Source organism: Podarcis gaigeae (genome assembly GCF_964106915.1).
Source record: "Podarcis gaigeae genome assembly, chromosome: 14".
Taxonomy (NCBI): domain Eukaryota; kingdom Metazoa; phylum Chordata; class Lepidosauria; order Squamata; family Lacertidae; genus Podarcis; species Podarcis gaigeae.
In genome coordinates this window covers 31,583,519-31,871,876 of record NC_139690.1, presented here as the reverse complement: position 1 = coordinate 31,871,876, position 288,358 = coordinate 31,583,519, and the positions used below count along the sequence as shown (strand labels likewise).

The 288,358-nt window shown below is 45.7% G+C and overlaps 2 protein-coding genes across 5 annotated transcripts; one reads left to right on the top strand and one right to left on the bottom strand.

Annotated features, from left to right (window-relative positions):
- Window positions 1–50,823: 50,823 nt before the first annotated feature.
- Window positions 50,824–69,688, bottom strand: SOX8 (SRY-box transcription factor 8). The gene is made up of 3 exons (XM_083710852.1): window positions 68,772–69,688; window positions 56,380–56,618; window positions 50,824–53,925 (listed from the first exon to the last, which is right to left on the bottom strand). Exons 1-3 carry the CDS (start codon window positions 69,632–69,634, stop codon window positions 53,186–53,188), a joined length of 1,842 nt encoding a protein of 613 aa, XP_083566978.1. The 5' UTR covers window positions 69,635–69,688; the 3' UTR covers window positions 50,824–53,185.
- A 5,558-nt stretch (window positions 69,689–75,246) lies between these two features.
- Window positions 75,247–226,031, top strand: LMF1 (lipase maturation factor 1). Of its 4 annotated transcripts, none has more exons than XR_014557718.1 (11): window positions 75,247–75,462; window positions 79,491–79,800; window positions 92,157–92,167; window positions 118,898–119,046; window positions 133,662–133,727; window positions 178,388–178,555; window positions 207,455–207,638; window positions 211,046–211,199; window positions 213,557–213,757; window positions 218,884–218,996; window positions 225,729–225,855. XR_014557718.1 is itself a non-coding variant. In XM_083710857.1 (11 exons), the coding sequence occupies exons 1-11, from the start codon at window positions 75,285–75,287 to the stop codon at window positions 225,904–225,906; spliced, it is 1,695 nt and encodes a 564-aa protein (XP_083566983.1). In that variant the 5' UTR covers window positions 75,247–75,284; the 3' UTR covers window positions 225,907–226,031. The 4 variants fall into 4 exon arrangements, 3 of the variants coding, with proteins under 3 accessions (XP_083566983.1, XP_083566984.1, XP_083566985.1); XM_083710857.1 differs by having other exon boundaries at window positions 213,557–213,740; window positions 225,729–226,031; XM_083710858.1 differs by lacking the exon at window positions 75,247–75,462 and adding an exon at window positions 78,136–78,290 and having other exon boundaries at window positions 213,557–213,740; window positions 225,729–226,031.
- The last annotated feature ends 62,327 nt before the right edge of the window (window positions 226,032–288,358 follow it).

The window sequence follows — 288,358 nt, the reverse complement described above, 5'->3', positions numbered from 1 at the left end:
TTTCTGGTGCTGCAATATCTAATGCAAAGGGACTCGTCAGCAGATGGTCAAGGACGTGGCTGGCGTTTAGCGCTCCCCCTCCTCTGATTTCCGTCAAGTTCACGGGCGCCCCCCTGAGCAACCGACAGCAGAACCACCCTAACAGCTTGATCAGTCAGATGGAAGGGTGAGCCAGCAGAAGAGAGCTCCCTCTTCCCTTTAGGCCAAATTATTTGTTGTCATTAGAATAAATTAGGTATCAAGTTAGAAAACCAATGGGGTGGTGACAGATAGCTGGAACGGCAGAGCGAGAGGCCTCGTCGGAGGCGAGCAGGCTGCGTTTTCTGGAAGCTGATGGGATGGCATGGGAAGCCGCCTTATCTGGTTGGTGACGTGGAAGTCTGCAGCCCTCTGCCTCGCCAGGCTGTTAGGAAATCAACTCCAAGCGTGAAGCTATCTGGGGAGAAAGAGAGAGAGAGAGAGCGGGAGTCATGTTCTCTCTAAAAAGCTCAAACTTCTTAAGAATATAGTTCCTGTACATCGTAAGTGGGACATACATGTTTATCATAAGAAGAGACCTGCCGGATCAGGCCATTGGCACATCTAGACAATCTCAACATGGCCAATCACTTGCCTATGGGAAACCTGCAATCAGGATTCGAACACAGAGCACTGCTCCTCCTCCTCCTTTGTGAATATGTCCAATCCTCATTTAAGCCATCCAAGCTGATGTACCTCTAGGTGGACTGGGTTCTTTATTTCCCAGTGCATGGATTGGTAAGGAATATATCTATATCTATTTATATATCATATAGCAGAGCTAGTCCCAGAGCAGATGAAGTGCATAGCTCAGAAGGGAAAGGCTGCAACCCTGATAGAGCATCAGCTTTGCATGCAGAAGGTCCCAGGTTCAATCCCTGGCATCTCCAGGTAGGGTTGGGAAAGTCTCCTACCTGGAGAGCTGCTGCCAGTCAGTATACACAGTACTAAGATAGATTAAACCCAATGGTCTAGCTCAGCATAAGTCAACCTCCTCTGTTCCTAATTCAATGAAGCTTCTTCTTCCAGGCTTCTGTTCCTAGCATTTGACATAGCTGATTCACATACGTGGTTTTCTTGTTTGAAACATTTGTATTATCTCGCCTTTCCTCAATAGAGCTCTTGGAGGCTAAGGGAAATGGAGGTCAGGGTAGTTAGAATACAAAAAAGGCCTCTTTTCATTTCACGAGGATGGATAGGATTCTGCTGGTGAGCCCTTGCAAGACCTTAAATCTCCCCTACCCAGCAACTTAGGCTTAGCAACGTGTTCCTAATTTGCTGTTCACAAATGGACTCCTTTGCCACCCATCCAAGGCAGGAGATGTAGGGGTACTCTCAAAACAGGACACTGCAAGGTAAATTCATAGCTGGTTTTTTTTTTACAGGTAAGAAACACAGAGTGAGGGGGGAGACCACAAGGCTCCCCTGGGCTCCCCTTTCCCCTTTCTCACCCTGTTCCATCCTCCCAAAAGCAGCTGGCCTGTGGCAACTCTCGACAGACGGGTTATGAAGGGTGTGCTTGCAGCTGTGCCTAACTGACACGCAAGGCTGGATTTCAGATTTGCTGGGCTGGCAAATTCCCTGGGAAGGGCTGCTGGAGGGGGTGGGAAGGGGAAGCCCCCACAGTTGCTGCTGCGAGAGCTTGTCTGTTTGCAGCGGCACTAATTGGAATAAAATGGCAGCGAGCATCCCAGTTGGACGATGGAGCATCTCTGCTGCTCCCCCTATGGCGGAGTGACCACTGGGGGCTCCTTGGCTGCTTGCCAGGGCTGGATGTGGCCCCTGGAGAGAGGATTATGGCAGGAGGTGCACAGGTGGCCCCTCCAGCTGTTGGTTTCTTATTTCATGCAACAGCAGGCCTCTCAGTCTTCTCACTTAGAGGTGAGGAAGGAAGGCAGTTGGTGTCTTCGGAAATAGTTGCGGACAGCCAATCACCACTGGGGCTCCCCTGCTGCGTTCCCCGGGGCACCTGCTTCCAGGTTGGCAAAGGCAGCTCTAGATTGGGGGGGCTACCCCCTTTAAGAGTAGCCCATAAAGGGAGGAGGAGCTTGCATCAGGTGGCATGACGCCGCTGCTTCTTAAAGGTGCAGGAGACCAATTAAGGTCTGATTTACTCCTGAAATGCAGGGGGAGCTCTACTGTATCAACGTTGGCTCAGTAAACAAGAAGCAAAGCAAGATTCATAGACTAATAGAATTGCAGAGCTGGAAGGGATCCAAAGGGTCATTTAATAAAAAAACAAAAAACCCTGCAATGCAGGAATTACAGCATGGTGGAGAGAAAGTGGATGGGTCCTCTTATAACAGTAGAACCCAATGGGGACATCCAATGAAGCTGAAGGTTAGAAAATTCCAGACAGATGTAAGGAATTATTTACAAAGTGCATAGTTAAACTGTGGAACTCACTCCCACATTGATGACAGTGATGGCCATCAACTTGGGTGGCTTTAAAAGAGGACTGGACAAATTCATGGAGAACGAGGCTATCAGCGGCAGTAATGCCTCTGACTACCAGCTGCTGGACAATGTGATTAAGATTATGCATGGTGGAGAGGAAGTGGATCTGTTCTCTGATAATTCTAGAACCCAGAAAGGCCACCCAATGAAGTTGGGTGTTGGAAGATTTCAGGCAGATGAAAGCGAGTCTTTCTTCACACCTTGAAATTGGTTCCCACAAGAGACAGTGGTGGCCACCTACTTGGATGGCTTTAAAAGAGGATAGATGATTTCAGGAAGGATAAGGCTATCAATTGCTACAAACCATGGTGGCTATGAGAGCCATAGCTCAGTAGAAGAGTATCTGCTTTGCATGCACAAGGTCCCAGGTTCAATTCCCATGGACATCTCCAGGTAAGGCTAGGAGAGAACCCTGTCTGAAACTTTGATGAGCTGCTCCCAGCCAGCAGGGACAATACTAAGCTAGCTGAACCAATGGTCCAACTCGGTACAAGGCAGCTCTCTATGCTCCTGCGTTCCTGTGTACCTCCCCTGTCAGAGGCAATATGGCTCTGAATACAGGTTTCTGGGTTGGGTAAAATTGTGTATAAACATGCAAAGATTAGGAGAAACTCTTTTAGAGGCACCCTTGAAAACCACTTTTATTTACCCACACCTACTCTGATTGGTATTCTTCAAATGATTATCTGCTGATCATGTTTTTGTGTTGTTTGTTATTTTAACTGTATTATTATCAGGGAATGTTTTATATTATTTGGGGTGGGAGATGGTGGACTCTCATTCCTCAGAGGTTTTCAAGCAGTGCTTGTGCACTGCTGATATTCTATAATGTTCATACATAGCTCAAAGTATATATTTACAAAAATGCTATTGAAAAAAATGAATGCCAAACATTTATGTAGAATTAAGCAAAGTGGCACACTATGCAGCATTCTCTGGATGGAGATATGAGAGCTGTCTTCAAGTATCTAAAGGGCTGTCACATAGAAGATGGAACAAGATTGCTTTTTCCTGCTCCAGACACTAGGACCTGAATCAATGGATTCAAGTTACAAGAAAGGAGTTTCCAACTAAACATCAGGAAGAACTTTCTGACAGTAAAATCTGAACACACTTCCTTGGAAGGTTGTGGACTCGTTGGAGGTTTTCAAGCAGAGGTTTGATAGCCATCTGTCATGTATGATTTAGTTGAGATTCCTGTATTGCAGAGGGTTGGACTAGATGAAACTTGGGGTCCCTTCCAACTCTGCATTTCTATGATTCTATAGGGACAAAATCTCAGAATCAGTGGCAGCCAAACCCTAGACTTAAGATGCTATGATACTATGGTCGTACCTCGGGTTAAAGTAGCTTCAGGTTGAGCATTTTCAAGTTGCGTTCCGCGGTGACCCGGAAGTAACGGAACAAGTTACTTCCAGGTTTTGCCGCTCGCGCATGCGCACACGCTCAAAATGACTTCATGCGCATGCACAGAAGCGGCGAGTTGCAACCCGTGCATGTGCAGATGCAGGTTGCATTCTGCTCAGGATGCGAACAGGCTCCGGAACGGATCCCGTTCACATCCAGAGGTACCACTGTACATTAAACAGTCGTGGCTTCACCTCAAAGTAGTCTGGGAGCCACAGTTTGTTAAGGGTGCTGAGAGTTGTTAGAAGAAGTTCTATTCTCCTCTCAGAACTTCAGTCCCCAGAGCTCCCAGGGTTGAGGAACTTACTGTGAAACCACTCTGGGAACTGGTGCTCTGTGAGGGAAATAAAGGGGTCTCCTAACAGCTCTCAGCACCCTTAACAAACTATGGCTCCCAGACGACAACACCATTACTGTTTATAAAGTGGTAAAAGAGACTTGGAATGCATGTTGTGTCCCAAATTACAGCCAATCCTACTCTGTCTAATTCCATCCTAGGATATAGAATTTAAGAAGGCCAATTTCAAAAAGCTGAAGGAGCTACTGGGTGTGATCAGGGCCATCTTAAGTATATCCGGTGCAAAGATCCCTCCGGTGCTGCCCCCCCTTGTTTCCCAGAGTTGCTGACCTTTTTATGGCACTGCTGGCAGCTTTGCGGGGCTGGAGGAGGCAGGCAGCGGCTGGAGGGTGGCTCCTCTGGCGGGGAGGAGGAGGCTTCGGGCGTGGCGCTGCTTCAGTGAGGTGGGTGAGGGCGGTAAGCTGATGCCGGGAGGTGCCGCATCCAGCCTCCACCTCTTCCCTGGTGCCCTCCAGAACTTGGAGCCCTGGTGCCCTGCGCCACTTGCCTCTATGGGCAAGACACCCCTGGGTGTGATCCCGTGGTCAGAAATACTCAATGAGAAGGGAGACCTAGAAGGATGGGAGTTTCTAAAAGGAGAAATATTGAAGGCCCAAATGCAGACAATACCAACAAGAAAGAAAAGTGGGAGGCATCTAAGGAAACCAGTGTGGCTGCATAAGGAGCTTACAGATGAGCTGAGAGTTAAGAAGGGCATGTATAAGAAATGGAAGAAAGGGGAAATCACAAAGGAGGAGTGTACACAAGTAGCCAACAGTTGCAGGGGGAAAGTCAGGCTGGCTAAAGCTCAGAATGAGCTCAAGCTTGCAAGAGAGGTTAAAAATAATATAAAAGGTTTCTTCAGCTATGTCTGAAGTAAGAGAAAGAACAAGCAAGTGGTAGGTCCTCTGCATGGGGAACACAAAGAAATGCTATTGGGTGACAGAGAAAACGTGGAACTACGCAATGCCTACTTTGCCTCTGTCTTCACCCAAAAGGAAAGCGATGCCCAACCTGGTGATAACATAATAAATGATGTAAGGAGGAAGCTCAGCCCAAGATAGGAAAAGAGGTATTAAGAGAACACCTAGAGAATTCATATCTCCAGGGCCTGATGAGCTGCATCCAAGGCTACTAAAGGAACTTGCAGGTGTAATTTCAGAGCCTTTGTCTATTATCCTTGAGAATTCTTGGAGAACAGGTGAGGTCCCTGCAAACTGGAGGCGGGCAAATGTTGTCCTCATCTTCCCCTCATCTTCAAAAGGGGGGGGGGAGGAAGACCCAGGTAACTTCCAACTGGTGAGGTTGACCTCGATACCAAGGAAGGTCCTAGAACAGATCATTCAACAGTCGGTCTGTGAGCATTTAGGAAAGGATGCTGTGATTACTAAGCCCCAGCATGGGTTTCTCAAAAATAAGTCATGCCAGACCAATCTGATTTCTTTATTTGATGGAATTACAAACTTGGTGGATCAGGGAAAATGCTGTGGACATAATGTATCTTGATTTCAGTAAGGCTTTTGACAAAGTCCCCCATGATATTCTTGAGAGGAAGCTGGTAAAATGTGGGTTAAACGAGGTAACTGTTAGGCGGATTTGTAGCTGGTTGACCGACCGAACCCAAAGAGTACTCATTAATGGTTCATCATCATTCTGGAAAAAAGTGGCAAGTGGGGGGCTGCAAGATTCTGTCCTGCTCGTTGTTGTTTAACATCTTTATAAATGACTTGGATGAAGGAATTGAGGGGATGCTCATCAAATTTGCAGATGACACCAGACTGGGTAGCTAATGCCGCAGAAGACAGAATCAGAATTCAAAATGTCCTTAACAGATTGGAGAACTGGGTGCAAGCTAACAAAATGAATTTCAATAGAGACAAATGTAAGGTTCTGCACTTAGGCAGGAAGAATCAGATGCACAAATATAGGATGGGGGACACCTGGCTTACTAGCAGTACATATGAAAAGGATTTAGGGGTCTTGGTGGACCACAAGCTTAACATTGTTGACCCATGTTAAGCTTGTGGTCCACCACAAATAAGCAAAAATAGCTTATGCTATTCCAGGCTGCATCAACAGAAGTATAGCTTCCAGATCAATGGAAGTTGTAGTACCACTCTATTCTGCCTTAGTCAGACCACGCTTGGAATACTGTGTCCAATTCTGGGCACCACAATTTAAGAAGGATGTTGACAAGCTGGAACATGTGTAGAGGAGGGCAACCAAGATGATCAAGGGTCTGTAAACTAAGCCTTACAAGGAGTGCTTGAAGGAACTGGGTATGTTTAGCCTGGAAAAGAGGAGACTGAGAGGAGATATGATAGCCACCTTCAAATATCTTAAGGGCTGTCACATGGAGGAGGGAGCATGCTTGTTTTCTCCTGCTCCGGAGGGTAGGACTCGAATCAATGACTTCAAGTTGCAAGAAATGAGATTCCGACTAAACATTCAGAAAATCTCTGACAGTAAGAGCTGTTCAGCAGTGGAACAGATTCCCACAAGAGGTGGTGGACTCTTCTTCCTTGGAGGGTTTTAAGCAGAGATTGGATGGCCATCTGTCATGGGTGCTTTAGCTGAGATTCCTGCATTGCAGGTAGTTGGACTAGATGACCCTTGGGATCCCTTCCAACTCTAAGATTCTTTGATTCTATGATTCCTTGTTCGATCTAGTATATGAGAGAACATTGCAAACCAGTTTTTCTGTAGGTGATGATAATGATGGTGATGATTTTGTGTGTGAGTGACAGAGAGAGACAGACAGAGGGGGAGGGAGGGAGGGAGGGAGGGATGGGAAGAAAGAAAGAAAGAAAGAAAGAAAGAAAGAAAGAAAGAAAGAAAGAAAGAAAGAACCCCTAATCACACTAGAATTAAATTTGATCTCCCAGGGGAAGCCGAGAATCCTGCCAAGTGGAGATTTCTTTTCCCCTTTCTACATTGCAATGTTTAATCTTGCTCAGTCAGCAGTTTTGAACATATTCCAGGAAAGCTTTTAAGCTTGATAAAGCCAGAAGCCTTAGCATTTTTGAGCGATACTCTAGCTACGAATGATATGCACCAGTTGCACTGTCACTGGGCTTTAAGGGGAAGGTAATTAAATTCTTCCTAGGTGTACAGTTTCACTGGGGTTGGATGTATTTATTTTTTATTTTTACAAAAAGCAGCCAGGTGAACTTTAAAACACACACACACACACACACACACACACACATGGGCCTAAGGGTTACAGAGGGGGAAGCTGAACGGGTGCAGGAAGGAAAGAAAGACTGCGAAATGATTAAACTGGTTCGTTTGGACAGCCTCACCTTACAAGTGTGTGAAAAGAGCAAATGGCTACTGCAGGTCAGGCACCAGCACTAGCAGGTGGGGAACCCATGTTTGCTGAGGCTGGTAGGAGTCCTAGTCCAGGGTTCCCCATCTTTTGGTTTCTGAAATGTTGGCCACTCTCCCTGAGTGCCTCTGTGCGTATGCAACATATCCTCCACTACCCAAATGATGAACTTTTTCTTTTGCTCTAAGGGCAAAGTACTAGGGATGCGAGTGGCGCTGTGGGTTAAACCACAGAGCCTAGGACTTGCCGATCAGAAGGTTGGCAGTTCGAATCCCTGCGATGGGGTGAGCTCCTGTTGCTCAGTCCCTGCTCCTGCCAACCTAGCAGTTAGAAAGCACGTCAAAGTACAAGTAGATAAATAAGTACTGCTCTGGCAGGAAGGTAAATGGCGTTTCCGTGCGCTGCTCTGGTTCGCCAGAAGCGGCTTAGTCATGCTGGCCACATGACCCGGAAGCTGTACGCCGGCTCCCTCAGCCAATAAAGTGAGATGAGTGCCGCAACCCCAGAGTCGGTCACGACTGGACCTAATGGTCAGGGGTCCCTTTACCTTTACTAAGGGCAAAGTACCTCTGATCACATGCAGAGTGCCTTTGTTTGGAAATGGAACTATGTTTACTTTTACTGATTGATTGATTGATTGATTGATTGATTGATTGATTAGATTAATGTCCCACTTGTTCCGCCAATGAACTCCAAGTGGCACACATGGTTCTCTCTCCCCGCAGTTAATCCCCACAACAACCCTGTGAGGTAGGTTAGGCTGAGATATGCAATGACTGGCCCAAGGTCACCCAGGGAGCTTCATGGCTGAGTGGGGATTTGAACCCTGGTCTCTCAGGTCATAGGCCAACACTCTAACCACTAAACCACCACTGGCTCTCAAACAGAGAGAAACAGAAACAGAGAACTCAAAATCATCCTCAGATACCCTTTTCTTGGTCCACCTGCCACATGTTCTGGAAATAGGGACCTTTTGGTTTTGGCTCTGAACTTATGACATTTATTTGTTATTTATCTATTTAGTAGATTTCTAAACCATCTTCGCCAGCTGGTTGCCAGGTTTAATGGCGATTTGTGGCAACAATTGCACCAGTCATTTCTCTCTGTGTGTTCTGCTTTTAGAGCCTGGAATATGTTCTAATAATGTTAATACTACCCAGAGAAGATACTAAGTTCCAAAAGCAGACCCACCAAGTATCCTTATTTTCCAAGGACATCAGTGATTTAGAGAAGCTGTCCCAGTTTCTGATTTGATCCTGGTTTTCCTTAGGACGTCTCTATTTTCATTGGAGAAATGTTGGAGAGTATGGGGTGATCTGACCTCCCAAACCGTCTGAAGGCAATCCTGTATTGAGAAGCTTTTTTAAATGTTTAATTATGTTTTTTATATATATGTTATAAGCTGCCCAGAGTGGCTGGGACAACTCAGTAAGATGTGTGGCGTATAAACAGTAAAATGATCATTATGGAATAAGATGTCCCTATTTACATTGGAGATTATGCAAAAGGGGAGAGGGGGCTGCTTTGTGCAAGTTCAACTACCTCCCCATCCTGGTGCCCTCCAGACATTTTGGACTACAATTCCCATCAACCCCAGCCAGCAAGGCCAGTTTGGACGACAGTTCCTTCAGCTCCAGCTTCCAACTGCAGAGGCAGAGCATAACCATCATGGCTAGTAGCCACTGCTAGCCTCATCCTCCATGAATTTGCACAATCCTATTTTAAAGCCATCCAAGTTAATGGCCATCCCTGCCTCTTGTGGGAGTGAGTTCCATAGCTGAACTATGCACTGTGTGAAGAAGAATTTTCTTTTGCCTGTCCTGAATCTTCGGACACTTGGCTTCATGGGATGTCACTGAGTTCTCATGCTATGCAGAAACTTCCATCATGTCATTTCTTATGTGCCTTTTCTATAAATTTAAAAGCCCCAAATGCTATAACCTTTGCTCATTTTGTTCATTTTGGGGACCCTTTCCTGAACCTTTTCCAACTCTGCAATATCCTTTTTAAGGTGAGGCAACTAGAACCATACACTGTATGCCAAGTGCGGTTGCAGCATCGATTTGTATAATGTTGCTGTTGTTTTGTTGGCATCCGTCTATCTCAGGAGACAGTGGAGGAGTACACCTTTGTGGGTGAAGTCAAATCACTGGAGAGTGGGAATACTTTAGAGAATATTTAAAAAGAAATGATATTACAGTCCATCTACAAATACAGCCATACCTCGGGTTACAGACGCTTCGGGTTGTGCGATTTTGGGTTGCGCACCGTGCCGAACCTGGAAGTACCGGAACTACAGGTAGTTACTTCTGTGCAGATCATGACCCACGCATGCGCACATGTGGTGCTGCAGGGTGCGAACGCTGTGGGTTGCTAACATGCTTCCCGCACGGATCACGTTCACAACCTGAGCGTCCAATGTAGGGGTAATTATTTGAACAACAGTTAACTAAAACAAAGGATGTGATAGACTTAAAATAGGGAGGAGAAATTAATGAAGATGCAGCGAATTAAGGTTTTGTTAAAATACCACTGAAGGTTAGGTTGGGAGGTCTGTATAGAAATGGTGTAAGATGAAATGTGCACATTGTACAATGAAAACTGGAAAATGCATTTAAAAAAACAAAACAAATCGTTGGAGAATTACAGTGCCTACTGCCGCTGTAGACATAGATACAATAGAGACATGATTTGCAGCTGTAATGACATTATGTTATGGGTGGTTTTATTTGCAATTCTTTCCCCAATGATCCCTAGCATAGACTTTGCCTTTTTTCACAGCCACCTTGCTGGTATGGAGCTGCCAGACGGCACTTTGAGCACCTCTGTCCTGGAATGCACCCCTAGAATGCACTTCGCCCCTCCCTCCCACCCACCCAGCACCTGAGGCCACGGTCTCGCAGTGGAATCGTCTCTCCTTGGACTCCCCTTCCTTGGAGGTTTATAAGCAGAGGCTGGATGGCCATCTGTGATGGATGCTTTTTCTGAAATCCCTGCATTGCAGGTAGTTGTACTAGATGACCCTCGGGGGTCGCTTGAAACTCTACAATTCTATGATTCTTCGTAATGGAAGGGTTGGCCTTGGGCACCTGCAAGACAAGGAGGAGCTCCTGCTGCAGGTGTGTGTTCTTCCAGCCAAGGCCAGTCAGCTTCAAATGCATGTGGGATGGGGAGACACACATCTGTTGGGAGGCTCCACTTAATTCGCTCAGCAAACCCCATTTAAAAGCAAGTAATAAAAGCCCAGGTGCAGGCAGAGCTGGAAGGATCCAGAGAGGTTACAGGCATAGGGGGAACGGAATGAACGAGGACATCATTAACCATCTCCGGAATATTTACTGAGTTTTTCGGAGGAGTTCAGTAGAGATGCACACAGCCCATTTATACAAGGCTGGCTTCAAGCGGAATCTTTCTTTTGAAGAGTGAGAAAGCATGATCCGACAGAGCCTTGCCTGCAATTCAGCATGCGCCAGCTTGCTCGTAACTTGGACGTTCGTTTGACACGCTATGATCTCTCTTTCCCAAAATGTAAGGACTGCCTTGTGGGATCAGACCAAGGTCCAAGAAGTTTGCCGTTGTGTTTTCACCAGTGTGTTGTTGTTTAGTCATTTAGTCATGTCCGACTCTTCATGACCCCATGGACCAGAGCACGGCATGCACTCCTGTCTTCCACTGCCTTCTGCAGTTTGGTCAAACTCATGCTGGTAGCTTCGAAAACACTGTCCAACCATCTCGTCCTCTGTTGTCCCCTTCTCCTTGTGCCCTCCATCTTTCCCAACATCAGGGTCTTTTCCAGGGAGTCTTCTCTTCTTATGAGGTGGTCAAAGTATTGGAGCCTCAGCTTCAGGATCTGTCCTTCCAGTGAGCACTCAGGGCTGATTTCCTTAAGAATGGATAGGTTTGATCTTCTTGCAGTCCATGGGTCTCTCAAGTGTCTCCTCCAGCACCATAATTCAAAAGCATCAATTCTTCGGCGATCAGCCTTCTTTATGGTCCAGCTCTCACTTGCATACATCACTACTGGGAAAACCATAGCTTTAACTATACGGACCTTTGTTGGCAAGGTGATGTCTCTGCTTTTTAAGTGTAGCGTATTGGTTAATACGTTGGACACAGACAAGAAAGGCCTAGCAAGCTGCCTTACACAAGGGAAAGTCATAGCTCAGTGGTAGAGCATCCGTCTTGCATGCAGAAGGTCCCAGGTTCAATCATCGACATCCCCAGGTAAGGCTGGGAATGTCCCCTGCCTGAAACATCGTAGAGCCACTGCCAGTCAGTGTAGACATTATTGAGCTAGATCAGCGAATGGCAGTTTCCTTTGAAAACCAATCACTGGCCAAGCCAAGACCTTCATAATAACTCTGTTGTTATGTCGCTCACTGCTGAGTTACACCATATACTGCCTGCCACTCTGTTAGATAATGAGGAAAGTTCCTTCTGTAGCCACTTGGAAAGAATCCAACTAAGGATTGAAATTTCAAAAAGAAAGGAAGAAGAAGAAAAAATCCAAGAACTGCTTTGTTCCCTCTCCACCCCCCATGCTGACAACTTAATAGAGCAAGATGAAACAGCAACAACAACCTTGTTTCATCTCTTCGGATTTTAACGAACGTGCTGCAAAATCTTGACCTTGAATCTTCCAACATGTTTGGAAGAATCAACAGGGCTGACTGCTTCCAAAAAAGCTGAATGCAACCAAATTGCATTTCAAAAGAAAACTTCTTCTGCTCTCATTATACTCCCCCCGCCTCTCTACCCCTCTTCTGTGGGAGCGTGGGGCTTTTGTAAAGCTAGGTTTCCATAGGGACTAGTAGTCATTCTTTCCCCCCAGTAAAAGCTTCCAAGTGAATGGAGACTTCCCAGGAATATCACAAAACCAGGTCCCCGTGATGGCCTTTCAGTACAGCTCTTACCTCTGATGCGATAATTTTACCTATCAGATAACCTAATCTCCTCCCCTGATCCTCGGCCAGGAAATGAAAGGAAAAGTGGGTAGGAGGGAGATGGAGACGGAGAGAGAGAAAGAGATTTGACTCCACAAGCGGCAGGTTCTACTGTGTTGACAGGAGGAACTTGGCAATGATTTGGTCATAGTTCTCTGAAAATGACCTTTGATGATCGCCAGCTAGATCACCTTGAAATAATCAGATATGATCATTAGAATAGCCTGCTGGATCAGGCCAATGGCCCATCTTGTTCAGCACCCTGTTGTCACACTGTCCACCCAGGTCCCCTAATGGGAAGCCCGCAAGCAGGACCTGAGCACAACAGCCCTCTCTCCTCCTGTGGTTTCCAGCTGGGGGAGGCAGAGGGAGGAGGCTGGGGGAGGCAGAGCATAGCCATTGTGGCTTGTAGCTATCAATAGTCTCCTCCTTTGGGAATTTGTCCAACCCACTTTTGAAGCCAATCAAGTTGACCCAGGAGATGCCAGGGCCAAGACACAGCCTATCCCAGCCTCCAACTTCTTGGGCTCCTTCCACAACACTTCCTGACCCAAATAGCCCCTCCAAATGTTTCCATGAGATTCATGGCAGCTAGAAAGGCAGACTCCACCCAAAGCTCTTTTCTGAGCAGAGGGAACTGAAAGGTCTCTGGCAGTGGTGGGCGGTGCCAGAGGTGGGTGGAGCAACAGTTTTAATTTTAATAAAAATAAATATAAATCTAAATTTTATTTATACTCCGCCGTCCCCGGCCATAGCTGGGCTCAGGACGGCTAACACCAGTAAAATTACAGTAAAAACATAATAGGAGGGGGAAAACCAATTTAAAATACAGGTTAAAATGCAATTTAAAATGCAGCCTCATTTTAAAAGTAGCCCATAGATCAAAACCACAAGGGGAGGGAAACATAAGGGTCAGACTGAGTCCAGACCAAAGGCTAGGCGGAACAGGTCTGTCTTGCAGGCCCTGCGGAAAGATGTCAACTCCCGCAGGGCCCTAGTCTCTTGTGACAGAGCATTCCACCAAGTCGGGGCCAGTACTGAAAAGGCCCTGGCCGTAGCTGAAACCAATCTAACCACTTTGCAACTTGGGACCTCCAAAATGTTGTCATTTGTGGACCTTAAGGACCTCCACGGGGCATACCAGCAGAGGCAGTCCCATAGGTATGTGGGTACTAAGCCGCATAGTGCTTTAAAGGTCAAAACCAGCACTTTAAACCTGACCCTGTACTCCACTGGGAGCCAGTGCAGTTGGTAAAGCAATGGATACCTTTGCATGTTAGGCATGTTGCCATGTGCTCAGAATACCCCTCCGTGTCCTCCATCCAAGAAGCACAATCAGAGTTCAAGGATTCATTGTAACCAGGCAAAAATGCTCAGGGAGGGTAAGAAGCAAGGCTGGTGAGGGGTGTGGCCTGGCAAGGAAGGGTGTGGCTAAAGAGGAGGTGTGGCCTGGTGAGAGTTCTGAGGCCACATTTGCCTCCTCTTCCCCGAGGTTCCCCATCATTGCACTCAAATCTCCAAAGTATTACCTGCCATGTTTGACTCGCCCTGAGAATATTGGCCTAACCTTTCCTTCTCTTTTTTTAAATTTTCAAATAAAAATTTCCAGGACAGTTTACAGGAAAACCAAAGTCATACTGAGCTCGTCAATGAATCTTCAGAAGCTGGTAAATCCTGTGAGGACAAGCAAGTTTCACTGCCACAGGTGTGACCTCATGCTGCACGCTGAGTCCATTTGTTTGTTTGTTTCCTTGCTTGGTAGAAGATTGGCATCCCACACATTCTGTTCCATGAAAGGAACTGTTTAAGGCGACCAGTTCTGATTTCTGTGCAGCAATGCTACGATTCCTCTATTAGTTGCCCTCTGGGGATGGTACTAATATTGACCTACTTTGCAGAGTTGTCATAAGAATATTTATTTATTTAACTTACAGTATGTATTGCATTTATATCCCACTTTTTTCTACAGGGAGATCAAGGTGGCGTATATTGTTCTCACCCTCATCATTTAGATTCCAGCAGCAGCCCTGCAAGGTAGGTTAGGCTGAGAGAGAGTGACTGGCCCAAGGTCACCTATGGAGCTTCATGGCTGAGCAAGGATTTGAACCCTTGTCCCCCAGATCCTGTGGGGATGCGGGTGGAGCTGTGGGATAAACCACAGAGCCTAGGACTTGTCGATCAGAAGGTTGGCGGTTCAAATCCCCGCAATGAAGTGAGCTCCCGTTGCTCGGTCCCTGCTCCTGCCAACCTAGCAGTTCGAAAGCACATCAAAGTGCAAGTAGATAAATAGGTACCGCTCCGGTGGGAAGGTAAACGGCGCTTCCGTGTGCTGCTCTGGTTCGCCAGAAGCGGCTTAGTCATGCTGGCCACATGACCCAAAGCCGTACGCTGGCTCTCTCGGCCAATAAAGCAAGATGTGCGCTGCAACCCCAGAGTCGGTCACGACTGGACTTAATGGTCAGGGGTCCCTTTACTTTTACCTTTACCCCCAGATCCTAGTCCAACACTCCAACCAATACACTACACTGACACTTGCAGAATTACAGAAAGTATGTATTGTTGTTTTTCATGCTCCTTCTGGGGTAGTTTGCCCACCTTTGGTTCCCACCCTGCACTCAGCTCTCACCTGTGGCTCTTAGAAGCTGTCAGCATGTGACAGAGGCCACACCCTGGGAAATGGCTTTGATTGGCTGGCTAGGAGTTAGGGACTTCCCCTGCCAGCAAAGACATGCTCTGGTGGAGAAGTCCGATAGTGGGTCCAGCAGGCAAGAAGGAGGTTTCTGCACATGCTGCAGAGGGAAGTGAGGGGTGGATGGGGCTCATCAACCTGGGAAGGCGGCCCATCTAGGAGAAGGAAAACGCTGGTCCTAAAACTCCACTGCCTTGTGGGACATCTTCGAGAGAAGAAAAGGCTAAGGAGTAAATCCTACACAAATCCGGAGTGGAGTTCCTAAGGCAGTTGGGATGGTGCTTTGTTTGACTCCTTCTGGCAGCTCCTGCAGCCAAGCTGGTACCAAACATTTTGATCTGCTTTCCTTTGGACCACATCAGCAAGGCTGTGAGGGGCATCTTGTTGCCTGGGCAGCCCAAGACCTCCATACACACAGCCCAGTCTTGTGCCCTGGGGAAGTCACTTCAGTGCTACTAACACAGCGGTTTGACTTCACCCCCAAGGTGCACTCCTTTGTCTCCCATGATAGACATATGCCAGCAGCAGGTTATTTTATTGCTTACCCACACTCTTCACCAGAAGGTCCCAGGGTGGGTTGCATCAACAAAGTATACAAGTATAAATAAGGAAAACAATCCCATATACAAAAGTAATGCAAATGTTTACAAACAGTTCCACATATAAAGCACTTATATACAGTCATACCTCGGGTTGCAGTTGCTTCAGGTTGAGCGTTTTTGGGTTATGCTCCACGGCAACCTGGAAGTAACAGAATGTGTTACTTCCAGGTTTCCCCGCTCGCGCATGTGCAGACGGTCAAAATGACATCATGCGCATGCACGGAAGCTGCAAATTGCAACCCGTGGACACGGGTTGCGTTCGCTTCAGGATGCAAACAGGGCTCCAGAACAGATCCCGTTCATATCCAGAGGTACCACTATATATGTAGTGTGCTTTGCAAAGAAGCACCGGAGAGACATCAAATGTCATATTTTAAATGAGACTCCACAGATAAGTTGGTCTCTTTCTCCTGCCTCTCCTACCCTCCAGATTGCTGGGGTCCCAGAAGCAGCAAACCCAGGAAATCCTCCCATCATCTCCTTGTGTCTGTGCTAAGCAGAGCTCAGCTAGTGAGTCCTAAAGTTTTGTAGGAAGCAAAGCATACCCAAATTGCCAGTTCATCAGATTGGCCATAGCCATGGTCTCCATTTCTCTCTCTCTCCCCCCCCCCTCACCCCCTTCAGCATGCCCCAGCTGGATCGCATTACAACCCCAGGTGCAAAATAAAATGGCTTAAAAAGCAGGGGAATAAAAAAATGTTTCCATCCGGCCGATAAGGCGACAGCAGAGCAGTGCATCTCCCCCCTGCTGCTGCCCCCTTCCCCTACTCCGGAATTATGGCCAGAGATATGCAAATCGCTCCCTGGGGGAGGGAGAGGTCACCGGTCAAGCTCATTAGCACACGCTGAGTCAGAGATAATCAGACAGGAAGTGCTGATGTCACAACCCCACTCCCAACACACACACACACACACACACACACACACACACACACTGTCCTTTCCAGAAGGCAAAGTCTCCTGCTCCCACCCAGAGGCTGACCCATTAACCCTTTGCACTCCCCTGTCAATTTATGACCTCTTTCTCTGTCTCTCTCATTTTATCCTTCACTGGTCTTCACTGGCCCTGCAGGTGAGCCTGCTGGGAATCCTTCCTCTCCTTTGATCAAGCCGGGCTGTCAGGCTAGGGGCAGCTTGAGAAGCAACTGTAAAAATATCATGTGAGAGAGAGAGAGAGGAGGAGGAGGAGAGAAGCATTGGGGTTAGAACTGCAGCCTCCCCTTTCCTCAATGCTGATTCCCCCCTCCCACTTATCAGGAAGCAGGGATGTTACAAGACATCAGTTTCTCCTCCACTCTGGGCTCATCACATGCAGCACTGTTTCTAGTTGCTGCAGATCACCTTCCACCAAAAGTTGCATTATCTGTCTCACTGTTTGCTGTGTACAGTCATACCTCATGTTACATTTGCTTCAGGTTGCGCGTTTTCAGGTTGCGTCCCGCAGCGACCCGGAAGTACCGGAAAGGGTTACTTCCGAGTTTCGCCGCTTGCGCATGCGCAGACGCGCAAAATGATGCCACCCACATGTGCAGAAGTGGTGAATTGTGACCCGCGCATGTGCAGACGCGGGTTGCATTCTTTTCAGGTTATGAACGTGCCTCCAGAACGGATCCCATTCGCAACCAGAGGTACCACTGTAGTTATGTCGGTTATATAAATTACACAAGTTACATTGTCCTTACATTATTCCACCTCATTTGTTTCAGTGTAAACATGCCTTCAGTGCAAAGCTTCTCTCTCTCTCTCTCTCTCTCTCTCTCTCTCTCTCTCTCTCATAACACTAGAATTTGGGGAGCGTTAGGACGGATAAAAGGAAGCACTTCTTCACATAGTATATAGTTAAACAATGGGACTCACTCCTACAGGAAGCAGTGATGGCCTCCAGCTTGGATGGTTTTAAAAGCGGATTGGACAAATTCACGGAGGAGAGAGCAATCAATGGCTCCTAGCTGTGACAGCTATGATCTACCTCCACAGCAAAGCTGTAGTGCTTCTGAATACCAGTTGCTGGAAACCGCAGGAGGGGAGGGTGCTTTTGTGCTTGGGGTCATGTCTGTGGGTTTTCCCCACAGGCATCTGGTTGGCTGCTGTAAGGCTCTTCATATCTTCAATACATTTGTGAAAGCACCTGAGCACTTTGGAAGGACTCAAAATAAAAATAAATAGTATGCATTTTCAAATCTCTGGTTTGAGAACCAGGAATGGGGGATACATTTGGTTTGGTTTGCATCTGAATGCAAACCTACCCAACTCTTGCTTCCAAAAACTATACATGAACGGAAACAACATTTGGAATTCACACTTCTTCGAATTTTGCAATGCAGTTGTCTAATCAAAGACTATGTACCAAAGTGTGTGTGTGTTGCGGGGTGTGTGTGCATGATAAATATATATATTAATGAAATAACATACACAAATGCATTGTATCAGGGGGATTTTGCCTGTAAGCAAAACTGCATACTAAAGTGTGTCTTATTTCGGAAAATGGATACTAAAAAAACCTGATGAATTTTCATGAGGATTTATAAAAAATAAACTGATGTGGAAATGTGGTGGACAGAACTTAAGACAGGGTGGAAATAAGAAATGGGAGAAAACTGAAATGGTCAGATTTGCTCATCCCTGTTATCATTTCCCTTTGGGCGTGTAACTGATAAAGCGGGGAGGCGGGTGAAATACTCCCTCTGGAAGAGATCTCTGCGCCAGGAGCCAATGCTTAGCTATGCATTCCTTTGTAATAAGGTATTGTGCCTTTATTTGTATGCATCCTTAGGTAAAGCGCACACAAATACACAACCCCAGGCAGCAGCTGCTGCTTTGCAAACTCGGCGCCCCGTAGCATAAAATTGAATTCAGTGTGGAATGTGTAGCTGCTGAACTCCAAGAGGAAAGGAAAGCGGGTGAGGGGGGGGGAGAGAGAGACATCCGTTTTCCCCAGAGTAATATACTTGGTCATTCCATGGGGGTCCTCCTCTCTCTGCAGCTATAGGAGATCGAGGCTGTTTCTTTCTGTGGGGCTGGGGAGGCAATGGGATCACATGTGGCAGCACTATCCTGGGAAGTGATAACCAGTTGTGGTGTAGTGGTTAGAGGGTTGGAAGGGAACAGGCTCCAAGTCCTCATTCAGCCATGATGTTCACTGGTTCTCAGGCCACAGACACACCATACATTGAAAGCACGAGGATATCACTTTAAACAGGAGTTTGTTGTGGGTGGTGAGAGTTGTCATGAGACCCCTGTTCCCCTCACAGTTTCCTGGGAAGAAGCATTGGCTGTTGAACCACTCTGGGAACTGTAGCTCTGTGATGGGAATAGGGGTCATGTAACAACTTTCAAGGGATGTGGGTGGCGCTGTAGGTTAAACCACAGAGCCTAGGACTTGCTGATCAGAAGGTTGGCAGTTCGAATCCCAGCGATGGGGTGAGCTCCCGTTGCTCAATCCCTGCTCCTGCCAACCTAGCAGTTCAAAAGCACATCAAAGTGCAAGTAGAAAAATAGGTACCACTCCGGCGGGAAGGTAAACGGCGTTTCTGTGCGCTGCTCTGGTTCGCCAGAAGCGGCTTAGTCATGCTGGCCACATGACCTGGAAGCTGTATGCTGGCTCCCTCGGCCAATAAAGCGAGATGAGCACTGCAACCCCAGAGTCGCTTACGACTGGACTTAATGGTCAGGGGTCCCTTTATCTTTTAACAACTTTCAACATCCTTAGGGAAGTTTTTAAAGTTCGATGTTTTATCGTTTTTTTAATATTCTGTTGAGAGCCACCCAGAGTAGCTGGGGAAACCCAGCCAAATGGGTGGGATATAAATAACAAATTATTATTATTATTATTATTATTATTATTATTATTATTATTAAAGAAACTTCAGTTCCCAGGATTTTTTTGGGGAGGGGGGAAGCCACTGAGGCTACATTGAAATGTTGCAGCTTTCACAGTTCTGTCTTCCATGAAAGGAGCTTCCCTTGAAGTTGTCTCCTTTGACTCCCCTTCCTTCATTATCTTTCTTCTAGGCTTACTGCCCACTCTTTTCCCTTTTCTCAAGTCATGACCTTTTGGGGCCCCCGCAGCCTTCAGCCACGATGACTCCAATGCCCTTTGAACTGCACAGTGCCTCCTGCACCTCAGTCAAAGAAACCTCCCATCATCGCAGCCGCATCATTTTCCTGCCTCCAGGCCCCTGTCCTCAGCTTGAATGTTTGTGAAGATTCTGAGGCATCGCGGCAGTTCTGTCAATGGCAGGGAGGCTGGGAGCTGCCGGTTTTCGAGCCTCTCACACAGCTAAGTTGCAGAACCTGGCAACCTTCTCTGCGGGAGGCTGCAAGTTCTCTGGCACGTCTTCTTCTGCTCCTTGCCTTGCCCTCCCCGGTAATAAAGCTACTTTCAAGAATTCCGCTGTCTCTCGGATTTAGGCGCTAAGCTCTCTGCTCTAATTACCCTCATTCTCTACCGATCCCTCCCCTCCCCCCACCCGGGGACTTTTCCGCCGGTTACTCTGCCAGCCTTCAGCACGCACGACTGCACAGGTGGGTTAGAACATAAAAGGATCTCTGTTTTGAGAAGGCTGCCCCGGAGTCTCTCCCTTTGATCCCCTGGGCCGCGAGATGTGATGTAATAACCTGTAGAATTATACAGTAACAAATAGAAATAATCCCATTAGCAACTGAAGATCAACAAAAGGACGTCGGCTGCCACCCTGGTAGAGGACCAGAAGGGGCTGAGACAAAACGACCCACTGATTCATACTGACTTTTTCGGCAGTCTTGAAAAACTGCCGCTCTTAAGGGATAGCTTTTGGGGGAAGAGATTTGCAAATCTTGACAAAAACAATACGCAAAAGCATGATGTAGCACAAGGCCTTGTTTTCCTAGCTGTGAGGCAGGAGTGGGGAACCTCTACTGCTGGGGCCCAAAGGTGGCTCTCCATATTTCCCTATTTGGCCCTTGGGAGCTCTGTTCAGGCCACACTGCCTCTCCCCAGGCCACACCTCTCACTGTCCCTTCCTACGGTTTCTTGCAACTGTCCTGCTCCAAACCTCTTTTAAAGGCATTCAGGAAAGTGCCCATCACTACCTCTTGTGAAAGTGAGTTCCACAGTTTAACTGTGTGAATAATGACTTCATTTGCAGAAGATTCCTGCCCCGAATCTTTCAACATTCAGCTTCATTGGGAGTCCATGCATTTTCTTGTTATGGGAGTGGGAGAAAGCATTTTCTCTATCCACTTCCTTTGTGCCATGCATAATTTTATAAACGTCTATCATGTCCATTGGTGGCACTTTCTGCTGCACCTGAGGGCTAGCTGAAGGGGCGCAGGGTAGGTCACATGATACACAGCACTCTGTTCACTAACATATTACCACTGCTTCCTCTCCCCTCACCTTGAAATCTGCTGCCTGAGAGTGAGGGTGGAGCCACCTCACTCTGCCCAACGATAGGGCTGACCCTACTGGACCAGCTCTGCTACAGTCTCAGGCATTCTGGTGGTCAGCAAAGCTGGATGTCTGTTCTCAGATCTGCCTGGCCTGCTGTTCTCAGCTTTCAGCTCTCTCTTACCCCCCTGGGATGCTGACTCCAGGATGTCTGCCTTTTCCTGGGGCACATTCCATACATTTTCACATAAGTGCTCAGGCTACAGGAAGCTACTCCTTTTGTTGACATCATTTGGAAATTATAGTTTTGTCTGTTTTAATTGTTTCTTTAGACTGGAGCTTTTCTGTTTTATTCAGTTGTCCTCTGCTGTGTGTGTGTGTGTATGTGTGTGTGTTGAAAATTAACAAATACAGTTATGTAGAATTTCTTTCTGTGCTCAAGATGCCTGACGTACATTATTCTCAGAAAAACAATCCTGTTACTTACCTACCTCCTCCTCCTTTTGCATATGCTCCAAAGACCCCATTTGCCTGACACCTATTTACTGGACACAGAGCCAGTATGATGAGAGCTTAGTTTGTCAGGCCAACATCAAGAAGATAGCAGTTCCAATTCCCACTCGGCCATTAGTAATCTCTCTCTTGTCACCATGGCCTACTTCACAGGGTTGTTGTTTGGATAAAATGGATATGGGGAAAGAACCATTGTATTCTGAGCTTCTGGAATGCAATAAATGAATGAATCATTATTCCCTTCTCATTCTCTATCTTTCTGACACCCTTTCTTTCTTTCTTTCTTTCTTTCTTTCTTTCTTTCTCCCTCCCTCCCCACATAGCAAGCTGCTGGAGAACAGCCAAGTGACCCTTGCCAGGGGTCTGAACCAATCACTTGCTGAAGGTTGCAGATATCCCGCCCCTGCCCAAAACTTGATTTGTCATTGCACTGGAGAGTGAGGAAGAGCCACACCTCCTCCTCTCTAGTGCACATGGCTGTTAATGCAAATGAGCACTAAGCCACCCCATGGCACGCAGTCTACCATTTTACACCTTGCCTCTGAAGAGTGTCGTTTTGAATGACAGTGTAGCTGCTAAGGTTTTCCAGCAAAGGTTTTCTGACCAGAAGTTCAAAGCCTTCTTTGCTTTCCATCTAGGGCAGAATCAATGCCTACAAAGGAGAGGATTAGTAGCAGGGAGAAGGGGCTTGAGGGCTGGTCCTTGGAATGAGAATAATAACCCCACAAGTGCCACAGTTTTCACCTAAGATGCTACAAGCTGGGAATGGAGGTTGAGCGATGGTGGCTTGACTGTGGTTCTAAGAGAATTCGTGGCTCGAGCGCTTTTTGAACCACGAATCTCCTGATTCACAGTTCTGTCTCAACACACAGGGAGACCCAGAGCAGCATCAGCAAAGATGCCATCGCTGTTCTCGCATTGCACATTTCCTGAGCAGCCTCCAAAACGGCCGCCGTTCATCAGCTCAGTGATATCAGCCACCCTTGACCCCTTTCCGAAGACTTTTTAATTCTCTTTGCCCTTGGCAATATTCCACCCCTAATCCTATTTTCACCAGTTCCTATCCAATTTAATACAGCTCCTGTAAGTCAAAATTAATTACGCTGGGCACTCTTGGTCACGAGGGGGAGAAAGCAGAGAGGTTCTTGCTCGCCACGAACAAAACAGGCAAGGCTGACTTGATACAGGAAGGGGTTTAGCCGGGGAGTCTGTGGCCAAAGATTAATCTCAGACCCAGCACTCCCCCTTCCAATTAGAGTGGTGTCTGGGTGTCTCAGGAGTGGGGGGGGGCTTCCAGATTGTAACTATCTGAGAGTGGGATTCAATCACATCCCCAAGCAAGTTCAACTTTCATAATTAGTTGATCTGGAGCTTTTGTTCAACAACTGCAGACTGAGAATGTGCTATAAAAGAAAAGCACGTAAAGAACCCTGGGAACTCTAATTTGTCAACGGTGCTGGGGATTGCAGTTCTGTGAAGGGAAAACTACACTTCCCAGTAGTTTAGGGAACGGCCGTAGCTCAGCGGTAGGGCATTCGCTTTGCATGCAGAAGGCCCCAGGTGCTGTTCACAATGGCATCTCCAGGTAGGGCTGGAGGGAAACTGCTGTCTGAAACACTGGAGAGCAGCTGCCAGTCAGTGTAGACAATACTGAGCTAGATATGACAATGGGTGTTACAGAATATAAAACAGCTTCCTATGTTCCTATGCTCAGTATTATTTTTTGGGGGGGGGAATGATGTGCTTTAAATGTATGCTGGGTATATAACCTCACTTCCTCCGCTCAAGTTGGGCTGTTTTGTGATTAGAAAAGCGACCCATTAGTCCGGCATCCTGTTCTCCCTGTGGCCAACCAGAAGCCTCAATTCTGGAGCCCCCAAGCAGGATCTGAGCACAAGAGCCCTCTCCTTTACTGCGGTGCTCAGTAACTGGTATTCAGAAGCATTGCTTCCTCCATCATTGCTAGAAGCCGCCAATTGCCTTCGCCTCCACGAATTTGCCTAATCCTTGTTTTAAAGCCATCCACATTGCTCGCCATCGCTGCCTCCTGTGGGAGTGAGTTCCATAGTTTAACACCTGCTTGATGCAGCACTCTCTAATCCCCCACAAAGAAAGCAGCATGAATGCTTAACAGGCTGTCTGGAAGGAAATGCCCATGTGCGTGTTTGTCTGTCTGTCCGGCTCGCCGGCTCGCTGGTTGGCGTCAACACATCTCGCTGGCTGCTCTCCACTGGCAATCCCATTTGAGAATTATCCATCTCATAGAGGTGGCCAACTCAACACCTCCGACATCCTCTATTCCCTGTCTCTCTTTTCTACTGAAGCCTTCCCTTTGCTGCCCCTCCCCTTTGTTTTCCAAGGACCAGATGGTAAAATATCTCCTGGATAGTACCACTTCAAAATGGAAGGGGGTGGCGTGTAATAATAATTGAAATCCTTCTCCAAGCAGAGGGGACTCTGTCCACTAGTATGTGTGAGAGGAGGCAAAGTCTGGCAGGGTCCGATTCATCCACTGAAAGTATTTGCAAGGCTGGCTGTGGATCATCTGGCTTTCTCAGTTCATGATGAGGAATGTCTAGTAGGGTGGAGTGTGACTATGCCAAAAATCAGGAGTGAGGAACTGGATTCAGCCAGCAAGTGGGATCCTCTCCTTCCCCAAGCCCACCCCAATGGGGCACCCACATGTCAGCCACCTGACATCACAATGTCATCATTTGTTCTCCTGCAAACCTTGGGGGCTCCCCCAAGCCTGCTGTTCTCTTTCTCTTCTGCATGGATGTTGCTATTTTGGCTCCATAGGACTAGAACTTGGAAAATGAAGATTGAAGTTAGTACATGATAACAAGGGGGGCGTGGCGTCCTGTAACAAAATGTTGTAGCGTGCAGTGCTTCCTCTTCCGGATTCAAGCAACTCATTTCACTCTACGTTTGGTCCATTCCCCACCCCACCCCACCCCACCCCCTGTTGTTCCAACTTCAATCCGCAATGGCATATCTAGGTAGAACTAGGAATGTCTCCCATCTGAAACCCTGGAGAGCAGCTGGCAGTCAGTGGCAGCAATACTGGGCAATGTGGCCCAATGATCTGGCTCAAGTTAAGGCAATTTCTTAAGGCCGAGACCCAATTAAGACAAGAGTGGGAGAGATTGGGGGTTTGGCAGAATAAGGCAGCTCCCTGAGTTTTGTAGCTAAAAGTCCAAGAATCTGTCCTTGACATATTCAGGTGTATCTGAGAATGACCCCTCTCCAAAACCCCGGAGAGCTGTTGCCAGTTAGTGTTGACAATAAAGAGCTAGATGGAGCAATGGTCTGACTCAGTAGAAGGCAGCTTCTTCTTCTTTTAATCTTCTTAATTGATTTTTCACTTTAAAAAGAAGGCATCTTCTTGATTTCACTCTCTCTTCCATCTGCTATACAGGAGTTATAGTACTGGTGTATTTTATAGAGCCATTGCAAAGCTGAACAGAAAGGATACATGCAAAAAAAAAAGGTTACAAAATTTATATACCACTTTATTATAAAGGACCTCTAAGTGGTTTACAAAAATATAAAATAAAAGGTTAAATTTTTCAGCAAACACAGTGAAAAACAGGTATTCAGAAAAGATGGTTAAAATCAATGAGAGTTCTGCATGCTCACCTAAGGTGCCAAAAAGACCTCAGCAAAGGTCCTGCCTGCCTGGTGTCACAGTCAGGAAGTTTCAAAGTGTGGGTTCTGCAACATTAAATCATTGATTTCTTGCAGGGTCAGCATGAGTATTCTGTGGCACCTGTAGCAGTACCAGTTCTGCAGCTCAAAGCGGAACACTGAAACTAAGAGCACTTTTTGGTCTAAAATTGATTGATTCCTTGAGTTCCTCTGCAGTGGCTGGCCATGGTGCTCCACTGAGTTACAACCCTCGCCCCAGGTATGTCCCTTTCCACATTTAACTGGTGAGGCTTTTCCTGGCATGTAGATGTGTGATCAGAAAAGCTACACGCACTCTTTTTCTTTGGGACATGCTCTTCTTAAAAGAAGCAGGACTAGTTTGCAAAACAGGATGCCTACGCTTTCTCTGGCTCCTTTACTATATCAACTGCCTTTTTTATGACTGTAAACGAGGATTTGGCTTAAAGAAGCAGCTTAAGCCAATTGTATCTGCTTCCTCCAATGAGCGGACAAACAACACGTTGTATCCCCAAGGCTTGTGGAAGGATCGTGTTTCTCTTTGGAAGGTGCTTAGATGGAATTTTCCAGGGATTGCAGAGTGTCTCCGGATCTTCATCTTGCCTGGCAAAAATAGAAAACCAAGCAGTGCGGTGTGGCCCGCAGAGGATCTTAAGATCCACAAATAGCAACACTCTAGAGGTCCTGGGCCCTAAGGAAGTCAGATTACCCTCAACCAGGGCCAGGGCCTTTTCAACACTGGCTCCGGCCTGGTGGAACGCTTTGTCTCATGAGACTAGGGCCCTGTGGGATCTGATTTCTTTCTGCAGGACCTGTAAGACAGAGTTGTTCCAGCTGGCCTTTGGCTTGGAACCAGCCTGATCTCCTCCCCCCTTATGTGATGGAACCCCTGTTTGAGGACTTCCCTGGCTTTTCTGGACCATGTAGGACCAGTCTGGATAGTTTCCCTTGGTGAAGATTTGACATTTTCTCTCCCCCCCCAACAGTTTTTGATCTGGGCTTCCACTGAAATGAGGCAGCATTTTAAGTAGTATTTTAATCTTGTTTTTAAGTTGTATTTTAATCAATTGTTTTTATACCTGATGTTAGCCGCCCCTGAGCCCAGTGTTGGCCGGGGAGGGCGGGGTATAAATAAATAAATAAATAAAGCACAGGATGTGCCCGAGAGCCGCTTTGAAAAGATGGATGACATAGCTGCAAGGACCAGGAACCCAACTCTGGTTGCAGGCCACTAGAAATATGCTTCCAACACCTCCCTCTGAGAGAGCATATTTTGGGGCCAGTCAAGAGGGAAAGCATCGTGTGGATTCCTTGCTTTTCAGAGGAGGCTCAGAAAGATTCATCATAGCTTAGCAGTAGAGCAGAGGGGGGGGGAACCCTTTATGAGCCTGAGAAGTGCATTCCCTTATAGGAAGTCTTCCAGGGTCCAGATGTCAGTGGTGGGCAGGGCCATGAGCAGAAAGAGCTCAAGCAACACATTTGAATTTTACCTGTGTATGGTAGGCTTGTTCTAAACACACACACTCTCACAGAGCTGCCTCTATCCTCCGCCCAGGCAAGCGAGCAAGAGTTCAACGACATATTCCCAGCCAGGCAAGCACACTTAGAAGAAGAAGAAGAAGAAGAAGAAGAAGAAGAAGAAGAAGAAGAAGAAGAAGAAGAAGAAGAGTTTGGATTTGATATCCTGCCTTTCACTCCCTTTAAGGAGTCTCAAAGCGGCTAACATTCTCCTTTCCCTTCCTCCCCCACAACAAACACTCTGTGAGGTGAGTGGGGCTGAGAGACTTCAAAGAAGTGTGACTGGCCCAAGGTCACCCAGCAGCTGCATGTGGAGGAGCGGGGAAGCGAACCCGGTTCCCCAGATTACGAGTCTACCACTCTTAACCACTACACCACACTGGCTCTCTTAAGGAGTGTGTGAAGCAGGTGCACCCCAAAGAAAAGGGGTTGGAAGGTGTGTGACTGGAGAGGGGATGTCCCTCAAGGAGAACCCTGAGGGCCAGCCAGAGAGACCTGGACAGCCACATCCAGTTCTCCAGTCCTGGTGACAGAACATCTGCTTTTGCCTGCAGAAGGTCTTAGATCTTCAATCCCAGCATATCTTGGTGGGGCTGGGAATTTTCCATGTCTGAAACCCTGGACAGCTGCTGCTAGTCAGTTTAGACAATACTGATCAAGATGAGCTGTTGCTTGTACTACTTATAAGACAGCTCCCTCTGCTCCTGTGAGGTCAGTTAAAGTAGGCACCCCAGTCAGCAGATGTTGGGTGCCATTAAGAATAGGAAGGGGACGCGGGTGGCGCTGTGGGTTAAACCATAGAGCCTAGGACTTGCTGATCAGAAGGTTGGCGGTTCGAATCCCTGCGATGGGGTGAGCTCCCGTCGCTCGGTCCCTGCTCCTGCCAACCTAGCAGTTCAAAAGCATGTCAAAGTGCAAGTAGATAAATAGGTACTGCTCCGGCGGGAAGGTAAACGGCGTTTCCGTGCACTGCTCTGGTTCACCAGAAGCGGTTTAGTCATCCTGGCCACATGATTACCTTTACCTTAAGAATAGGAAAGAGCAAGGGGTGCCAGGGGGGGGGGGGAGATGCTTCCAGAATTTCACAGCCAAGCAGAGCTTGAGATACCTCAGCAAGCAAACCACTCTGACTGGTTGCTAGGCAACACCTCCACCCCTCTTGGACAGCGGTCAACAGAATTAACCCTTACATTCCTGAATGAATGATCCCTGCTGCTGTACTTCCAACACCCAGTAGCTTTGTGCTGTGGTCACCCCCCCCACACACACTGCCCTTCTGGTTAAACCCCATCTAGTTAAACTACTCCAGTGGAGGAGGAGGGCCATTGCAGAGTCCTTTGCCAAGGACCCCTTAACACTGGGAGTGACCTCTACAGATTTCTCATGTACTTAAAAAAAAATAATCATCATCTAGGATAGTGATGGGGAACCTGTGAGCCTCCAGATGTTTTAGACTCCAGCTCCCATCAGCCCCAGAATGGCCACTGATCAGGAATGATGGGAGTTGGAGTCTGGCAACATCTGGAAGGCCACTACAGCTTCCCCACCTCTGGTCTGGGACACAGACACTCTCGCTCCTACAGCCTCTCTATTTTTTCAGATCTCTTCTTAAGAGGAAGCAACTGTTTGTGAGCGACTCGGTCAAAGTTTTCCTTTTCGTCGGGAGACGTCCTAAGGGTTAAGCAAAAATTGCCCACTTGGCTTCTCGAGTGGTTTCTGCAAAGCCTCATTACAGCTGAACTGAAGTAACCACTAAATCTTGTGTGGTTCCAGAGGTCGCTGACGTTTTGGAATACTGGCGCCAGTTCCAAAGGAAGAATTTTTCAACTCTACCGGGAGTAAAATTCTGCTGCATAGACTGAGCCGAACAAGCGACAAAGTGGGGCTGGCGGGGAGGGGGTCGTGGTACCTCACAGCAGCTGGGAAACGCCAGGCTTGCTTCCTATAAATCATTGAAGCCTCACAATCCTTCGGTGATTCCCCAGCGCTGCAGCGCAGCGTCACCGGTAGGGATGGAGGACAAACTTGCTTTGGTTCAGATCTGCAAAGCTGCCTCGTTCTCACTTTCCAAAGCAATGTGCAAACTGAAACTCAGCTACCCTTTGACTGTTCCGCTTTCCTGAAATTTGCGAGTCGGTTTTCCATCCAACTAATATGTACACAATGTATAAGTGGGAGGTATATTAAAATGCATAGATCTGCGAAAACAACATATAAAGTGCATTATATTGGGGGGGGGGATGCAAAATGTGTGTATCAGGCTAAATTACATAACAAAATGTAGATACATGATCCATTTACACTGAGATGCTGACCAGTTTCAATGAGGACCATCTATCTATCTATCTATCTATCTATCTATCTATCTATCTATCTGACAATTCAGTCCTGTGGCTTGAATTGAATTGTGAATGAAGCCTAAGTGGCAATAAAATTTCTGTATACTGGATGATATACAACTATGTTAATTTTTGAACTGCATTGCAAGTTTCAGAAAACAGCAAAAATCCAAAAGACAACCATTTCCCAGTCCATGCATTCATCCAGGAGGCATAAATCAGGTCAGCTGCTATTCACAGAAACCGGGCTCCTCAAACATGCCTTGTACTAGTATGTTCTCTCTGACATGCTGGCTTCCTAGGTGTAAAGTGTCCACTATGAAGTTTAACCATGTGATCTGCTGTTTACATTGATGGACTGCGAGTCAGGGAGAGATGAATCCATCAATTTAGATTTCCCACATCGCCCCATTTTCATAATCTCGAGTTCAGTTCTCCACATTACCACATCAGTTTGTGATTTTTAAAAAATAAAAAATTCCCCATGAAAATTCATAAGCATTTTCATGCAAAATTCTCCTAATATGCCCATGTCTGTATGCAAAACAATATCCTCTAATACAATGCATTTTTGTATGTTATTTTGACTAATATATGCATTTATTTGCACACTTTACCCCAGTACATGCATTCTTGTACAAATTTTTGACTGGAGAATTGCCCTGCAAAATTCAAAAAAGTGCAAATTTCAGAAGATGGTCGCATTTGGGTTTGTGTGTTTTGGGGGGAAGTTTGCCTTCAAATACAAGCTGAATTGATTTTTTTCTTCTTTATTTGATGAAGAAGTCTCTCGCTCTTGGTTCTGCTGTCTCCTCCACCTGCAATATCAGAATAATCATACTGATGTACCTTACAAAGCAATTGTAAGGGCTAGCAGAAATGATGCATGCAGATATATATGCAGAGAAGAAGGTATGTTCGTTTTTAAATAAATTGCATTTATTTATTATTTCATAAAATTTATATTCTTGGCTGCAAAAAAGAAAAACCTCAAAACGGTTGACAAAAACAATAAAACAAAATGATCAGTAGCAAAGGTTTTTTTAAAAAGCTATTTAAAACATTCAGGGAATAATTACAATCAGTGATAAACTAAAAACAAATTAAAACACATGTAAACTTTCCACATATCTTGGTAGGCTTGTCTAAATAAAAATGGTTTTAGCAGGCACTAAAAAGAGGAAAGCGAAGTTGCCTGCCTAATGTCAATAGTCAGGGAGTTCTATAGTGTGGCTGCTGCCACACTAACAGATTGAATTCTTGCAGAGGTGGAAATAAGTATTATGTGGCATCTGCAACGGTGCCTGTTCCACAGATCGAAGGTGTCAAGTGGGCAAATATGGTGAAAATCAATCCCTCAAGGAAACTGGTCCCAAGTTGTCATGGGCTTCATATGCTAATATTAATGTCTTGAACTTGGCCTGATAACAAACTGGCAGCCAATGCTGGCCTCTGAGCACAAGTGTTGTGTGTTGACAAGGCTTAACTCCTGTCAGCAATCATGCTGCAGCATTCTGCACTAACTACAGCTTCTGGATCGAGTGCAAAGGGAAGCTCCATATTGAGAGCATCACGTTAATCCAGTATTGAAGGAACCAATGTTCGAACTACTGTGGACAGGCTTTCCCAGTCCAGGAAATCATAGAATTGTAGAGTTGGAAGAGACCACAAGGTCCAATCTCTGCAATGCAAGAATATTTTGCCCAACGTGGGACTTGAACCTACAGCTCCGAGATTAAGCGTCTAATGCTCTACTGACTGAGCTAAATGCAAACAGAATCCAATTTCTCCCGCATCCATGCCCTCAGTAATAATGAGCTGCTGAAGGGTACGTGATATGTAGAGGAACCACAAAGTCTCTGTCAAGAAGAGCCTACCTAATGAGGGGGCAGGATGAGAGGGAGAGCAAAAGAAATTGCAGAGAGAAACTTGCTCTGAAACAGATCCATCTGCCAAGCAAACAGAAGCCACCAGCTTGTGAAGCTGTCAAGGCGTAAAATTAATGAGGCAGAAGTGAGACTCCGAGAGAGGAGGCTGGATTTTGGAGCAAATTCTCCTCCTTCATTTATTCTGGCCTGCGTATGAATGAGGCAACAAACACGTTCTCCATAGATACCGGGCAGATGGAGCCATAATGGGTCGTCCAGGTGACTGATAAATCACAAATGTTCTTGTGAATCAGAAGTCTGGAGAAGTCAGCGAATGATTCGAGCAGACCTCGAACCAGTGAGTTTCGTAGGGTGGTTTGAGGCAGGGGAATGATTGCTAAGTTCTTCATTTACATCAGCCTTTCTCAACCTGTGGGTCCCCAGATGTTGTTGGACTACAACTCCTATCACCCCTAGCTAGCAAGGCCAGAGCTCAGGGATGATGGGAGTTGTAGTCCAACATCATCTGGGGACCCACAGGTTGAGAACCTCTGATGTACATGTTTAGTTCCGTCCAACACCACCGATGCTTCATTGTTGCAGCAAAGTGTGTGATTGGCTGAGCTGAGGTGACGGCACAGAATGTTCACGTGCTAAAGGGACCGAGCAACTGGCAATCCAAATTCTATGAGGGAAGGACAAGTTGTCAGTTTGTCCAGGATCAAAAACCCATCTAGCAGGCCACAAGTTATCCCAGGGACATTTTGGCACCTGAGATGAAACACAAAATGGTGTCCTCTCCCCTCCTCAACAGGGAAGAAGGGGTGAGTGAAGATCTATATTAGGAACAAGGCGGGAAGAAAGATCGACATCAGAATCTGCTGCCTCTGCAAAATCCATCCTGCCACCTGAGGTGGTCACCTCACCTGGCCTCATTTGTGGTATAGGCCCTGGGTGCCTCATTTACCACTTATTCATTCCCTACTCACTATCTCAGGCCAACGTGAAAGCAATGAAGGAAAGGGGGCAGAAAGCAGCAGCTGCCACTGCATGCTTGTTCCTTTGCTCCCTCTGCGTTTACCTCATGCTCCTCTTCTTTAAAAAGAACTGGCACTGGTCTTCTTCCTTGCTTTTCTGGAAGCTGGCTTGAGAAAAACAAGCTTCTCCAGGTTTTCATCTATAGAATAGAATAGAATAGACTTTATCTGCATAGCCGACAGGCCATAGCATCAAAGGACAAACACCGACAAAAATACATTACGAATATAGTTACCATAAAATTAAAACCCTAGGTAGAAGCTGGATTATCACCTATATATTTTTATTTATCACTATGTTTTTATCCCACCTTTCCTCTGAGGAGCACAAGGTGGCATACTCAGTTCTTCCCCTCACCTATTTTATCCTCACAACAAACCTGTGAGATAGATTGGGCCAAGAGACAGTATCTGGTCCTCAGCCACCCAGTGAGCTTCACAGGACTGGGTTGCGATGTGAACTCTGGTCTCTCAGGTCCTTTAACCAAAAGTTGGAGTCTTTGGCCCTCCAGATGTTGCTGAACTACAACTCCCATCAGCCCCAGCCAGCATGGCCAATGGCCAGGATTGATGGGAAATGTAGTTCAGCAACATCTAGATAGCCAAAGGTTCCCCGACACCTGCTCTAACCACTATACCACCGCTGCCCTGAGATCCTTCATGACCTCTGCTTCGCCCAGGAGAGCTTCCCGCGGGGGACTGAAACCTGGCCTTGCAACCCAGCCAGCCTTGTCCTCCGCACTTCATGCCGGAATTGTTCCGGGCATCTGAGAAGGCCTCCCTATTTCCCGCCTGAATCGGAGAGACGATTCGCCAGGGCTGCTTGGCCATAACGGACGCAAATGCGTTCCCAATCTGCCACTGACCGTGTGAAGTGGGCCAGCCGTTGCTCATAGGGAACATCTGTGCATTTATTTCACATTACTGGCCCGCACGTTTCCAGCCCTTATATTATTGCGACGGCCAGGCAGCTGTTCCGACCCCCGTATCGTGTTCCGAGAGCAGACGTGCCTGGTGGACGGTGGCCTGGAGACCCCTCCCTCCCTCCGCCCCGCTCCCTCCTGATGACATGTGCAGCAAAAGGGCAGATTGTGAATGTCAATTTTACACCTAATTTAACATGAGCTAGCATGCCTAGGCGTGTTTCCTAATGCAACGCCGTTCCACCCCAGGTCCTCAACAGCCGTTTTCTTTTGTTGTCTGTGAACTGCTCTCTGGGGTCTTCAGTGTGCCAGGCGGGCAGAGTTTTGTTTTTTTTAACTCCTCAGTTGCTGGCTGCAGAGATCAAATTGGCACGTGGTCGGTCCAACAGCAGCAGTTTCTTGTATCAGCAGTTTTGCACCACCTGCATCAGCGAATAAGGGGGAAGGAGTAAAAACGTTGCCTTGGCAAACACCTTCCTGTAGCACTTGTTTCCCCGTTCTTGGGAATGCAGAGTGCAACAAGAATCTACTGGCAGGAGAGAGAGAGAGAGAGAGAGAGAGAGAGAGAGAGAGAGAGAGAGAAATCAGGGAGCTGGGGAAAGTGCCGAACTCTCTCCCTCCACAACTGTTCATTCGTCTTCATAACACACACAGCAATCCCACCACTCTCATTCCTTCAACCAGGCTTAGTTAAACTATGGAACCTGCTTCTGTAGGAGGCAGTGATGGCCACCAATTTGGATGGCTTCATAGAATTGTACAGCTGGAAGGGAAATCATCTAGTCCAACCCTTGCAATGCAGGAATCTCAACTAAATCATACATGGCAGATGGCAGTTCAATCTCTGCTTAAAAACCTTCTGTGAAGGGGGATCCACCGCCTTTGAAGTCTGTTCCACTGTCGAACTGCTCTTACCATCAGAAAGTTCTTCCTAATGTTTGGTCGGAATCTCCTTTCTTGTCATTTGAATCCATCGTTTTGGGTTCTACCCTCTGGAGCAGCAGAAAACAAGTTTACTCCATCTTCCACGGGACAACCCTTTAGATATTTGAAGAATCCTTTAAAAGACGATTGGGCCAATTGATGGAAGAGAAGGTTTCAGTTTGGGCAAAATTTCAGCAATCATAATCCTTGTTTTCTCTCTCCGCCCCCCCCATTCCAACTCCCTCTCTCTCTTTTGGGGCATTGGTAGGAGAAGAAAAACGGGGTGCCTCTGACCACCATCTGGATCCTGAGATTATTTGCCAGATGTTGCTTGCTAAAAATGCGTAAGTGTTCTTCAAACACAACCCTGCAGCTGGCCACCCCATTAATATGAACAATATTTGGTGGAAGGTGTTTTAATCGAAACCATCACTGCAGAGCGCAAGAACATTCCTGGGAAGTTTATATATATATATATATATGAGCCATCTCATTCCCCTTTCTCTCTCTTCCTCTCCGCCTTGTTCTTGTAGAACAGTTATTGCTCCGAGACATCTGGTTTCACAGTTTTACAAAAGTAGGTGGATTTCCACCATGTAGCGCTTTCCTTGTTGACAAGGTAGAATTTTTTAATATGGGGTTACTATCATCCAGACTTCCTCCGCCTCCTCATTTATATGATGGATACCTCTAAATAGTAGTCCCCGAGGTTCTCCATCTTCAATCCGCCAGGCCAGTTTTATTACCTTCTATACAAGACACCTAGATGTCTGGGTTCCCGTTTCCCGCCCCTCTTTGAGGAAATCCAAGACCTTAATGTAAGTGGGGCCACAATGATGGGGCTGGTTGTGGTGGTGGTGGTTTTCCTTCTCTCCCCCCCCCCTTGGTCCCCAAGGACCGTTGTTACAGCTACAAGCTCAGAAGTTTAGAATCCCAGATCGACAAAGACAAATTCTCTCAGGCAGCTACGAAGAGCCGGCAGGCAGCAAGCTGAATCTGTAAGAATCCCTGAGGTTCCTTTCTGTGTCTGAGACACCAGCTTGTTTCTATCAAGGTGGAAATGTTTCAAAGGAAGCTGCCTTATACAGAGACAGACTATAGCTCCACCTAGCTCAGTAATGGCAGCACTGATTGGCAGCAGCTCTGCAAGGTTTCAGACAGGTATAATAATACTCCCCCCTCCTCTGGTTTCTGGCAACTGGTATTCAGAAGCATTACTCCCTCTGACCATGAAGGCAGAGTGTAGCTATTGTGGCTAATAGTCATTGATAAAGCCTTGTCCTGCATCACTTCCTCTTGTGGCAATGAGTTCCATAGTTTAACTACATGCTAGGGTAAGAAGTACATGCTAGGGTAAGAAGGCTGTCGTACAGGAATGCTGGGGGACATCTCTGTATCTCTTGTTGGAAACAGAATATATGGTCTATTTCTGTTTTAGAAAAAAAAATTACATGCATTGAATAATACAAACGATGTCAAATATTTTGTTGAAATACGGCATCTGTTTCTAAAATACTTTACTGATAATCCTGAAGAACTGCCGAAATCACAGATTGGACTAGGGCAGACTTAACTAGATTGATCTGTCCTAGAGAGGGGAGTGGGGCAAGTTGGGATTTGGCTTTTGTATTCCTTCCTTTCTTTTTTGTAATTGTTATTTATTGCAAATCAATAAAACTATATTTTTTATATTAAAAAAAACTTTAAAAAAGAAAAGTACAGGCATACCTTGGTTTTCGAACAGCCTAGTTCTTGAACATTTTGACTCCCGAATGATTGAAACCCAGAAGTGACTGCTCTAGTTTTCTAACGTTCTTTTGGAAGCCGAACGTCCGATGGGGCTTCCATGGCTTCTGATTGGCTGAAGGACCTTCCTGCAGCCAATCAGAAGCCGTAATTTGGAAGTCAAATGCTTTGGAAGTCGAATGGACTTCCGGAACGGATACCATTCAACTTCCAAGGTACCACTGTAATAAATAAATAAATAAATAAATAAATGGGTTTTGTTTGTTTTTAAGGATTGCTATGTGACTCTTAGGGATGGGGCAAATCTGTTGATTCCAGTTTCTCTCTGTTTCTAATTTCCCAATCTTAAATTCACTTCTCCGCATCAGATTTAAAAAAAAAGTCTTGCAAAAGGTCCTCATTAAAATTCACCAGCATTTTGTTGTGAATTTCTCCTGGTATGCATATTTTTGCATACCATTTTGCCTAACATAAGCATTTTTGCAAGGCATTTCCCCCGAATATGACACATAGAAACATTATTCCTCCATATATTCATTTTTTTTTTATGAATCTCAAAAGTTGGTGCATTTTTTATTCCCGTATTGTTTGGGAAAGACAATTGGGTAGTTTCGCTTTAAATGTGAACTGAATCGAATTTCTCCTCCAACCCTGCTGGACATTACCACTCACTCCACACCACACAGAAGGAAAGGGGAGGTAAAGAGGCAGAAAATAAAATTAACAGCCTGTTTTAAAGGAGGATTTTCTTTACGTCTCAAGTTTACTGGCCACTGCAAAACAGGTTTTTGCAACCTCCTTTTTCATGGAGGCCTTGTTTTCAGCTTGTTTTATATAGTAGCTTTTTTGTGCAATATAAAAAAGAAGTGTTGTGGAGCCCTGTGCAACTCCCCCCCCTTTTTTTAAATACTTCAGGGAGTTATTTCACCATGAAATATATCTGCCAGTGGGCCAGGCCTGTGTTGCAAAGCTGAAATGAACACAGTAAATTGTACGGAGGAATTTGTTTAACCTCTAACCTTCAAGTAATAAGGAGAGTGCTAAATGTTTTGGCACACGCTGATATATTTTTATAACACTTGGCAGGGCCTGCTGGAGGACTAAAAGCGGGATGGCGGGGGGGGGGGGAGGCTGAAGAAACTGGATTTCTTCAAACTGCAGTTCCCAAAAGCTTTTACACAACCTGGTGGTTGAGACCTGCGGAAACAGGGCTGAATCTCTCTGTGCTGCAACGCTGGGTTCCTCCAGTGTGTGAGATCGTTTGGCATATTATGACCTTCTGTCCAAGAATGACTCCATCATGAAACCCACGGGCAGCAGGTTAACATAAGAAGTCAGAATCTGATGTGAAGCCTTCAAGCAGGGCTTGAGTATGACAGCAGTGCTCACTTGTGATTCCCAGAATCTGGTGTTCAGAAGATACTGTCTCTGGTCCTGAAGCAATAAGACCACTACCATGAACACAAGAAGAGTCCTGTTGGATCAGGCCAACAGCCTACCTAGTTCAGCATCCTTTTCCCACAGTGTCCAGCCAAATGCCAAGCAGGACTTGAGTGTGACCATAGTGCTCTCTCCATTCATGATTGCCAGCAACTGGTACTCAGAAGCACATTGCCTCCAACAGTGAGGGTAGCTCTTCAACACCAAACATAAATGCCAGTTCTGAAACCCGGAAGCGAGTGCAGTTCATCCACTGGCATGAGACTGGTTTTGAACTTTGCACCTAATTTCCTTTGCAAATCCTTTGCACCTAATTTCCTTTGCAAATCAAGCAAAGCGCTCCCAGAGCCAGCAGCCAATCGCCAAATGGTAGGGAGGAGAGATCCGAGCTGAATATTTGCATGATGGCAAAATCCATCTCAGGTTTGTATCTTGGCAAAGAGAGAATGCCAAACTCCTAATATTTATGCCCTGTGAGGGAAATACAGTGGTGCCTCGCTAGACGAAAAGAATTCGTTCCGCGATTCTCTTCGTCTAGCGGTTTTTTCATCTTGCGAAGCAAGCCCATTGACAGCTTAGCGGATTAGCGCTACAGCTGTCAAGCGGCTTCCAGCGATCAGCTGTTAAGCGGCTTATCAGCGGAACATCTGATAAGCAGCTTAGCGGCTTAAGAAAAGGGCAAAAAAAGCGGAAAAAACCTGCGGGGGGATGCAAGTTTTTTTCGTCTTGCGAAGCAACCCCATAAGGAAATTCGTTTTGCAAAGCGCCTCCAAAACGGAAAACCCTTTCGTCTAGCGGGTTTTTCGTCTTGCAAGGCGTTCATCTTGCGGGGCACCACTGTATAGGGATCTTCCAACAACTCTCATCATTAGTAACAAACTGCCATAGCCTCGGGTGGTGCTATGGTCTAAACCACAGAGCCTAGGGCTTGCTGATCAGAAGGTCAGCGGTTCGAATCCCTGCGATAGAGTGAGCTCCCGTTGCTCGGTCCCTGCTCCTGCCAACCTAGCAGTTTGAAAGCACGTCAAAGTACAAGTAGATAAATAGGTACTGCTCCGGTGGGAAGGTAAATGGCATTTCCGTGCACTGCTCTGGTTCGCCAGAAGCGGCTTAGTCATGCTGGCCACATGACCCAGCTCCCTCGGCCAATAAAGCGAGATGAGCACAGCAACCCCAGAGTCGGTCACGACTGGCCCTAATGGTCAGGGGTCCCTTTACCTTTACCTCTACCATAGTCTCCAACATTTTTCTGATGAAAAGAGGGATGTCCCCCTCTTCCATAATAATAGTCAGTGCTTTTTTTTCTTAAAAAAGTTTAGGGGTACTCTCATTTTGACTCAAGAAAATCACCATTTTATAGTTCAAACTGGGAAAAATAAATACAGTAAATGGACAAAAGTACAAAGATTCACAAAACACTTAGGGGTATGTGCACCCATGTGTCGCCCCAGAAAAAAGCACTGATAATAGTAATAATGATTTTACTATTTATACCCCACCCATCTGACTGGGTTGCCTCAACCACACTGGGCGACTGCCAACATATACAAAAACATAATAGGACATTAATATTTTTTTAAAAAAACTTCCCTATAGAGGGCTTCCTTCAGATGTCTTCTAAAGGTTTTATAGTTACTTATCTCCTTGGCTCGGGGTATGCATAACTCCATACCCTCCAACATTTCTCCAATGAAAATAGGGACATCCTAAGGGAAAGCAGGACATTCCGGGATCAAATCAGAAACTGGAATGGCTTCTATAAATCCAGGACTGTCCCTGGAAAATATGGACACTTGGAGGGTCTGAACTACAGCTCCCAGGATACTTTGGTGGAAGCCACAACTGTTTAAAGCGCTTCAAAAGTAAGGAGTAAATGTGGCCAACAATGAGCTAGATGGACCGACAGTCTGGCTCAAGGTTTCTTCCCCTGTTCCTGTTCCCTCAGCTTCTGCTGCAGTGGCTGTTGAGGGCAGCAATATCTGGCAGGAAAGGGAGTCAGTTGCTCAACATGTCCCATTTTGTCCCCGGGAGGGAAAAACCACCAAGCCCGATATTCCCGAGCAGAGCAAGTGCCAAAGCCACTTCTGGCTCCTCAGCTGGCTTGGCGGTTGAAAGCCTTCCAAGAGGTGCTTTCTTTATTATTTTTTAATTAGCTGCAAGGAACGAAACAGGCAGGACTCAGCCAAACAAGCAGGACAAAATGTGCTGGGACAGGCCGCCTGCCTGACCTGCAGAAATCAGTCACAACTCAACAGAGTGAGTGCATTTGGCCCCTTCTAATAAGACACATTATCCCTGTTTTGGAAGACGCAGTTTTAGATGGTGCTGAGCCGGTCAAGCAACACTGCCTGCAAAGCGGGTGCAAAAGGAAGGGTCAGGTCTTATTAACATTTACTCAGGTTTATGAATAAACCTTATTTATTCATGCCCATTAATTTCAATAGGTCTACTCTGTGTAGGACTAATGCCAAATGCAATCTGAAGAGTGTGTGTGTATTTTTTTCATAATGGCTCAGTTGGTTAGAGCGTGGTGCTGATAATGCCAAGGTTGCAGGTTCGATCCCCGTGTCATACAGCTGCATATTCCTGCATTGCAGGGGGTTGAACTAAATCAGGGGTCAGCAACCTTTTTCAGCCATGGGGCGGTCCACCATCCCTCAGACCATGTGGGGCGGTGGACTATATTTTGAAAAAAAATATATGAACGAATTCCTATGCCCCACAAATAACCCAGAGATGCATTTTAAATAAAAGCATACATTCTACTCATGTAAAAATATGCTGATTCCTGGACCGTCCGTGGGCCGGATTGAGAAGGCGATTGGGCCGCATCCGGCCCATGGGCCTTAGGTTGCCTACCTGAACTAGATGGTCCTCAGAGTCGCTTCCAACTCTACAATTCTATGATAAATCTTTGATATGTGGTGTGAGAGAGAAAGCTCAAGGCGGCATGCATTGTCCTCCTCATTTAATCTCTACAACGCTGTGATGTAGGGCTAGGCTGAGAGATAGTGACTGGCTCAAGGTCGCCCAGTGAGCTGCATGAATGAGTGGGGCTTTGAACTCTTGTCTCTCCCAGGCCCTAGTCCAATGCTGTAATCACTATGATACATTGGGGGGGGGGAATAAGGGGCAAGGGATTTGTGAAATAATGCATCACCCTGACAGAGAGAAGTTTCTCTCCCTTTCTCATAATAGAACCCAGTGAGGTCACCCAGTGAAGGTGAACATTGGAAGATTGAGGACAGAGAAAAGGAAGTTGTTCATCTCACACAAGCTGAGCCATAACAGGGATGGGTATCCAAACACCCACTTCTTAAGGGGAAATCTTCACAGCACAGCCATTGTCTCTTAGGCATTAAAATCCCCCCCCCCCAATTGTGTCCCACAAATCCATTGCCCACAGGACTGCAGAAGAGGAACCAGAAGTTCTGTTTCTGGAAAGCACAAATGGGAAGAATCCACAATTATACTTCTCTGTTCAGTAAGATTAAGGAAGAATTGTTCTCTTTTTTTCAGATTCCTTTGTCCGGGCATCATTTCAGGTGGGGTTCTTGTTCCTTCAAAGAACAATGAGTGCTCTTCAAAGCATGGAAGGATCAGGGGCAGCATCTCTCCCTGGGAAATGCCCCTCTGGTTCCTGACATCTCTTTCCTCATTCACCTGTTCCCCTGGAAGTTTTCAAAAGTTTTAGGGTGAGCAGTGTGGGGAAGTGCACAGGGGCCTCCAGGCCCATTGGAAGTCGGAGGTTGTGATTATGTTAGGATAACAATTGACACGTTGCTGAAAAAAGAGGAAATGCATCAAGGAAAAATAAAATGAAGGCACAGATTTGCATGGAATTTGCACCTGCTCAGATGCAAATTTAGAAATAGTTACAAAGGCCTTGTTTGCACACTATACATTTCAAGCAGTATCATACCACAGCAGTTAAGGTGCCCCTTTTGGGAAGAATTATAGTTTGTTAAAGGTGCTGGGAGTTGTTAGGAGACCCCAGTTCCCCTCAAGGAGCTATAATTCCCAGAGTGCTTTAATAGTCAATCTCTCTTCCCAGGTAACTCTGGGAATTGCAGCTGTGAGGGGCATCGGGGGTCTCTCAACAATGCTCAGCCGTCTGAACAAACTACATTTCCCAGCATTCTTTGCAGGGGGGAACCATGACTGTTTAAAAGTGACATGATGCTGCTTGAAACGTATAGTGCAGAAGAGGCCTATAACAAGAATAATATTATTTATTTGGTTGTGTACACACCATTCATTTAAAGTGCATTCAGAGCACGCTCGCCTCCCTTAAGATCCTGGGAACCATAGTTTATGTTATGTACTGAAGTTCTCACCCTGGGCCAGCAGGGGGATACTGTAGATAGTTTTCACTCAGGTCCACATATGCAAATAAGGGATTGAATGTGACGTTCAGTGATTGGATAGTTACAGAAAGTTGTTACAGTTGCGTTGTACTGGAGCTTTATATAAGCAGGCTGGCTGAACCCTTCAGTTCTGTTCTGTTCTGTTCTGTTCTGGCCTGTGAATAAACAAGAGCTGTTTGAAGAATAGCTGATATGTTCACCCACAACTTAACAGTTCACTCCTCACAGAGTTACAATTCCCAGCACCCTTAAGCAACTCCAGTTCGCAGGATGAACTGCAGGGTGTGTGTGTGTGCCTTAAATATACTTTAAATGCATGGTGTGTATATAGCCCCACCTCTTTCTCTCTCGCTATAGTCTATCTCACCTTAGTGAGGAAGACTGTGCCCAGGTTCAGTCTGATGTTCAGGTGCTCATGCCTGAGATGCAACTACAAGAGTCTCCCACCCACCCGATCTCCCTTCTTAGGGTTCTGTATCTGACAGCAGACGTTGCTGTTCAAATAAAGAACCGTCCTCCCTAACATAGGACACACGGCCATCTCAGATTAGGAAAACTATGGGGCATTTTCTCCAGAGTGGGATTAGGTTTAAAACAACGGTTTATTTGGCAAATAAACAGTTTTGTGTCTGTGTGCATTCCAAATCAAACTGCAATTGGTGCGGGGGGTGGCTTGCTAATTCCTACCACTGAGTGGGGATCAACAAGACAATGCCTCTCTCTCTCTCTCTCTCTCTCTCTCTCTCTCTCTCTCTCCAGGGCAAAGCTTGAGGCTGGTCCCTCCTTACTTCCATAGTGCAATGCCCACACGGGTGAAAATGGGTGGCAGCAGAGCCTGGTTGGATCACCCTGTCAGCACTCGGTCCTTTTCCTAGCTGGGATTCCAAAATGCGAAGCGGGGGTGACGTGCCAGTATCATGATGATGATGATTCCAGAAGTCTCGGCAAAAGGGGACCGTCTGGAATTCCACCCCTCTGCCACACATGTGATCAGGCATTCAGAGTGCCGCAATTAGTTGTCGGTTCTGTAGCCTGCCATTTTTCTGTCCAATTAATTCTTTTATAGTGGACCGGATAAAGGGAGACAAAGGCCTTGCAAGCAGTAATGAATCATTAACATTCAGCAGCGCGCTCTCTCTCTCCCTCTCTCTCTCTCATTCCCTTGGCATCCCACCAGAGACTGGTCATGCCTTGCATTCATTCCATGTGCGCCGGTGAAACTTCGCTCCCCAACTTCTTTTAAAAAAGAGAAAGCAAGTGAAAAGGAAGAGAAGAAATGACAAACTTCCTCCTTTCCCAGAGAGACTCTGCTGGGTCCATTTGATGCATGCAGGGCCTGAGCTGGTCAGAGGCAGCAGGCCTTGCCTCTAACCTGGCAAAGACCCTGTTCCAAGAGAAAGCCAGGATTTAATTAGTTGGCACCTTCCTGCGTTTGGGCCCTGGTAACTGCCCATCCTTTGACAACCTCCAGCACCAGTCATGAACAGGGAGCTGGCTAGAATCACACTGGAGAGTGTGTAGGTTAGAGTTGGTGGTTCCGATTGATTAGGTAAGGAAATTAAACGCCCGTTGTTTTATTCGATTGGGGGTAAGGAATTTTTTTCAGCCTGAGAGCTGAGCTGCTTTCTGGGCAGCTGGCTGAGGGCCACATGTCGTCAGTGGGTGGAGCTCAAGGCAAAAGCTGGTGGAGCAATGGATATAAATGTTACCTTTGGGCCAGGGGCGCCATTTCACCCTCAGGATTGTGGGCGCCTGCCGCCATAACGGGGACTTCCAATGTCATGCCTGATGTACAATGTTGTGTCACATTTTTGGAGGGGGGCTCCTCCGAAAATGTGACACGATGTGCATTGTGCGTGTGGCATCACACGCACTATGTCATTCTTCTTTCTTTCTTTGGCAATCACTCATAGCCAAGTAAGATTGTCTTCCATAAACACCCTTTTAAAAGTAAGTCCGTAAGTGACTGTGGAGGCCAATTCTGGATCCACACATCCTTCCACAGTGGGGACATAAGTGTCCGGGCGGGAGTTGATCACAGTGAGGGTTTGCCAAACGTGCCTTCCTCTTTGCACGTTTCTCCCTTGCATCCTAAGTTTGAGCGTCTTCAAAGCCCATGACACCTTGGGTAAATGGTGTTCTCCAAGTGGAGTGCCCACAGGCCAGTGTTTCCCAGTTGTTGGTGTTTATACTACTTTTTTTAAAGATTTGCCTTGAGAGAGTCTTTGAACCTCTTTTGTTGACTACCAGCATTACGCTCTCCATTTTTAAGTTTGGAATAGAGTAGTTGCTTTGGAAGATGATAATCAGGCATCTGAACAACATGACCAGTCCAACGAAGTTGATGTTGAAGAATCATTGCTTTGGCACTGATCTTTGCTTCTTCCAGTACACTGGCATTAGTGTACTGCACCATGTGCAGGTGTCAGTTACAGATAGGTAGCCGTGTTGGTCTGCCATAGTCAAAACAAAAAAAAATTCCTTCCAGTAGCACCTTAAAGACCAACTAAGTTAGTTCTTGGTATGAGCTTTCGTGTGCATGCACACTTCTTCAGATACACAGGTGTGCAGGTGTGTTAGTTGTGGCAGCTGGCAGCGGCGGCTCCTCTTCTTCCTCCTCTCTGCACCCAGCAAGGCACCCTTTTCTGTAGGGAGGGGCTCAGACTTGGAGGGAGAGAGATTCCCCCCACTCCCTGGAAAAGGGTACCTTACTCACTGGCTGCGGAAGGCGGGGCTGAACTGCTCCTGTCTTGGAGGCAGTGCTGCTGCCACCTGCCGGCTTTGCTCATTGAATTTGTGGGCGCCTGGTTCCCGCAATTCTGCAATTATATTATTGTGGGTGCCCAAGCACCCATGGCTCCCTGGAGTTGGCTCCTATGCTTTGTACAATAGGCTAGTGGTGCCCCCCCACGCACCCTTCTCTCTCCTCCATCCAGACAAGCAAGAGGCATCGTCAGAGTTCAAGGACACAGTCCAGTCAGGCAAAAGCACTCAAGGAGGGTGTGAAGAAAGTTGGGTGAGGGCTGTGGCCTGAGGAGAATTTTGTGGGCCAGTAGAAGGCTGACAGGGCCAAATTTGGCTCCTTCACCTCAAATTCCCCACCCCTACCTAAGGGATTACAGTGGTACCTCGGGTTACAGAAACTTCAGGTTACAGACACTTCAGGTTACAGATTCCGCTAACCTAGAAATAGTACCTTGGTTTAGGAACTTTGCTTCAGGATGAGAACAGAAATCATGCATTGGCAGCAGGAGGCCCCATTAGCTAAAGTGGTACCTCAGGTTAAGAACAGTTTCAGGTTAAGAACGGACCTCCGGAACAAATTAAGTTCTTAACCCGAGGTACCACTGTACTACAATCCAAGGCTTTCCAGTTGCTGACTACTGCATTCCAGCATCTCACTTTTTTTGCCTTGAAAACGTCTAAATGAATTTTTCTTTGACTGAAGCAGTGTTTTCAGTTACGCCCAACAGGTCTGTACCACATCAACCCCCAAAGGTAATGATTGGTCAGTAAATAGGATGTCACCAGTTCCCCTCCTTTCGTTTAACTACATTTTTCTCTAGGCTGCATTCTCCGTCGGAGTGAGGTTCATGCTTGGCAGCTACCAAGCTTGAATTTTGGCTATAGCTCCCATCTCATGGCTACCAAAACAAGGCCAGGAGAAGGAGAGAACAGTGGAGATTTGATTCCTCTCTGCTGCACGTGGCTTATTGTTTTGCTCACTGCATTGAAATGTAAATTACACAGAGGTCTTTCATGCTAAGTTCTCCATTTCCTTCCCCTGGAAGTCGAAATCTAAATGGGAGTGGCAGTAGAATATTAATGAATGGTGCTGTGTTTAAGAAGAGGGACTTTCCCCCTGTTATCAGGAAGAAATCTGAAGATCGTCAGTGAAACACGTTTCCTCTTTCTTTGTTCTCAATGCTACACCTGTATCGCTGAACTAGAAGGCTTATTTTGATTTCTCCAAATACAGTTGGGGATGGGGAGAAAAAAGAGGAACTTTTATAATTCGTTGCTGATTTTTTTTCCTCTTGTAGGCTGAGGTCAACACTTAATAGTGTTTTTAAGCTTAGGAGAACCAGATTTGCTTAATAGATAAAATAACAGGATTATTTTTTTTTAATGGATATTTAATAGATAACTTCCTCATAGACACTCACATCCTTTGAAGGATTAGAGATGTTTGCAAATGGGTAAAATATAGAAAACCCACTGAAGACGGGGGGGTGGGGGGCGCTTGGATGATAGAGGTGGTGGCTGAAAACAAAGACCTAACCAGGTTTGAACTGAATTCCAAATAGCTGGTGGAACTGTCAAGCCATAATAAGATTCTGTGATAAGGAAGGCGCTCTGTGTATGCTCAGAGGTGCCTTCCTCTCTCTATATATAACTATGGAAAATAAATGAATAAACCTGCAAGTGAAGTGCAGTGTCCAATGACACAAAATCCACATCTCCCCACACTGTATTACCCAATATTTGCATGCAGAAAGAGCTGAGAGAGACCTCCTTTTCTTAAACCCCAGAGAGCCATTGCCTGACAAAATAGAATGGGACAAGTGCAAACCTTGCTTCGCCTCATGTGAGGTGGCCCCACTGCCCCACTCCCCACTCTCTGTGCCCTGGTGACAGCTTCCCCCATAGCCTCTTTGTTGGCTCTGGGGCCATCTTGCCCAGACCCTGCTTTAAGAAGATTCTGCCTGCCACTAACCCTCATATGAATTGTGTGGGATGATGTAATAATCATGTGACAAGTTACATAATTAATCTTCTAACCTTCCGCCACAGTGGACGGCCAGACGAATGCCGTCATTTTTGTCAGGAGCCAAACTGCAGGAGAATGGAAACAGAGGTGCAGGTGACGGACGCAATTTGGAACAGAATTTGACACCATCTTACATCTTACAGCCTCGAGTGACAAAATTATTTGATGGGCCTTGAGTAAGATGTTCCTTGAGGAAGTAGGTGGGGAGAGACCACATGGGCTGATTTGCCTCAGACATCAACAAGCCTTGTTATTTCCCTGATAGAACCACTGTAAGCAACTTCGTTTGCATCCCTGGACATTTTAAAAAGCAGATGGTTCTGGGAGCTGGGAACTTTAATTTCCCACAGTGCCCCGGAGCCAGCCCCTGACGACACCTACTACAGCTCACCAAAGTTATTAACCACTTTTTTATTTACTGTTGGCCATCTGGAGACCAAAGTTAATCCCAGGTCTTGCAGCCCCCAACAGGAAGCCTGAAGTTTTCCCCTACCTAATCAATCAGTTTTATTGTGTGTGTACAGTCCACAGACCAATTACAGTCAGTCTGTGGAGTTAAGAGCAGCATGCTCATTTCAAATTATTGTGATTGTATAGAACAAGGCTTGGTAATATGTGGCCCTCCCAAAGTTCTTGGGATATCCATCAGCTCCAGTCATGTATGGCCAGTCATTTGGGTGCCCAGTAACATGTAGGGCAGAGCACAGGTTTGCCTCCCTTCCTGTTTCTTCTTTTGAGAATTCTATCTCACCCTTCTTCCGGCTACTTTTCTTGCGTTTATATCCCAACCTTTCTTCTGTCATGGAACCACAGGTTCCCAGAGAGCCTCCAGGTATTCACCAAACTTCCTGAACTTCAACAAGTTGGTGGCCCCATGTGCCATCATCAGCAGTGGTGGTCCCCAATTTGGATGGCTTTACAAGAGGATGAGACAAATTAATGGAGAAGGCCATCAATGGCTGCTAGCCATGATGGCCATTCTCTGCCTCCACAGTCAAAGGCAGAAATGCTTATGAATACCAGTTGCTGGAAACTGCAGGATTGGAGAGTTGCTGTTGTACCCAGGTTCTGATTGTGGACTACCCATGAAGCCTTCCGGTTGGCCAGTGTGAGAACTAGATAAGACACTGGCTTGATCCAGCACAACAACCTTTCTTTCATTATAATTATATTTATATGCCATGTTTCCTCCAAGGAGCTCAATATGGTGTACATGGTTCTCCCTTGGTTTTATCTTCACAACAACCCTGTGAAGTAGTTTAGGCTGAGACACTCTAACTGGCCCAAGGTCACCCAGTGAGCTTTGGGGCCAAGTGGGATTTGAACCCTGCTCCCCCACTTGCTCTCTGCAGTTCTAATCGCCTGGGATAGGTAAAGATCTGAAAGGGTGTGGCTGCCATTGAACTCTGGTCCTGCTTGTGGGCTTCTTCCCTTTGGGACATCTGTTTGACCACTGTGAGGACAGGATGCTAGAGTAGGTGGGCCCGCTTTGGCCTGATCCAGCAGCCAGACTCTACTTATGTTCTTGCAACAGTTCCAGCCATGCTGGAAACTCCCCAACATGTCCTTAGGGGACAGGACATACAACTACATAAGAATCACTCCACTGTCTGCATCTTAAGACCTGCAGGCTGCTTCAAAGCACACACAGCTGCCAGATTTTTTTCTTTTTATGGGTGGAACCAGGGGCAGGTTTCACCTGATCATGGGGGTGGAATTTGGTGAAGCTTTGGCAGACCAAGTGGGTATTGATACATTTGGAGCCTAGTGAATAAGGATGCAGAGTCAGACCATCTAGCTCACCACTGTCTACACTGATGCAGGGACGCAGGAGGTACTGTGGTCTGAACCACTGAGCCTCTTGGGCTTGCTGATTGGAAGGACCATGTGATGGGATGAGCTCCTGTTGCTCTGTCCCAGCTTCTGCCAACCTAGCAATTCAAAAGCACACCAGTGCAAGTAGATAAATAGATACTGCTATGCCGGGAAGGTAAACGGCATTTCCATGCACTTTGGCTTCCGTCACAGTGTTCCGTTGTGCCAGAAGCAGTTTGGTCATGCTGGCCACATGATCCTGAAAGCTGTCTGTGGACAAACGTTGATTATCTTGGCCTGAAGCGAGATGAGCACCACACCCCATTGACTGGACTTAACCTTTCAGGGGTCATTTACCTATTTGCCTTTTTATACTGACTGGCAACAGCTCTCCAAGGTTTCAGACTTACTTACCCACAGGAACACGGGAAGCTACACCAAGTCAGACCATTGGTCCATCTAGCTCAGCATCGTCTACACAAGGGATGGTGATCCTGTGGTCTACAACTCCCATCAGCCTTGGCAATGTGGCCACTAGCTGGGGGATGTTTGGATCTATAGTCCAGCAACATCTGGAGGGCCAGATTCCATGTGCTTTGTCTACACTGGTGCAGACAGAGGTCTTTCTTAACCCTGCCTGGAGATGCTGAGCAGTGGGAGAACTCCTGGCTTCTTGACCAGGCGTGAAACACACCTGCTTAGATGTACGAGGTTCATCAAGATAGGATGTGGAGGAAATCTAAGGACCAAATCATTCTTCCTTGAGCAGGGGTGGCAAACCTATAGTCCTCCATATCTTGTTAGACCCACAACTCCCATCATTCATGACAATTGACCATGGTGGCCAAGACTGGGTGTTCCTCTAAGGACATCTGGTGGACACCAACCTAGCCAATGCCGTCCTAAAGGCAGACTGGCATTGGGCCTTTCCTTTTCAGCACACATATTCTCCATACATTTCCAAGGAAGAGATATGGAGACTTGTTGATTCTCTTGAGTGACACAGTGATCAAAAGATGGGCTGTTTATGGGAAGACCACCAGGGAAACTAGGCAGAGGGGCTTCAGAAGCTGCATGCTGTAGTCCACATAGCCAGAGCAGAATCCTTTAAGCATCACTGCATTTTTAAGGAATTCACACTTCCTGGATTAGAAATTGAAGAAATGGAAGGGACCGAAAGGATTGCCTAGTCCTACTAACTGCAATGCATGTGGATTAGAGCACAGCTTTCCTTTGGATTCTGCACATGTTGGTATTTTTGGTTTTTTTAAAAAAGCATCTCCAAATGTGTATTAAAAAGCACACTTTAAAAAATGCAAGAATTGTGCGCATGTGGGAGAAGACAGGCATGCGCATGAGTACACAACAAACTGACTCTAGTTCCAAGGCTGGCAGGTGATGATCTCTACTGCCAGAAAGCAGGGAGGAGGAGGAGGAGGGTTTGGATTTGATATCCCACTTTATCACTACCCAAAGGAGTCTCACAGCGGATAACATTCTCCTTTCCCTTCCTCCCCCACAACAAACACTCTGTGAGGTGAGTGGGGCTGAGACTGCAGAGAAGTGTGACTAGCCCAAGGTCACCCAGCAGCTGCATGTGGAGGAGCGGGGAAGTGAACCCGGTTCACCAGATTACGAGTCTACCACTCTTAACCACTATACCACACTGGAAGAAGATGCGGCCCTCCAACTCCCATCAGCCCCTGCTAGGATGGCCAGATGCCAGGGCCAGGATGATGGGAGCTGTACTCCGGAAACATGCAGAAAGTCACAGGTTCCCCATTCCTGTTGTAGAGCATTAAGTAGGACTGTGTAACACAAGCCCTTTCCAGGAGTTCCAAATCCATGGACAATGTAAATGTTCTAATGCAGTGCTTCCCAAACCTCTCCCATTAGAACACTTGGGAAATTGCTGAAGGTTCTGGTGGACGCCTGCATGATTTCTCTGCCTGCTGCAGCAACTCTAATGTACAGCGCTAGCAGCTCTATGGTTTTCTATTGCTTCTTTTTATTTTGTATATGGTAGTACGATTTGCAGCCCGTGGAATTACAGTAAATTTACAATACTTACAATGTGAGAAATAAGACAAGCTATAAAAGTATCAACAAAACAATGCAAGTATTTAATACAGCCATGCCAAGGACGCTCTGAGTGATGATCGTGGACCAGTTTGAGAACCCCTCTTGTAATGAACGCAGGTGTGTTGGGGGTGAATCCTCCCTGCCCATAGATCCACCAGCCACTTTTCTGAATGTCTGATAAGGGTTCATGCAGGGACAGGGAACCCACCACCCTTGGGGGTGCTGTTGGGCTATGATTTCTATCATCCCTGAGCACCGACTGTACTGGCTGATACAATCTGGACTCCAGCAGCCATGTGGCTGGCCAGCAGTCCCCCAGCCATGGTTTGATGCACCTCAACCGTTACAAAATTAGGTAACCGAGTGGCTTCCCTTTGAGATTCGAAACCCAACATTAAGTCCAAGTGCTCTTAATTTTTTAAAAGCATAATCTGGAATGTATGTCAGAAATTAAACCTTAGTGTCAATCTATGCCCCCAATGAGCCCCGCCCCCAGAAGACAGCCCTGTCACCCAAGGGTTACCTTGCACGCAATTTAAATGGAAAGAGCACCCCACAGTGCTTGGAGGGGGGGCGTAGAAGAGCCTTTCATTTCCTATTCCCATGGGAACGTCCCATGCACAAACGGATATCTTTTTTCAATGAATATATCAGCGACTGCTGGATAAAAGGCATTTTTTTTTTAATTTTATCAAATGGACCTGTACAAAAGTTAGCAGTACTTAGTCAAAAGCTAGTGAACAGAACAGATAACAACAGACGACCTTCAAACTTTACAGAAAAATAGATTGCATAAGGAGCTGCTGCTGCCCCTCCCCGCTTTGTTTTCCCACCTCCCCCCAAATTCCCAAAAGGCAATATGCAAAAAAGAAAGAAAAGAAAGTAGAAGAAACACCTTTCAGCAAAACGGAAACAAAAACAAAAACCCCCAAGAATATGAAAACGTAGAAAAGATAAGATAACCTCTGAAAGTTTTAAAGATTTATAAAGTTTTCTTTTAAAAGGCACAACGTTACCATTAGAGTTGGATGGTTATTATATGCTCAGCATACAATGGAACAAAACATCAACGAAATATTAGTCTACATCTAAAAAACTAACCAAAATATAGTGGAGAACGTTTTTTATTTTCACAGCTTTGAAGGATGACATCTGGTCCCTAAATAGGCAACATTAAAGTGAAACTCAATCTGTAACTTCTGCTTAAAATGTAATTTCTCAAGAACGAGCTGTGCTCCCAGCACAGTCCCAAAAGCCAATGATGCCTTCAAATTTAATTTAATATGTTGAAACTAATTGGCATGGGGAGGGTATGCTTATTGCCATTTTCCTTTTTCCACATTCATGCTGGAGAGAGAAGGGAGCTCTTCCAAACTAACATTTGGCCTGTTTTTAACCATTTCCAGGAAGGAATAGGCATGAAAAACCGTAACTAGGAACTGGTTAAACCCTGTCAATATTTTTGTTTTAAGAGACTCTCGAGACACAATTGTTGATCATTCCAGGACCAGTCCTATGGAGTTTCCTCCCTCTCCCGTAATACTGGACCTTCGGGAGGGGGTTACCGTCCTTTGGATCCCATTGGCAAAAGGCTCAGTGTTCCTTCATACAACCGATAATTGTCTTTTTAGGATTCTCGACCTCATGAGATGGAGAGGGTACTGCCATGAGCCTCAGTGGCTTTTGGGGGACAGGAAAAGATAGCGACCAATTCATGGAGGGCTGGAGCTCTCAGGGACTATAAGCCCCAATGGCAAAAGAGAAGCACCATAATCAGAAAAAGTCTACCTGTTAATTAGAATCATAGAACTGTAGAAGGGATCTTAGGGTCATCGAGTCCAACCCAATAATAGGTGTTTAGGAGGAATCCCAGAGAAGGACATTGAGATCGTTGTTTTATCAGCTCCCAGCAGCAGCTGGCTAGTTTCTTTCATTAATAGAATCCTAGACCTGATGAACCTCATTTCTGGCCCGACACAGTCAGAAGTAAATATATGTTATTTATAACTTAGTATAAATGTTATAATAACTCCTCCTGAACAAATTATAAGGAAACACCACCAGTAATGATTCTTTTGCTCCCTGCTCCCCCTGAAAATTAATCCATCACTTCCCTTCCATAATATCCTTCCATAACCACTTTAATTATTTTGAGAAGTATTTCAGATTTGCTTTTAAGACTGGCTGAACCAAAGCACTGCACCACCTTCTTTTTAAGGAGCAGGAAAACCATCTTTTCTCCACTAGTTTATGCTCCTTAAAATCTCTTTTTTTAAAAAAAAATCTACTTCTTGCACAGAATTACTTCATTAATTAAAAAAAGACAAAATTACACAGAACATAAATACATATTTAACAGATTTACCCCAAAACAATGACAAAAAGACACTTTTTTCTGAGCTTAACATACTTTTTTTTTAAGCTTCTGAACAAAAATGTTAATTACAGCCAAACCTTGCTTAGAAGAACTCTTGATTACAAATCAAAGGAATTCTGACATTAGTTGGTTGGTAGGTCCCAAAAGATTCTCGAGTGGTCCCTCAATATTATTAAATGATTAGGATTTTTAAAATCTAGGTGGGTTCTGTGCGCCAAGGCCGACTCATCCTCACATTGCAATAGACCCCGGAATGCCTTTGTCGTCTCCTTGTTAACTTTGCACTGTCCTGCGTACGAATTGTGGCACTTCTCTTTTAAGTCCTCACAGAGGAGTTAGAATATACTGTCCTTCATGTATTCAAAGGAAACCATCAGTCCAGATGCTTTATTAATTATTATTAATTATTATTATTATTAATAAAGAAAATAGAACTCTTGTCTTCTGGAAACTTTTCAAAAGGGTTTTGGAGCAGATGGCCAAGTCATTACAGAAGAACAGGAGGCACTTGGGACAGGGGAAATGGGGGTGCTCCTTTCATGGGCTGCGCCTTCTTCATTCCATTTCTGAACTTGTGTAGTGCATACTTTTTTTGGGGGGGAGGGGGTCCAGGGAAGACCTCAGGTCTTCAACAACTCCTTCCGTCCTTCTCAAGGCCTTGTCAGAGTTGTGTAGACCGGCTGGTCCCAGTTCGCGGTGGGGCTGTGCGAAGGAGGGATGGACAAGCTGTTGAGGATCGGGGTGGCATACGGCCGGCGCGAGGAGTGGAAGTATGGGTACTGGTAGAGGCTGGAAGCGTATCCGGGGTACGGGTTGTAGTAGTTGGAGCTTTGGAGATCTGTGTAGTCGCACTGGGAACTGGAGAAAGAGGCCGTGGCCGTGGCAGAGGACACAGTAGTGGCACACGCCTGGGCAGTGTAGGAGCCGTAGTCGGAGTGAGTCGGGGAGCTGTGGGACTGCTCACTGTAGTGGCTAGGGCTCAGCTGCTCTGTCTTGATGTGGGGCCTCTGCTGCCCACTTTCGTTGGAGGGAGGCGAGGTGGTGGGAGGGCTCTTGTGAGTCCAAACCTGGGGGGCTCCAGCCCCGCTGCCGCCGGTCGGGTGGGGGTAGGCGGGCCCGTAAGACCCTGCCGCAGAGTTCTGCCCGTGGTCAGGCGGCATGGCAGAGTGGCCGTTGAGCGGCAAGTACTGGTCAAACTCGTGGACGTCAAAGGTCTCCATGTTGTTGATCACCTCGCTGCTCAGCTCAGAGATGTCGACGTTGCTGAAATCGATGTTCTGCCGGCCGCTCTCGACTAGGCGGCGCCCCTCATGCTTCATCTCCTGCTTGCCCCCGTGGTGGAGGTCCGTCTTGGGGGTGGTGGGCGGGGTAGGGGGCCCGTGGGTCTGCCCTGGAGACAAAGCACATTTCAAGCCATGTGAGCACTGTTCAGAACAAGCCGTTTCAAGCGTCTTGGGTTAGTGGTCACTTGGCGCCAACATCGGACCCAAAGGAAAACAGGGATCACACAGAATCTCGGGAGTTCAGAAACATCTGGAGGCTCCCCACTCTGGTCTATACCAACCAGAGGGGGCTAGCTGGTTGACTGAGGGGTCAAACCAGACAAATAAGTCAGAGATCCACAATCTGATCTCTTGCCGTAGCTTAAAAGCAGTTGTAGTGAAGGCTAGAGTTGGGACTGCCAAACACCAACCTTCTCCCCCATTTTGCTGATCTATAATTTCTCCTAGCTACCAAAGACTCTCTTTAAGTAGCGATGCAAAGGAGTGGGCCCTGCATGGAATGCAGATGCCGAAATGCAGAGTTACGCTGGTTTGTGGTCGTCTTTTTCTTTCACTGCAATGAATGGGGCAGTCACATGTGAAAGTTCTCCATAGATATGGAAGCACACACAGTCCCCCAAAATGATAGAACAAGCACTCTTCCCTGGGCTCAGCATCGAGACAAGATTCCTGGGGTAACCTCTGATGCTCTGACACATATTACCCAGGCATCAGATGGCTGACATATGCTGGCCATGGCAACCTTGAAATCAGTAACTTTGAGGGGCATGTGATCACTTTGAAACACTTTTAGATGCTCTAAATGTTTTGAAATGTTTTTCTTTAATTGCTTTGGAAAAAAATTAGCTGGCTTTTATGCATTTTAAGTATGTTTATGTATTGTTTTAACATTTTGATGTTTGTCACCCTGGGCTCCTTTGGAAAGGCAGGGTAGATATTTAATACATGATTAAGTCTGGAGTGGGCAGTGGTATGGTTGGGTAATTTTAGATGCTAGATTCGGGGGGGGGGGAGGGCACTGAATGCTTTAGATTGGGGTGGGCAAACTTTCCCATCTTCCAAGATGTTGTCACACTCCAGCACCCACCAACCTCAGCCAATAGAATCATCTCCAAACTATGCAACTTAATTTATTATTATTCTTATTCTGTGAAATTTGATTATGGCCTTCCAGATTATTTATGTCTAATTATTGGTTGATGCAACATGGAAGGCACCCACAACCTTGAGATTTCAAACTATGTCTCCTCCGTATTTAGATGGGAGACATGCTAGAATATCTGTCCGTCAACACTGATGTTACTTGCAGCCAGGCAGAGGTGGAAACTATTCTGCGGTGAGAATTTTATCGCTCCCCACACAATTCTCCAGGGAGTGATTTCTCCAAGGGATTCTTCAGACAGTTTCCCTGTTCTGAATATTATGGAACAAAATATGTTGCCTGCTGATAAATGGGAGAAAATTATGCAAGGCTTCTGTGCCTGTTTTAGCAGCCCAACATACCACAGGAGATTTTACTGCTTGACATGGGGAACCACTGATGCGAAAACGTACTTCGCAATATAACTATCTGTAATTTTTCTGATGACCGGTGGTTTTCAGCAAAAATATCTGACAGCCCTGGGACAATGAGAGTTGGAATTCAATAACATCTGGAGGGCTCCAAGTTCCCCAGGCTTGCAGATGGCTTCCCAGTGGGACATCTGGTTGACCTCTGTGAGACCAAGAGGCTCTTTTGATGCTCACTTCAAAATGTGGTCAGGTCTCACTTTGCTGCCTTGGGGGACCCTCCTTCCCATTGTGCTGAGAGGTGCCCTGGATGTTTGCCCAAAGAGCTGCACTGACAGCGCCACTGAGTAGGAACAGCAGCAAAGAACGGAGAGCTGTGAAGGGAATCCCTGCGGGGGGCGGGGGGTTGCAAGGAAGTGTTGGGCAAGAGACAGGAGTGTAGAAGGGAGAGTGAGGAATGGGTTGGGTTCTCCCTTTATAAAGTCCACTGGCAAAGGGAGAACAGGAGAGACCACATATAATCCAAAACGTTCCCTGTCCAATCTGAGGATGCTAGGGATTGATCCAAAAAAGATTCTCTAAACTGTAGCTAGATCCCTTCCCTTTTAAGGAAACTGTATCCTGTCATTATGTTTAGATGTTGTTTTCTCTAAGGACACAGCCACACCAGACACTGAAAGCACTGCACTGCGCTACCACTCTAAAAGGTCAAGGCACGCCCCCCCCCCATAATCCTGGAAACTGTAGCTTAACATTCTGAGGGTTACAATTCCCAGACCCCTTAAACTACAGTTCCCAGGATTCTTTCAGGGAAGCTATTTCCTTTAAATGTATGTGGTAGATGTAACTTAATTGCTTGGCAACTGGGAAGAGCATTTGAAAAAAGGTGAAATGGCACATGGCCTTTCATTTTTTAAACTATATACTGCATTTTAGCATTGTGTCTATAAATTGTTTTACTGTTATACATTGTGAACAATTACATCTTGAGTGACTTTTGCAGCCCTCTTGGTGTTTCCCATTATAAATCTGTCGCCCTCCCCTTTCCTTACCTGCGTGGTCACTGTGGTGGTGAGTTTCGCTCATGGATCCCAGACCAGTGTCTGCTTTGTAGATCTGGTTCCCACTGTGATGACTCAATTCGGCTCCCGAATCAGAATCGCTTTGGCCTGCCTTGACGCTTTTCCTCCTGCGTGGCTGATATTTATAGTCTGGGTGGTCCTTCTTGTGCTGGACTCGCAAGCGCTCGGCTTCTTCGACAAAGGGACGCTTCTCACTTTCACTTAGCAAACTTTTGGAGAGAAAAAAAAGAGAGATTAAAATCATTGCTTCCGTTCGAAAACTAGATTACTGCAATCTAATTTCTTTACTTCGAGAGCTTCTCGTTCTCGAAGCTACCAGCATAAGTTTGACCAAACTGCGGGAGGCAGTGGAAGACAGGAGTGCCTGGCGTGCTCTGGTCCATGGGGTCACGAAGAGTCGGACACGACTAAATGACTAAACAACAACAATCTCTTTACGCCATGAGTAGGCAAAGTAAGGCCTGGGGGCGGATCTGGCCCAACTGCCTTCTAAATCTGGCCCGCGGATGGTCCAGGAATCAGGGTGTTTTTACATGAGCAGAATGTGTCCTTTTATTTAAAATGCATCTCTGGGTTATTTGTGGGGCCTGCCTGGTGTTTTTACATGAGCAGAATGTGTGCTTTTATTTAAAATGCATCTCTGGATTATTTGTGGGGTATAGGAATTCGTTCATTCCCTCCCCCCCCCAAAAAAAATATAGTCCAGTCTCCCACAAGGTCTGAGGGACATGGACCAGCCCCCACTGAAAACGTTTGCTGACCCCTGATTTACGCAATACATGTCTCATGTGTGTTGGTCTGGAAAGCTAAGTCAAAGGTCACACTTGTGCCCCAGTGCAAGTAAGGAGAGCATTTCTCTTACTGGAGAATGCTACCACATCATTTTTCCAGTCTTAAAATTCAATTTTCTACATCAGTTTGCAATTAAAAAAAAAGTATTCATGAAAATTCATTATTTTAGTGCATCCCCCCCATGTACATGTTTGCATGCAATTCTGTTTAATATATGCATTTTTGCAAACCAATTTCCCCCTAATACAATGTGCTTTTTTAAATTATTTTAACATATGCATTTTATTCACATTTTGTGTATTTTTATACTCATTATTTGGCTGGAGGACTGTATTGCAAAATCCAGAAAAAAAGTACAAATTTTGAAGGACGGCTGTTTCAATTTGTGTATTACTTCAGAAAAATGCAAATAAGGTAGGTTTGCGTTTAATTGCAGATTGGACTGAATTTCTTCCCCATTCCCAGATATCACATCACAACATGGGCTTCATATTTAACAGGAAATTGTTTTCATGTGTTTTAGTAAAATTTTTCAAAAGTTAAAAATTTAGATGTTTAACAGATATTTCAAAGTGAGTTAGAACAGAACAATACTATGCATGTCTACTCCCGTTAAGTTCAAGGTTTATTTTCAGATAAATGTGTATAGGACTATATAGAAACTCCGGAAAAAACCACTCAAAGCAGAAAATTCCAGTTGGAGAGCTTTGACATTCTGCTTTACTCTCATGTGAAATTTGTAAGACTTGAATGTTCAGCTTCAGCTGAATTCTGCCTTCACTTCATGAGGCCCTTCTGAGGATTCCTCCTCAGTATGATGAACATGGCATGAAGGCATGGGGCATGGCCTTTCCAATGGTGGCTCCTTGTGTTTGAATTTCCTACTAAGGTAGGACCTCGGTCTGGGGGGCCCCAACCTCTTTATGCTTTCAGGTGGCTGATTGACACATTGTTTTCAGCATGCTTTTGAAGGAGGAGACACTGATCAGTCCTGATCTTGCTATCAGTAAATATTCTTTAGTGATTTGCTACATGTGTTAATTTATGATTTTGTTAATTATTTTTGTCTGCGCAAACAGCAGTATAGCAATTATCTATATAAATAACCACATATAATTTGGAACTCAACACCGACTTTCTGCTCCTGAACAGAATCCAGTTTTCCATTAAAAAGGGTTTAATGAAATTATATACAGCTCCTACCAGTTGTATATAACAGATCAGATTTCCCATCACTGCAACGAACAATACCCAAGTTAAACATTATTTTACAGGCGAGTCTTTCGAGTATTTCCAAATCTTTGGAATGTATTCTTTAATCTTTGTTACAAGTTTCAGAAATCCTGAACCACAACAATATACAAAATGTTGGTTTTTTCTTCTTCTCTAGTCACTCTACCCTTCTCGTTTTACATTATTTTATATCCATCAAGCAAACTTTCCAGGCAGAGAAGACGAGTGCAATTTCAGTGTAAACTTGTTCAGGTTGCAATCCTAAATCCATTTAGCATGGAGAAAGCTACATGGGACTCAATTAAATCTACCTTTGAGTAGACGTGTATAGGATCCCACAGTAAAAATACAATCTGTTGCACACTTATTTGGAAGAACGAGTCCTACTGAATGTTTGTGGGAAATCAGCATATAAATAATCTTAAGTAGCATTTACTTAGGAGAAAACATCAGAGGATGGACTGCTATATCTTTATTATTCCTATTGCTATTACTGCCAACTGATACTTCATAAAAAAGACTTCTATTCTAGTGTTTCCACTTAAACCAATACAATTAAAATGTATTAGATCCTGATCACCACACAGCCTTGCTTGCACTCCCATGTTGTAGCTGTTGGTTTGACCCTCACCTTTTTACAGGGAAAAATGGGACCCATATACTGTCCCCCTCATAAGCTGCCCTTGTGGGTTTGGCAGGTAACTTCAATTTAAAACCGCTGTTGTTGTGGTGGCATTAATCACACTGTTCGACTGCGCAGTTTGGGAAAAAAGATTTGCATTCAGCGGCTGGGAGCCGCGAGTCAGAGAGGAGCCCAAGGTTTTGTTTTTAAGAGTCCTTAGCCTTCCCTCCAGACTCCAGGAGGAGAGATTACAGAGAGATGAAGGCAGAGGGGTGGGGGAGAAACAGTTTGGGGGAGGATTTGAGGAAGAAGGGAAAAGCAAAGTAGCCATACCAAAATGTTACCCTACAGCAGTGAAAAGGGTGGGTTTGGGACACGCATATTTAAGCACCAACACAAACCAGGTTACAACAGCCACCACCTTCCTCCATCCCCTGAGTTTTAATTTTATCGTTGCAGCTCTCCTGCATTTGGTCTCCATACATGCTCGTCTGTTCCATATAGGAGGCTTACACCATTTCAAAGTCTCTAATACTCTCTTAGCTGACAAGAGGACTTGCAAACTAAATACAGTGGTACCTCGGGTTACATACACTTCAGATTACATACACTTCAGGTTACAGACTCCGCTAACCCAGAAATAGCACCTCGGGTTAAGAACTTTGCTTCAGGTTGAGAACAGAAATCGTGCTCCGGTGACGCAGCGGCAGCAGGAGGCCCTATTAGCTAAAGTGGTGCTTTAGGTTAAGAACAGTTTCAAGTTAAGAACGGACCTCTGGAACGAATTAAATACTTAACCCGAGGTACCACTGTAATGGTCAGCTTGAGCAAATGATGATGATGATGATTTTTAAAGCCCTTCCTTTGCACCTGCTAGCATTTTCCTGTCCCTGTACCCCCTTCTCCCCATTGCACAGGCATCTCTCCCCTGCCTCTTCTACCAAACTTTTGATCCATAGAACTTTTAACAATTCACGGGAAAACACGGACCCTGAACCACAAAGTTCAAACAGCACAATCTTAGGTATCACTACTCAGAAGTAAAGCTCACTGCTTTCAACCAGACTTATTCCCAGGTATATGTGTGTGCATAGCATTGCACTGTTAGAACACTATTAGCTCTTAGCGAACACCAAGGGTTATACCCAACCAAGTTCTACTGAACTTAATTTAGCAACGTCCATTAATTTCAATGCATCTACTCTGAGGAGGGCTGGCATTGGCTACAACCCAGAGTATGCAGAGGAAGTGACAATTTTTATTTTTGCAAATCTTTCCAGGAAACTACTTGATAATATTTGCAGGAGACAAATAAAAGATAACAGGCAAAGCATATGCCACACATTTAATTTCCATATGTTTATACGGGGAAATTCCATTTAACTATGAAAGGCTTAAACAAAGGGAAGATACTGCTAAATAATATGAGCCCAGACACTTGTGTGATATCCAGCTAAGTCAGACTACCCAAATCAATAAACTAAACTTACTTAACTCCTTTCATTTCAATGGGTCTAGCTCCAAGTACGACTAATCTTGTACGTCACTCGTTATTTCTAAAGCACCACAAACGCACGAGCAATTTAAATTCGTGCTTATACAACCAACAATCCTCATCCAGCCAATGCGCCACATCACATCAGATCCAGGGGCTCAATAGACTTGCTGTTTTCACTGGCAACCGGCTATTACCAAAAGGGAGGACAGGCAAGAGAATCATAGAATTGTAGAGTTGGCCTGGTCTCCTTTCGAAAATCAAGTTCTCTGCAGCAAAAAGCCATTTTCCGCAGTTGTGAGAGGCCGGCAATTTTTATTTTTTTCAAGGAACAGAACAAGCTGCCTTATACAGAGTCAGATTGCTAGTCCATCCAATTTAGTACTGTCTACAACGCCTGGCAGGGACACGGGTGGCGCTGTAGGTTAAACCACAGAGCCTAGGGCTTGCCGATCAGAAGGTCGGCGGTTTGAATCCCCACAACGGGGTGAGCTCCCGTTGCTCGGTCCCTGCTCCTGCCAACCTAGCAGTTCGAAAGCACGAAGTGCAAGTAGATAAATAGGTACTGCTCCTGTAGAAAGGTAAACGGTGTTTCTGTGCGCTGCTCTGGTTTGCCAGAAGTGGCTTAGTCATGCTGGCCACATGACCCAGAAGCTGTATGGCGGCTCCCTCGGCCAATAAAGCGAGATGAGCACCGCAACCCCAAAGTCGGCCATGCCCAGACCTAATGGTCAGGGGTCCCTCCCTTTACCTTTACAGCGCCTGGCAGCAGTCCTCCAAGGATTCAGGCACAAGGACATTCCCAGCCCTCCCTGGAGATGCTGCTGGAGATTGGATTTGGGTTCTTTTGTGTGGAGAGGAGATGCCATGCCCTTGAGCTTCTGCCACCTTAAAACACAGGGGGTGCCCAAAGGGGGCAGAGGGGCAAGTGTCCTGAATGCTGAACTCCTATCATTGACATAAGCTATCGTTTTTCTCTCTCGCCCACCTGGAAATATAATTTGTCCTTTTCTGTGCCCTCCAAGAATGTTTTTCCGGTGCCGCCACTGCTTTTAAACAGGAGAGAAAGAAGTAAGATGGAATGGAAATCTGAAACCGCACACCCCAACACCAGGAGCCAAACAAACCTCCCATATCCCCCTCTCAAATCCCCTTTCCCGTGCTCTGCTCTGTTTACAAACAGCAATTTCTGCTCCTACATTCTGGCGTCCTTGGATAACACTAATCAGTTACTGGGATACTGGACATTCCCTAGTTAGGGGACCAGGTCCCCACTGTCCCAGAAGATTGGCTTGAGATTCACCTGGATAAACAGAAACACAACTGTGTGCAGAACAAAAAAATAAAGAAATGGTTCCTGTTATGAGAGACGATTGCAGCAGCCGAAAGGCTCCAGGCTCCCAAGCCTCAGGAAATAATTCGGTTCTTCTAGAGGAACCTTGACATGTTTGGCACTAGACCAAAATGCTGTTTTTTTTAAAAAAAAAATTCATTTGGGATCAGCGGAAGGTTAAAAACAGACTCTTCGTTTAAAGGTTGGGGGGTTGCAAACTGGAAGAGGAAAAGTTACGCGACTGCAAATTGCTTTAGCGAGTAAGTCATACAGCTCAGGAGCTACTGATGCTAGAAGTGACCATTAATTATCAGTGAATTTCACTGGACTGCAAACTGTTGCCAATAGATTACAAATAGTCACAGCTGGCAGCAGAAGAGGTTCTGGTGCCAAGGGCAGAAAAGTTCAATGTGGCAACCACCTCACCCATTAAATTAACCTGGGAGCTGAAGCAGGAGTGCCATTTCAGGTTCCACAGGGAGAGGCAAAGATTCACAGCAATGTTCAAAGGCACAGATTTCACCTTGGATATGCTTAAGATTAAACTGCAAACGCAAAAACAAAAAAGAGTGCATATTAAGAGCTTTCCCTGGCTACGCTTTAATACCTTATAGCAGAAGTGAGCAGACTTCATGCTTGCGGGAGCTACTCAGAGTGTTTTGCTAGAACCCAGAGCTCTATCAACTGGAGCCAGATGCTCAAGACATTTACTGAAAATAAAAGAATTATGAGCCCAGGAATTCGGTTTTGAGTACCAAAACTGACCTGTGCTCACATTCCTCCCAAACCAAAAAGCCATTCCTATTGAACACATACAGCTTTCATCATTTCAGCAGCATAGTTTAAGAGAAGAGTAACTCTGTGGTTGCCATTGTTTAAACAATTAGAAGATATTAAGATGGATAGGAAACTGCCTAATACCAAGTCACACCCTCCGTTCATCTAGCTCAGTATTGTCTACACTGACTGGCAGCAGCTGCCCAAGGTTTTTAGACAGCGAGTATCTCACAGCTCTACCTAGAGATGCCAGAGATTGAACCTGACACCTTCTGCATGCAAGGGAGATCCTCTACAATTAACCTATGGTCCATTCCCTGGAAGCCAGAAATCCATGACATCTTCAGTTCACCCCAGTTCAACCAACAGACCCTGATCTACTTTCTGCCCAGCTCTGATCTAAAAGGAACAGTGCTCAATTTTTGTCCTTTCCATCCAAATATTACTTTTCTTCCTGATTCCGCGAGAATGAGGCCATGATCCTAGACTCATTTACCTGGGAGTAAGGTCCATTTGCCTCAGCGGGGCATAAATCAAAACAGTGATATATAGGATTGCAGTGGGGGGATATTTCATATACTCTTTCACCTTGTCTGCAGCTATCATGGGGCAGTGTGCAACAGCATCCTGGTCGCTCTATCTTCCATACCATAAGCTAGGCTGAGAGAGTGACCAGTCCACCATCAGCCGCTGAGCTGCAGCACTGAACAGGGATGTGAACAACAACTCCAAACCCTTTGCTATAAACACGGACTGTGCGTAAGTCTTTGGACGCACACATTATTGGTGCTTTGAACAGGAAAGAGCGGGTTTCAATACCATGGCTTCTCCATTTGTGGCCCACTCCCTGCTCAGGTACATGTGCTTACTGGGAACATACTGAAACTGCAGTCCTAGGAAAGAGGCCCCACTGAACATAGCTCTTTAACAATGTACACCTTCCGAGCAAACTTGCATCAGATGGCACTGTTATGTAGTATTATGCCACCAACCTTAACACTGCATCTTTTCGGTTCTGGATCGAGCACACACAACTATTCCGCAAAGGTTTTAAACTCATTATACGTCAGAGCACATTGTAGCCAAGCATTGCATAAATGCATCCATGCAAATCCAGCTGGTCGAATAGGAGAGACACTAAGAGGCTACTCCCTAAAGCTCCAGGGGTGTGTTGCATTGCTTTCAGCTGTGCCCGCCCTGCTCTGAGCAATAATCTTGTTGCTGTTGTTTTAAAAAAGAGCTAAAATAATAAGGCTGTCAGTTGATCGGGTGCATCAGTGTACTTGGCTGCTCTAGGCTACTAAGTCAAACTTCCCAACTTGTTGACAAGGAGTATTTTAAAGGCATCCTGGAAACAGAGGCCAATAATTCACATGCACTTAGGTAAAAATGATTGGATGCCTTGCCTGCTGACAGCCAAGGTGCAAACTAGCTCCACTGGGAACCATCCCGTGTCAAAACTGAAGGGAAAGTCGTATGTGGTATCAGAAGTGGGATGATCCATTTACACACACAGCCCATCTGATGAGTGACTCAATCCTAAAACAAGGAGCGACAGCATGTCCCTTTTGGGGAGATGGGTGTGCATGGTGACCTCATTCACAGAATTGGAAGGGACCAAGAGGATCATCTAGTCTAACTGCAGGGATCTGCAGGGATCTTTCACCCAATATGGGGCTTGAACCCAGAACCCTGGGATTAAGAGTTTCATGCTCTACCAACCAAGCTATCCCTCAGGAATATATGCTTGTGGACTGGCTCCACTATATTCACTGGTACCTACTTTGATGTAAGGGGAGCTTTAGCCTCAGAGGGAATATTAAGCAGAACAGCTCGGAAAAAGGCAAAAATCACAATCCCCTTCCAAGGACAAAAAGGGTTAGCTTCTGACAATGATGTTATAGATTTCCAGCCTTATGAAAAGGGGCTGGACTAAATGACTCATGGTATCCCCTCCACCTCTTACACTAGACTCCAAGCACATATGTTGATCATGCAACTATCCCAGAAACGGTGCCCAGCACATGAATCAAATGCAGACAGATGTCCTTTTCATTTAACATTGACGACACTAGGCCAGTTACACTGCATGTGATCGCACTTTCAATGCTGTTTGTGCCCGCAAAAGTCTTGGGGCAGATGCACTGCTGTGTTTCCAATCTGCGCATACTCTGTAGCTTCCTCCTGAAATCCTGTAACTTTTTATGCCACAAATGTCTCAGGGCGTGTCTCCTGCTTTTGCTGCGCTATAATGCAAGAGTGCAATAAAACTGGGGAGCCATCACAGAGCTACTGCTACAGCAAAATGACGCTTGGATGGTCCAGTATTTAACCACCACTAATGCACTACTGTTGAGTCATCGGCATGCTGAAGATCACCAGTCTGGTGGGGCTCACAGCACAGGCAATTGTTAAAGGAATGAGCTGTGAGCGACAAAGAACCCTCGATGAAATTTCACTTGAGTCATAATAAACTCAGTAGGGAGATTTCTTGGGCAAGCCACTATTCTCTCAGCCACAGCCTCTGCAATATGGGAATAATAATACTGGACTACCTTATGCAGCTGTGGCAAAGATTAATGCAGAGATAATATAGGCACCACACTTGAAATGGACTGTATCAGTACTATGTTGTAGTATTACCATCTTATCAAATTACATTCTTTGCAGCAGCTACTGAGAAAACATGAGCAAGTAATCTAGAAGGAAAGCGCTGGCAGATTGCAAAGGTGGTTCACTAATCTGACAAAGCCAAGTCAACAGTTACTGCTGGCACGATTTATTTTTGCTACGCAGTTTGATATTCCACGAGGACTGGCCAGGTCAGTCGCTGCTGCTTCATGTATTTGCTGCAGGCATTCTACTTCTTTTGGACCCTTTGCCACAGCCTTAAAACCGCATGCAATAAATACGGCACAGTCAATTTGATTATTACAACCTGGAGAGAACGCATTGTGGGACTAGATGATCAATTTTATGATTCTACTATCATTAAGTTCAGTGGCTACGGAATGGGGGGGGGACCTTCTCCCCCATTTCCTTATCCCTTCAAAGTGAAAGGAGAGAGTTGAGACTGCTCTGTACTAGTACCATCAAAGAATAGTGAATTTATTATTTACATTAATAATAATGCAAGTAAGGTTTTTTTAAAAAATTAAAAAATGTGGCGCTGGGAGGTGGTACCAGTTGCATTTTTCATTCAGGATTTATATTTGTTATTCCTTCAAAGTACCATATTTTTTGTTCTATAAGACTCACTTTTCCCTCCTAAAAAGTAAGGGGAAATGTTTGTGCGTCTTATGGAGCAAATGCAGGCTGCGCAGCTACCCCAGAAGCCAAAACAGCAAGAGGGATTGCTGCTTTCACTGCGCAGCGATCACTCTTGCTGTTCCGGCTTCTGAGATTCAGAATATTTTTTTTCTTGTTTTCCTCCTCCAAAAACTAGGTGCGTCTTGTGGTCTGGTGCGTCTTATAGAGCGAAAAATACGGTAATTGGTTACATGAAGGTATCATTAAAACCTTTTTTTTTAAAGTGTTGACATTTCTAACTAAGGGTCCAAGTTTAGTAGTCCAGGAGCCTAAAGGAAAATGCAGTAGCTTTAACACAACTTTACCCTGTTGCCACACACCCAATGTCCAAATGGGAAACGGGCCATAGCTCAGTGGATAAGCATCTGTTTTTCATGTAAAAGGTCCTCGGTTCAATCCCCAGGTAGGGCTGGAAGGGAATTATTTCTGAAACCCTTGACAGCATAGACAATACTGAACTAGGTGGACCAAACAGTCTGAAACAATATAAGTCCGCTTCCTATGGCTTTCGTTTTCCGAAGCACAGGCTTCGGAACAACCCAACGCCTCTTATGAGCAAACCCTAACAGAAGTAGACTTGGTCTGAAAATACCACATGGAAATGTCAACAGATTCACTCTCACACCCACAAAGGTGTCAAGGGTAGCACTGCCATCCTTGAGAGGAAAATAGACACTAACCAAGAGACAAAACAAACTCCTGTGGCACCTCGTAAAAACCAACAGAATTGTTAGGCATATGCTTTACAGGCACAGACCTGCAGATGAAATATGTCAGCCTACGAAGGTTACACGAGATTCTTGGTTTTGACATGAAAACGGCGCTCTTCTATTCCTTATGAAGAGGCAATGAAATGGGTCTTTAAAAAATGCAAAGGAGTATTCCCAAAACCCTGGAGTGCTGCTGCCTGTCAGGGCAGACTTCACTGAGCCAGTCTGGGTTTGGCCCGCATCCTGTTCACACATTACTGGCACTAATTAAAGTTTTGAATTTTTAAATAAATAATAGGAAATAAGTAATAGATTGATAGCTATTTCTTCCGAAACAGGAGGAGAAAAACTGGCAGAGCCAAGAAATAACCCATTGGGCACCCGTACATTGAACTAAATCATACCCAATTCCCAAAGCCTCTAAAGAAAAATAAGAATATTTGAATAGTGGGCCCTTCACAGCTCTGAGGAGTGTGCCCTTTTAATATCACATTTACTGGTGGGGGGGGGGATAGCCCTCCAAAGTGTGCAATGCTTTGGGAGAGAAACATTTGGGAGGAAAGGGGGGCCACTAAGTAGGATTTTCGCCCACGCAACCAGACAGCTGGATGCTTCAAGGTTGCTAGGAGGCCACTGCAGCCTTCAAAGCAATGCCGTAGCACACCTCACATGCTTTTCCACCCAGGCAGTGAGGCACAAGTGAGATCCACACTGCTCTCAGCAATCATCAGAACTGCCAAGACAGAAGAGGCAACCTTGAGAGGTTTGGGGAAATTTGGGGGTGCTTTGGTGGTGGGTAGGTTTAAAGTGCATGCCTTTCAAGTAGCAGAAATGTCCCTGATTTGAACCTTGATGTTTCTTTCTCCTCCCCCCCCCCTCCACACCAGCTGTCCCTCATTATGCTGCCTGTGCCTTTGATTTCCACCAGGTGTTCCCGGACTTTGGGATTTATCAGCCGAAGAGCTGCTGGAGACTCTACTGGGCCCCCCACTGTAACAGCAAGAGACACCCCAGGTGATTTGAAACTTGGGAATGGTTAGGAAATGTTTCATACAGTGCTCCTTTGGGAAGAGACATCACTAACTCCATAATGCCCACAAAAAGTGACTCCTATGACCTCCCTGGTTTTTTCAGTCCGTTTCCCCCACTTCCTAATCAGTCTCTCTTACAAGCAGCACAAACTTCAACAGAATTTTTTTTGGACATAAAATGCTGGGGGGGGGGGGGAGAGTTCTGCTAATTTTAATTGGGAAGAAATAAGTTGTTTTTGATGGAATTTTTTGAAAAGCTCAGATGCCTTCTCTCCCCGCCCCCCAGTTTATGTTTCACCTTCTTCAAACCTGGAGATCCAGAAAAACAAACATGAAATTGAGTTCAAATGAACCCTACTCCATCTACATTAAGGATAGGTTTGGGGAGAGAGAAATTGAACGCCATCTAATCTCTCCAAAGGGGCCTTAATACCCATAAAGTCTTAATTTATGTACTTAAATTCATACACTGCCCGTACGCCGTTAAATGTCTGGAAAGTTTTCCAACCACACTACAGCAAGCATAAAGAAATAGTGTGTCAGAGTAGGAACTGGGAGAACAGGGTTCAAACCCACTCTGCCATGACATTATATTTACTGGAGCACCTTGGGCTACCTTTTGCTAAAAGAGGGAGGGATAAGCTAAAATACAATAGCGGACCAAAAAGTAACACGATTTTAAGATGGGTTGGAGATCTGCTGCCCAGGTGCTGCGGGGAAAGCAAAAAATGTAACATACACTCCTCCCCCGAAAAAAGGGAAGGATACCCCAATCTTAAAACCTCGCTTTAAAAAAAAATGCTCCCACTGGTGTTCTAATGCAATTAATTTGTCATTAATCTGTTTCGGACTGGAATCCCACACTATGTGCTTGAGCGTATTCCTCGGAAGTAACTCCCATTCATTCCCGTCGGGGCGCGTTAACTCTAAAGTGAAAGGTCCCTGGCCGTCACCTTTCCTTTCTCTGCGCGTATTTCCCTGGCAGGCGCGACCTCTCTCCCCACCGCGGGCTGCTGCGCTCCGTCCGCCCAGCCCAGCCCCGCGCGCCCCGGCCACTCACCGCCACAGCTTGCCCAGCGTCTTGCTGAGCTCGGCGTTGTGCAGATGCGGGTATTGGTCAGCCAGCTTCCGCCGGGCGGCCTGCGCCCACACCATGAAGGCGTTCATGGGCCGCTTGACGTGCGGCTTGGCTTTCAGCGCCCCGTTGCCGCGGACGGGCATGGGCACCAGGCTCCAGTCGTAGCCCTTCAGCACCTGCGAGACGGCGTCGCGGATGCACGCCGGGAAGCGCTCGTCCACGTCGCCCGGCTCGCCTTTGGGGCCGCCGCCCGGGCGTTGCGAAGAAGCCGAGGGCGCCCCCGGGGCTCCCTCCGAGCCAGCGGGCGACGACGGCGCGTCCGAGTCCGAGTCCACGTGGGACATGGAGCTGGCCGTGCCCGCGGGGCTGCCCGGCGCCTCCAGGGCTTTGGAGTGCTCCTCGCTCATGTTCAGCATCGGCGGCGCGCGAGTAGAGCCGGCCGGGAAGAGCGGGGCGCCCCAGCAGCGGGGCCCAGGAGCCAGGCACGGGCCAGCCGGGAGCGCACGGTGCCTGGAGCGCGCGATGGAGAGGCAGCCGGGCGCACGACGCCAAGCTGCCTGCCGGGCGAAAAGCGACGCTGGGCCAGCCGCAGCAGCAGCAGTAAGAGCCTCCGGAGCGGAATCGGCAGCCGCAGCAGCGCCAAACGCGCAAGTCCCCCCCGGTGCGCTAAACTCTCCCGTGCGCAAAAAGCGGAGCTCTCCAAACGCGTCCTCTTCGCAGCCACCGACGTCGCCAAGTAGAAGCCGAGCGGCGAAGCCGGCCAGCAACTTTCTTTGAGTGCGGGGCGAGGCAGCCCCTCCCCTCCCGCACTTCCGATTGGCGGCCTCCGACCGTCTCATCTGCATAGGAGGGCGGGGCTTTGACCCTTTCCGACTTCTTAAAGAGGCAGCCGCCCTTTTTTTTTTTTGCTTTCCAAAAATGAGGACGGTTTTCTTTGCTGCGCTTTCCCCGTTAACCCCCTGAGTACCGCCTCCCTCTGGCGGGGTGGTGGGGGCAGTCATGCAGAAGATATTTCTCTCCAGCATCTCCTGCTCCGCCCCCCCCCCCCACAAAAAAGCCACGCTAAATTAATCGCTTAAACACTAAACTCCGATCAGACCTCAGTTGCAACACAAAGCAGGCTGCGAGGCTGTGCGCGGTTACCTGCGAGTAACCCTTACTGCGCACAGCGGAGCTTATTAGAGGACCGTAAGGAGCCGAGGGAAGTCCTGCCAGGTACGTGCAACATCAGCCGAAGTTTGGCTTCCCACCGCGGCCGGGCAGATGCTGCTGCCGGGAAACCCACAAGCAGCAAGGCAGGAGGGCGGTAGCTTTCCTCGACTGCAGTTGATGCTGCCGCCGCCGAGCTACTGGCATGCAGAGATAGACTGCGTCTGAGCCAGGACGTTCCACGTAACTATAGGCGCCGGCGGGAATGGGTCTCATCGTCGCGAACTGTGACTATGGATCCCCGCCCTCTCCGAAATAGTTATTTATTTATCTATTTATTTGATTTTCTCCTCAGAGAGCCCAAGTCAGCAAACAAATATACTTTTTAATATTAAAAATGCTATATAGAAGAATGGGATCGCGCACTCTGGGATCCTTGCCTCGGCTTCTAATACAATTCAGACTGTAAGCTCCTAGGAGACAGGGACCTGGAGTAGGTTGTTGTTTGCAGCCTTTGGTGACACTCCACAGCACCATGGACTTTAATGGTATGAAATTTAATAATGACTGTTGTTATTAATTAAATGTTAATAATAATTGTTATTTCTGTTAATACTCTATTAATAATTACAATTACCATTTATTGTTGTTGACAACTAATGGTTTTAATTTATATTTCTATTGTTATTAATAATAAAAATTAGTAGAAAAAACAAATGGTGTTAATGCTATCGCTGCTATTATTGATAATTGGTAATAATAATCATTTGTTTATTTGTATGCCACACTCTCACATAATTATGCCCCCCAAAATTACTGTTGTTAATTATCACTGTTAGTAGTTATTATGACCATTATTGTGGGGTGGGAGGGTTAAATTATGGGAAGGGCCTCCTCTAAGGTCATTTACTTCCAAGCAAGTGTCAGTGGAGGTCTCGAGCCTGCAGTCTAGGCTCTGGATAGCTAAAGATTTTAATTTTACTCATTTTTTGGAGAATTGGTATTGGGAAGGGAGGGGAGACGGGTAGAAGAACCTGGCTGCTGCCTCCTTGGCTAGGCAATCTGCCTTCCCCCACACACACCCATGCCCTGTTCAGCTGAGCAGCCTTTCTCTTTGCAGGGCGTTTCTCCTGCCTCCACCAATGTCACATCCACCATTTGAAGAAAAAGCAAACGCTCACTGCACCCCTCCTCTTTTCCCTCTGCCTGGAGATATTTTCTTGCAGATTTTCATGGGGCCTCCAGATTTCCAAGCCAAAGGCTGACAGGTTGGAACACAGGAAACTACCCAATAGCAAGTCATGTCATTGCTCCATCTCACTCAGTATTGTCTACCTTGACTGGCAATGGGGAGAGAGTGCTCTTGTGTTTGGTTGGGTCCTGCTTGCAGGTTCCCCATAGAGACATCTGGGTGGCCACTGTGAGAACAGGATGCTGGACTAGACGGGACACTGGTATAATCCAGCAGGCTCATCTTGTTGTTGTTGTTTAGTAGTTTAGTCGTGTCTGACTCTTCGTGACCCCATGGACCAGAGCACGCCAGGCACTCCTGTCTTCCACTGCCTCCTACAGTTTGGTCAAACTCATGCTGGTAGCTTCGAGAACACTGTCCAACCATCTCATCCTCTGTCGTCCGCTTCTCCTTGTGCCCTCCATCTTTCCCAACATCAGGGTCTTTTCCAGGGAGTCTTCTCTTCTCATGAGGTGGCCAAAGTACTGGAGCCTCAGCTTCAGGATCTGTCCTTCCAGTGAGCACTCAGGGCTGATTTCCTTAAGAATGGATAGGTTTGATCTTCTTGCAGTCCATGGGACTCTCAAGAGTCTCCTCTAGCACCATAATTCAAAAGCATCAATTCTTCGGCGATCAGCCTTCTTTATGGTCCAGCTCTCACTTCCATACATCACTACTGGGAAAACCATAGCTTGAACTATACGGACCTTTGTTGGCAAGGTGATGTCTCTGCTTTTTAAGATAGGCTTATCTTATGTAGCAATAATAATGTTCCTATGTTATCAGGCCCAAAGTTGCTAAAAGATCCCTTTAACCAAATGGAAAGCAAGTGGGCATGGGGAGGAATGGACACCAACTGAAACAGCTTCTGATCTCAGAGTTGACTCCAAGCATCCACCTTTGCAAGGATTCTGCAACTGCCCATCCAGAGTAGAGGGCACCTCCACCTCAGGAACAGGGGTCACTCTCAGGCTGACCCTTTAAAGACTCTCATTTTTACATTTACCACCACCACCAACAACAACAACAAAAAACCCACACACAAACCAGTTGTGGTACAAATCCCTGCAAACTCCTGGAAGCCTGGGTTCAGCTTTGCAGAGAAAAAAATCAGTTTAAATGTTCCCTGCCCCCTGCAGCTGTTCTGCTGGAGCCAGAGGATTCCCTGCTCTCTCCCACCCCCCAGCAAAAATATATATATACACAATCAAGGGAGTCAGATGCCTTGGCAGAGGTTTGGCTGCTTGCCTGGGGCTGTGGATTCACATGCTGCCTGCATTTAACTTGGATTCTGCCTTACTGACTTAAGTTACGACTAAGCTGGTTTAAGGGAAGTACTTATTTCTAATACAAACACACTAGGAATTCAGTTCCAGAATCACTTTCATAAGTTGCAGGTTTTCCTTCCTCCCACAAAATAAAAGAGCCTCTGAACATGCTCAGAGTGTTTTTCTCCCTTTTGCTACATAAGCACATTTGGAATAGCAATTCCCACCCACCCTCTCGAAAGCATTTGGATTTTATATTTCAGGTATCAAAATGAGATCTTGCTCATCTCTGGTCCTTTACCTCTTAGGGTCTTACAGCTGCCTTATAGCAAGGTGGGCCAATGGTCCCTCTAGCTCAGGATTGTCTCTGTTCTACAGCATTGTTGTGCCACCCCCCCCCCTGCAGCATGGCACCCAGTGTGGTTGCACCAGTCATGCTGCCCTAAACCTACCTTTGTTAAGACCCATCTACAGATCAGGGGTTGCCAACTATTCTGGGTCTTGGTTGTGTCTTTAACTGAATCCTTATCATAGAAGGATGGGATGCGGAACCTGGGGAACCTCAAGTGGTGCTGAACTACATTTCCCATCAGCCTCAGCCAACTGCTTCAGGGTTACGCAGAGCACAGGAAGCTGCCTTATACCAAATCAGATTGTTGGATGATTCAGCTCAGTGTTGTCCACACTGCCTGCCTGCAGATCTCTAGGTTTCCAGGCAGGGGACATTCCAAGCTCTACCTGGAGATGCTATTGAGGATTGAACCTTAGACCTTCTGCATGCAAAGCAGAAGATCTACTGCTTTCCTCCATGAAGCCAAGCCACCTTGTTCTACAAATGTCAAAAGGTGATGTGGAATTTACTGATATCATGTGCTGTAACCTTCCAACAGTTTGACTTAATTCCCAGTGGTGCACGCCTCCATGTCTCCTGAGACAGGTGGGTGCCAGCCTGTGTGATTCACAAATCTACCTCTAAGGAAATCCTTCACTTTTATCTACATGGCATTTTTCACACACAAGACTCACAGGGCTATTTGACAGGTGGGGTGAAGGGCAACCTACCTACAATCTCACAACACCCTCAAAACAAATAAGCTATTTATCTTGACCTATACAATGCCCTATTATGTCCCCCCACTGTCCCCCCTTTTTAAACAGAATAAAGGCAGTGGCACTGATGGGAAACTGGCAGAACAAAAGGCTCATTTAGAAGGGACTGCTCTGTAGCCTGAGAAGCCCCAAATAGTGTGACACCTGGCAAGATAGATCTTCAGAGAGGCTATCAATCAGTCTTGAACAAGAAAATATTAACTCAAGTTGACTTCGTGAATTCACTTTTAAACACGTGGGGGCTGTTAACCAATTTGGGGTTGTGGGGGAGGGTGGGGCATTTCCTATAGTCTTCATCAATGTGGCACAATCTGGTTTAAGAAGAGTCCTGTTGGATCAGGCTCAGCTAGTCCACCATCCAGTTCTCACAGATGCCTGTGGGGAAACCGCAGGCAGGATTTGAACACAAGATCACTCATCCTCTTCCATGGTTTCCAGCAACTGGTATTCAGAAGCATTACTGCCTTGACTGGGGAGGCTTTGACTCCTACTGTGGGAACCAGGGGTGCCATCTTGAATAAAATATTGGGGGGAGGGCAGTCAGGTAAGCCCCCACCCTGCATAATCAATCACAAGACATGGCACACACACACACCATTTAAATGGCAATGCTCATTAACTGGGGGGGGGGCTAGGCAGGGACTTTCACTATTTCACTATTTATTTTAATTATTTTTTTGTGTGAATGTTTTAAATAGTTTGTTAAAACTATTGTTACTGATTCATTCCATTGTTTTGATTCTTTTTGCAAACTGTAAATTTTATGAAAACAAACAAAGGCAAAAAAACTTTAAAACTACATTTGGGTAGCTTGCAGACTCAGAGTGTGAATGCAATGTTAATTGATTTATAAATGTACCAGCCCTGCTTCCATTCAATACTTATAGGCATATGAAACTAACAGACCAATATTTCAGCTTGTGCAGAGCCCCCCAATCCTGCTACTGATGCTCCTATTTGAACCCAGAGGGTGAGTCCCCTGGCTACTGAAAGTGACCAGATGAAAGATGGCAACAGAACCAGGCTTCTATGCCTTTAGGAACTGCAGAGAAGACAGACTGTCAGAGTGACATTATTATCATAAGATAAATATTTATTTGCTTACAGCCATAAGTCGTTGCCAGGACAACAGAAAAAGAGAAACATAAAGGATGAGAAAATATAACCTCTACTTGAAATCAAGACTAAAATGAAACTTCAACACTTATTGGGGTTGCTCTTAATTCTAGCTTGCTCATATTAACAAGTCATCGTTGCAAACAGCAACCATTCGATTCAAGGTTCTCGCTGGGATTTCAAACTACAGTATTCAATTTTCCTTTCCATGCATATGAATGGATAGTCTGACGCTCTGCTGTTAAGCCTCACCGTGCTTGGATCTTTCAAAATCCGTCTTGCGGCACAGCACAAAAATCCAGCACATGTTGCGAACTTCACAGAAGCCAGTTTGGCAACTAAACGACGTGATATAATTATTTCATTCATTTAATTAGGAATTCCCCCTTGAGCTCACCACTGCAGACTCCAGGTCTACGCGTGACCAGCTCGCAGCAAGGGCAAACGAGCGCCCGAAGTCAAGCTACCCGGGCGCGCGAGCGAGTGCGCTGGAGCGCGCGTGCGCCACTGCCCTCTCCAATGGCCGCGCGCTCCGTGGCGTCTCCAAAATACGCAGCCCGGGGATGCGGGCGCACGCGCTGTACCGCGCCAGGCCATCGGGCCCGCCCACTTCAGACAGGCATGGCTACGAGTAGGGAGGACCTGAGGCGGCGGCGAGGGGCTGGTGGGGAGGCGGTCGCAGCCGCCTCAGACCCCGGCGCGAAGGAGTTGCGCAGCCCCCCGGCTCCCTCCGCCTTGCGCCCTGGTACCTTTTGGCTAACGCGCCTGGTGCTGCTGCGCGCCACCGCCTTCATTTACTGTGAGTGCCTGCCTGGCAGGGGACGGGGAGGCAGAGATGGAGAAATCGGCGATGGGGCTTCCAAATCCTCGCCATCAGTTCTCTATTTCCAGGAAACGATTTTTATTTGGTGGGGTGGGAATAGATAATAAGCATCTTTCTCTCCAGCTTTTTATTTTTTAAAAAAAGAAACTGGCAAGACTGCAAATCCTAACCTCCCACATATCCCATTGAATTCATTGGGACTTTCTCATAAATCAGGAAACCGGAAGGCGTCGGGCAAAACTCCCCCTCCTTCCCTGCAAATAAGAAAAATGATAGCAAAGGCTGTTGTGTTTCACTCTGCACAGAAACAAGCTGAAGGGAGAGTGATGCCTCCTGGGGCAATGAGTGCAAACAGATAGCTTTGTACTTGGCTTCTACTCTGCTAGTTCAGCTTCCAAGTATTTTAAAGTATTACTTTCCACAGAAACAATCATTTTCTGTATTCATAGTTTTTAAAAAATCAGATTGCTAAAAATCAGTTCAGTTCTCTAGGTATCTCCTCTCTCTGCTTCCTGAATCTTCCAACATTCAGCTTCTTTGGATGTCTCTGAGTTCTAGTGTTATGAGAGAAGGAGAAAAACTTTTCACTGTCCACTTTCTCCACTTTCTATCTTGTGAAATGCCCTTAGATCTTTTGATGAAGGGTGGTATATAAAGCAAAGAAAGAAAGCATAATTTTACAAATTTCTATCATGTCACCTCTTGCAATTCCAGCAATCTCTGCTTTTGAGAATGGTCTTTAGGTTTCTAGCTTTGCAAACGAAAGCTGCAGGTGTGTGTATTTCATAACTATTCTTTCAAGAGCCAAAGCTCACCGGTAGAGCAGCTGTTTTGCATGCAGAAGGTCCTAGGTTCAATTCCTGACATCTCTGGGTTGTGCTTGGAGAGACTCCCTGTCTGAAACCCTGGAGAGCCTATGCCAATCAGTGTAAGCCACAGATAGGGAATCTTTTCAATGAATGGGCAAGATCCTGAGGCCCCACCACCCCAGCTTGTAGCCTGGAAAGATGGGAGTGGCCACCCACCTTTCACTCTCCTGATGTTGTCTTGATGTCAGGTGACCAATTTTCCATTTGTAGGGTGGCTTGAGTTCAAGCCATGCTGTAAAAGAAGATCCTGGCCAGCCCAAGGCAGGGCTTGGAAGTCATCACCAACTAGCATTGCTTTCAGGTTCTCCTTCTGACAAGAATCATTCTCAGTGATACTTTGCATTTGGCAGCAATGGTTAAAGGTGCCAAGTTCAAGCTTTGCTTTCTAAGGAACAGTTGGGAGAACATTTTAAGCCTCCCGGTTGTTCATTTGCAACCACATATTGACATATATGACATGGGGACACCAGAAGCGCTTCCTGGAACAGGCCCAGCTAGTCAAGCATCCTGTTCTCACAGTGGCCAACCGGATGCCCATTATGGGAAGACTGTATGCAGGACCTGAGCACGAGAGCCCTCTACCCACCTGCGGTTTCCAGCATCTCGTATTCAGAAGCATTACTGCCCCAACTATGGAGGCAGCACATAACCATCATGGCTAGTAGCCATCGATAGCCTTATCTTGCTCCTTGAATTTGCCTAATCCTCTTTTAAGTTGGTGGCCATCACTGCCTCTTGGGGGAGCGAGTGCCATATTTTAACCATGTGCTGCATGTAGATGTCAGATGTAGCGTGGGGCTTGGATAAAATAGCCTCGCTGGCCAAATTAGGACCCTGGTCTGGGTTAATTAGGCCTGATACTTCCCCATTGCTTGTGTACGGACCTCAGTGGACTATTGGCCTTTCCCTTTATAAGGCATCTTTCCTTCGTGGTTCACTACTGCATGTGGTCAGCACTTTTAACTGATTTTGCTTTTTTGTATTTTTTATTGCTTTTTTGTAAGAAGTTTGGGTGGGAATGGGGAGAAGCAGATGTGTCTCGAATGTTTTGCATTTCACGTCTTTTCATCCTTATCGAGCATGAATATCGGGATTATTTCTTCCTCGAACCATGACAATCTTTGGGTGGGGAGAGCAACACAAAGAAAAGGCTGGGGCTAGATCAGCAGACCTAACAAGTCTGGATGGTTAAGACTCTGTGCCTGTTGGGTGGTTCTTATTACCACTAATGTATTAATTGCCTTCTAAACCACAGTGTCACGGCGGTTTACTCGTAAGATAACTGGAAATAGCTACAAACACAGAAACAAGAAATACGTCTAAAACGGGACGAAATTCCTAACAAGTGGACACTTGTGGTAGAGACCCGTTTGTCCAGATTGGGGTACACCATTGGAACAGTAATGTTTTCAACTGTTTCTGGAAAGTGCAGGTAGTGGGCAACTGTACATAGACAGATGGTCTGACTCTGAATAAGGCATCTTCCTATCTACAACCTCATCCCATGTAATGCACAGAAAATAGCTTTAAAACAATATGAAAATGAACGACTTCTACTGCGTTCCGCTAGATTTCCAGAAGTGACTTTTACATTGTGTGAAAGCTTAAATATAATATGGAAATTAGCAGTTAGGGAAAACGTCAAATGGAGTTCTGTGTGAATGCATCCCAACAGCTTCTTTCCATTGTGAACCTGTGAGGCCTCTATTTCAGGGGCCTCTTTGTGGCCTTGTGTGTACCGCTTCTAGATGTTTCCATTATGTCCAACCTGCATGTAAATAACAGTGTACACTCTCCGTTTTATTTCCGTTTTTGTCAGGGTGTATCTTATTCCTCATTTGCTCTTCCTTTGTTTATCTTTGCTCTCAAGCCAGGAGTGTAATTTGTACTTCTAGGAGTTGATGAGCAGTTGGATGGCAGGCCAGCAATTTTGAGGTAAATTTTGATTAGCACTTGAGGAAAAACTCCTTGTGTTAATCAAGGTAAATTAGGTTGTGGAGGCTTCCCCACTCCACACTGACCCTCACCCTGGAAGGAAGGGAAAAAATATTTTTAACCAAAGTGGATATATTAAACTGTGGGGGAAGTTTCATGAAGGCCACAGGCTTGATTTGGATTTCTTTATGTGTCTTAACTATCATTTACGACTGCTTTGGTGTGGTGGTGGAATGTTATAGCATAGCCTACCAGACACCTGCTTACCTAGTTGCCCGAGGTGGGTGAGTGTCGCCTCCAGGTGACCAAGCAAAAAAATTGAACGAAAAAGGGTGGTTTTGGTTCCCTCTTTATCCCCCCCCCCCCCCGTTTATTTTTTAGGCATATGTTGGCTGACAAGCAAATATAACCTGGTTACATTTGTTTGTTTATTTTTTTACAGTTTTTTATTAACAATTTCAACCTAACAAAATATCAAAACATATTGTATTCATTATTTCCCCCCCTTTTCCCCCACCTCCGCATCAAACCGTCCTTCCCTCCCCTTCGGGACTTCCCTCAGCTCCTCTCTCTGATTTATACAATTTTACAGTATGCAGACAATAACATGTACATTTGTTTATTTAGATGATTTATATATATACACCGTCCTTTACACAAGCCACAGGGTGGTTTATAGTAAAAGTAAATAAGATGAGAAGAATACACGCAATCTGTAAAAAGATACAAGCCTTAAGAGTAACAGCACAACTCGTAGCAAATCAGTAGGTAGCAAATTACTAAAAGAGGCAGTAAATGCTCTAAGCAAGCGAGCAAGCTGGAATTTGCTCCCACAAGAGGCAATGATGGCCATCAACATGGATGGCTTTAAAATAGGATTGGACAAATTCATGGAGGACGATAAGGCCATCAATGGTTACTACCCCTGATGGCTATGTTCTGCCTTCACTGTTGTAGGCAGGAATGATTCCAAATATCAGTTGCTGGAAACTGCAAGAGGGAAGAGTGCTGTGGTGCTCAGGTCCAGCTTGTGGGCTTCTCATTGGGCCACCTGGTTGACTACTTTGAGAACAGGCTAGTGGACTAGATGGGTCACTGGCCTGGTACAGCAGCCTCTTCTTGCTCCTACAATAATTCTGCTTTACTTGGACTGATGTGTCTCCGCTAACACGCCTTTCCCCTCATCTTTTTTCTTTGCAGTTGTAGCTTTTTTGGTGGCTAAGCATCAAAACAAGGCCCTAATTGGAGACCAGGGACTCCTCCCTTGCAAGTTGTACCTGGAGAGCGTCAAGCGCTATTTCAAGGGGAAGATAGACTTGGACGCCTTAAGCTATGCCCCGACTTTAATTTGGTTTTTGGATTGGTCCAGCATGGACAGTGTCCTGGATGCCTTTGCTGTGGCTGGCCTGGGGATCTCATCTTTTGTCCTGGTCACCGGCTGCGCCAACGTGATCCTCATGGCTTCCCTGTGGGCTCTCTACCTCTCCTTAATTAACGTGGGACAGGTCTGGTAAGTTGGTTGGTACATCTTCTCTGTTATACTTGTTGCTTGTCATTCTGAGGACCCTCAAGTTATTAAGATGATGATGTAGAAATAATGAAACATCTCATAGGCTCCCCACCCCTACCTCCAACTTCATGCCCTCCAGATGTTTTGGACTATACCTCAAATTTGTAGGAATGTCCCATTCATTTGATGTAGAATGGTTAAGAAACCTTTTAAATAAATAACAATTCTCCATGCCTCTATGCCAGAATCCCATCCAATAAATCTGTCTACTACCAACATGTAAGAAATCTAAGATAGCCGGGGAGTGTATGTGGAATTTGATTTCTGGGCTATGACAGTTTGGGGCTGGCAATCCGATTGCCTTGGAAACACAACACGAGTGATGGATCTGGGGAGAGAATGAAGGTATCATCCCATCTTGAGGACGAAGGCTCATCATGCCATTTTTTTCTATGCCCAAAGCGATATGTTCAAAGCCCTAAATGACTTAGGCCCCAAATACCTGAAAGGCTGCCTCTTTCCCTACAAACCCTCCTAGGTGTTAAGATCAGCAGTGGGGGCCTTCTTGGTAGTTCTACCTCTCGGCAGCCCAGGAGAGGGCCTTCTCTGTGCCTGCCCTGAAGTTGTGGAATTCGTTCCGCACAGAGGTGTGCCTGGCTTCTTCACTGTATAGCCTTTGATGAATGCTGAAGATTCATCACTTTCTCCTGACCCTTGGCACCTGAGAAATGTGTCTTCAGAGTTCTCCCTATTCCTGTGGTTGTGGGCTGTTTTAAGTGTTTTTAATTCTGAATTTTTAATTGTTGGGACCAGCTGGTGAAGGGCAGGCAATAAATCTAAGAACAACAAGAAGTAATAATTCCTGCACTACAGGCATTTGGATCTTTTCCAACTCTACAGTTCTATGATTCTTTGGATAACAATTCCTTAGAGGGAATGGGACCCTCACTGTGATGAGTACAACAAATGGATTTTGGGAACCTTGCTGAAGAAACTCCAGGGTTCCTTTGCTCCAGTTGTCCAGAGGGCTGTGAGGCTTGATTGACAGCAGGATCATGCTCAACTTGCTGAGCCTTCTGAATGGGCACAGAAACTTGGCTCCCTTGGGAGGACACATGGTGCCTCTTGGGAATGTTGACATTTCTGGCTCTTTCTTTGCTGGAGCAGGACTGTGGCTTTGAAGGAACCACGTGTGATATTTGAGGCTGGATTGTTATTTGGGGTTACTGATTCCCTTTGAGTGTGTGTGTGTGTGTGTGTGTGTGTGTGCAAAACATATGAAGTTGGATTCAGCTCCCTCACTGGATAATTTATGGCAAACGGTAGCTTTTTTCAAGAACCGCATAGCAATTTGATCAAGGAGGACGAGGTTAAGGGGAGTGGGACTAGGTGTTGCTCCCCATTCATCTCAATTTTAGTGGCAGTATAAATTATGGTGAAATAGGAAATGTTGTAAAGAGGGGTGGGGTAGTTTTAAAAAGTGGGTTGTTGACTGTTGAAAATTCTTCTGCTTCCCCCGCCTGCCCCATTCAGATTTCTCTGTCATTATTCTTGTATATATACTGTGACATTCAGTTTGCTTAGATGTATCTTTGTGAGTTATTAAAATAATAATTAATAAATGGAGCTTGGGGTACGAAGTGGTGTGGATTGTTTAATATACTGCACCAGTTGAAAAAATGTAACTCAGTACTCTATTCTAAGTGTGGAAACAGAACACAGTCATCATGGTTAGTAGCCACTGATAGCCTACTCCTCTTCCACGAATTTGCCCAATCATCTTTTAAAGCCATCCAAGTTGATGGCTGTCACTCCTGTGAGAGTGATTTCCATACTTTAACTGTCTGCTATGGTAGGGTAGTTTTCTGCTTGGGTAGTTTTCAGTTATCCTCCACAGCAGCCAGACTAGCTGAGATTTCTGCCGTACTTCTTGTATGTTCCATTCCTTGCCCATCATGGCTTCTGGGCTGGGGCATCATGTTGAACCTGGGTCTCTTTGGACCAGTCTCTGCTAACCGTGGCCAGTTTTGGATGCTGTGTTTCCCTTTGCCAACCTGGTGCCCTCCAGATGCTTTGGAATACAAGTCCCATCATCCCCAGCCAACGTGGCTGTATAATTGTGGGTTCATAATAATAATAATAATATCTTTATTGTCATTGATCCTTCTCGGGGACAACAAAATTACTTATGGGAGCATGGCGGTGCTGGGCTGCAGCTGATGGGACGTAGTCCAAAGCATTTCACATGCAGCAAGTTGGCAATTTATTCAAAATGGGAGGCAGTAGTTTGGTATGCTCTGTGGTGCCCTTGGAGGCCTAGAACCTCCCTCTTAGGGCCTTGTTGTAGACTTTGGTGTGGTCTTGAATGCTCCATGTTCTAGAAGTTCTGGTCTACCTTTCTGAACACACCTCTTTGCAGAAGGAGGCTGATTCTGGATATGAACCGGCAGCCAATGCAGCAGTTTTGAAATGGCTACTGTTTGTTGTACCAAGTGAAGTTTAGAATACGTCTCGAAGGACAGACCCATCTAGACCCCATTGCAGTAATCCAATACGGAAGTTACCAGTATCCACTGAAGGCCTTCCTTTTCCAACAAGACTTTTAAGTGGAGATCTTTTGAAAATCCTAGTCTGTATCTACATTCTTAGAAATTTGTATTTACTTTTCGTTTAAATCTATTTGGGATGTTTTACGGAAAGAAATTCATAACATAAATAAAAGGACCCCCAGTTTTCCTTCTGTGCCTCTGAGATGCCCGAATGCCAGAGAGAAAGGAGCACAGGAGCTGTCCAGTGTGTGGCAGAGTGAGGCAGTGGGCAAGCTATATGCGACTCAGGACCCTCCACCAATGTGGGTTTATCCCTATCCCTCATTGGGCTTCCTTTTCCAGGCCAACCTCTGGTTTGATACTGATACATGGAATTTGGAAGCAAGAAAGATTTTCATGCAGGAGCATCCAAAAGGATATTTTTTCTTTGGCACCCGGTTGGTGCACCTGGATATCCTGAGCCCTTTTTGTTTTCTAGCATCTGGTGAGTGGAGACAAGGTCTTGAGTTACATGAGTGGCCGGTGTGAGGTTTCTGATGGGAAGCCAGTTCAAAGGTAGATAAGCTGATGGGTTATTTTTCTCTCTCTTTTTTTTGAAGAGCAATGCAGTTTCCCCTCTTCTGTTTTTTCCCTGCCAGCAAGGGCCAATTTATTCTTTTAAAGTCCCTTCTTATTTTAATTTTTGAAGCATTTATCTATTTGTTTTGGGTCAGAAGCTTCAGATACCAGGCGCTGTTGACTTGAGTGTGACTCTTTTCAACTCCAGTCCAGCTGGCTGAGACGCAGGACGGAAAGGAAGCTTCAGCAGAGGGACTGCCCCCTTTTCTTTTCTTCCTTTTTTTGCAGCCTAAATCAGTGAAGGCTTCGGCTACGTGCCTGTTGATGTACCCTAAGGGGCCCAGGCCTCTCCAGTTTTATAGCAGAGCGAGCAAATAACATCCATTCTTCAGGATAAATGTTGTTCGACATTTCTACCTTTTTGAGGAACTCCCTTGGGTCCACCTAGCTCAGTGTTGTCTATACTTGTGGTTCCCAATTTGTGGTCCATAGACCCTAGGGGGCCCACATAACCCACCCAGGGTTTTGTGGCAAATACCTGTCAACTGTCTGGGACATCCCATTTTGGGGTGCCGTGCTCTCGTGTGGGAGCACTGCCTGGAAGACGCATGTCTCAGTCTAGTGCTGGGACATGTTGGGGGGGGGGTATGGTGGCACCGTTCCCATAACAAAGCCTACAACAGACATATCAACATTTTCAAAAGCAGGGGATCCCTGTTTTGGCTTTTGAAAAACAGAGGGTCTGTAGTACTTAGCTAATGGGGAACCACTGGTCTACACTGATTGTCAACAGCTTTCCAGGATTTCAGACAAAAATCTCTCGTAGTCCTACCTGGAGTTGCCATCAGGGCTTGAACTCAGGACTGTCTGTAGACAAAGCAGATGTTCTACGTTGAGCTGCAGCCTTTCCCCCTTTTCTGCAGAGAGCCCGCCACATCTTCCTTGTGCTTTCCAGAGGTTCCGTGTTGTGTGTGCGCGCGCGCCTGGAATTGACTTGCTCAAACCTGCACCCAGAGTGGCTGGGGCAACCCAGTCAGATGGGTGGCATAACAACAACAACAACAACAACAACTGGTTCCAGGGTATAGGTTGAGGGCACACAAGGCCACTCCCTTTCCCTGAAGCTAAGCAGGTCTGGGTCTAGTCAGTACCTGGAACCACGTGCGCATAATGTATTTATCAATACTGTATTTAGAATCTCATCGTGTGCGCCACTTTGGGTTCCACGAGGGAGAAAGGGCAAGATACTGTCTCCTACAAGAGGCAGTGGTGTCTACCAGCTTGCATGGCTTTTAAAGAGGTTTAGAGAAATTCACAGAGGAGAAGGCTATCAGCGGCTACTCACCCCGATGGCTATGTTTTTACCTCCACTGTTGGAGGCAGCCATGTTTCTGAAAAACCAGTTGCTGGAAACTGCAGGCAGGGAGAGTGCTCTTGTTCCCAGGCCCCTCTTGTGGGCTTCCCACTGGGGCATCTGGTTGACCACTGTAAGAAGTGGATGCTGGACTAGATGGGCCACACTGCCGCCTTGTTATGGTCATTCCCACAATAATTCTGCTGTACTTGGACAGATGGGTCTCCAATAACATGTCTCCTCCGAATCTTTTGTTTTCTGTGCAGTTGTGACTTTTTGGGTGGCTACTAGTCATGATGGCTATGTACTGTACTCCCTGTGCCAGAGGTGGCCGAATATCAGCTGCTGGGAAATTGCTGCAAGGAAGGGGAGTTCTTTTACTTTCAGGCTTCATATAGGCAGCTGGCTCTTCATGGTGGGAATAGGCTGCTCATCTAGGTAGGCCTTTGTTCCAATTCAGCAGAGTTCTTATGCTCTTACGCTTGCGGCCTGCAGCTTTTTCTATGGGTGGTATAAGGCTAGATTGACTTCCTCCAGCCTGCTTTGTTCCACTCCATAACTTCCTGGCTTTTCCTATTTGAAGGGAAGACACGCTGGTGGTTTCTCCTATGAGAAGCAACCTATGATCGGATTAGGATTGCTTTAACAAAGCTTGGGGGATTTGGAATTGAAGCCAAGGCAGGAATTCAAAACATCTTGTAGAGCTGGGGGAAGGTTGCTCTGTTGTTTTAGGATTTCCTGATAATGAGCTATGTTCATGGAGTGTACAGTGAACATTGGAAGAAGTACCTGTTTGGATCTTTTGGTTGCGGAAATTTAGCCTCAAGAGATAATCTGTATGTATTGATCTTTGTTTTTGTTATTGATCCATGTGTGTTTAGGTCTTTATATTTATTTATGTGTGTGTGTGTGTGTGTGTGTGTGTGTGTGTGTGTGTACAAACACACACACACACACACACCTACATGTGCATACACACCAAATCTGAAAGCTGTTTACAATACAAAATCAAAACTCTAAAATATATATGAAAACAGAATATATCTGCACATATACAAAATGCTGGATTGCTGAGCAGTATGATCCAGAATGGGCAGGGGGAGAAAGTGAAGTTCTCAGCAAGTATCTAAAAGATGCTGTGGTTGGTGTCTGCTGGATGACATGCAGAGTGGAATAAACATTTTAATACTTCCATGTTTTGGATTGCAGTCAAAATTTCAGTAACCCAGTTTGTGCAATCTGCTAGTACCCATCGTGCACCTCACTGCAACTGGATGGTTGCAGTGGCTGCTGGCTTCATCCTGATCTCTGATACTGCATTTGGTGTGTATTTGGTTTTGTTTTTAAAAAATCTGGATTCTGTCAGTTATTCTGGTTGAATTCTTGTCCCTGTGAGATTGTTATTATTATGTATTTCTTTATACCCGAATTTTTTCCCTGATGGGACTCAAGGCGGCTTGCATATAAAAAATGAGAACTGCTAAAAACATAGAAAAAACAATCATTAAAAAAAACCATATACCATATACATGTATAAAATCTGTTAAAACCATACAAATAAGTATAATAAAAACAAGATGGCACCAGCCCTTTCATTAAAAGCAGTCCGTTCCCAAAAGCCTGTTGGAACAAAAAAGTCTTTACCTGCTGAGAGATGGACAAGGAGGGAGCCTGTTTGACTTCTCTAGGGTGGAAGTTCCAAAGTCTGGGAGAAGCCACCAAGATTCTGATTTAGTCCTCCTAGTCTGATGTTGAGTTGAGAACAGACATTGGCCTTGTCTTGCTCATGAGGAGGAACCCCCGCCCCGTTGTACTGTGGATTTAAAGTGATACCATAAATTCTGTGAATTTAAAGTGATACCATCAATATCTGATTTTACGTCTTTGAAAGTCAGTTGTTCAGGCTTTCATGCTCACATCCATATGGACCCGAGTTAGTGGCACTGAAATCAGAAGAATAACATACAATTTGCTTGATGAGCCATTTCCAGATAATGTAAACATAGACATCGAATCAACATCTTAGATTCCATAGCTGGTGTCATATAGTGGACGAAAGTGTGATCTGTGGTTCAAGAGATCTCCAGTTCAATCTTGCCTTAGCCATGAACTCCCTTGCAATCCACTGCTTTCTCAGTCACCTACCCTGCTCCAATATGTGATAAGTAGCTTCATCTGGATCCAACATATGGGGTTGCATCCAACTAAGTTCTTGTTAGAGGAGACCCACTGAAATTAATGAAACTATCTATGTTAGTCATGCCCATCAGTTTCAATAGATCTGCTCCATGGAGAATGCAACCCTTAGGCCAAGATCCAATGTTGGGGCTACTTAGAAGAGACCCTTGAAAGAAGAAAAATGGACAACTGAGGTCCAATAACTTCAACAGGTCTACTCTGAGAAGGCTGGATACAACTCTTAATATTTAGGCAGTGCCTTTTGACTAGCTGACATCCTTCATTAACTCTGTAATCCTTCTAACAGTCTTGTAAAATTAACCCGTATTGCAGTTAAGTCTCACTGAAATTAGTGGGGCAGATCAGTCATGACATAAGAGTGTTTCAGTGAGATTGAAGTGCAACTAATTTCATCTAGATCAGTTGTTCCAAAACTTTTTGGGGCTACTATCCTCTTCGTCCCGTAAACTCACTCCCAGTGCCCCCTATCCTATAAAAGGCATTATTCAGAAGAGCGGTTTGCATGACCCACTAAAGAAGGTAACAACATAAAAAATTTCAAAACAGTAAGAATTAGTTGCACACTTACTCAAAATCCAGTTAAAACTACTTAGTTCTATTCATTCAACAAAATTGAGGAACTTGGTTCAGTGAGAACAGCTTTTCAAAGTCTGATAGGCATTTATACCTTGAGCCCCCCCACTTCCTCCCGGGTAACCCCCCCCCCCCCCGATGGTGGTACTGCCCATTTTGGGAACCATTGAATTTAGATCTAGTCCATGGAGCTGGTTTAAAAGCTTTCAGTGAAAACACAAATATCTTCCTGTGCATTTTGGGGGCAAAAATGTGTTAGAGCCGCTTTTCACTTGGCCTGCTGCAGAAAGCAACTTTTCATCACAAACAACAACATAATAGGCCTTTGGCAATAAGCTTCAGAAATGCCTTTGCTTATCACGGTCCAGTCTATGGCCTTCGCCATTCCTCCTCCCCTCCCCTCCTCCTAATGAAAAAAAAAGAATAATTTCTAGAAACTTAAACCAAAAGTTAAAGGATCTCAGGGGGGTCATCCTTCCTGTAGGAAGAAGATTTTGGCACCTCTTGCTGATATTGTGGTGGTGGTGGTTCTCGGGGAGAGACGGCCGGGCGTATCAGTTTCAAAGAATGCCGTGTGCGGCTGATATGACATATTAATGAAACGAAGATTAATACCATGTGACACTGCTGCTGCTTAGCTGTACAAGCAGGGGCTAACGAAGCTAATTGAAAACATATTCCTGGTTCAGAAAATTATAACTTAGTGACGGCTTATGTCAGAAAGGAATAATTTTCATCCCATCTTGAGCTGCCTCTGGAGCGATCTTGGCCCCCTGGCCCTAATCCTGTAAAAGATCAAACACACATCCTAGGCTGGTTAGTGCAATTTCAGAAAGAGGCAAGCAGGAGCAAAGACTAGCATTTCAGCACTCCCCCCCCCCCCAATAATTAAAATTAGACTTCACTAGTTTGATGCTATGGAAATGTGCCCTGAAAGTATAGGACCCCCCCCCCCCCGAAAAAAATAAAATAAGGTTTCTTCAGAATTACTTTGGGGCTTCATCTCAGGCTAGTCTAACAGAGAACAGACCCATTGAAATTGATGGGCATGACTAACACAGGTTCATTAATTTCAGTGGAACTACTCTGATTAATTCTTAGTTGGATATAACCCAAATAACCTTGGAAGAGGAAAACCTGGGATATAATTATTTCTAAGATACATTTGGCTGCTGTGGTGTAGTGCTTAAAAGTGAGATACCAAGACCCAAATCCCACTGCCATGAAGCTCACTGGGTGACTTTGGGCCAGTCCCTCTTTTTCAGTATAACCTACCTCACAGGGTAGTTCTGAGGGGACTGTGGATCTTCTTGGGCTCCTAGGAAGGGATATAAATGTAGTAATCAGTGCTTTTTTGGTTTTAATAGAAGGTCCCAGTACAGTACTTATATATCAAGCACAGAGCTGTCAGGACCAGCACAAAATGGCTGCCATGGTCAGCAAAATAAGATGTGTTGGCACTCTGTACTGGTGAACACTGTCACACACACAAAAAGCCATGGTGGTGACGATGATAATAATTATAATACTAAATAATAGCAATAGCAGCTCAGGCCACTTGCTGCAATGGTACTGTTTTGCTCCATTGAATTACGGTACTGCTTCTTTGAAACAATGAAGTTTCAATAAAGTGACTACTCAGATCTGACTGAATAATAGTAATATTAATAATAATTGATAATATAATACAGCACAAGGCTGCCTTCATGCAATAAGCTCTCTGTCAGTTGAGAGGCAGGTCCTTCCTTGGGGAAAGTTTCCCACATTGTCACCAGGGTGCCTCCATTGTAACAATACTGGGGCTGTCAGCAAGGAGTGTCGGCTTTCTCTGCAATGTCCCTGGAAGTCTTTCCTCTCAGTATCTCTTCAGTTTTGTTGTCATTACTTATTAGGTCTCTCGGTATGGGCTTCCTGGAGGTGTCTGGTTTTTTACTTTAGGATGGTGGATGAGACTGTCCCTTGGCCTGATCCAGCTAAGCCTATTTTTAAAGTTTTATTTTAAGTATGTATCTGTTTGCGGGTGAACCCCAGCAAGAGATTTACACAGAAGGATAAACCTCAATAGAAATTTTACAGTAAAAATGGAAAAGAGAAGTGACTGAAGTGGAAATAAAGGAAATTTGAAAACATTCCTGTTTACCCAGGCAGATGAATACTGTTCCTGGCAAGTCCGAGATCACTGGATAGAACAATGTTTTTAACTGTAACTGATTTTAGATGCTTTACATTATAATTGTTTTTAGAATGTTTCATCTGTTTTGTTTTCCTCCTCTTTGTTTTTATTTTTAAATTGTGGATCTGTTTGCCTCTCTTGGCCCCTTGGGGAGGAAGGGTGGGGTTAATAATAATACAGTAGTAGTAGTAGTACAGTAGTAGTAGTAATAATCATAATAATAATAATAGCGGCTTAGCAGCTATTAGTGGCTTAGCGGCTTAGCAGCTATTAGCGGCTTAGAAAAAGGGGGGGAAACTTGCAAGAACTCGCAAGACGTTTTCGTCTTGTGAAGCAAGCCCATAGGGAAATTCGTCTTGCGAAGCACCTCAAAAACGGAAAACTCTTTCGTCTAGTGAGTTTTTCGTCTTGCGGGGCACCACTGTACTGCAATTCCCATCAGCACGGCCATTTTGGACTCTCATCTCCCATTAGTCCCAGACAGCCTGGTTGTTTTGAACTACAGCCCTGGCTAGCAGTCCAAAATGTCTGGAGGGCATCAGGTTGGGGAAGTCCAGGCTAGTGGTTGGAACTCACAGTTCCCTAGAGACACACAATGACCCCTGAACAAACCAAGATAACCAGCAAAGGAATTTGGTAGGAATGCTTGTTCTTGAATATAAATGGGTTGTTATTTGGGGACAGCAAACACAAGTTGTTGTTGTTGTTGTTGTTTTTAAAAAAGAGGAAGCAGGGAAAACTTTTATTTTAGTGCAAATGTTCCTCTTGTTTCTGAATGTGGATATTTGTAATTATAGGGCAGTTCTTTAAAAGATTGGGGACCACAATAAAGTAGATCCAGAAACCAGACAAGTGCTTTCGTTTACTACCCTTGTAAACGCATTTCCTTCCCCCTTTCCCCACCACCATGACCACTGTGGAACGCCAACAGCTTAGCAGCAACTCAAACCAGCTGCCCAAGATGTTACTTAACCCTCCGAAGGGGCTTTCAACTTAATAGTGTGTCAGAAATTGATGGTGAACTTGGATGGTGCCTTGGTACAGCTTCACTTCTGATTAAATGGAACTGCTTCCAGCAGCTCTCCATGGGGTTTTAAAGCACACCGCTCCGGTTTTTATTTAATGTATTGTTTTGCTTGTTTATCTCTTTTTGTGGGAAGTCTCCAGTGGCACTGCCTTGAGTTCTTAAATGGCAGAGTGTCACAGGGACTGATTTTGGGTGGATGGGCACTATGTTTGGGGAGAAGGGGATCGTGTATGAGATTGGGGGGGGGGGCTGGTGTTGACATCATGGAAAGTGGGATTTGAAATTACAAGATAGTCAAGAGCTCAGAAACATTACTGGCAGTGGCTCTGTAGGTTTCAGACAGCGGTCTTGGGAGAGGCTGAAGATTGAACTTGGGCCTGGTCTGCAGGCTCTAGCTTGCGCAAAAAGCTGTTGCTTGACCGTTGATGGGGACAGACGATCGCTATCACATAACTGCACTGCTCAAAATTCTGTACTGGCTGCCCTTAAGCTACTGGGCCAGGTTCAAGGCTTGCATATTCATATACAAAGCCCTTAAACAATTTGGGTCCAGGCTACTTCAAGGAGTGCCTAATCCCTTTTATCCCTGCCTGATCATCACCTTTGCAGGAGTCACTGTTAGTAGCCCCTCATGGCTCAGATGCATGACCATCAGGGCTTGTGCTGTGTTCTGTATTGTGGGCCTAGTTTTATGCAACTCCCTTCAATTTGAGGTCAGACAGAACCCTTCCACCTGGTGCCAATTGTAGACTTTTCCTATTTCATCAGGCATTTTAATGGATGTTTGATTTTATAGTTTTAACTTGTGTTTATCTTTTGTATTACATTTTTGAAAACCACTTAAGAGACTATTGTGGCTAAGCAGTATGAGCATGGTTTAAATAATAACAACCTGGGACCTGTAAATCATGTGCTCTACCGGTGAGCTACGGTCCTTCCTTTCAAAAACCAAACAGTTTGTTACATGGAAGGTACTAGAACATAGGCAGCTATGAGAGAATTGAGCCTTCTAACTCAGGGTTCCCAAACTTTTTTCCCCTCTGGGTCACACTTTCAGAATGAAGATTTGCTCAGGCCATGCCAAACTTTTTATTGATAAGAAATACATTGGAAGACGTAAAGAAACAACTCCTAACAGTGCTTGATTTATAACACAGAAGACAACTACTTTATAATATGATCATTATCCTTGAATCTTCCTGCCACACTTGCCATCCTCTCCTTTGAGAAGCACTGATCTAACTCAACATTGCCTGCACTGAGTGGCACTGACTCACCAGGGTTTCAGGCTGCGAGTCTCTCCCATCCCTACCTGGAGGTGCCGAGATTTGAACCTGGAACCTTCTATATGCAAAGCAGATGCTCTACCACTGAGCTATGGCCCCTTCTCCACAGGCATGTGCCAAAGGGCTTCCTGGGGGGTGGGGAGCTGGTTTGCTGTTTGCCCCCTGTTGAGTGTCTTGTTTTCATTTGTTTATTGATCTTTTAAAAGAAAGTGTATTTCAGCTTTCTGCTCAAAGCCTTCAGATAGCTTTGCAGTATTAACTAAGTAGAGGCCTTAGAAGAACATTAAAGCATTAACAAATGGAGTGTGTGTGTTGTGTTTTTGAAAGACAAACATAATGCCTATGATATGGATTTGCTTCTCAGCTTGCCACTTAAAAATGTTGAAAGTGGCCTGTGAATATTTTGTTCATTTGTTTAGACAATTTATATACTACTTACATACTTATTTACCAGAATAGCTAAGTTAAGCAGTTTGCAACATATATTAAAACATCATAAAGATAAAAGACAATAAATACTAGGAAAAATCCATACTCTAATCTAGAGCAACGCAATTAACAACCAAACAGATCCTATCATCATTGTTTTTTTTCCTTACCTTGCATTGTAACATTTCCCCTCCTGTTTCTTTTGCAGGTATTCCTTTGGTAAGTGACCATAACTCAGAAAATCCTCAGTAGTTGTATTTTCGTGCACTTTCGGGGTATGTAATACTTTAAAATTTCTCTATTACTATTCTTCCTCCCCAACTTTTTTTTTTTAAAGGGAAATAGTTATAACCTTTTAGGACTTGTGGACACATTTGCAAACCAGATAAACCGTTCTGGGCAGGCTCATCCCCTCACCCTACTCTGTTGTTGTTATTTATTTATTGCAATTATATCCCACCTTTTCCTCCCAGGAGTTCAAGGTTTTCCCCCTCCTCATTTAATCCCCACAACAACCCTGTGAGGTAGTTTAGGCTGAGAGGCAGTGACTGGCTCAAGATCACCCAGTGAGCTTCATGGTTGAGTGTTCTCCATGGTCTTAGCCTAATGCTCTAACCCATGGGTAGGCAAACTAAGGCCCGGGGGCCGGATCCGGCCCAATTGCCTTCTAAATCTGGCCCGCGGATGGTCTGGGAATCAGCGTGTTTTTACATGAGTAGAATGTGTGCTTTTATTTAAAATACATCTCTGGGTTATTTTTTTTGGGGTAGGAATTCGTTCATTTCCCCCCCAAAAAATATAGTCCGGCCCCCCAACAAGGTCTGAGAGACAGTGGATCGGCCCCCTGCTGAAAAGGTTTGCTGACCCCTCTATCTAACCACTGCTCCACATTGAGCTATAATAAATTGCTTCTTTTAAGCTTGATTTCAGCAAAGGGGTGGGAACCCTGTGGGGGTCAGGGAAGGCCTCTGTCAGCCCATGAGCACCCTTGAGCGCCACTTTGGCGACCCCTTTCTTAAAGGCGCCTGGGGATGTGGGTGGGGTTCCACCTCAAGCAGTTCATGGCTTACGGAAGCATTCCAGAGCAGGTTCAAAGGTCCGTTGTCTTTTCTTCTTCTCTAGCAGGAGCTAGAACTGGCTAGGAAAGTGTCGCACCTTGGAAGGTTCACTGGAGTTGCTGCCTGTTGCCTTGGCTCAGAATTGGGGCTGTATTCAATCCGAGCTGGCTTTGTGGTGAACCCGAGCAAAGTCTTATTCTTTTCTTATCACTTGAATTTTACACTTCCGATAGGTTATGCCAGTTTCACACCTATCTATAAGAAGCATGGTGTGCTACCCCACACCAGGAGTTCAGTGTAGGATCACCACAATTTTTTCACTCATTCTTTCCAGGGCATCCATTCATTGTTATCTACATGTGTAGACTGCCCTTTATTGTGTCGACCTGATCTCAGGGCGGTTTCTGTCAATGCACAAAAATACAGGGAGCAAAAATAAAGACAGCTATTAAGACAGTCCAATTAAGCTGTGGGTTAAACCACAGAACCTAGGGCTTGCCGATCAGAAGGTCGGTGATTCGAATCCCCACGACGGGGTGAGCTCCCGTTGCTCCATCCCTGCTCCTGCCAACCTAGCAGTTCGAAAGCACGTCAAAGTGCAAGTAGATAAATAGGTACCGCTGGGGCGGGAAGGTAAATGGCGTTTCCGTGCGCTGCTCTGGTTCACCAGAAGCGGCTTAGTCATGCTGGCCCCATGACCCAGAAGCTGTACTCCGGCTCCCTTGGCCAATAAAGCGAGATGAGCGTTGCAACCCCAGAGTCGGCCACGACTGGACCTAATGGTCAGGGGCCCCTTTACCTTTTTAATAGAGCAACAGCATGAAGCCAAACAATTGGTGATGGCTATTAAGTTATTGCCAAAAACCCAGGAGAATGAAACTGGTTTTACCTGCTTGTGGAGGCCCATCAGGGCCTCTGTCATTCAGGCTTTCAGAGGAAGGGGATTCTGGAGCCGGGACTCCACAACACAGAAGACCCTCTCATGCATCACCATAAGGTGGGCTGCACCTTGATGCCTATCAGACAGCACAGGTTTTGCTTGGTTTCCAGAGGAGCCATATGAATTGGTCAAAACTTGCACTGGTAGGTGAATTTGTAAGAAGGCATTTGAGTCCCAAAGCCACAGGACTTTAAATATCATATAGTAACCTTTGTGGTGGATGCTTCTTTGATGAGCTTTTGGTTTCAGCTTCGTCCCAGTGGCATGCCAGGTGTGCCCGGTGCCTCCTAGTAACTTTTTTGGGGATGTTGTAGGAGATTGCCACCACCATCCATCTCTGCTCACCCACCACTCCTGATTTCTGTCTTATGTAAAAACATGAGTAGATCAGCTTCTTCCTCAACTGGGTCAAGTCTTTGAGTCCTGGTTAATCAAACCCTTTGTACACAGCAGGCTCCTGCTCTATTCCTTCTGTTTTTGGATGAGATGCTTCTGAGTTGGGATTAATGAAATAAAAATGCCTCAAGCCTCCCCCCGCGGTTCTTTATTTTTTTGGCGAGGAATGCAGGAAACCCACAATATATTTTTGTTATAATAGAACTGTGGAACAGTGACATTTTGTCGTCTATCTGTTGTTGTCAGAAGGCATTTAAATATTGCTGAGCTTTTTTTTTTTTTTGCTGGGGGGGAATCCCACTTTAGCGTTGGCTAGTGTTTACTTCAAAGGACAGTCTTAACAGTTCCTGCTGGGATCCTTTGTACCCGCTGGGTGCTTCCTGTTCCCTTGCAGGAAGCATGGTGCTTGCTTGCTTTTTAATTTTTTTTAAAGCATATTTTGAGATTGGCTCGTATTTCAAACAAAAACCATCTTTATTAATAGTGGGCTATATTGAATGAAACCACTACTTGTGCAATGGAACTTCTCTTTTCTCCCCGCCTCCAATTTGCTCCAGAGGGTTGGGGAAACCTCAGATCAGATTTTGTTGCTTTGGGGGCGCAGTAGGTGCAGGGAAGGTGAAGTACTGTTGCGCAGGCAGAAGTTATTTCTCAAGTGCAATGCCTTAAATTCACCTTGTCATGAGGCCTATGTGGAACACCTTCATTAAGCAGCAGTCTACCCCTGAATGGGATGTCTGTGTTCTGCGGCAGACTGCCTCTGTAGGGAGTGCAGCAAGAGAGTTTCTTTTGCATTCTTGCCCTACTAATGGGCTTCCGGTGGGTATCAGGTTAGCCGCTGGGCTAGAGGGATCTTTTATTCTGATCCAGCAGGGCTGCTTTAATTATTTTTCATTTTTTATTTCTGCATACAAACCCTTTACTTGGCCTTGTTCTTGAGCTGTTTTGCTAAGACGACAAACAGGGTGGTGTCTCTGGACCAGGTGTGACAAGGTTTAAAGCTGTCGGGAGTGCCCCTGGGTGCAATGGCCTCCGTTGCCCTTGGGGTTGGAATTTCTCTGCAGCGATGTCACTGCCACAAAGCTGAGCCCTAACCGTGTTTGTCATGCTCTGCTGCCCTTGACGGTCTCCCGTGGCCTGGCTTCCTCCTTGATCCCCCTATTCCTTGGGGAGAGAGGGAGGGAGAGAGACCTTCCCTGGTCCCAGAGGTGGAGCTTAACAAGAAGCACCTGTTTCAAAGGCCTGGGACACTTCTACCACAGCTGTTCGCAGTGTTCAGCCATTTCCTGGCCAGCTGGGTCATGAGAATGTTCTCACCACCTAGAGATCTGTTGCTGGGCTTGGGGTGAATCCACCCCCCGGGAAATGTCCTTTAATTTAGCCCTCAGTTACAGATGGTGGACCTTTTTCCAACGTTGAAATGCAACCCAAAGTAAGGACTAGTTTGCTCCTGTTACTATGGCAACTATTAATAATAAAGTTACACATAGATTTTTACTTATTACAATTAATTTATTAATCGCCTTCTAAACCACTATCTCAAGGCGATTGGCACATAAGATAATTAAGAAAGGCTAAAAGCACAAAATACATTTAAAACAAGACTAAAATCCTAACAAATGGACACTTGTGGTAAATATCCATTTATCCAGCTGGAAAAGCCTGTCTCAATGTGATGTAAAGACTTACCATTAAGAACCACTAAGATAGTTTTAAAAAACAGTACAAAGAACAACTGAGGATAGGGTTAAATGCAATGAAAAAGGGAACTGAGGCAGAGACCTTTTCTTCTAGCTTTGAAAGTTTGTTGAAATAGAAATGTTTTCAGTTGCTTCTGGGAAGTACATATTATTATTATTATTATTATTATTATTATTATTATTATATCTTAATAGGGGTGTTGTTTCCAATAAACAGGAGCAGCTACACTTAAGGGCCTGCTCAGAGTTACTGTGGAGCTGGTTTCTGAATTTTTGGGGATTTTAAGGAAAAACTCCAGCAGAAAGCAGTGACTTACTGGGTATATAAGAAAGAAGGCTTTCTCTTAAGCAACCTGGACCTAAGATGTACAGGGCCAGTAACAGATTGGCAACCAGGGCAAAACCCACAGCAAGTTCTGTGCTGGTAGTAATTTGACCCCACAATAAATATTATGCAGTGGCAACAATGCACTTGGCAGTTTACAGGGAAAAAATCCTTCACCAACCTGCTACCTTCCAGATATTTTGGACTACAACTCCCATCAGCCTCAGCCCCTACCTAAAATACCTGGAGGGCAAAGTGTTAGCAATCTCTATAATAAGCTCTCTCTCTCTCTCCCCCTCCCCCCCTCTCTCACACACGCTTGTTCAGCCCTGAAGAAAATATAATATAAAATTTAGATGGAGTGAGGGGAGACACAAACAGGAAGAAGCAAGGCGCCCACTATCTCTGATTTCCCTGGGGGTGGGGGTGGAAGGAAGACATTTTTGATTCAACAATCTTTTCCAGCTGGATTAAAAGGTCTCTTAGCAGTTCGTTTTGCTTTAAAACCTATCATCAGTTGCTTTTGGTACTGCTTTTAAAACTATCTTAGCTGTTTTTATGGTCTGGCCTTAAGACAGGAGGCGTTTCATAAATATTATTGTTATTGTTATTCATTTAAAGTAACGAGAATCTTAAAAATGTATCTTGGAATCGCTTCTGCTCTCTCTTGATTTGGGGTCCTGTTTGTTTCTTAGCCTGGAAAGGGTTTTGCGTTTGTGTGTTGATAACTTTTTTTTATTTGTAGAAACGGGACAATTGGGCTGTTGATTATTCCTGTTGTCCGCGTACGACTGGGGGAAAAAACCCCTTTCCCCTTCTGCCTTATTAAATCTATTTTTCAAGCTGTCACTTAGCTGGCCTTTAGCGACAGAGTCGGATGTTTATATGGCCCTGGACGCTGCAGTGCTTGTTTCCAATTGTGCGAGCACCTTGCCCCAGCCGTTGTGAATTAAATGCTCCTCACGACCTCTTGCCCTCCCTGCTCTTAAATTCATGCTTTAAAAACAGCTTAATGAGGGGTTTACTGGCCCAATTGAAAGTTTTTATTAAAACCTATTAGTGTGCTAGAGTAGCCCGCATGAAGGAAGCAATTAGCCCGGAGCGACTCTTAACTCTCTTTCTCTCCTGGCCTACAGCTATGCCAGGTTTTCCGCTAAACTGTTTCCAGATTCAGCCTTAACCCGAAACGTTGCCATTTTTTTTTGGTATGAGATTCATACCCTCTGGCTTAATTTATAGCTTTGTTTCCTTCGCTCTCCCTAACCTTAGTTCACAATGACATTTTGGGTTTTAATTTAATTAGAAGGGGCAATAAGAGGCTGTTCCTCATTATCTTGATCTGTCTTGTTGCTGTGCATTAATGCAAACTTGCATATGAACACCCTTCCCAAAATAATAAAAAAAATTGGCTGGCATGTTTTTATACCTCTACCTCCAGTTCAGGCAGAAGCTGCTATTTCCCACCCCGGATCTTATGCCTCACTTTCCCTTTCCACAAATAATGTGCTCTAAGTGGCTTATAAGTATAAAAGCAAAACGTAAAAACAACTGTTAAAACACAAAATTGTCAAACAAAGAACAGGGGCAAAAGCCTTAAGAGACCCTCATCAGCAATCAAGTTAATAATTAGCCACAGATCAAAAGCATGTTTTAAGCCTTACAGGCAGAAACTTAAGAAACTGACACAGGCAATTTTGGGACACATTTTTAATTTATTTACCCTAAACTGCCTCCTAATGTATCTTGGGGTCATAGAATATCCCCAACGAAGGCATCTGTGTTGTGTCAGGAGAAGAACATTTAAATCTGATTCCTGGATCAGCTTTTGTTTGGGGAAAACCACATGGGACATTCCACCCTCCCCCCAATAATACTTAAACAGGAATTTTAAAAATGTACACAGGCAATTGGGGTGGGTGCATTTTCTTCTCCCAGGCCAAATTCGAATGTATCTCGGGCTGTTAAATTGCCCCCCAAAAGCCACGTCAGCATCAGGGCACTTAACTTCTTTCTTTGGTTCAGTGTTGTATAAACCAGACACATTGTTTTTAGTAAATTGGGTAAAATATTATCATATAACAATAATTCTTTATTTTTAGACCACCTTTCATTAAGCCCACAGTTCAAGCATTACGAGGAAGATTGTAATAATGGAAATAAATAATAGTATAAAATCATCATAAGCATCATCACTAAAGGAGCCATTGTGGCACAGTGGTTAGAGAGTTGGAGTAAGACCTAGGAGACCAGGGTTCAAATCCCCACTCAGCCACGAAGCACCCTGGGTGACCTTGGGCCAGTCTCTCCCTCTTAGGCTTACCTACCTCACAGGATTGTTGTGGGGATTAAATGGGAAGGATGAGAACCATTAACATCACCTTGAGGTCCTTGGAAGAAAAAGTGGTATATAAATGCAATAAAATAAATAACTTGCTGCCCTCCAGATATTTTTTGGACTCTAGTTCCTACCAGCCCCAGCCAGCATGGTTAGGACTGATGGAAGTTGTAGTTTAGTCACACCTGATGATTCCCCATCCTTGCATTACACACCATCCTTCAAAAGTGTAGTGTGCCTATTTTTGAGCAGCTGAGCAGGAAAAGCATTTTTCTGAACTCCTTGTAGTCACAGGGGATTGTGGGAAAGGACAGGGGAAAATAATTAAACCAATTAACTCTCCCAGGCGACAGAGGGCCTTCAAGTTCTTGCTAGCTGCAATCTGCACGTATCTGCAGCTAAGTAACTATACATAATTACAAAGTTTGGAAATGGCAGGAATGAAATTAATTTACGTTACACAGGACCCTTGTGCCACTAAGTCAGATCTGAAAAACTCTCAGCACAAAGAAACACAAACTGCCCTGCCAATCTCCTTGGAGCTCAAGGAGACCAGAATTCAAAGCAAACAGTGTTTAGTGGGAAGGGAAAGCAAACAGATTTTGGATCTGTTTCCTTGCTCCCCGCCCCCATCAAAAACCATGTGTGCGATTAGCCGGAACTGATAACTTGCCCGGAAACAAATAATGACGAAATGTTGAGCCAGATCTGTCTGGAAGGCATTGGAACCCACTTATCGCTGCTTATAATGCCTCAGATATGAAATGGTTATGTTTTACAAAGGGGGGAAAATCTTTTAAATCAAAACCTCAAAATTACATCCAAAGTGTTCCTAATTAGTCTGCAGACAGACTGCTGCTTACAGCCACAGGCTGTCCGTTGAATGCAAAGGACGGTCAGATCCTCAAATGGGCAAATTTGTAACCATGAGGTTGGTCACCTGTCCCGTGGCTGGCTGACACGGGAGCAAATTGCACTCAGGAACAAAAGATCTCAAAAGTCATTGCCGCTTTTTCCTCTCAGCTGCCTCCATTTGCATCTGCTTTTTGCAGTGCTGTGCTTTGCCCCTTGAAATCGTTCGCATAATTGCTGCAATCACACCTGCTACTTTGCAATAATAGTTTTAATGGTAGGTTTTGCTCTCAGTATATACCCTTTTATCTTTTTACCCGAGCATGTGGTGCCTATCTAGCAAGGTGAAGCTCACCCGTTACCTCTCACAAGATGCGAGAGCCTTCTCAGAAACAGTCAGTGCAGGTTCTTGTTACCTGTGCCGAACTCCAGCACTCTTGAACCAAACTATGCATGGACGGCTGTTGTTTTGACAGCTCTGAGGTGGGCCATAGCTCATTGGTAGAGTACAGGCGTTACGTGTCAAAAGTATCCCTGGCAGATCAGGGAAGAAATAATGGGAAAGGCGTCTACCCGAAACCCAGGCCATTCCCATTTGGTGTGATGTAAGCTGTAATGTACAGAACACAGGAAGCTGCGTTGTACTGAGTCAGAGTGTTGATCCAGCTAGCTCAGTTAGGCCATTGATCCACCTAGCTCAGTATTATATCTGCACCAGCATTGGCTCTCTTGGTTTGCCAGGGATTGAACATGGGACCTTCTCCTTGCAAAGCAGATGCTCTGTCACTGAGCCCACCCTCGGAATTATAGGTCTGCGAGGAGAATAGGGGTCTCTTAGTAACTATTGGCATCCTCAGCAAACTATAGTTCCCAGCATTATTTAGGGGAAAGCCAAGACCATTTAAATTGGCATCATAGTAGGTAGTGTAGAGATTTTGCCCTTTCTGCCATGTTTGTCAGCTTCCAGTCTGGGCTATTCATTGCAAAGAGAATGTCAAATTAGACCCTTCATCTGATATTCAGCAGCAAATCTTACGTTCTTGACATTATTTAGACAAAACACACACACACTCACTCACTCACTCACTTCATGCTGTAAATCTTCAAGCTACCTCTAGGTTTTTCATCATCATAATAGAGTTGTTAATATTGTTTTAATTATATTAATTGCCTTTTTACAGTTATATTGTACACAATATGTTTCCCCCTTTTTGTATTTAATCTGTGTTCTAATTTGTGTATCAGTTTGGGAAAAGTAACAACAACAACAACAACAACAACTTTGGCAAACTATATTAAAAGACATAGCAAGGAGTGTGTATATATCTCTTTTTTATTATAATATTTATTGAATTTTCCATTATGTATTATTGCAGTACTTTTGTATTTTTTCACCTTGGTATTTGCTCAGAAGAGTGTGCATATATCTCATTTATTATTATTATTATTTTAAAGACTAGGAATTATAATTTATTGTTTCATTCACTCTTCCATATGTTAAATATTTGGAGTAATATTGATGCTCGAGAGCCTCTGTTGCTAAGTCCAATTTCCGCTGAAGGAAGCACTTCCATATTTATTTAAAACCAGTAAAGCCATTCAAGGTCATTATTTGGGTTGTTTTCCTCCGAACGGACCGGTGACACCTGTATGGTTTTAAGCAATGGAAGCCATCTGTGAGGAGGAAGTTGGGTTGCCATGGTGACCAAGTACTAACATATACTGTGACAAAAGCTGAATGAACTCCAGGGTCATTCAAGTGGGTGTGAAGGTCAGGCCTCCTCATTCCGTCCACTGTGAAATGAGATTTTGAGAAGAAATGTTTATACGGGCTACGTATAACACTGCCTCTCATTTTCTGTTTCCGAAAACAAGGGTGATTTCTCAAACTCTTCCTCCTCCTCCTCCTCCTCCTCCTCCTCCTCCTCCTCCTCAGGCCTCAAGTGAATCAAGTATTGGTTTCTGGACCCAATCTAAGGCCTCTGTGATGACATTTAAAGCCCTATGTGACTTTAGGCCCCAAATACAGTGGTACCTCGGGTTACATATGCTTTAGGTTACAGACTCTGCTAACCCAGAAATAGTACCTTGGGCTAAGAACTTTGCTTCAGGATGAGAACAGAAATCATGCTCTGGTGGCGTGGCGGCAGCGGGAGACCCCATTAGCTAAAGTGGTGCTTCAGGTTAAGAACAGTTTCAGGTTAAGAATGGACCTCCAGAACAAATTAAGTACTTAAGCCGAGGTACCACTGTATAGGAACATAAGAAGAGCCCTGCTGGATCAGGCCAGTGGCCCATCTAGTCCAGCATCCTGTTCTCACAGTGGCCATTCGGATACCCCTGTGGGACTCCCACTAGCACAACTGACTTATGATTCCCAGCAACAGGCATTTTGAGGCATACTGCCTCCGACAGTGGAGGATATACAAAGCCATCATGGTTAGTAGCCATTGGTAGCCTTTTCCTTCATGAATTTCTATGAAAGCCTTTTAAAACCATCAAAGATGGTGGCTGTCACTACTGCCTTTTGCCTGTCTTGAATCTTCCAGCATTTGTCTTCGTTGGATGGCCCAGTTAGCTTCTAGTGTTGCAAGAGAAAGGTAAAGGCTTCACTGTCAGCTTCCTCTACACCACACATCATTTTATACACTGTCTTGTGCCTCCCGTTCCTCGCCATTTCTTTAAACTGAAAAGCCCCCAATATTTTAACCTTTCCGCATAGGAAAGCTGAAAGGACATCTCCCCATGTATTCACTTGCCTGTTCCTTGACTTCTGCTGGGAAGCCCTGTTAGTAGTTCCTAACTGCCTAGCAAGGTCCATGGTGAAGGGAGGTCAGCTTTTTGTTGGCAGGTGAAGGGACAACTTCTTTTCTCCAGGCCTGTGGAGGGTGAGATACATGGAAAGCTGCCTTATACCGAGTCAAAGCATTGCTCCATCTAGCTCAGTTTTGGTCTACATCAGGGGTCCTCAAACTTTTAAAACAAGGGGCCGGTTCACTGTCCCTCAGACACTGTTGGGGGCTGACTATATATTGAAAAACATATGAATGAATTCCTATGCACACAGCACATATTTTATTTGTAGTACAGTGGCACCTTGGGTTAACTACTTAATTCATTCTGGAGGTCCATTCTTAACCTGAAACTGTTCTTAACCTGAAGCACCACTTTAGCTAATGGGGCCTCCCGCTGCCACCGGAGCACGATTTCTGTTCTCATCCTGAAGCAAAGTTCTTAACCCGAGGTGCTATTTCTGGGTTAGCAGAGTGTGTAACCTGAAGCATATGTAACCTGAAGCATATGTAACCCAAGGTACCACTGTACACAAAAAACAGGAAAAACAATACAATATTTCAAACGAAGAATGCAGTTCACCTCAGGTGGAGGGGAGGGAGGGTGGCCTTTTCCCCTGCCCCAAAGTTGGCGACATCAGTGCCACACCCGTCCCATGCCACTGCTGCCAGTGAGGAAGCACAAAAGCACTGGCGCATTACCACTCTTCACCCTTTCTCTCTTTATTTCAAATTTCCTCGGATCCCTGGAGAGCAAGAGCTTGTGTTTACCTGCGTGCGAGTGAATCGCTCCGTCCGAGAGTTCCCGGATACAGCAGGCCCTTTTTTTCTTTGCTTCCTTCCCTCAGGTGTGTGTCCTGCCCAGTGTGTACACTCTCAATGCCTGGTTTGGGCTCTCGTGCCAAAATTCCAAATGGCCTTGCCACTAGCATGCGTGAAGGGCAATGGACTGAAGGAACTAAGCAAGCGTACGTGCGTTCTTTTCCATGTAAATGCCTTGCCACATCGGGTTTAAATTGCTGTGCGGGGACTGACTGAGTGGGCGGCGAGGCTTCCAATTGGCTGCAGAAGCTTCCTGCAGCCAATCGGAAGCCTCGCTGCCTGCTCAGTCATTTCCCGTGCGCTGAGGTAAACCCGGCATGGTGTTTTGGCCAGCGGGCTGGATTTATGAGCCTGGCGGGCCGGATCCGGCCTGCAGACCTTAGTTTGAGGACCCCTGGTCTACCCTGACTGTCAGTGACTTATGAACATTTCAGTCATATTTTCCTAGTACTAACTGGAGGTGCTGGGTATTGAACCAGGGACCTTCTGAATGCAAAGCCTCTACCTTTGAGTCACAGCACTTCCCCTTTTGTTAGGATGGGTTTTGCAAGCTGTTTGATCATCGTTCTTCCCCCCTCCATCATCACCACCCTCAATTTTTTCCCTTGGTCTTCCGGCCTTCTGTTCTCTTTATTCCCTGAGGTTAAAACATGTGGGCGTTGAGGTCCTATGAGTCATTTTGATCATGGCTGGGATCTTTTTTTTCCAAGCAGCAAAAGGGAAAAAAGCACACGCTGAAGCAAGCAGAATAACAGTTCATGACTGATTTTAAAATCTCTTTGCAGCTCTTGGGAATCAGGGAGATAGGCTCAGATTTACACCCCCTAGAACTATAAGCAGAAGCTCACCTTTTTGTTCCTTGGCAAGGAGCCGGGAGCAGAGCAGGCAGAGTTGCTCTAATTTTTTAATTCCCCCCCCCCCAGATTTTGGAGAAAGGAATGTTCTTTGACCAAAGCAGCCAACCCCTCATGTAAAAATGTAACAAGGTAAAGGACGTCTGGACATTTAAGTCCAGTGAAAGGGGACTATGGGGTCGGCACTCATTTCACTTTTCAGGCTGAGGGAGCCGGCATTTGTCCACAGACATTTTTCCGGGTCTCTTGGCCAGCATGACTAAACCGCTACTGGTGCATGGAGGACCATGACGAGTTCCAGAGCACATGGAAACGCCATTTACCTTCCCGCTGCAGCAGTACCTATTGATCTGCTTGCACTGGCATGCTTTTGAACTGCTAGGTTGGCAGGAGCTGGGACAGAGCAACGGGAGCTCACCCCATCACATGGATTTGAACTGCCGACCTTCCGATCGACAACCCCAAGAGGCTCAGTGGTTTAGACCACAGTGCCACTTTACCCCTCATGTAACAACATGCTCAGCCTGGGGAAGGACTGTAGCTCTGTAGTAGAGCATTTGTTTCCCATGCACAATGTTTCTGGTTCAATCCTTGGCATCTCCAGGGATGGCGAGGTCTGTCCCCAGTCTGAAATCCTGGAGAGTTGTTGCCAGTCAGTGTAAACAAGTGCTGAGCTTGTTGGACCAATGATCTGACTTTGTAGAAGACAGCTTCCTACGTATGCAGAGCCTTTCCATGTTAAGCAAAGTTCCACCATATACTCTTCTCATGGGGAAGTACAAGTCCCTCCTTTCACAGAAGATTAACTACTCATGCAAAGTTGGAAGTCTCTGCTTTGGCTATTTTAATTTACATTCTGTTTTGTCGCTCAGACTCAGCCACCACAGTTTCCCCCTGAGTAGATCCATTTTGGTGTCATGGAAATGACATAGAGCAAGTTTGGTGGCTAGATATCTTCAACTATCTTCAGATATCTGGAGAGCTGTCACATGGAAGATGGAGCAAGCTTATTTTCTGCTGCTCCAGAGGGTAAGATCCAAACCAGTGGATTGAAATGACAAGAAAGGAGCTTGAGCCTAAACGTTAGTGAGAACATTCTGATAGTAAGAGCAGTCTGACCACGGAATCGGAAGGTGGTGGACCTGCCTTCACTGGAAGTTTTTAAAAAAGAAGTGGGATGGCCATCTGTCAGGGATTATTTTGTTGTGATTCCTGCATTGCAGAAGTTGGACCAGATGTGTCTCAGGATCCCTTCCAACTCTACAATTCCACGATTCTGTGATTCTATGAGCTACAACTCCCATCAGCCCCAGCCAGCATGACTAGATGGCCTATGAGGAAATGCTGCAGCATTGGGGACTGTTTTTACTTTAGTTTAGAGAAAACTCTATAATTTTACAGGAGTATATAAAATTATGTGTGGCAAGGAGAAATGTTTCCCCTCTCTCTCATAACACCAGAACCCGCAGACATTGAATGAAGCTGAATGTTGGAAGATTCAGGAAAGACAAAAAGAAAATCATTTGTCATGTAGCACATAGTTAAATTATAGGACTTGCTGCTATGGGAGGCCACCAACTTGCATGGTTTTAAAAGAGGATTGGACAAATTCATGGAGGATAAGGGTACCAATGGCTGCTTGCCACAATGACTATGCTCTTCCTCTATGTTCGTAGGCAATAAATGCTTTTGAATACCAGTTTCTAGAAGCCAAAGGATGAGTGAGTGCTCTTGTGCTCCGGTCCTGCTTGCCAGTTTCCCACAGGCATCTGGTTGGCCACTGTGAGAATAGGATGCTGGACTAGATGGGCCATTAGCCTGATCCAGCAAGTGCTTCTTATGTTCTTAGTTCAGCAACATCTGTAGGGCTACAGATTCTGCACAGTTATAAGTTGCACATTTATCATCCATATGTATTTTCCCAAACTGGGATTATGCATCTTGCAATTTCTGCCACAAATGCCATCATGTCTAGGACCCATCCTTAACCCTCTCTCCCCCCCTTACACATTTTGGATGCTTTACACAAATGATCACTTGTATTCATTATCCAGTCCCCGTTATAATTTCATGCAATCTGTGCGTACCTCCCGTTATGAAATTTACCAGAAAACGTCATTATCTGGTGCTGGCTTACATAATCAACTTCAAAGAGATCGGCATGGGCAAGATAATTGGAAAGTGGAGCTCTTTCATGGTGTAATTATTCATCCCGAACTTTGCATGGCTTTAAGATTTGCTAATAATGAATGTTGGCTTCCTGCATCCCTCCCCCCAACCCTGAGGGGCTTTGTGGTTCTTCTGCAGAGCCAACCAAAAAAACCCCCACTCCGTAGCTTTATATAGGTACATAATATGTATGGAATAATTTATATATAGCAGAAATTGCTAATACCAGGCAGAGAGAATAGCTTGTGTATATACTCTTGATTCTGGTGGCAAGAGAGTGGGATGCTGCGATCCATAAAACATCTGGAATTATTTACAGATCAGAATAAAGTATGTGAATTGGAACGTTTTGCATGAATGTGCTGAAAGCGGGTGTGGTTTTGTGTTGCATTTGTGTGTAGGGCACCTGGGGTGCACGGTTGGGGAGCAAGTCGACCTCTGTTGCCCAGGCTTTGGTTAGCTTCCATCTAAGAAAGCATCACTATCATTACAGGATTAATGCTGGCATTTCTCTCAGAGCTGTTGTGAGGATGGGGGAAGAAAAGATTCCCAAGTGGCCGTTGGACATTAAGTACTTATTTCCTGACGTTTACACCCCAACTTTTCTCCTTCATGGAACCCAAGGGCAACATATGTGTGATTCCTAGGAGGCCACCTAGCCATGCTTTGACCAGACCCAAATCTCCTTCAGACCAAGAGGGTGAGAAGGGGGCATCAGAAACGGACAAGGAAAGAAGTGGCAGAGAAAAAGGTCAGCTCTGCTCACTGCCAGCATGTGGCCCCCAACAGATTGCCTTCAATAGAAAGTGGCCCTTGAGAGCGCAAAGGTTTTCCTAAAACCTTTGATCTGGGTTTTGTAGGGAGGAGCCAGACCACAGTTTCCCAGTACAGTGGTACCTCGGGTTGCATACGCTTCAGGTTACATATGCTTTAGGTTACAGACTCTGCTAACCCAGAAATAGTGCTTCAGGTTAAGAACTTTGTTTCAGGATGAGAACAGAAATCGTGCTCTGGCAGCGCAGCAGCAGCGGGAGGCCCTATTAGCTAAAGTGGTGCTTCAGGTTAAGAACAGTTTCAGGTTAAGAACGGACCTCCGGAACAAATTAAGTACTTAACCCGAGGTACCACTGTATAAACATCACAAGAAGCTCTTCTTTAGCAAGCAGGAAGTATTTGGGGAAGGCTGCACAGGAGCTTGGTGGGATGTGGGTGGCGCTGTGGATTAAACCACAGAGCCTAGGACTTGCCGATCAGAAGGTCGGCGGGTCGAATCCCCACGACGGGGTCAGCTCCCGTTGCTTGGTCCCTGCTCCTGCCCACCTAGCAGTTCAAAAGCAAGTCAAAGTGCAAGTAGATAAATAGGTACCGCTCCAGCAGGAATCAGAGAATCATAGAATCATAGAATCAAGGAGTTGGAAGAGACCACAAGGGCCATCGAGTCCAACCCCCTGCCAAGCAGGAAACACCATCAGAGCACTCCTGACATATGGTTGTCAAGCCTCTGCTTAAAGACCTCCAAAGAAGGAGACTCCACCACACTCCTTGGCAGCAAATTCCACTGTCGAACAGCTCTTACTGTCAGGAAGTTCTTCCTAATGTTTAGATGGAATCTTTTTTTTTGTAGTTTGGATCCATTGCTCCGTGTCCGCTTCTCTGGAGCAGCAGAAAATAACCTTTCTCCCTCCTCTATGTGACATCCTTTTATAAGGAAGGTAAACGGCGTTTCCGTGTGCTGCTCTGGTTCTCCAGAAGCGGCTTAGTTCTGCTGGCCACATGACCCAGAAGCTGTACGCCGGCTCCCCCGGCCAATAAAGCGAGATGAGCACTGCAAACCCAGAGTTGGTCACGACTGGACCTAACGGTCAGGGGTCCCTTTATCTTTACCTTACACAGGAGCTTACTTTACATGTGCATAAGCACACTATAGTTTGTTGGACTGGGAGCATTGCATTTGAACCCGGCCATGGAATCCTGGATCCTGGGAAGTCTCCCACTAACTACCAATGACAGGCCAATATTCCAAGGGGCTCTGGGATGTGTAGCCCATGACTGACTGACTGCCCCATTGCACTGGGGTTTCAGAGAACCTCCTGCACTTCACTGTGCGTATCAAAATTATTTCAAATTTCCTTAAGATGGATCTAATTAAATGTGATAACACAGTGATCTCTCAGAATGACATCCACCTACGGAACTGGAAACAGGACATCCATTAACTTTTAAGCATTAAAAAAAAGAAGAATTAAAATCTTCCCCACTGATTTCTCTGTCACTTGCAGCTTTGCTCCAAAACGACGAGGGGAAGGGAGGATGGGTGGAGGGGGTGGAGGGGTAGAAGAGAGCTAATTTATTGCTGCATTAACTTAGATATCGCCTTCCTGTCACCTAAGTAGTTTCTAATGACTACCCTGGAGAGTAATTGGGAGCTTTTAAAAGTTTTGTGCTAAATTCTTTCTGTTTCCCCCTGTGCCACATATACTTTTTCCCCCTTTTTTTTTAAAAAAAGACCCTGAAGTTGTTGATAATGTTTTTCAACTCCTGGATGCTTCTGAAAAAGGGGTGGGGGTGAGTTAAGCCTCTACAGAAGTCTGCCTTTGGACAGGGTCTTTCTTCTGTCACCCTCCCTCCGTGTAAATTTATAGCACCCTTCTACCCTGAGATCATAGCCCAGCACAAGAACTTAGGAAGGTGCCTTATATAGAATCAGACCATTAGCCCATATAGCTTAGAATGTCTACACTGACTGGCAGCAGCTCTCCATGGTTTTATGCAGGGAGGCTCTCCTACTCTCACTTGGAGATGACGAGAATTGAACCTGGGACCTTCTGAATGCAAAGCAGGTGCTCTACCACAAACTACAGTCCTTCCCCTAAATATAAAGTAAGATTCCAGTCCTCATGGTTCTGAATAGCTGGCTTATATAAGCAGGAGGTTAGGAAGGTGTCTTATACAGTGTCAGACCACTGGTCCATCAGATTGGTGATGACTGTCTAGGTTACAGACCAGAAGCCAGCACAATGCTAAGCATAAGCAATATTACAATGAATTGCTTAATTGGGTTAAGCTGGAGTGACTCCCCTATAAAGAAAGGTTGCAGTGACTTGTTTTTTGTGCCTGCACTTAAATAAAAGCTGAAAATTCTGGGGAGGGGTCTAGGGTATCCCTTCATGCCAGAGGGAACCCTAGAAACACTGGCTTGAAGCTGACACCATAACCCACAAGTGTTAGCTTTTTAAGCCTCTGGGCATGTGAGAGGATATATTTGGTGATGCTTGATTGAGGTCTGAACAACTTGATGAGTGACCTTTTTAAAAAGCCCTCTTCTATGAATCTGGTGATGTGGAGTAGAGGAAGGAGGTGGAGGAACTGTTTTTTTGGGGGGTGGGGTGGGGCTGAGATGCTTGTGGGGCTGAGAAGAGTAACTTTAGAAGGCTGTGGCGCCAATCAATTTGGAGCTTAGATTGAGAGACTCTTAACCACTCTCTCCGCTGGGAAATTTCTCTTTAGGTGTTGCGGTGAAATGGTCCCCTGACCACCTTCAACTCTTCAGCTATTTCCTTGTCAAGTGGACTTGATGGATGGGCCTTTTGATTCTCGAGTTTTCTTCTTTCATAAACGAAGTCGCGCCATAAAACGGAATGACCCCACGTCCCATTACGATTTGCGGCTCCCTTCAGAATTACGGGTGGTTTCCTCCCCCCCCTTTTTTAAATGGAAGCTTTTCTTGCCGTTCCTTTTCTGTTTGTGGAACGGTTGGAGAAAGGTTTCTCTTGACTGGAATCTCTGCACTATCTTCTGTAGGCTTGACCTCGAAAGCAAACCGGGCTTATAGCTTGTTCAAGGGTTTGCTTAAAAAAATATGTTGGAGGGGGAGAGAGGGCTGAGTTTTGTGGCGCCGTGAAGGCGTGATGAATTTATTGTGGCGTGACATCCGCTAGGCTATTGAAGAAGTAGAAGAGGAGGCAGAAAGAGATATTCAGTGCTTTAAAAATAAATAACAATAACAATGTTCAGAAAGGTGTATATGTCTGCATAAACAACAAGACTCTTGTTTTAATGAATGCTGAAAGTGTGTTTTTCTGAGCATCCTAACCATTAACAGACATACTAAGCAACTAAATCTACAGTTGATATAGATATCATCATGTGGGGAGGGGGCTTTTCATAAGTAGTAGTTACTGCAACCAAGTGAAGATGCCCAGGTGCCAGGATGGCCCATGACATCTCCATCATCTGGACGCGCATGTCTGGGAATCCTTGGATTGTGCCTGTTTCCACACATTAGCAACACATCCTTTAGAATTCCATCCATGATATTTTATCTGCACAAGCAGTACAAATTTCAGGAACCAAAAAATCGTATTGAAAAATATGACCTTTGAGCTATCTGGCTCCAAATGGCAGCTAGACATTCTATTTTGGTGACTGTAACCCTGGTTTCAGGAGCCATTTGGTGCCTAGCTTATATATCGGAGTTTCTTACACTGAGTGGGAAGCAATGTACAAATTTAATATAACCAAAGCTAAACCTCAATTCATCCTTAGGAATATAAAAAGTGGTTTCTAGTTCACATTCTAAAGCTTTGTTTTTTTATTTTTCATTCCTTTAATGAAGCTACTTGTACCAGTCTGTAAAATTATTTTTCTGCTGCCAGCTTGCTTGCTTGCTTTATTTGTTTATTTATTTTGCAACAGAGAAATGTGAATAATATTTATAAGATTATGATAGATCAAACACATCACACAATTGTACATTGTCCTGGTAATTTTTTATTGCAGAACATAAGGAACATTACCCATTCCCCATAAATCTGTGTTGTGTGTGCTTTCCCCCAAAACTGTGCAATGCTTTACAAGTTTGCTTGGGAGTGTTGTCCCATTATGTTCAGTGGGGCATACTCTGTAGTAAGTGTGCATGTCTTAAATTTCTGTGTGTGAATGTGTGTGTGTGGACTGAATAGCTTTCCGTTTGCAATGCATTCTGTATTGGTAATGCGGATTCTTTCATGCGTTCTGCAGAATGTTTCCCAAATTACACCCTGGGGGCTAATGACCCACCAGGGAGACAGTAGATGAGCAGTCGATTTGTCCAATTTCACACAAGTCTCCCACCTCATCTTGGTCAACAACTGCATGGTCTTTAATGAAGCATCCTTACGAATGTGTAGCCAGAGAGAGATTTTCCAGCCAACAGATGTTGGTCGTTAAACATTGGTTTATATTGTTGATTTCTGGAAGATTTTTCGAAGTGTGTGAAGGGTGACAGATTAAGTTTAATGCATGCGATCTTGACCGAAAAGCATTAGCGTTTGTGGCATTCTCCAGCATTTTCCAAGAAGATACTTTCTTTAAAAAAGAAAGAAAGAAAATTGGCTTATTTTTCTGCACCCAGTTAGGCGCACGTACCGTACATTCTGAACACGTGTGAGGCGAGTGCAGCCGTTGAAATCCGTGCCATTTTTTATTTTATTCCATCTTAAATTGCATCCATTCCCTCCGCCTAGATAACAGTAGCGCTCATTGTCCTGCCCTTGCAGCTGCTGAAATTTGACGAGACCCAACCAAAAGAAAACGGGAGCAGGTGGGTCAACAATGCGACCCTTTCGTTCCCAGAAGTATCAGTATGCAGAGAGGGCCGCTGGGCAGTGGGGCGGGAGTGGCTGGGTGAGGGCACAGCGGAGCCCAGAAGGGGTATCCTTAACGAGGAAAATTTTTGTGTGTGTTTGTGGTTTCCCTTTATAAAAGCTCCCCAAATGTCACAGAATCGTACGTGGGACTTCTATTGCCAATATGCTCTGTCAAGATGGCGGAGTGTTCATTTTCATTGCTGGTGGCTGACTGCTCTGTTTTCCTTCTGTTGGCTCCCAGCTGATATTTAGACCAATATATTGAGGTATGATACTTTTGGGAGATTTGTTTTAATGCTTAGAAGGGTGTGTGTGTGTGTTTTGAAGCTGCCTCATATCGGGTCAGAACATTGGCTCATCTAACTCAGTAGTGCCACTGGAGACCTTCTGCATGCAAAGTGTGTACTGTGCCTCTGAACTATGACCGTTCTCCAGTGTTTGCTTGCAAATTCCTAGCAAGCTGTGATGCCATATCTCCCAGCTTCATGTGCAGACCTCGGGCCTGCTTGATTCATTGTGGAAAAGTCTGGGTCTGGTGATGGGTGCTTGCGCTACTTCAGCAGGGTTCAGGTGGGGAAATCTCCTGTAAGGTAATCTCAGTATTGAAGTAGGAAAATGGAATCCTCATCGGTTATATTGAAGTTGGGTTTTCCATTTATTATTGTGAAAGATAGACTTCTGTTTTCCTTAGGCTAATGGTTGTGAAAAGGAGATGAGACAAATTTGTGGGGAAGAAGAGATCTATTAGAGTGATACCCAAATCTGTAAAAAACTGCCCAGTTAGCAGTAGCCATTGTTGACCAAAGGCTGAAAGAGCAGCAAAATATGACCAGCTGAAGGACAGAGACACAGAAACTCATTTATAACTGACTGGTGCTGTTTTATTGATTATACGAATAAGGAAAACAATCCTGAATTTTCACAGACATCCAGACATTTTTTGTTTGTTCTGGGTTAAATCATATTATACACTTCAGACTGCAGACTGTGTATTCCTATGGTGTATTTTCACAGTATACCTTGAAATTTTTTGTTAAAGGGGCATTAATTTTTTAAAAATCAATAAAATTATTAAAAATAAAAGACATTTTCCAAACTGGGGGCTGCCCAGTCCGTTGAATATTTTGAAATGATGGTGCTCTCTGGCCTCACTGACCATTAAACACTGTTGATCACTGTCTCAGCTGTTGCTGGTGTCAGTGGGTAACTTAAGAATTTATTTTGTGTTTTTTTAACAGCTGGGGGAGCTCTGTTTACTCCAGGCTGGCTCATCAATAAGATTCTCTTCACCCCTCCTTCCAAGCCCTTTCCAGCTGCATGATGGAATTATCCACCTCAATAAATAAATCCTGGCACATTTTAAAACGAGATTGGGATGTTGGAACCATCCCCAGAAGATGGCAGTGCCAGGAATTCAGCTCTGGAAGAAGCCTGGCAGGTGCACCAGGAGGGGTGGGGGAGATCAGCCTTCCAGGCCAAAAAGCCCTCCATAAATTTCCATGCAGAGAATTCCAGGCCATTAGGCATTCTGGTACATCGGGTGAAATTCTAAGCTGTACTCCCCCCTTTTCCCTTACTGGGTTTGGGGTCCCTTCCTCACCTGCCTGATATAGTCATAGTAATAAAATGCCTAAGGGTGTATGTTGTGCCAGGTACAAATTAAAATCTAGTGGGTGAGCCCCTGCCAGCAGCTGGGATCCAAGAAAAAGGAAGGGGAAGCGAAGGAGCCTGCTGTGTGGTCTTGTGGTTTTGGAGGCTCCATTGAGGCCTTCCCGCCCCCAGTTGACACAGATACACAATTCAGAATTGCACCTATTGGGCCCCTATCTTCAGTATGAAGAGCGGTTCACAAGTACTTGATGGGAATACCATTTGAAGGCACTCCTCGTTTTTCACGTCGGAACAGAGGCTGCTCTTCCGTGTGTCTTCCGCTGGTGCTTTTGGTGACTCTCAGGGCTGCTGCAAATCCTCTTCCTGGTGGTATTCAAACAGGGTTGTTCTTCTGTGGTGGAGCTGAATGCAGTGTGACCTGGCTGCAGAAAAAGGCTAATGAAGTTTTAGTGGGTGTTATTGGGATCAGAGTTTCCAAGTCACGAGAAGTGGTTCTTCCATTTGTTCCATGTTATTTGGATCTCCTCTGATGTACTGTGTCCTGTTCTGGGCACTGTACTTTAAGAAGGATATATGTCAGCTTTTGAGAACCCAGTACCTGCCAGGTGTTTTAAATTAAAACTCACATGAGCACCTGCCAGTATGGGGCTTCGGTGCAATAGCACTCCAGAGTTAGGGTGTGGATACAAGCAGCTAGGCTAGGCAGCTCAAACGTGAGTAGAGGAAAACTCTGGTTGAATGCCATCGAAAACTGGTGAGGGCTCATCATTAAGCCTACTTAGTGGCAGTGAAGGCAGCAAAAAACACATACGGCCTCCATTGTATCCTCATTGTGTCATCCGGCAGAGCTTTTCTGGGTTGTGTGGGGCCTCTTACAGTCTGGCCTGAAGGAGGTGGCAGAACTGATGGTAGCTCACTGTGAGTTGTTTGCAAAGCGTTTTGAGGGTTAAACCGCTTGTATCCACCGGCATCTTGACTCCTCTTTTACATCAGACATCTCAAGGGGTGTCCAGAGCACTGTCTAGTCTTGTGTTGGATGAGGCTTGAGGATATGGACAAGATGCTTGGATTGGCCAGGATGACCACATGCGCTCTGGACCCTTGCTCCTCTTGGCTCATCAAAATTAGAAAGGGGATAACTAGCTGGGCCAGGGAGATGATTCATGCCCCCTTGTGGAACGGGGTTGAAAGAGGCAATGGTAAAACCACTCTTCAAGAAGACCTCCCTACATTTGGAAAATCAAAGTAACTACTGGCCAGTTGCCAGTCTCACCTTCTTGGGCAAGGTTCTTGAGCAGGTGGCCGTGAACCAGATCCATGTGCTCTTGGAGGAATCTGATTTTTTAGATTTATTTCAGTTGTAGCTTTGGGCTGGTTTTGGCACAGAAATTGCTTTGGTTGCCCCGTATGATGACCTCTGTTGGGAGAGAGACAGGGTAAATATGTCCCTGTTAATTCTCCTCAACCTCTCAGTGGCCTTCAATACCCTCAGCCATGGTATACTTCTGGAGCAGCTGTCCAAGCTAGGGGTGGGTGGCATTGCTTGGAGGTGGCTCTGGTCCTAACTGGATGGTTGTTTCTAGAAAGTCATACTTGGGGAGTGTTCTTCAGCCCCACAGAGCCTTCAGTGTGGGGTTCCTCAAGGTTCGGTTATATCCCTCATGAAACTGCTGAGTTGGGTTATCCAGAGTTTTGAAGTACATTGTCATCAATATGCTGATAACACACTGCTCCTTTACATCTGAGGGCCTAATAGCAACCTTCCGAGGGCCGCATACCAGTTGCAGGTGGGGCCAGGTGAAACAGTTGGTTGTTCTCTTTACACTATAGGCTAACGTCCAGCCACACACAGCAGCTTCTGCTTACACAGAATCAATAGTTCTCCATCCAACAAGAGGCATGATTGCAGTCCAGCCAGGCAAGAATGTGCAGAGCAGGGCCCGTGAAGGACATGGCCTGGGCAGAGTCCAAAAGAGCCAGATAAAGAGACTTGACATTTGGCCAGAGAATCCCCACCTGTGACTTCCTCTTAATACAGATGTGTGTTTAGCACAGAGAAAAGGGAGTGTGATGGTTGGAGCTAGGGCAGCTGAGCAGAAAATGAATGGGGCGATGGTGCTGGGTGATGTGGGTGGGGGAGAGAGAATGAGGTAGGGAGCTGATGTGGCCTGCATGATCCCTGTTGAAGAATCGGGGTGGGGGGATAATGCACTGTCGGGTGGTGATCCAGTGGACCCAGTTGTTTTTTCTGGAATAGGATTGTGATAATTAGCATGTGAAAGCCCTGATAACACTGGGGTTCTTGTTCGGGCTGAATCAAGTGAGATATACTACCCTTTGGGTGCCAGTTCAGAGCCCATAACTGCTATTTGTGGCCGCCATCAGGAACAATTAACCTTTCAAGCTCTGCCGTCTCCCCTCGCCTTTCTGATGCAGCTGCTTTTGCAACTGCAGATCTGCGTTCTGCTCCACAAAAAGTGCTGGCTTTGGCAGTGAGTGTTATCTCCTAGAAACCACAGGATGTGTGCAAAGAAAATGAGAATCTCCCCCCCCTTTTTTATAATCAAAGCTCAATCATGAAGGGGAAAACAGTCATTAAGTTTTAATTGAAGGGAATTGTTGGGTCTACAGTTAGCAGAACAAAAAGGCTGTTCCATTCATGGTTATTTTTTGCTTTCCTTCAATATTCAGAAAATAGTCTTGCTCATCATGAGATCAAGATCTGCACATTTTCAGTTATTCAACAGCCCTTTAATTATGCGATGCCGTGATTCCCAAAACACAGCAGCAGGCACCCTAATGTGTTTTGAGAGACCTGCTTGCATGTCCCGTAATTCATAAATAAAAGCTTCTGTGAGCTTCAGTCCCTTCCCACCAGGAGGCTGCCTGCTGCATCTCTGTATGATTCATTGCTCTGCCCTGGCCACCTTTATAACAGCAGTGATACCTGTATCAGAAGCAACCTGGTTCATTTGTTCACTCTTCCCTGTGCCAAGTTTCCTCTTGCAACTCTGGATGAATTCCTTTTCTGTGCTTGCCCTGACGTACTGTATTTTTCGCTCTATAAGACGCACCTAGTTTTTGGAGAAGGAAAACAAGAAAAAAAATATTCTGAATCTCAGAAGCCAGAACAGCAAGAGGGATCGCTGCACAGCGAAAGCAGCGATCCCTCTTCCTGTTCTGGCTTCTGGGATAGCTGCGCAGCCTGCATTCGCTCCATAAGACGCAGACACATTTCCCCTTACTTTTTAGGAGGGAAAAAGTGTGTCTTATAGAGCAAAAAATACGGTATTTGGGAGACCCAGTCAGTGGGCTCTGAGGACAGGCAATAGGTTTACTTTTGAGAAGGGGGGGATATATATCTGAATCATTCTTCCAGTTTCAATTCAGAATGTTTCTCTCTCTCTGCTGTCAGGAATTTAGGAAACACTGACTTAAGTATAGGTGAAGGATTTTGTGAGCTAAAATTGTCTCCAGCGTGTGTAAATTGGGAAGGTTCTTGTTTATGGAATAATTTTGCTTCAGCAAGGGTGTACTTATTTCTCCCATTATATATTTGCCTAAGGTGGCCCTTCAAGTTCCAAACAACAGTAAGATTAATATTTTAACCAACAGGAGGGTTAATATTTTTGTATAAGTTCTAAGCGACTGTAGAATTAATATTAAAACCAGCAGTATAATTAATACGTCAAAAATTCACTTTTTTTGGAATGTGTACATACAAATAAGGACAAACCTTATTCATATATGGAATTTAATCTATTGCTATTTATATACCTTTTCTACTGATATATGTATGTTGTTCATTTAATTAGTGGAATTCATTTAACTGATACATAGCAATTGGGTTGTTTATTATTTCTGTCACATTTACTTTACTGAGATAGGGTAGTGTCTTTTTGTTCAACCTGTGACTTAGTTGTTTTGCTCATGCTGAAATAGTAACAGGGCAAACCCTCTTATTTTGTCTTTTAATATATATTTTATTGAATTTTAAACAAGTACAGAGCAACAAGAGAACAAAGAACTCCCACTAATAACTAATCAGTGTGAAGGCCCTTCTATAAAAGTCTTTTTTCATCAATGTAAACTCTTTTATGTCCCCTCCCTCCTTTTCTTAATAATCATTTGGATATTTTATGTTGTGTGTGTTTTGCTGGAGCTGGAAGGGAAATAAAATGCAAATATTGTAACTTGGTATGACATGGGATGGAATTCTACCTCTCTAACACATTTGATAAGCAGGGGACTTTGGTGGGTGACTGGAAAGAATATCCCAGGGCAAGACTATCCCAGTGGCTGGGGAAACTCAGCCAGATGGGTGGGGTATAAATAATAATTTATTATTATTAATTATTACTATATTACGTCAGTGGTTCCCAAAGTGGCTGGTACCACCCCTTGGGTGGCAATGAGATTACTTAAGGCAGCCTTTCTCAATCTGTGGGTCCCCAGATGTTGTTGAACTACAACTCCCATCACCTCTAGCTAGCAAGGTCAGAGCTCAGGGATGATGGGAGTTGTAGTCCAGCAACATCTGGGGACCCACAGGTTGAGAACCTCTGACCTAAGGGATGCTATGATTCCAGTGGGATCAGCAGAGGGGTGCTAGAGCTGTGGTTGACAATCAAAGAAGCTTGTGCCACTGGATCAAACTCATCAGTGTTGTGGAATTAATTAAACTAAATAGTTTTAATTGGTTTTTTAATAAAGGTGCAATTAATTGTTGTTTTGGACTGTATTGTGTTATTATCTTCCTTAGTGGGTTGTGCAAACCTTTATTCTGAATAATGTTTTTTATAGAGTAGGGATCACTGGAGATGAATCTATGGGACCAAGCAGGCGAAAGTTTTTGGGAACCATTGACTTAGGTCATCTGGGGAAATTCTGCTGCTCGCAGCATGCCCCACATGCCCATCGTAGGGTAGTGACCCCAAAATGGACATTTTCTGCTGTTGCCTAACCCTTTCCTCTTCCATATGTGAACCAGCCGCTATCAGTTGCTTTAGGTGTCTCCCAAAGGCTCTGTTTTTTTGCCCAGGCTTTTCCTGTTCTATAAGATTGGACCCTGTTTTATCTGCTTAGATCTCCCAAATTTTTGCTTCATCTGTAACTACTGTTTTATTGGTATTATTTTGCGTTTTTTGTTTTAATGATATGTTGTTTGTTTTTCAAACAATTTAAAAGAGATGTTTGAAATATTAAGTGGTTTGGAAATGCTTCTAAATAAATGAGTGTATCTCATGATAGGAGATAAAAAGTAGCCTTTCTTGTTTTTGCTGAAGCAGGCTACCTCTTTGGAATCTACATAACTTGGGAAGTATTTCCTTCCACTTATGCCCAAACATTGCGATCTCTCGGCTTAACAGAGACCATCACCCTGCTGACAATAAAGCTGCATGTTGCAGGTGAACTGCCGCTTAGTTCTCCAGCAAACTAATGTGTAACTCCCATTATTTCTCCTCTAGGATGGGAATCTCAGCTTCTGGAGACAGGTTTTTTAGGAATATTCCTCTGCCCTCTCTGGACACTTTCCCAGTTGCCCAGACGCACCCCACCTTCCCGCATAGTCATCTGGGGCTATCGATGGCTTATCTTCAGAATCATGCTTGGAGCAGTAAGTGAATTTCCCCCACATCTTATATTTGTTTAATTTTGCATTTGTTTTCTCCAAGTATACATTGGACTTGTAAGTTGACAGTTTCCTGGGGAGTCCTTGTTGGGAGCAAGAATTTCCTCTATGTGGCCAGGGGGGCATTTTCTCCCCTCCCCACATGACTCGGCTGGAAAACAGCATTGCAAAATTTGGAGAAGTGAGAATTTCAAGAGATCACTGTGCTTCAGTTCACATATTGTTTCAGATGGTGTAAAATAACTTGGTTTGCCTTTAAGTACAAACTGAATCAAATCTCCCCTGCTCCCTCCTCCCATTCCTACTTGAATCTAACAAATCTTTGGGTATAGTCTCAAGTGTGAACTGAGGGCTGTGGGAGAGGTTTTTATTTGAATCTCTCCTAACTAAATGCTAATTGAAGTGCTTGATTAACATGAGATCTCACCTCAGGCTTCAGCTATTAACCAGGGCTGTGCGTTGGTAGGTGATTACTGCCTGCTTTCCATTATAAGTGGAGCTGAAATTTAAAAATCACTTTGGGAAGACAGTAATTCCTTCGCATTTTTCAAAGTTTAAGAACACTGTGGTGCAAAGGGCCTAGGTCTCAAGATCTGTGTGATGTTCCACTATAGCTGAATTTTTTTGTACCTTCCATTTACCCCAGTAGAATAAATGACCACCTTTTCTTATCACTTTTTCTTACAGGTTTAGACTGCCCTGTGGCAGTTAAGGGGTTAAAGATTTTCTGTCCTGCAATACTGGATTGATAATGGGAATCTCAAGGAGCCTCTCAGCTTTCTGTGATTCCCTCTTGCATTTAGTCTCTCCAACTAAAAAAAAAAAAAAAACGAGACAGGGAAATAACCCCCCCCCCTTCAGAGCTGTCCATCTCCCAGTTCCTTTCCTCTTGGAGAAGGGGAGGGGGCTTGATCCAGTAAGCTCCTCCCCTTGCCCCTGCCATGACACCACCAGCATCATCCCAAGAGGTTCCATGGTCTGCAAAACCCATCAAGACTCCCCTCCCTGCTTTCTGCTTCCAGCATCAAGGGACCCCTCAAGCATGAGACAAAACTGCACCTGCTACATTCAGCAAAGGTTTAATCATCTAACATTATTTTTGAAGGTAGGGACGGGGAGGCGGGGAAGCAACAGCTCTGACTGCTTTTTGAGAAATTGCTCTCAAGGCAACAAACAAATAAATTGGCCAGTTCCGGTTTGCTTGCAAAAACCGGTCTCTGCCCAAAACAATGTGGTGGGGGTTTTTTTTGTCTACGGAGCTAACATCAAATTGAAATCCTGCAGCCTCACAAGCCAAATTTGTTGGCGAGAAATGCCAGTGTGTGCATATTGGCCTGTATGTATATATGTATGTATGTGTGTTGTAAGGTGGTCCAAGAGAGCCCTCATTCATGGGGAAATGGCCATGGCTCTTTGGTTAGAGTATCTGCTTTGCATGTAGAAGGTCCCAGGTTCAATCCCTGGCATCTCCATGTAGAGCTGGGGGAGATTCCCAGTCTGCAGCCCTGTAGAGCTGATGACAATGCAGACAATGTGGAGCTAGTTGGATCAGTGGTCCAACTTGGTGGAAGGCAGCTTCCTTTGTAACTCCCAGCTGGGGAAACCTCTGGTCCAAAGGTACCCAAATTCTCTTGGGCCACTGCCCCCTTGGTTCAATAAGCTCATCCCCAGTGACCCTCTGCCCTATAAACACTATACACACACGCACACAGTATAAACCAGAACACTGGTTTGCAGAACCCACTAAAGAAGATAATTATACGATAGAATTCAAAACAGTAACGATTAACTGCACATCTATTCACAATCCAGTTAATACTATTCCGTTTAATGAATTCAACAAAACTGTTGAACGTGATCCAGTGATACTAGCTTGTTGAAGTCTGATAGTCCTTTACACCTCCTCTTGCCTCTGAGCACTTCCCAGCAAGGTAATCCCACTCCCCTCCTCTGGGGGTGGTACTGCCCACATTGGGAACCAAAGCCCCTCCTTGACTGCAGCACCTGGTTTCAGTAGTCATTGCCCCCCCCCCACTTTCCAGCCTGTCTCCCAGCTGCTAGGACTAGGAATGTGCTATGAGATCATAGAGTCATAGAACTATAGAGTTGGAAGGGACCCTGTGGATCATCTAGTCCAGCCCCCTGCAATGCAGGAATATGCAGCTGTCCCATACAGGGATCGAACCAGAAGCATTTTGCCATTCTCTTTAAAAAACAAAAAACAACTTGTTGCTCTCAATAGTAAATCCTGCACATTTCCAGTGTTGTTGTGGAAACCAGGAATTCATTTAGCCCATTCACATACAGTGGTACCTCGGGTTACAGACGCTTCAGGTTACATACGCTTCAGGTTACAGACTCCGCTAACCCAGAAATAGTACCTCAGGTTAAGAACTTCGCTTCAGGCTGAGAACAGAAATCGCGCAGCAGCAGCAGGAGGCCCCATTCCCTAAAGTTGTACCTCAGATTAAGAACAGTTTCAGGTTAAGAAAGGGCCTCCAGAACGAATTAAGTTCTTAACCCGAGGTACCACTGTATTTATTTATTTTTAATGTATTTATTGCATTTTTGTCCCACCGTTTCCTCAAAGGGGCTAGGCTCAAGGTTGATTTTGGGCCAGTCGCTGCCTCTCAGTTCAGTTTAACAGAGTGATATAAGAGTCCACTCTCTTGTGAACATTGGGAATTGTAGCTGCATGAGGGGAATAGGGACCTCCTAGCAACTCTTAACAGTGCGGCATAGTGGTTAGAGGGATGGACCTGTGGGGCCAGAGTTTGAATACCGACTGAGCCGTGAAGCTCGCCGTGTGACCTTGGGCTAGTCATTCTTGGTCTAACCTACCTCACAAGATAAAATTGGCAGGAGGGGAGAACTTTGTATGCCACCTTGAGCTCCTTAGATGAAAGCAGATGGGATATAAATGTAATAACATACACACGCACACACACTGCTGGAGTTGTATGTGCATGTGCCATGCAACCAGAAACACACCCTGCTGGTGGCAGTACTGGTAGCCCCTTCTCTCTCTGTGTTTAACGGCCGCCCATTCCTCAGCTGCAGGCAGCATTGCAACAGGTGCACATGTGTGGTCCGGGAGGAAATGCTGGTTTCACGCGTTAAGCTTGCGCTGTGCTGTGGGCTGTCAGCCTTGTTATCCTAGTCCAGAAGGGATCGTACACATAACTTGGGGCATGGCTCTGCCTGAGGTGCCATCAATCACTGCTCCACGCCAGCCTGGATTAAAATCCCCTCTCCCTTTAATGACCTTTCCATCTTCCCCCCTCTCAGATACCTGCTACTTATATATCAACAAGTGAGACATAAAAAGCTGCTCTTGGGGCTTCATCTGTTTCACCGAGAACTCGCTCGGAAGACACCTGGAGAGTTATGGCTCTCCGGATAACCGAAAGCTCAGATCTTTTAAGGACAGGGAGAGACACTCTGTGAATTGTACATATTCCCAGATTCATAGCTGAACGTCTTAGGCAGCTGCAGGCCAACCGTACTTGGTTAAAATAAATGCACAGAATTCCCTTCCTGCAGGTGTTACGAATCTTCAGTGATTCTTCATATTTATCCTACACACACACACACACACACACACGTGTGTGTGTGTGTGTGTATTTGGTGCAGTGCAGGCAGGTTATGTAAAGTTAAAACGGTCCCAGGAGCAAGAGGGCTTTCGGGAAGAATGGGGCAGCTGTTGAACTCATGGCCAAATCCACACCAGTTCTTCTCTAGGTTACTGGAAGCTGACTCAGAGATGAATTGTCTTGCTAGTTCAGGCTAGTAAGGTCCAACGAGCCCTGTAGTCTGTTCCAGCCAGGATGAAAATCTCTTGGTGCAGGGAATGAAGGAAACAGCCTCTTTCCTGCTACAGTGGTACCTCGGGTTAAGTACTTAATTCGTTCCAGTGGTCCGTTCTTGACCTGAAACTGTTCTTAACCTGAAACATCACTTTAGCTAATGGGGCCTCCTGCTGCCGCAGCGCCGTTGGAGCCCGATTTCTGTTCTCATCCTGAAGCAAAGTTCTTAACCTGAAACACTATTTCTGGGTTAGCGGAGTCTGTAATCTGAAGCGTATGTAACCTGAAGCGTATATAACCTGAAGCATATGTAACCCAAAGTACCACTGTACTCTCTTAACTGCGTTTCAAAAAAACGGTTTTCGAGAAGCCCACAATATGATTTTATAACATGTGGACCCTGCAGCAGAATGTTGCAGAGCTGTGTGCTCTTGCTTAGGTGTCAGTTGGCTGTGTCTTCTTTCAGGAAACTTTGTTCCATTTCATCCTCCCTGGTTTTACATTCTGCCCCCCCCCCGGCTGATCATTCTCTGGCTGCTGAGAATGCCCTGTCCTCATTGAACAGCCACTTCCTCCATTTAGAGTCCATCTCCTCGCCATCTTTTGTGTTTCTGCAAAGCTTCTGGTCCCCCACCTCAATGACTTCCTCTTGTAGGTCATTTTGCATACCGAAGGACCTATGCTAAGAATGTGAGTTCACTCTTACTATATTTGCTTGTTTATCTTTCATTTCATTTAATTTTATCCTCCCCTTTCTTCCAAAGGCAGGCCCATGGCCTCTGTTGCAGGGGACTCCAAGATTGTGGCCACCTTCAGAATGTTGAGAAAGTGTCATGTTAGCCACTGATAGCCTTTTCATCCTTCATGAATTTGTCCAGTCCTCTTTTAAAGCCAGTGGTGCTGTGGGCTAAAACAACAGAGCCTAGGGCTTGCCGATCAGAAGGTTGGCGGTTCGAATCCCCGCAACAGGGTAAGCTCCCGTTGCTCAGTCCCTGCTCCTGCCAACCTAACAGTTCGAAAGGACGTCAAAGTGCAAGTAGATAAAAAATAGGTACCGCTCCGACGGGAAGGTAAACAGCGTTTCCGTGCGCTGCTCTGGTTCGCCAGAAGCGGTTTAGTCATGCTGGCCACATGACCCGGAAGCTGTCTGCCGGCTCCTTCGGCCAATAAAGCAAGATGAGCGCCGCAATCCCAGAGTCGTCTGCAACTGGACCTAATGGTCAGGGGTCCCTTTACCTTTAAGTTGGTGGCCATCGCTTCTTCCTGTGGGAACAAGTTCAACAGTTTAACTATGTACTGTGTGAGGCAGTTCTTCCTTTTTCTTGTCCCGAATCTTTCAACATGCAGGTTCATTGGATGCCCATGAATTCTGGGTGGTGGAACTCAAGAAAACTTTCACAGGCACCGTTGGAGGTACTGGCAGAAAACTGCTCTATGGTTGCAGCCTGTGGACAGATCCTGTGAAGGCTATTCCACAAAGTTAAACTTTCAAATATAACATTATTCCCCTACCCCTTTGTTACTTTTTTGGGTTTTCCATTCTTTTGTGCAGCTTCGCAAAAGCACTTACTGGAAAAGGTGGAAATCTGATTAGCTGAGAAGTCAGATGAGCCCTCTTCCTCCCTCTGCTCTCCAAATTGCTTTGAATTTTGACATTGCAGGCTCTCCAGCTCTGAAATCACATTAGATATGATGCTGTAAACCAAGGATTTATTGCATTCCTATGTGTTTGAAATCAAGCTCAAAATGGGCTGCAGTCAGCAGCTTTAATTGACAGCCACGTCTTCCTCCTTTTTGCCGTTAGGACTCTGAAAGGGAGGGTAATTATCCCAATTGGTTTTATTGCATTAACGTGGGCCGGAGTGGAACATAAAGGGCGCTTTCTTTCCTCCTTTTGTTTTTTGCAATGCTTCCTTGGTATCTGTACATGAGAAATGGGAAAGGGACAGACTTTCTGCAGCGAAGCTTCATGGGAATTTTTGGAAAGTGATGTCTGCAACGTTCCGACCTCTGACCTTCCAGCTGCAGCCGCCCCGTACTCTGTGGAGATCCCATACTTGACTTGTTAGTAGCCTCCTTTGTACTTTTCTGATCTTGCTTCATTTGTCCGAGTCATAGCCCTTTGGCAAGAAAACGCTGTGGTTTTTATCTCTCTGCCTCCTGCCCCTGCCTCTCCACGGCTTAAAAAGGCACATAGCAGCTAAGACCCCAAGAACCTTTCAGAAATCCTATTCACCCACCCCTAACACAGCAAGTCTTCAAAGTCAAACTCTCGTTCAGTCCTCCTCCTTTTTGTGTCTATAAAAAGGATGGGGTGGCAGGGGGTGGGGTGGCGGCGGAATGAGTTGGAGAGAGAAGCAAATAAAAGACAACTGATAATGCTGAGCAAAACCTCATTCAGTATAACCCATTAAATATGATATAGTATAAAACCAGTATTTCAAAAACAATTGTACTAAAATATATTAAAAACTGCATCCCTAGGTAAGGTAAAGGTAAAGGTACCCCTGCCCGTACGGGCCAGTCTTGACAGACTCTGGGGTTGTGCGCCCATCTCACTCAAGAGGCCAGGGGCCAGCGCTGTCCGAAGACACTTCCGGGTCACGTGGCCAGCGTGACATCGCTGCTCTGGTGAGCCAGAGCCGCACACGGAAACGCCGTTTACCTTCCCGCTAGTAAGCGGTCCCTATTTATCTACTTGCACCCGGAGGTGCTTTCGAACTGCTAGGTTGGCAGGCGCTGGGACCGAGCAGCGGGAGCGCACCCCGCCGCAGGGATTCGAACCGCCGACCTTTCGATCGGCAAGTCCTAGGCGCTGAGGCTTTAACCCGCAGCGCCACCTGCGCCCCTGCATCCCTAGGTAGCCTTGCTCAAACAAACAAACAAATAAACAAAGGTTTTTAGCAAGCACCAAAATGCTTTTCAAGAATCTGCTCACTTTGTCTCCATGGAGGGTCATTTCCCTGAGTGGGGCTTGGGTAGGAGAGTTGTGCACAGAGCTGAAAATCTATGAAATGGCAATAAAGGTACAGTGGTACCTCGGGTTACATACGTTTCAGGTTACACACTTTGCTAACCCAGAAATAGCACCTCGGGTTAAGAACTTTGCTTCAGGATGAGAACAGAAATCGTGCTGCGGTGGCAGCGGGAGGCCCCATTAGCTAAAGTGGTGCTTCAGGTTAAGAACAGTTTCAAGTTAAGAACGGACCTCCGGAACGAATTAAGTACTTAAGCTGAGGTACCACTGTAGTGCTGTCACCATCACCTCCCCAGGTAGCTGCCCAACGGAGCGATTTCATGTGGCTGCCTCTTAATGCAGATTCAGGTCACTGAGCCTCCACAGCTACCACCCACCATGGACCACTGTTGGCAAGACTGGCAGCAACAGCTGCAGATTAAGTTCTAGATTTATGGTATTATTTTCCCCCTCTTGCTAATCATGCTGTTTTAAATGTGCATTTTATATTTGACTCATTTCAGTAAGGTTTTATTTTGAAATGTTTAAGATCATTTGTTGTTGTTCACTTTGCTGCGTTAAATGTGCATTCCGCAGTTGACCTCCTTTAGCGATGATTTATTTCAAAGTATTTTAGTTCCTTGCTCATTCTGTTGAATTGAATGCATACTTTATATTTTACTTTCTGCAGTAACGTTCTGGATTGTTTTATTTGATGTTTTAATCCGCTTTGAGGTGTTTTTTTTTCTTAAAAATTTTACCGGTACACAAATGAAATGAATAAAAAAAACCAACAACATTCTTCAGGTTGACTCAGAATTCTTACAATTTTTCACGTCAAATCCTCCCTGCACAACCAGTGTTTCCCAAGCTTGCATCAATTGAATTTTGGAAACGTAGCTTAAGGCCATCGGTCTCCCTTTCATTGTCATCTCGAGCTGTTCCAGTGGGGTTTGTGTGCGTCTTTCTTAACCCACCCAGCCACCCAGCTCCAACTTATTTGGAATAAATTTTGGCCTGAAAAAGGATCAAAGATGGCTTTGTTCTTTTTTGACATTCTGCAGAAGAAGAGGGGGGTGGGGACATCACCCTGACATCTGCATTATAAAGAGAAATGAGGGGAGGGAGAAATTCAGCAGAGAGGAATATAGTTATTTATCCCTCTTCCTCCCTCTCCCTTCCCCCTACTTTTGAAAGATTTTTTTGTCCTTTTTTAAAAAAAAAATCCCCCACCATGAATGTGGCTCATATTGGCTTAATGCGTGAATGACGTTTTAATTATTTGGGATTTATCACTGTGAAACGGGGCCGAACTTGGATGAGGTAGGCTGTATATGATGAAAAGAAGTGGAGTTTGCACGACAAGGCCGATATGGAATAGAGCTTCTTTTTGAGCATCCCCTGCTATTTTGGGAGGAAGTAATACCAAAATACCAAAAAATATAGGGACGCGGGTGGCGCTGTGGGTTAAACCACAGAGCCTAGGACTTGCTGATCAGAAGGTCGCGGTTCGAATCCCCGCGACGGGGTGAGCTCCCGTTGCTCAGTCCCTGCTCCTGCCAACCTAACAGTTCGAAAGCACGTCAAAGTGCAAGTGGATAAATAGGTACCACTCCGGCGGGAAGGTAAACAGCGTTTCCGTGCACTGCTCTGGTTCTCCAGAGCGGCTTAGTCATGCTGGCCACATGACCCGGAAGCTGTACGCCGGCTCCCTCGGCCAATAAAGCGAGATGAGCGCCGCAACCCCAGAGTCGGTCACGACTGGACCTAATGGTCAGGAGTCCCTTTATCTTTACTAATACCAAAATATATCACAGTGCAGCTGCTGGTTCTGCCCTCTGTCCTGCCCAAGTAGCTACTTCTTTTTTGAGTGTTTCCAGGCTTGTCATTCATGGCCAGTTCTCCAAAATATATATTAAATGATCAAGAGGCTGGAGTGACTCCCTTATGAGGAAAGGTCACAACTTTTGGGACTTTTTAGTTTAGAGAAAAGGAAAGTAAGAGGCAACATGATAGAAGTTTATAAAATTTTATTTATCATAGTGAGGGACTTCAAAAAGGGCCAATTAAAAATAACAATAAAACAAAACTGGGGAGGATTAATATATTTTAAATGCAGCATTTTCCCAGTAAGTGAGACCCAGCAGGTCAACATGCTCCTTGACACTTTTACCACCGAGTTACCAGAGCCAGTTCTTCCATAAACAAAAACTAATAAGGAACCGGGGTACGGTTAATAAGGAACCACACCTTTTTATTGCAGTAGTTTCCAGATTCCTTGTACTGAGGGGTTGGGATCAAAGAACTTGAAGTTTTCTAACATATTCGGGATAAACAGAGAGCTGATTTGAAAAAAGATTTGTTTGGTCCATGGCGAAATGTTGTGGAGGATTGGTCTGTGGATTGTTGGGAGAGTTCAGGATGGGTGAAAGAAAGTGTTTCTTCCCATGTCATAGGAGTTAATCTATGAAACTCACTCCCACAAGAGGCAGTAGTGGCCACTAACTTGAATGGCTTCAAAAGAGGATTAGGCAAATTCAGAGAGAAGTCTATGAAGAGCTGCTAGCCACAATGGTTATGTCCTGCCTCCACTATTAGTGGTATTAAGTCAAGGAAACAGCAGAGACATCACCTTGCCAACAAAGGTCTGTATAGTTAAAGCCATGGTTTTCCCGGGAGTGATGTATGGAAGTGAGAGCTGGACCATAAAAAAGGCTGATTGCTGAAGAATTGATGCTTTTGAATTATGGTGCTGGAGGAGACTCTTGAGATCCCATGGACTGCAAGAAGATCAAACCTATCCATTCTTAAGGAAATCGGCCCTGAGTGCTCACTGGAAGGACAGATCCTGAAGCTGAGGCTCCAATACTTTGGCCACCTCGTGAGAAGAGAAGACGCCCTGGAAAGCCCCTGGTGTTGGGAAAGATGGAGGGCACAAGGAGAAGGGGACGACAGAGGACGAGATGGTTGGACAGTGTTCTAGAAGCTACCAGCATGAGTTTGACCAAACTGCGGGAGGCAGTGGAAGACAGGAGTGCCTGGTGTGCTCTGGTCCATGGGGTCACAAAGAGTCGGACACGACTAAACGACTATAAACAACAACAACAAGTCAATGAATACAAGTCGCTAGTCATTGCAGTTGGGCAGAATGGTGTTGCGCTCACATCCAGCTTACGGGTTTCCGAGAGCTGGTTGGAGTGAACATGATGCTGGACGAGATGGGCCACTGGCCTGATCCAGCGGGTTCTTCTCCTGTCCTTATATGAAATAGTACATGCCCTTTAGCTCCTCAAACACTTTTCCCTTCCAGAGTTAACAGTCTTTTGCTGGTCTCTGGAGAAGGACAGTGGAGAAGAGGCTGTGCTCAAAACCAGCTGTGACCTCTGCTGTTGCCTCGGTGGGTGGCCTTGTTCAAGCTACACACTCTGAGCCCTTCGTCTGCAATTGACCTGCCTCACAGGGCAATTGTCAGAATTGTGGAAAGAGCATAAGTGAAGCTCTGTAACTGCTCCAGTAAACAATAAGGGTGGCAGGCATTTACTTTGGTTTGGGAAGCCTTTGTTTCAGTGTTTGCCAGCCTCCGTTTTGGAGGCCCAGACAGCCTCTGTGGCAAGGGGGTGTAGATTTGGTCCCCGGGCTTGTGGTTCCCACCCCTGCTTTACACTCATTGGCCAGAACGCTGGAAGGAAGGAGTTGCTTCATTTCTTACTGAGCTGTTGTGTAGAATAATCCCCGTCAGCTTTGCCTGTTCTCTCCCCTTCCCTTCCTTCTCACAACATTGTGATATTTATTTCTATAGTGTTTTGTGCACAGCACAGACAAAACCCATATTTCATTTCTGTGACTCTGCATGTCAAGCGGCTGCTCTGCCACTTATCTACGAACTTCGCCAAAATGATTTTCTGTGGTTTTTAAATATATCCTTACCTTGCACCTCTTAGAAACTGTGGTATAGAGCGGTGCATCAGTTATTATTATTATTTTTTAAAAATACTTTAAACAATCTACCTTATGGGATTATGGAGGATTGTGCAGTGTGCTGTGGACACCCAAATGATGTTATTCAACAAGTTTTCAGAAGTGAGCTGTCTTTTCCCCTGTGAAGCAGTTTGTCAGCCTGGGCTGGGTGCGGCCTAACTGTCCGCCGGCTGGCGAGCGGTCTGATTTGCAAAGCCCGTTTGCCTACCTGGCCTATTTGAATCCCAGGCAAAACAGCTCCCTGGTTCACAGCAAAGGGCTGCATTGTTCCTAGCCGGCTTTTGCATAAGTTTCTTTGGCTTAAGTGAGAAGTCGGTGGTTGGGAGAGGGAAGGGTGTGGCCCTGCAGTCGATTAGGTGGCTGCAGTCCAAACAGGCTATTGAAATGTCAAGTAGTTGACGCGAAACCCAACCTGTAACTTTATAGCTTCCGTGGCTTCACGTAAAAAACAACAGCAGCAGCAGGCCCAACGAGCCTCCCATTCTCTCTAAGCTTTCTTTCTTTTTTTAATTACCTTTATTTCCCACCTTTTCCTCCAAGGAGCTCAAAGTGGTGTGCATGGTTCTTCACTCCCTGTTTTATCCTACAACAACCCTACAGGGTAGGTTAGGCTGGCCCAGGTTCACCCACTGAGCTATATGACTGCAGGGGGATTCCAACCCTGGCCTCCCACATCCTAGCCTAGCATCATAACCATTACACCACACTGGCTCTCAGGGATGGTTCCTTTTCCCTTTGTAGTATTTTAAATGTTTTCTGTTGAGGGGGAACCAAATATCCTACAGGTTGGACACCATGGAGTCTCTCATGTTCCCTGTTTTTTTTTGTTACCTCCCTGTACATCAGGGTTGGGAGGGGCTGTTGCCCTCCAGATGTTGTTGGACTACAGCTCCCAACATGGCTGACTGCTGACCATGGGGTGGGTGGGTAGCATGGTACAACTTTCAACAGTCATGGCTTCCCCCAAAGAATCCTGTTCTGGAAACTGCAGGAGGGCAGAGCACTCTTGTACTCGGACTGTGCTTGCTGGTTTCCCACAGGCCACTGTGAGAACAGGATGCTGGACGACATGGGCCTCTGGACTGATCCAACAGGCTCTTCTTAGGAAGCATTAGACATTTAGCCACCATGGAAGCTGGTTAGATGGTCCCTCTGCTAGGTTCCAAAGGACTAGTACATATTTCACTAAAATATTAACATCTGTAGATCTTGAGAATTTGTCTGAAAGTATATTTATGCAGTGACATAGGGCTGAGTCTTTAAAAATGATATTCCACCATCTAGGAATTTAACTGCTCCTCCTGCTCCTTATACTGTATCTTTGTCCCTGTTTGATATTCAAGAGACTCATGGAGCCATCAATTCTGTACTTTTATCTCTCATGTGGTGTAGTGGTTAAGAGCGGTAGACTCGTAATCTGGTGAACCGGGTTCGCGTTTCCGCTCCTCCACATGCAGCTGCTGGGTGACCCTTGGTTAGTCACACTTCTCTGAAGTCTCTCAGCCCCACTCACCTCACAGAGTGTTTGTTGTGGGGGAGGAAAGGAAAGGAAAATGTTAGCTGCTTTGAGACTCCTTAGGGTAGTGATAAAGCTGGATATCAAATCCAGAGTCATCATCTTCTTCTTCTTCTTCATGTTGCTTCAGTTTCTCTGGATAGCACCCTCACATTTCCTCTCACTTGCTTTCCCGACACAGATCTTCCAACAGTCTCATTGCTCTTCCCAAGCCTGATGTCCGTCTCCCTTCCCATCTTTTATTTAATTACATAAGACAATGGACCACCTTATTGGGGGAGTAGGAGAAGGTAGTCATTAAATGTACCACCACAAAGCAGAGCCACAGGTGTCCGGAACATCCTTTTGACTAGCGAAGCCTCCTTTGGTTGAGATATTATTGTGAGATCTTAATCAGGATGGCCTGCCGAAGCACACATCAAAGGTGGGTGCTCTAGTCCCACATACCTTGAGGCTTCCAAATACACCTTTCCTGCTTCCAGGTTTGTTCTTTGGACGGCATCTTTCTTGCTTGGCACGGCTGGCTTCTCCCCTCCCGCCCCCTCCTTTGTCTTCAGTCCTGGCTTTGAGGCCGCAAAATTCAATCCTGAGATTACTGCCAACCTTTAAATTGGTGGACCTCTCCCTCTTCCATTGTAGTGCTGCAAACATTTTTCTTTTACCTGCTGACCTTTTTGTAACCTGAGGGAGAAGCAGGACTGCTCTCCTGCAAACCTCTCTTTGCCTTCTTTCCCTCTCCAATTGTTCTAAAACCACGATGTGATCTCTCAAATCTGGGGTGCTGCAGTTCCGACGCTCTCAGACCCAGAACAGGGAGAGGCCTTTCAGCACCCTTCTCATTTCTGTTCAGATTAGAGATGCGGGAGAAATTTGTTCAGCCTGCATGTTACTTTTTATTATTTTATTTCTGTATGTCACATATCTGTCTATTAACGTCTGCACTGTACTTTGTCAGAAGAACGCAAGATGGTTTACACCCAGCACTGAACATACTGAAATATATTGAGACATAATAGCCATACAATACCATAGAATCATAGAATAGTAGAATTGGAAGGGACCCAAGGGTCATCTAGTGCAACCCTCTGCAATTCAGGAATTGCAATGAAAAGAAAATCAGTTATATAGATGCAATTCATAATAAAAAGCAATACATCATAATAAAAAAAATACATAATACAGTAGCACCTCGGCTTACGTAACCCTCTGGTTATGTAAACTTCACGTTACCAAAGCGACAAACCTGGAAGTTTCAGACCGTGTTTATCCGTATGCTCAGAAGTGGTCTACTGCCACGTGCATGCGTAGAACAGTGATCCTCGGGTGCAGAAACCTCGGAATCCAGCCGGACCTCTGGAACGGATCCCATTCACAACCAGTGGTACTACTGTACAGTCAAACCTTTGGAAGTCTAATGCCTTGCAAGTCGAATGTTTTGGCTCCCGAATGCTGCAAACCCACAAGTGTGTGTTCCGGTTTACAAACGTTCCTTGGAACCCGAATGTCCGGTGTGGGTTCTGCGGCTTCCAACTGGCTGCAGGAGCTTCACACATTCAATCAGAAGCCACACCTTGGTTTCCGAACGTTTTGGAAGTCGAACGGACTTCTGGAATGGAATCTGTTCGACATCCGAGGTACAACTGTACATAATGAATACATACTAAGCAGCAATATTACATTATACACAATATCATTCCAGCAATAAACTCCATAGCCTCTGTGAATTAGCATAACATAAGTTATTAACATACTTACCTACTTCGTAAAGCTTTTTTTAAAAAATGCAAACCTACCTAATTCACACTTTCCAAAACAATATGTGTGCTGAAACTTGGCTCTCATTTGAAATACACACTACTTCGATTTTTGAGAATCAGTACTCCAGCCAAAAAAATGTGCACAGAAAATGTGTAGAGCAAAGGATATAGTGGTGTTATATAAAATTTATATTAGGAGGAAATGCACACAAAATGATGTGTGCAAACTGATGTAGAAACAGCGCACCACCACTAGCTTATTGTTATTGATATATTGTGAAAAATGCCATATGCACCATTTGCTTTGCTTTTGAAAATATTTTTGGGACAACTTGTGTGCTCAAGAACTGTAGGAGCACTCAATGTGCATAGCCTTTGCATGTGTTGTGGGTATTTAATTAACCCCCAACCTTCCTGGTTTTTAGTTGTATTTTCATTTCCAAATGCTGAAAGGCCATTGAAAGGAAGGCACCAGATTTTGGAAATACCTTTTAACAACTTTTAATAAATACGGCTTTTAAATTCTCATGTGAATTGTGATGCTAAAGAGAACCTCCCTTTTCCGCCCGCCCCCTTTTCTTTGACAGGGTTTGATCAAAATCCGAGGGGATCGTTGCTGGAGAGATCTGACATGCATGGACTACCATTATGAGGTAAGCTGCCAAACATGTCTTGTGGATTTCCTGTAGTTATCTGTTGTTTCAGCCTTTGCATCTTCCCTTCCAATGACATATTGGAAGATACGGGTCTGTAGAGAGAGAATGCTCCATTTGCAGCAAGCAATATGAGTCCACTTGCTACAGAATGTTTTTTGTTGTTTCAATCCAAACCACTTCCTGCAAATAGGAGAGGTTACCTGTAACCACCATTCAGTTCACCAGCGATTGAAGGAAGCCCCTTAGACTCTTCCATACACAATCAGCTGTACGGCACTAATGGCACACCTTCAACGGAGGTTGCTGAAACAGCCAATTAGCTGGTTGGCAGCAACAGAAAGCCTCTTTGAACTTTGACAGCTGTCAGTCACCTGATGTCATTATGGGCAGTTGTGGGGCGGAATTAAGGATGCAAGGAAGTGGTAGGGTGCTGTAAATCTACCATTGGACGGAAGGGATCACGAAAGCTGCTCATATATAGGTGAGATCAGACGATAGAATAGGCTCTTGGTGTGCTCACTTCGGCAGCACATATACTAAAATTGGAACGATACAGAGAAGATTAGCATGGCCCCTGCGCAAGGATGACATGCAAATTCGTGAAGCGTTCCATTATTTTTTTAAAAAAAGAATAGGCTCTTGGTTGTACTTGGGGACCTCTTGGACCTGTTGAGTAAACGTTGGCCAACCCAGCTTTTGTCTCCAGCACCTTCATTCTGAGCAGACGTGGCATGTGTTTCCATGTTGGCTGTGCACTCCCTCTACTGTTGAAGATAGTATGTCTCTGCTGGACATCACAAGTGGAGAGAGGGAGCTTGTGTTAGTGGGCTTCCCATTGGGGCATTTGGTTGACCACTGTGATCTAGATGGGGACCCTTTCTCCTGATTCCATGGGGCTCTTGTTGTGTAATCTTGAGCCAGTGTGGTGTAGTGGTTAAGAGCAGTAGACTCGTAATCTGGTGAACAGGGTTCGTGTCTCCACTCCTCCACATGCAGTTGCTGGGTGACCTTGGGCTAGTCACACTTCTTTGAAGTCTCTCGGCCCCATTCACCTCACAGAGTGTTTGTTGTGGGGGAGGAAGGGGAAGGAGAATAGCCGCTTTGAGACTCCTTCGGGTAGTGATAAAGCGGGATATCAAATCCAAACTCCTCCAAAGTCTCCTTTCTGAAGTACCTCGCCTTCTTTTGCAGCAAGACTGCCTCTGTGCCTTTTGCAGAGGCAGGCATGGCCTCTCATTGCTTCTTCCAATTTTTTTTTTATGCTAGGTCTCACAAACATGAATCAGAGTGGGTAGATAGGGGGAGTCAAGAATGATCACGCATGGAGGGTGTGTGCTGTTTCTGGTGTTGCAAGATTGTGGACTTTATTTTCCTTCCAGACCCCTGGGTAGAAATGGATTATTGTGGAGCAGAAAAGGTGGAACATTTTTCCAGGGCTCTATTCTTCAATGGGAAAATTTCCATTTCATGAGTTTATTAGTAACAATTAATGGATGCCAATTTGAAAATGTGGTATCAGACAAACTCGGCAGTTTCAAAAGTTTTTAGCTTTGTTTGTTAAAATGCAAGTAAGATCAACATGCCAGATGAGATCACTCTCTAGGCCCACAGTGTTTCTCCAGCTGTTTTTGAACTACAACTCCCATCATTCCTACCTAGCAAGAACAATGGCCAGGGCTGATGGGAATTGTAGTCCAAAAACAGCTAGAGAACCAAGGTTGGGAAACACTCCTCTAGGGCATCAGATAAATTTCTGATGGCGACTGAAAATTACCCCATGCAGATTGCCCTAATTTGCGGCGGAATTTTTTTTAGTTCAGACTTTTCCAGAAAGCCCACATCACAGGATCAGTCCAGGAAATTCCCCTGTAACAACCGAGAGTTCCCCAAATGTGGCTTTGGCATACCATTGACAATTCTTCAAGATGGCCAGATTCTCCAAAGCTACTCTATGGGTTGTTGTTTTTTTAAAAAGAATTATTTTAAAAATAATAATAAATTTCCAGAGCCATGTATTTATACTGTTAACGCTTTGCAGATGCATTCTTATTCTCTGGAAATACAGAGTCAATCCAAGATAATCAGGGTAATAAAATGATTTTAAAAAGAAGAAATCTGCAGCTTAACCCTCACCCCACCTCTAGTTTGTTGGGATGTATTTTGGGACACAACCAGCTGAGCAGAACAGCCAAAACTAAAATAAGCGGAAGGGTTGTTGCTGTTGTTTGTTCTTGCTTTTTGAAGTGATATATTCCAAATGAGGCCTTCAAGAAGACTGGGCAAAATGCTGATGTGAGGAGAGTCAATATGTCTCTTAAGAACAGGCTATGGCAGAGCAGGCTCCTTCAGAGGAATTGGTGATGTCTCCCAGATACAATGTGCAGCAAAGCTGTTTCAGTATAGATCAGGTGTGGGGTATCTTTGGCCCTTCAGATGTTGCTGAACTACAACTCCCCTCAGCCCACCAGCAAACGTGGCCATAACAACCAGGAATGATGAGAGTTGTAGTTCAGCAGCCCCTGGAGGAGCGAAAGATTCCCCACACTTGATCTGTAGCAAATGTAGGTCTTTGGTCTTCAGTTTCTGGATCGGGGCCTAGAACTGGGTTGCAGCCTGATCTAAGATGGGTTGTAACAGCGGCCTACCATGTTGCCGATGCATAATTTTAAAAAGAAAAGAGAAGTGTCCCTGAAATGTCTGTTGGGTTCAAGATTGGCCTCAAAACATTGGAGGCCACTTAGGTGGATGGCCAGGGAAGAATCATTCCAAGATTTAGGAACCAGTGGTCACAGCTAGAGCATCTGTTAGAGTTGTCAGTAGACACCAAGCAAAGCAAATTCATTGTTTGGATTGGAATGGTATTCAAAGTTAATTCAGAGAGTCCCCAATAAAACCCCTTTTAAACCAAAATGTTCTTCCTTAAGATTCTTTTCTCCTTCTGTTATGTCTGCAGCTAGAAATCTTGTAGAACAATATTGGAAAATAGCTAGAAGCATGGCAGGATAGACTATGGAGCATGGCTCCTACGGAAAAAACTTAGGAAGCATCCAAGGCAATTTTGAAAATGTATGGTACACATTTGAAGGACAATGTTGTACGTTTGTCACAAGCTACCCATGGCCCACTGCGAGACAGTCTGTTAAGACAACGGAGTAGAAGATACTTAATTGATATAACCAAATACAGTGGTACCTCAGGTTACATACGCTTCAGGTTACAGACTCCGCTAACCCAGAAATAGTGCTTCAGGTTAAGAACTTTGCTTCAGGATGAGAACAGAAATTGTGCTCCGGCGGCGCGGCGGCAGCAGGAGGCCCCATTAGCTAAAGTGGTGCTTCAGGTTAAGAACAGTTTCAGGTTAAGGACAGACCTCTGGAACGAATTAAGTACTTAACCCGCGGTACCGCTGTATAAATTCATATACAAACCTGGTAAATAATTTACTGTATAATTTGTTGTGTGTGTGTGTGGCATTTGTTTGTCTCAGGAAACAACAGAGGAGTGCACTTTGGGGGATAAAGTCAAACTGTTGGAAGGTTGCAACGCCTGCTGTGGCTGTTTTTAGACCGATAGAGAGAGACATGTTTTGTTGCAGATGGGGGCATCCACTTGTGTTGCTGTAGATGCACCATGGTGTTTCTTCTCTCTGCACTCCTCCTGGCAGTCAAATATTTCTGGGAGAGGGGAGGTATATGCAGATTCTATGTTGTAAGTATTTTCAGAAGCTAATTAAAAAAAAAACGAGAGAAGACAAGTGGGAGCAGATAATTTATGAGAAATTGAGACCACTGTGTTTTGAAAGAGTTTGGAAAGGAAAGGAAATATCTCAGGAAGTGGCTTTCGATATCATCAAACTGTGTTATTTCCCTGTCTGAACTGGGACAGAGTAGCACTGCTTCATGGTGATTTAAGTCCTATTTCAACAGCCCCTTCTGGAGCTCCTGCATGTTGTTTGACACCTATATGAAACTGCTAGGTGCTGTCAGTATGCTGATGACACACAGCTCTGTTTCACCTGTATATCTGCAGGTGTGGCAGTGAAGGTACTGCGTCAAATTCTGATTTTGGTAATAATGGTCTGAGTGAGAACGAGTAAACAGAAGCTGAATCCAGATAAGATCAAACTCAAGTTTAAAACATTTTAAAACAAGCAATGTCATGAAATGATCTATAGATATAATCCACAGTTTTTTAATTGTCAGATATACATAATGAATTTTCATGCCTGGGTAGGGTTGCCTACACAAACAATGTTTTAGAAGGCAGTGAAGGTGCCTGTCTGATAGTGATAGACCTGCTCAGATTCCTGGAGCTTTAAAAAGAGCTAATGGTAGTCTAGGTTTCATCATGTCCAAATTAGCTTGTTGTAGGAAAGCACATTCTGAATTGTGGTGGGAATCCTGTCCATCAAAATTGACAGCAATAGGCTGGAGAAGAGGGTTTTGTGTTTCAACGAGAGCTGCAAGCGTCACGTATCGTTGGCTTGTTAGCTGTTCTTTCATGGCATGCCTGGAATTAGCAGGCCCAATTGACAAACAGATGTGCGGAGCCCAGGTTTGAGGGCTTCCGAGAAGCACTTGTGAATCCAACTGTAATGAAACAAAGGAGATTAAAAAATTCTGCTGCTTCCCTTCCACCCCCTTCCTTTCTCTTCTGCTTTTCATTCTTGCTAAGAAAATGAGAGGCAAGGATAGCAAAAATAGAAATGCGGTAGCTGACAATTTGAATAGTCGGGGGTTGCATTAGGATGGGAAATAAATAAATAAATGCAGAGCTAGAGGGAGACAGAATTGATTTCAGAGTTGAAGAATGTGATGGTCTGGTGATAATGCAGGATCCAGCTCTTAAGCCAGGCTACTGCAAAGAAGACAGTTTAGGGGTGGGAATGGTAGGCTGGTTCTAAAGTATTGCATCTTTACTCTTTAGCCCTGCCAAACCAGAAAGGGATCGCCATTTATCTTCTCTAGCTGGAACTGAAATATAATAGAGGTCCCCCAGGGAAATAAACGCGAACCAGATATTTAAAAAAGATTCAGATGGGTTGATTGTGAGTTTGTGCACAGATATTCTGTGCATGTGGAGGTTTGAAAAGGGGAGGATCCTGTTTCCTGCTTTCACAAATGTAACATGTTGCTTTTTCGTGCCCAAACATGCACATGTTCGCTCATTTATTGGCGCATGGGTTTCCGTGCATGAAAAATGAATCTCCACGCAATGTAAGGCCATCCTCTTCAGTTGTATCCAGAGGAACAAAATCAAAATATGTTCGATACTTCTGCACAGGTTGAACTTTTGGATTGTCTTGCAATTTATATGAAAAGTGATTCATAACTCAAAATGTTAATAATACTATTAACAACAATAACAACAGTAGTACAAAACAACAAGCGAACGAACAACAGTCTGGAAGGCATTTGTACTTCTGCACAAGTAACTGTTTCACACACTTTTTCAGCTGCCTTTAATGGTGCCTGGTGCCCATTGGAACTGATAGGGCAGAAGGCATGGGGCCCAAACAGTAGGCAGGGTCAGAGCCAATGAGAGGCAGAGCCAATTCATTCTAGTTTTGCCCCTGTCCTCCTCTTCCTTCCTGTTCTACAAGGGCCATGGTGAGACTAAGGAGGAGGAAGTTGGAGAATTTAACCTGGGCAATTCTGCATGCAGAGCTGGTGCTCTATCACTCAGCTATACTCCCTAAATGATATGGAAGTGACAGAGGAGTGAATGGGGAAAGCTTTTGCATGCAGAAGGTCCATCTCCCTTCTGTCTGAAATCTCTGGGGAGCTATTGTCAGTCCATGTCAACAGCACTGGGCCAAATGGACCTATGGCCGGACTTCCTGTCTTCCTAATTTCCTGTCTTCCTAATGGTAGACCTGGGCAGGGGCACTGAAGCACACACCTTGCTTGACTTATGTGGCCATGATACTGTGATATGCACAACCTTCCACTACCTTTGTGACAGAGCAAAGGCTGTAGCACAGCGGTAGAGCACCTGCTTTTCAAGTAGAAAGTTCAGTCCCCAAAATCTCCGGATGGAACTGGGAGAAGATTGATATCTGAGATCCTGGTTAGTCCTTGCTGCTAGTGAACTAGCTGGAGCAATGGGTCTGACTCAGTATAAACCAGCTTCCTATGTGATTTACCTGAGCAACTCATGTGCTCCTAAAATTGGCAATTTAAAGCTTTAGAGCTCAGTGCTTCAAGCAGCACCCGCTAATGCAGACCTGCCTTTTGCAGTTGATTTAGCTTTCTTTTCTGCAAAAAAGAAAAGAAAAGACAAAATTCTAAGCAAGATGGAACAATCCCTGGGGGCATGCACTCACTCTGCAAATCCCAGGAGGTTTGAAGTACGCGAAGATAGCACCCCCAGCACTTGACATCCAGAGGAACGTCTGTCAATCATGAAGCATACATGCATTGGTAATATGCCAGTTGTAGTTTCAGCGGTAACCCGATTCTCGTTCCTGGATTCTTTTCTATTTTCTTAAGGATTTGTCTTGAGCCTTGCGAAAGCTTCCTGTACGGCGATTGGATTTCATCTTGCCATTGCTCGTGCATTCTCTCTTGCAGGACCACCCAAACCCCACCTCACTCTCGCTTGGAAACGTTTCCAGTCCCCTTCCAAACACACACAATCTCTCTTGCCCCAATCGCAGCTCTTAATCAGGTTAATCCTGGCAGCCTGTTACAGACGTCTAATCCATGGCGACCCTGTAAGAGGCTTTTAGCCCATGGACTAACAGGTGTGGAATTGCAGGCCAGGTCTCCATTTCACAACACTCTTAAGGGTCCACAAAATTTGGCTTGTTGATGGAAAACTTGGCTGGGATGGACAGCAGTTTCCAACCTGCTCAGCTCCAGCCCCCTGCTTTTACCCCTTTCTGCATTATAAGGATCCATTTTAATTATTTACTATATCTGTCCTGTAGGGACACAGGTGGCGCTGTGGGTTAAACCACAGAGCCTAGGACTTGCCGATCAGAAGGTCAGTGGTTCAAATCCCCGCGACGGGGTGAGCTCCCATTGCTCGGTCCCTGCTCCTGCCAACCTAGCAGTTTGAAAGCACATCAGTTCAAGTAGATAAATAGGTACCGCTCCGGCGGGAAGGTAAACGGCGTTTCCGTGCGCTGCTCTGGTTCGCCAGAAGCGGCTTAGTCATGCTGGTCACATGACCTGGAAGCTGTACATCGGCTCCCTCAGCCAATAAAGCACGATGAGTGCCGCAACCCCAGAGTTGGTCACGACTAGACCTAATGGTCATGGGTCCCTTTACCTTTATATCTGTCCTGTTCTGTCTCTTCCTCTCTTTCCTTTTCTCTTTCCTCTTTTTTATTTTAAAAAAATAACCATGGTGCTTTCAGCACATCGGCTGAAAACCAACAGTATGTGAGGAGTTCAAGAAATTTATTTAAGGGAAGTATCATTTGGTTTCTTCAAGAAAGTTGGGGATTGCTCACTTGTCACTAGGGTTGGGGCAGCTAAGTCTATTTCACATGTCAATTTCACACCTAAAAGAAGGTTCCCTTCCCTTTCTGACTGTTCAGTCCCACTTGCAGGTCATCACATCTGGAAGGCTGGGGAGCTCTAGTATTGAATATCTCGGTGTCCTCACCGAATAACAGGTCTCAAGATTCTTTGGGGGATGCTATGACTATTTGACTGGTAGAAGGATTTACCTGGAGAATTTCTTTCCTTCCTTGCCGCTAGGCTGATAGCCCCATTTATTTATTTACTGTTGCATTTATACCTCACTTTTCTCCAGGGAGCTCAAGGTATCTTGCAGAGTTCTCGTCATCCTCCTTTAATCCCCACAACAACCCGGCGAGGTAGGCTAGGCTGAGAGCAGTGACTGGCCCAAGGTCATCCGGTGAGCTTCATGGCCAAGTGGGAATTTGAACCCTGGTCTCCTAGGTCCTAGTCCGACCACTGTGCACTACTGTCTCTCTTAGGCAAGTCTGTTTTAAATGTTCCATGCGTGTGGCATTTCTCCTTCTGTAGCCTTTAAAAATAAATTAATAAATCAAAGCTCTCACTGTGTGTGCTTTGAATATTCCGTACATTACGGAGATTTCTCGAGGCTGCTGTATGATGAAAAACGGTGCAGTTGGCAAACATAGTTGGGATAAAAGGGGGACAGAGAAATATATGTTGCTGTTTGTTAATTAATGATACTGGGGGGGGGGAGAACGAGTACGGGGGTTTGAAACTGGTAAGGGGGCAAAGGAAGGACTGGCAGGTGTTGTGATTGGCACGTCCATCAAGAAGATGGTAGGTGGCAAAATCTACTTTTAACATATTGATGGGCTGGAGTATGAGACAGGAGCTGTGGGTGGCAGAAAAGCTGTTTGATTCTGGGTGAAAAAGATTAAAAAACTAACTAATGTTTAAACTTTAAAGTTCTTTTCTTGAAAGCAGGGTGGGTTTGGGGTTTTTACCCTTTTGAAAAAATATGGCTGCAACCAGTAATGAAACGTCTTCTGTTTTTTATTGAAGTTTCAGCGCATGATTTGATTTCCTGACTAAACGTGCCAAATACATATAGTTTAACTTTGTTTCACATATTTCCCCTACATTGATGAGACCCATACAATTTTTATTTTCCCCACCCCAGCCTTTTTGGATAGCAGCTAACCTGCTCTTTGCATAGGTCTTTTTCGTGAGGAACAGCAAAAGCTGTGACTTTAAAACATTGCTCTCGAATGAGTTAATGAAAGTTTTGTGCTCTTTTTAAAGAGCTGTGCGTGCCAACCCAGCTTTTAATCTAGGAGTATAAATCACTTTCCCGTCTTATTATTTGTAAAATCCTCCAGGCTTTGGAAATGCACAAAAGGAGTCTTTGTCCTTTTATTAATTTAATTTATAGGTTTGAGAATTTTGTATCGGTGGTTAGCGAAAGCTGATTTGTGCTCCACTCTGAGAATTGGCTGTTCTGGAGTTGCAGCTTGCTCTGCAAAGCCTGATACAGAATTAGGAAATGACTGTTGATTTATAATAAAACACACGGTCACATACATGGAGCGATATTTAAACTCTGTGCCAGCGCACACTGGTTTGCCACAAGAAAGCTGTTAGCGTGCTGAAACAAAATAAAGCCATTTAAAGAATGAAAGGCTCTTCTGAGATCAAAGTAAAATGCTCCACAAGAAGAGGCTGCCCATTGCATCTCTGCATGAGTCATTGCACTGGGCTTGCTTCCTTGTAGTCAAGACAAGCGCTCAGGACTGTAGCGAGGGCAAACAGTTCTTGTTGACCTTTTCAGGTATAAGAGTGCCTCTGGTTTTGATTCAGCAGTGGGAGACACTGCTCTAGCAAGATGCTCACCAAATAGTGTGAATCTGTATGGAGTCTCTTTTTTGTTTGCTACATTCATTTTTTGCTCTCCCAAGACTATTAAGCATGACAGCCTTTGCCTTTTGGTGCAAGGTGTGTTGGTTGATAGGCGTGAAGAAGAAAAAGAGACGTGGTTGGGGTAAATGGCACAGATGCCTTATAGAAGGGAAGGGAAGGCAGTGCGAAAATGCCTATCTGCATTTCTTTATTAAAGGAAAGAAAAGCAAGAGGAAAGAAAGGAGAAAAAGACAGGTGGGGAAATCCCTGTCAGCTCACACAAACAATCCAATAAGCACCAGTACATCCATCTTAATTTACACATACAACTTGATACTGTAAATGTACAAATGTCTGAATAAGCCAAGCAATTACATTCAGATATAGCAAGGGCATGAAATTTGTAAGATGGTGAGTATTTATATGGTGGGCATATTATTTTTATTTATTTCATTTCTATATCACTTTTTATTTTAAAGAAAAATCTCAAAGCGGTTTACAGCATATTAGATGGTGCGTACTGTATTTATCTTTTGTTTCCCTGTGGACTGTCAGCATGCCTGGCAATGAAAAATGTGAGTTTGGTCCCCCTTCCAAACTTACTAGTCAAGCAGGTGGCTGAGAGTAAAAAATAGTCTTGGCTCCTCTCATTATGGCGCTTACCCTAATTCTGCTCCCTGTTTTTGGCTCACCCCTGGATCCTTTTTTTAGTAATGTTGTTGTGTTCCATTTCCTGTGCCAAGTATGGAGTAGTCAGTACTGTATGATGCTAATGGGAGACCCTCTTAGCCAATTACTTTAGAAGGCAACAGGTACATCTAGGAAGCTAAGTTGGACGCAGGCAACATGGTGTCCTCTAGATGCTGTTGGACAAAAACTCTCATCGTCCCTATGTATTAGCCATGTTGGAGTCTCAAAATGTATGGAGAGTACCACATTTGCCACCCATCAGCTTAGCAATGTGACTTCTTCAGAACTTCCATTTTACTGGTAAATGTGATCAAAATATATTTGGTCGCAATTGTTTGTCCTTGTCAACTAGCAAAGAAAGACACACAGGGTTGACATTTGACATGAGAGATAGCAGAAAGTTCTGTGCTTGCTATAAGGTGATGGGATAATTCTCTTTCTAGTTTCCCTGTATATGTTTTCTGAGAGATTAATACTCGACGGGGGAGTCTGTCCACGACAGAAGCTGCTGTAAAGAACGAAAGCCCTTGCCCACTTGTGTTTGTGTTACGGGCTCAGCTTACTGGCATATTTCTCCGGCAGTATTTCCTCATTAGGTTTCTGCGTCTCTCAGAGACGCAGGCTTAGTTTCCTATTATGCAATTTACCTCAAGCGAATCTTCCCGAAAGCTCGTGCCAGGTTTTTGAAGCTTTTCAGACTCAAGGTTCCCCGAGAGACCCTTTTCTTGGGGCATTGTTGTAATACGGGCCCTTTTATCGGGTTCTCTCCCCCGACATGGGAGAGTGTGCAGTATGGGTTTAATTTACTAGTTAAGATGTTGCTGCCTTTGCTTCTCTTTCGAAGACGGTTCATCCCCACCTTCGGAAATCTTATATGTTGCCTATTAAAAGGCCGATGTGCCCAGGGGAAATGTTAGGAGACTGTCCCGGAATGTCTTTATTATTCCGCTGGTGCTTTCAGTTCAGTTTACGCTGTATACCAAAGGCATTTCTCCCCCTTTGGACTTAGATAAGTTACACTCTCCCCTTCTATGGCAGAACAAGGGACTTTTTTCTGTGCTCTTTAATATGCTTTTGTGGGTCAGGGGCTGAGATCACAAGGTGGGAGAGGGAATTTGGCCTACCTCTCCAATCGCATCAAGTGTGGCCACTCTCTTGAGATACTGACCTATCTTGGATGTGCAGAAAACTAGTATCCAGAGCAACCTTTGGCAAGCTGGTGCCCTTCAGATAAATATTTTGGATCACAGCTTTGATCAGTCCTTTGACTCATGGTCAAGGATGATGGGAGTTGTAGTCCAAAACATCTGGAGGACCCCAGGTTGGCAAGGGCAGCTTTTTAGCAGAGGTGTGGAACTATAAGAGAGGCACACGGTGGAGGGGAGCGTTTGTATGGCATCAGATGTAGGGCAGTTGAGCCCTGTGAGCCAAATGGAGAGGCCTGGAAGGTCATATTTGGTCCATGGGCCGGAGGTTCCCAACCACTGTCCTGTAACTGTGGACCTTCACAGAAAGCTCCCTTTTGTGTATAACATTTCATATACACACACTGTAGTTTATGTTGTCTCAAGTACGACCCCACGTCCAAACTGCTGCGGTCCAAGAGTTTGAGTGTCTGAACTGTGCAATATGCACAGCCCAGTTCAGAGCTGCTTGCCTGCTTTCATTTCCCGCTGCCTCTGTTCTCCCCTTTGTAAGCTGACTTGGTGTAACATCTTTCAGGGCTGCAAGTCGCTTTTGTTGCGTTAGACTAGGTAGCACATCCAATGGCTTATGCATGCTGCAAAAACAGAGTTTTTTGTACGTAATGTCCGAGGCAGCCAGCAGCAACAATGAAAAGCTGGAGTATAAACATTCAAAAGAAAAAAATTAAAACAACTTTGTTACATCCACTGCATGAAGGAAGACGTTGTTTTGGTTTGAAGATTTTCCTATTTCTTTGGAAAACAGCCTCAACACTTATTCTGCTCCTCTATGGGAACACCCTGGATGCCCTTTTGGAAGGTCCTTGTCTACAGTCACCCCACTTTTCTTTTCTTTTTCTGTTGCACTGTAATTAAAAAATGCCCATCCTTGTATCTGTTATGGGACAGATGGAAAAGACGCGGTTCCAAATTAGCGAGTGTCACAAGATCTTATCCTATAATTGAGGCGGCCAAATGAATTTGTCATGGTGAGGGTAATGCGTAGCTTTCTCTCTGCTGCTAAAGAAGGTTCCTTTTGTCTGCAAGAGCCAGAGGCGGTTTGGGCAGGAACTGCACATGACTTACCTAAGGGCAGCATGGAAAGGAGAGGGTGGGGTGAGTGCGTGTCCTGCCTCTCCTCTCTGGCTTTCTCACACTCTCCTCTTCCTCCGCTTCTCCAGCTTCGGAACTTCGCAAGTCCTCAAGAGGAAAGAGCGTCTCCCTTGCCCTGTCTGCCTCTCCAAATGGCCCCTTAATCACACAAGTGACTCCTTACCAGTTATTTCCATGGCGCTTTAGAACAGGGGCAGCAAAACCTTTTCAGTCTCACGAAGGCCACATTTCATTCTGGGCAGCCTTCTGAGGGCCACATGCCAATGGTAGACCAGGCTAGAGGGAAAAGTGGATGGGGCAATTCAACCTTTGTGTAGTAGGCCAGTTTCTACACATGGACCCCAATCTGTCCTCCATCCATGCAAGTGGAAAGATATCTTGAGATGTCGTATCTCGATATATCATTGGCATACTTGGCTTGAGGGTTCCCAAGGTGGGAACAGCAGTCTTTATCAACGTTTGGATACCAGGCACCATTTTTAATCATGATGGTAGACCAAAATGTGCCTTTGAGTAACTTCACCATTTTTTTTTTTGTCAGTCGCCTCTTGAAATATTGTCACCAAACTCAACACAAGGGTTCCCAAGATGGGGTGGCAGTCTGTGTCAGTGTTTGGATACCAGGTGCCATCTTGAACTAAGATAGCAGAGTAAAACATGACTTTGGTATGACTTCACCCGATTTTTAGCATGACAGGTCCAACCAACCACTTTCAGGAAAACCAGATATTTTTTAAATCACCTTTTCTGTTGTTTCCTCTGGCTCAGCAGTGTGTGCAAGTCATACTTTTAGATCCTTTAGCTGTTCTCCCCAGTGTTTTGATGGATGCATATTTTGCTAATTTAATTCCCATTGCTAACCCCATGCCCCCCACCCCAATGATTTTGATAGCGACCTATGCTCTGGACTTGGGCACCCAGTTCATCAGGGACAGGGTGCTACAGAAGCTTAACACCAAACAGTAATAAAACTTAGTGAGCCTGGCTGGCTCAGTTGGTCAGAGTGTGGTGCTAGTAACACCAAGGTTGCAGGTTCAATCCCTGTATGGGACAGCTGCATCTTCCTGCATTGCAGGGGCTTGGACTAGATGATACTCAAGGTCCCTTCCAACTCAACAGTTTTATCAAACTAAATAACAATGTTAAAAAAACAAAATCAAACCCTGGATTTCAGGGATGTGTTACAATGCCCTCTCTCAAACAGCAGGGGCACAACATTTGTTTATTTCTTAAATCATTGAGTAAGGTAAAGGTAAAGGGACCCCTGACCATTAGGTCCACTCGTGACCAACTCTGGGGTTGCGGTGCTCATCTCGCTTTATTGGCCGAGGGAGCCGGCGTACAGCTTCCGGGTCATGTGGCCGGCATGACAAAGCTGCTTCTGGCGAACCAGAGCAGTGCACTTCCCCCTGGAGCGGTACCTATTTATCTACTTGCACTTTGATGTGCTTTCGAACTGCTAGGTGGGCAGGAGAAATCATTGAGTAGGGAGCCTCAATGAGCACTCTGGTACTCCCTGCCCCCTATCTGAGCAATTGTATGTTTCTCCCAGCTGTAAATGGACTGATGCAATAAATCCCTCCTCCCCCATTTGAAATTCTAAAGTACCTTGAAAATCTTGGGGTGGGGGGTGGTTAAGGTCCTACCCTTTAGAACGGATGCCAATGCTGCAATGTTATCTTAGCTTGCAATTATAAGGCCTGGGTGTGTGCTAGCTGTTTTTTACACTTAATTGGACAAGGGTCACTAGCTACTACTAAAACGTATATTGTTGTCTGGATTTCGGCCTGCTGAGTATGCTCTCCACATGAATTTCTGCAAAATGCTCTCCGCCCCCTCCATGTAAGCAAACCTGTCTAATCTTTGTTTGTGTGGGTTCTCTCAACGAAGTCTCTGCTTTGATTGTGCCCCAGCATAGGGTGGAAAACAGATTTAGCTCATGTTAATAACAAGCAAATGGGACTTTGAAAACAGATTTGTCTGTAAGGGCATTTTGAAATACTTTTCTTTTGTAGCTCAGTTAGGCCCAGGTTATACACCTGGGCATGTGAGCAGTCCTCAGCGAGGACTCCAAAAACCGTGAACGTTTTGGACACATTGCAAAAAATAAATAATAAAATAAAATCCCTATGATATCCTGTTTTCCCTCTCTCTCTAGTGTCAGTGCATATGTATTTCATACGTCTGTCAAAGAGCTGCTGACTGCTGTGTGCGTATTTAAGAGCCATGACGCTCAAATCCGAAGATAATGTCTTTCCACCCTGAAATACAGTGCCGGATCGTGATTTCAGGTCAAACGCGGAAATTGTTCAGGCTCTTTAAATGTTTCCGGCATGTGCTGGGGGAGTGAGGGTGATATTCAGAATGGGGTGTGTGTGTGTGATCTTACCCATAGAATTTTCTCTCATTCACCTTCCTGTGGTTCATCTTTGCTGGGTAACCTGAGCCTGATTCACCCTTGTGCTATTCCACGCTGGACCGAATCCATTAGCTCAGAAATGAGTTGCTGGAGGCCACAAGGGATTCCATCACGAATAATAAAACCACTGGAGAAATTGGTCTGTATTTAGCACTGGCATGCAGTGTGAATTAGGGGTTGTGCCGTATCAGAGTTATTTCAGGCCCCCCTCCCCTTCACTGCTCATCCTCTTCTTTCTCCTGCTCAATATGGTGAAAGGCTTTATATTACACAGTGGGTGCACACTGTGGCCACCCACACATGGGTGGTTCTGCCTGACTTCCGGCCAGACCCAGCTGACTTCCAGCCAAGCTGCTTGATCTGTCGAGCCACCAAAGAGCCTGGGTAGTCCAGCACCCAACATATACAGCAGGCAGGGATTTCCACTTAACCACACGCTGCGTGGACCTAAGAGCTCTTGAACCAGTATACATTTAAGTCAGTTCCTGAACAAGTAATTTTGGGGATCGACATGTAAATGACTCAATACTTTCTTCCGCAGGACTAGTTTGGTATATGCCGGTGTCCCTCAACCTGGTGCTCTCCTGGTGTTTTGAACTGCACCAGCTCCCACCAGCACAGCCATTTTAAAAGGCAACACCCATCAGTCCCAGCCAACATAGCTGTTTTGGACTACAGCTCCCATCAGCGCTAGCCAACAAAACTGTACTTGCTGGATCTGATGGAAGTTGTAGTCCAAAACAGCTGGTTTCTACCAAGTTGTGGAAGACTGGTGTATATGTATGTACACACACACACACACACACACACACACTGTGATGGCTGTTGGTCGTAAGCCCAACTGGGTTATATATACCAGGAGTGGCCAACTCCTGAGAGACTGCGATCCACTTTCAGAATTAAAATCTGGCAATGATCTATCCCCATTTTTGGGGGGTTCAGGTCTGACTTGCTGAGCTTTTTTTACGGAGGAGGAAAGCCCCGTTTTTATACAAATACTTCCCCAGGGGGTTAAGTTCCGGTTTTTTGGGGGGGTGGGGTTAAAGGCAAGGGTCAAAGAAAGGGGGAAAGTCACTCACAATAATATCGCTTTGAATGAAGACAGCCACTGAGAGAAAGCTCCGTCTTCCCTTCCACTGATCAGACAACAATGGAGGGCGGGGTGAGGGGACGGGGCAGGAGTCAGTTTCAACGACACTGAGGAAAGGGAACCAGAGATCAGCCCGTGATCTACCAAAACCTCGCGGGATCTACCAGTAGATCGGACATCCCTGGTATATACAAAATAGCTCTTTGGGCAATATTCACACAAATGCTTGGGGAGTAGGTGGGAAATCCTCCCTCTCCCACTCGAAGGCCAGGGCTTTTTCAATTGGAAAGGCTGCTCCGTTGTGTCTTTTTATAGGGAAACATTCACAGATGTGGTAGTGGGGGAGGGGGTGGATTGACGACCAGCACCACTTGATTCAACTCATTGTTAGCCCTGATGTTTATTAATGTGGTTTCTGGGTTGCAGCGGTGGCCCTCAGTGGTGTTTTGGTGTGTATGTGTGTTTTTTCCTTTTTAATTTGACTTCCATACAAGAGGGGTCATTAATAAACTGATTAAGGAATTCTTGAACTCTTTCCCACCAGTTTATGGTGCAACTGCAGATGTTGGGTTTCAAGCAAAGGGCTATAAACAAACATTGGCATCAGGATGAAAGATGGGGCGGCTGAGGGGAGGCAGAGCTCATTGCTTGCTAATATCAGGGGCAATTCATACCGGAGTTGGAATGCAAAGCTCTTTCGTGGTTGGTAGTCTTCCTGTTTTTAAGATGGAAGAAAGGGTCGGTGAAAGATTGACATTGCTAAGAGACACTTCCCTCCTCAGATCTCAGAATCCTTTACCGTTTTGTGAATGTTTCTGTCAAGCAAGCTAGGAGGGGTGTCCATTGGGGAAGGAGCTATGCCTTCCTCCTCTCAAAATTACTCCCCAAATGTAGAAACATAGAAAACTGTCTTATACCAAGTTGGACCATTGGTTCATCTATCTCAGGGTGGGGAATCTCAGCTCCAAGGGCCAAATTGGACCCCCCCCCCCGCCTGTCTGGTCCTCCCCACTCCTCAACCACATTCTTTCCTCCAGGCCACACCCCTCATCATCAGCCCTGCACTACACCATCTTTGGTTTTTTTGCCTGTCTGGAATGTGTCCTTGAACTCCGATTATAGCTCTTGCTTGCTAAGATCCGTGTTTCCCAAACTTGGGTCTTCAGCTGGACTACAGTACACATCATTCCTGACCACTGGTCTTGAGAGCTAGGGACAATGGGAGTTGTAATCCAAAAACAGCTGGAGACCTGTTTGGGAAACATCAGCCTAAATAGATGCAGAGGGCTGTGTGAGTGCATTTAGAAACTAGTCTACTGTGCATAGGTAAAATGAGCGTTTGTTGCTCCACCCACTTTTGCCTCTGGCCCCACCCGCCACTGGTATATGGCCTCCGGCAGGTTGCCCAGAAGGAGATGTGGCCCTCGGGTTGAAAACAGTTCCCTTTCCCTGATGCAGCGCAGGATTGTCTGCACAGAGGATGGGCAGTGTCTCTCCAAGGTTCCAGACAAAAAATATTTCCCAATCTTACCTAGAGGGATTGAAGAAGGGGCCTCTTGCATGCCAAGGAAATACTTTGCAATTTTGCACACCTCAAATACCACCTTGGGATAGGGACCCAATGCAGCATGATGCCTAGCCTGAGACTGGATGTGGAGTTCTCAGAGGACGAAACAGGCACCCCACAGGACAGAGGCATTAAAAAACTGGGAGAGGGCCCAGAATCCAATTCTGAGGATTCCCTTTGGAGTCATCTGGATTGTTCTAGTTACCGCATTTTTCACTCTATGGACTACTGCAATGCACTCTACGTGGGGCTACCTTTGAAAGTGACTCGGAAACTACAACTAATCCAGAATGTGGCAGCTAGACTGGTGACTGGGGGCGGCCGCCGAGGCCACATAACACCAGTTTTGAAAGACCTGCATTGGCTCCCAGTACGTTTCCGAGCACAATTCAAAGTGTTGGTGCTGACCTTTAAAGCCCTAAATGGCCTTGGCCCAGTATACCTGAAGGAGCGTCTCCACCCCCATCGTTCTGCCCGGACGCTGAGGTCCAGCGCCGAGGGCCTTCTGGCGGTTCCCTCATTGCGAGAAGCAAAGCTACAGGGAACCAGGCATAGGGCCTTCTCGGTAGTCGCGCCTGCTCTGTGGAACGCCCTCCCATCAGATGTCAAAGCGATAAATAACTACCGACATTCGAAAGACATCTTAAGGCAGCCCTGTTCAGGGAAGTTTTTAATGTGTGATATTTTAGTGTATTTAGTGTATTTTTGGTTTCTATGGAAGCCGCCCAGAATGGCTGGGGAAACCCAGCCAGATGGGTGGGGTACAAATAAATTATTATTATTATTATTATTATTATTATTATTATTATTATTATTGTTGTTGTTGTTATTATTACACTTTTTCCCCTCCAAAAATTAAGGGGAAATGTGTGTGCGTCCTATGGAACGAATGCAGTCTCCTTGGCTTCAGCGATAGCAATGTGAAGCCTCCAAAGCACAGAGGGAGCGCTCCCTCCGCGCTCCTTGGCTTCGCGTTGCTTTCGCTCTCCAGGCTTCAGGGATAGTCGCCTGAAGCCTCCGAAGTACTGCAGAAACTTTGTGCTGCGCTCCGAAGGCTTCAGGTTCCTTTTGCTGAAGCCGGGAGAGCAAGACTCCTGGCTTCAGCAGACAGGGAGAGCTGCGCAGCGCCCCTTCAGCGAAGCGGGAGGAGAAATGGAAGGGGCTCCGTTTCTCCTGCCACTTCACTAAAGGGGTGCTGAGCAGAGAGGGGGAGATTTTTTTTCTTGTTCTCCCCTTCTAAAACAAGGTGCGTCCTATAGAGCGAAAAATACGGTACCTGTCTTGTCCCTCACCTGAACTGTGCCATAGACCTTGGAGTGTTGCCTGACGTTGTCACTGGATCACATTTGGACTGAGACAGCTATCCTTTGCTTGGCCTTGCTTTGCTTGCACGGGGCTGCTTTTGCAACCCTGCCATCCTTGGTAAGTACCTTAGTGAAGGCTTGTGCTTTCTACAGCTGGGACCCCTGTGGGCATGTGGGTGCTGGGGTGACATGTTCTTGGCCACCTATGCTTTGCATGGATGGACCTTGGGAGGGACTTTTAGCATTGCGCTGGGACTTGTCTCCAGAAGTTTGGAGACGTCAGTGTATTCCAGTTAACCGTATTTTAGAAGCTGAGTGCCACTGAACATCTGATGAAGCCACAGCTACTGTGCAGGTTGCTGTAGCTCCCAGCCCAAGAGCAACAAAATTAAGGGACCTGGGACCCTGCTTTAATTAAATTTGAAGTGCTCATAAATCCCACTCATTTTTCATTAGCACTCCCTATCAGGAAACCTGGCTTCTGGTATTCGGAATTTAATAAGGCAATCTACATGGCCTGGATCCAATAACTTCTGGCTGGTTAAATCTATTAATGGGTGAGAAATTACTTAATTTGCCTCTCCTGTTTCGCCTGATGTTAACCAGATTCACAGCCTGAGCTCTCAGATTTAAACAATTTTAGAGTGGTGCGTTTGAATTAGCTTCTAGTAGTTCCCTCTAGCATCTTTCTACCCGCCCCCCCCCCGCCCCACTTGGGATGCTGGCATCGTCATGGGTCTTGTGTGGAGGGGGATTGATAAGGAACCAAGTCTGGGTTTCTTTTCTTCTCCTTTTAATGCAAGCGAGGTTCCTCCCCCCCCCCCCCCGCTTCTTTCCCTCTTTTTCTGAAGTTGCCACTTAAATCCATGCCGGAGAAGCTCAGCCTTTGCCTCCAGGGCCTGTTTGCAAAGAGGAAGCAGTTTAGAAATAATATACCACTTTTATTTTGCATAAGAACTGCTTTGGGTTTCTGACATCTGTTTCTAGTTTAAAATTCAAGAGGGGGAGCAAGAGAGCGAGATAGAGAGTTCCAAATGGCAAGGGACAAGTATAGATGGACCCCCAACCTGCCCCAGTCCATTTTCCGAGTATCATGTTATCCTGTACCCCAGTTTTAAAAGCATGCGATTTGAGGTCGCTTGTTGTGGTCCGCTTCTCATTTAGCTGAATTAACTTTGCATAACAAAGGAGGAGAGAATGGCCATCATTTTGCAGGGACAGAGAGTAGAACGGATTCTTAGTCTTCCATTGTGGTTATATACGATTCCACGCACACCCACCCCAATTGTATCATGTTGGCTTGGGAGTTTGAAGGATGTGACTTGAGGTGACTTTTTGTTTCTTTGCTCTGAACACTTGCTGCCGGTTTCAGGCAAGCAATGGGCATTCTCTCACCTCTTTCTTGGTTAGGAAAAACTAATAGATGCAAATGAAGAGGGGAGCCTCCTACCATTGGTATGTGGCCCTCAGAAGGTTGCCCAGCAGGGAATGTGGCCCCTAGAGTAAAAAGGGATTCCCTCACCCCTGGGAATCAACAAATCTGTCAATTTTGTTCTCCCTACGATTTTTCCAATCTTATTTTTGCATTAGCTTGCAATTTATTTATTTATTTTAAAGGTCATCATGAAGATTTATTGGTATTATAATGCACATTTCTCAGAAAACATTTTTCAAATACAATTTTGATAAGGAATGGGGGTCCATCTTGTCAAAATTGTATTCTTTGCAAGCCATTTCCCCTAATATGACACATGTTCATATGTTTCACTACACTTTCTGCTAACATACACCATTTGTAGGTTTGTTTTTCTGCTGGAGAACTGTATTGCAAAATTCAGAGAGGTGGAAATTTCCAAGGATAGCTGTGTTCAGGTATTATTTTGGAAAGTGGCAGATTAGGTCAGTTTGCAATAAAATGTAAACTGAACCCAAATTTTCCTCCCAACCCTAGTGTCAACTGCATTTGATCAAGTAAAAAAATTATTCTGCTTCCCTGCTAGTTTCCCTCTCTTCCCCAATATTTTTTTTTGGCGGGGGGCAGGGGGGATTAATAAGTGACGGAAGGCAGGCATGGCATTTTCAGCCAGCAAACTCCCATGATCCTAGCCTGAAAATGGTGGATGCGGAGCTTGAGTTCCCATTCAAGTCAGGGCAGGGGGCAGGTCTGAAGGCTGCCTGAGCCCACTTTGCACTGGAACCACTTTTGAATTGGGCTGTTGGTCATTTCAAACATCCTTGCTTGGGGAAAGAATGTCCCATTTTTCTAGGATTGTCACAATACCACAAACATCCCAGTAGCCTGAGCAGATATTCAGACAGACAATTCTATTTTGGGCAATTTTGCCAAAGCCACATGTGGTAGAGTAGTGAGACCTGTAGTTCCCAAACTTTTTTGGGCCACTGCCCCCTTGGTCCCATAAATTCATCCTCAGTTCCCCCTACCTTACCCTATTAAAAAACATTATTCAGAAGAGCGATTTGCACAACCCACTAAGGAAGATAATAACACAATAGCGTTCAAAGCAATGACAATTAGTTGCACATTAATTCAGAATCCAATTGCAACCATTAAGTTTAATTAATTCAACAAAACTGATGAACTTAGATTTATTGATACCAGCTTTTCAAAGTCTGTAGTCATCTATACCTCCAGTGCACACCTACTGCCCCATTGCCTCTTAGCACGCTGCCCCCAGATTGCACCACTTGCTTGGGGAACCACTGAGTTGAGTGTCACATTAGGGCCTGAGAGACCAGGGTTTAAATTCCCACTCAGCCATGAAGCTCCCTGGGTGACCTTGAGCCAGTCACTACCTCCCAGCCAAACCTGCTTCACAGGGTTGTTGTCAGGATAAATGAGGAGGGGGAGAACCATGCACGCCACATTGAGCTTCTTGGGGAGGGGAAAGGTGGGGTATAAATGTAACATTAATAAATTTTGGAGCTTAGACATCTTAAGAATACTGGCTTGTGAGTCCACCTTCTCCCCTGGAGCGGGGAAGAAACACAGCTTGACTCTAGCAGTAGACCGTGGCATTACTTTCCCTTGCAGCAGGGAGCGCTGCTCTTATTGACCCCCCAAAAAAGTGGGTGGAAAAGTCAGCCCTGCATCCAGACCCTGCAGTCATCTTTGCCCTGCTTTTGCGAAGGATCCGATCCTCCCTGTCTCAGACTGTTGACAGAGGAGCAGTTTGTGTGACTTGCCAACTTCCTCGCTGCACAGAAAATAGCCACAAGCTAGAATGCCCAGAGACGTTAACGAATCCATACCAGGATTTGAAAAAGCCATGTTTTTAATTATTCTAAAACAGGAGAGAGAGAACGATGGAAAGTGCATTTATTAGAAACATCTGTGGTCAACTGGGATTCCTCTTATCAAAGTTCACGTTAACCACTTTTGAGTGAAGCAGTAGCATGTTTGCTTTGGGTGATACTGTGGGTTAAATCTCTCTTTTCCCCCCTCTTTAATTACGGCATTTGTGAGTCGAGGGCTACAATGTTACAGAGCAATTTTAATTTAGCGACCTTTCCTGCATGTCACATTCTGCTAGGGAAAGTCCAAACCGGGGAGCTTGAAAGTGGCTTGTAAATAGCCACTCGCCTGCTAACCTGGGACAAATAGGGATCTGCTTCAGACAGGGCAGTTTAAGAAAATAAGAAGAGCCTGCTGGATCAGGCCAGAAGCCCATGTAGTCCAGCATCATATTGTCACTGTGGCTGACCAGATGCCCGTGGGAAATCCAAAAGCAGGATCCGAGCACAAGAGCACTCTCCTCTCCTGCAATTTGCAGCAACAGGAATTCAGAAGCATTGCTAGTAACCGTCAATAGCCCTTTCCTGCATCCACGCTGTGATAGATTTATTTCTGCACTCAGTCTAAAACTCCAGCCACCTGCAGCTAGACTTGTACTCTGTGATTTCAGCTACCTCAAGAATGGGGGGGGGGGGGTGAAAGGTGGGGAGAGGAGGGAGACCATGCATGTTTGTCTTGCTCCTCATTTGACCACTCATCCAATTTGTGTTATGCAAACTTCACATGGACGGAGCCCAAGCGTTGGGTGGCAGCCCATCTGAGCCTCCTGCACTGATTTTGTAGGGAAACGCCCAAAAAGAAAGGGGGGGAGGAGTGTGAGGGAAGGTCAAGTTTAGTAGTTCACACCTGGAAAATGTTTAGAAATTGTAGTTGAAACAAGGCTTGATCCCCGTTACTGAACAGATGCAGTAGCTTGAAACCACCACCAGATGCCTGCTGCTCAATTTGGTCTTCCGCCGAAGGGGGAAAAACTGAAGGCTGTAGCACTGGGGTATTCACTGGCTCCTCACCTTGGGCAAAGAGGAATCAGGGCCTCCCGCCAAACATTCATGTCAATCCAGCTCTCCTTATAATGAGAATGGCAATCCCAACCTGTTTGCTGCTTAATCAAGAATTACAAAAGAGAAATGCGTACAGGGCAGAGGTATTTGTGGGGGAAATCACAAATGGAATGTATCTCATTCTATGTCACAGGAAATGCAACTGTCATAGGAAGTTGCCTTGCCTTGGCCCATTTAGCTTAGTATTGCCTGCACTGACTGGCAGTGGGTTTCCAGCATTTCCGCTCCATCTGGAAATGCCGGGGATTGAACCTGGGACATTCCATGTGCAAAGATGATGCTCTACTGCTGAGCTACAGACCCCTTCATATATAACAACTGAGCCAAGGAAGGAAATGCATTCATATACATGGTGGCTCCCGATGGGGGCTATATATATCACACATGGGCCATTGCGATCTGTTTTTTTCTGGGGGCACAATATCTTCCACACAGCCCCTCTTCCTCCCCTGGCCCCCAGTAACAGATATTCCTTGCTATTCCACTGCTAGCCACCAGCATCAGTAGGCAGAGCTTGACAGAATGTTACCAGGATGTGTGTGTTTTTCTGTTCTTCCCCTATTCTTTTGATAAAAGAGGTTCCCTAAACCTGTGTTGGAGCACATTGTCCAGCTAATCTCTCCACCTAACCCTGCTAATCTACCTAAGAAAGAAAAATAATAATAAAAGAAGTCATTCATAGTTAACTGCAGAGAATTGAATTTCCTGGAGACACCCTTTGGTCTTGTTTACCTATCATCACCAACATTTTATTTTATTTTAGAGGTGGGGTTAGGGATAAAAACATACTAAGAGCCGAAATTACAAATGAAATGATAATTATATTTAGATTTTGATTAAACTATATACCTAATTTTCAAAAAAGAAAGAAAGACAGGCCTGGAGAAAAAGGAATATCAAAAGGGAGTAAGGGCGGTAGCAAGGAAACACAGCACAACTGATGCCGCGGAAGGAAATCTGGTGCAGATAAAAGTCCCCAGTGGAAAAATTAGAGGATCCAAAGAAAGTTAAGCCACCCTGTGGGGTGCCCAGGCACAGCTACAAAAGCACCATGAGGAACTGGGCAAGCCGACGGCCTCATAAGGAGCAGAGAAAAGAAAAGGCCCTGCTTTTCATACCATCGGTCCAAAAATAGAACGAAAAAGCCACCTTCCAAGAGCTATAGAAAAATATCTGAATTGTCTCTAAGCAGGGCTTTTGGCCATCAAGGGCTTTGTTTATTTTTTAACGCTGGAGACTTCCATGGCAAACGCTTCCGTCAGCTGAATCGAGTTATCTAGAAAACACAAGGAACAGATGGAAGTTTGCAGCGATGCTATTTGCAACCAGGGGGTTTGAAGTGAGCCGGGTTTGGGGTGGGGGGAGAAGCCCCCTGAGGAGCCACAGGCGGTTGCCATGGAGAGAGGGAAGGACACTGTCCAAATGCTGCACAATCTTCTCCTCATTGTCCTCTGCTCCCCCCATAAAAGCCTCTGGACTGGGCCAGGGGATGGACCTCAGTTGCAATGCAGCCAGTTTGGTAACCAGGCCTGAAAACCTCCAGCAAAGAATTCCTAGGATTGGGAGCAGCCCACTCAGACCCAGGAGCGTCCTCAGAAGGATTGAAAACAAGTCTGGTTCTTGGATTCATGGAAGAAGCCATTGGAGGTGGTCTGGTTTAACTGACCTGCTCAATGGTCTACTTGCACTTTGACGTGCTTTCGAACTGCTAGGTTGGCAGGAGCAGAGACCAAGCAACGGGAGCTCACCCCATCGCAGGGATTCGAACCACCGACCTTCTGATCGGCAAGTCCTAGGCTCTGTGGTTCAACCCACACCGCCACCCGCACAGGAGTAATTAATTAATGCATTAATGCTTCCACATATGTCCCAAGCCAATCCACGGTGTACAATAATAATAAAAAAGCTAACACAATTACAAAAATGGCAGCAGTTGAGTTTTTTTTTAAATACAGAAACAAAACCCAATACAAAATGGACACCCCTGGCAGAGACCTGTTCATCCAACTAGGAAAGTTTGATGGATCAAAGGTGCCTTCAGTTGTGCAGATACTGGGTGCCTGTCGTGTCTCAAGAGCCTGCACCTAAATACTTCCAGCCAAAGAGAGACCATTCCCTCCAGGGGCCACCTCAGCCCTACTAGCAAATGACCCATTGCATGAGAAGGTTGCCTGAAGCCAGTTCCCCGTAGAGCACATCCTTGGAGGTCCTTCCATCTTCCATTTTGTGGACGTGACCATGTCAGCGTAGATGTCGCTGAGACAGAAGTACAAATGTGCTGGGAATGTGGGCTTGGGGAGAACACATCTTTCTTTGAAACGCTGTCCTGCCGTGTGAAGCCCAAAATCCTCCTGACAGAGCACATGTGGAAGTCGTTGAGGCGTTGCTCCTGGCAGTTGCAAGTTGCCCATGACTCACTTTCACAATGCAGCTTTCTCAACACACTGGTAGACCTTCATCTTGGTATTTGATATTTTGTCAGTAGTTAACACATATTGCTCAGGGAAAAAGAAGAAACACAGCAAATGCTTTACAAACATGATGCTCTCTGCGCCACCGCCCCTCCACCTTTCTGCCGTTCAGTCAAAAGTATATCCAAGTGTAGGCTTTGGCAATACCCCCCCCCCCCATTTGAAATGGTGCGGGCCCTCTGTTGTGGAAGGAGGGCCTTGTCAGTACTCTAGCATATGCCTAAGTGGCGCTGCTTGCTTTTGACTGGATTTGAGGCCCTGTTCTCCTGAATAGTGGCCACCCTCTTCACTGTGTCTTTAGGGCTTCATTTCGCAGAATGAGGCCAGTCATATCATTCAACCTTCTCTGTCTTGTTTAGCATCATTACAATACTCTCTTCGATTTTCTGCTGCTGTTGTCAGCTGAGTGCCTGAAATTATTTGGGTGTAGATTGTAAAAACAGCAACACCTTTTCATTGACTCTCTGTAAATAGATTCGGATAAACCAACGCTAATAGCCATGTGTTGAGTTATTATAAGTGGAGGGAAGTGTGCGTAATATGACAGTCACTTTTGACCCCTGGCTTCCTTAGACCTCCTGCTTAGCCATTGTCTGTCTCTGGGGTAAACCATCGCTCAGTTCATAAATTAGGTGTTACTACTGCTAGCCTGTAACACATACCAGATTATATCCAGTCCTCCATCTTGGAGTGGGAAAGGAGCACAGGGCCCCGGGAGCACTGCATTTATTTAAAGGATATATTCAGGACCGCCTGATCCCTTATATCCCTCCCCGATCACTGAGATTGCTGTTGGTGGTCCCGCATGGCTCACATGCACATTTTGTAACTGCAAGAAGCCATGCATTCAGTGCAGTGAAAATGTCTATACCTTGTGGTGGTCAATTAACAGTCATTTATATCTAACACTTGAAATTTGCAAAGTGTTTGGTTACAGCAGTTTGGTTTGTGATGGGCAAAACCCCTGGAGGTAGGTTGCTAATATACACATTTGACAGACAGGTCAGCCAAGGCTGAGGGGAGCCCAGACACCAAGGCTACAGATGTTATTTCCACAGTTGCTCAATTTAAAAAATTACAGCGGAGAGGCTGATTCTCTCTCTTCCAAAGTGCAAGTAGCTCTTGGTATTCATTTATTTAAATTGCAGTGACTGGAAATTTCCCACCAAGAAATGAAAACCCCAGCTTTGCTTTCCTGACTGAAGCACGTTTTAAAAGTGATTCAGCTGAGGGATTGCAAGGAAATGGGAAGCCAGAACTTTGCCCTCCTGAGAAGCCTTGGACCGACTGAATTAAAAGAGTGTTTACGCTTGGTCATTTCAGGGTTGAAGAGCGCAAACCCAATTTCAGATGAGAATTTCTGCAAAGGAAGGTGGCTGATTTGATGGGGGCAATGCTGCCCTCTGTAGGAACTTCTATTTATGGTATCGGTGGTGTATGTGTGTGCGTGTGTGTGTGTATGAATGGCATAGAGAACCTTGTCTACCCCATACCATATTTTAGATCAATCCATTTGTATCCCTTTCACATTCCAAATCACTTTCTAGAAGATGCTAGCAGGGAAACTTTCCTCCGTTCCTGTCGGATGTCACAAAGAAGAAAAAACGTATAGGACCTCAGGTGCAGGGCACAAGAGAAACCAGAATCCATTCCCTGAGTGAATGTTCACCAGCCTTGAGAGGATGAGGTCAATTTCTGGAGCCAGATAGTTAACATGGAGGTCCCGTTCTGATGACAAGAGAAGCTAGCCTGGAACTCACTCCTGCCCACCCAGAAGCTCCATCTTGCCTTCCAATATTGGAAGGACTATAGCTTAGGGATCAAACATCTGCTTTGCATGCAGAAGGTCCACAGTTCAGTCCCCAGCATCTTCAGGTAAGACTGCAAAAGACCCCTACCTGAAATGCTGGGGAGTTGCTGCCAGTCAGTGTGGACAGTACAAAGCCAGATGGGCCACGTGTCTGACTCGGTGTGAGGCAGTTTCCTGTGTTCCACAAAAGCAGATGTTACGGACCCTTGTTCACTTCTGTGCTTAAAGAACGGTCTGGGGATCTGAGTGTTCAGCTTTCAGGGTGTTTCATGGGCCGCATCCCATCCTCTGGCCTCCACAAAGTTCCAGGTTCGAAGCTGGCTCCAGGATTGTGGGACCTCTTGAGAAAGGCGCCTCTCAATGGGAACAAGGCAGCGGGCTCTTTTCTGGATTCTGGGCTGTGGCAAAGACCCAGCTCATATCCAGGTAACCTTGGGAGCCTAGGAATCCTTGGCAAAATGGCGCCCTGGAAAACCTTATTCATACATAGCTCAAGCAAGAAGTGGAAAAAAATGGTAAGTTGATAGGACTGCCAAGCATATCCCAGATAAGGCAGAATAAAGATGAGTATTTTGCCTTGCTTTGGTGGGAATTTCCTGCTGCCGCTGCCAGTCCAACTCAAGCCATCATTTAGAAGTGTTGCCATTATGAACTTTCCCTCCACCTTATTTGCTTTTGGTGTTGGGTGGAAGGGCAGGGGAGGGCTAGAGATCCTGTGCAAACGATGTCCTCCAAGCTCTTACCTTGTTTTAGTTTCTTTTCTTCTCAAATTTCCATCCAGCTGGAGAGAAAAGGCCAACTCTGTTGGTCTTCCACTTCCTTTCCGGGATGGGCCTTTGCTTCCCTTCCAGGGCCTGCACCACACAGGTTGGATTAGAACTTCCTTTGATGCTCAGTGTCTACCTGGTCCCACTCCAGCAAACTTCCTTTAATCGACCTGGCTTCATGAACCGCCCCCCACTGTGTGGCCAGTGTACTTAGGCCAGGGGCCTTTCTTGTTTTATATTACCTCAGTCAACCATGAAGACAACCTGGGCTGCCTCAAAAAGGTGCCCACCTCTCTGGAAGGCTCTCACCATCCATTCTTCAAATCTTTGCCTCCCACAGGACTGCCTCATTTGCCTAGCGCACCTTGGGGGCCAACTATATTTTTAGTAGATCTCTGCCTTCAGGGGTTTGTAATCCTGGAAATTATCATTCCACATTTCCCCCCAGCTTTCTTGCAGTAGCCTGTATTGCCTCATTCCATGTTCCTCTTAAGCTTGTTCACACATTACACAGAGCACAGATTCAAGCCGTTCCCTACATATATACAGTGGTACCTTGGGTTAGGTACTTAATTCGTTCCGGAGGTCTGTTCTTAACCTGAAACTGTTCTTAACCTGAAGCACCACTTTAGCTAATGGGGCCTCCTGCTGCCACCACGCCGCTGAAGCACGATTTCTGTTCTCATCCTGAAGCAAAGTTCTTAACCTGAAGCACTATTTCTGGGTTAGCGGAGTCTGTAACCTGAAGCGTCTGTAACCTGAAGCGTATGTAACCTGAGGTACCACTGTATAAGTATTTGTGAGAGAGCGTGTACCCTTGTGAGTAGTTTGTGGTATTCTGTGTCCCCTTTGTGGAAAAATTCTAGTTATTATTATCATTTATGTTATGTTATGTTATGTTATATTATATTATATTATATTATATTATATTATATTATATTATATTATATTATATTATATTATATTATATTATATTATATTATATTATATTATTATATTGTTGTTGTTTGTTTGCCGTCCATCTGACTGGATTACCCCAGCCACTCTGGGCAGCTTCTAACAAATTAAAACACAAAAACACAAGTGGTGATGCTGATATTTTTATTTGCTGACCTTAACCAGGGGTGGGCGGGTTATGATATACCCTCCAACTGATCAAGAGGTGTTTCTTGCACACACACCCCCCGGCTTTGCAAAAATGGTTTTCATACCACCCCCTCCTTGTCGGTGCACACAAATTTACCCAGCCCGTTTTAAAATGTCCCGAGCCCCTGGTGTGTGTTCAGTGCAAACATTTTCTGTTTGCAGTGTTGTGTTCTTTTTAACCGTATATTTTGTCCCTGGGTGGGCAAAGTAACGGGCCTCTCAGAACCTCAGGAAAGGAACAAGGTCTCCTAGTGGGTGCAATCTGGCAGCCCTGCGTTAAGCATAAAGAAACAGCAGCAGTTTTATTATAGTTCATAACGCCACACAACCTGTCATTAGCATATGGTATTCACCACCGCAAGATGTGGGGATGGCCTCTAGCTTAGAGCAGAACTAGGTATTATGGCGAACGTAAGGCTCCTACCCAAAGTGGCAGGGTTGTGTTGAACCCACCTTCTCCCCTTCTGTAGCCTGCTGTAAAAATATACCTGTTTTAGCATCCCTGTGTTTATCATAATGTCTAGGGCACCCTTTCCCAACCTGGTACCCTCCAGAGGTTTTGGGCCACAGTTTCCATCAGCAAAGCCTTCACAGCCATGTTTCGGACCATGGCTCCCATCATTGGCTGTGCTAGCTGGGGCTGCTGGGAGTTGTAGTCCTAAACATCTGGAGGGCACCTGGTGGGCAGAGGTTGCTCCAATCCATGATGTTGAAGGATGCATTATGCCTCTGAATACCAATTGTTGGGAATTGCAGGTGGGCTGCTGTTGCCCTCATACCTTGCTTGCAGGCTTCTCACGGGCATCTCATGGGCCACTATGAGAACAGGATGCTGCAATAGATGGGCCACTGGCCTGATCCAGCAGGATCAGCTGATCGTCTTACGTTCTTACCTTGGCTTTGTATTAAAGATCAAAGCAAGCAAGTGGATTCTGAAACAGGGTTGGGACCACAGCACTGGGGGTCGGTTGCCCCTTTCCTGACTGAAGGCAAACACACAAACATATGTAAATGAGGCAAATAGCTTTTCAATTTGGGAAAAGGTCTGGGGGAAGAGATTTTTAAAAATACGGCTGTCTTCGGAAGTGATCGAAGGGAAAGTGAAATTACTGAAGGCCGCATACAGCGTATTATTAGAATGGGAGATGAAAGATGAGGAGGTAAAATCAGTTATGATTAAATGGGCACAAGATGTAGGTCACAACATTATGATGGAAGATTGGGAAAAATTATGGAAAACTGATTTAAAATTTACAGATTGTTCCCTATTGAAGGAGAATTACATGAAGATGATGTATAGATGGTACACAACACCAGTGCAGTTAGGGAAAATGTACAAAACTAGTTTAAATATATGTTGGAAGTGTAAGGAAAAGGAAGGGACATTTTATTACATGTAGTAGGATTGTAATGTAATTTAAAAAATTTGGGAAATGATATACAATGAATTGAAGAAACTGTTCCGTTTGTTAAAAAAACCCGAGGCATTTTTGTTGGGGATTGTAGGGAAAGACCTGCCAAAAAAGCTGAAAAACATCTTCATGCATGTGACAACGGCCGCGGGAGTTCTAATAGCACAAGGATGGAAGACTGAAGAAACCCCAACTAAAGAATCATGGCAAGAAAAATTGATGGGCTATGCAGAACTGGCAAAATTGACTTATAAGCTATGGGACAAGGATAACTGTGACTTAAGGATGAATGGGAACCCTTTACAAAGTATCTGAAGATGCAACAAAGTGAACTGGGCTCCTTGGCAGGTTTTGAATAAACATTCACAAACTTTTTATTGATAATAATCATCTAAATAGTTTGAGGATCTATACAACTTTGTAACATGCAGAAAACAGCAGTCTCAGAGAAACCAAAGACTGGAACTGAGGGAAGTCGGTGTTTTTGTAGGGGGGGGGGGAGAAATGGGGGGTGGGAAACAAGGATGATATGTTTTTGGATAATATGTCTTGTTTTAATTTTGAATAAAATAAATAAATAAATAAATAAATAAATAAATAAATAAATTAAATGGCAGTTTTTACATCACATCAAGCCTGTCCTGCAGACAAGATTTGAACTGGGGGCTGTTTCATTTGCTTGGCTACACTGTTTTGAAAAACAGAAGCCTCTCCTTGAGCCTGCGGAACAAGGTGGCTCCGTATTCCTTTTAATTGCTTACTCAACTCTCTCCCCCCCCTCCCCCGGCCAAAAAGAAAAAAGTTCATCCCCAGAGGACATATTTGCCGGCTCTATTTTTTGCCCTTGGTTTAACTACAAGTGGGACGGTAGCGGAGGCAATATTTTAATAAGGAGCCCTTCAGCGCGAGGAGGTGCGGAAAGTAATTTGTTCTCCTGCCAGACTCCAGAAAGAATGACCATTTTGTTCTTGGCTTTACCTGTGAACATTAAGGGAAGGGGAGTTGTGCTCCCATTCCCCAGAGCAGCGTGCTGATTTATTGAAATTGGAGCCCGAAAATGTAACTCTGCTGGTGCAGCATGACATGAAATTTCTAAGGGAAATATACAATTGGCTGTTGGTTACGTTCTCTCCCCTCCTGTCCAGCTGGACAGATCTTCCCAATTTTTACTGTTCTGAACAAAAATTTAAATAAGTCCCAGATTAGTACATCTCAGTCCTCCTGTCCTTGGGCTCTTGGAAGAATACTTGCATCTTCCTTTAATTTTTTGTTGTATTTCCCCGCCGCCAACCCTTCTCCTTACTCTTTCTCATACCTGTGCCCATGATTCCTACAGTGTAAGACTGCAGGCAGGGCTTACTCTTTGCAACTTAAGTAATATATCTGAGCTGATTTGCAAAGATGAAATAAGCAATGGTGATAAATGCAGCAAACCCCCCGCCAAAACCCACCCCTGAGAACTGCAACAAAATGTTCCTGTTCAGTGTTCCTGTTCAGTGTTCCTGTTCAGAGTTACAGACAGGCAGACAAGCATTTCCCCACGATTCTCCCTTCAGCCTCTTGATCCAGGCCTGGCACCAGCAGTTGACCACACTGAGCACTGGTTGAGGACTCAAGGATTCAGAAGGATTCCCATACCAGATCGAGCGACTGCCCACTCACTCACCTGCCATCAGGTGCAGGTGCTGGTGTCCACATCCATCCACCCACCTCCCTGGGATCACCTGGGATCTGAGAAAAACACAGGGGCCTCTGCCTCCTCAGAGCCAGGATTCTGTTAATAAAAATTTTGCAAAGTTCAAAAAGTTTTTTTAGCCACTGTGGGCATTCTTCGAAACACCTCGTCCAGAATACCCCTTTGGCCCTTTCTCAGAGCCTGGGTGAAAGAGAAGCTACCACTAGCACTGCCGCAGCTGTAGCAGCATTGTGGAAGGGGGTTCTTTAAAAAGTAAGAGTCAGGTGGAGGGAGAAGGTGAACAGGGGTAGCGGGGGGGGGGGGGAGAAGGGTGGCAGTTCTGCTGCAGCAGCAAAGAGGAAGGTGGAGGAGGGCATCAAAGGCCAAGATCTGGTTTTCAGTATGGTGATACATCACCAGCTAAACATTGCAATATACGGATACAGTCATACCTCATGTTACGTCCGCTTCATGTTATGTTCTTTCAGGTTACGTCCCGCGGCGACCCGGAAGTACTGGAAAGGGTTACTTCTGGGTTTCACCGCTCACACATGTGCAGACGCGCAAAATGACGTCATGCACAGAAATGGTGAATCGCAACCCGCGCGTGCACAGACGTGCTGCTGTGGGTTGCATTCTTTACATGTTGTGAACAGGCCTCCGGAACGGATCCTGTTCGCAACCAGAGGTACCACTGTATATCACAATACCTGAAATAAGGATGGAGGCATTGGATGGCTTCACAGATTTCCCCATGTTATTATTTTTGCGAAGCGGTCGCGCGCACACGCACACAGTATATTGCCTAGTCAAAAATTATGAAACCAATATCATGATATGGATTTCAAAGTTGTTTTGGACAATATATTGATATATTGCCCAGCCCTAGACCCCAGTAGGCAGACTGTTCCCCTGCCTTGATCTACAAAACAAAACACAAACACACAAAAACAGCACCTGAAACTGTTTTGGTTGAAGTAAGGAGATTTTGCTACCCTCCTTTTCCTGACATGGACATAATCTATGATTTCTGCCTCTGTACAAAGCATAGGAGCAAGGGAAGGCAAAGAAGTTGGCAGCCCCTTGCACCGTGGAAATGGAGTGGCTTGATGTCCCTTGAAAGAGTTAAGCATCATTGACGGCTGCCTCCCCTCCCCTTCCAGATTTAGGATGGGGTGTCCCTGACTGCCTTCTCTGCACTTGGGGCTTGTGGGCGAAGCATCTCTCCTCCCTGCCCTTCCCTCCCCTCCCACAAAAAAAGCTGTGTTAAATCTGTGTAGCTCGTGCCGCACAACTGGCACCAGGCTCGACCACAAGTGGCCGTTAAAATAAACATCCCAGGCCTTAACTGACAGGCAGAGACGCAAAGCGAGAGAAGGCAGCGTGCTGGGGAATATTAAATGCGCTGCGAGAAGCAGCCTTCTCAAGACAAACAAGCCTGTTCCCTTCTTTTATGGGGTTGCCCCAGCCTGCTAGCCTCAATGAGCCCACTGTTTGGGACAGGCTGGCTCCTGCCTCGTGGGGCTGGCCTGTGGGGAGAGGAGGGGGGAAGGTCTGGTGCCAGCGGTGGTGGAGACTATGTCAGAAATTCAGCCCCCACAACCCACCCTGTGCAAACATGGAGCAAGGGCTGGGCGGCCCAGGAGCAGCTGGGCAGTTTGGCTACCGTCTCCTGCAGCCCAAGCAAGGAGGGAGCTGCTATTGCTGTCTTGCCTGGGCTCGTGGGCTTTCCAGGACATCTGCTGCAGGGAATGGGGCACAGGGCTAGGTGGGCATTGGCGTTTGGTCAGGTGGTGAATGTGCACAGGGACTGTCAGTGCCGGATTTACGTATAAGCTAAACAAGCTATAGCTTAGGGCCCCACTCTCTTGGGGGCCCCCAAAAAAATGAAAGGAAAAAGAAACTGGATTTACATTTCCAAAATACAGTATAAAAAAACAAATAAAATAAAACCTACATACAGCAACAGCGTTTTGTGTTGTGTAGGCTCATATGATGTAAGTAATGGGCCCCGCCTGCTAGCCTTAGATTGTATCTTATGGGCCCAGTGGTTTTTCCTACTTTCTTCAGTTTAAGCTTGAATTTTGCTATAAGAAGCTGATGATCTGAGCCACAGTCAGCTCCAGGTCTTGTTTTTGCTGACTGTATAGAGCTTCTCCATCTTTGGCTGCAGAGAATATAATCAATCTGATTTTGATGCTGCCCATCTGGTGATGTCCATGTGTAGAGTCGTCTCTTGTGTTGTTGGAAAAGCGTGTTTGTGATGACCAGCTTGTTCTCTTGACAGAACTCTATTAGCCTTTGCCCTGCTTCATTTCGAACTCCAAGGCCAAACTTGCCAGTTGTTCCTTTTATCTCTTGACTCCCTACTTTAGCATTCCAATCCCCTATAATGAGAAGAACATCCTTCTTTGGTGTCATTTCTATAAGGTGTTGTAAGTCTTCAACTTGAGAATTAGTCCTAGTGAAATCAGTCCTCACAACTGTGCCTAAGAACATAAAGTAAGATTGCCAGCCAGTCTAGTCCAGCATCCTGTTCTCGCAGTGGCCAGCCAGATGCCCCAATGGGAAGCCCATGAGCAAGCACTGTTGCACACTCCACACTGTTGATACCCAGCAACTGGTATTAGGAGAGCTTCCTGCCTCCCAACAGCAAAGATGTAACATAGCCATTATGGCTAGTAGCCATCAACATAGCCTTTTTCTCCATGACTTTGCCTAATCCCTTTTTAAAGCCATCCAAGTTGGCGGCTGTCTCTGCCTCCTGTGGGGGCGAGTTCCATAGTTAAACTATGTGCTGCAGAAAGAAGGACTTCCTTTTGTCTGTCCTGAACCTTCCAACATTGAGCTTCATTGAATGTCCCTGAGTTCTAGCACTATGAGAAATGGTGAAGGAATTATATATATTTCTGTGTTGCTGTGTATTTGATATGATATGTACCATATTTTTCGCCCCATAGGACGCACCGCCCCATAGGACGCAGCTAGGTTTTTTTGGGGGGGGGAATAAAGAAATTCTTTATTTTGGGGGGGAATGCATGCACACAGTAGCAAGATGGTGATGCTTAAGGCAGATGTGGATAGGAGAAGGCCTACAAGATACAGTGGTACCTCGGGTTACAAACGCTTCAGGTTACAGACGCTTCAGGTTACAGACTCTACTAACCCAGAAATAGTACCTTGGTTTGAGAACAGAAATTGCACGGTGGCAGCAGGAGGCCCCATTAGCTAAAGTGGTACCTCAGGTTAAGAACAGTTTCAGGTTAAGAACGGACCTCCAGAATGAATCAAGTTCTTAACCAGAGGTACCACTGTACAAAAAAGGTCAAACATAGTAACCTAGATTTTGGGAAGAAGAGTGGGGGCATGTGTAGTGTGAGGGTGGCATCAGTGTGTATTTGTGTGCTCTGTGCATGTCTTGTGCCCACACACCATCTCCCCTGGTGGCTAGGTGTCCGCAGAAACATTTGAATCGTTTCTGTACCCTTTCACAAAATTCACATTTGTATATGCTTTTTTAAAAAATCCCAGAACACACATTTTTGGTATGGTACATTTTTCTGAGCTGTGTTGCAAAAGTTCGGAGAAGCACAAAATCAGAATTGGAAGATAACTGCATTATATCACTGTACTGGTAGTCCAGGAACTTTGCATGAGGTTGCATCACTTAAAAAATGGCAGACCACATGAAATCGTTGAGCCCCATAATGTGAGATAATTGAGGTGGGAAGTTTTCCTGGAGACTCTCCCCCCCCCCCGCCGTGGGGTGTGCCCCCAAAGTCCATGTAACCCTTGATGGAAAAGCAAACGTGCTAAAACTCTGCTCAAACTGTCCATGATTAATCTTTATGAAACATTGCAATGGATGGCCTCTGTTTAGCTCAGTTGGTAGAGCAGGAGAGTCTTAATCTCCGGGTCATGGGTTTGAGCCCCACGATGAATGGAAGACTCCTACATTGCAGGGAGGTTGGATAAGAATTATCCTTGTGGTCTCTTCCAACTCAGTGATTCTAGTGTGCTAGTGCTTGATTTTGTAGTGGATTCCCCCCCCCCCCTTCTGTTTTATAGCTGTAAATATTGAATAGCATTTTTGCCCCTCGCCCTATTGGCTGCGGCTTGCTTTTGAAGTGATTAATCCCTTGCTATTTAGGCATGGCGGCATATGCAGAAGTGTAGTGGCCTGTGGTTGCAGGGTCTTGAAGACCCGTTAGCTTTCTGCAGCAAGGTCCCTATCTTCAGAGTCCTTTAGCCACCCAGTTCAGCATGAAAGGGGAGTGGCTTGGCCCCTGAGGAAAAGGCTTCTCATCCTTTGTACTGAAGGAAGTGAGTCAGTCACTGAGGATTGGCTCCTATGGTCACTCTGGAGAAGACACACAGGAAGAACACCAAAGAGTTGTGAACATTCAGGAATACTGACAACACAAGGGGCTCCAGTTTCAAGAGAATGATGTTCAAATTCTGCTACGCACAATGGAACTACAAGGAAGACACAACCTAAGTCAGTCCAAAAGGTGATATTAGAGCACTCCAAATCATTTGCCCATGTCAGTGCGTAGAAAACACAACACGGGGATTCTGCACTTTTTCTGAATTTGCCACTACGCTATTGGGCATTATGTCACATCAAGTTGCTACTCTATGTTTCTTTGGTTTTTCATCTCTGCATTTTCCAAAGTAACTGCATGAGTTTCATATGCACCTAGCCCCAATAAAAACGACTTTAAAAAGAAAGGAAAGGGAGAAGGACATTCCTCCAGCCCTCAAAAATGATATTTCAGTACCAAGTAGCATTTCTCCTGTTGGGCAGAGAGAAGAACCTTTCGGACAGGGGAGAGAACTTTATTGGCAAGGAAGTGGGGAACCCCCAGCCTTCCCCCGCCGCCGCTGCCCAGTTTGAAAGCATTCATTGGTGAAAGCAAGGAGGAGAACTGAAATGGCAAAAGTTGAGAAAACATATATGTTTAAAAGGGGGAGTTGGGAAACAGATGAAGTCATTTCTTTACTCAGTATCTCCTTACATGAGCCTTAGGAAGGCTGGATACAATCTTAATTTATATGGGCCTTTATCTTTAAGGAAAGGTCCATTGTTTATGTCTCTGTGTTGTATCTAAGAGATCCATTGAAATGAATGGACCTGAGTAAGTTAGGTTCAGTCATTTCAGTGGGTCTGTTCTTAGTATAATGTAGTTGCAGACACTCAACAAACTAATTGCATGCTTAACTATCTTAATTTATATTGAATCCTTTTCTCATTCTAATGCAGATGTCTGTCATTAATTGTGTATTGGTCGTCCCCACCCCACCCACCCCGTTCCCTTTCCCTTTCCCCTTTGAAATTGCATTTGCATTCACCCTTATTATTTATGAAATTACTTGTCCACCTCATCAACAATCAAGATGAACACTGTCTATAATAAATGTTCTGACTTCTTTACGGCTGAGACTCCTAAAATAAGAACAGCCTTTAAAACTGCAAACAGGTAGCAATGCTCTTTTTTAAAAAAAGAAAAAAGAAAATGTGACTTATATAATATGCCAGTTGCAACAGACTTATTTGAGAGAGATGATCTTAGATTTTAACGTGTGCCTCTTAAAATTAGACAGGCCTCCAGTGTTTGCCTTAGATCCACTCCCTCCAGCCCTCGAGCCAGCGTCTTTCATTCGAAAGTTGGCTTTAAAACGAAGCCGCGTCCCAGTTGAGGGAATTCACCGTTGAGCAAGGTAGAGAGCTCCTAGTGGCACAATTCGCTCTTTGTGGAACAGGCTTTATGAAAGATCTCACTGTTCCCCCCCCCTCCCCACAACATCACTTTATTACACTCTTGGGTGAAAATTATCCAGACCCCAAAACGCCCTAATCTAAACACAGGCACGAGCCGTTAGCTTCCCTAAAGTAAACTCCCTCTGTCGACTCACTCCCACCACCGCCCCGTACCCGGTTTTTCTTTGGCCTGGTTCAATGCTCGTCATATTTATGACGGTACAAAAATAATCCTGACAGAATATAATTCTGGCTGCAAAGATGGCTTAGAGATGGACAAGAGGAGACCCTGGAAAGGAAAGTGGACCTGGGTGTTTTCTGCAGGTTGGAATCAAGTTAATTTAGAAAGCGAGGGGTGAGATTTAAACCTCATGATTTCCTCATTCTTGCTAAGAGGGAAACAGTGAAAGTAAGGCTGAATGAAACAAATCTCCCAATTGCTTATTGTTTGGGGGCAAGGAAGGAGAGCATTTTCTTCCCCCACGCATGCCGTCCACTTGGCCAGGTCCAGGGAGAAAAGTCCACGAGGCTCTTAGCTGGGTTATATCTCAAAGCCTTACCAGGTGTCAGGGCAGGACCCAAGGCCATGGCAGGGCCATAGCTCAGTGGTAGAGCACCTGCTTTGCATGCAGAAGGTGCCCGGTTCGATCCCTAGAGAAGACTCCCATATCAAAATCTAGAGAGCCACTGCAAGTCAGGGCAGACAGTGCTGACCTGGATGGACCAAAGGTCTGACTCAGTATAAAGCATCTTCTGTTCCTAGGGCCAGTTTCATACTGTCGGCTAATTGCACATCCCCTGCCCCTGTTCTCTTCTGTGCCTGGAAAGGTATCGGACATGTGACCTGTGCCATCATCCAAAGCAACTCATTCAGATTATTTATTTATTTCATCAAAGCAATATCCTGTTTGATTGTTATAAACCCTAGCAACTTAAATGCAGTTTACAAAAAGAATAAAACTATGAAATTATTAGTTGAAAACAGCCGTTTAAAACCTTCAACAAGCAGTGCTGCATGTGACAAATGCAGGATGTCAGGAGCCTGAGGTATATCTGGTTAAATTCTGCTCCTAGTAGACTGAGTGGTCCAGGTCCTGATAGTGGGCTTCCCAGAAGATGCTGGACTCGATGAGCCACTGTGGCTCCAAGCCAGCAGGTTTTTCTGCTGTTCTTATGTCACTGGCCAGAGGATGCTGGATTTGAATGGTCTAACGAGGTTCTTGTCTTCTTATCACTGGAGGATACAAGGGGTAAGGTTACTATGCCTGGCACCCCTTCCATTGCTACCCCTCAGTCTGCTTCCTCCCTTCTGCAAGGACTTCAGCATGGATCAAACATGTGACCTGGGCTGTGTTAGCTAACGCGGGGTCGACTGGGTGGGTGAAGGACCTGGAATGCAGAGCTATAATGTCCCTTCTCCCACCCACGGCTGCTGCTGCCAACTCTTAAATATTTTGCAGGGATTCTGAACAAATAAATATCCTGAATGGAGCCATGGTTTTCTAATGTAATTTTAGCTCTGCGTTTCCCCAGGAATGCTCAGAATAAATAGGTAATATTTGCAAAGCAGCCTCCTCTGTTTCTGTTCAGAGTGGGGGCCACTGAGGCTCTTTTATGGTGCTGTAGCCATGTCACTAACTTGGGGTTTGGGGGCGGCATGGAGCACATTGGAACAGGGGAAGCAGCCTTATACTGAGTCAGATCATTGGTCCACCTAGCTCAGTATTGTCTGCCCTGACTGGCAGTTGCTCTCCAGAGTTCTAGACAGGTAGTCTCTCCCAGCCCTACCTGGAGATGCCATCAAGCATTGAACCTGGAACCTTCTGCATGCTAGGCAGAGATGCTCTGCTGCAGAGCTCTGGCCCTTCCGAAGGAAATCGCTGTTGGCCGAGCAGTCCAGAGTTGGGGCGGAAATTCAGTTTGCATTTTCAGGCAACCCTGCCTAATTCACACATTCCAAAAACAAGCTGACAACTAAGACACAGCTGTGTTTTGTAATTTGCACGCATACAAATGTTGCAATGCAATTCTGTAGCCCCAAATATGCATGCAAAAATGTGTATTTTGTAAGGGTGCATGTATCAGTGATGGTAGCATTCCATCAGGCAAGACTAGATACAAAACTCTCTATATTATGAGAAACGGAAACAGTGGCACCTCGGGTTACAGACACTTCAGGTTACAGACGCTTCAGGTTACAGACTCTGCTAACCCAGAAATAGTACCTCAGGTTAAGAACTTTGCTTCAGGATGAGAACAGAAATCGTGCGGCGGCAGTGGGAAGCCCCATTACCTAAAGTGGTGCTTCAGGTTAAGTACAGTTTCAGGTTAAGAACGGACCTCCGGAACGAATTAAGTTCTTAACCACTGTACTACAATGCTCACAATTTTTTTATGAGAACTTTTTTTAAAAGGGGGGAAAAGACAGATGTGCTTAAATGAGAGATTGGCCTCTTCACACACCCACTTGTCCCATGCTTGGAAAACGCAGGTTTCAGGGGTTTTCTGATTACCCCACTTCTTTCTCTGGGAAAACCCGCTCTTTGCCACTGAAAAGCTGATTGACGTTTGCTTCGAGTGGGTTTTCCTGGAGAGAAAGCAGCAGAGAAAGCAGAAGTGTGGACAAGCCCCAAGATGGAGAGGAACACAAGCTGTGACAGATTCAGCCACTCCCGGTGGACACTAACCAGCTTCCAAATCTCATTAAGGGTTTGGCACAGAAGGTACAGCTTCCACTGAAATCAGCAGGCCACTCGATCACGATCAAATGGTCACCCTCCTGTTCCCCAATCACATTTGCCGCTCAATATAAAATGCATCGTAGTGCAGAAAAGGGGATCTGTTCCTTGTTTTAAAATGAAGAGCTTTGTAGAAACAAGGCCGAGGGAATGGGTTAAAAATGAACCAGCAAAATCCACTCCTCTCCCCACACTGCTTCCCAAGCCTTGCCTTCTATACTGGGGAAATATATATATATCTGCTGTACATCTGAAGTTTATTTCAGTCCTTGGGGAAAGTGGCGCGGCGCTACGTCTCTAGTAAATTGCCGGCGTTTTACGGTCGCGCAGGCACCCGAGCCAAACAGACATCGCCTTGGCTCGTTCGCCCGTCTCAGGGTGGGCAGAGTCTGGCATGTTTTCCTCCGAATTGAAGAGTGTCATTGATGGGGTTGGGGGGGGGAGTTTCAGTGCAGCCAAAGCTTGTAAGGTAACTTTAAAAAATTTCAAATTAAAGCTCTCTAGGGATGTAATTATTTTGATGTTTCGTTACAGAAGAACCGCCCCCGCCCCTCCTCCTTGCAACCTGAAATTTAGGTCCTTGTGTGCTTTCATCCAGGCAGTGGAGTTTCACATTTTTAAACTTTTATGGGACATACTTATTTATTGCTGTGGGGGGGTCCAAAAAAAAAGTGGGTTGAGATATATTTAGCCTTTGCTACTGTATGTACTTGCCGCCCATAAGAGGTTTGCACCCAGGTGTGTGCACTGCAAATCAGGCTTGAGTGTGTGCACTGTTGGATCTACACATACCTGGGCATGAGGACATATTAGCGTATTTTTCGCTCTATAGGGCGCACCCAACCATAGGACGCACCTTGTTTTAGAGGGGGAGAACAAGGAAAAAAAAATCTCCCTCTCTCTGCTCAGCGCCCCTTCAGTGAAGCTGCAGGAGAAACGGAGCCCCTTCCATTTCTCCTCCCGCTTGGCTGAAGGGGCGCTGCGTGGCTCTCCCTCTCTGCTGAAGCCGGGAGAGTCTTGCTCTCCCGGCTTCAGCAAAAGGAACCTGAAGCCTCCGGAGCGCAGCAGGACCTCCCACTGCACACTGGAGGCTTCAGGCAGCTATCCCTGAAGCCTGGAGAGCAAGAGGGGTCGGTGCGCACACATTTCCCCTTAATTTTTGGAGGGGGAAAAGTGCATCCTATTGAGCGAATGAACCTGCAGGGGTGCTGTGTGAATCTGTTAACATGTCAGAAGCTGCACAGGTAGCTTGGTAAAACCTAGGCACTCTCCTAAGAAGTTAAGGGCAGTATTGCCCTAAGCTTGACCAACCAAATGCAGACGAGGCCTTGCTCCGTGGTGTTCTTTTCTTGCAGAACTGAGGAACGCACACCAGCCTTGAAAATCAACGCACAACACTTGCTAGTCCAGCAAAACACTCCCTTCGCCTGTGTGCCCACCCATATACCTGCATCCTATGCTTTGAATCACATTTGTAGCTAACGGGAGCCCAGCTGCCTTTGGTTATCAAGAGCCGCCCAGCCTTATCACCTGAAGAACCATAGAATTGTAGAGCTGGAAGGGATTCCAAGAGTCTAATCCAATCCCCTGCAACAGAACGTGCATTTCAAGCGCCTTAATACTTTGTCCTGCATGGACAAGAGAAGGTGCTCCACCCCTGCCCCCCCCTCGGTTTGGAAGGAAAATATATTTCCTCCCATCTTGGAATCGTGGCATAGAGCTTCTGCCCAGTCTCGCTAACTCAGACTAACTCAAACCAGCTCCCGTCCGAGGGAGGGCCTCTGGAAACCTATAGGTTCTCTGACCCCGGATGCAGGAATCCCCTGACCTCCTGCCCCCTTGGTGTAGGGGTTTGGCAAAGCACCGTGACCCCGTGGCTTGCTCCATCCTGCCCCAGTGTCAGCGGAAGGAAGGATGCGGTATTCTGTCCCGAGGGAATTCCAGCCGGCTCGAAAGCGTATAAAGCAACACTATGATTAATTCCAGCTTTGCTAATAAGGACTTGCATTAGTTACAGTGTTTGGCAGCCGGGACGATCCTTCGTAATCATATTCCCCCTCGTGGTGTTTGTAATTTTGTGTGTGTGTGTATTTTTGACTATTGTTGTTATTGATGTTTTAGCTGCAAACAATTTAAAGATGTGTTGCGTCTCCTTCAATTATCATCGGCTTTCCAGGCCATCTCTGCGTGGCTGTCAGGGATTCTTTAAAAAACAAAAACACTGGGGATGAATAGTGCCTGTGTTAGATACGCTAAGATGAATTCCTCTCGACTTCTTGTTGTTGTTTGTTTGCTTTTAATTGCTCCGCTCTTTTTTCCAGCGCTGCGTGATTCATGTTTGAGTTCTTGGTTTGAGGCCAGATTACATATCTTGTCATGTTTACTTCCAGTATCTGAAAGCAAACATCCCCTGCAAACCCCTGAACTCACTCGCTCACGGAGAGCCGGAGTATTGGATGCCGTCATGGGGTTGTATCTTGTATTAATCCTTCTCAGAGTAGACCCACTGGAATTAATGGGCATGGCTAAATTAGAGTTATTAATTTTAATAGACCTACCCTGAGTAAAGCTTAGTCAGAGACAGGCCTTTATTGTTGTTTAGAATCATACGATTGTAGAGTTAGAAGGGACTCGGATCATCTAGTTCAGTGGTTCTCAACCTATGGGTCTCCAGATGTTGTTGGACTACAACTCCCATCATCCCTGAGCTCTGGCCTTGCTAGCTAGGGGTGATGGGAGTTGTAGTTCAACAACATCTGGGGACCCACAGGTTGAGAAAGGCTAATCTAGTTCAACCCCCACTGCAGTACAAAAATATGCAGGTGTCCCATCTGAGGATTGAATCTGCAACCTTGGCGTTTAGCCTGGCTGGCATCCTCTTCATTCACTCAGCAGCCTCAAAAGTCTCCCCAGAAATGGTAACAGACCTACAGGCTCCTATTATGACTTCTGGCTGATTCTGACCTCCTGAAGTGGCAGTGTGTGGGCTCCCCTTCATATCATAGGGTGGCTTTATTGTATATTTTAGCGATGGGTGTCCTTAACGTGTTGCTGGAATTGTTTTATTGCGTATTTTCATTGCACATGGATATTTTATAACAAATTTTATTCTTACGAACTGCTTAGAAGCAGCATGTTATTGGTAGGCAAATTTTATAATTGTTGCACTAAGTAGAATTATATTGCTGCTATTGCTGCTGCTGCTGTTAAATTTATTACCAATCCTTCTCCAGCAAGTCCCAAGGGAGGTTATGGCAATTTTTTTAAAAAATTGAACTAAAAACAGCTACAACAGATCAATTAAGAAATATATGAATGAATAAATGAATTAATAATAGCAATGATAATTTAAATTGTGTACAGTGGTACCTCGGGTTAAGAACTTAATTCTTTCTGGAGGTCCGTTCTTAACCTGAAACTGTTCTTAATCTGAGCCACCACTTTAGCTAATGGGGCCTCCCGCTACCGCTGCACAATTTCTGTTCTCATCCTGAAACAAAGTTCTTAACCTGAGGTACTATTTCTGGGTTAGTGGAGTCTGTAACCTGAAGCGTCTGTAACCTGAAGAGTCTGTAACCCGAGGTACCATTGCACTAATGGATATAAATTAGTAACTAATAATGATGTGGCTCTCTCCCTCATTTCTGGTACACTTCTCTGAGGAAAAGGGGTCTAGGTGCTGTTGCAGCAAGAGCGATGTGCTAACTGACTAATCAGGAGAGAAGTGGCATGAATGTCCGGTTCGGGGGGGGGGGTGATCCTCTCCCCGACTGAAGTCTGTCTGTGTTCCTTTTCTGCCCCTTTCAGACCCAGCCTGTACCCAACCCCATCTCCTACTATATGCATCGTTCGCCATGGTGGTTCCACCAGTTCGAAACGCTCTTCAACCACTTCATTGAGCTGGCTGTGCCGTTCCTCATCTTCCTCGGGCGACGCCTGTGCCTCGTTCACGGGATCCTGCAGATCCTCTTCCAGGTGAGACCTGATTTTCGACCTGAAAACCAATCCTTATTCGGGGGGTGGGGGCCTTGCCCATGTTGCTACCAGACCCTTCCTTTTAAAACAAAAACAACAGCAACACCCCAAATGTCTAGTATTTGGGTGGGGAACCACAGTAATCAAATTCTGCCTTCTGCGACTCTTTACCTGGCCCTCAGAATATGTATTTATTTTCATTCTGCATTATGCAACCTATACTGATATTATACAAAAGTAACAATAGCAGTAATAAAGAACAACAGACTAAAATTATCAAATTAAATTAAATCCAATTGTCTCGGATAACGTTCAGTCCCTAGGCTTGCTCCCTTCCAAGAAGCAGCTTACAAGACCCGAAAAGGGATAGATGTAGCATCATAAAATTGTAGAGTTGGGGGGGGACCCCAAGGGTTATTTATTCAACCCCCTGCAACAGACAGACCAGTATGAGCCTGTTCTGTGCCAGCTTCACCAGTGCTTACTTTAAAAAATAAATAAATCAGTTTTTATTAGTTTTCATACATATATCATACATTATTCAACTTAACCAAATAATAGTTTTGTAAATTCCCCTCTCCCCTTGGCTTCCCTCCATTTCCATTTCAGGTTTGTTAAACTACTTGTTGCATTCTGCTGCTTATATATAGTAGTATATTATCACATTGTTACCTTTCTTGTTCTCTCTAATTACATTGTATATGTTTATTTAAACCATGCCAAAGAATCCATACTTTTACATTGTTTCTGCAAATATGTTACAAAAGGTTCCTATTCTTTTCCAAAGTCACCATTATCCTTTTCACGCAGTTCGTCAATTTTGCTAATTCTGCATGTTCCATCAACTTTTCATGCCATTGTTCTTTGGATGGTATTTTTCCCGTCTTCCAGTTTTGTGCTATTAAAATTCTTGCTGCTGTTGTTCCATACATAAATAGCGTCCTCAATTCTTTCTTCACATCTTGTCCTAAAATACCCAACAGAAAAGCTTCTGGTTTCTTTACAAATGTTATTTTAAACATTTCTTTCAATTCATTATAAATCATTTCCCAATATTTTTTTACAATCTTACATTCCCACCACATGTGGTAAAACGTCCCTTCCTTTTCTTTACATCTCCAGCAAATCTTTTGTTCTGTTTTATACATCTTTGCTAATTTAACTGGTGTGGTATACCACCTATACATCATTTTCATGTAATTCTCTTTTATTAAGGTGTTTACTTATAGGCTTGTTCTGTTTAGTTTGGATTTTCCACAAGAGAGCATGAAAAATCTTGTGTAAATTGTATGCTTTTTTGTATGTTTTTAATGCATCAGAATAACAGTGCTGCTTTTAAAGTGTATTTAAAGCTACCTCCTTAATGAAATGTTAGCTTTCTGCTTCCGTTTATGACTCACACGACTTCTGTGTCGCCTCTGAGCCGTGCAGTAGCAGCGGAGGCTTTTATGGTAGTACACATGCTGTATAAATGGGAGAGTAGCTTGCTATAAACTCTGTGTGCAAACCGTAAAAATGCTGGTTGAGTTTTTTAAAGGCTGACATGTGAGCAAGGAAGAAACATATCACCCAGTCTGGGTAGACTACCATATCTGGCCAGTTTGCCCCTCTTTCTGGGGAAAAGCCACGGCTCAATGACAGAGCATCTGCTTTGCATGCAAAAGGTCCAGGTTCAGTTCCCCAGCACCGCCAGGTAGGGATGGGAGAAGACTGGTCCAAACTGCAGGAAGGCCTCTCCACAAAATGGAGCTAGACGAACCAATAGTCTGACTTAAGTATATGGAAATTTCCCATGTTACTATTTAAACTACGCCTTTGTTCAAAACCACAAGGACCAGAATCTTAGATGAAACATCTGCTTTGCATGCAAAAGGTCCCAGGTTCAATCCTCAGCATCTCCAGGTAGGGCTGGCAAAAGCGACTCCCTGTCCTAGAGTGCCACTGCCCATCGGTATAGACAGCACTGAGAAAGATCAAGCAATGATCTGACTAGGCATAAGGCAGCTTTCTTTGTTGAGTTGTGGGTTGCAATTTTCCAAGCTGCAATGTGTTCTGCTGTGTTAGGTGTCAGGATTCTCCCTCACCTCCCTACCTGAGAGTGACGTTGGTGATGGTGTGTAGCATCGTCAGCGGGATGTCACTTTGCAGAATAACGAACTCTCATCTGTCGTGCTTAGATGATATCAGTTACAAGGAAGTAACAGCAACGTTGATATTCAAAACAGATGGGAGGGAGACCTGGAAACACATCAGCCATTCATACTTTAGCTGTTATTGTCAGTGTTCTTTCTAGGAGAATTGGTTACCCTAAATGACCTTGGTTCATTTGGTCCAGTACTATTTACTGCAGCCTCCCCTGACCTGGATCTTTGAACTTCAATTCCCACCAACCCTAGCCAGCATCACCATTTCAGACTACAACTCCCATAAGCCCCAGGCATAGGAGGAGGAGGAGGCTGGTGGAAGTTGTAGTCCAAAACACCCAGAGGACATCATCTTGGGGAAAGCTGGCCTATTGTAACTGGCAAAGACTTTTCAAGGTGCCAGAAAGAGGACTTTGATAGCTCTGTTGCCTTCTGATCCCTTGAAACAAAGGTTTCAGGACTGGAGCTAGAACCTTTCTACTTCTTTGTGTGCATGCATGGGCAGTTGAAGCTAAAATATCCCACAAGCCTGCATGCAGTCCAAAGATGTCCTCTATATATTCCATCAACAAAATAAATGCAACAAAACCCTTAAGCTGCTGTGCAACAATTTCTTTGCTGCGTCAGGGAGGAGGGAATTTCACAAGTGCTAACCAAGTAGCCAGTGCATCCCAGAAAAGGAAATTATGTACAATAACCGACTCATAATGACCTATTGTTAAATACATTCCTCTTATTGCCCTTTAATTGACATTTTATGGACAGTTTGCAATTACTGACTGACTTTCTTTCCCAAAGGAGTCTAAGCAAGGAGAACAAATCCCAGCATAATAGGCCACTCTTTTGCCGTTAAAGGATTTTGAAACACACACACACACACACACACACACACACACACACACACTGTTTATTTAATATTTACTGTTCTTTCCTTCATTCAAAATGACTTTTATTGACAATACTCCTGCTCTGCAAAGGAAGCAATAAAGTTTAATGTCGATATCCCACTTAAATGTGCTTTTCAAGATTTTAATTGACATTACATGCAAGGTTTTATTAGACATTTTTATAATTGTTATTGGAGTCATGGTGGCTAGGCTCTGTTAACTACGTTTCTCTAGATTAACCACCAGGCCCAGAGAAAATTAGCTGTGTGCGAGCTCCCGTTCTCCCCTCTCCAAAATTAAAGAAGGGGAAGGTTGGGGTGGGGGGAGAGTTCTGACTGCTACAAGAATTGGTTGTGTGAAATGAGTTTAAGGGGAGCTTACCCATCCCACTGCTTGCTGCCTTCCTTTTGCAATCTGCCTCCCAACCCTTTTCCCCCACCAGAGGCAAACATGAATTTGGAACCCCCTATTCCCTGCCAAATTACTAGTTCAAGAAAACAGAACTGCGGTGACTCAGATTTTGCTGAGAGTCATGCTAGGAAGATACATATCTTTGTGATTCATAAACACGAGGACAACTTTCTGACAAGTAAGAGCTATTCGACAGTGAGAGAGACTCCCTCAGAAGGTGGTGGCCTCTCCTTCCTTGGAGGTTTTTAAGCAGAGGTTGGATGGCCATCTGTCATGGATGCTTTAGCTGAGATCCTGCAATGCAGGGGAGTCGCAATAGATCGCACCCAACTCTACAATTCTATGATTATTTGTCCAAACCTTTTGATCTCTTTGGGGAAGGATTGTTTTTTTCCAGGCTTTCTGCTCATGTTCAGCTTTCAGCGGGGTCCTCAGTGATATGATCCTCCTATGGTTTATGGTGTCAAGGATGGGACTTGCTGGGCAGGGACCCCATTGGTTGCATTTATAGTCCACCTTTCCTTCAAGGAGCTTGAGGTGCTGGCACACACAGTTCTCCCCCAGATCAAAACACCTGTCAACATTTTGTGTTTCTGGATAGGCTTGCCTAAACAAAAATGTTTTCAGCAGGTGCCGAAAAGAACACAGAAAAGGTGCCGATAGGTGCCGCCACACCAGTGCAGGTGCCGACACACCAAAATATCCGTTTCTTACAACTGTGGGACAAGTATTACTGCATATGGCGCCTGTAACTGTCCCAGTTCCGCAGACTGAGGTGGTTGAGTGGCCATATATGGGTTAAGGCAGGCATGGCCAAATTTGGCCCTCCAGCTGTTTTGGGACTACACTTCCCATCACCCCTGACCACTGGTCCTGTTAGCTAGGGATGATGGGAGTTGTAGTCCCAAAACAGCTGGAGGGCCAAGTTTGACCATGCCTGGGTTAAGGTGATCTCTCAGGTCCCAAGTTGTTAAGGGCTTGATATACTCATAGAATCGCCGTGAATTTGGCCTTGTAGCAAATCATCAAATGGGGCAGATCTTTGACTTATGTGCTGCCAGAGACTGACTCTTGTCAGCACCAATGCTGGAGCATCCTGCAGTAACTGCAGCTTTGCGCATTGTCTTGAATTACAGTCATTGCTTCCTTTTAACGATCAAGGTATTTTCTAGCACAGATGAGGACAGAAAGGAGAAAGGGCATGTTCCAGCCAAGCCCCTCAGCCCCTTCCCTCACCCCTGGCAAAGGGTTCATCATCCAGTAGCACAACTGCCTCTTCCGGTGGCCAGGAGCCAGGGGCAGCTGCCAGAAATGGCTGGCATGCTGGTCTGGCTTCAGCCAACTGCCTCTCACATATTCCTGCAGTGCTGACAGGGGAAGGTGGAGGGAAGAGAAGATTATTTTTTCAGGAAAAGAAAGAATCACCACTTACTGGATTTTAGTGCTAACTTTCTAAATAGGTAGGAAAGTGATATTTTAACATTTGCAGCTGGAGGGGCAGGGAGACAGCTTTTGCCAGCTCATTGCAATGAGGAGATTCCAAAAGGGTTGTCCTGTGAGTCTGTTGGAGTAAAAACTATCAAGAAAAATTGTGGCAGATTCAGTTTCTGTGGGCAATGTCAGCTCCAGTGCCTTGCTAGCTTTTTCAGCCTTTAAACGCCAGTGAGGACCTTTGGTTGCTTTTGCTGGAAGTTAATCAGCTGCATTTTAAAGGGACCCAGTCACCTTTTGCAGTGTCTTGCTCAGGGATGGAAAAATGTGTCACCTTTAATTTTTCTCAGCTTCTCATTTTTCTAATATTAGGCCTCATCTGCACTATACGTTTAAAGCACTATCATATCACTTTATGCAGACATGGCTTCCCCCAAAGAATCCTGGCAACTATCGTTGGTTAAAAGTACTGAGAGCTGTTAGGAGACGCTATTCCCCTCACAGAACTACAAATCTAGTGAGTTTCCTGGGGTTGATTGCTAAACTACCCTGCCACATTTCCATGTCAGTTTGTGTTTTTAAAAAAGGGCGTGGAAGAACTCCTCTTGAAAATTCATCAGCTGTTTGCATTTCTCTTAATATTCTTGAGTCGAATCTTGCTTAACCTCAGGTTAAGTACTTAATTTGTTCCGGAGGTCTGTTCTTAACCTGAAACTGTTCTTAACCTGAAGCACCACTTTAGCTAATGGGGCCTCCTGCTGCTGCCGCACCGCCAGAGCACGATTTCTGTTCTCATCCTGAAGCAAAGTTCTTAACCCAAGGTATTATTTCTGGGTTAACAGAGTCTGTAACCTGAAGCGTATGTAACCTGAAGCGTATGTAACCTGAAGCGTACGTAACCCAAGGTTCTCTGTAATTCTCTGCAAAGCAGTTCTCTGTAATTCATTTTTTTGTATGTTGCCTTAATGAATACATATGTGATTGTGCACACCCATCTTCCCCTAATATGCATTCCCCAATATGCACATTTTTGGGTGGGCAAAATACATCTCATTATTTGAGAAAGGCCGGATTCCAGAGGGTTCCTTCGTTTCAGTTCACTTACTATTTTGGCTCCTGTGAATTACGTACATGGGTTTGTATTGAAATGCTAATAAAACCAAAATCCCTCCCATTCCTACTCTTGATGCCAAGTTCAGACTTTGAAAGAAGACTATGTGCCTATGGGACCAGAAGGCCTAATGTTGAGCTTTTCAATGCCTACTTGAAGCATACTAGTCGTTTAGCTTTGTGAGGGTTTTCACGTTGTACGAGTTAGTTAAGAATGTCAGAAGAGCCCTTGCTGCCGTCAGGCCAATGGCCCAGCTACTCTAGCATCCTGTTCTCATTGTGGCCAAGCAGATGCCCCATTGGGAAACCACAAGCAGGACCTAAGCACAAGAGCAACTCTCCCCTCCTGTGACTTCCAGCCACTGATAAGGAAGAGAAATAATCCGGGCATCTGTAGGGCCCTCCATGTTTAACTTGTTAGGAGGCCCTGTTTTCTTGGGTGGGGGATGCTCAGCTGGGCAGAAAGTTTCCACTTCAGCTCTCTTTCAGTGGATTAGGGAAGCCATAGTGGAACGCGGGTGGTGCTTGGGTCGCCAGTGGCACTGTGGGTTAAACCACAGAGCCTAGGGCTTGCCGATCAGAAGGTCGGCGGTTCGAATCCCCACGACGGGGTGAGCTCCCATTGCTCGGTCCCTGCTCCTGCCAACCTAGCAGTTTGAAAGCACATTAAAGTGCAAGTAGATAAGTCGGTACCGCTCCGGTGGGAAGGTAAACGGTGTTTCCGTGCGCTGCTCTGGTTTGCCAGAAGCAGCTTAGTCATGCTGGCCACATGACCCAGAAGCTGTACGCCGGCTCCCTCGGCCAATAAAGTGAGATGAGTGCCGCAACCCCAGAGTCATCCGCGACTGGACCTAATGGTCAGGGGCCCCTTTACCTTTACCTTTAGTGCAAGCCTATTGGGCTCTGCCGAAGGTGTCTCCCCAGGTTGACAGCTCATTCTCTGCAAGGTGCAGCTCTCTGCACTGCACACCCCATGGTGGACATTTGCAGGGTAGCTACGTTGGCCTCGCTGCACATCTCTGCCACGGGTTGGGCTTTGCCTTCGATGAGCGGAGTAGAAGGGCTGAGCTGGAAGCTTCGCGAAGCTGCTTCCCTGTGTCGGCTGCACGATTCCCTCTCCACCCAGCGCACGGCTTTCCAGGTCCTGGCAGTGCCGCCACGCCAGGCGTCGGGTTTGCAAGGGGAGTTTGGGCAGCACCCAAGAGCTCTTTCCTCGGGGCGCGGAGAGAGAGTTGTGCCGCACACGTTGTTCCAATGTGGCCAAGTTCTGAAGGAGGTGGTGGAAAGCTCTCTCGATAGGGAGGGAGGGAGGGAGGGAGAGGTCTTGCAGACGGAACCAGTCAGGAAACCAGCGGGCAGCTACTCTGCAACGCTTCCCTCCCCCAGCAAATCTCCCCTTGTACGGATGCCAACATGTGCCAGCCTGCAGGCTACATGGGACGCCCAACAGAACTTGTACCTGACTCCTTCAGGCCAGACAACATTGAAATTTGAGTCTGGTGGAGAAAAGTCACTTTCTCAGGAGGGCAGAGCTGAAATGTCCACATTGTACTTTTACTCCTGCAAGGGGGGGGGGGTGGAGTGGGGAGGTCGAGACTATGTTGGCTCTCACTTTCTCTTGGTTCCCCCCGCTGGGTGGAGGATCGCTGTATCCGCTCCAGCTCTTTTGGATTCCGCCAAGCTGCTCTCTCGAGGCCAAGATCTTTGGGTTGGAGAAGCCATGACAGCTCACCAAGCTTGCTCAGTCCTTGGCAGCCAACGTCTCTGCTGCTGTCTCCATCACTGCTGACTGCGGCTGAGCATTAGGGCCAGGTGGGGGCTGCCCTGTGCCCTGTCCCAGAGACCCATGTGCGCCATGTTTGTTCTCAGGATCCCTTAGGTTAGCAGGGAGATGGTCCTGGCTCTCTTTGGGAGAGCCAGTGTGGTGTAGTGGTTAAGAGCAATAGACTCATAGAATCATAGAATCATAGAGTTGGAAGAGACCACAAGGGCCATCGAGTCCAACCCCCTGCCAAGCAGGAAACACCATCAGAGCACTCCTGACATATGGTTGTCAAGCCTCTGCTTAAAGACCTCCAAAGAAGGAGACTCCACCACACTCCTTGGCAGCAAATTCCACTGTCGAACAGCTCTTACTGTCAGGAAGTTCTTCTTAATGTTTAGGTGGAATCTTCTTTCTTGTAGTTTGGATCCATTGCTCCGTGTCCGCTTCTCTGGAGCAGCAGAAAACAACCTTTCTCCCTCCTCTATGTGACATCCTTTTATATATTTGAACATGGCTATCATATCACCCCTTAACCTCCTCTTCTCCAGGCTAAACATGCTCAGCTCCCTTAGCCGTTCCTCATAAGGCATCGTTTCCAGGCCTTTGACCATTTTGGTTGCCCTCCTCTGGACATGTTCCAGTTTGTCAGTGTCCTTCTTGAACTGTGGTGCCCAGAACTGGACACAGTACTCCAGGTGAGGTCTGACCAGAGCAGAATACAGTGGCACTATTACTTCCCTTGATCTAGATGCTATACTCCTATTGATGCAGCCCAGAATTGCATTGGCTTTTTTAGCTGCCGCATCACACTGTTGGCTCATGTCAAGTTTGCGGTCAACCAAGACTCCTAGATCCTTTTCAAATGTACTGCTCTCAAGCCAGGTGTCACCCATCTTGTATTTGTGCCTCTCATTTTTTTTGCCCAAGTGCAATACTTTACATTTCTCCCTCGTAATCTGGGGAACCGGGTTCGCGTCTCCGCTCCTCCACATGCAGCTGCTGGGTGACCTTGGGTCAGTCACACTTCTCTGAAGTCTCTCAGCCCCACTTACCTCACAGAGTGTTTGTTGTGGGGGAGGAAGGGAAAGGAGAATGTTAGCCGCTTTGAGACTCCTTCAGGTAGTGATAAAGCAGGATATCAAATCCAAACTACTACTCCTCCTCCTCCTCCTCCTCCTCCTCCTCCTCCTCCTCCTCTTCTTCTTCTTTGGCTCTGGGAAACACGCAAACAGGATTTGAACATAACATCGCTCTCCCTTCCTGCGGCTTCCAGCAACGGGTATTCAGCAGCATTGCCGCCTCTGACTGTGGAGGCAGGGCAGAGCCACGCTGGCTTGATAGCTGTGTCCATCCCATGAGTTTGTCCAGTAAAGCCATCCTTGATGTTGGCCATCACTGCCTCCTGTGGGAGCGAGTTCCAAGGTTTAACTACGAGCTGTGTGAAGAAATACCACTGGCAAAGAACCCCCTCACTGATCTGCCGATGGATGGCCATCTCGGCTTACAGCCAACTTGAAATGTGGAAGTCTTTTGGTGGGACTTCCTACTGGGGCAGCTAGTTGGTCACTGTGAGAACAGGAGGCTGGACTAGATGGGCCCTTGGTCTGATCCAGCAGGCTCTTCATATGTCCTTACGTTTTGCAAATCAGTCAGTGGGCTTCCTTATCAGTTTCTGTGCTCACATAATTCAAGGCAGAATTGGATTGGATTCAAGGCAGAATTGGATTGGATTGGCGCAGCAAGCATCCTAGGTGGGTGGTGTGCTGAGCTGTGTTCTAAAGATGCGCTTATGAGCCCCGGGTGCCTTCATTAAGGGCAATTCTCTCTTTCAAATGAAGCTTAGGCAGCCCATTCCACTTCCTCCCCCCTCCCCCGGGTCCTCAAAAAAGGAGAAATTCTACAGCTTGGGAAGGAGCCCAGGATTGCAGTTGAAATTCTGAAGTCACCCCTTCAGGTTTATTCCTGGCAAGGGGGACACAGAGCCGCGTTACTTGACATGTTGAGTCTGGCACCTGCTTCCCATAAATCCCTAACAATGCTGAAAAGTTAACCGGCTCTCTGAGGCCTCGTTTGCACTGAGGTGGTCAGCCTGGGCCTGGCAGGGCTAGAATACTTCAGATTTCACGTGGGGCAAGCAGAGATCAAAAAGCTGCTCAGCACACACAAAATTCTCTCCTCCATTGAAAACAGGCCTGTCAGGGATCTGGGTTCTAGTCAGGACCTTCCCCCTGACATGCTTGCTTTCTGTGTGCAGGGATGTCTTGATTTACTGACTGACGTCATACGAGACACCCCACCCCCCCAGCTGCAGTCTGACATGGAAGGGCTGTAGCTCAGCAGTAGAGCTACTGTTCTGCATGCAGACGACTCCATGTTCAAATCCCCAGCGGCATCTCCTGGTACAGTCAGATCCAGGGTCATCTCTGCCTGAAACCCTGGAGAGCCCCTGCCAGGCAGTGTAAACAATACTGGGCTGGGTGGACCAGTGGTCTGACTTGATATAAAGTAGCTTCCTATGTTATACCATCCAACTTTTTTGGATCTGAAACTGGGACGTGCGTCTTCTGTGGTGGGCTACCGGGTGCGTCACACGACCTGTGCTGCTCTCTAGGTCCTCCCAAATGCACATTTTGGGGCACCATGCAAGATCACGGCCCCCCAAAAAGCACTTTTCCAGGGTTACAGTGCAGCCCGAGAGCATGCGAGATTGCAGCAAAATGGCTGCCAAGATCTCACATGAGAAAACAGGATGTCCCATTTTTTTTCCTGGGGCACTTTTGTACATAAGCCATTCTTGGAGACTTTGTTGACTGAAGTGCAGGGCACAAATGTTCTAAATAAATTAATCGGCTACAATCCTGAAGTTGTATTATTGGATTGTTAAAGTTCTTGGTTTCTTATTATTACTATTTTGTACATACTTCCCCACTTCTTTTCAGCTCTGTGAGAAAAATACCCTCCTCCCCAATTTGGGAGACCTTGCCTGAGGAGCTGGCCTCCCATGCCTCCTTCCAAGGTCCCCCAAAACTCCCACCGCAGACCTGCAATTTTATTTGACACTTTGCAGTGCTGAATTGTACAACGGCAAACTCGGCTCTTGGCCCCGATGGGCTGAGCTTGTTAAACTTGTACCGCTTGGCAAGCTTGTTCGTGAGGGGAAGCGTTAGGCGGGCGCCAGAAAGGAAGGACAAAGCCACCTGATGGAGCTGGCAGGTACTTCCCGTCTGGCAAAGGGTGCCAACTGGTTTCTGCTGCCAAACATTGAAAGAAAAGAGTTGAGTCAAATTGGCTTCAGCAAGGAGGGAAGGGCTAAGTGGTAGAGCAGCTGCTATGCATGCAGAAGGTCCAGGCTCAACACCTGACGTCTCTAGGTAGAGCTGGGAAAAGACTCTGTTTTGGAATCCTGAAGAGCTGTTGCCAGTCAGTGTAGACAGTACTGAGTTAGATGGATCAATTAGTCCAAAGAAGGCAGGGCAAGGCACAGCACCCTGTCAACTTTTAAGGAGAGGGCTGCTTTGGAATCTTCATAGTTATTACCTTTACTCTTAGAGGCAAAGTAGATCAGGGAATGGCTGGATGATGAGTGGTGGGAGGCACCAGCTGGGAAATCCTCAAGGGAAACCCCAGAGGAGGAAGGCTCAGAGCCTGGGGGTTGGTGGTGGGACACCAAGGTCCTCGCTCAGAGGGGGAAGAGTGGGATGCTGAAGGGGCAACAGGATTGAGTGAGCAGGGAGAGCCTGTGACAGGGAGCAGTCTCAGCTCAGAGGCTGAAGCAGAGGAGAGGGGTCTAGAGACTACAGAAGAATACAGGGAGCCTGCCTCTCCAACTGCGACAAGCTCCTCTCCCCTCTTGTCTCCAAGGATGCACAGAGTGATGCATAGAGCAGGCCAAAGGTACAGTAAGTGATGCCCAGGTGCAGTTTGATACTGCTTGGGAAACATCCGGCAAAGGAGGAGCCTTCACTGGTGTAGCATGGAGGGAAGAAGAAGAAGAAGAGTTTGGATTTGATATCCCGCTTTATCGCTACCCGAGGGAGTCTCAAAGCGGCTAACATTCTCCTTTCCCTTCCTCCTCCACAACAAACACTCTGTGAGGTGAGTGGGGCTGAGAGACTTCAAAGAAGTGTGACTAGCCCAAGGTCACCCAGCAGCTGCATGTGGAGGAGCGGAGACGCGAACCCGGTTCACCAGATTACGAGTCTACCGCTCTTAACCACTACACCACACTGGAAGGCCAAAGGGGTGGTTGCCCTGGGCGCAAAATTGTTAGGGGCACAAAATTTCAACACCCGGTGCTGCGTCAGTACAGCTGCATGCTTCCGTTGCTGGGCCTTGTTGAAAACGGCTTCTGCATGTAAATCAGGAAGGATCTCTGCAGCTGCAATCTCCTGGGTGAAGCGGACGCCGTTAGACAGTTGAATGTGCATGTGTACTCTGTCAGTTTCTCTCCCGTCAACCCCCTTCACGTGGCCCCGGGTGCTGGCAACCCACGCTATGCCACTGGGAGCCTTCAAGAGGGTTGAAGGTAGTCCTGGCAACGGGACTATTAGTCCTGGCAACTGCTCCAGAGGGCAAGGCTTACTGAGAGTGTCTCTGGCTGTATGTACGTTGCCTTGAATAAAAAGTTAACTTCACCAACAATCGGCTTTGCTTCTTCGGCTTACTTGCATCTGACTCCAGCCCTGACATTGTGCTTCTGCATACCAGGTGCTGGAAGGGGTGCGGGGCAGTTCTGCTGCAGTTCTGCTTGTATCTGACTGGCTGCTGTGGATACAGGATTCTGGCCTGGATGGGCCACTGGCCTGATCCACCAGGGCTCTCCTTAGGTTCAGTGCATGGAGCCTGAAACTTAACACAGCTTGCCTTTGTTCGCCCTGCGGATGCTGGCTGGTATTAGTTCGCCAACACACGGGTTATATTTTGCAGTAGTCAAGGAGGTGGCGACGGTGAGGGAGACGGCCCTCTCCTGTTGGCCGAACGAGCGCATTTAATTACCTGCTGCTGCTTCAGAGTTCCCTCCCCCCTCCACACCACCCCTAATTTATTTTTCAATCATTTAAAAGTGTCTCCCCTCCCTGGTGCCGTAAACTCTATTTTGACTGTGGCTGCAAGATCCCCTTTGGGCGTCAATCAAATTGTACCAAACTGCCCCCCCCCGCCTCTCCCCATACGTTGCTGGTTTCTCTCAAAATAAACCTGCCCCTGGCTTTTGACAAGCTCTAATGAAAAACAAATTGTTATATTACTTAAAAAAATAATTTGAAGGAAGCCTGAATTAGTTGTCGAGGTGGGAAAGTTTCGGCTACTTGAAAACAGAGTTTGGGAAGGGTATTTATTTTAAACTGTTTAGGCCGGCATGCTCTCTGGGATAATATACAGGCCTGTTTGTTTCATGGCGCACCTCGCCCGAGACGTGAATCATGCCTTTTTAATCATGTCGTGAGCTTGATTAATTGGAAAGGGTCAAGCGAATGGGACCATTACCAGCTCTGGAGAAGTGGAGTCACTGCTTGCCTGGTGCACTCAAACTCTGCTTTAGCAGCGGTGGGATGCACAATTAATCATACAGTAAGTCGCTTGGAAAATGAAAAAGAGTAACTCCACCCCCCCTTTTTTTAAACACGTAGAAATCGAATGTGCGTTTTCAAAAGGTTGTTCCAGAGCAGGGCTTTTAGAAACAAGATAGGCTGCAGTCCAGTGGTAGATGATTGGCTTGGCATGCAGAAGATCCCAGATTCACTCCTTGGCCTCGCCAGGTAGGGCGGAAAAGACTACCTGAAACACTGGTGAGCTGCTGCCAGTCAGTGTAGACAATAAACCAATGGCCTGACTCAGCATAAAGCAGCTTGCTTTGTTCCTGCGTCTTTGGGGAAAGGCCACAGGGCAATAGAAGAGCATCTGCTTTGCATGCAGAAGGTCCCAGGTTCAATTCTCGGCATCTTCAGGTAGTGCTGGAAATGTCCCCCACCTGACACCCTGGAAGCTGCTGCCAGTCAGTGTTGACAACACTGAGCTAGGTGCACCAATGATCTGACTCTATAAGGCAAATTCCTGTAATCTTTTCTTCCTGGATTTCTTAGGAATAGGTGGTTGGATGAGGAACCCTCCCAATATTTTTCAGGTGCTTACATTCTAAAAGGGCTTGGCTGTGAGTTAGTAGCTCACTTTTGCTACTGTTTCCTCTGATCTGAGCATCTGTTTTTCCTGAATGGACAAAATAGGTTGACGAAAAGCAGTATTAAGTCCTGTTGACCTGATCAGATCTGTTAGAATGATATGCGTGCAAATTAAGGACCCGATTCAATGAATGCTTTTAATTTGTCTTCTGGTAAAAGCATTGGGCTGTAACCGACTAAGTTCTAATCAGAGTAGACCCAGTGAAGAAAAAAGGGACCTAATTTAATCAAGACCACCAAATTGAAGAGGTCTACTCTGAGTTTGCCTAACATTGGATACAACCAAATATGTCTTCTTATGAGGTATACTGTAAATACTGGTTTTCCCTTTGCAGGAGATTTATACTAATTTGAAAAAGGGAGGTGTTTATAAGTATCCAGACATGATTAGAGGAAATAAAATGTGTTATTTACTTGAAAAGAAACAGTTAGCTGTGTGAAAGAAGCCACGCTTGTTGAATTGGGACTTGGCTTATAGGCTCTTATGTTGCTGCGTTCTAATGTTCTTACGAAAATTGCTTGCAATAATGTCTCTATTGGGGAAAAATTCCATTCAGAAATGTATATTGTATATTAAGACAAAGGCACACTAAAATGCTGATAAATTTTAATGAGAACTTAAAAAGGACAAACAGATGCAGAAATTTGGCAGACGTGTTTAGCAATCAGTCTTTCTTCCCAGGGGAACTCTGGGAATTGTAGCTCTGGGAGGGGAATAGGGGCTTCCTAACAACTCTCACCACCCTCAATAAACTACAGTTCCCAGGATTCTTTTTTTTGGGGGGGGGACGGACCATGGCTGTTTAAAGTGGTATCATAGCGCTTTAAATATATCATGCAGATGGAACCTTGGTTTGGATGTATTTTTCCCCGTATGCTTCCCCCCCCCGGGGGGGGGGCGGTTGTCAACTTATTCAGTTCCTTCAGTGTGCTTTTATTTATTATTACGCACTATCTTGATGATCAGAAAGGCAGCTCACAAATGGATTTGTTGGATCCATAAAAGTAATTGTCTCGTGATGACGCCTTGGAGATATCCCCCTTTGAAAGAAGGTCCTCTTCATTCAGATTTCAGTTCAGCCCTTTGTTGTCCTTCCTGCCTTGTGTGGAGAGAGAGCCGGAGTGACAGCGTTTTCTCTCCCCCTTGCAAAACACGATACTGGAGAGAGCATCAAAGGTCTGGGCGCACAGGCGTTGCAGGAAAAATGCCTGCCGGAAAACGCTGCTTTCTTCCGGCTGCTCAGAGTAAATGATACCCCGAAGGAGGACCAACTTCAGAGGCTCCATTCCCCGTAGAGCTCTAAAAATAAATCAGGTATATAAACACCTCTTGTCTGAAGTCTGACTGGTCCAGGTGAAATAAGTGTCTGTAACGCAGATTTCCTGTAGGGCCCGCAGCATCCACAGTGTGGATGCACAACCTCAGCTTGAACCCCACCGTGGGACAGAGATGCATCATTAGTATGATATTTAGCAAAATGGAGAGCAAACTTGCAGGTGGAACAGAGATTTCAAAGGGCTCACAAGGAAGCACCAAGCATTTCTGGAAAAGTATCTGGAAAGGGCATAATATTATTCAGCCTTCACCAACCTGGTGCTCTCCAGATCTCTTGGATTGCAACTTCCATTCGCCGCAGGCCATCCAGCTGATGGGAGTTAAAAACATAACCTTCTGCATACAAAGTGAGCGCTCTCCTGCCTTTCGTTCCTGCATTTTCAGAGCACACCCCCCAAGCAGTAAGAGTATCACATAAGAACATAACAAAATAAAACCCTCCTACATCAGGCCAGTGGCCCACCTTGTCCAGCATCCTGCTCTCAAAGAAGCCAGTCAGATGCCTGTGGGAAACCAGCAAGCAGGGCCCCAGCAAAAGAGGACTCTTTCCCCTCCTGTGGTTTCTGGCAACTGGTATTCAGAGCCATTGCTGCCTCCAACTGTGGAGGCACAGCATAGCCATTGTGGTTAGTAGCCATTGAGAGCCTTTTCCTCTGTGAATTCTTCCAGTCCTCTTTTAATGCCAATCAAGTTCGTGGGCCATTCTTGCCTCTTGTGGGAGCGAGTTCCATAGTTTAACTCTGCACTGCATGGAGAAGCTTTTTTATCTGTCCTGAATCGTCCAACATTCAGCTTCATGGGCTGCCCACGAGTTCTAGTGTTAAGAGAGAGAGAAAAAAAACATTTCTCTAGAGGTAATCCAAAACATCTGTAGGGCATCATGTTGGCGAAGCCTGGGAGTTCAACGAATGACATCAATAAATGACTAACTCTTGTTTTCCCCAAACCTGCGCATTGCAAGAGAAACTAAAGAAGCAAGCGTGCCTTGAAAAAGGAGCAACACCTAGCATTTATAGGGCACTTGGAGGTGTTCAAAGCACTCTGCCTTAGTCGCCATCGTGCCAAATGTGCATTTCATAAGGGAGAAAGGCTTCTTTGGGATGGTTGCCTTGGCGGGACAGGGGAACTCTGCCGTTCAAAGAGAACCAACTTTTGTGTTCCACACCATGTTTATCCTCAGCCTTCAAGCTCCACCTGTGATTCCCCCACATGTGTCCTACGCAAGGCTGCAGTAAATTAAAAATGCTGCGGGGAATTGTGCAGAAAACACTTCCTCTTCCTCCTTGGCTGACCTTGCAACATCTGGACTCCGTCCCCCATGGGCCACCGAGCGTTTTGCCCTCTTTCGCATTCCCCTTCTTGTGCTCCCCTCCCCTCTTACTGATCTGCTTCTGCTTTCAGTGTTGCTGGCAGAACCAGGAGAGTCAGGGTGGGAAACTTCTGGTCCACCAACATCTTGTTTGGCTCCAGCAGCCAGCAGGGACAGTGCTCAGGAGCATCAGAACATGAGAAGAGTCCTGCTGGATCAGGCCAGTGGCCCACCAAGTCCAGCATCCTGTTCTCACAGTGGCCAGTCAGATGCCTGTGGGAAACCTACAAGTACAGAGGCACTCTCTTCTCCCCTGTGCTTTCCAGCAACTGGTATTGAGAAGTATTGCTGCTTCTGACCATGGAGGAAGAGCATAGTCATCATGGCAGCTTCCTATGTTACGGTCTAAGTCATTGCTGTATTCAAGACCGAGACTTACATTGACTGGCAGCGGCTCTCCAGAGTTCCAGGCAGGAGTCTCTCCCAGCCCTGCCTGGAAATGCCATTGGGGAATCGAACATGGGACTCCCTGCATGCAAAGCAGATGCTCTAACCACTGAGCTACAGTCCTTCCCCTTCTCCACAGCCAGTCTGGAAATGCAGTCTACTAGCCTCTTGGCATGCTGACAAAAGGCTGGGAATTTTTGCAGTCTTTTCAACAAGGCTGCAAAGCTAAAGAGCTTTTCCCTAGAACTCTGAAAAGTAGAAAATGTTTTAGCTCTGTCGCAGGACAGGAGCCACACACTGGTTGGTTGTATCTCACAAAGTCCCCCCAGAGCAAATTGATGATGGCATTGGTATGTCGAGATGGGGGCCCTGCACACTGACCACCCCCCAACTGTCCCATTCCAAGGCCACACTTGGCCGCTGAGCCCGCACCCCGTGCGAGACATCCCTACCTCGCTGAGGCACCCTGCGGCTGTGATTCCGGGAGGGCTCGGTTATGACAGATCTGGCCCTGGAACCAAAAGAGAGGTTGGACGTGTCCCTTGCGGGACGAGGCTTTTACGCACGATGTGAGCTGGGTGCTTTCCAAAACGCACAGGATGTTTGGAGTCTCTGTGATCTGAGGGCATGCTGGTTTAACAGGACAAGATGCCGTCCCCCTTGCAGATGGCTCGAAAATGGTGTCCTTATTTTCTCATTTTAAAAAAGAGGCAAATGGGATGGAAGTGTTTTGGGGGCTTGGGGGTAAGTACAGAAAGCATCAGCAAAAGGCAACGGCTCTTTGAGGATTGTCATGGATGGTCTTGAGGAATGTTTGTGATGCGTCATTTCTTGCTGTTTCCCAGCCACAAGATACAGCAGGCTTCGTGCTCAGAATGCACTAGGCTAGATTAACTGAGTCCCTGAATCCATTCGAAAATCTCTGAATGACACCTGAAAGTCATTCTTAGAAATTCTGGGTGAACTGATTGTCAATTAAGCTCCATTTGTGCCACTGTCAGTCAGTGTAGACCAAGGGTGGCTATCCAGAGGCCCTCCAAGTGTTCATAGAATTATAGAATCATAGAGTTGGAAGGAACCTCAAAGGTGATTTAGTCCAACCCCCCTGCAATGCAGGAATCTCAGCTAAAGCATCTATGACAAATGGCCATCCAATCTCTGCCTAAAGACCTCTAAGGAAGAAGAGTCCACCACCTCCCAAGGGAGACCATTCCACTGTCAAACAGTTCTTGCTATCGGAAAATTCTTCCTGATGTTTAGTGGGAATCTCCTTTCTTGTAACTTGAAGCCATTGGTTCGAATTCTACCCTCCAGAGCACCAGAGCAGGAGAAAACATGTTTGCTCCATCTTCCATGTGACAGCCCTTTAGATATTGGAAGGTGGTTACCATATCACCTCTCAGTCTCCTCTTTACTAGGCTAAACATAACCAGCTCCTTCAACCAGTCCTCATAAGGCTTGGTTTCCTGGTTTGGTGTTATTGGACTACAACTCCGAGCCTCCCCAAAATGCCCAGTGGTCAGGGATGGTGAGAGTCATAGGTCTGGAGGGCGACAGATTTTCCATCCCTGAGATCTGGGATTCTTGTTTGACAAAGTTCAGGAAAAGGCTGCCAAAATCACCAAGTGGATGGAGCAGCTCCCCTGTGAGGAATGGTTGCAGCCCTTGGGACGATTTATTTAGAGAAAAGGTAAAAGGTGACCTTACAGATGCTTATAAAATTATGCATGCCATGGGGAAAGTTGACCACCTCTCATAATGCTAGAACTCATGGTCACTCGAAGAGGTTGAGCATTGGAATATTCAGGACAGATAAAAGAACGTCCTTTGCGCAGCACAGAGTTAAACTGTGGAATTCATTTCCACAAGAAGTAGTGGTGGCCACCATCTTGGATGACTTTTAAAGAGGATTAGACAAGCTCATGGAGGAGGAGGAGACTGCCGATGGCTACTAGTCATGCTGGTGGGGCGAGAGGTCTTGTGTTCGAATCCTTCCTGTGGGCTTCCCGTTGGGGCATCTGGTTGATCCCTGTGAGAATGGTGAACGAGATGAGCTATTGGCCTGATCCAGCAGGGCTCTTCTTGTGCTCTTCTGTTCTTATGGCATCTTCAACAGCTGGATGTCACTGAAATGTGAGGCTTTGGTCCAAGCGATGGCTCTCTTCCCGCTGTCCTGAAGAGCTTGTTTCAATTGCAGTGGGAACGCGGATGCCTCCTGGCTTGTTTCCTGCCCTCAAATCAGTACAGCCTTGCTCCAGAGGGGCCCATTTGAACGCCGGCCGCACTGGGCTGGCCTCCCATCCCTCTGGCACCCGTCTGTAAACATGATGGTTTTGCAGACTCCTCCGGGGTTCCTTTTAGCTGTCAGAACAATTTTGTGCTGCCCAATCGTAGGGAAACCACACAAAACAATGTGTGTCCCGTGTTCTTAGCAGGATGACTCCAGCGGAGGAAAAGCACAAAGCAGCCAAGGTCTTCCAGCAGGGGGTGGTTTGCCTTGGAGTCTCCTCGATCTGCCACACCTGGATCTTGTCGTGCGTCTTGCAGATGATTCTTACAATCTTGCAAAAGATTGTTACTTGTCAAAAGCATGTATTAAAGGCGTGCAGCCCCACCTTTCCCAGTTGGATATGAACCTGCTGACAGTAAACATAGGACTAGTAAGGTGCTGTTGAGGGCCAGTGGAAGGTCCCCTTCTGAGATTAATAACAGGCCCAGTTTATGTGTATAATTTTTCCTAGGACTTTTAATGAGTTAAGTCTCCCCTCCTTATGCACTGCACTCCCTGCAAAAATCCCACCCCCTCCAATTGCACTGCTGGTCCATCTAGCCCAGGGGGTCCCTAATGTGGCACCCTTGGACATAACACTGCCCACAGATCCCACCACCACCAAGGCCATCTGCCTGTCCCATTTTTAAGAAAACATTTTTGGGCTTTTGGTGGCTTTTCCTGCTGTTTTCAGTCAGGCTTATGTGTTTCTGTCAGGGTGGTGTAGATGTTTTTTCCTGGGTGTGTTTTTTGGGGGGCGGGTAATGTTTCTGAGCATCGTCATTTTTTCACCTGTGAAATGGGCTTTTTGTGGTGCCCACGACAGTTCTCTTGGCCCAGGAATGGTTGGGGAATTCTTATCTTATCTGGTCTGACCAGCAGAGATTCTGTAAGGGCTAAGAGGCTAGTCTTTCCCAACAGCTGACACCTGAGATTCTTTAATCAGATATGTCAAGATGTCAGGGATTGATGTAGGGACCACCTGCTTGTCAAGGATATGCTCTGCCATGGAGCTATACCCACCCCGCTCCCACCTTGGGAAAAAAATATTCATAGGAACAGCCTTGTGCCAGGTGAGATGCCTTGTCCATCTAAGTCCCTGCTCTTGGCAGTGTTGCTCCTGGATCTTTGGCAGACAGCAGTTTTGGGGCCTTACGATTACCAGAGATGTCAAAATTTGAATGGAGATGCTGAGATAGAACCCTGCATGTATGCTAGGTTCCCTGCCATCACCTCTTCCCTTAACTGTTCCCCTATGACCAGGAGATGCTGAATAGCAGATATGCAAGTATTTATAAATATTCTTACTTTTTCTATAATTCAGAAGTTGGTGTGTGTGTGTGGAGTTCGTTAACGGAATATATTCAGCTTGGGTTTTCTGTTTTAAACCAACCTTGCAAGAGCCTCCTTGGTTAATTTAAAAATCTTGACTTGTGTAATGTGTTAGTAGAAGAAATATGCCAAAAAGCATAGTTCCAAACAGGGGGGAAAGCAGGTTACCCCAGATTTTGAAATCTTGGCTCATGGCAATGCTGCACAGCCAGTCCAAGGGAAATATTGCCCTGCAGATGTTGCTGTGGGCCTGGAGTTACTCAAAATTTTATTACGAGTCAAACAAGTAGCCATGGGAAGAAACAGATCGAAGGAGCAGCTTCTTGTTTCCATGCGTGTATCAAATCAGTCAGCAGTGATCCTTTCTTGACTCCTATCTTGTAGATATTACTGTCCAATGCTAAGAGACAAATGAAGCCTGGATCTAAATAACTTATGGAGATGGAAGTAGGGGGTTGAGAAACAATTGTCTTATTTGTTTCCCTCAATTCCTCAGATGAACCTAAGAAGACCTCTGGCATCTGGATCAGACCAACGACTCATCTGTCCCAGTAGCCTTGGTAGCATCCAGCTAAGTTCTACTCATGGTACACCTTTTGAAATGAATGGGCCACAGTTAGATGTGCCTATTTATTCCAGTGGACCAACTCTGAGTAGGACTAACGGTGCACACAACCTTCTGCTCTCACAGTGGTTAACCAGATGCTTCAATGAGAAGGAGACCACAAGCAGGGTCTGAGTGCAACAGCAACTCTCCTCGCTTGCAATTTCCAGAAAGTGGTGTTTGGAGGCCATGCGGCAAAAGATGACCTGTGGTTCAAGGCATGCCCTTGGATTGGGCACCTAGTACCTGCTGGCATTTTATTGTCTATAAAAATGTAAGGAAAGCCTGCTAGATCAGGCCAATAATACTCAGCATCCTCTTCTTACAATGGCCAACAGGATGCCCATGATGAAAAGCCCCCAAGCAGGACCTGAGTACAGCATCAACTCTCTCCTAACAGCTGGTATTTTCCAGCAGCTGGTATTCAGAAACCTTGCTGCCTCCAACAGTGGAGGCAGGACATAGCCATCAGGGTCAGTAGTCCCTGTGGAGATCCAACGAATCTGAATGTTGGTAGAGTCAGGACAGATAAAAGAAAATACTTCATCACGCAGCACAGAATTAAACTCTGGAATGCCAACAGGAGGCAGTGATGACCACCAACTTGGATGGCTTCAAAATAGGATTAGACAAATTCATGGAGAAGGCTATCAATGGCTATACTCTGCCTCTACATCTGGGGACAGTATGGTTCAGAACACCAGTTGCTGGAAACCACCAGAAGAGAGTTGCTTTTGTGCCCTGGTCCATGTTGTGCACTTTCCACAGGCATCTGGTTGGCCATTGTGAGAAAAGCATGTTGGACAAGATGGGCCATTGGCCTCATCCATCAGGACCCAGTTTTTATCCTCCATCAATTTGTCCAATCCCCGTTTAAAGTCATCCCAGTTAGTGGCCATCACTACATCTTTTCACTTTTGCCCAGGAAGGCCTTTTTTTTACTGTGGCAGAAGTGAGAAATGCATTGTCGCCACAAGGGCATTCAACGTTTGTTTCACCCAGGCGAAGTCCTTTAGACTTCCCTTGAATGCTGTCACACATCTCTCCTCTGGCTGGATTTGCAATTTTGCTGTGGCTCTTGCTTTGGGGCAAAATTTCCCTGGTAACTCGGTAATTACTGGTTTCTGGACTGGAATATAAATCCCAATTGCTCAGATGGTGGTTTTTGCTCTATAACTGGTAATACCAACAGACTTGGATAAGAACCACTTGTGGGTTGGGATGACCTCCAAGACTTCCAGTTTTTTCCCCCATCTTCTTGTCCTGTGTTTGATTAAAAGCTAATCAAGAATTTGCTTTACTTCCATCCAAGTAGAATTGCTTCCCCAACCTTTGACCCAGATATGATCGTAACTTGGCCAACATTTCCAGGAGACAGGCAGTGAGTCTGCACTGCTTTGCTCCTGCCCCCAGAGAGCAAGTCCTAGCTACTTCAGGGTGTGGTGTACTACACTGGTGTGACAGGAGAGTGTGGCAAGTGTGGCAGGCAGATTCAAAGACAATCAGTATTATATTTTAAGAATGAGTCGTGTTCTTATGTAGCCGCATACTTTCTGGATGCTCTGTGATCATATTATAAAGTAGTTGTGTTCTGTGTTATAAATCAAGCACTGCTAGGAATTGTTTCTTTTTGTTTTCCAGTGTATTTCTTATCCCTTAAAAAATTGGTGTGGCACAAGCAAATTTTATTCTGAAAGTGTAGCCAACTGAAAAAAAAGTTCGAGAACCACTGTCCTCCTTATATCTGAGTAAAGAGGGTTAAGATCCAGCTGCAAAATAATCTCTTGGGTTCCAGTTTTGTTTGCGTATTTTACATTCTACTGCTTTTGTATGATCTGCTTGTGCATGATTTAGGAAGCATGTTTACACATTTACGGCTCATCCCTTTCAGTCCTTAGATCTGGCAGTTTTACAAGCGTCACATAATGCGATGAAGCCACCCTTCCACGTGGCACCACCTACACTTTGGAACTCCCTGCCCATTGATATTAGGCCAGCATCTTTGCTATACTGTTTTCAGCACCTGCTTTAAGGAAAAAAGTTTTAGCAAGTCTATCTTGACACATTTATTTGACATTCCTGCATTCTGTGACCGTTTGGGGCCCTTGTAGCTCTACAATTGTACGGTTCTATTGCATGTATTTTAATACGTAATTTTGTTTTATAAGGTATATTTTAAGACTCCTGTTTTTATTTTTTCAGGGGGGTTTAAGGATAACTTGTTTTTAACATCTGATTTTACTGGTGATTTTAATGTACATTTTTGTGTATAGACCACATAGAGGTATTTTGATGGTTGAGTGGCATATCAATATTGTTAAATGTGTGATGATGAAGTTAAAAAATAAGTTAAGTAATAACATATCAAAAGTGGGCTTAACCCACCAGTTCAGCCTTTCTCAAATTTGGTCCCAAAACGTTGTTGGACTACAACTACCATCATCTCTGACCACGGGCTCTGCTTGCTAGGGAGGATGGGAATTGTAGTCCAACAATATCTGGGGACCCGAGGTTGAGAAAGGCTGCACCAGTATATCATGATTTTCCTGGGATGATAATAGCGCCAGCTTATCTCACCATCTGATATCAGCCCACTGAGCACCGTTAATTCCAAAAAGCGGAATGTGATTCCATTCAGGAAATTTAGGACCTGGTGGCCCCACCCAGTCATGGGGATCCCTTCACTATATCAAGGAGGAAAGGGACTTTCCCGGGAGTCACAAACTCTACTCTAAGGGTTTCTCTGCATGAGCCCTGCGACTCTCCCATATCCTTTTCTCGTGGCAGCCTTCCCACCTGCTTTCTGTGGGTTGACTCTCTTTACGTTTTGACACCTTTGGTGCTGCTGCTCCGTCCGAGGCCATGTGTACATTTCTTCTGGCCCATGCTGGCGGGCGGCTGGCGCAAAGCGAGGCAGGCGGGTGTCAGCAAGTGCAGCCAAAGATGGAAACTGGATACCCAAGTGCTGAGTTTGGGTTAAGAGCCCTGCTTTTGACAGGGCAATAAATTTCCTTTAACTTCTTGTTTTTTAAAGGAGAGACTTCTCTCTCTCTCTCTCTCTCTCTCTCTCCCTCTCCCTTTTTCTTTTTTTCCTTTCTGCTTTCTTTTTTTAAAAAAACCCAACCTAAACTCCTATAAATTCCTGGAACTGACTTGGCTAGGCATCAACAGGGTTCACCTCGCTTGGTAAGATAATATATCTAGTATGCACTTGTAAAAGTTTGGGAGGCTGCCCCCGGATTGCCCACCGCTTTCCACAGCCTGTCACTGGCTTGAATTACTCCTTGGAAACTCCTTTGCTGTCCCATGTGCAATAGAGAAGTCAACGTGTTGTGGTTTTTCCAAGAACTACTTTCTGTCACCCTGTGGAGAGGGGGGTTACCTCTTGCTCGCCGTCTCCTTCCTAATGAGCAATCTAGGAGCCTGCCCTTAACGCAGCAAAATAACTCCTAGACTCAGTTGCGTCCCAGAGGACCTGGAAGAACAAATATTGGTGGGTTTTTGGGGAGGCAGTGAAGTCTCTGATGTCATGGCTGTTGCCTCAGGATCCTAGCGTTGCCGAGAGGAAGGCCCTGATTTGGACAGTGCACCAGCCAACCCACTCGGTGGCCGGGGGGGGGGGACCCTCAGACCCCCTTCCACACTGAACCTGCTTTTAAATACAGTGGTACCTCGAGTTAAGAACTTAATTCGTTCTTAACCTGAAGCACCACTTTAGCTAATGGGGCCTCCTCCTGCTGCTGCAGCGCTGCCACCATGCGATTTCTGTTCTCATCCTGAAGCAAAGTTCTTAACCTGAGGTACTATTTATAGGTTAGCGGAGTCTATAACCTGAAGCGTCTGTAACCCGAGGTACCACTGTATTGTGTTTTCATTGTCATGACCCTCCCTGGGACCTTGGGGTAAAGGGCAAATTAACAACAACAGGGGAGTTTTACCCTCCAAGTCATCTGAATTAGGCACTCCTGGTTCAATTTTTTAAAATGACAAGTAACTGGGAGCACCTCCCTTCCAACTCTACAATTCTGTGGTTTCCCCCCGCCCCCAAGCAGTTTTGCATTTTCAATGATGTGATCTGTAAATGGCACACGGGGCAAGTAGGCTGTGTGGTTAGAGTAGGTAGGGACATTACACTTCCTTACACTGAGCCATGGGTCCATCTAGCTCAGTAGTGTCTACACTGACTGGCAGCAGCTCTCCAGGGTTTCCAGCAGGGGTCTTTCCACAGCCCTACCTGGAGGTGCCGAGCGTTGTGCCTGAGACTTTCTACATGCAAAAGCAGGTGCTGTACCACTGAGTTGTGGCTCTTTCCATAACTATAAAGTAAGATTCTAGTCCTCATCGATCTGAATGAAGGGCTGATTCAAGAGAAAGCTGCCTTAATACCATTGGGTCAATTCTGCCTTGGCAGCATCTCCAGGGTTTCAGGCAGGGAGTCTTTTCACAACCCTACCTGCGTTCTAGTTCTCACAGTCATGAAGAAACAGCTGATTGAATAGGAACACAGGAAGCTGCCTCATACCACTGGCTCAGCATTATCTACCCGGATAGCTCAGTTGGTTAGAGCCAAGTGCTGATAATGCCAAGGTTGCAGGTTTGATCCCCATATGGCACAGCTGAGTATTCCTCCATTGCATTGGACTAGATGATTCTCAATGGTCCCTTCTAATTGACCAGTTCTATGATTCTAATATTAATATACTGACTGGCAGTGGCTCTACCTGGCTGTGAGATTGAACCTGAGACCTTCTGCATGCAAAGCAGGTGCTCTACCACTAAGCTATGGCCCTTCCTCATAGTTTTCAGGGCACTCTGTTGCCCCTGTGGTGGCTTTTAGCCCACACACTAATAGCCGTCCCTGGTCTGTGCGCTGGAACAGTTTGCAAGTTGTTGTTACAGCTCCTTCTGGAAGGATATACTGTCTGGCGGAGATTATGAGTTTCTGGCTGGTACCTACCAAATGCCTATAATGATCTGCAATTAGGGTTCAAACCGTGTACGGACCTGTAAAAGATTTCTGACGGTACCTGCCCCATTTCCTAGCATTTGGGCTCCCTTGCCAGGGCTAAGGGGAGAGAAACACAAGGAATAATTGTTTGGGGGGCTGAAGGAGGGAAACCACTCTCATCCCCCCCCACCCAAATTAATCCAGCGAGAGCCATGAATCCACAGTATTTCATATCGCACTTCATAAAACTCCAGTCATAATCCATAAAACTGACATTATTAGATTAAAAAAAAGAGGTCCCAGCTCCTCATTTCAGGCTTTTGCTCATTAGACATTCTGTAGTTTTATAACCTTACCGTTCCTACCCAATTACTGTGATTAATACTGTGCCTTAATAAAAGAAAACCTTTGCGATTCAGGAGCAGACTTGGGATGTGGGGGGAGCAGGTCTTGGTTTAAGGCGGCCTTTGCCAGCCTGATGCTCTCCAGATGTTTCAGACTACAGCTCCCAGAAGCCCCAGCATCACATGCTCGTGCTGGCTAGGGCTGATGGGAGTTGTAGTCCTAAGCATCGGAAAGCCCACCAGGCTTGCAAATGACGCCTTGGTGTGAGGAAAAGATAGTGCTTCTGGGCCAGGACTGGAGAGCTTCTGACCGACCAGAGGTTGCTGGACAACAGTTTCCGTCACCCCTGACCATTAGGCATGCTGGCCAGGATTGGTCGGAATGGAAGTCAGAAAAGATGTGGAAGGCAACAGCTTCCCTGTCCCTGATCTAACACCTACAGCCTGTTCCAGAGAGATTCCGCTTGTGTTTTTCTTAATTCTCTGTTACCCCTCGAAAGACCTGCTTGCCCCAGGCTGAAGAACCGTATGTTTGACAGGTTCATAATTCCACCCTCATGTCAAAACCTCAGAGGCCACATTTTGAATCCTGTGATTATTTATTTATTTGATTACACACACACACACACACACACACACACACACACACACACTATACAGCTGTTAGAAATAAGATTCTTCTTTTCAATCTCCCAAGCAATAAAGAAAAAAAGGGAAAAAAAGAAGGAAAGGAAAACAGAACAGACCACCCAGTTACTACATATAAAGTAGTAAGGTGATCCTGTGTCAGAGGGGCAACTCAGGGAATTATTTTCTTCAAATTGCCTCAATATTGGAAAGTGGGGTGGCGGCGCAGGAATGCAATTGAGCAGAAGAAGTGAGAAATGTTAATGAAGTGGACTGCTTCATATTTGTGGATGTAGATCATTTAAAAGTAGGGGGGGGGGAATGGTGGCCAAAGACCCAAACTAACAGCGTGCATCATCATTCCCCTCCCTCTCTTTTAAGTGATGCAATAATGATGGCAATGACGAAGCATCTGTTTTCTAATGTGGATTCTTGTGACTTTGGGTTTGAATCTCTGGTTGCTTTTAATGCATCCTGTACACCACCCAGGCGTTTTATTCCATTTTTGTAAAGAGGAATCATAGAATTGTAGAACCAGAAGGGACTCCCGAGGGTCATCGAGTCCAACCCCCTGCAATGCAGGAATCTCAACACGCGGTTCTCCCATCCAATGTGAAACCATACCGGATCCTGCTTAGCTTTGCTGCTGCTGTTGTTGTTTAGTCGTTTAGTTGTGCCCAACTCTTCGTGACTACATGGACCAGAGCACGCCAGGCACTCCTGTCTTCCACTGCCTCTCGCAGTTTGCTCAAACTCATGCTGGTAGCTTTGAGAACACTGTCCAACCATCTCGCCCTCTGTCGTCCCCTTCTCCTTGTGCCCTACATCTTTCCCAGCATCAGGGTCTTTTCCAGGGAGTCTTCTCTTCTCATGAGGTGGCCAAAGTATTGGAGTCTCAGCTTCAGGACCTATCCTTCCAGTGAGCACTCAGGGCTGATTTCCTTCAGAATGGATAGGTTTGATCTTCTTGCAGTCCATGGGACCCTCAAGAGTTTCCTCCAGCACCATAATTCAAAAGCATCAATTCTTCGGCGATCAGCCTTCTTTATGGTTCTTACTTCCATACATCCTTCTTACAGCCTTCTTACTTCCATACATCACTACTGGGAAAACCATGGCTTTAATTATACGGACCTTTGTTGGCAAGGTGATGTCTCTGCTTTTTAAGATGCTGTCTAGGTTTGTCATTGCTTTTCTCCCAAGAAGCAGGCGTTGTTTAATTTCGTGACTGCTGTCACCATCTGCAGTGATCACGGAGCCCAAGAAAGTAAAATCTCTCACTGCCTCCATTTCTTCCCCTTCTGTTTGCCAGGAGGTGATGGTACCGGTGGCCATGATCTTAGTTTTTTTGGTGTTGAACTTCAGACAATATTTTGTGCTCTCCTCTTTCACCCTCATTAAAAGGTTCTTTAATTCCTCCTCACTTTCTGCCATCAAGGTTGTGTCATCTGCATATCTGAGGTTGTTGATATTTCTTCCAGCAATCTTAATTCCCATCATCCCTGACCACTGGTCCTGTTAGCTAGGGATCATGGGAGTTGTAGTCCCAAAACATCTGGAGGGCCAAGTTTGTCTATGCCTGGTGTAGATAGCACTGAGTTAGATAGGCCAAGGACTTGGTTGGGTGTAAGGCAGCTTCTGAGGCCCCTCTTACTGTTTGCTTAGCACCTGTAACCAGCCAGGCACTGCAATGCATTGAAAAGCAAGCCCTAATCTCTCCCTGACCACAAGCTGTCCATCTCCTCTTTCTTGCCCTTAGGTGCTCCTCATCGTGAGCGGGAACTTGAGCTTCCTTAACTGGCTGACCATCGTGCCAAGCATTGCCTGCTTCGACGATGCTGCCCTGGGGTTCCTTTTCAGCTCCAAAGAACAAGGCCTGAAGGCCAGAGTGCAAGAGATGCAAGCTGGAGAGGCAGAGGGGAAGACGGAGCCCTTGCGATGCGGTAAGTCCTTCTTGGGCTGAAGCAATACATTGGTCTGATGGGAAAACACAGACACCTATGTACACACAAGGTTCTTCGCCATCTGCATTTATCCTCGCAACAAACCTGTGAGGTAGGTTAGGTTGGGAGACGGCGGCCAGCCCAGCGAAGCACTACTCAGAGTACCCCCATTGAAATTAAAGAAAGGGTAAGGGTAAAAATAGACAGGTATACATAGATGTACATTATTAGTTTATTATTAATACAATTGATATCTTAAGGTGATAGGTTTACTAGAGTGGAAAGGTGTTGAAAAGGACAGGAAGTCAAAATTATGTACTAATTTTATGATCTGAAGACTTCCATTCTAATGTTTGAATTTTGTTTTGATAAATTTGATATATAGATAATGACATGTTGTGGATATATGGATGCAATTATGGATAATAAAGCATTGAAAAAAAGAAATTAAAGAAACTAAGTTAGTAATGCTCATTCGTTTCAATGTGTCTACCCTGAGAAGGACTAGCATTTGATATAAATAATAATAGTTATTTATTGCTGCAGGGACAATGTCCTATTTTCCCAGGCTCTGGGAATGCTGTATGGCTTCAACAATAGTATTCTGGTTGGTTGGTTGGTTGGTTGGTTGGTTGGTTGGTTGGTTGGTTTTAAGTTTCTAGCCCTCAGGATTGCATTACACACAGACATATATCTTGTTTTATTTATCCCACCTTTTCCTCCAAGATTTTCAGGGTGGTGCACATGGCTGTCCCTCTTCTCATTTAATCCTCACAACAACCCTGTGAGGTATGTTAGTCTAAGAGATGGCACTGGCCCAAGGTCACCCAGTGAGCTTCATGGCTGAGTGGGGATGTGTACCCTGGTCTCCCAGGTCACAGTCCAATACTCTAACTACTGTACCACACTCTCTCTCTATAGAGACAGACAGACAGACAGGTGTGTAGTGGTTAGAGTGCTAGACTGGGACCTAGGAGACCAGGATTCAAATCCCCACTCGCCCATGAAGGTCATTGGGCAACCTTGGCCCTGATCTGCTGTCTCTGCAACTCTGCCAAGCTGGCCAGGATCCTGCACAAAAGGCACCTCAACCCAGCAATCCTCAGGCAGACTTGGGGGGGGGGGAATTAGCATGAGGTGTCCCAGTCCCAGGAATATGTTCATCTTTACATTGACCAAGTTTCCCTCTCCTGTTATGTTTCTGTGCAACATAACGAATCCCGGCTTTTCTGAAATATCCACCCACTTTCTCAGGGGTCCAGACCTCCCTTTTCAATGAAAAACTGCTCCCAAAATATTCTCAGACTAAACAGTTTATCAGGGTAGCAGAAAGGCTTAAACAAGCATTGTTTCCCTGCAGAGATGGAAAAGAGGAACTCTCCATGCTAGTCAGTTATTATTATTTTTATTTGTCTGTCTCTCTGTCTCTCTTTTCAAAAAGCAGCAGGATGCAGCAAGGGTCAGTTTTGCTTATTTGTCCAATTCTCAGTAGCTTCCGGTGACCATTTGCAAAGGTACAGCTGTATCTTAGTCTTTTAGGGATGCTGCCAACCTACTTCCCTGGATCGGTTGATGCATCTAAAATAATAAAAAAACAGCCTTTGCCTTTGGCAAACTGCCCACCCACCCCGCCAATGCTTTGGACTACAACTCCCATCTGCCATGTTGGCTGGGACTAATGGGAGTTGTAGTACAAAATAGGGCTGGGCAATGTGAGGTTTTCAACATTGTGATATATCACCAGCCAAACATTGCAATCTGGTGATACATCAAAGCTTGGTTGATGGGCATTGCGATTCAAATAGCATTCGCTTACCGCTTCATGTGATCAATTGTGCAGAGCGGGGTTTACCTGCCCCCCCAATATTTTCTTCAAGTTGGCACTCCTGGTATTTCAGACTAAAACTCCCTTCTCAGATGGACCCCAAGCGTATACTTAATTTCAATGCCATCCAGAAGAAAGAACAGAAAATTCTCCCCAAGCCAGAAATGGCTTCTCTACACTAGGGCTTGTTGTTAACTGAGCAGCATTTTAGACATTCTTCTTTTTAGTCCCTTCCCAGACTATTTAGAGAAAAGCAGATTTTCATAAAGATATGGCACAGCCCATTGGCTGAGGCCCGCAATGTTGCAGGCAGGGGCTGGGGGTGGGGAGGGGGAGGTTGAGCAAATGCTCGTTTTCTTATTGGCTGTGGGGGGGGGGAATCCAGGTCACAAATGGCCCCAAGGACAGTGACAGGGGGAAACCAGACTCTCCGATCTACCAAGTCACTGTCCTGCCAGAGACCACTTGCAGGGTGTGTGTGTTGCACTTTGTATAGCAAGATAAGCAAACCAAAAAGGGGGGGAAGGACATGCACCAAAGGAGTTTGCAGTCCGAATTTTAGCATTGCGATGGGAGGAGAAAAGAGAGTTGTGGGGTGACAAAAGAACAGAGACAGGAAGAGGGGGGACGAGAGAGGGAAGTGGGGGACAGAAATCATAAATGTGAGTGAATGAGTGTTTGGATCCTGCTCTGCTTTTGGGCAATGTTGTCATTTGAGACATCACAGCTTCTGGTCGTTTAATTGTTAAGTCACCGTGGCCTTGATCAGGCTCAGGAAGAAGGAAGAGCAGGAACTACTTCTAGAACTCTGGGTCATTTGCACCAGATCAGGAACAGTTGATGCCAAGAGCACCAACATAAAGCCTAAACTAGCCTGCTGAAATCAGAAAACCTTGAGTAGGAAACATCTCTCTCTCTCTCTCTCTCTCTCTCTCTCTCTCTCTCTGTGTGTGTGTGTGTGTGTGTGAGTGTAAGCATCTCTGTGTGAGCTCCTGAAAGCCAGTGCCCGCTGAGAGGGACACCATTTCCCTCAATTCAGCATCCACCCTTCTGAGCCATTGGTGGACCTCAAGGTTCTAGCGAAAGCCAAGTAGAAATCCTGCAGGTCTGAGGCTTGCCCATTCTTGGCGTGAGGCTCAGTGCAGAAGGTCTGCCATCTTGAAAGCGGTTGGCATCCTTAGAGGAATAGTGCATTGCAGGGACCCTCATGAGGTGTTGTGTCTTTCTTCCCCACCCCAGCAACAGAACATCCCAAGCCAGGCGGGTGAGTAATCTCAGACCCAGGCCCAAGTGTGGCTATTTAGGCCTCCAGCTTGCTCGCTTGCCTGCTTGGATCTCTAGTCTGGCTGGAATGTGGCCAACATACAGAGGTAAGAATGCATCCAGTCGTCTTTCCACTCCCTCCCTCTGGCCCCTCTGACCGCTGGCCTAAAGCCCCTGAATAGTTGTCCACGAGAGAATGAAGCACTAGGGCCAGAAAAGGTTTCCCAACCTTGTCCTAAGCTGATTCCGGAGCACATTAAATGTATGTCCCCAAAGCAAGAATATATCACTTACGGTTTCTACCTCTCCTTTTCCACAGGCTGCTACATCCGCAAGGGAGTGAACCTATCTTTTGGGGTCCTGATTGCCTTCCTCAGCGTCCCGGTGGTTATCAATCTGCTAAGCTCCCGACAAGTCATGAACACGTCCTTCAACCCTCTCAGGATAGTCAATACCTATGGGGCCTTTGGAAGGTATGGCTCTCTACTAGGGTCAGGGTCAAGGTAAAGGTAAAGGGACCCGTGACAATTAAGTCCAGTCGCGAAGGACTCTGGAGTTGCGGCGCTCATCTCGCTTTACAGGCCAAAGGAGCCAGTGTTTGTCCGCTTCCACAGACAGTTTTTCCAGGTCATGTGGCTAGCATGACTAAGCCGCTTCTGGCGAAACCAGAGCAGCGCACAGAAATGCCGTTTACCTTCCCGCTGGAGTGGTACCTATTTATCTACTTGCACTTTGTGCTTTCGAACTGCTAGGTTGGCAGGAGCTGGGACTGAACAACAGGAGCTGACCCCGTCGCGTGGATTCAAACCGCCGACCTTTTAATTGGCAAGCCAAAGTGGCACAGTGGTTTCATCCACAGCAGGGATGCTAAATCCTGGGGTCTGCCTGCCACTTGTGCCCTTCCAGATCTCATGGGAGGGAGGAGGGGTTTTGGAGGGATGCACAGGTAAGATTTTCCATGAGGTTTAAAGAAGTGGCCTTTGAAATGGCAACCAAAATCACCAAGGGATTGGAGCACCTCCCCTATGAGGAAAGGTTGGCTCAGTTGGTTAGAGAGTGGATGCAAACAGATGACAGATGCTCTATAACTCAGCTATGGCCCAATCCCCAGGTCAGCTACCTTTGGCCTCAAAGGACAGGCCTCTTCTTGGGGTACAAGCATGTCACAAACCTCTAATTTTAATTCAGGATCAAAAGCATATTATGGTTATTGGAACAATAATTGGGGGGGGGATGTTTGTTGAGGTATTTGGAAGTCACATTGATTCCTCTTCACAACGGTTACACCCCTTTCCAACTCATCGCCAAAGGCTCTTAATGATGTGGCAGAAAAGAGACTGAGCTCCTGCCAGAATCTGTTGTCCTGTCCTGATAGCCCTGCAAAAGCTGTCTCTTTTCTGCCACATCATTAAGAGCCTTTGGCGATGAGTTAGAAAGGGGTGTAACCGTTGTGCCTCTTCTTACACCTCCTGAATTACCTTGGCTCCTTCGGAGGAGTGGGGGTGTATTGTCCTGCCATTGTTGTTCCTTCCTCTTAACTCCTTCGCTCCCTCCCTCTCTCTTCAGGTTGACCATTTCCCTTTCGACAGTTACCAGAACCCCGCGAGCATGCGATGAAACCCCTGCTATAAATGCATTCGTAATTCCAGCCTATGTAAACCAATAAAAAGAGGATTGCAGCTCATAATGAATATATGATTATGTGAAGGCTGACATATTTTGAATAGCACAGTAGGAACAGGCTTTTTATTAGTAATTTGGTGTCCTGGATTTACAGTGTGTTCATGAACATTGGGCAGTGGGCCACCTCTCATAACTCAGCTCACTGAGCAACAGTGGTGGGGCGGGGGCGGAGGTCCTTGGCTGGGGCAGGGGCTGGGAATCTGTTGAACTGGAGGTAGGGATAATTCTAAGTGGTCCCCGTTAGAGCAGCCAGCCAGTACTAGACCCAAGGAATGTGCTCTTTTGCCAGAAGACAGTGATCAAATAGAATAAGAGATGGCTTAGTTGAATCAGGGCAGAGGACCATCTGCTCCCCCCAGCCTGTGTCTTCCAGATGTTTTAGAGTACAGAGAAAGCTGTCTTGTACTGAGTCAGACCATCTAGTTCAGTATTGTCTGCACTGATTGGCAGCAGCTTTCCAGGGTTTCAGGCAGGGGTCTCTCCCAGCCCTACCTGGAGATGCTGGTAGTTGAACCTGGGGGCCTTGTGCATGTGCTCTTCCACTGAACTAAGATTCTAGTCCTCACCGTTTCTATTAAAAGGGGTGATTTAAGTACAGGCCGCAATCGTTTTAGACGTGTCTGATATGTGTGCAACCGCACATGTGCACATTACAGCAAACCCAGGAGTAACCTCAAAAGGGGTGGGGCAGGGGTGCAATGGGGTCTTTGCAGGCTTTTTCAATGGTGCGTCAAATATACACCTTTTCACGAAATGCTGAGTCAGAACATCAGTCCATCTCCCTCAGTATTTTCTCCCAGCATGTACTAGTCTGAGATAAACTGCCTCTGAACATAGCCATTCCATTCCCAGCTCTCGCAGCTAACAGGAGGAGCCCTGCTGGATCAAATAAAAGGTATATTCAGTCCAGCAGGTCCTTCCTTCAGTGTTCCACCAGGTGTCCATGGGAATCCCGCAAGCAGGGCTTGAATGCCACAACCTCTCTCTTCTTTGCTCCTCTGAAACATGCCCCATGAGATTTGGTCTTTGTGCTCTGTTTGGAGTTGCTGGCTGCTTTTTCCTCTTGCAACTGCAGGCTGCCCAAGTTCAGATTTGGGATTGGGGTTTCCCGAAACTCCAGAGAATAATTCCGCATGTCTTTTCACAGCATCACCAAAGACAGAACCGAGGTCATCATTCAAGGGACGTCCAGCCTGGATCCCAACAACCCTGCTGCTATTTGGGAAGAGTATGAATTCAAGTGTAAACCTGGGGACCTACACAGGAGACCCTGCCTCATAAGTCCGTACCACTATCGCCTGGACTGGCTCATGTGGTTTGCTGCTTTCCAGGTGCGTTCCCAACACAGGTATGAGGCTCTAGTCCAGGGATAGTCAACCTGGTGCCACCCAAACATAGTTGGACTACAATCCCCATTATCCCTTACAATTGGCCATGCTTGTGTTCGCCACTCCAACTGCCTCTGGAGGGCACCATATTGGCTACTCCTGCACTAGTCTGAAGTTGTTCGAAAGAGCATCCATTGGGTGTAAAGTGATTTTGATTAGAGCTGCAGATCTCAACAAAGAGGGCCTGCTGGATCAGGCCCATCTAGTCCAGTATCCTTCTCTCACAGTGTCCAACAAGTTGCCTGTGTGAAACGTGCTAGCAGGATTCGAGCACAGAAGGACTCTTGTCCCCCTCCCAGCAACTGGTATTCAGAACCATTACTGCCTTCAGCTGTGGAGGCAGAGCATAGCAGTCATGGCTAGTAGCCATCAACAGCCCTCACTAGCCACAGAAGGACCAGTGTTTTCTGTATTCATGGTGGCTTCAGTTGGAAGCCACAGCAGGCCCTTTGACCCTGATGTCCACCTTTCCCATTGTCTCTGCTCTGCAGGGTGTCAGTCTTGATCTTAGAAACACTGAGTACCTCATGATGTTGCGCTCTGTTTTGGTGCTCAAAAAATCAGAAGGTTCAAGGGCATTAAACTAAAAGCCAAGCAGCAGTTGAAGAAGGGAGAATGGCCCTGATGCTTTAACCCGCAGAGTCTTCTCACTTACTAAAATAACAAGCAGGAACTCAGGGATGTAAATGCTAGAAAGCCACATGCAAGGCTCACTTGGGATCATGCTCAGTGACACAGTTATATGTGCACACTATGCAATGCTTTCTCCAGACTCTGTAATAATATGCCCTACTCAGGAAGAAAGCCATAGATGCGGCACAATTCGACAGCTTCCCCTTTCATCTCAAAAGCAGCTACCTGAATCGCCACAGCTTATTTTTGGGCCTCCAAATCAAAATGGGCTTGGAAATTAAAAGAACTATCAAAACCAGTGGAACTGGGGCCCATCTTCTTCTTTCTTCTGCTCTATATTTTGGAAAGTTGTATTTGGACAACTTTTAAGGTATCATTGCCAGATTTTGTGGGGTGGTTCCTGTAACTCCAATCGTAAATACATTAAAGTACAATAAGTAAGAAATCAAACACAGTTAAAGATCAAGATGAATGCTTAATCCACAGGCATGGCATGGACCGCCTGAATGAAGCTCAAAGACCACTGTTGGTCTGGGGACCACAGTTTGGGAAGTCCTGTCCTATAGGACTATTTTGGTGTTCATATCCCCATGACACCCTTTTATATTTTCAACAGGCCTTTATTATCATCCCAGCCTGCAGAATAACTTTCAAGGTTGATGGCACTGGTACTGTGGGCTGCTGAATGGGGCCAGCTGGAACACCTGAGGCAACCCAATACTTGACAAGCTGCTGAAAGCCAAACAGGGCCGGGAGGTGGATGGAGAAGATCTTTTCCCATCCCATTGTGTGGCTCGTGACAGGTTGCTCTTTACACCTCATCACTGCTTGATATATGACACTCTCTTGTCCAGGCTTCCTGAAAACAGTTTCCCCTTTTGAGGCGAGTGACAAGACTTCCACCAGAGCAGCACACAATCTGTTGAAAGGAGTAGGCCCAAAGCCTGTCATGGCTGACCGAGGTCCCTTCACTTTTCACATGTTTGAATAGCTGGCACATCCAAAATTTCAGACGCTTGAGGATTTGTCCTGGAATGCCCGGCCCTGAGGAGCAATTTGTTAGCAGACTGTTGCTTAATTGCTGCCCCAGAAGTGCTTTTAATTGTATTTCATATAACGCAACACTGCTTCCCAAGAAAGGGCTGCTGTTACCATAATTTTATTAGCCAAATATAATATCCTCTCTTCATTTCTCTCTCTCTCCTTCTTATAAACCGCTCTTTGTTTTGAGTGTCTCGGCCTCCCGTGAGAGCCGTAGCTCTCAATTAGTGTCCTTCATTTGTTGCTGGCAGAGACGTGACCAGTCCGCTTACACACTTGCAGGTCTTCCTCTTGTCTGCAGAAGAAATCAGGCAGCTATTTGATGCTGAGTACACGACAGTGAAGAGGAATCAATGTGACTTCCAAATACCTCAACGTACATCCCCCCCCCAATTATTCTTCTAATAACTATAATATGCTTTTGATCCTGAATTAAAATTGGAGGTTTGTGACATGCTTGTACCCCAAGAAGAGGCCTGTCCTTTGAGGCCAAAGGTAGCTGACCTGGGGATTGGGCCATAGCTGAGTTATAGAGCATCTGTCTTGCATCCAGAAGACCCCCAGGTCCAATCTGCAATGGCATCCAGGGCTGGGAGAGACTGCTGCCTGAAATTCTGGAGAGCCACTGCCATTCAGTGTAGACAATATTGAGCTTGGTAGACCAATGACTCAGTAGAAGGCAGCTTCCTATGTTGTCAGTCTGTTGTGTCCATCTTATCAGTTGTTTTTTCTGGGGGTGCTTCCTTGTGAGAAAGGAGGAAGGCCAAAGCATCATGCAGAGAGGCAGTGGGATGCCTCCTCTATGAATAGAAGCATTGGGAGCCATGCGCACCTTTCGTTATGTAATTGATACATTTCATATGATGTAATGACCATCCCAGTGGCTGCTTATAAGGCAATGTGTTTGTATCATCTTCCAGCCAGGGGTGCTTCTGTTTGGAATAATACTGGCCTATGTTGCTGTGGGGCTTGTTTGCTTTTAAATCCTGCTTTATCCTGGAGAGATGCCCACAGAGAAATCCACAAGGAAGCTCTCCTCTGCAATCCCCATTGAAAAGAATGGAGCTGTTAGAGCAGAGTTCACAAACATCAGACATGTAGATTAGGAGGGGATACACTGAATTTATTGCAAACACGGGGTGTGTCTTGAGCTAAGTCAACTTGGAAGGACAATGACTCAAAGCCAGCAAGCATCACCTTAAAACTTCTAAATAAAGAAATGTGCATGCAGAGAGAGAGCTTGCAGAGTTATAGGGTAAGGATTTTCTTATCCTGTTCAGATTGCAAAACTGCTGTACAGCAGGGACTCCATGCCTCCTTTGTTCTGGACAATAGCTAAGCCCACTCATAGTACTCAGACAATGAAGACCAATAGCCTTTGATAATGCTGATAGTGGCTTTTAAAAGCCAGTATCTCTGCATTAATATTTCAAAGTTTCCCCTCTAACCCAGGGACAATGAGTTGGGCTCAGGAACACTTAAAGGAGACTTGCCTGTGGCTTCTGGAGTAAGCCACCTGTTGGGAACCATCCAGGTTACTCGTGGGGTTTAAATAAATAAAAGGTGGCACAACCTCTGGAAACTTCCCAGATTCTTTGCTGGCTAAGGCTGATAGGATTTGTAGTCCCAAACAGCTGGAGGGCACCAGATGCAGGAAGGCTGGTGTGGCCTCAAGAAAGTTCTGTTATCTGACTCCCCAGAAGCAAGATGGCAAAAACCTTTGAGGTTCCTTCTTGTGCCTCCCAGTGTATACCCTATTTCCAGACCAAGGGCCGCATTCCCACCTGGGCAGCTTTCCAGGGGCCACATGTAGGAGGGACCGGATGCAAAGGCGACAGGGGTCTCTCCCAGCCTTAGTTGGAGATGTTGTCAGGGATTGAACCAGGGACCAGACGCTCTGCCACTGAGCTACAACCCTTCCCCTAAGTCAGGGTAATAATTCCTGAAGCATATCAATAAGAACTCATAATAAAGTTTGGGACCGAGGCACAGAGTCCCGTTTTAAATGGAAAGGGTCATCAGAGCTGTTTTGAAAGAGGCTTCTCCCAAACTATTCCAATAAGAGCTTCAGTGGCTGTCAGAGCCCAATGTTATCCTATCCACCCGGGATCCTCCTATCCCAGAGGAGAGGAGTCACAAATATTTAACTGGTATATAGCCCCAAAACGCTGAGTAACCCTCTGAACTTCGACATGGTCATGCAGATAGGATGGCTGAATTTTGTTTTCCTACACTGTCCCCTGCTGCTTGCTTAGTATAAAATCTGCCTGCAGAGGACCAGGCAACGCAGAAACCAAACCTGGGGGTAGGAGGATCCCTTCTTATTTACAGTGCCTGAAACTCATTAGGAGGTCTGGAGAGCTTTCCAGGTACAATTTGCAGTGCTATATTCTATTTTTTACCCACTCACTGAGCCCTACATGTTTCAGTTTTGCCTTTGTTCAGTGGGATGCGGGTCTCAACGCAGGGTAGAGACTCGGAATAGAACTGTGGACATCTCGGTTTGAATCCTCACTTGGTTTCGTTTGTTTGTTCATTTATTTATTGAAAACATTTATAAATCACTTGCTGGGTTATATCCAACTAGCTTGTAGTAAACCCACTGCAATGAATAGATCTAAGTTAGTCATGCCCGTTATTATCGGTGGGTCTGCTCTGTGTAGGACTAATGGTGACTGCAAACATATTTTTTTTATCTCGCAAATGGCGTACAGGATAAAAACAGTACTCAATATCATTGAAAATAAAATGCATCAAACCAGTAAAACAGTAGTATGAAGTCATTCCCTGTTATTCCCTCAAAATATGGCAAATCAACTATTGCTTCTGGCTCCTCAATGTGAAGAGGCTAGCCATGTTTATTTGACAGTGAAGGAGGTGTATTCTGTATTTATGTCCTGAGGTTTGGGGCTTCTGCAAAGTCACCCACCCAGGAGCACCAGATTGGCAAAGGCTGTTCTGCACATGCACATGGCTTATTTAATTACCTTATTGCAGCAATTTACAAGCCTTCTAGACAGTTCTGATCATTTGTTGTTGTTGTTAGTTCAAGAATTCCAAGAACGCCCCCTGCCAAAAAAAAATCAGTGCCATTTGGAAAAGCCCACCATCTTGATTCCAAATGGTGTCCAGTGGTACCCCAATGTAGACCAAAACCTGCTCCTCTATCTTGTGCACTGTCATGCCAGATTGAGTAATGGTTTGGTCCGCCATCTTGATTCACAGTAGTGTCCAGTGGTATTTTAACACTCCTCCATCTCAGGTACTGTTATGCCAAACTGGGCAACAATATCCCAAGAGGTGTCCAAATGCATAGAGAACAGATGGACAGACAGATAGACCACTTAATATTATCCTCCTCCTCCTCCTCCTTATGTTTATCCTCTTCCTCTCCCATGTGTTCTTTTTCAAGACTTACGAACAAAATGAATGGGTAATCCACTTAGCCGGAAAGCTTTTGGCCAACGAGAAGGAGGTTTTATCTCTGATAGCCTTCAATCCGTTCGAGGGCAAAACTCCACCAAGGTAAGCCTAACCCACGGGAAATTCAGTGATGATATAGGATTATTTTTGGGCACTCCCACCCTGCAAGTAGCATGGCCCTTATTGTTGTGAATAATAAGGGGTCCTGCTTACTGACTTCCCTTTGGGGCATCTGGTTGGCCTCCTGTGAACAGGAGGTTGGACTAGATGGGCCTTTGGATCCTCATACATCATTAAAAGAGGCAGTGTGTTGTCACGCTCAGAGTCTGAAAATATAGACATAGAGACAATAGGATTCTATTGGAAGGGACCCTGTTGGACCCTATTGGAATAGGATTCTATTGGAAGGGACCCTATTCTATTGGAAGTTGGAAGGGACCCTAAGAATCATCTAGTCCAACCCCCTGCAATGTAGGAATATGCAGCTGTCCCATATGAAGATTGAACCTGCAACCTTGGTGTTATCAGCACCATGCTCTTTCCGACTGAGCTATTCAGCGGTGCTCAGTCAAAATACACATCCCCACCCCTGACCAGTTTGAGGGAGGGGCCATTGGCCTGGTTACCTCATGAACAGAGATACGTTCCAATGGAAACTGACCCCATGGGTACAATTTTTTCACCCTTTCTCAAAGGGATAGAAAAATAATGGAAATGGATAACATAGTTTGTAGTTGGGGGCAAACTGATGGGGGGGAAACACCTTCCCATTGTCCGTTTGGGTCAGCACTTCTCCCACTAGCTAAAGGAATTTCCAAGTGAGTTAATGCCTTCAAAATGAAAAGCTTTAGAGAAAAGGAGGCAGGGGGTTGTTTGGCCTTTTTTATTTTACACTTGCGATGGGGGGAGGGGTAGTTGTTGTTGCAGCCAGTGTGATAAATTTGGAATGAAAAACAGGTGACTTGGTTATTACTATTTTTTATTATTTTTAATGACGCCATTGTGGAGTTGGGAGCAACCTAATTGAGTGTGAAACTTGACTTCAAGCAAAGTGAAGTTTGCAAAATGTCCGCACGTGAAATATCAGGGCCCAGCCAATGGTTTGTAAAATATTTAACCACCATAAATCTGAAATGCTGGAGGTTTCAGCTAAGAAAATTAAGAAGTGATTTAGCTCGCTGTTGCAGGAGGTGGTTGCAGCCACATGAATGTGGTTTTGCTTAAGTGAGAAAGGACAATTAGATTTCAATTAGGAAAGAGATTGATACTGGATTTTTTCCAGTGTCACAGAACATTAGCTTGAAAGTCAACAGCCTGCTCTCCTTGTGCCCCAAACCTAAATTTGCTTGCTTGGAAACAAATCCCAGCGGAATCGTAAGGAGGGCAACACTTAGCACCAACTTTTCCTTGAGGTCTCCCCCACCCATGAGAATCGAGGGGGGCCACAGCTCAGTGGTCAGCCACATGAGCAGAATATGGTAAGCCTATCGCCTGGTGTGTCATGCGTTTGAACATACTGCAATCGATCTGCTCCACTGGCAAGTTCTAAAGACTTGCATTTCCAGGCATGCATTGCCCTTCTGCAGTTCGATGTCTCTTGACAATGACCATTCCGTGTCGGACAGAGTGACATTTCAGCGTCATTGTACCATGAGCGTTGATACTTCCCATGGACCCCCTCAATTTGTCATTTCTGTAAGAGAGCCTAACATTGAAAGTAGGGTGACATTTTTGCAGTCTTGCCAGTTGTGAGTGTGTGTGTGTGTGTGTGTGTGTGTGTGTATGAGAAAGAGAGATTGTGTGCTTGGGTTTCCCCTCCAAAACCATCTCATCTGTTCCAGAGGGACAGCTGCAGCCTCTGCAACTAATTACAGCTGTCTGGAAGATTTAGACCCTGGCCATAACAGCTCAAATATTGCTGCTAATTTTTAACACTTTCACAGTTGGGAGATGTCATCGCAGGCAGATAGCTGGTTGCATCTCAGCCGCACAGCTGCTCCCGGGCTTGAGAAGGAAATTGCGGAATGTTGATGTGGAAACAAATGGCGCTTAGGCCTTGGCAAGGCGAAGTGGGGAGCTGTGGCCTGCCCTTCTCCAGCCGGGCCTTTCTGAATGCAGGATTCGAGGCATGGCAGAAATAAGAACCAAGGAAGCTGCCTTCTAACAGCTAAGACCACTGGTCCATCTTGCTCAGTATTGTCTACACTGACTGGCAGTGGTTCTCCTGGATTTCAGACAGAGAGTATCTCCCAGTCCTAGGTAAAGGTAAAGGGACCCCTGACCATTAGGTCCAGTCGTGACCGACTCTGGGGTTGTGGCGTTCATCTCGCTTTATTGGCCGAGGAAGCCGGCATATAGCTTCTGGGTCATGTGGCCAGCATGACTAAGCCGCTTCTGGCAAACCAGAGCAGCGCACGGAAACGCTGTTTACCTTCCCACTGGAGCAGTAGGTACTGCACGTTTATCTATGTGCTTTCGAACTGCTAGGTTGGCAGGAGCTGGGTCAGAGCAACTGGAGCTCACCCCATCGCGGGAATTTGAACTGCCGACCTCCTGATCGGCAAGTCCTAGGCTCTGTGGTTTAACCCACAGCACCACCTGTGCCCCATATCTCCCAGTCCTACCCGGAGATTAAAAGTGATTGAACCTGGGGGCTTCTGCATGCAATGCAGATGCTCTACCGCTGATGCTCTATGGCTGTTTCATTGGAAATAAAGCAAGATTCCAGTCCTCATGATTTTGAATATAGAACTAAGAGAAGCTGCCTTCTGCTGAGTCAAACCATTCACCCATCTGACTCTACAAAGTTTCAGGAAGGGAGTCTCTCCCAAGCCAGGACATTCTACATGCAGAGCAGATGCTCTTCCACTAAACACCACCATCACCCCAGTTTCAGCAGTGAAATCCAATCTGTGGGATTTAGGAGCAGCTGAAAACACACCTTGTGTCACCAAGAGCAAATTGCCAAACCAGCAATAAAGTGAGTTGAATGGGAAAAGATGTCACCAAAGGCTCATCGGTTTTCCAGAAAGCTAGGATGCTCCATAAGATGACTGTGTTTTCTCACTTGGGAATTTGGGTGGGGGTGTTCCCCAGGCAGGGAGCAGCACAGTGCCTGAAACCATAGCATCCCATGAAGCAGCCTGCCTGGCTTGCAAAGCTGGCTGGACCTGGGAAATGTCAAGAGGCAGTAATGCTTTAATTATTAGCAGGAAATATTGTGCTTCTGAAAAGTAAACACGGTGGGACTAACACTTCAGTCCCTGGGTTTGGAAGGAGTGTGTGTGTGCGCGCGTGCATGCACGCACATGCGTGTTGACAGGGGGAAGAGAAGAGAAGTACTGTTCCTCTTTTAAAAAGCAGCTGCAAGAGAAGCAGGTTATTGGCTTGGAATACAGATTTGTCAGGGACAGCTAAGTAGAGACTTCAGTCAGTCACTTTAATGGTTGCTTAACATATAAGGAGTCTCCAAGTGGCTTAAAAAAAATTTAAAGGCATAAAAGCATGGCATAAAAGCTTCATTTCAGGATGTGCCTTGGCAAGAGGGAAGGGGGATGAAGAGGGGAAGTATCCTTGACTCTTAAATGTGCTGCTTTTTATTTTATTACATTGTCTTCTGTTGAATTGGGTTGTAGTTTCGTAAGATACTCTACTCCAACTTTCCAGTTCCTTTCTTTGTTATACATTTATTTGTTACTTTTGTTAGCCACCTAGAGAGTGGGATAGTTCAACTGGTAGAGCATGAGAATCTCAGGGTTCAAGCCCTACAATGTGCAAAAGAGTCCTGCATTGCAGGGGGTTGGACTAGATGACCCTTGCGATCCCTTCTAACTCTACATATTTATGATTCTATAAAGATGTGAAATATATATTTATATATCCAGGGGCACAGGTGGCCCTGTGGTCTGAATCACTGAGCCTCTTGGGCTTGCTAATCAGAAGGTCAGCAGTTCAAATCCATACGATGGAGTGAGCTCCCATTGCTCAGTTTCTGCCAACCTAGCAGTTCGAAAGCACACTAGTGCAAGTAGATAAATAGGTACTGCTGCAGTGGAAAGGTAAACAGCATTTCCATGCGCTCTGGCACTTGTAATTATATATATATAATTATATATGAATTATATATGAATTAAATCAGAAACTAGAACAAAGCCCCAGAATAATCTATAGAACAAACTCAATTAGAGAGTAGCAGAAGCTTTCAGCAGCAAAACCACCATCAATAGATTGAGTGGCAATCCCAAGGCAAAACTGGGGAGCAGGGACTGAACATGAAAAGGTACCATGCCTTTCATAAAGGGCAGAGTGTCTGTGAAGGGGAGGCATGTGCCCCAGGGCTGTGCAGGGGAGAAGGTTGCAAACACATTGTCTGACACACCCCCACCCCCATGGGATCTTGCAGCCAATGGAGGCTGCTGGTCACCAGTTGTTAAGTATGGATAGGCGTATTTGATCATTTCAGTTTCTCTCACTTTATCCTATTTCCAGTCTTAAGTTCAGTTCCCCACATTTCCACATCAGTTTCCAAATGGTTTGTTTTTAAAAGTCCTTATGAAAATCCATCAGCAAATTTCTCCTAATATGCACACATGCACAGCCCACGTTTCCTCATATTGAACAGCTCCTTTGCCTGTCTACTCACTTCCTCCCAACAGACTGCTCACAACAGACTGCCTTTCCCTGTGATTTGGTGGTGGACCGTTCCCCCCTACCAAGCACTGACCATTTTGTCAAGTCTCAGCTTCATAACTTCCTTCCTGCACTTCCTTAGCAAACGTCCCTCTGGCTCCTCCTTCCTCTTCCTCGTCACCATCCAACTTTGCACAATTCCTGCCGGCCCAGGGATCCTGCTTATCATTTTGCGCTCTTTGCTTTTCTCCTTCTGTTCTCCCTCCTGCCCAGACTGACCTTCCACTTCTGCTCCAGATCTGCGCTGTTTGTCAACACTGCGTGCCAAACACTGCTGGTGCTTTTGCCTAGAGAAGTTGGAATGTTTGTGAACATTCCATGACACCCCAGCAGCTAGCAGAGGACTTGAAAGGTGATGTGCAACACCACCATTAAAAATAAAATAAAATGGTTTGCGTGTATATATCTCCTTTGCAAAAATGGTTTTTTGCCTTACTAAACAAGGGTCCATTCGCTCAAAGCTTAGCAAGGTGTTGCGAATGTGTAAAGGGTTCTTGTTATTTAGCCACAGGGACTCCTCAGCTACAGCTGTATAACATCCCTGAGGATCTAGTGTTCGGCGGAGGGGATTGAGCAGAGGGAAAGGCAGCTGCTTCACCTTCCTGCCCAACTCAGTGGCTGTTTTTGTATTTGAGTAGCGAAGCGAGGACATTCCCAATGAGCACTGATGTGATGCTGACATGTTTATAAGGTGGGTTATTTTATTAACTTCTCCAGCAAAGCAACATGGTGTGGTGGCGTCTCCGAAGCACTGGCCTGCTCGGCACGGACTTGTCAGAGTGTGCTTTTGGATAATAAGCAGGGAGAACTCAGCCTCACCCCACAATGGTTTCTTTCCCCATTCTTCTCCAACTCCCGCATTGCTTGTAAAGGTAAAGGGACCCCTGACCATTAGGTCCAGTCATGGCCGACTCTGGGGTTGCGGCGCTCATCTTGCTTTATTGGCCGAGGGAGCCAGCGTACAGCGTACAGTCATGTGGCCAGCATGACTAAGCCGCTTCTGGCGAACCAGAGCAGCGCACGGAAACGGCGTTTACCTTCCTGCTGGAGTGGTACCTATTTATATACTTGCACTTTTTTGGTGTGCTTTCGAACTGCTAAGTTGGCAGGAGCAGGGACCGAGCAACAGGAGCTCACCCCGTCATGGGGATTCAAACCACCGACCTTCTGATCAGCAAGTCCTAGACTTTGTGGTTTAACCCACAGCGCCACCCACGTCCCACAGCGCATTGCTTGTATCTCTCCCCAAATGCTCTTTTCCATATGGGCCTGTTCATTTCTCTTATGGATATATTCTTTCTCTCTCTCTCTCTCTCTCTCTCTCTCTCTCTCTCTCTCTCATGCATTGTAAGCCTCCCAAGTAGTCATTCCAGCAGATCCCCACACTACGGCTTAAGGAACACATGGACGTTGCTTCTGTTGAGGTTCCAGGTTCAAATAAGCTGGCCCTTCACCCTCTCCTTGCCAGCTGTTCTCTTGTTTTGGCGAATGAAATAGATGCTCATGTGAGGGCAGCCTTCACCAACTGCGTGCCCTCCAGATGTTTTGGGCTTGAACGCTCATGGCCATTGTGGACTACAACTCCCATCAGCCACAGCCATTGGGAACTGCAGCTATTAGACTTACCTGCTCATTTAATTTATACACTGCTTCATACTTCAGCAGAACTCTCTGAGCAGTGTACAGATCCTGACAAAAAAGGAAACCCGTCTAAGAAATACAAAACAAATCCCACATTCAAAACCAAGCAGTACTGCTACCCCATGTAAGGCTAACAATGTTATTTGTTAAGACAACTAAGAACCACAGAAGCAAATCATATATGAAACCTCTGAAGGAGAAACTACCAAGGGGGCCACACATCATAACACCTGAGAGAGTTTGCAGAGAAATATCTTTCGGATATTTGGGGCCTAAACATTTGTTTAGGGATTTCAGGTAAGAAAAAGTTGGACAGTATCCAGGAGGGTTTCCTCTGATGACCTTAACATGCAAGAGCAGTTACTTTTAATATATACTTTTAATATAAATAAAGAGGTAGGGGCCTAGTTATTTATTTTAAAAGGCACATTTTGCAAATATGAATCGCAAGTTTGCATTCTTTGTTCCTGCCCTCACTCTGTGGCGTTTTGTTCCTTTGTATAGGTGGGTTCGGGGCGAACACTACAGGTACAAGTTTAGCCGCCCTGGAGGTAACCACGCCAGAGATGGGAAGTGGTGGATCCGAAAGAGGATCGGGCCCTATTTCCCACCCGTCAACCTTGAGGGCTTGAAGAAGTTTTTTGAGGCTCGAAACTGGCCCCAACCCAAGCAAGATGGTTAAGCAAGCAAATGAAGAGACCGTGACCAAGAACCATTGACTTTGAAAACCCTACTTACTTTTTAAAATGTTACGTCTGCCTTTTTCTCATGTTCAGCATTTTACAGTAAAATGGATAAGGCGCTGTAGACAGATGTATCTCTGCCTCTTATTCTTGCAGCCTTGCTTGCTTGGATTTCTTTAATTTTCTAATTATATAACCAACTAGATTTTAGTGTTGTTAGCCCAATTGGTTAGCCGAATGGCAGGCACTCAGTGTCGAATTATGAGTCATAACATAAAACTTAAGACGATAAGTTGAGCCCTGCAGGATCAGGCCAGTGGCCCATCTAGTCCAGCATCTTGTTCCCACAGGGGCCAATCAGATGCCTTTGCCAGAGGCAAGTGGGCACAGCAATGGATGTGGCTTTTACAGCAAGCACATTATTATTATTATTATTATTTATTTACAAATTATTACCCTTGAGCCTAAGGGTTTCAACAATTAAAATACAAGATTAGAACACAATATTACATTCCGGCTATGCAAAAGGTTATAGGTATATATACAGACATAAACATTCCTTCATCCAGGCCTGCAAAAGATGTAATAATAATAATAATAATAATAATAATTATTATTATTATTATTATTATTATTATTATTATTTATTTATACCCCGTCCATCTGGCTGGGTTTCCCCAGCCACTCTGGGCGGCTTCTAACAGAACACTAAAATATGGTTATGACCATTCCAGGACATTGCCACCAGACCAGGAAGGTGCAAAGCAGAGCTGGTGACCAGGGCATTGAAATGCATCTCTAACTATTATTTCTGTATAATTATCAGATTGCTGTATAATATTGTATAATCTTAGAAGAGGGCATTTCTGTGACTACCATGAAGGGACCTGGCCCTTCTGAATTTCCCACTGCACAGCTGCTCTTATTCTTCCACACTTGAACAGATCTCAGGTCACTCACTTGCTTGCTGCCCTCTCACCCTTCCAAGCAGGCAGCTGCCTAGGGTGGTGGGCTGGGTTTCATGTGGGCAGCGCCGGTTGCTGACCAGCTAGTCCAAGGAAGCAGGACCTCGGGGCAAATGCAGCCCTTTGGGCCTCTCTAACCCTTGGGACTCTCCTCAGGCCACACCCCTCCCTAGCCACACCCCTTTCTCCAGACCACACCCCTCACGGGCCTTGCTTATCACCGTCCTTGGATGTTTTTGCCTGGCTGGAATGTGTCTTAGAACTCTGGTCATGACTTTTGCTCGCCCTAATGGATTGGTGTATGTATCTAGAAGATAACTACTGTACAGGGTGGCGCTGTGGGTTAAACCACAGTGCCTAGGACTTGCCGATCAAAAGTCGGTGGTTCGAATCCCCGCGACGGGGTGAGCTCCCGTTGCTCGGTCCCTGCTCCTGCCCACCTAGTAGTTCGAAAGCACGTCAAAGTGTAAGTAGATAAATAGGTACTGCTCCGGCAGGAAGGTAAACGGCGTTTCCGTGCGCTACTATGGTTTGCCAGAAGCGGCTTAGTCATGCTGGCCACATGACCCGGAAGCTGTACGCCGGCTCCCTCGGCCAGTAAAGTGAGTTGAGCAACCCCGGAGTCGGTCACGACTGGACCTAATGGTCAGGGGTCCCTTTACCTTTACCTTGCTGTACAGAGGTAAAGTTCACATTGGATGGCAAGCTCACTTTTGCCTCTGACACTGCCCACCAGTGACATGTACCGTCATCGCTCCCCCCCCCCCCCCCGAAGATTGTCCTTATGGGAATGCAACCCTCAGGCTGAAAAAAGCTCCCCAGACTTGCCCTGCTCAAAGCTCTGATTTTACAAACAAATAGGTCAGAGTTCTAGCGGACCCCATTTACAAGGGCTGTACTTTTGTATTTTCAAGTGCAGGGATATGTGACCGTGACTTTTGCACCTCAGGGTCTGAAAAGCAACTCAGATGTGTGGGGCTTTGCAGAGTCCCTCTCCAGCTAGGAGTATCATCCGTTCAGAGGCGTTCAGAGACAGTTCGTCTTGATGGCTTCTGCAAAACCAATTAGCATCGCCAGTGAACTCCAGGTCCTGGAGGAAGGAGACGCACAGCTGCGAAGTGTTGTGTTTTGTCCTGTCTCCTGGTTCTCTCTGGCCCAGGAGGAAAAGAGGTTTGGGGGGGGGGTTGTTGTGGGGAGAACGAAAGAGAAGAGACTCCCAAGCAGGCAAAGAACCGGAAGCATTCCAGACAAATAGTGATCATTCTCCAAACAGTGGAGCGAAGGCTGTAAAAACACAGGCTCTTCCTCTCCTCCCTGGTCTCTTGTAAACTCAGGGGGATTTTTTTTGTCTCTTCTCAAACCCTCATCGCTTTGTTGAAGAAAGTAATATTGGCCTCCCTGTCCATCCCACACCCTCCAAGATGTGTCTGGGTAGATAAAGATGTTTGGGACAAGCTACACATGGCAGAGGAGCTTGGAGCCTAGAAATCAGGGAAAGGAGGCAGATTCTGAAGAACTGGATGGAACAGATAAAAATGGCAGTCGAGGTGGGCTCAGCCTTTTGGTGGAAAATTTATCAATGGGTTGTTTTTAACAAAATTTGTATACCACTTGCTTGTAAACAGAACCTCCAAATGCCTCTTTGTGCTAGTTTCTGGGTATCACACGTGAGGACAGTGCTGGTGTGCTCAGGTCCTGTTTGTGAGCTTCCAATTGGGCCATCTGGTTGACCACAGTGAGAACAGGGTACCTGACAAGGTGGGCCCCCTTTGATCTGATGGTCTTCTGGTGTTTTCAGTAGCAGTTTGAGGGTGTTGCCCTTTGACACTCAATGTCCGTAGGACTTAAAATTTGGATTACTTGATGCAGGGTTCTTGTCTTTAAGCACAGAGCACTGCTCTATTCTGTAAGGTCTTGCTTACAGAGAACTAGTGAGTGGATGAGCCATTAACACAGTGCAAAATTTAGCTGGGAGAGAAGGTGGGGGAGCCTCTTAATGAATTCTCAAGGCCCACCTGGAATGTAAGAATTTAAAAAGAGCCCTCCTGGATCAAGCCATCTAGGATCAAGCATCCTGTTCTCACAGTGGCCAACAAGATGCCTGAGGTTTCCAGCAACTGGTATTCAAAAGCACTAACACCTAATGCTTTTCAAAAGCATTACTTCTTGTCCCCCAGCAAATCGAGCCAAATTGCCCACTCACACATAGGTAGCCTGAGAACAAAAAACATGGGCTAGCCTGATAAAATAATGGAAGAGAGCCCCCACTGGTCCTTCTGCACCAGCCTGTTTAGGGATGTAAAATTGCACAGTTCCCATTTTGACTTTTCCTGGCTCTTTAATAGCCAAGGATAACATTGCTGAGACTTCTGTGCCTGCGTGGAGGAAATGATTGTGCTCAATTGATGTGGCCTGCAAGCGGATAGCAACAATAATAAATAGGCAACAGATTATGAAGCAGCCTATCTGTGAGGAGGAAGTGAAAGCCGTTGGTCACCTTAAGCAGCTCTCGTATCAATCCATTCCACAAAGTTGTTGGTTGAGGTTAAAGCACAATTAGGCCACGTCAGAAGGGCAAAAGCGTAACCCAGATTTGCTGATAAGATCCAAAAAGTCACTCCAGAGGAAAACTTTGCTCCACTTCCATAAACCAAGAAGTTGTTTTGTCTATAGACCAACCTGTAGCCCTCCAGATGTTTAGGGGCAAAACACTCAGTAATCGCAGTTGCTGGGGCTGATTGGAACTGTATGAAGAACATGCTTCTACTGAAATTCCCCAGAAGGCTATTCTCTAGTTATAGAAATAAAATGAAATATGTCTATTATTTTAGACAAGATCAGTGCATCTGACCTGATACTCACAAGTGTTTATAATATGTACATTTTATATACGCCGATGATATATTTGCTGATTGTAGCCGTAAAGATTTGTAATAACCCATGGTTGGGGGGGCTAGTGCTAGAAGCATTAAATAATTTGTATATATTACAATGCCTGAATATATTTCCCATCTGGCGTTTCATGAAAACCCATCTGGGGTAGTCCATAACAGTTTCAAGAACTGGGCTGTCTCAACAACCCTACAGTAAGATGCTGGAGTTTCCTAATTCATGCTAGCATTTATTAAGTGCTAGTCTGGTGCAAAGTCTCATTGCATTTCTATTTTCCCTCCTCCCTAACGCACCCTGTCTGGTTCCCTACAAGTCAGCCAAAGACAAGTGTATGAAGGAAAGGGATTGTGACCGTCTTGCAGGTACTTTTGCCAGATGGCCAACAGAGAAGAAAGAAGGAAGGTCAAGATCTCCAGCTCTCTGAGTGGAAGCCCAACCAAACAAGGGGTGGAAATAAAGGGTTTCAGCCAACTCCATTGTAACTAGAGCAACTTCCCAATACAGGGTTGCCTTCAGATGTCTTCTAAAGATTTCTTGGCTTGGGGGTCACATGAGTGCCCCAATGGAAGCTGATGCATGTTTGTAATTGGCCGTAGAGGAGGATAATGATTAATTTGATTGCTCAGTGCCCAAATACTCTGGGACACGATTCATGGATTCCTACAAAATGAAGCAAGACGAGTTTAGAACAAATATCTAATCAAGTTCCCAGGAGGGACAGTTCCCTCCAGTGAGTCACAGCTTATCCTTTATCATTATTTTCTGCTGAAATTTATTTATTTATACTTATCTATAAAAAAAATTGCATACTGCTATGTCATAAAAAGAATCAAAGGAGCTTATGGCAACAAAAACATAAAACCATACAATGAAAACCATAAGAAGTTAAAAACACACATCAATAAACCATTGTGGAAGGATATGCTCTTAATTGGCTGCATAAGCCTGAAAGAATAGAAAAGTTTTCAGCAGACATTTAAAAGTTGCCACAGAAGGCTGAATCTCTATTGGCAGGGAGTTCCACAGGACTGTGCAAATGGCACTAAAGACTTGGTTTCTCATCGTTGCCAAACAAGCCTCAGCTACTCAGAGAACGACCAGAGACACTCCTACAAATGATGTCAGTGACTGAGCTGGAATAGAAGGGATCAGACAATTCCTGAGATCCCTTGGACCCAAGTAGTTGGGGGCTTTGCAAGTGAATGAGATTGCTTCTGGTAGAGTGTGCGAATCTGTGACTCGAGATGTCTGAATGGACTGGGCTGCCATTGAGTGAACATGGAACTGTGAGAAGGTGCCGTGTGATTTATTATTTTTCAGACTTAGTTTGCTTATTGTTTCAAAGTGTGCAAATTTGGAAGCTTGCCTTTAATTGGACAGACTTCCCCCCAAGTCCCCAAGTATAGGGAGGGGTGTCTGGTCCTTGTCTTTCTTTATCTGTCTCTTCTCTTCCCTCCATGTCGCATCTCCAACCCCCAACCCCGGTGCTGAACAAGACCAAATGAGGCTCCTTCTTCCTCTCTCCAATTCATCCGTCCGCATTCTCGCACACTGCTTGTACGCGGAGGGGCTGTAATGCCACGCAGCTGCAGCACTTGTTGATGGAGGAGCCATCTGCAGGACCGTCTCTGTGATTTCTTTTTAAAAAGAGGGGGGGGACAAGGACGTTGCAGCTGCCTTTGCCTGGTACTGAGGTGTCCAGGGCAAAGTTATTCATTTGCTGAACAGATAATGAAATGTTCAATTTCCCAGAACCACCGTCTCACACACCTTGCTTCAAGAGAATCGCAACAGCTTCCGGAATTCCAAAAGCTGGTAAAAATATAATCACTCTGGGTAGAATTCAGCTCACAGCATACATTTAAAGCACTATGATAAAACTTTAAACAGTCATGGTTCCCCCCAAAGAATCCTGGGAGCTGAGAGTTGTTAAGAGGCCCCTGTTCCCCTTCCTGAGCTGTAGTTCCCAGAGGGAACATCAATCCCTTTCCCCAGGGAAATCTGGAAATTGTAGCTCTGGGAGGGGAATAGAGGGATCTTCTAACAATTCTCCATGCCCTTCAGAAACTACAGCTCCCAGAATTCTTTGGGGGAAGCTATGACTTTTTAAATCAGTATGTCAGTGCTTTAAATGGATGGTGTGACTGTGGCTTATGTTTCGCTTCATTTCACTGAAATGAATGAAGATGGCAATGTTAGGTCCATTCACTTCAGTGGGTCTACTCTGAGTCAGACTTAGTTGACTAGAAATGCCCTCCCTGCTCTCTCTAAGAGCGAATTCAAATGAGGCCGGTGATGGGATTGAAGTTTGTTTTATAGTCCGGATGTGTGAGGTGTTAGCCCCACCCTCACTAGTCCAGGTGATTGGCAGAGAATGACATGAAATTAGGAATGAGGCAGAATTCAATTCAGTTCACATGGAAAGGTGAACCACCCCAATTTGCACTTCCTAAAACAATATACAACCCCTACCCCGCCGGTCTATGAAATTTGCACTTCTCTGAATTTTGCACTGCAGTTCTCCAGCCAAGTTATGTGCTCAAATATGCACATCTTAGGGCAAAATATGCATATGAAATGCATATATTAATGAAAATAGCACACAAAAATGCATTGCATATGGGGGAATTGCTTTGCAAAAAAATGTGTACATTGGGCAAAATTGCATACAAAAATTCAATTTACATAAATTTTCAGGAGGACATTTCTTATTTTTTAAAACTGCAAACAGATGTGAAAATGTGGAGAAGTGAATGTAAGAAGCAGGTGCTCTGCGACTGAACTCTGGCTCTTCCCCTAACAGAAATTGCATCTGCTCCACCACTACTTTTGTGACAGCTCTTCCGATATGTGAAGATAGCTCTCACGTCTCTCCTGGACCCTCCAGACTCAAAATACCTAGCTCTTCCAGCTGTTCCTTGTGTCCTTTGCCTTCAAGATCCCCCCACAATCCACATCGCACCCCTCTGAACATGCTCATTGGTCAATGTCCTCCTTAAAGCATGACAGCCAGAGCTAGGAGCAGGAGGTGTGCAGGACCTTGTCACCTTGGCAATACAGGAAGCTGCTGATCAACTGTGATCTCCTACCAGCAGACCAAAGAAGACCCTTAGTTAAACTGAGCAAATGGCACTAAAGACTTGGTTTCTCATCATTGCCAATCAAGCCTCAGCTACTCGGAGAATGACCAGAGACAGTCCTGCAAATGATGCCAGTGACTGAGCTGGAACTCACTCCCACAAGGGACAGTGGTGGCCACCAACTTGGATGGCTTTGAAAGATGATTGGACACATTCATGGAGAGGAAGACCATCCATGGCTACTAACTATGATGTCCCTGTTCTTCCTCCTCTGTTGAAGGCACTGTGCCTCTGAATCCAGTTGCTGGAAAACACAGGAGGAGTGGGCGCCGTTGTCCTCCGGTGCTGCTTGCAGGCTTCCCATTGGGACACCTGAGCAGTTCACAAGAGCAGAGAAAATCATCAAGTTAATTGGGCGGGCAATTGCTCTCTGGTCCCCGCTTTGTTTCTGGGGCCACCCTGCTTTTCTTGTTTGCTTGCTATCTTGGAAACATAACAAGTAATACTTTATGGTTGGGTCCTGGCCAGAGTCCAGCTGATTTGCGGGGCTGCGGGGCAGGGGAGATCTCCGTTCTGATTAGCCGAGCCTCAGGGTGAGAAACCAAAGATGTCCTGTGTCGACTGTGCCTTCAACCCAGCTATTGTAAGATTAGCACCTTGCTTTAGCCACAAGATAGTTGCCCCCTCCCCAGTGTCTCTCACCCCTCCCTTTGAAAGGCAGAGGCACACAAATTGCCTTATTAAGGAAAAGGTTGTGCTGCCATCCTGCACCTGTACCATTATTCCAGTTCCAGAAGAAGGTCAGCTCCGACCGTTGCCCATTCCCTGCAGCTGCAGCCGTGTTATTTGGCATTAACATATTTGCATCTCAATGAGGCACTGATTAATATTTAAAGGGACAGCTGCCCATGCTCCATTTCTGGGAAGGGGGGGCAAACTTTTTTTTTAAAAAAAAACAGAACACTTGTTGCTCCTTTTCAAACAGGCTTCCAATCCCCCCCCCCCCCCATTTTAGTTTCTTTTATCAAGATGAATGCCTGCCAAGGAAGGCGGGGGGAATTATGCAACTCCAGAAACAAATAATCAGTAAGCTGGTCCTTTCAACGTCATCTTTGCAGCTGCATGGACTGGGGGGGGGGGGACACGAGCAACAGTTGAACAGCAGCAACAGCAGCAAAGATGACTGAAGCCTCATACAACGACTGACTGTGAAAATATTAAAATGCACAGATGCCTGATGGTATTCCTATCCATACATGATATCCCAAGGCTGATCCAAATCAAAAACTTCATGCTTTTTTTGGGGGGGTGTTCCTTGCAGGTTTACCTGCTGGAATCTTTGATGTGGACATCTGCATTGGTCAAATCCTGACATATTCACAAGGGAGGGGGAAGAATTTGACTCGGTTCACAGTGGAACACTAAGCTTCCAAATCAATTCCTTGAATGCTCCAAAATCAAGCTACCTTTCCAAATTCACACTGCTCTGAATTTGGTCCTCCGATCAGAAACCGTGCACAAGTGTCCACGTGTCAGGGGGAAATGTGCATTAAAATGCACATATTGGAGGAAATAACATTCAAAGATTCATTGTGTCAATGGGCAATGGCTTGCGAAAATGGTCATGTTAAGATAAATGTTCACCAAAATGCAGTCAAATTTTCACCAGGAATTAAAAAATAAATAAATAGCAAACTGATGCCCAAATGTGGTGAAAAAGATCAACACCAGAAATTGAGATTAATCCATCCTTAGCTGTTAGTTAACAAACCCATCAAGTTATGCAGGAGAGGATGGGGAGAGGGGTTTCAGTCCGTCCTCCACTCATCCATCTATCTCTGAGGCCAGCAACTCAGAAAAACCCTTGTTTACATAGCCCTCCTCTCAATTTGTCTCTTGGCCACAATGCATGCTTGTTTGGATTTAAGAACATCGGAAGAACCCTGTCTGTTGGATCAAGCCAGTGGCCCATCTAGTCTAGCCTCCTGTTCTCATCAGGTGCCCTCAGCAAGACCTGAGCACAAGAGCGCTCTGCCCACCTGAACTTCACTATGAGTATTGCAAATAACGGTTCTATAAAAGGACAGCTGGGGAATACAAAGTACAGAAGCCTCTTCATTAGTTTCCAACTTCCCATCAATGTGCAATGAGCCAGGGATGTTCTGCATGGAAAGCAGAAGCTATGTCCCTTCCCAACCTGCAGAAGGAAGATTCAAACCTGCAAAGCAAAATTCAGAGGAGGAACTGTCTCCTTGGAGCCCATTCTCAGCCTTCTTCCCAGAGCACCTTGAAGCAAAGCAAGCTTCAAGGTGCTCAGATGGGGCTTTCCAAGGCTGCGGGAAGAAGCATGGAAGATGGAAGCTGAGAAGATACTGGGCTATGGGAACAAATTACAAAAAGTTCCCATGTCCTGGTGTCTTCTCAACTTCATCTCTGTGGTCAGGGCCTACAGGAACAGGTGCCTTCTCCTTTGCTGATCTGAGGAAGACATTGTAGAGAAAGGGCAGTGACCTTTAACACACCCCACTTCACTCCGAAGGTCAATGTTTTCCTCTTGGGTCTTTCCAGTGCTCAGGAATGGCTTAAGCAATCGGCCAGACACAAAATCAAACCACTGGAATGTACTCTTATTTTTTCCCCCATTTTCCTTTTCCTTTTTTTGCTTCGCTTTACTAGGCAGAAACGGACAGAAACAAACACAGATGAAATCGCTTTTCAGGGAAGAATATAAGAAAGCACGTCAGTGGTTCTCTTGGGGAAAGGAGTAGAGCCCCGATCCAAGACAAGGGGTTCTGGAGTCTAGGAAGCATGGCGTTGAGGACTCTCGGGGGTTAATGAGCAATGTAGTGAGGAAATAGTGAAATCCACACACACACTCTCTTTCTGTCTTTTGGAGTGGTTGAAAAGGAAGACAGCTGCGCCCGTCACCTGTTTGAGTTCAGACAGCCGCAGCTGTGCCCAACGCGAGCCCATACACTTTGAACCCGGCCGGATTAGAAAAACAAAGTTGCTCACACTTGTGCTTAGAATTCCAATCTCCACTCCACTCCCCCCCCCCCAAATGGCCGTTGGTTCTTGGCGAGCATCAACGCCAGCCGTGCAGCGAATGCCTCCTTGGGTTCCAGCATGTGCCCTCTGCCCGCCTCCCAACAAAGGGTGGTTCTGTGAAGCTGGAGGCACTGGGCCAGGGATGCGAAGGAGCCGGTCCTAACATTGTGGCCCTTGGGCAGGCAGATTGGCCAATGCAGGCAGCAAAACACACACAGCCGTCCGTGGACCACCCGTGGTCTGAGAGCTTCATTCAGGTGGTCCCTGGCAAGTCTGCATTAAATATATTGACTTTAAATTCTGCTCTGGTTGCATCTTTCATGTTTTATATTGCATTTATTGTAGCGCCATTTGAATTCTATGGAATGCAAACTGTAATAAAATAAGATGCAATGCATAAGAAATAAAAGAAGCAATAAGAATGTGATTTAAAATCTCCCAGCATCTAGCACAGTGCACATTGCAAAGGCTACAATAGTCAGGGAAATCATGAAGTGGTTTGCCAAAAAACCCCAGCAATTTTCAGGTGGCCTGTGGTGATAAATGTTGCTGGTCTAAGGCGTTATCTGAAAATAATAAAAGGACTCGATGTCCAAACATGTTTGCACACACATATTTGTATGTTTCAATAGCCATTTGGATTTTATAGGGTTTGCAAGAGTGCAATGTTGTATAGTTTTACATTTACATATTCTTGTTGGAATAAAACGTCTCTCTCTTTTGCAATATATAACGTGGTTGTTGTTTTTACTAGCTGAATTTTTAAAGGATACATTTAAACTTTGAGATTTCTTAACTGCTGGGCTACCTTCGAGGTTTTGGTCATGGTGCACAAAGCCCTATGCAGCTTGGGACTAAGATACCTAAAATATTATGTCACCTTCTTATTTGAGAGCCATTGTGGTGTAATGGTTAGAGTGTCAGACTAGGACTTGGAAGACAAGGGGTTCTAGTCCCATTTGGCCATGAAGCTCACCTTGGTCCAGTCACAGTCTGAACCAATGGAGGACAGGGGCGAGCACTATGATGGAATATAAATGTAAATCAAATCAATCAGATAAATCAATAAACTGATAAATCAATCAGAATGAATACATCCAACTCCTCACTGCACTCTGTAGGTGGGGGCCTTCTTTGAGGTCTGTTGCGTTTGCTGTAGTAATTGGGCCTTTGCTGTGGTGGCACCTGCCCTCTGGAAAGCCTTCATGTTATATATTGGGCATCCTCACTTGTTTGCTTGCTTGTTTGCTTGTTTAAATGGCACCATGTGGCTCTGCTATCTTTTGGGCACCTTCCTCTTCCAACAGGCCTTTTATAGTGGATGCATTCTTCCCCCCCCCTCCGAGTTACAATTCCCAGAGCACATGCACCAGGTTCCACCCAACTTTGGAGGGGGGGTGTTGTGTGCATGTGACGTCCCACAGTGGCCACAGGAAGGCTCACCGGGGCCTGCCACAGGCCACAGAATATGAAAGGGGCCTGGCCCCCTCCTTGAAAATGGTGCCCCTGAGTTCCCTGTGAAGAGGGATTTATAGCTGTGGGAGGGAATAGGGATCTCATACCAACTCTCAGTTGGGACATGGGTGGCACTGTGGGTTAAACCTCAGAGCCCAGGACTTGCTGATCAGAAGGTCGGTGGTTCGAATCCCCGTGGCAGGGTGAGCTCCCGTTGCTCGGTCCCTGCTCCTGCCAACCTAGCAGTTCGAAAGCACACCAGTGCAAGTAGATAAATAGGTACCGCTCCGGCGGGAAGGTAAACGGCATTTCCGTGCGCTGCTCTGGTTCGCCAGAAGCGTCTTAGTCATGCTGGCCACAGGACCCGGAAGCTGTACGCCGGCTCCCTCAGCCACAACCCCAGAGTCGGCCATGACTGGACCTAATGGTCAGGGGTCCCTTTACCTTTACCAACTCTCAGCACCTCCAGCAAACTACAGCTCCCTTTTTAGGGGGAGGGGAGCCATGATTGTTTAAAGGGGGACCACTTTAAACATATGGTGTGAATGAGGCCTTAGAAAGAGAGGAGGTAGGTGGCAGTATGGGGGAGATAAATGGATGACCTTACCCACTTTTGAATTCATCCATCACCAGCATGTGATTGCTGCAACACATTACTCTCAGGCAGTCCATTTTTTTCTGGGGGGATGCAGGGGGATGCACACCCCTAAACATTTTGTGAATCTTAAGTCTGGCCTCATTTGAGGGGAGGGGCAGTATTTCAATATGAGTAGGAAAATGAGAGTGCCCCTAAACTTTTTTTAAAAAAGGGAAAAAAGCACTGCTCTCACTGTCCCCATGGAAGAATAGAAGTTGGCTTACCCCTGAGCTAAGAGCAGCTCAGGGAATTTGGTCATTCTACCAACCAGCCACCCTGTGGCTTCCATACCAACAATGTGGATTTTTTAAAAGCCACTTTTCTCAAATGGCAAAACCTGATTGGAAAAAGTGAAAAAGCACAATCTACTTGTCTGAAGAGGTAAAAGCCTCAGGAAAGAGCATTCTGTCATCTGAGGCCCACTGCCAGTCAGCTGTTCAACTCCACCAAAATCAGTAAGTTCCCCAATTAAAGCCTGAAATAGTTTTCTGGAGCACTTTAATTCCAGGGCACTTGGAGGGTCAGGATTCTGTTTCATGAATCCGTCAGTCCACCCATTCCCCACCTGTCCTAGCTTAAGGCAGGACCAGGCTTCTCCAGGAGTGCCAAACTCCAAAAACTACAAAGAGGAAAGGAACATATTCGCTGGTTCACTACATGGAGGTCAAATGTGGAAACTTGGAGACATTTTTCACACAGTTAAGCTGTACTGTGCAAGATGTGGGGGTGGGGCAAATAGTTCAAAACTATCACACTTAAAATTGCCTTATCACTGTCACTAGTGATGATGGCTTAGTCATGTGTGTTTACTTTTTTTAAAAAAAGGACAAGACAAATTCATGGGAAATTCATTTACTGATAGCTATCTATTGCATTGGGATGCGGATGGCGCTGTGGGTTAAACCACAGAGCCTAGGACTTGCCGATCAGAAGGTTGGCGGTTCGATTTCCCCGCAACGGTGTGAGTTCCTGTTGCTCAGTCCCTGCTCCTGCCAACCTAGCAGTTTGAAAGCACGTCAAAGTGCAAGTAAATAAATAGGTACCACTCCAGCGGGAAGGTAAACAGTGTTTCTGTGTGCTGCTCTGGTTCACCAGAAGCAGCTTAGTCATGCTGGCCACATGACCCGGAAGCTGTACGCAGGCTCCCTCAGCCAATAAAGCGAGATGAGCGCTGCAACCCCAGTCGGCCACGACTGGACCTAATGGTCAGGGGTCCCTTTACCCTATCTATTGCAGTAGCAAAGTGGAATCTCTTTGTACAAGCAAAGTATACCTCCGAATAACCAATGCTGAAAGCCAAGCAAGAGTTGGCTATTCTGAGTGTTTGTTCCCTGTTTTTGAACCGGCTAATGCTGGAAACAGGATTCTGAGTGAGATCAGGGAAACCTCAGGCCCAGGAGTCTGATGTGGCCCCCGCGTGCTTTCTGTTTGGCTCTCTCCATGGGCCATGCCCCTCTCCAGCCTCCCTCCAGCATCCCTTGAGTGCCCCGATGGAAAGTGTCAACAGGGAGGTCAGAGAAGGAAATGAAATGCAGTCAAGCACAGACAGTGACCCTTATGTAACATACAATGGTAATTCACAAAACAGTTGTTGATAACACAGGCATCCTGGCGTCGGTAAGCCAATTAACATATAAAATCTGCTAAAAACAACATCTTCTCTCAGTTCAATCTCCAACCTCTTGATCCATTGCAGTCCAGCATTTTCACATGTCCGTCTTGGTTTTGAAGTTCTTTTGCCCCAGGATGGCTGCTGGATTGCTGATTTGTCAGGGAATGTTCATAAAGAGGTTCCTGGGAGATTGAAATTGCTCCCCTCACCTGCGGCCTTTTGAATATTTTTCAGTTCCAGCGTCAGTTTTGGATCCGTTTCATTTCTTTTCTTAGCACAGCCCCTGATCGCCACCAAGAGCAGTTCCTTGCAGTGCCGTTTCCCTGAGATTACGTCAGTGGAGTGGAGATGCTGATTTTACTGTCTGGGAATCTAAAATGCTAAGATTCCCCCATCCCTCACCCCTCACTAGCTCCTGTGATGTACCCAGTGCAATATGTTATTTTCAATGCAGCTTGGGGGAAAGGAGAGACCAGAAAACAGAGGCGACGGCCTGTGAGCCCACAAATCTCACTAAGTGTCATTGAGTAACAGCCTATATCAGCAGTGCAACTCTGACCAATGGCTTCAAGAAAGGAGATTCCGACTAAACAGGAAGAACATTCTGACAGGAAGAGCTGTTTGACAGTAGAATGGCCTTCCACAGTAGGTGGTGGACTCTCCTTCATTACAGGTTTTTAAGCAGAGGTTGGATGGCCACCTATCATAGGTGCTTTAGTGAAGATTCATGCTTTGCAGGGGGTTGGACAAGATGGCCCTTGGGACCCAGCTCTACAATTCTATGATTCTAAGTTTAAAAGACTGTGTAAAAATAAAAAGAAGTCCTTCTTCACGGAGCATAGAGCTAAACTCTAGAACTCGCTCCCACAGGAGGCAGGAATGGCCACCAACTTGGGTGGCTTTGAAAGAGGATGGGGCCAATTCATGCAGTAGGAGAGGGATATCGATGGCTGCTAGCCAGGATGGCTATTCTCTGCCTCCCTGGTCAGAGGCAGCAATGTTTCTGAGTATCAGTTGCTAGAAACCACAGGAGGGGCACGGGCTCTTGTCCTGCTTGCTGGTTTCCCACAGGCATCTGCGTGGCCACTGTGAGAACAGGATGCAAGACTAGGGCTGGATCTAGACACATTAAAATCATTTCAGGAAAACACATTGTAAACCTTATAATGGGAAATCATGTTGCCGAAAGATGGAACTCCACAGTGCCATCTGGTGTCACGGTGTTATAACGCATTTAAAACCTTTTTTTTTCTTTACTAATACAGTGGTACCTCAGGTTACATACGCTTCAGGTTACATATGCTTCAGGTTACATGCGCTTCAGGTTATAGACTCCGCTAACCCAGAAATATTACCTCGGGTTAATAACTTTACTTCAGGATGAGAACAGAAATCGTGCAGCGTTGGTGCAGCAGCAGCAGGAGGCCCCATTAGCTAAAATGGTGCTTCAAGTTAAGAACAGTTTCAGGTTAAGAACAGACCTCCAGAACGAATTAAGTTCTTAACCTGAGGTACCACTGTATAGCTGAGTCCTTGATGTCTTATGTCACATAATGTTCACAAAGGACGGAATCCTGCTAGATTTAGGAACTTGTACTACTACTTGTATTCTATTATTATTATTATTATTATTATTATTATTATTATTATTATTATTATTACTGCTGGTACACCAAGAGTTGACAGTCTAAAATGCTTCCATCATCCTGGATAAATCATTATCCCACAAGATTTCAGCTGATAGCGTTTTGGGCTTGTCGCCAATGTTAGTCCTGCTCAGAACAGAGGCCCTGAAATTAATGGGCATGACTCATATACTGGAACATTAATTTCAGCGGGTCTATTCTGAGTAGGACTTAGTTGGATACAACACTGTTTTTATTTTATTTGTTTGTTTGTTATATTTATATCCTTAGTTTGACCAAACTGCGGGAGGCAGTGGAAGACAGGAGTGCCTGGTGTGCTCTAGTCCATGGGGTCACGAAGAGTCGGACACGACTAAACGACTAAACAACAACAATTTATCTTCCCAAAGATCTCAGGGCAGGTTATACAGCTCTCTCTCCCCGGCCCCCAAATCATCATCACAACAGTCCTGCAAGGTAGGCTAGACTGAAATATAGTGACTGGTCACCCAGGTTGTGCAGGTCTCTCCAGTCCTGGCCCAACAATCTTAACTGCTCCATCATGCAGGGATATGGTGCCTGTCAGTACAGTCTGTTCCCAGAGGGCTAAGGCTTCTCTGGGAGGACTTTTGGAAACCTGGACCCCATCCATTCACACTCCAATCTTACCTCATCTATTATTTTCCACGTTTGGTTTAAAGTGCTGGTCTGAAGCCCTGGAAAGGTTGAGTCCATTGTCTCCAAGACCTACCTGTGCCCAAGCCAACCACCTCACCATTTGCTTCAGATACCTTACTCCAGATCCCACCCTGGTATGAGATACGATTAGTAAGCTGCCTTGGTGGGGTAGAAACATTTGAATAAGTAGCAAAGTTCCATAGAATTACAGCTTGCTCCACCGTCTATGCGACAGCCCTTCAGGTATTTGAAGATGGCTCTCATAGTACCTCTCAGTCTTCTCTTCTCTGTGCTAAACATACCCATCTCCCTCAACCGTTCCTCATAAGGCTTGGTTTGATCAACGGGGTCTCTCCACCTGGCTTATGAAACTTTCCCCAGCCAGGGCCTGTCCCAACCTGACTTCCCACCCTCCTTGAACATTTCTGCCTGGCTGGCATGTGCCCTTAGACTCTGACAATGTCACTTGCTCACCTGGTAAACGGCCTCGGTCCAGTATACCTGAAGGAGTGTCTCCACCCCCATCATTCTGCCCGGACACTGAGGTCCACTGCCGGGGGCCTTCTGGCAGTTCCCTCGCTGCGAGAAGCCAAGTTACAGGGAATCAGGCAGAGGGCCTTCTCGGTAGTGGCACCTGCCCTGTGGAACACCCTCCCACCAGACGTCAAAGAAAACAACAACTACCAGACTTTTAGAAGACATCTGAAGGCAGCCCTGTTTAGGGAAGCTTTTAATGTTTAATAGGTTATTGTATTTTAGTGTTCTGTTGGAAGTCTCCCAGAGTGGCTGGGGAAACCCAGCTAGATGGGCGGGGTATGAATAAATAAATAAATAAATAAATAAATAAGAGAGGTGTTTCAGTGTGAATGTAGAAACTGGCCTACTGCATAAAGGCAAAATCAGCCCTTGTTGCTCTCCCCTCATTCTTACTTCTGAGGAGAGGCACATCAGATTGTGTTGTCAGCATTCATTAAGCTATTGGCAGCGCCGAGGTTGGCCAGGAAGGGACCACGACTGCAGCCACCGCCACAACCACCACAAGGCAGCTGCATTTTGTTTTGCAGGGAGACCTTTTTCGCTCGTCCCCTCAGCAAGACATGAGGTAATGGAGGGCCGAGAGCGAATGAGGCAAATGTTGGCAGGTGTTATCGCTCAGTTTATCACTTCCCGTTTTATTCCTCTTGATTAATCATAGGGCCGGAGGGCTAAAAAAAGCCCGATTAGGTAAGAGCTCCTCTAAGCCAAGGCAGGGCTGGTTCATTTCCTAATCTTTTGTCCAGGCGATATAAAAAAAAAAAAAATAGAGAGAGAATGAAAGAATGAAATAAACCGCAAAGTGGATTGTTTGCATTTTTGGGGTGGGATGGGGGAACTCTCACATCCCAGATATGATTGCTGGAAGCAAGTAGTTCAGTATCGTCCACACTGACTGGCAGCCACTCTCTGGAGTTTGGAGCAGGAAACTCTCCCAGTCCCACCTGCAGATGCTGTGGGGTATTGAACCGGGGACCACTTGAATGAAAGGCAAGTATTCTACCTCTGAGCTATGACCCTTCCCAAATCCGGCTCTGTACAATTTTCCTCTTTGAAGGAAGTACTGAAGGGGGTGTTTTTGCCTGTCCTTTCCTTTCAGAGCAGTTGATTTTGCCCACCAGAGATCTTTCAGGCCCATCCCATTCTGTGTTTGTTTAAAACATTATCCCCTGTGTTAGGAGGTATTTGCACATCTGTAGGAATGGTGTGGGGGGGGGGTAAGGTCAGTTGGGAACTACTGGTGGATCTCTTAGCGATTTGCAGTAGATTGACAAGAGCAGATGCTTCACAATTGCAGCAACAAAATGATATTAAACAAAATAAATAAACCGGGCTCTGTACACCGCTTTGAAATTCCTTTGAAATATCAAGGGTTGAATCCGTCTCAGTCAATGCAAGAGCGGAAGGACTTCCGCTTGCGCAACAGCTTCCGCTCACACAACAACACTTCCACTCCCTCCCTTTCACCTGCACTGTCCTCATATCTGCTCCAGAGAGTTATGGGGAAAAGGATATTTGGCAGGGAGGTGCATAAAGACACATGGAGGGAGAGGAGAGGGAAATTCTGTTGTGTGAGCAGAAGTCATTCTGCAACAACTTAGTTCGATACAACCCCTAAAGAATAAATAAATGCTTGCAAACAAACGAAATTGAATAAAAAGAGCTAAATGCACATCTAGACATATAAATTAGCATATGCAAATTCTATGTAAATCTTAATCCTTTGAGCAGGGGTGCCCCATGTGCAAGAGCAAGAGAGAGAGGGAAGCCAAGTTAACTGAGTTACCTTGCAGTTGCAGTGATGAGGCTTAGTAGCTGTTTCTGGTTACATATCTTTGGAGTGAAGACAGCCTCAGATTCTAACTGGGAGTGGGCGAGAGACTCAGCCCTCAAGCCCAGCTGAAAAATATGGGGGAAACATTTCTTTATGCAGCTCTCCAGTTGCATCTCAACCCTTCCTCACCAATTATTCCTTCTTCCTACGCCCCTTGAACTAACCGAGTTCGCTCTGGAAACATGAGAAGAGCTACCTCTGTCCCAGAAACCTCTGTGTTCATTTATGCAACTCAGACCATCTATGAGCTGAACAGCTGATGGACAAGACTCCACCTGATCCTTCATTGTGAAGCCATCTCCTGCATCCGTCCCTTCTCCCTCCTGCCTTTTCCCAGTCCCCGGGTTTCCAGTTCCATGCTGGCCTAGTCTGACTACCACCAGCCAAGTTAATTGGTTGTTCCCCTGAGGCCTGATCTAATAGCCATACGAATAAAGTTATTTTGAACAGTTGTCCATGAGTTCATCTCCTGGAAAGCTTCAGGCACAGCTGTTGCTATCCACTCTTCTTTTTATTATTTTAAAATGTTACTTCTTTTTTATTTTTATGTTTTTTATTAAACTCAAATGGGGGAGATTAAGGGAGTAACGTAAGCTACTCCCCAAATGTCAGGTGCCTGGTCCGCTCCTATAAACCGGCCTTTGTGAGCAGTTTCATTCGTCTCTTTCTCTCGGAGTTGGCAGAGGATTTGGCAGGCTCCCAAAGGCAGCCAAATGGACGGATTTCTTGGCAGGAACCGAGAGCTTTTGCTCCTTGCCACCCGACGCAAGCGGTGGGGTGTGGGACTGAGGGCCAAGGCTGGAGAAGCCACAGGGAGGCCTGGAGGGGTTGGAGAGCAAGTCCCATTAGCCAGAGAGGGGAGTTGAGAGAGTCTGGCTGGGAGCAACAAGCCCAGAGCTGTGGGGAGGAAAGCAGGAGATGTCACAACAACAACACTTCCCCCCTTGAAAACCAATTTGCACCCTTCTTATAGACAATAAGAAGATGTGTTGCCTATTTCCTGTGTTGCCTTTTCTTTGTGGTAAGGAAATTAGACTACGAATATTAACTTCGGTCACTGTTGTGGCAATGGTTGAGTTAACTGGCGTTGTTTTCAGACTGGTTTTTGTTTTAGTGAGTTGTGTAGCTCGGAGGATTGAGAATGAAAATGCAAACCACACATTTAATATATAAAAAACTGCTTTAGAGCAAAAATAAATAAATTAAGAGTCTCTTGTTATTGCTTCTTTTAAAAAGCCCTTTATTTATACAATTTCAGGATAACTCCCACAGATAAGTCTGTTCTTGTCGTATTTGGTGAAGAATTGCTTTGAGAAATCTGAGCTTCTAGTCCTTATTGTTGTGCGGGGCTTATTTTGGAGCAATTACGGTGGGGTGACAATGTAATTTCAATGCATTTCAGCACATTTAAACCAGCCAAGTCTTCTTTCTCCTCTTCTGGCAGTTATCTTTGTTCAATTAGCTCCTATATTAGGCAGTGTGTGTGTGTGTGTGTGTGTGTGTGTGTGTGTGTAGTTCCACACTTTGCTAGTCTAAACATATGGACTCCTGATGTTGAGCACAGATATCAATTTCCGAACTATCTCATGTTTACTTTTTAAAAATCAAGATTCTAGTCTTTAGGCTTGGTGAAAGAAGCTGGATGGGGGACTGTGACTGAGGAGGACCTTCCAACTGGGTTTGAGCTCCAAGACTCTTGCCCCTTTCCATTCACAATACATATGTGGCTCTTTTCAAACTGCCCAAATTATTCAGGATCAAAACACCAGCCAGCTTTGAACAGCCCCAAACCACAAACACACATATCAGCCCTGCCTGAAATCTTCTCCCATTCCTGACTGGGGGGCAGAGCAGAGGGGAAGACCTGAGGTCACCCCTCAGGGGAAGTGTGGCTTGTCAATTTGTGGCCAGCCACAGAGCCTCCTTCTCCCTCGGCCACATCCTGCCCTCTCTCCACCTCACAGACATTGCCAAGCTTGCCCATTTGGTGCTGTCTGCCAAGGTCTGAAGTTGACTCATGGACATCACTCGGGAAATCAAAACAGGGAGACGAACGCTTGGGTGACAGAAGGGGGTTGCCTTGTGTTTCTGAAGCAGCCTCAACAGCGGAAGATGCTTAATGCTAACTTAGACCATTGGTCCACCCAGCTCAGAAGCTGGGAGCCATCACCTTGTCTCCTCCAGCTGTCAGTCCCCTAACATAGGGGTCAGCAAACTTTTTCAGCAGGGGGCTGGTCCACTGTCCCTCAGACCTTGTGGGGGCCCGGACTATGCTTTGAATAATAATAATAATAATAATAATAATAATAATAATAATAATAAACGAATTCCTATGCCCCACAAGTAACCCAGAGATGGATTTTAAATAACAGGACACATTCTACTCATCTAAAAACACACTGATTCCCGGATCGCCCACTGGCCAGATCCAGACCCCTGGCCTTAGTTTACCTACCCATGCCCTAACATGTTTGCAAAATGTTGCACACCGACAACCAGCTGATCATTGGGGCTTCTCTGCGCAGCTGATGGTTTACAGAGCAAAAGTGATGAAAATCAGGCAGTGCCTGCTAAACAACACCAGAAGAACCTGGCTCCTGGATCCAGCCAGTGGCCCATCTAGTCCAGCATCCTGCTCTCACAGTGGCCAACCTGCAGGAGCGAGTTCCATAGTGTGAAATATGCACTGTGTGAAGAAGGAAGTCCTCTTATGTGTCCTGCATCTTCCAACGTTCATCCCAGTTGCTTCTTCACCTGCCTCGCATCTTGTCATATATGCTCAGCTTCATTCCCATCAGTAGTGGTCAGCCGCTAACTTAATTCACCCAAAACCCAATGGCTCCACCCACAAATCAATGAAAGCTATAGACCATGTGTTGGGGATGGGGGGGGGCATCATTGGTCCAAGACTGTATTGCCTTTCCTCTCCCATGTGCTGCAGCCAAGTCAGAACTCCCGCATCCGAAACTTATATTTTTGATTCTTAATATCTCCAGCTGTTCAAGAAACCAGTCCCATTTACTGGGTGTGAACCTCTGATTGGGAAGGACTGCTATTGTGGCTAATTTTCTTTTTTTTTGGGGGGGGGAGATGTCCTCAGAGAAACAGCATTTGGGGAAGCTGCACCCTGGAATATGGAGCAAAAGGGGAAGTCTTGGAGAAAGGGGTTTGATCTTGCCACAACCACCTGCTTCAACTCAAAAACAATGGAAAGTAGAGAATATCTGGAGCAACCTTTTTTCTCTCACACACACTCACTCCCAGGGGTGCCAACCTGAGTAAAATATGGGGGGCATGTAAGGCGCACCCTGTATAACTGATCACAAGATGTGGCATGCACACACCATCTGAATAGCAATGCCCATCCAGTGGCATAGCGTGGGTTGTCAGCACCCGGGGCAAGGCAAGTAATTTGCGCCCCCTAACCCGTGGATTTGCGCCCCCTAACACTAACCCCCAGATGTTGCGCCCGGTGTGGCCGGCCCCCCCTGCACCCCCACGCTACGCCACTGTGCCCATCAACTTTGGGGGGGCCTAGATCACTCAAATATTATAGGGGGGCCTGAAGGGACCTTGACCCCTAGGAGTTGACTCCTATGCTCCCTCCCAATTTTTAAAGGAGCACAAACTTTCTAGATCTTGTAGGAGATGAGCTATTTGGTTTCTTCACCAGAGAATTCTCTTCTACAGAATCCCCCTAAGTTTCCCTCCCCACACTATCCCTTTTAAACATTTTCTGCATTTATCCTCCCGCAGACGGATGATGGTGAAGGAGTCTGTGCATCAGAACCGGCTGCCAGCTCTGTGGGTTTCTCCAGGGAAGGTCCAAAAGGAAATAACATCCACTGGGAACTTGCAGGCCCCAGCTTGTGGCCAGCACCGCCCCCTGGTGGCCATGGCGGAGGGCTGCCTCTCTCCCAGACCTCTCCTTGACCCATGCCAAGCGCTGGCCCAGGCCCTGGAACGTCTCAGGCTCCTTCCAAGGTGCATTTTCCAGCCTGGTCCACCCAGCCCCGGCTTCTCGCCATACGCATAAGAGCCGCCACCCGATATTTCCTGCCGGCTGTGTGCATGTCAGGCCCATTAGCAGCGTGAAATCAGGATCATAACAGGCAGAGACAGGCCTGGAGAGGAGCAGGGCGGGTGGTGAGGGCAGCAGATTCGCCTCCTGCCGTCAATCTCGACCCCTCCTGCCTTTCAAAAAAGCAAAAGCATAGAAGTGATTTAACTGCATTTTATTATTTTATTTTTTTACACCTTTGTATCCTGTCATGGGAAGAGATAGGTGAGAAATAATAATAACATTAATAATTCCTTCCAGTAGCAACTTAGAGACCAACTAAGTTACCAGTTAGCTCATACCAATAACTAACATAGTTGGACTCTAAGGTGCTACTGGAAGGAATTTTTAAATTTTGTTTTGACTAAGGCAGACCAACACGGCTACCTACCTGTAAATAATAATAATAATAATAATAATAATAATAATAATAATAATAATAATAATAGAATTATGAAGTTGGAAAGGACTTCAAAGTTCATCAAGTCCAATCCCCTGCAATGCAGGAAAATAATCATCATCAGTGCCGACGCGTTTAAATTAATAGAGCTAAATTAGTCATCTCCGTTCTTTCAGAGACATGCTCAGAGACATGCTCAGAGACATAGCTGTCAACTGTTCCCTTTTTTAAAGGGAAATTCCCTTATTCTGAATAGGATTCCTCGCAAGGAAAGGCAAAAGTTGACAGCTATGCTCAGAGATCAGCGCTGGTTGCTGATCTGCTGTAGGTTCAAGTTCAGGGAATTACTAAGGTAAAAAAGTTAAAGGAGCCCTGGACAGTTAAGTCCAGTCAAAGGTGATTATTGGGTTGTGGCACTCATCTCGCTTTCAGGCTGAGGGAGCCGGCGTTTGTCCACAGACAGCTTTCCGGGTCATGTGGCCAACAGGGCTAAACCACTTCTGGAGCGATGGAATCACCGTGATGGAAACCAGAGTGCACGGAAATACCATTTACTTTCCCGCCACAGCGGTACCTATTTATCTACTTGCACTGGCATGCTTTTGAACTGCTAGATTGGAAGGAGCTGGGACAGAGCAAGGGCTCACCCCATTGAGGGGATTCGAACTGCCAACCTTACAATCAGCAAGCCCAAGAGGCTCAGTGGTTTAGACCACAGCGCCACCCGTGTCCAGGGTGTTACTATTAGTATATAAAGCCCTTAACAACTTGGCACCTACACTTTGGAACTCCCTGCCAATTGATATCAGGCAGGCACCTACTAAAACACTGCTGTTTCGACAAGCCTACTCCGGTTATCTATAATTCTGATGTGTTTTTAGTTTTGTTTTTGAATGTTTTAATTGTTTATACTAGTCATTTTACTTCTTTTCGTAATTCTCATTGAGGCTGCTGTTGTTGTTTTAAACAAACCAGCGGGATCTACATTTTATGAAATAAATAATAAATAAACTATGGAGTAAACTCATACCCCCAGGAGGCAGGGATGGATACCAACTTGGATGGCTTTAAAAGAGGACTGGACAGATTCATGGAGGAGGAAAGGTCTACCATTGATTGCTAGCTATGGTGGCTAAACTCGTGTCTCCACAGTCGGATGCAGTCATGCTTCTAAATATAGATTTCTGGAAATCACTAACAATTTTGTTTTGAGTTTGGATGCTGCTGTGGAGGACTGATCTTTTCCATGTCTTATTCATGGAGATTGTTAGAATTCCTGCTCCATGATTGCAGTCATGGGATTGTTGTCTATCACATGACGATGTATGTTTTGACTCCACAGAGTGGGAAGTGACGGAGACAGGATGTTTGTGTTACTGTGTTCCGTGAAGTGGGACTATTGTCCTTTGTTTTTTTCTCTTTGCTATCTGATGCTAGAGAGAGAGGGAGCCATGTTGCAGTGCTCCGTGTGTGTTTATATGTAAATAAAGTAGATTAGCCAAAATGCTGAATTGCTGAGGTCATACACATGATGCTCAAACTCTGCGGATCCCTAAGTGTGCCGGTGTCAGTTGGCATCGGTTGCTGAGATGTTCAGGCCGAAGAAAGCTTTTGAAGCTCCCAAACGATCGACCAGGAGGGAGGGAACATGCCAGTTGGGCATGTTTCTCTGCCAGGGTCCTACTCGAGTGTCAGATAAGCTCCTGACAGAGATATCATTGATGAAGGTTAAATCATGGAGGTCTCCAAGTGACATTTGATGTTACTGTTTGAGGAGCCTGTTCTCCTTAATCCCATCAGCCGTTTCCCTAAGCAGTCTTGACAAAGCTGTCTGAAACTTTCTCCCCCGATACAAAAGATCAGCTCCTGTACTGGGATTCTGCTCTCCCAGTGCAGTGCTAGGATTATTGAACTCCTCTCCCCTGAGAGCTGGACAGAAACAAAAGCAATTTAGATCCAATGGAAATAGACACCCCAACTTTTACACGGGAAGACACCCGAGGACACCAAAACCTGCATTCCTGTACCCGTGAAAATCTACGAAAGCAAATATATATATATATATATATATATGCAGGTTTTGGTGTCCTCGGGTGTCTTCCCGTGTAAAAGTTGGGGTGTCTAGGCGACGTTTCGACGAGGTCTCACTCGTCATCTTCAGGCTGGTGCTTTCGGCTTCTTGTTACTGGAACAGAGCGGGATCTCAATGTTTGAGTTCCTATAAATACTGTAGAGGGGGTGTGGTGTCTAGCCTCCAATGTTCTGGGCAGAGAGGAAGTTCCCAGGCTAGTGTGCCTTTTCTTCTTTTGTTCCTTAATTACTTGAGAGATACCTTGAGTGATTTCTTGAGTGATATCCTGAGTACCACTTAGGTGGGTCATTAGGTGTGGATTAGTTGCTAAAGTCTTTGTGTCTTGACCTCTTGAACTTTGTGAAGAGTTTTCCTGAGAAGATGGCTGTATTGCACTTAGTTGTGCTTTGGCTTGGCTTCGTGTATAGGGGCGAGCTGTGGTTTTGTGGCTTGTGTCAGCCAGATCTGTGTAGGGATTGCAGGGGGGTGCAGCATCCGGAGGTGCCACCATGGATTGGCTACTGGATGGTGTCAGTAATTCATCTGTGGAGAGGGTCTGGGTTTGGGTCTGGTGTGGTTGATTGGTGTTGGCGTTCTGTGTGCCTCTGGATCTGGTGTCAGTTTTTGTGGGGAGGGCTAATTTCCAGATGTCTGGCAAGCGGGATGTGTCGTCACGCTTGTTCATGTTGTGAGGGTGTTTCTCTATCTCGATGGCTTCCATGATTATTCTCTTGTGGTGAATCCCGCTCTGTTCCAGTAACAAGAAGCCGAAAGCACCAGCCTGAAGATGACGAGTGAGACCTCGTCGAAACGTCGCCTAGACACCCCAACTTTTACACGGGAAGACACCCGAGGACACCAAAACCTGCATTCCTGTACCCGTGAAAATCTACGAAAGCAAATATCTTACCTCTACGGGGAGGAAACCTTCCAGCTGACAAGAACCTACGAGAAACTAGAAGTCCGAAGAGCCACCATCTTATGTGATCTCTTGTTCCTACGCAACTGCCGAGACAACAAATTAATTCCCACATGCTTCCAACTTAAATTCCACTCTAAAACCCCAGCCACCGAAAGGATCCTGAAACGAACTGAACTATCCCTAATCAGAAACGAACTACACAAGAAAAGATACCTACTAGACCAAACCAACAAAGATCTACTCACTCTTCACCTCAAACTCTGTAACAAAATCCACCCTGCACTCTGGGACAAATGCAAACAACTAGCCGTCTGGAGAGCTGAAACGGAGACCTCACATAAGACAGACACACACACCAACAAACTCCACAAACTAGAGAAACGCCAGAAGCCCGGCCACCCTCCACAGCAACCCATGAAACAAACAGTACATAACATATCAGACAGGATCCTCACCACAACTGAAACCAAAGTACTCTCCAAAGGTTTCAACTTTGCAGTCGCCCCGAGACGCATCCCCACGGAAAACATCATATGCGGAGTCGAAGCTAGCCTAACCAAATTCAACCCAGATGAAGCCAATAAAATCAGACTTGAAGTCACCAACATCCTCTGCTCCAGCAAACCACCCAGAAGCAATTTACACAAAGAAGAACAGAAAGCACTCACCAACCTGAGGAAAGACAACAACATAATCATTCTCCCAGCAGACAAAGGTAATGCCACAGTGGTGATGAACACATCGGACTACCAAGCAAAACTATCAAAGCTACTCCAAGATCCTGCCTACAAACCTATAAAAACAGATCCCACCACCTATCTGGAAAAAACCACCAAATCCAAAATAAAAGCCTCTCCTATCAGTGAAGAAATCCAGCTAAGAATCATCCCCAGAGAAAAATCATCCAGATGCCCCAAACTCTACGGCCTCCCCAAGATACACAAAGAAGGAACACCACTCAGACCAATAGTCAGCTCCATAGGCTCACCTCTACAAAATCTCGCTAAATTTCTCGCCAAGCAACTTCAGCCCTATGCAGAATCCATCTCTTCACACGTACCAAACTCCTTCCAGTTCATAGAAACAATAAAGAAGCAAAACCTACATCCTAATGACCTACTTGTGAGCTTCGATGTTGTATCTCTCTTCACACAAGTGCCCATTAATGAAGCCTTGACAGCTATTCAAAACAAATACAATCCCCCCGAATACATCTTGGACCTGACCAACCACTGCCTAACCAACACGTACTTCATCCACAATGGACAAAGATACAAACAGATAGAAGGAGCACCTATGGGATCACCCCTCTCACCGGTCATCGCAAACCTGTACATGGAACACTTTGAAACCAATGCTTTAGACAAGTCAGAACACAAACCCAAACTTTGGCTCAGATATGTTGACGACACCTTTGTAATTTGGCCACACGGGAAGGAAAAACTGGATAGCTTCCTCACACATCTCAACAACTTACACCCCAAAATACAATTCACTATGGAAATAGAAGCCAACAACCAACTTCCCTTCCTTGACGTCCTAATCTACAAAAAACCTGATGGCTCCCTAGGACACACTATCTACCAGAAAAAAACACACACCAACCGCTACTTACATGCACAATCACACCACCACCCTGCACAAATAAACTCCGTAGCCAAGACTCTCATCTCCAGAACCAAACGCCTGGCTGACAAAGACCACTTGACAACTGAGTTACAGAATCTCTCAAATGTGTTAATTGCCAATGGATACCAGCAAAACAGGATTACGAAGCTAATCCAAAAGGAAACACCCCCCAAAAACCAAGACACAGAAGAAAACAATGGCATGGCCCTCCTTCCTTATATCAAGGGCACTACAGATAAAATTAGCAAAATCCTCCATAAACACAATATCAAAACAGCCTTTTGCACCAACCAAAAAATAGCCAATATCCTCAGAAACCCCAAGGATAAAATCCAGTTGGAAAACCAAGGGATCTATGAAATACCCTGCAAAGTCTGCCCAGCCACGTACATTGGACAAACAAACAGACGAATAAATGCACGTATCGCAGAACACAAGAATGCCGTCAAAAAAGAAGAAAAAACTTCCTCTCTTTTCCAACACATGAAAGAAACAGGACACGAAATTAATTTTGCAGATTCCAAATTGCTCTTTAACACGGAACATCACCACAAGAGAATAATCATGGAAGCCATCGAGATAGAGAAACACCCTCACAACATGAACAAGCGTGACGACACATCCCGCTTGCCAGACATCTGGAAATTAGCCCTCCCCACAAAAACTGACACCAGATCCAGAGGCACACAGAACGCCAACACCAATCAACCACACCAGACCCAAACCCAGACCCTCTCCACAGATGAATTACTGACACCATCCAGTAGCCAATCCATGGTGGCACCTCCGGATGCTGCACCCCCCTGCAATCCCTACACAGATCTGGCTGACACAAGCCACAAAACCACAGCTCGCCCCTATACACGAAGCCAAGCCAAAGCACAACTAAGTGCAATACAGCCATCTTCTCAGGAAAACTCTTCACAAAGTTCAAGAGGTCAAGACACAAAGACTTTAGCAACTAATCCACACCTAATGACCCACCTAAGTGGTACTCAGGATATCACTCAAGAAATCACTCAAGGTATCTCTCAAGTAATTAAGGAACAAAAGAAGAAAAGGCACACTAGCCTGGGAACTTCCTCTCTGCCCAGAACATTGGAGGCTAGACACCACACCCCCTCTACAGTATTTATAGGAACTCAAACATTGAGATCCCGCTCTGTTCCAGTAACAAGAAGCCGAAAGCACCAGCCTGAAGATGACGAGTGAGACCTCGTCGAAACGTCGCCTAGACACCCCAACTTTTACACGGGAAGACACCCGAGGACACCAAAACCTGCATTCCTGTACCCGTGAAAATCTACGAAAGCATATATATATATATATATATCTCACCCATAACACGAGACACTCGTGAGATTTGATGCTAATTTTAGTGGTCACCTTGGCCGGCTGTTCGGATGTTGGCTGGCCTGCCAAAAGCTAAGAGTACCTGATGATGAACTGAGATCCAAAAGGTGACATCACTGGATCGGCAACCCTGCTTGCAGCAGCTCAAAGTCATCCAAGGTCATGGCTGTGAGCCTCGAGCCGCGACTGCAGGAGTCTGGCACTTTCAAACTGTCTCAGGACAGGGAGGAAGATAATTTAAAAAACCCTGCATTTTCCAAAAGAAGGATTTAGACATTTCTACAATTAAAGTTTCTGTTTTGCTTTTGCAAAGTGTGTGCGTGGAGGGAAGCCTGTTTGATTTTTTAATTATTTTTTTAAAGGCACACTGCATGCGTGCCTAATAGGGTTGCCAAATGTCCTCTTTTTCCAGGACACATCCTCTTTTTCAGGGTTTAAATTTCTGTCCAGGTGGATTTTTTATATTTGCCAAAATGTCTCTGGCTATACTTTCTGGATGAGACATAGACATAACCGGCGGTTGAAGAGTTGCTTTCCTCTTCTCTTCTCCTGCAATATATCACAGCTTCTATAGCCTACAAATAGAAGGGGTATTTAAAATGAGAGCTGTGATAGCATCCTCTTATTTGCTATTCAAAATGTGGCAACCCTGACCTAAGACAGCCTCCGTTTCAGAGCTGGGAGGAATCCCTTCCAGTCTGAGGGCCACACTCCTTTCTGGATAACATTCCAGGGGCCACATGCCAGTGGTGAGTGGGTGGTGAGGCAAAAGTGGGTGGGCAATAAATGTAATTTTTACCTGTGAACAATAGGCTAGTTTCTGCACATATTTACACATCCCTCTCTGTATGGCACCTAGGTAAGGAGGAGGCCTTATCAGGATTCAGAGTCACCTCCTGGGCAGAAACAGACAAGGAGAGTGAAGAGGCAGGCCAGTGAGGGGTGTGGTCTATGGAGAGGGGGCATGGCCTCAGAAGAAGGGCCAGATAGGGAGCACTATTGGCCCCCAGGCTTGAGATTCCCCATTGTTGCTCTAATGTGTAGTCAGGCAGACCTTCATTTGTGTGTGTGTGCGAAAAAATATGTCCAGGTCAAGAGTGCTTGGTTTTGAATTTTACATAGACCTCCTGATTTTACATAGGCCTCATGTCCCTCAAAGTTAGGAGAGCAGTCGGGGCCATTGTTTTAAAAGGATGGGAAAGGGGAAGTTGGGAGACCATCCCTTGGGGTGCCCGAGACCATCCTTTTTCAGAAAAGCTTTATTCCTGCATAATTTTGGCTATCTCTGAATACTTCAGGAGATGGCTTTCAAAGATTCGGGTTTGCAGTTTTATTTTATTTTCTCCAACACTCACCCCCCTCCACCCCAAAAGAAAAGGAAAAAATGGAGTGATGGGGTGGGGTAAATGTCAGGCTGCAGAAAGCAAGATACTGTGTAAAAAGAAAAGAAAAGCAAGATTGCATTACTTTACGGCACAGTCCGGGACTTCACACAAGCAGATTTATGGAACGTCTTTCTGAGAAGTGATGGATTAATGGCGGTGATTTTTACTGAAATGGGAGGGAAGGACATTGGGGGGAATAATAAAAGAAGCATAAATCAGGAAGGAAACGACGTTCGGAGAGTGTAAAGCATTTTGCTCGTAGCGAGTGCAAATAAAACACGTGGAATTGGGACTTGTTGCAGAGAATTGATATTAACAGTCGAAAAATGGTGTGGGGAACATGTGCCCATAGATTTAGGAATCAAGGGAGCTGTCTCATGGCAGGTCAGACTGATTTGTTCCTCTTGCCCAGGAGTGCTTGCTCTGAAAGGCAGACCATCTCCAAGAGCCAATGTGGTGTAGTGGTTAGAGTGCTGGACTAGGATCTGGGAGGTAGGTAAAGGTAAAGGGACCCTGACCATTAGGTCCAGTCGCGGACGACTCTGGGGTTGTGCCGCTCATCTCGCTTTATTGGACAAGGGAGCTGGCATACAGCTTCCGGGTCATGTGGCCAGCATGACTAAGCCGCTTCTGGTGAACCAGAGCAGCGCACGGTAACACCGTTTACCTTCCCACTGGAGTGGTACCTATTTATCTATTTGCACTTTGACGTGCTTTCGAACTGCTAGGTTGGCAGAAGCTGGGACCGAGCAACGGGAGCTCACCCTGTCGCGGGGATTCGAACCGCCAACCTTCTGATCGGCAAGTCCTAGGCTCCATGGTTTAACCCACAGTGCCACCCAACCTGGGTTCAAATCCCCCACTCAACCATGAAGCTCACTGGGTGACCTTTGGCCAGTCACTGCCTCTCAGCCTAACCTAACTCACAGGAAAACCATGTGCTCCTTGAAGGAAAGGTGAGATATAAATGCAACGAATAAATGAATTTCCCCCAGGACCTGCTACCCAGACTCCTTCCAGGTAAAAGCATTGGGGATTGAACCCAAGACCTTTGCTCTGCAGATCACAACTGCAACATCATTCACCACCAGTCTAAGCCCCATAAGTGTGCATGTCTCCACCCCCATCGTTCAGGCTGGACACTGAGATCCAATGCCGAGGGCCTTCTGGTGATTCCCTCAATGCGAGAAGTGAGGTTACGGGGAACCAGACAGAGGGCCTTCTCGGTAGTGGCGCCTGCCCTGCGGAACACCCTCCCTTCAGATGTGAAGGAAATAAGCAGCTATCCTATCTTTAAAAGACATCTGAAGGCAGCCCTGTTTAGGGAAGTTTTTTATATTTAATGCTGTACTGTTTTTAACATTTGATTGGGAGCCACCCAGAGTGGCTGGGGAAACTCAGCCAGATGGGTGGGGTATAACTAATAAATTATTATTATTATATGTGAATGGAGAGACTTTTTGCCTTTACACTTGCTTACACTGATTGCATTTGCCATTTATTGTCCATTCACGCAATTTAGAGAACAAGATCAAAAAGCCCAGGTCCCAATGCTTATCCTTGAGGAGGGCACCAGGTTGGAGGAAACTAATCTATCGATATAGCTCCAGCATTTGGAAGGAGAATATAATGGACAGCAACGTGTATTGGAGACAGGAGAGGCAAGAGTCTCGGGTCGTAAATATTAAAAATTAACACGTATGAAAAAGCAAGAAAAGAAAAGAAAAGAAAAGAAAAAGGAGCAATATGTTTTGGTAATCATTTTGAACTGCTGACCTGCCTTGATGCAATGCAGAAAACTCCAGCATTAGGCACCTGTCATTCAAGTCATGATTAACACATGACCAAATTTTTCTAGCCGTTTAATAAAAGTTGAACATAACATACAGGTATTGTAATTGCTTCCAAATGGCTGGGCTGAAGCTGGCGAGTCTATGGATGGCATTGTGTTTTGCAGAGTAGGTGGGGGGAGAGACACCACCCCACTCAACGGCGCACAGGACCCTCCGAAATCCCCCCTTCCTCTCCCTGGCTGTGTTTGAAGGCAGACCTCTCCCACCCCCCCAAAAGCAACAACACAGCCACCTTTTTGCAGATAAAATCGCTCAGATTCGGGAAGAAGTAGACTCCACCGTGGGAGCAGGGCCAGGGCGGGAGAGTGCTAGAGTTCTGTCTAGTCAAGTTGAGTGGGATCAATTCCAATCTGTTACCTCCGAGGATGTGGACAGGCTGCTTGGACGAGTGAAACCAACCACCTGTCTCCTGGATCCTTGCCCATCCTGGCTTATAAAAGCTAGCCGGGAAGGACTGAGCGATGGGCTTCGTGGGGTGGTGAATGCTTCCCTCCGTGAGGGAGCCTTCCCAGACCCACTGAAAGAGGCGGTTATTAAACCGCTTCTTAAAAAACCATCTTTAGATGCGGCCACAATGGCCAACTATCGCCCAGTCTCAAATCTTCCATTCTTGGGCAAGGTGATAGAGCGAGCGGTCGCCGAACAACTCCAGGCACGCCTGGAAGAAGCAGACCATTTGGATCCCTTCCAGTCGGGATTCAGGCCTCATCATGGGACTGAAACTGCCTTGGTCGCACTGGTTGATGATCTCCGGCGGGCTAGGGACAAAGGTGAGAGCTGTTTCCTAGTTTTGCTGGATCTCTCAGCGGCGTTTGATACCATCGACCATAACATCCTTCTGGACCGTCTTGAGGGGCTGGGAGCTGGGGGCACTGTCCTACAGTGGTTCCGCTCCTTCCTCCTGGGCCGTGTTCAGAAAGTGGTGGTGGGGGATGAGTGTTCAGACCCCTGGGCTCTCACTTGTGGGGTGCCTCAGGGTTCTGTCCTCTCCCCCATGCTTTTCAACATCTACATGCAGCCACTGGGAGAGATCATCAGGAGGTTTGGGCTGGGTGTTCATCAGTATGCAGATGATACCAGCTCTACCTCTCTTTTAAATCAGAACCAGTGAGGGCAGTGAAGGTCCTGTGTGAGTGTCTGGAGGCGGTTGGAGGATGGATGGCGGCTAACAGATTGAGGTTGAATCCTGACAAGACAGAAGTACTGTTTCTGGGGGACAGGAGGCGGGCAGGTGTGGAGGATTCCCTGGTCCTGAATGGGGTAACTGTGCCCCTGAAGGACCAGGTGCGCAGCCTGGGAGTCATTTTGGACTCACAGCTGTCCATGGAGGCACAGGTCAAATCTGTGTCCAGGGCAGCTGTTTACGAGCTCCATCTGGTACGTAGGCTGAGACCCTATCTGCCTGCGGACGGTCTCGCCAGAGTGGTGCATGCTCTGGTTATCTCCTGCTTGGACTACTGCAATGCACTCTACGTGGGGCTACCTTTGAAGGTGACTCGGAAACTACAACTAATCCAGAATGCGGCAACTAGACTGGTGACTGGGAGCGGCCGCCGAGACCATATAACACCGGTCTTGAAAGACCTACATTGGCTCCCAGTATGTTTCCGAGCACAATTCAAAGTGTTGGTGCTGACCTTTAAAGCCCTAAACGGCCTCGGTCCAGTATACCTGAAGGAGCGTCTCCACCCCCACCATTCTGCCCGGACGCTGAGGTCCAGCGCCGAGGGCCTTCTGGCGGTTCCCTCATTGCGAGAAGCAAAGCTACAGGGAACCAGGCAGAGGGCCTTCTCGGTAGTGGCGCCCACCCTGTGGAACGCCCTTCCAGCAGATGTCAAAGCAATAAACAACTACCTGACATTCAGAAGACATCTTAAGGCAGCCCTGTTCAGGGAAGTTTTTAACGTGTGATTTTACTGTATTTTTGGTTTTTATGGAAGCCGCCCAGAGTGGCTGGGGAGGCCCAGCCAGATGGGCGGGGTATAAATAATAAATTATTATTATTATTATTACCTGAACAGTCCAGGGAGATTATAGGGTGTAGGGCTAGTCTGCTGTCGCACCCCAAGATCTCAACAAAATTCACATAAGCAGACTTCTTATATTGACGAGAGCAGCTTAGAGCCTTCAGGAAAAATGTTTCCAGCTTCCTGGTTAAGAACAAGGAGGTCACATTGAGCACGAATGCTGGCAAAGGCAGCCACAGGGTAAAAATGTCTGGGTGTGTCCCAAACACAGCAAAGTGTGTTAAGGCCCTTCTATTTTAACGGGTAAGACTTAAACATACTCTTAACTCATTTGTGCAAAGCAGGGAGAGGGATTTCCACCCCCAGGATGGCAAAAAAAGTGAGGGAGGTTTACAAAACTCTTACCTCTTCTCTCTTCAACTCTTGACCTGCCCGGATGAACATTTCCCTCCAGAGATCCAGCCCCAAGCAGAGGAAACACATCTTCCTCCGGTTCATTTGTCTTCTGTGATCTTGCAGAACTGATGGGTTTGTCTCTCTGCTCCTCCCTCGCTCTTTGGTTACCTTGGGAGCAAGTTCTGATGGGCCACCTGCCTTTGTTGAGCTGGTCTGAGGGGAGGAATTAGATGCAGTTTCTTTTTAAAAGCCAAACCTAACCGAATTCGCCCTTTCCAAAACAGTACGGAAGCTGAAATGCAGCCATCCTTCAAAATCCGCTCAACTCCGAATTTTGCAATGAGCTTCTCCAGCAAAGTAATCTGTGCAGAAATGTATGTACTAGTTCAAAGTGTGCATTTAATACATTAGTGAAAATAACATACTCAAATGCATTGTGTTAGGGGAAATTGTGTTGCAAAGGTGTTTATCTTAGGTGAGATTGCATACAAAATGCTGCATTGGGAGAAATTCACATGAAACCCCTGATGGATTTTTATGAGATCTATCTATCTATCATCTATCTATCTATCTATCTATCTATCTATCTATCTATCTATCTATCATCTATCTGTCTGTCTATCTATCATCTATCTCTCTATATCTATCTCTCTATAGCTATCATCTATCTATCTATCTATCTATCTATCTATCTATCTATCTATCATCTATCTTATATCTATCTATCTATCTGTCTATCTATCGATCATCTATCATCTATCTATCGATCATCTATATCTATTGTCTATCATCAATCAATCAATCAATCAATCAATCATCTCTCTCTCTCATCTGATGTGGGGAATTGAACTCAAGCATAGGAAAATGAGCAACTGAGTGGAACCAAACTTGAGAGATTCACCCATCATGACCCCTGCTTTCTGATGCATGTTTTGTCTTTTGAGGAAAACCTACAGTGCTCAAAAGGCATTTATGCTACAACAAATGTACCAAAGATTGCAGCCATGATCATGTATCCTGGGATGAGTGAGGAATGAGAGAACACCTCCTCTTTTACCAGAGCTCCAATCCCGTGCACATTCACTTCCAAATGAGCTTGCAAAAGATCCTCACACAGAGGTGCTTCTGGATAGGAGTTTATTGTAGTATCATTTCTGGTCATGTGTGCAAGGCGTTTTGGGGGTGTTTGCTTGCTTGCTTGCAGTGTAGACAACATTGTCTGCATCAAAACCACAGCTTGCATTTCCTCTCTGCCTGAAATCCTGGAGAGCTGCTGCCATCCAGTGTTAACAACACTGAACCAGATGGACCAATCATCCAATGATTTGTTATGAAGCAGCTTCCAATGCTCTGATATTGAAATGTATGGTGCCAATTCCTTGCATATTTGATTCTTCTTCTATATTTCTAATATAGGATGTGAACTACCCTCCCCCCCTTCGGGTTCAGTCATTAATTGAAAAGTCAGTAGTGATCCTTGGTTATATCAGGTCTTATTTTAATCAACACCCTCAACTTTCTATAGCTTGACTCCACTTCTTCTGCTGCTGCTGTTCATGACTCCTGATATGCCCTAAATTCTGGACTAAGCATGTGCATAGTGTCTGGTTTGGTTCCTCAAAGTTTCTTATTGTTCCAGTCTTCAGCCTGAGGGTGTTTTTTTGGAAGAAGTCCCCATGAATATTTATCACTGTCATTATCTCCTCATATACACATTTCATATGCAAGTTTGCCTAATATACATATTTTTACAAAGTAATCTCACCTGTGTGTAGTTACTTTTAACAAATATACGTATCATGCTGTATTGTTTTTAACACTCGATGGGGATCCGCCCAGAGTGGCTGGGGAAACTCAGCCAGATGGGTGGGGTATAAATAATAAATTATATCATTATCATTATCATTATCATCATCAATTGCCCACCCTGTAGCCTAGAGTCCCAGGACAGGTTGCCGCAATTAAAACACAACATTACTATTAAAACACAACATTGCATAATATTCAAAACAGTTTTAAATGACTTAAAAAATAAGGTGGGTCTTTAAAAATATACATCTCAAGCATCAGAAAGCCGTTCAAAGAGGTGCATCTTCAGCATGGGCCCAAAGCTGTGTGCATCTCTGTACTTGTGACTTGTACAGAACCGCATTGCAAAATTCAGAGACGTGCGAATTTCAATGCACAGCTGCGTTGGGGTCCAAGCGTTCTTTCAAAAAAGTGTGAATTCTGCAAACCCTCCTTCTAACGCAAACTGAATCAAATTCCTTCCCTGTCCCTATTCTGGACTTCTTTGTGAAACCCTCTCCTGGAAGTCTGAGTGGCAGGGCCCAAGAAGCAGCCAAGCCCTTGCAGCCTGCGACACCCGCCTTCTCCCTCTCCAGACCAGACATGAGCTTGTTAAGTTCTCACTCAAGTGTGTTTTGTGCATTATTCTAAGAGTCCGAGTGGATCTGGGAAATCTCCGCTTGAGCTGGAGAGAGATGGAGTGACACCGCAGCTCCGCACACGACCTGCGCTCCTTTGCACAGATACTTCACCTCATAAAACAGGAAGCTGCAGCTCTCCCACAGCCAGTGATTTATCTGGGAGGAAAAACCAGCCTTGGGATGAGCTGGCCGCAGTTTATTAACCGCTGTGGACAATGTTCCCCCAGACATCTAATTGCTGAGGGATTAAAGTTTATTTGTCTAATGGAGAGGTTCACAAAGTGGGCAGTACTCCCCCCCCCCAACTGCTAAGGGCAGTGTTTTGGGGTTTTTTCTTAAAAAATGTTTAGGCGTACTGTCATTTTCCTACTCATATTGAAATACTGCCCCTCAATAAAGCCAAACTTAGATTCACAAAATGTTTAGGGGTATGCGTATCCCTGCATCCCCCCCCCCCGAAAAAAGCACTGTTTAAGGGGTACTAAGGGGGAAGGTGGCAGAAAATGACTACCAGACTTTGAAAAGCTGGCATCACTGGATCAAATTCATCAGTTTTGTTGAATGAATTAAACTTAATTGTTTTAAATGGATTATGGATAATTGTGCAATTAATTGTTACTTGCTTTGAATTCTATTGCGTTATTATCTTCTGTGGGTCATGCAAACCACTATTCTGAATCATGTTTCTTATACGGTAGGGGGCACTAGGGAAGAGTTTATGAGACCAAGAGGGTGGTGAGCTGAAAAAGTTTGAGAACCACTGTTCTATTTGTTGCTCCACTTTTCCTGCACAGATCCTATCACCTTTCCAGACAGTTTCCAGACAGGGAGGAGCACAGAGAGAAGAAATGCCATGGTGCACCTGAAGCAGCAAAACCGGATGCCTTCATCTGCCCAACTTGCAACAAAACATGTCTCTCCCGTATCAGTCTCTACAGCCACAGCAGGTGCTGTAACTCTCCAACAGTTTGACTTTACCCCCAAAGGCACACTCTTCCATTGTCTCCAGAGACAGACAGATGCCAGCAAAGATACATGCAATGGCTACAAGGTGGAATGGGAAAGAATGCCTTCTTACATCTCTAGTCTTAGTCTTAAACTGCAAATAGGATCTAATTGTGTACCTTAAAAAGTAGCGCATGAATGAGAACAATAACATGTTTGAAGACATGGGACTCATAGCCAGGTTTGTCACCGGTGGCACAAAAGGATAGGTGGATCTGTCCATTTCAGTTCTCTGTTTCTCATTTTTCTGAAGTAAAATTCAGTTCCCTACATCCCTGCAGGTAGTTGCATTTTTAAAAATAAAAAACCCTCATGAAAATTAATCTGCATTTCAATGCAGATTTCTCCCAATAAACACATTCTTGTATGCAGGGCTTATTTTTATGATTATACTTATTTTTTTCAAGCAACTTCCCATAATATGTTTCCCTCCCTCACATATATATCCATTTTCTCTTATGCATTCATTTTTACATGAATAAACACATGTTTGGTTAGAGAACTGCATTGCAAAATTCAGAAAAGTGTGAATTTCAGAGGATGGCTGTGTCTTGGTTCTCACCCTGTTTCATAAATAGGTTTGTTTTTGAATGTGAAATGCATCAAATTTCTCCCCCATCCCTAGTGATAAGCCTACATTTACTCCTGTGTAACACCTGGAATAGCAGTTTTATTGAATGCAAATGGCCTGCGTTGACATTCATAAAGCGGGCTCTGCTAGACGGTTCAGTTTTCCCTCAAAAAAATGCCCCCAGGTTCCCCCGTTGTGACTTGGCTGTCCACCTGCACGAGGTTCCGTTTCTCCTGGGTCTACCTCTCTTGTCGGCCACTTCTGAAACCGAAGATGCTGCCACTGATGCCCCTGAAAGGTGGGTGATAAAAGGTCAAACTTGATGTTCCTGTGAGGTTCCCCTGCACTTCTGACACCAGTGTGACACCCACTCACATGCCTCCTCCCTATCTTTAAAGATTTACAAGGGCAGCAGTAAGCACTTTCCCAGTTCTTTATTAATAAGGCTGTAATAAAAAATGTGTCAGCATTCCTTCACTGAAGGCGAGCGACGTCTTTCCTAAGCCAAAGGGGGATTTAGTCCTCCCTGAGAGGTAGATTTTTATCGGTGGTCCTTTTATCGCTTTTCCTTTGTTACCCTGCCTCGAGGCTTCCTCCTTCAAAGTGTGAACTGAGGCACTCTGATGGGGCGAGCCCATAAATCTCTCTTTCCTAATCCTTTCTTTTCTCATATTTTCAAACCAAAGGAAGCAGAGAGACTCCAGCCATGGCCTGAATGGACCCCGTTTTCTGTGGCAGACCAGAGTAGAACCGTAATGGCTAATTCAGAAGTGGAGAGTCCAGGGCTTCTTTTCAGCCAGAACTCTCTGGAACTCACTTCTGGCACCTCTCAAGTGGGCACCATTGCCATTGTAAGAGAACAAGGGAGGCATCCATGGTGACTTCCAGCACCTCTTTTTCTAGAAAAATAGCACTGGCACAGTCCCTTTCTGATAGTCTGTGATGGCCTGGGAATCGGATTCAGAGGCTGAACCTGAGGAATCCCAGCCTGCACAGGATTCCCCGCCTCCAGGGCTGGCTGAGCCGGGGCTGGGGCTTGAACCTGAAGGGCCCTCACCTGTGCCGGATCCTCAGGAGCAGACACCAGATGAATCTGCTCTGGCTCCGGAGGTGATCGAGGACCCATTGCCTGCAGGTGATCCAGTCTCAGCCCCGTCAGGGGAAGGTGAGGTTGCCTCTGGGTCCAGTAACCCTCCAGTCTCTCTTGAGCTGCAGAGGCTCAGCGCAGAGAGGCAGAGGGAACTAAGTTCTCACAAGAGGAGTGCTCACCAGGAGAGGCAAGTCACCTGTTGACCAGGGCCGCCCTATGCCTCAGGGCAGATAAAAGCCAGCCAGCCCAGTCCCAGGTTGCGGGATCAACATTGTTGGTAACCTGTTCCTGCTGGCACCCTGTCTTGCTCTTCTGCCAGAGTTCCTGACCACACCTGACTCCTTGCCTTGGACCCCGCTTCAGCCTTGACGGACAGCCTTCATACCACACCCTTGACCTTCGACTGGACTTGGACCACACCGCATGGTAACCCCCCGGGACCAGCACATAGTCAAAGCCACACCCCTTTCTAAGATTGGAATATCTTCCAAGATCATACAGCAATTTTATAATTACACAGTAAAAACAATTATGGATGCATTGCCATGATCAGTTCAGACCTCCATGTGTTGCACTTCTGCTAGAGCTACTATTTTCTGAGGTTTGTCTCAGTTTGGGAGTAATAGAGGACCCAGCAGAAGATGTGGGGAAGGGGATTCCCTATCAGTTTAGTGAAGGGTGAGAGGAATTATGAGCTCAGAGGCTTGGTGACAAAAGATGGGTTTGTTATGTTGGGTCAACATGAAAAATTCAGTCATCATTCCACAGCCGTATGAGAACAGAGCTGGCTCTTCCATTTGGCAATGGCCTCAGGTAGAGAGATTGGCAAATTTACATGCACCCATGCACACACCAGTAGTGTAGTGACAAGTGCAGGGTTACTTCATGATAGTCACAGCCATGCCCCTCAAAGCCAAACCCTGTCACAGCTGCAGCTGGTGTTTTAAATACTAGAACCTGCACACCATTCTCTCAAAACTTTTGCTGCCAGTGTTCCTAAATGCTTAGCTTTGGAGCATACAGAGCGAGAACTTCTAGCTGTTCTTCCTGCACATCTTTTCCAGAGGGACAACAGGAGCCAGTCCTCAGGGGCTGACTCACCTCCTTTACTCTGATTGGCTCCAGCCAGCAGAAAGCTTGAGATGTCTTCTTCTCTGGGGATAAAAAACTCTCCTTCCATGCTGATTGGGTGGCTCTCGGATGCCAGAGACAGGGACCTTGCTGCAAAAATAGTAATGGGTCTTCAGTCCCCTGAGATCCCAGGACACAACACCTCTGGCTGAAAGTTCCCTAAGCTAAGTGGTGGTAGAAGGCAGGGCCGTCTTACCCATAGGCACTAGGGGTGTGGGGCACCCGGGCGCTGGACTCTCAGGAGCGCCAGGCCAAGAGTCTGGGGCCCATGAGTTGAGTCTGGGGAAGAGTCTGCCCGTCAGTCAGTTCACTGCAGCGGGCTCTTCTGCTGCGGGCGGCTCTGCGCCGCAAGTTCGGGGGCAACCGAGCCAGTGAGATGCTGGGACGGCCGGTTGGCTCCACCCTCCTGCACGCCTGGGACTGGGCAACCGGGGAGGGGCGCCAGGCAGATCTTTGCACTCCGGCGCCACATATGCTTAAGACAGCCCTGGTAGAAGGTACGTCAAAATGGGCAATAATATCTCGCCTTGGTGGATAGGAGTCTTGTGCTTTGTGACTATAAAGGACTGCTGCTGCTGCTGCCCAGGACTGACCTGCTGGGAGCTGGAAGGGCCCTGCCCCGCCTCTCTCCACCTGTTTTGGGGCGGGGCCTGACTGACTCCATAAAGGACTGCTGCTGCTGCTCAACAGAGAAGGCTCCTTCTTTAAATTTATTTTTTTATTTTTTATCTATGTCATTTTAAATTATTATTGATATTAATGTATTTTTAGTTAGATTTCATGATTTATGTGGAAATTGTTTTCCATTTGGTTGTGTATCTTTTGATGTGTTTTATTTATTGTTTATGACTTTTGTTATGTTGGTAATTATGTAAATCTTGTCATGTTGTAAGCTGCCTTGAGCATTGTTTTAACCATGGAAAGGCGGCTTACAAATAAAATGATGATGATGATGATGACGACGACGACTATCCCAAAGCACTATCCCAGTGTAATCCTTAACCATGACTATTGAAATCAATGGGGCTTGCTCCCACGGAAGTGGGGTTAGGGTTGCAGCTGGGGATGGGGGAGAAATTAGATTCAGTTAACATTTAAATTAGCACACAATTTAATTTAATTTAATTAGCACACAATTTAATATTTAATTAGCACACAAGACTGGAAATGCTGCTGGGGAGTGAATATGGAAACTTTTGATTTTAAGAAAACCATATATTGAAATTTAATCAATAAAAAATTATGGCAAAAGAGAACCTTTTGCATGCAAAGTAGATGATCTGCCACAGAGTCACAGCCCTTTCCCATAGAAACTTTGGTAACTGCCTTTTATTGAGTCATAAGAACCTAAGAATCGCCCTGCAGGTGGATCAGGCCGAGACCCATCTAGTTCAGCACCTTGTTCTCACAGGGGCCAACCAGATACCCCAAGGGGAAGCCCCAAACCAGGATCCCAGCACAAGAGCAACCTCTCCTCATGTAGTTCCCAGCAACTGGTATTCAGAAGCATTGCTGCCTCTAACTGTGGAGGCAGAGCATAGTCATCATTGCTGGTAGCCAAGGAATTTGCCCAGCCCTCTTTTAAAGCCATCCAGGTTGGCAGCCATCTCTCTTTCCTGTGGGAGTGAGTTCCATAGTTTAACTACGTGCTGCACGAAGAAATTTATGCTCTCTGCTCTGAATATTCCAACATTCAGCTTCGTTGGGCATCCACAAGTTCTGAGAGAGGGAGGAAAATATTTCTTCTGTCCCACTTTTGCCATGCCGTGGAAAATTTTATAAACTTCCATCTTGTCACCTCTTTCTTGCCTTGTCTCTAAACTAAAAAGTCCCGAATGTTGCAACTTTTCTTCCTAATAGAGGATCGTCCCCCTGATCAAGACAAATTCCACCTGCCAAAGTAAAGGTGTAAAAGAAAAGATGAGGTCAAGACCACTGAACTTTCTAGAAGTGAATATGGCAGGAGGGTAGGAAAACAGAGACCCAGGCACACCAGTCTCCCAACATCCCCATCCTCATCTTTGCTCCAAAATTCTCCATCTCCGGAGCTCAGCCCAGTTTGAAAAACGGACTTCTGTATCCATTTCATCATAAAGGATTGTGCGACCTTTTAAGGCCCGGATTTATAAACCGCGGCGAAAGGCCTCGTGACGGGCAAGGGTCTGCTTCTGAAATTGAACAAATTGTCGTTTTATGGCTCCTGCGTGCTGAGGGCGCCATAAATCTTGCCGCATTTAAAGCATCTGCTCTTTCCCAGCCGCACTCCCGGCTCCTTGAGAAGGAGGAGGAGAAATGTCTGACATTTCCTGACGTTGGCTATAACGGGGGCCTCTGGGGAGCCCCTCGGAAAAGTTTTAAAAGCAGTATTTATGGATGATCACCATGAATCAGGGCCCTAAAAGGTAAGGCACAGCCTGTTCTTCATTAAAGGTTTGGAAATTCTGCACTGAGATTTTCCCTGCGGGAAGACAAAAGAAATTGAGTGAAAGAGAAATGACTTTAGAGTTAAGCCAGATCTAACCCCCTCCTCCTTTCCTTCTTTTTCTTTTTCTTTCAGCTTTTTTTCTTTCTCCTTTTCATCCCCCCTTTATTATTTTTCTTTGTACTTGTTCATTGTCTATTTTTCCATTGCTTTTTTTCCCTTCCCTGTTATTTGATCATTGAAGTATGCTGCACCTGACTGTGGAGGCTCCATTTCCCAATGGATTTGTCTAGCCCCTGCCCCTTTTTGAAATCTGAAAAGACACCCTCAGCACACGAATTGGTGTGGCAATTCGAACTTCTATTATGGAGTCTGCTCCTGTCAGAGTCAGGGCATTCTAGTTGCAAGGCTCTCCTGAAAGCCGTGGGGTATTATGAACTTTGTGTTTGGGTTGCCGAGTCCTTTTTAATTACGTTTTTAATGTTTTGATCATTTGGGGGGGGGGATTGATGTTGTGCTTGAAGCTTCCAGGGAACAATGAATCTCAGTTGAGAGTCTTCTGCTGGTTCAGTTATGTGGGAATATTTTACATCCTAAAATAAGAGGCTGGATGTTGATCTTCAACTTTCAACAATGAGGAATTCCGCATTTCGAAGTTGGTTTTGATGAACTAAAGAAACAATATCATTTGGAGATTTTGTCACCAACATCTCTACTATTCATTCATTCCAGATTCAGGTTCACGGGGGGGGGGGTGTATTTCTGTATATCAGGTGCTTTTATCATCATCATCATCAATTAATTTATTAAATTTATATACTGCTCTTTATCAAAACATCTCAGGGCAGTTCACAAGTTTTTTGGCCGCAAGGTGTTTTATTTCATATGTGGCTTTTTATTGAGATTATACGAGTCTCTCTCACACACGCTTTAACCTTTTATTATTGTATTTCAGTGATTTATGGAAGCATCGTTTTCCCGTTCTGTCCTGTGCTTGTCACAAGCAGCCCTGCTTCTTTTGCTTCAAAGTTATATCTCCCACCCAAAAGGACGTTCCTCATCTCGCTGCCACAAAATTGGATAGCTTATGCAACATGCATACCGTACCTTTCCGTCTATAAGATGCCCCCATGTATAAGACTCAATGTATCTGGAGACTCAAATTTAAGAAATGGGGGGAGATGGCACAGAGTTGTTGAGCTTTTTTAAGGGAGGATTGCCAAAAATCGCTCACCTGCATGTGTCGCAAAATCCATCTCTTGTCTGTCCTATTGCCGGCAGAAGCTGCCAATCGCCCGCCAAACTGCCAGAGCATCAGCCAATCAATACCAAACCATTGATGCAGCAATCAATAACACACACAATACCTTATGCACTACCCATATATAAGACGACCTCCACTTTTTGAATGATTTTTAAATTAAAAAACATAGTCTTATACATGGGAAAGTATGGTAATTAATTTCATAAGTTCCAGTGCCATTATGTTATCCCACCTCATTCACTTCATTGCAAAGGAAAGGGAAAATGTCTTCAATTACTTATCATTTTCAGACTGAAAGCAGCAGCGACAGCAGCGATTTTTTAAATTTATATTTGATAGAAAATTTCCCGTGGACAAATAAAGTGAAAGAAATGGGAGGTGGGGGTGAACACACGCCAAAAGGTACTTGGAACTTTAACAGAATACAATATATAGATCTATAAATAATTGCATACTCATTGGGCAGCAGTGAATATCGATCATATTCACTGGAATTATTTCTGTTCCTGACATGGGATAAATAAGCAGAGGTGGGCAATTTCTGCTCCTGTTCCTCTTTTCATCCGAATTCTCTGACAATTCTGTGATATTGTAACATCACAGATTTCTTTATATCGTTTTAAGGTCCCATTGGCTTTGCCTGGGGTTTGTTTGTTTGTTTGTTTGTTTGTTTGCTGTTGTCTTTAAAACTGCCTTTACACATAGTAACCTCCCACCCAGAAGTGCTAGAATTAGCAGGTTGACTGTCATAAGTTTTTGGACTGTGTTTCAGTTCTGGCAGTGTTACACCCCCTCCACACACACACACCCGACCTTTCCCCTTCTTTCCCTTTCAAAGTTTCCCTTGGAATGTGCAACAAAACCTGCCTCAAAATAACACTGGGCTGCTGCCCAGCTGGGGGCGTTGCAAGTTGGAGCAGAGCTCTCTGTGTGTGCTGCTTTAATTCATAGATAAGAGCAACAGAAAGAACCCCCTGGATCAAGTCAAAGGCAGCCCATCTAGTCCAGCATCTTGTTCTCACAGTGGCCAAGCAGATGCCCCAAAGGGAAACCCAGAGCTCAAGAGCCCTTTCTCCTCCTGAGGTTTCCAACAACTGGGATTCAGAAACATTGCTTCCTCCAGGCAGAATGTAACATAACCATCATGGCTAGTAGCCATTGAAAGCCTTAGCCTTTGTCCAACCATCTTTTAAAGCCATCCAAGCTTTGTGCATATTCCACCGGGAATTAATGAAACAAGAAGCCATTCTAATGTTATCCTACATAAACTCCTGTTATAGGTGGTAGCCATCACTGGCAGGAAAGGCCACGGTTTAACTGTGTTAAAAAGGTTTCCTTTGGCCTCCTTCATTGGATGACCCTGGGTTCTAGGGCTGCATGTTGCAGTCATTCATTTAAGGACTGCAATACAGTGGTACCTCGGGTTAAGAACTTAATTCGTTCTGGAGGTCCGTTCTTAAACTGAAACTGTTCTTAACCTGAGGTACCACTTTAGCTATTGGGGCTTCCCACTCCTGCCATGTGATTTCTGTTCTCACCCTGAAGCAAAGTTCTTAACCGGAGGTACTACTTCCGGGTTAGCGGAGTCTGTAACCTGAAGCGTCTGTAACCCGAGATACCACTGTACCTCAAGGACCGCCTCTTCCCATATGAACCTACCTGGACCCTGAGATCATCTTCTGAGGGTGGCAACACAAGAACGGGGCCTTCTCTGCAGTGGCTCCCCGTCTGTGGAATGCTCTCCCCAGGGAAGTTCGCCTGGCACCTTCATTATACACCTTTAGGCTCCAGGCAAAAATGTTCCTTTTTAACCAGACCTTTGGTTGACCTGATTGACAACCTATAATGTGGCTGTTTTTTTAAGGGGGGTGTTATTGTTATTGTTTTGATTTTATACATTGTGATCTTTCTGTGAACCGCCCTGAGACCTTTGGATATAGAAACATGGCATGGAAGATCCACTGAAAGTAGCTACTTCAGAACGGAACTGAAGTGTGTAGGAATGTTGAGGGTGGCAGGAGAGGATATATTATTTATTAATATCCTTCCTAACTTGTGCTCGCAAGTTTCTTCACTTAACAGAGTGCATTCCCCTTCTTACGCAGCAGAAAGCTAGTTGCAAACTCGCATGAGTTTCTTAAGACAATAAGCAATATTCTAATATTCCTGGTAAGACCCCTTTTGAATCCCTCCTAAAAGAATAAAGACACCACAGTCTTCTTCATAAGTAACAAAAAGTAGGTTTGCTCACAATAAGGCAGAGCACAGTGTGATACCTGAAGGCAGGCTTTAGGCTTGAAGTTACAAACATGTACAAACAGGTTTACTCCATATGGGAGATAACCTGGGGAACTGGTGTGGCAGCCAGCAGTCCAGTCCAGGTGATGCAGGAAGCAGACAGGATGAACAGGAAGGTCGAAAAGAGAAGAGGAAGGTAGCAGAGTGACTTGGCCTTTTACCAGGTCTGGAAAGGTCATGCCCACCTACTGGTCACATGCAAGGAAGGATGCTCCAGGAAGGCTATTCCAGGAAGTTCAACTGGCTGGACCAAACATTCCCTTGCTTGTCCACTCTAGCAAAACAAGGAATGTTGTACTTGACTGCTCCCAGTGGATTACATCCCACAACGTGAAGCAGAGCAAATCCCCCTTGAGGAAATTTATTTCCAGTTGCATTCTTGACCCAGTATTCAGTTTTTTAAAAAAGCTTTTGTTGCACCTACCTATTTCCACCTGAGCAAATTTAGGGCAAGGAGAAGACACAATGCACACTTCAGGGTGGAAATGTCGTTTTCTAGTAAAAATGCACAGCAGTTTGTGCTTATTTATATATTATCACGCCGATATACTGACTTTTCCTCCAAGGAGTACATGGTTCTTCCCTCCCAGTTTTATCCTGACGACAACCCTGTGAGGTAGGCTAGGCTGAAGGGCAGTGCCTGACCCCCAAGGTCATAGCTAGTGATTCTCATATGGCTGACTACAGATTCGAATCTACATCCTAGTCCAACACTGTTACACCACACTGCCTCTCATACGTGTCTGCAATGTAAAATTTCATTAACCTTTCTTCTTCTTCTTGCACTGTGCCAATCCTCTGGGTAGCCTTGCCCCTCTTTCCTCCTAGGAAGCCACAGCATCCCACCTGTGGCCAAGCTGGAGCGATGGCCCCATCCCAGTCAGCAAACCACTTCAGATTGCTCCGTTTCGTATCGAGACATGGAAGCAGACACAAAACTGGGGGTTGAGGGTGGCTGTGGGGATTTAGAAGAGGAGTCTGTCTCAGTCTTTGGGCCAAATGCTGCCTTTCAGCACTATATTAATTTAAGAGACAGTGAGGGGAGACGGGCAGCACAGTCTGTAAGTTGTATCCCGCACTATTGCTGGATAAAATCCCTTTGGAATTTAATTTAAAGGAGCTGACACCAGCACAAATCATGCCAGGGGGGTCTACCAGGGCTGGGGCAGCCTAATTCTGCCTTGGCGGCACCCGCCTCGCCTCCTTGAGTCACAGTGACACCCTAAAAGGCTCCTGATCAGCCTTTAAGCCCCCATTCCGAGCCGACTGTAATCTTCCCCTCAGTTCCTTTCCTCGGCGTCGTAAGAAAGAACATCTGCTAGAAAAATCGACCAGCCCAAGAGCCGCAATGGTGGATAAGGACTTATCAAAAAACAAACAAATAAATAAAAAATGGCAATTCGAAACAGTGGCTCCTTCTGAAAAGAGGAGACGCCTGGGTCACATGGCAATGAGAAATAGTACCCGAAGAAAGCATTGTCTCATCTGTCTACAATCTGGGGAGATTAAATATGTTCAAAGGAAACGTGCCAGTTATGGGGGAGGCAGACAAGGGAGAAGTCAATGGCAACTACGGAACGGGGTGATGAAACGTGAGAAAATTGTGTCTGTGTGGGGGTGGATGGCAGAGAGAAGGAGGGGCGAGGGGAGGAATGAAGACTGTGTAGAGGAAAAGGGAGAAGAACAAAGGAAAAGGGGAAGATGGGGAAGTAAAAGAGAGGAAGGAGAAACAGAACGCAAGAAGACCAGAGGAGATGGCCATGCAGTGCATGGTTAAACTATGGAACTCACTGCCACAGAAGGCACTGAGGGCCATTAACTTGAATGGCTTCAGAAGAGGATTAGGCCTGTTCTCATGATGACAATGAGGATATCAGAAAGGAAGCTATATGGTTCCTTGCACAGGACAAAGTCATGGTTAAATGTGGAAGGAAAGGGCTATAATTCAGTGGTAGAGCCCTTGCTTTGCCTGCAGAAGGTCTAAGGAAAGGTCCAGCGTCTCATCCCCTGGTATTTCCAGGTAAGGGATGCAGGTGGCGCTGTGGTCTAAACCACTGAGCCTCTTGGGCTTGCTGATTGGAAGGTTCGCAGTTCAAATCCTTGTGACGGGGTGAGCTCCCATTGCTCTGTCCCAGCTCCTGCCAACCTAACAGTTTGAAAGCACATCAGTGCAAGCAGATAAATAGGTACCGCTGCGGTAGGAAGGTAAAAGGTGTTTCCATGCACTCTGGCACTCGTCACGGTCCTCTGTGCGCCAGTATCGGTTTAGTCATGCTGGCCACATGACCCAGAAAGCTGTCTGTGGACAAACGCTGACTCCCTCGGCCTGAAAATGAGATGAGCACCGCAATCCCATAGTCTCCTTTGACTGGACTTAATCGTTCAGGGGTCCTTTGCCTTTTACCTTTATTTCCTTTAAAAAATAAATCTTTATTGGTTTAAAATACAGACATAAAAGATCGTTTACAACAGAAACAAAGAAGAAAAAGAAAAGAAAAAAGAGTCAAGACAAAGAGAGAAAAGAAAAGAAAACTTTATATAAGAGGAAACTGCATCTTCTCAGATAACAATCAAATAAAAATTTTGGATGTAAAAGTTCCAATCGTTCTCATTATACTGTTTATGCTGTCATTGTTTTCTTGCACAGCTTTGTGTTATATCATATTTTTTCATATACTCCAGCAAGATATTTATTACATTTTTTTTTTACTTACAGGTATCATTCAAGTTCTGCTAGTATGTTATTATTTCTACAGTATAGTCTTAAATATTCTTTAAATATTCTCCATTCTCCATATACTTTCTAATTTAAAGCTCCTTGTGTTATAATTATATTATCGGCAAATGCTCTGACTTTGTAAGATTTCTCCCCAATCATTATTCCTTTTATATTTTCCTCTTTTCTGATATTTTGTAGAAGCGGTTGTAGAGCTAGTATAAATAACAGATGTGACAGAGGACATCGCTGTCTGGTCCCTTTTGTAGTGGGGGTGTTATCTGTAAGGTTTCCATTTATTAAAAGTCTAGCTTTCTGTTGTTTATATATTGCCTCTATTCCTTTCCTGAATTTTATTCCTAATCCCATTGATTCTAACTGCTTTTTCATAAAGTACCAAGAAACATTGTCAAATGCCTTTTCTGAATCAAGTAATAGTAAGGCTGCCTTTTGTCACTTTTAGCTTCTAAATATTCTAAAATATCAACAATATTTCTGGTGTTCCCCGAAATTTGTCTTCCTGGAAGGAACCCGGAGTGATTTGGATAGATAATTTCTTTAATAGCTTCCTTAAGTCTGTTTGCCAATATTTTGGCAAAGAGTTTATAATCACAATTTAATAGTGATATCGGCCTATAATTGGATATTGACTCTGGGAATTTTTCCTTGATTAAGAATATTATTCATTATTTTGGTTAGTGGTGTTATTAGTATTTCTTCTATTTTTTTATATAAAATTCCGCTGGAAGGCCATCTGGGTCAGGTGTTTTCCCTATTTTAGCTTTCTTGATTGCATTCCTGATTTCTACTGCTGATATCGGGGCATCCAACATTTCTACTTTTTCTTTCTTAATCTCTGGGATTTTCTGTTGGCATAAGTAATCTTCTACTTCTTCTTCTATATCTACGTCTTTTTTGTACAGGTCTTCATAATATTTTATAAATTTTTGTATTATTACTTTAGGGTCATCTAGGCTTTTCTCTCCTATTTTTATTCTATTTATTTGTTTTTCATTTTTCCTCTTTTTGAGTTGCCATGCCAGATATCTACCTGATTTATTGGCAAACTCAAAGTTGTTCTGTTTACACATTTTCAAATTCCATTCCATTTCTTGTTCTGTTTTCGACGTATATTCTACCTGTAATAGTCAAATTTGTTTTTTAATTTTATCATTGTTTGGTTGTTTAATTAATTCCTTTTCTTTTTTCCTTATTTCTTCCAACAGTCCCATTTTTTCCTTATCACTTTCTTTTCTTATTATCGCATTTTGTTTTATAAAATATCCCCTTTCCACCGAAGTGTACTAAAATTCATTACGTAATTAATTTCTTTTATGTCAGCCATTGTGAAGAGCAAGACAGATAGCAGAAACAGAACAGTAGCTGATTGTTATGAATACAGGATGAGAGGGAAATCACGGACTCTTTACATTCCTGCTGTATGAAACCCCTGAGAGTCACTGCCAGTCAGTGTAGACAGTATTGAGCTAGATGGACCAATGGTCTGACTTGGTGAAAGGCAGTTTCTGGGAAGGGCTGTGGCTCAGAGGCAGAGGATCTGCTTTGCATGCAAAGGGTCCCAGGTTCAATCCTTGATGGCCCTTCCAAGTAGGGTGGAAAAGCCCCTATTTTGTAACCCTGCCAGTCAGTGTAGACAATACTGAGTTAGAATTGCCTTAATCTTGCTGGTATACTGCACTGTCCTAAGTTTCCATCGTACCCTCTGTCAATGAATGACATGAAGATAGTGCAATTTTAGATTTTCTTTCTCATGCACCCAAAATGTCTATTGCTAGCCCCATGTCAACTAAAACACTATCATTTTTACTTTTGGGGGGAGGGGAATATGGGTGCAGTTAAGCATTTCTGGAGTTTAACTGGCAAGAAAATGTTGCCTTGCTCTTTCATACTAATTTCTTTTCTGGAATGCAGTGTCTAGACCATGGCAGAAAAGATGACCAAGAACATGTGTTGAGAACATTTAAGAAAACAAACATTATCGATACCTTGTATATAGGGCACCACAAGGGTAAAGGGAAACGTTTCAAGTCCTCCCCCCTTTTTTTGAAAAAAAAATGGGGGGATGGGTGGGGAGAGAGAGAGAGTCACTTTAATTTTATCTGGAGGTTTTCCAACAATAAAATCTAATCCATCATCCTCTCTGGGTGACTGGCCTTAATGAAAATTTAGAGGCTGCGACTGAAACTTAGAATTCAGCAGGGACGCTATTAGGAAGCATGTCTAGCAGCTCTGAGCAAGAAGCAGGACCCACTGGCCCTGCCAGAAAGTGAGTGTGAAATGGACAGGTTTTAATTTGGCACCCAGAATCCACAGATCATGGGAGTCAAGACTTCTAGAATGTAGCTGAAGATGTCTCTGCTTCATGTCTGGTAAAAAGTCAGCATCGGTGGGACTGAAAAATCAGCAACTGTTGCACCTTAACGGCTAACAACTGTATTTATCGTGGCATAAGTTTTCACAGTCAGAAGGGAAAACTCATTCGGCAGATACACAAAGAGGTGGGAGCTGGGCCCAGGCTGCTGTCTGAAAGCTCACAAGGTTGCCATCTTGCCAAAGATAAGCCTGGAAACCACAGAGCAGGAGAGTGTTCTTGCGGTTGAATCCCGCTTGTGGGTTTCCTACAGGCATGTGGTGGACCACTGTGAGAACAGGATGCTGGACTAGATGGACCACTGCTCTGATCCAGCTGGAGTTGCCAGAAGGAGGCACCCAAAACTCCATCCAACCACCTTAGGGACTGCACTCTGGATTTGTGTAGGGTTTGCTCCTTAGCCATTTCTTCTCCCAAAGATGTCCTGCAAGGTGGCAGGTACAGATTTTCCCTTAGAGTTTACTCCCGAAGCCTTTCTCGTGAATGAGCATAGCTGCAAGACAGCAGAGGTTTAGGATCAGAGTTTTCCTTCTCCTAGATGGGCTTCATTTCCAGGTTGATGAGCCCCATCTGCCCCTCACTTCCCTCTACAGCATGTGCAGAAACCACCTTCTTGACTGTTGGACTCACTATTGGTCTCATCTGCTCAATCCACCAGAGCCTCCCTTTGCTTTCAGGGGAAGTCCCTAACTCACTGAGGATTAGAGACTTCCTCTTGTTGTTGTTGTTGTTGAAAGACCTACATTGGCTCCCAGCACGTTTCCGAGCACAATTCAAAGTGTTGGTGTTGACCTTTAAAGCCCTAAATGGCCTCGGCCCAGTATACCTGAAGAAGCATCTCCACCCCATCGTTCTGCCCTGATGCTGAGGTCCAGCGCCGAGGGCCTTCTGGCGGTTCCCTCACTGTGAGAAGCAAAGCTACAGCAAAGCAGGCAGAGGGCCTTCTCATTAGTGGGCCCGCCCTGTGGAACGCCCTCCCATCAGATGTCAAAGCGATAAACAACTACAGTGGTACCTCGGGTTAAGTACTTAATTTGTTCCGGAGGTCTGTTCTTAACCTGAAACTGTTCTTAACCTGAAGCTCCACTTTAGCTAATGGGGCCTCCTGCTGCTGCCACGCCGCCGGAGCACAATTTCTGTTCTCATCCTGAAGCAAAGTTCTTAACCTGAAGCACTATTTCTGGGTTAGTGGAGTCTGTCACCTGAAGCGTATGTAACCCGAGGTACCACTGTACCTAACATTTAGAAGACATCTGAAGTTGTTGTTCAGGGAAGTTTTTAATGTGTGACATTTTAATGAATTTTTCATCTTTGTTGGAAGCCACCCAGAGTGGGCGGGGTACAAATAAATTATTATTATTATTATTATTATTATTATTATTATTATTATTATTATCATCATCATCATCATCATCATCATCATCATCATCATCATTATACTGTCCTATACCCGGAGGTCTCAGGGTGGTTCACATAAAAAGATCACAGTATATAAAATAAAAATAAAAGCAATAACCTATAATACCCCCACCAAAAAAGAGCCACATTTTAAAAGTGTATGGGATGTTGATCAGGTCAACCAAAGGCCTGGTTAAAAAGGAACATTTTTGCCTGGTGCCTAAAGGTGTATAATGAAGATCCCAGGCGAACTTCCCTGGGGAGAGCATTCCAGACAGGGAGCCACTGCAGAGAAGGCCCCTTCTTGTGCTTCCACCCTCTGAACCTCTCAAGGAGGTGGCACATGAAGGAGGGCCTCAGAAGATGATCTCCATGTCCATGGTTCATATGGAAAGAGGTGGTCCTTGAGGTATTGCAGACCCATCAGCTAACCTCATCTTGTTTAGCCCGCCAATCAAAGCCGTTCCCAGGGTGTGGCTGCTGTCACATGCTGACAGCTTCTAGGAGCCACAGGTGGGAGCTGAGTGCAGGGTGGGGACCCCAGAAGGGGCAGAATGTGTCCCCCACAAGAGGTACTACCCCTCCCCTAACACCCCACACACCCCAGCTCTACAACTCTATGTTTGTATGACAAGCCTATTTAAGAATATGTTGCATTCTAGATTTCGCAGAGACTTGCACTGCAATTCCATACACGTTGTGCATATCAAACCTTTAGTAAATTCCGCTTACAGTCCTATATACAGAAAATGCAAAGGGGAAAGACTTGCGCCTCTTAGCATCGCAATAAAGAACAAAGGGCATAAATTAGTAAAAATAATAATTCTGCTACTCCATATGAGGCATATAAAGCTGTCAGCCTGAAATTTCTGTGAGACAATGAAGGAATAAGAAAACCCTGATCAGAAACCTCTAAAGCAAACTCTGTAGAAATGCTATATAAATTCAAGGAGACCCAGTTGCCCAGGTGTCAGAGAAGTGTCGGCCTCTGACTGAACCAAACACATTTTATTGCCCTCAACTGTTCTTTTAAGGTAGAGGAAATGTATTGGGCAAGGGGGGCCAGGGAGCCTAAGATAGCAAGGAGTGTGTCAGAAAGCTCTGCTATTATTTCAGCTTCTTGATCGGTGCTTGCATATTAAAGGGGATTTATTGAGCTTTTGGTGGGGGAGGAGAGTGTTAGCAGATTTTTGACAGTGTTCCAACACGGCCAACATTCATCTGTTTCTCAAATCAGGAGCTCTTGGACGGCATCTTGCCGAAGTGGGGAAACATCTTCCTCCCTTGCCCTCTCCCACGCTGAACTCGTGATTTTGTTCAGCCAAATGTATGAACAGACGGAGCTGCTGTACAGCCTTCCACGGCCAGATGTCATCCAGATGGTGCTGGACTACAACTTCCATCATCCATGATCACTGGCCAAGCTAGCTGGGGCTGATGGGAGCTGTAGTCCGAAACATCCAGAGGGTTGAGGAAGGCTGCACTGAGCTAGACTGTTGGTCTGTCTCAGGGCTGCAAAACCTGTGGTCCTTCAGATGTTGCTGGACTACAAATCCCATCATCCACTGACTTCGACCATGTTGACTGGGGTTGGTGGGAGTTGGAGTCCAGCAATGTCTGGAGGGCCACAGGTTCGCCACCCCTAGTCTATCTAGCAACTAGATAGACCAGAGGTTTGGCTTAGTATAGCCTTCCCTAACCTGGTTGCCCTCAGATGTTCTGGACTATGACTCCCATCAGATTCTAGTTCAATGCTCCTACTGGTGGTAGCTTTCTGGGGTCCTGGTCAGAGAGAAATCTCTAGCTTGATGTCTGAAAATCCTTAAACTGGATATACTAGAATTGATTCTGGGGCCTTCTGCAAGCACAGAATGTGCATCTAAGGCAGGAATGGGAAACCTGTGACCACCCCCAACTGTTGCTGAACTCCATCTCTCATCAGCCCCAGCTAGCATGGTCAATGGCCAAGAATGATGGGATCTGGAGTCCAGCAACCATTGCAAGGAACATCCGAAGCTGCCTTATATTGAGTCTGACCACTTGACCACCTAGCTCCCTATTGTCTACACAGACTGGGTGTGACTCTCCTGGTTTTTGTGCAGGAAGTTTATGGAGCCCTGCCTGGAAATTCTGGGGACCTGGAAAGAGAGTGCAGGCCTGTAAAGAAGATTCAGCCGCCACCTGAAAGCAAAGACCCTGCAGCATTTCTTCTTACCAGCCATCCAAAAATAAATTACAGACTTCTGCCTCTTCTTACGACATCCTCAGCAAAGGGGACCACAGTTCAGATCTTGTCATCTCCAGCCAGGGCTGTGAGAAACACTGGCAAGTCATGGCAAGTGTAGACCATACTGAGCTAGAATGGTCCAACTCAGTTCAAGGCAGCTGCCTATGTTCAATCAATTTGCCACTCTATTTTCTTCAGCTGTCACCCCAATATATTAGGTGTGTGCAGTAGCTTGTAGCAACTAGCCATCTCTGGCCATGGAAGAAGCATTTTGAACTAATAACTAGCTAAACAAAAGCCTTGGTGGAAGGTCTATTTCTGCAGGGCATGGTCATAACGATATTATTTGTGGTTCTCTATACAACTGTCTCAGGGTAGATCAAGGAACAGACGTTGCATTATTGCTCGGCCCTTTTCTGCAGTCTACCAAACTCTTCCCTAGCATTAGTGACCCTTGCAGAAGCTGAGCTATAATCTAAGGTCTTACAAGCAGATCTTGACCAAGGTACCTGTTATTCCATGCACTTGGTGTTATTGGCCTTAGGCTTGAGCAATGACTGCTGTTTCCCCACAACCTGACCTCTTCTAGGACCAGCAACAGTCAGTTTGGGGACAGTTGATGCCTCATAGCATACTAGGGAGTTGTTAAAGCTGTCTGAACTCCTGGGAATGAGGAGTTCTGGAAGTGCCACTGTTTTTACGGGCTTCTACTGTGACCGTTTTGCAGTTTGCTGAATCCTGAAAATTATGACGAGGTTGTGCTACCATCTAGTGCTTGTAACAGAATAACAAGCCCTTTAAGAGCTCATGTTCTCTTCTGTGTTTGATCAGTCTCCTCTTCCTGTGAAGGATGATCATTTGTTCCAGCTGCTTACTTTATTTATTACTTTCAGAGGCTGATAATCCTTCATGCAAACAGATCTTTATGAGCACTGAGCAAGCTTCAGTTGTCCTTGACCATACACAGATTTTGGTGGAGAGCAGAGGTGGGCAACCTCAAGCCCAGGGACCAATTGTGGCCCTCTAAGCCTTTTTATATGGCCTTCAGGGTGCTTCTATATCACACCCTCTTCCCCAGCTGCACCCTCTCTCCTTAGGCCATGCCCCTCACTGGCCCTCCTTTCCTTGAGTGTTACTGCCTGGCTGGCATGTGTCCCGAAATGGCTTCTTCTTCCTTGGCAAGAGGGTGTGTGTGTGTGTGTGTGTGTGTGCAGAAACAGGCCTGTTGATACAAAGATAAGATTGACACTTGTTTGCTCCGCCCACACTTGTCTCCAATCCCACCCACTGCTTCACATGTGGCCCCTCAAAGGTTGTCTGGAAGGAGAAGTGGTGCTCAGGATGGAAATGGCTCCTCCTTCTTGCCACTCAAGAACAGAACAAGTTTTAAAGGGGGGAAGATTTCCCCTGCTGCATTCTGATGTGCTTTTATTCACATCTCAGCTGCTGAATGGACAGTTCTTCAAAATGGAGCCTAACCAAAGCAAATGTCCGTATTTAATAAATATAAGGTTCATGGACTGCAAGAAGATCAAACCTATCCATTCCTAAGGAAATCAGCCCTGAGTGCTCACTGGAAGGACAGATCCTGAAGCTGAGGCTCCAGTACTTTGGCCACCTCATGAGAAGAGAAGAGTCCCTGGAAAGCCCCTGGTGTTGGGAAAGATGGAGGGCACAAGGAGAAGGGGATGACAGAGGACGAGATGGTTGGACAGTGTTCTTGAAGCTACGAACATGAGTCTGACCAAACTGCGGGAGGCAGTGGAAGACAGGAGTGCCTGGCGTGCTCTGGTCCATGGGGTCACGAAGAGTCGGACACGCCTAAACGACTAAACAACACAACAACAACAACAAAGGGTTCATGCTTGCGAGTGCAACCCTGAAATCAGTGTGATTTTTGTTAAGTTCAAATGGTTCTTGGATTTTCAGCCACTGAACAGGAGATGGCACTGCAGGAAAACAGTTCGTCATAGGAGAGCCTTTCTCAACCTCAGGCCCAAGAAGTTGTTGGACTACAACTCCCATCGTTCCCAGCCAGCATGGCCAGTGGCTAGGGTTGTTGGACATTGTAGTTCAAGAACATCTAGTGACCTAAGTTTGAGAAAAGCTAGTTTAGGAAGTTTGACCACTGGAAGTCACTTCATGCAAAGTCAAAACACTGCTTCATCCAGTATTATCTACCTGCTAGGTTGCTCTCTAGGGGTTGTTACGGAAAGATCTAGGTGCGAGACTGCTCATTCACCCAGTTCATCGGGCAGAGCCCGTGGGTCCCTGCGGAATAAAGGAAGGAGTCCAGCCACCAACCGGAGCAAATAGCTATAGACCAAAGTTTATTGCACAACAGGTTCAAAGAAGAAAGTGTGAACCCCGAGAACGGGGTGACAATAACTTTTAAAACTTCCCACCACATCCCAGGATACAGTTCGCACAGCATCATTGATACATCAGCTTTACATCATTGTCATGTCACAAAAGGGGAGGGGTAGACGGGGGTTACAAGATTAACATAAGCAGACATGTCAGGGCAAGACCCAGGTATAAGATTAGCATAGGCAAACACCTCTGAAATCCCACCACCCAAAGTACAATAGAACTTACTTTGCATGTCTGGACCCCTGGCAAGTATGGAGATAGGATTAGGCTTTCCTTGGCCAACAATCAGCTCAGCAATTGTCACCTCTGGGCACTTCCTGGAGTCCCTTTTTCAAGGGCAAAATAGCTTTGGAATGGAGTTCCAAACTGGCAAAGGAGTTGATTTTATATGATTTTTAAAGCTAGGTTACTTCCCTGAATCGGGACGCGGGTGGCGCTGTGGGTAAAAGCCTCAGCACCTAGGGCTTGCCGATCGAAAGGTCGGCGGTTCGAATCCCCGCAGCGGGGTGCGCTCCCATTGCTCGGTCCCAGCGCCTGCCAACCTAGCAGTTCGAAAGCACCCTCGGGTGCAAGTAGATAAATAGGGACTGCTTTCTAGCGGGAAGGTAAACGGCGTTTCCGTGTGCAGCTCTGGCTCGCCAGAGCAGCGATGTCATGCTGGCCACGTGACCCGGAAGTGACTTCGGACAGCGCTGGCCCCTGGCCTCTTGAGTGAGATGGGCGCACAACCCCAGAGTCTGGCAAGACTGGCCCGTACGGGCAGGGGTACCTTTACCTTTACCTTAACTTCCCTGAGCTGTCAAGTTGAAAGGATACATTCAGGCATAATATTTGTAACATTTAACAATTTTAAAGATGTGCCCCCCCCCCCCGGTAATTTCCGTAACAAGGTACAGACAGGAAACTTTCCCAGCTCTACCTGAAGATGCTGGCAACTGAACCTGGGGCCTTCCGCATGCAAAGCAGATGCTCCACCAGTGAGCTGTGCTCCCACTTTCAAGAAAAAATAAATGGGGAGGAAATTAGGAAGCTGCCTTATACAGGACAATCGTGACTTCAAGGAAGAATGGGAACTTTTTACAAATCACTTAAAAAGACAACAAAATGAACTGGACTCCTTGGCAGGTTTTGAATAAACATCCACAAATTTATTAGTTGAACACATGGTAGATAAGGCAAGGATATGTACAATTTTATAACATGCAAAGAATAATATGTGCAAAGAAATCAGAGAAGGGAGCTGAGGGAAGTCCTTGGGGGGGGGAGAGGGAGGGTTGGGGGAAAGGGGGGGAATGTAATTGATTATTTGGACTGATAATTGGTTAGGGTTGAAATTGTTTAATTATTATTATTATTATTATTATTTAAAAAAGGAAGCTGCCTTATACCAAATGACGTTGTTGTTGTACCTAGTTCTGTATTGCCAACACGGACTGGCAATGGCTCTCCAGGGTTTCAGACCACGGCTCTTTCCTGGGGTTGAACTTGGGTCTTCTGCATGCAAAGAAGGTGATTAAAAGGCAGGACAGCATTCTACACATCTGGATAGGACTGGTGAGACAAAAATGTTTCAAGTAAGCACCAAAAGACATACAGTGGAGGATCCTGCCTGATTTCAATAGGCAGGGAGTTCCAAAGTACGGATGTTGCCATTCTTACAAATGTGGAAGGGGTCTTGTGTTGCACCTGTAACAGTGCCCATTCCAAGGATTTAAGTCTTATGTGGGTACATTTGGGCTAAGGCGATCACATAGATAAGCATCAGTCAGGAATCTCTTGGTTTACATGCAGTATTAGAAAGCCGTATGTGAAATATTACTAAATAATCCCAGGGTAGTGGTAAGGAAAAATATTGCCAGCTGCTCAGATATTGGTAGCCAGTTGCTGGAAGGGTCGGCAGCCTCCTTCTCTGAGAGAATGGAAAACAGATATCTGGCACTGAACACAAATGCACAAGCTATTATATTATAAGAAACTGAAAATGACTTTTTACAATGGCTTTTTACAATGTTGGCATGGATATACTCAGCACTGGAATCATCAAGTGAGGCAGAAGAATGTTGGGAAAGGAGCATTGGAAGTGATATAGTAACTAAAGTTAAGCTTACTCTTCAAAACGGATGGCTGCAGTTTATGACAGTTTGCTGAAAGCAATTGCAAAATTACTCCTTTTAAAAAAGTCATTGGGTTTTTTGTTTTAAACACGTCTGTTAAGAAAAAAATCTCAAGGCCTACAGTGAAAGTGCTGCATAAGAATACACAGCCAGCAGTCCAAAGTGCAGATGATTTAACCCAGAGTAACTGAAACAAGTCTGGGTGCCTGTGAAAATTCAGTATTGCTTCCCTTAATCAAGTAATCAACAAAACAGTTGCAAATGAGTCTTTGTGTCTCTTTCCTTTAGCCCAGTGGTGTCCAAACTTTTTTCAAAGAGGGCCAGATTTGATGAAGTGAAGATGCGTGAGGGCCGGCCAAAGTTGTTGTCTTTAGGATTGAAGTTGTTGGGCTTTTTTTAGGATTTCCCCCCAGAGTTGTTGAGCTTTAGAATTGCTCCCCACAGAAATTGTTAGGTTTAACTTACATTTACACTTAGGTGTTGAGGAAACAGAAGAGAACCGTGACTGTGGTCAAACTTCAAAGGAACAAGCTCTCCATTATTATTGACATCTCCTTTCCTGGGCTGCTTCAACTCCTGAGACTCTACAACAGCCTTTGTCAACCTATTGCCCCAGATGATGGAGGCAGTTATAACAAATAAGAAAGTTTTGAGAATTTAAATTCTAGATTAAAATTGATTACTTAAATGAGAAGGGGATTGTAACAAAAACACTGGGGCCCAATCCTAGCACTGCACTGACTTTTCTCCTAAACAGAATTGTCATTACTGCTGCTGCTGCTGCTGCTGCTGCTCTTTCCCCTTGGCTGAAGCCCTGGAAAACAGCTTCCAGTCGATGGAAAAAATACTGAGCTAAAGGGACCAATGGCCTGATTTGTTATAAGGCAGCTTGATATCTTCTTGTTGTTCCTAAATGTGTTATGAAGATAATTAGTATGGTGATTAAAAAGAAAGAGCTGATCAAAATTCCACTAGAGGGGGGTCTTGACCTGCCAAGCTTTCCATCTTCCATACATAGAGAGCAGACTGTGGGGAGGGGATTCCCTGTGCTCTTGCTCCCACCAGTGCAGACCAGCCCTCCTTCCGTGCTCTCTTTCTTTCTTTCTTTCTTTCTTTCTTTCTTTCTTTCTTTCTGCTGAGCTCAACAGGAGACAGCTCCTTCCTTGCTGCTACCATTTCAGGATCTTCTCTTCCCCTGAAAATCTTAAAAGGTAGCAGGACAGTTTCAGTGGCTGCCTGTTGGCCGCTGAGCCCAATTCAAGGGGGTAACCTTGACCTATGAAGCCCTAAGCTCCCCTGCAAAGCACCTCTTGCAATACAAAGGAACATACGAAGATGCCTTGTACCAAGTCAGACCATTGGTATACCTTGCTCCATATTGTCTACACGGACAGGCAGCAGCTCTCCAGGGTTCCCACTAGGGGTTTATCCCAGCCCTACCTGGAGATGCTGGGAATTTGAACCTGGGACCTTCTACATGCAAGGCAGATGCTCTACCACTGAGCTATAACTCTTCCCCAATATTATCCTGCCCAAAGTTTGACATCGGGCAGAGAGGTTCTGTTGGTCACTTCATCATCAAGGAAAGTCTGACTAGCCATTTAGGAATAGCAGTGGTGGTGTAGTGATTAAAGTGTCAGACTAGGACCTGGGAGACCAGGGTTCAAATGCCCCATGAAGCTCACTGGGTGACTTCAGGCCAGTCACTGCCTCTCAGCCTTCCTCACAAGGTTGTTGTGGGGATTAAATTAGGACGGGGAGAGCCATGTATGCTGCCATGAGCTGCTTGCAGGTGGGATATACAGTGTACCTCTGGTTGTGAACGGGATCCATTCTGGAGGCCTGTTCGCAACATGAAAAGCTTACAACCTGAAGTGCCATATCTACGCAGGTGCGCGGTGCGATTTGGTCTTGTGCGCATGCACGAAGAGTGATTTAGCACTTCTGCGCATGTGCGAGCGGCAAAACCCGGAAGTAACCCTTTCCGGTACTTCTGGGCTGCCACGGGACGCAACCTGAAAAACATGAAGCAAACATAGCATGAGGTATGACTGTAAATGCAATAAGATGTAAAAATGCAATGATGCGCTTTTATATTATATATATATATATTTTCATTTCCCCTTTTAAATCAGCATGGAAATTGGATGGGATGGGCTTAGTCCTGTATCCATGTGGAAAGGGAATGCACTGGACTCCCCTAGGTTGGTCCATCGCTATTTGCCACATAAGCTGAGCCAGACAATAATGTCCATTCTATTATACCCAGCCTCACCTTACATGCATGCAAACATCCCTTCAGTCCATCACAAAAAACTAATCAAGAGGTCACATCGGGGCTACCGAGGGGAGGATATATGGATGATTCTTCAAATTGTTTGAGAAGTTTACTTTGGCCTTCAGGATAATTCAATTCCTGCCTTGTATCTCCTTTAATTAACTGCGCTGACGCCAAATCTCTTTGACTCAGCTAAGCAAAAAATATTCCTATTAAGTCAGAAGGATCATTACCGTAATAAGCAAATGAGGGTTTAATGGCAGGACACAGGGAGGCCGATTCCCAGACTCATCACGAGCGATAACAGGCTGTAATGATGCCTATGAAGGGGAACTGGAAGATGGGGG

Excerpts from the sequence above, each read along its gene's own strand:
- SOX8 (XM_083710852.1), bottom strand. The coding sequence starts at position 69,634 with ATGCAGATGAGACGGTCGGAGGCCGCCAATCGGAAGTGCGGGAGGGGA. Across the intron at positions 56,619-68,771 it reads ACGCTGGGCAAGCTGTGGCG|TTTGCTAAGTGAAAGTGAGA; the intron begins GTGAGTGGCCGG and ends TCTCTCCAAAAG. Across the intron at positions 53,926-56,379 it reads CCACCACAGTGACCACGCAG|GGCAGACCCACGGGCCCCCT; the intron begins GTAAGGAAAGGG and ends CTTTGTCTCCAG.
- LMF1 (XM_083710857.1), top strand. The coding sequence starts at position 75,285 with ATGGCTACGAGTAGGGAGGACCTGAGGCGGCGGCGAGGGGCTGGTGGG. Across the intron at positions 133,728-178,387 it reads GCATGGACTACCATTATGAG|ACCCAGCCTGTACCCAACCC; the intron begins GTAAGCTGCCAA and ends TGCCCCTTTCAG. Across the intron at positions 211,200-213,556 it reads ACCTATGGGGCCTTTGGAAG|CATCACCAAAGACAGAACCG; the intron begins GTATGGCTCTCT and ends GTCTTTTCACAG.